Source organism: Suncus etruscus, chromosome 17 (genome assembly GCF_024139225.1).
Source record: "Suncus etruscus isolate mSunEtr1 chromosome 17, mSunEtr1.pri.cur, whole genome shotgun sequence".
Classification (NCBI taxonomy): Eukaryota; Metazoa; Chordata; class Mammalia; order Eulipotyphla; family Soricidae; genus Suncus; species Suncus etruscus.
In genome coordinates, this window is record NC_064864.1 from 6,959,130 (window position 1) to 7,247,487 (window position 288,358).

General features: G+C 36.7%; 1 protein-coding gene and 1 non-coding gene across 3 annotated transcripts; one reads left to right on the plus strand and one right to left on the minus strand.

Annotated features, from left to right (window-relative positions):
* Window positions 1-11,497: 11,497 nt before the first annotated feature.
* On the minus strand, window positions 11,498-215,122 carry ARID5B (AT-rich interaction domain 5B). 2 transcript variants are annotated; one of them, XM_049790626.1, is made up of 10 exons: window positions 214,863-215,122; window positions 213,800-214,060; window positions 177,197-177,422; window positions 116,646-116,876; window positions 56,628-56,740; window positions 50,572-50,776; window positions 48,622-48,674; window positions 38,787-38,884; window positions 21,291-21,489; window positions 11,498-17,576 (listed from the first exon to the last, which is right to left on the minus strand). In XM_049790626.1, exons 1-10 carry the CDS (start codon window positions 214,881-214,883, stop codon window positions 15,426-15,428), a joined length of 3,558 nt encoding a protein of 1,185 aa, XP_049646583.1. In that variant the 5' UTR covers window positions 214,884-215,122; the 3' UTR covers window positions 11,498-15,425. The 2 variants fall into 2 exon arrangements, with proteins under 2 accessions (XP_049646583.1, XP_049646584.1); XM_049790627.1 differs by lacking the exons at window positions 116,646-116,876; window positions 177,197-177,422; window positions 213,800-214,060; window positions 214,863-215,122 and adding an exon at window positions 58,244-58,532.
* On the plus strand, window positions 151,616-151,721 carry LOC125995672 (small nucleolar RNA U13). Its single transcript, XR_007491151.1, has one exon. It is a non-coding gene; the product is annotated as a small nucleolar RNA U13 (small nucleolar RNA).
* Window positions 215,123-288,358: the final 73,236 nt, after the last annotated feature.

Genomic DNA, 288,358 nt, shown 5'->3' on the forward strand with positions numbered 1-288,358 from the left:
CGAGTTAAAATTTCTATTTTAATTGGAATTTGATCAAATTTACAAGTTAACTGAGGAAGAATTAGTATCTTCCCATCAAAGACCAAAATTCTTCCATTTCTTATTCATCTATGAATGTCAGATTAAAAGTGTTTTTATAATTTATTTACTTTATTTAAAGAAAATGCATCATCACATAGTTGACATAGTTGATCGAAATACATTTGCTTCCAGGTAAGTGAGAGCAAGTTATTAAAAAAAAAAAAGAAAGAAAAGAAGGAGAAAAGAGAAAATTATAAAAGATAAACAAAGAAGTGATAACCAAATTTGTGAAAATTATTATAGTGCTAATGAAGTCACTAAGACATGGGTAGAAGGTTTAGTATGCTCTTGTTGCTAGCCGACCATTCGTTATTTCATTTCTTTCCAAACATTAAGTGACCTCACCTTCAAACTGGCATATAAATTGGCGTGTTCCTATGGGAATGACAGCACCAAACAAATGAAACTGTCCAGAAATTCAAAGCACTCTTACTGATACGGCAGTGTTTGTGGGCATGTTCTCAGATGCTAGGTCTCTCAGAAGTAGGATAACATGGGGGTCGGCTTTGGGAGGAGGGATGCCCACATACACTCCAAAAGAAAGAAAAAAAAAAAAACAAAACAAAACAAAAAGCCCTAGTGCTATCAGTCCAAATATGAGCAAAGCTGAAGTTTGGTCAGACTCGTGTCACTACAGAGAAGTGTAGAGAAGTGGTGAAGAGAAGCAGGGCCATAGGCAAAGCATTGATTATGGGTGATGGATGAAGCAGGCATAGCTTTAGCAGGGCAGGGGCTTGGCCTGTCCACACCTCCAGAGATTTCCAGCTTTCAACTGTGTGGCTGGTGAATTTATGATTTTTCTTTTTTTTTCTCATTTTGATTTTTGGGTCACACCCAGCAGCGCTCGGGGATTACTCCTGGCTCTATGCTCAGAAATTGTGCCTGACAGACTCAGGGGACCATATGGGATACCGGGATTCAAACCACCGTCCTTCTGCATGCAAGGCAAATGCCCTACCTCCACGCTATCTCTCCATCCCCCAAATTTATGATTTTTTCGTAGCTTTGTTTACATCTTTTTTGAGAAAAGTGTATGTCTGTGGAGCTGGCCCAGTGTGAACATGGAAACTAAAGTGTTTTTTAATAAAGACCTTGAAAATTACTTGATACATTTATCCCTAGAATTCTTTTGGTTTGCAGTTCTAAATGAGGTCATGTTTACTTTTTATCACAATTTAGAAGCTTTACGAAAAAAAATAACTGGTTTCTTGTATTTACTTTGTAACTAATCTCTTAATTCTCTTACAGTTTTCTAGTTGTTTCTCTCAGGTTTTATAGGTCAGGCATTCTCTTGGAGAATGTAAGTGATCCTATACGGGTTAATATTTCTCAAACCTCTTTTTTTTTTACTACAATTCTGGAATATTCCTATTTTATGGAAGATTGTGTTAGAGTTATAAAGCCTTGAGCTAGAGCTTTTTATACTTTCTCATTTAGGTACTTTTCCCAAGAGTCCTACTTTTTCTACCCTGAACACTTGTTCTTCTACTCTCTCAGTTCCTAGAACCCAAGAACCGTTGAAAATGTCCCACTATCCCCAAGCACATATTCCCCCTTACATACACAGATGAATAATAATTGAATATGAAGATGAATTATGTTATAATGAAAATTTTAAAATATTTGTGTGCATAAATTCAATCATAGGGATCACTTTTATGGTAATAGATAGAAACTAGATTTTTGTTATTGTTGTTCTGGGCCACACCTGATATTGCTTAGGGTTTACTCCTAAGTTCTGCACTCAGGGATCAGTTTTTTTTTGGTTTTTTTTTTGTTTTGGTTTTTGGGCCACACCCAGCGGTGCTCAGGGGTTACTCCTGGCTGTCTGCTCAGAAATAGCTCCTTGCAGGCACGGGGGACCATATGGGACACTGGGATTCGAATCAACCACCTTTGGTCCTGGATCGGCTTCTTGCAAGGCAAACACCGCTGTGCTATCTCTCCGGGTCCCAGGGTTCAGTTTTGATGGTGCTTTGGATATCATATGGGATGCTGGGAATCAAGCCCAGGACAGGCATGTTAAACAAATGCAGTGGCATTGCCACTTAGTGATCAAGAACAAAAGTTTTAGAACGAGATTAAATTTTATTTTCTTTTTTACTCAGTTCCTCAGGAAACTTGGGTTATTCATTTAACCTTGCTGTGCCTGTGTCAACATGAAACAGGGATGAAATGGCCCACCGAAGATTTCTCCAGGTTGTTATGACGCTTACAAGAAATTATTAGCTGATGTAATGTATGAATTTGACCCTTTCTGTTTGAATGCTGACCTGTAAAATTAGGTGTTGCACCAGATCCAAGCATCATTAATAATAATGCTCGTTGCTTTACTTTTAATAGCTTTTTAAATGTTTCTTATCTAAATAAAAAAGGACACCAGGAAGAGGAGTTTTTATCCCCAGTGTGCAGGTGAGTTAACTGAGGTTTAGAGATTGTAAATTCATGGTGTCTTCATGTGCAGAGGAGCACGTCAATTCTTTTAATCTTTTTATTTTGTTTTGACTGGGAGGAGAGTCAGTACTCAGCAATCACTGCTAGAGGAACCACATGCAATGCCAGAGGTAGAACCTTGGACCTCCTGTATGAAAAGCATGCATTCGACTTGTTCTGCTGTCTCCCTGGCCAAATTCATTTATTTTATAAGTAGAAACAATCTCACATATATGAATATATCACCATATTATTTCACTCAAGTTCAAAGACTATTAATAGTATGCTATTTTGTTTGAGATTTCAAATGAAAAAAATCTTATGTATACTAAAAAGTATACATCTTCTCCCATCTAGATTATTCTTCTCTCTTGCAAGAGATCAGGTATTTCTGTATTGCGATTTGTTTCTCTATTCATTAAATGGATTCATAAATAGTATTTTCTTATGAATTTATTTGTCTAATTCTTATTATATTGTGTGAACTCTCTCACAACACATTTTCCCACTCTGCGCTTAATATTTTGGTTGCTTATGTTAATACGTATTTAAAATACCGTATTTTCTGGTGTATAAGACGACCCCCTAATTTTGCAGTTAAAACATAGGTTTAGGGGCCGGGAAGGTGGCGCTAGAGGTAAGGTGTCTGCCTTGCAAGCGCTAGCGTAGGATGGACCACGGTTCGATTCTCCCGCGTCCCATATGGTCCCCCCAAGCCAGGGGCGATTTCTGAGCGCATAGCCAGGAGTAACCCCTGAGCGTCAAACGGGTGTGGCCCAAAAACCGAAAACCAAAACAAAAAAAAACAACCAAAAAAAAAAACCCATAGGTTTAGGCCTATATTGGCTATATCAGACAGAATGTTCCTGTGCTACAACTGTATGTACCACTACCACAGTGAGCCAATCACAACAAGCAAAGGGCCAAAGGTTCTACTGTCATAGACTTCCTCTCTGACTCTGGCCCATCTGAGCAGGCTTTTGACAGTGTAGATTCGGGTCCAGAACATTGTCTAATTTGCATGCATCAAAAGCCTGCTTGGATTGGCTGAGTTAGAGAGGCGGTCTGAGCAGCCTGGCAGTGACTGGTGCAGGATTGAGTTGGAAAATTCGTTTTGTGGCAATATTCAGACAATTTTCGTTTAGCAGCAGGCGTATAACACCCCCAATTTTCGGTTGACTTTCTTTTTTGTTTCAAAAGTCATCTTATACGCCGGAAAATACGGTATTTATTATAAGCACAATCCACTGTTCCGTAGATGTTTATTCATTCTTTACTGATGAACTTTTATGCTATTTTATGTCTGTGTGTTTATGTGTGATGAGAATCAACGCTGTAACAAGCATGTCCTGATTTATTCCTTCTATCATAAGTTTAAAGTTCTCAGAAGTGTTCTTGCTGAATTTAGAGTAATTGACCACACATTATTTAACTAATTAATAACAATTTTAGAGTAATTAATAACAAATAATAATAAAGCTACAACTTTATGAAACTTCATCCAAGTGCTTTCCAAATTATTTTGTTAAGTTTATTTTTTCTAGTTTCACTTCTAATTTTCTTTCTTTTATTAAAAAAATAATATCTTTATATAAGCACCATGATTACAAACATGATTGTAGTTGGTTTCAGTCATAAAAAGAACACCAAGATACCTTAAAATGTTATTATGAGTAAAAAACTTCAAGTCCATTTAAATTTTTGTTGATAATGTATTTTTTATTTCATATGCAGCAAAGTAAAAAGCTTTTATTCTCAAATATCTATATTTTCAGATAATAGCTGAATTTTGTAGAGAATATTAGTTTATCAAATTTGTTTCTTCCTTTTCAAGTTGTATGACTTTTCTTTACCTTCACAATCATATTGCACCACTAAGAACATATAGTGTTATGTATGTTAAATACAAGCAGTATGTGATGGCAAGTGTCTTTTTGTTTTCAATGTGGAGTGCTAAAAATATATTTTTGAAAACTGATAACATAAATCAGAATAGCCGTTGCCTATTGGGTACAAGTCAGTCAGTTGACTGGAAAATATCACGAGGAATGTTTTGCCAAGGGCTGGTGTTCTGTATTATGTTCCCTGGTGTTATCATACTTAAACATTTGTCACATTCGTTGAGTGTACATTTAAAATTTGTGCATTTTCTGTCTTTTGTCCATTTTTCCTGATTTTAAGATACTCGTTATCTATTAGAAGATTAGCTCTTTGGCATATGAATTGACACACTTATTTCCAAGTTAAATTAACAATTTTTCTTAAATCAAATTTAGAGATTTAACTCTTTTGTCTGTTTTTGGGCCACACCCAGAGATACTCCTAGTTCTGTATTAGGAATTTACTGCCAGTGTTCTCTGGGGACCATATCAGATGTTGGGGATCAAACCAAAGTTGATCACATACAAGGCAAAGACCCTCCTTGCTGTACTATCTCATCTGGTCCCTACTTTATGGAGGCAATTAATTTTGAATTTCTTCTAAATTTGGAATCACAGAATGACTTTCCCTACTTCAAGGTCATAAAACAATTTTTCCATGTTTCCTTTGAAATTAGTCTGTGTATTGTTTGAGGTATGGATTCAATTTATTTTCTTTTCCAGATGGCCTTCATATGTTATAACATTATTAGAATTTCTAGTGTTTTATTATTCCCATTGTCCTAGGATAAACTCTTGTGCTCATAAAATAATATTGTAACTTTTTTGGAAGGGGATCACCCCTAATTATGCTCAAGGGATCATACACTTCTGAGGATCTAACCCTATGCACTCTAGTTCCTCCAGCTATCTCTCTGATTCCTCTAGTATTGCTTTGAAAATGTCTTAAATCTGTAAGTTATTATACTAAGTTATGTATTCACATCCAGTACATCTATATGTATATATAGGCACATTTATAATAATAGAGAAGACTGGGCTAAGACATGCCTTGCATAATTTTGACCCTAGTATCATCCCTGGCAATGATTGATCCCATGAACATTGCCCAGGTAGCTCGGAAGGTCTCTAATATCAGCAGGGTGCTGTAGGTGACCCCGGGTACCCCAAGGCTCAAGCAGCTCTCACATTAAATCCAATCAGGCCCTATTGGGTGATCCACTACAGGTAAAACTTAAGACTTCTGAGTACCAATTGGAAATAACAGCCCCTCCACCTAAATCTCATAAACTTTCTTTTCTGAAAATTTACTTAGCATATGAATAATCTGGTTTACAGGTGAGATTGTTTCATATCGTTTTTTTCTCTTTCACAATCATATTTTTAGTTTGGGTAATGAGGAAGGAAAAAATAAATTCACAAAAAAAATTGAGTAGGCTTTCCTATTTTTCCATTCTGACACAGTTCTTAGAATCATTTGAGTCTGGTAGATTTTTTTCTTTCAGCAAAGATCCATCTGATGCCTGACCAAAATATATGTCATATTTATGTGTCTTCTTGATAATTTTTGTTAATTTTTATTAAATGGGACTTTAACTTTTGGGGGAGTATACCTAGAAACACTCGAGAGTAACTCCTGGCTCTGCATTCCTTCAGGAATAATTTCTGGAGAGCTTGAGGTACCGGAATATGGGATACCGAGGATGAAATCAGGGTCAACTGCTTGCAAGGCAAACACCCTACTACAATGCTATCGTTCCTGCCCCAAAGGTCAATACATTCTCTTATCTTTGTTTTCTAAATTATAGAATTAAAGTTATACTCTCCTCTCGTTATTTTGAAAGTTTCTGTTGCATTTTATTCCTTAGTACTATTTCTTGGTGTTATTTGGTGTGTGTGTGTGTGTGTGTGTGTGTGTGTTTCATTAATTTATCAACTATATTTTTGTTTGTTTGTTTGTTTGTTTTTGGGCTACACCTGGTGACGCTCCAGGGGTTACTCCTGGCTATGTGCTCAGAAATTGCTCCTGGCTTGGGGGGCCATATGGGGGACACCAGGGGATCAAACCACAGTCCATCCTAGGCTAGCACATGCAAGGCAGATGCCCTAGCGCTTAAGTCACCTCTCTGGTCCAACAATCTTAGGGTGTTCTGTTGATGTTTTGGCTCGTCATTTAAATTTCAGGTATAGACTGAAGCATAAAGGAGGAGAGATGATATATTCAACAAGAAGTTTAAGGAAAGACTTCTGACACAACTGAAGAAACAAGTCACACTGATTGGTTACCAAAATTCCAAGTATAATTTTGTCTCTCTCACTTTTTTTTTTGTTTGTTTGTTATTTGGGTCACACCCAGCAGTGCTCAGGAGCTACTCCTGGCTCTATGCTCAGAAATCACCCTCGGCAGGCTCAGGGGACCATATGGGATGCCGGATTGGAACCACCGTCCTTCAGCATGCAAGGCAAACGCCTTAACCTCCATGCTATCTCTTCGGCCCTGTCTTTCTCACTTTTAAAAAGGAATTAAGTATAATATCTATATCACGGTTGTTTGCTGATTCATTAATAATTTATGATTTCATATGGTCATTCAAGAAATGCTTAGATCATTTTGTACCAGGCATTGCAAACTAGATTTGAAAGATTCAAATATAGCATTCTTGATATCTATCTAATAAACTTATAGTTACTGCATCCCATGAAAAGCACTGAGTACAGGGAACACAGGGTACCCAGACCAGAGGTCATGTTCAGGATTTAACATAAAACTCAGTGTTGGGGCCAGAACGATAGCACAGTGGTAGGGTGATTGTCTTGCACGTACCTGACCCAGGACGGATCTGGGTTCGATTCCTGGCATCCCATATGATCCCTCAAGCCAGGAGTGATTTCTGAGTGCAGATCCAGGAGTAACTAGTGTGCCCACTCCAAAAATATATCTCAGAGTGGGGGAGAAGCATATGAAGATAGGGAAGAACCTAGTCGAGAAATGAATAGAAACTGAAGTGGAGAGTGAAAGAGAGGGTGAGATTTAATCAAAAAGTGCTTCGTATCTAAGACATAGGTCATAAGTTGAATGACAAAGTGACAGTCAGGTTGCCTTGCAGAACATGATTCCAAAATACATTTGATTGGGCTAGAGATAGTACAATGGGAAAGCATTTGCCTTTCATTCGGACAACCCAGATGGACCTGGGTTCCATTCCCAGCATCCCATATGGTCCCCCCACCCAGCCTTCTGAGTGCAGAGCCAGGAGTAACTCCTGAGCGCCATCGGGTGTTACCCCTCCAAATAAATCCTCGCCAAAACAAAAATCAAAACAAAACAAAAGACAAAAAATTACATCTGAGTAATTAATTCACCAGAAATGGCTCCAAGTATGTTAAGTTTAGCATAGCTCTAGCTTCCTAGAATCCTGATATTAATGAAGAAAACTGATTCGTTTATTTTTTAGTATACATTATGGGACTTTGTGTGGATCAAATGACTGAATATCCAAAATAAAAACCAAAACCTAAAACGTTTAATGCAGTATCTAATATAATAAGAGTTGTCCATTTATTTTATTAGCTATTATTTTTTATTATTTTGTGTAAAGGAAAAATAGACCAACAGATTCAGATTGAAAGCTCAAAAATCAGTAAATTAAAAACATATTTCATGTATGACTCCATACTAGACCCACAGGTTCCCTCTCCCTGATGGATTATATCCTGTCCCTCTGCAGACCATTTTCCTAGTCTCCTAAGGTGAATTTTAAACTTTCACTGAGCAAAGCAGTGTAGCTTGAACATGGCCACAGTCACATGACATTGGCTTCCTAAAATTTGTATTTAAGTTTCACATAATCAGATTTAGTGTCAAATTATGACTGAATTACAAGACTCTGCAGCTGCAGATTTATTTCTTAATGCTCTCAATGATCTACTTATTCATTAAGTAAGAATTAAAAGCCCTGAGATGTAAATCCTAAGGGGGGGAGTGCTAAAAATCTCTATATAGTCACATTTCTAATTGACTAACTTCTACAAAAGAGATAAAATCTGGCCTGAGGCCTGGAATGAGATAGCACAGCAGGTAGGGTGTTTGCCTCCTTGGACACGACCAACCTGGGAATGAACCAGGTTTGATCCCTGGCATTCCATATGGTCCCCTGAGCCTGTCAGGCATGATTTCTGAGTGCAGAGCCAGGAGTAACCCTTGAGGGCTGCCACTGGGTGTGGCCCCAAAACCAAACCCAAAACCAAAAAAAAAACAAACAAACAAACAATACTTAGCCTGCTTTGAAGCTTCCAAGCTAAAGTCTAGCTAAAGTCTGACCTATATGTAATTGGGATGGCCCATCTGTGCACATAGGTGAATCGGAACTTCTATGAAGTTCTTCTGTGCTATTCAACACAGTGACCTCATGAGGCTATTTAAATTTAAGCAAAATCATTTTTATGATTAGATACATTGTATGGTGCTCAGTAGACAGTTTGATGAAAATCTATAGTACTGAAAAGCTGTCATAGAAAATTTCCATCATCTACTGTGAGTCACTGATATTTCAGTTTTAGAGGAAGTTTCAACAGTAATAAAAGCAGTGGTAATTCTTGTATGGGTGCTTCAGGGAACTGTTCACCTTGTCCTCACGAGGCTGTCTGAGTAATGCCTATAGTTATGGCTAGCAAGATAAAAACAGATTACTCTTTTGCAAGGTGAGATAAATGCGTTGGAATGTTATTTATCCCAAGAATTAGCCCTGAGATCAAATTTTCAAGAATTGTGACTCTCCCTGAAGTTCCAATTAATGCGATTCGCTACACTCCCTAGGTCAATTTGAAAAGACATCCTTTCTTTCATATTATCCCTCATCAGAGGCCACCACCAACCACCTCATTCTCATCTTCTGCCACTTTTATTCTTGTTGATGGAAATGATCATCCATTTCCTGGCCACTATCAGTCTAAAAACATTTGTCAACTTTGGCTACTTTCCTAGAACAATTATTGGGCATTTACATTGCTTTTGCTTTATGAGTGACATCTTTAGCCCAAGTCTCCTCCTTCTCAATAATGTTTGTCAAGCTTGGTGAAAATAAATAGATAACTTATCACGATGCTTCCTGTTGTGAAGCATCTGATTCAAGAGCTATAAATTCTGAATGTGTCATAGATGGAAGAACATTCTTTTGATGAACTCACAGCAATTCACGTGACATGGTGAAATGCACATGATTCACAAAAGAGAACTAAGAGTGTGGGGGTGGGGGGTTCCTCCCATGTTTGTGGAGTGCTGGATTAACACATAGCTGACAGCCAGCAAGGTCCCTTGTGACTGCAAACTCCTACTGACCAAAGTAGGTCGAGCAGGGTCTTGCAGGAAGTCAGCCAGAATGAAACAAACATCAAGAACTGGAGGGACCTTCTATCTTTTATCAAAATGTTTTTCACACAGAATCACAGGGACATGCTTACTCTCTCTAGTTATTTCATCTTGAGTAGATGGAGAGGTCATAAACTCAGATAGCAAAGTTCTGACCTAACCTCACCATTCTACTCCTTTCAAATCCTTTAAGAAGGGAACACGTAATATTCTACTGCAGGAATGTCTCCTTAGAGCCAATAATAAGCTAAGAAGGAAAGCCTAATCTATAAAGGGGAGGATCCAAATGATGAGAAATATCATTATCAAACACTAGAATATACAATTTTTCCCTAACTTTTCAACCCTTCCATTCTCACCGTTTGTTTTATTTAAGTCCCTTCATCCTTCCAAGAACTTCTGAAATGGTCTATTTTCCCAACCCACCACCTCAATTAAAATAATACCATCTTAAGTGTTCCATGTTGTATCTAGAGCTGCCCTCACCTAATATTCAGGGAGCTACACATCAAACAACAAATCTGAATCTGTTAATCTGTTGTGTCGTTTCCATGCTTAAAAATCCCTTTCTACTTTAGAATAAAAGACAAAACGTTCAACCTACTCTATAGGACTGACTGGTCACATGTAAAATAAAAAGAATCTAAGGGTTGTGATCTGACCCCAGGTACTGTGTTTCTAACCCTTTAGGCATCTGCTTTTTGCCTCATTGCCTCTCTTTGCCATGTGCTGCCTCTGTACCCACCCAAAGCCAGCACTGGTCTCTATTACCCAGAATCAAATCCAACAGTTTGGCGGAAGGTCCTGTAATCCAGGCGGGTGAGTTTATATGTGTCCAAAGGAAGAGGTTGCCAGGAAGAGGAAGTCAGGGGAACACATTTGTTTAGGATTTCGGATAGGTTACCTTACAGTTGCACTCTAACCTCACCTCTCAGCCTCATTCCATGAGCCCTATAATTAGGCTTCTGCCATGCAGGTTTTAGTTCTATTTCTATAACAAACCAAATTTGTTCTTGCCTTGGGGCCTTTGGACAAAGTACCCTATGCTTGAACTATTTTCCCAGTTCTCTCTCATCTAGTTAGCTCACACTCCTCCTTCATGTTTAATTATTACTTCCTCTTTATTTCTTCAATAATTATACTCTAGTCCCTCAGAATTTTTTTAGGATGAACTTTGTCTTTAAAGAAGTGACTATTTGATTTTTTTTCACATAGAATGATAAGCTTTAGAGACCATGCTTTTCTTTTCTTTTCTACTATTCCCAGCTCCCAATTATGCCTGACCACAATGGCATAATTATAATAACCTATATTATTATAATATATAATAATAATCTACATATGATAATAATAATCTAGTCAATAATCTATATTGACTGGACAGTGATTCTTTTGCCAAGAAAGACGTGATTTACCCAAAAGAAGTGGATAAAGGTAAGACCAAGGTTTCTTATCCTAACTTTACAAATCTGTCAGTCAATTACTCTTGGAGATCTCTTGATCTCTCTTCTTATAGTTTATTTTATCCCTAGTAAAATGGGCATAACCACACAGATGAAAGATATTGTATGCTAGCAAGGCTTCCAAGAGGTCCTGCCAATGAACCACACACATTATTATCATCGTCATTATTCCTATCAAGGTGACTCCTGCTATTGTGATGGGGTTCGAGGCACGCTGGTGTGGCCTCAGGGCTCACCTGGAAGAAGTGACAGATTACTCACACACAAAAGGAAACAGATAGTAACATTTTTTATTAAATATTACAGTGGATCAAAAAGTACAAAATATCTCTTGCCTGCTATGTGATTGGGAAAACTATTGGCACGTGATACAGTATCAAAAGCAGTAATAAGTACAATTTGGAAAACATACAAAATTGAGTGTTTATAGTTGGCTCAGCATTCTTCTGGTAGTGTTTAAACTAATGCAAAGGTCACTCAACAACCTTTCCATTGGGAAACTCTATAATATCACTGGGCCAGGTTGCTATATACAAATCATCACCTTACAGAGCATAGAGGTTACGTAGCTGGAGTCACCAAAAGTATACACTATTTACAACACAGGAAAGTTTAAAAAAGTATAAACAGCCAAGAGATTATGCTGCTATTCTTCAGACATATTTCAACCATGGGGAGACAAGCAGAATATCAAATACATCAATAGCCAACACTGGAATTTAAGTGCTCAAGATAAATCATTTCAATGGTGTGGGTCTCACCAGAGCTGACTTGTTCCCATTTCTCCTTAAAACTGGGACAAGAGTCTTACTGTGCCAGATGGGATTTGGCTGACCACCACCAAATGTGACTTTGTGGGACGACAAGTGAAGAGAAATAAATGGTTCTCTTTGAAGGCACACTACATAAAATATTTTTTTTTGTGGGATCACCTCGAAATTTCCATCAGACACATCAACACAGTGAAATACAGTACTTGAGAAGTCATGCACCAGGTCAGAAAGTTGTAAAGATTCAACATTGAGTTTTAACAAACCCTTCTGTATATGCCCTGATAAATAAGTGAAATTAAGAGCTTCTAGCTACTCAATAAATAAGTCAGTCCTGTGGCAAATACTACAAGTTCAAATCACTTACTAGAATACTTAAATCTGAAACTTAGTTGGGCTGTTTTTTTTTTTCTTTTTTCAAATGTTGAGTTGCCAAAAGGTTAAACCAGAAGTTGCATGGAGAGGTTTAAATATATTATTTAGAATCTCCAGTAAATCATGGACTTAGTGCATTTTGAATTGCAACATTTCTTGGAAGCCACACTCAGTAAATAGATTTATGACTCCACTGCCAATTAGAATCCACAGTTTCCTTTACTGAACTACCAATAACAATGGTTTGATTGCACAAAGAAAAAGCTTGTGCAATTCCCATTCAATAATAAGGCCCCTTGAACTCAAAACAATGCAAACAAAGCCCTATTAAAGACGTTTTAAAATACAGTTCTCAGCCAATGAAGAATTCAATGGTATTTTTTTTGAAAGATAGCCAAGATCTCCGTTTGGAGTTTTAAAACAAATAACCCAGTGCTTCTGTTGGGAATGCATATCCCCATTTCTCTTTATTCGTCCTGATGTTTTTTGCCTAGGGGATGAGCTTCCTCAGACAGAAACAGTGAGTATCCTCTTGAAAGAGATGAGAATAACAAAAGCTGGACTATGTTAACATTGTTTGAAAATGGTGTGATCAAATTCCAGCATGATGAAACCAGACTGAAATCATTGCAGTGGGAAAAACAAATGCCCCGGGACTCCAAATGGATAGGTGAGAGCTACATCAGAGATAAATGGTCCCTATTTTCTTTGAGAAATTACTCATAGAAACCATGTAGCCAACCTATGTCTAATGTGGAATCACTGAAGCTTCCATTCTTTCCTTCCATGTCTTCTGATTCTGTGACCATTCAGTCTAGTGCAACTTTCTTCAAAGTGTCCTGACTAGCATTTTGCTAGCTGGAATTGAGATATTTTTCCCCCCTCTATCTTGTGCAATAGCAGGATAAGCTGCACTCACACAGTTTATAATCTAAATTCTACTAGTCTATCTATGGTTCTATTAAATATATATATATATTATTCCACAGGAAGGTAAATAATTAATTGAAGCAAATGGAACTCTTAACACTAGATCTCTACATTCTTTTGTTTCCACCTTTGGATATTAAGTATGTTACATTGAATATTTGGCTTCATATCATGGAGACATTTCAATACAAATGTACGGCATGCATGGCTTTGTTTAAGAGCCGCAGATTCATGGTTACCAATTGGATTATTTTGCAATCGAGTTACCTAGTTAGAAGTTGAAAATTGTCATCAATTTTCAATAGCATTAAATATGTCAGAGGTAAAAGGCTTGATTAACTATGGTTCTACTGTCTACTGGTGGTGTTGGGGAAGGGGTTGTTGGTTGGTTGGCTGGGGGGAATTCATCAAAGCAGTCAGAGCAGGGATGGAACTTGAAAAGAAAATTTGCTCTCAGTTTCAATCCATCAACTTTTAACATTGAGGAAAAATGCATCCACCTTGATGGTACAACTTGGCAGTAAAGGAATAACGTGGCGAGAATGACAATAAATATTCTTTACATCTTTTGACTACTTAAATGGCTTGATTGTATCTTCCAACAATAAATCAGATAGTGGGCTATATTGCCAGGTGCTTAAAGACATGACCACAAACCACCCTGTCATTGCGCACACGCACAAAACTCATGTCACATAAACCAAAGATGATGATTTTCTTTTAAAATGGACAATCCAGCACGCCAATAATTTCCCCAAAAGATGGAGCTGGGGAGGTTCTTCTCGGGAACAACAATAAAACCAAGTTGATGAAGGTAATATGGCCACGTTTTACTCCAAATACCACGACCTAGGGAAGGAGACCAGGGCTCCACAGTGCTCAAAGGATTCTGGAGAGTTGAGCGCCATACTTTTCCCAAACCCCTTTCCCAGAGTGTTTAAAGGGATCAGTGCCAACATCAATGTAAATCATTTTGGCTCCTGTTCTAATTTCTGAAATTCCTAAAATATCTGCGCAGCCCACAAATATGTCCTCTAGACTCTTGTTATTCAGCAGCTTGCTGCCAGTGAGGTTTTTTTTTTTTTATTTTTTATTTTTTTATGAATCCTCTGGTATGTAGGACAGTTTCACAGTCTAGATAAGGTGTGGACAATGCTCGATATTTTCACATGGCCCAACACTTCAAAGCAAAGCATTTGGCCAGGTAAGCAGTGTATAAGCTCTTTCAACTATGCCATTTGGGAGGAACAAAAATCCTGAAGTTGTAAAAATCTGCAAAGGAACGTTCTTTGCTCTATTGTGTGCTCAACTGTTTCTTTTTCATTTGTTCCACTAGAATCAGTTGCTTCAATTTGTAAACAATAACTATACCACCCAAAGCTGCTCCAAAAATGATAGGATGTGAAAAAAGTTACAAACACACATCGACATTTAGGACAGTCAGCCTTTAAAATAAAATAAAACAAAACCAAAAAAAAGATATACTGTTTAATTAAAAAAGAGAGAGAGACAAGAAATAACTGGGAAAAAAAATAAAAGAACTACCTGTATATAAATTAGGCGAGCAAACAGTGATACGGGTAGTTTTAAGGAGCAAATATATACAGTCAATTTAACAGTGTTTACTTCTCTGGATTGTATAATAGTGTCAAAATGAAAGACCTATTGAAGTTTCACTATACATTGCATTGATTGAACCTTGGAGAGTTTTAGGAAAAGAGGAACATCCCATGGCAGTTTGCCAGTCTTCCTTGCCTCTTCCTTTGAAATGTCTGCCAGCCCCATGTTTTTGTTTTTGTTGCCCAGAATATTTCCTGACCATCAGAACTCAGGTAGAGTTCCTCTTGAGTTCCTCCTGGATGCTCCTTAATCCCTTCGCAAGACTCCCAATACAGAGGGAATGAGTTGGGTGTCGGAGCATCTCTGTTGGAAGGGACTCAAGATGGTGACCAGGTCGTTCCAGAAAATTCTGACGTGTTTCACCACCCTTCTTGACTCTTTGGCCCAGACTGATCGATTCCCAGGCTAGGCGAAATACTGACTTCTCCTTCTGTAAGCCATCACCCGGAGTAGGGAGTGAAGATCTGTGAGACACCCTGTTTTGGAACGTTGGGTAGCGGTGGCCTTACAACTTTGTACTGGGATGGACGGATGACAGCTGGGAAGATGGAAAGGCAGCTTGAGGATTTATAGCAGCTAAAGGATAAATGCTGTTGTGCAAAAGGTCCCCATATGAGCTTCCTACAGGGGTGGCTGCAGCCAAGTGTCTGTACAGCTGCTGAGAATTTGATGGCGATGTAAAAATTCCTCTTTGCATCACAAGTGAGTGGAAAGCCAAGGGTTGCATGAGTGGAGAAAGAACAGTCTGGTTTTTCAAGTACTGCAGAGAATGAGAATACCCAGCTGGGATCCTGGAGTTGAGGCTCGAGTTACACAGACTCCCCGAATACAAATTTGGGAAGATAGGAGAGGAAAGAGGGTGCTTGTGCCCTTCCGACGTGCTTCCAGAATGTCCACCATGAGCTGCCTTGCTGCCTTCGCTCTCTTGTTCTGAGACCTTTTCCTTTCCAGATACTTCTTTGGAGGGGTCCAGGGGAGACACAGCCCGGGCTTTTTTCCCAGCAATCACCAGGTCCAAATCCTCCAGACTGCGCTTTATGGGACGAGCAGCCCCAATGTTCTGTGGGCTCATTTTTCGGTGCAGAATAGGATGCACCATGTTTTCCATCTTCCTGAAGTTCTCCAGCCTCACATGGTGAGGTTTGCCCGCTCTGGGAAGGGACTCAGGGTATTTCTTAGAGGCTGACATGGTCATGGGTGATACCCGACAAGCTTTGGGGTGACAGTCTCTACTATGGCTACTTACAACTTGGAACTGGGAGACCCCTTTGCTCTCCTGAGGCCCTGGAGCTGAGTGGGCCAGGCTCAGGACCTTGCCGGTGGGTTTGTGAGGGTTCTTGGGAAGGCTCAGATCTGTGGGTTGATCATCGGTGGGGGACTCTGCTCTCACTGACTTTTTGTCTTGCAAATGTAAAGACGTGAGATAATTGACATGCAGCTTATCTTGGTGTTTGTGGGAAGCAAAGGAATTGTTTTCCAATTCGCGGTACATGTCCCTGCAAGCATACTTGGGTGTCTGTTCGTTATGAAGATGGTGTTCTGTGTGTCGATAGAGGCTGTGGAGATGAGGCGAGGAATAGAAGTCAGCCAAGAAGCTAGGCATGTGGGAATGGGGGAGCCCCCTTTTCTCCAAGAGCTTCTCCTTACCCTCCTGGATTTCCTGCTTCAAGACATAGGAGTCAGCCAAGGAGCTCAAGTGATGCTTGGAAAAGCTACAGCGATGAGGGTCGGAGCGACTCAGTTTGTCATGCTTAAAAATGTCATTGATGCTTTTTCTCTCCTCTGAGGACTTGCTTCTGAAACTCTGGACGTGTTGAATCACCGAAGGCCGGTTCACCGCCATGTGATCAAGGTTCTGGCCATGGTGTCCTTGGGACAAGTCATCCCTGGCAATCAGTTTCTTTTTGCTAATCAGAGGGGGTGGAGAGCCATAGGGGTAGCTGCTGGAGAGGCTGGCCCCACTCACTTGGGACAAGAGTTTCTTCTTGGCTAGTGGAGACATGATGCCCGGATTGCCCCTGGAGTAGAGCAAAGGGGTGTAGTTGAGTCCGTGGTTCTCATTCATGGGTCCAGTCATATCCTTGTCCTTGAACATGTCAAATGACTGCACCACCAGGACCTTTGGGGTCTGCTTCAGTGCATTGTGGATGTCATCACTGCCCAGCTGATCCACTTTCACGGTGCAGTTAGCGATGTAATCCGCCATTGGGGGTAGTTTGTCCTCCTCTATGTCACTCTGGTTTGCCAATGGTGGCTGTGTGGTGGGGAAGCTGGGGAAGGAGGTTTCCTGGTGCTCATTTTCGGGGCTCTCCTTAAAATAGCAGGATTTGGGTTCTTGCTTGGAGTCCACAAGGGCACTGGGGGAAGTAAGGGATGGCTTGCCAGTTCCAGGGATCACGGCTGGTTCCCTCTCAGGGACTGGAGGGACAACTGGGAGTGGTGGAGAAGGGCTCTTCTCTGCGGTCTCCTCTGTCACCAGGTCACTACTGGCACCCTGGTCAGCTTCGTTGTCCTTTTCCGGATCTGCTCCCGATGCCAGAGGTCTGGACGTGAAGTCCTGGTACCCTTCCACTTTTTTCTTCACGTCTGCTGGAAGAAGCTCAGTGATGCTTTTCTGGTTTAAAATCTCGTGTTCTTTCTCTTGTTCTGATGAAACCTGATAAAAATATTTTAAAAGACAGTCAGAAGAAAGTCAAAGTACCTGGACACATTTTGCACAAGGCACTTTTTCTTGAAAACTGCCCTGTCAATCAGATCAGCCAGTTTCTGTAAAGCTTTTTCCCAATCGTGACTCTAAACAAATAGGTATAAATTACAGAAACATTAAGTGAAATATGCACATTCACTTTGGTCCCTTCTGAGACAGCTATCAAAATAGCAAAGTGTGATGTATTGATGGTATACAATCATATTACTCCTTGATTCTAATATACAATTTAATTCTGAGGTTCTCTACTTGTCAAATCAGTCAATTATCTAAATGGGTTTAAAATTACATGTTGTGCTTTATGACATGATGGAGAAAGATTTTTTTAAGCATCTCTCCTTCAAAAATTCAACCAACTCTATGTCAACAATAAACAACACACTTACTCCAGGCTTTTTTTTTTTTGAGGAGAAAGTCCTTTTCTAAATTATCCAACACAATTCACAAAATTAGTTATGCTGAAATGTTAACAGTTTCTTCTCAGTAATGTCAGCCTGTCTACGTTAGGAACAGAAGGACTAAATGTTCCATAAGCTGCAAAAATCTACATTAATACATTCTCTAAAGTGGAAAAATGCATTAAAGCTAGAGCTAAAGTTGTCAAAATTTAGGCAGTGAGCACACAGCTTTACTGTTAGTTGAAATAAATTATAGTCAATGAGAAAGACCATCTTTACATGTGCCTGTTAATAGAAGTTGCGGGCACAATTTAACTCATTTTGCATTATGTAGCTGTGCAAACTCTGACCTCCAAAGGTCATGGTAACTTTCCATCTGTGACCCAGTTGACTGACAAGTTTTCCTTTCAAACATGCTATCGTTCAGTTCTGATGAGCCTGAGTGTAAAACAGACACAAAACAATATACTGAGTTGGTCTTCCCCCGCCTCCAACTCATCCCTGGAATGTTATTCTTCTTTGTTAAAAAATATTGACTATATTTGCATCTTTGGTTAAAATGTAGGATGCCTCTAAGACAAAAAAATGCTAAGGAATCACATCTGTTCTACAGATATTCCTCTTTAAATCCATTCACTGAACTTATATAAATTCATTGAAAAGGATATATTATACCTAAAAGCTATTGTTCAGCATCCTGTATATGAGCACACTTTAAGTAGATGCCTTTTAAGTAGAATTATCATTACTTTTTCTACACATTAACAATCATCCTTGGTCTCTGGAGAATATACACTACACGAAACTATAGAAACTCAAGTAAAGCAAGGATCAAAGAGAAAATTGCATTAAAATTGTCAGGTTTTTAATAGGACTATAGTTGAACTAAGGCAAGATATTCTTAATTCCCTAATATTTCTAGAACCTAGGCCATTCATTCCAGGGAGTCCTCTGCTTTGGGCTGTAAACAGTTGAAATCAGACAGGGAAAAAAAAAGCAAAGAACATTTTTTGAAGGTGGTATTTTATGGTTTGCCTTAGTATATTAAACACCACTTTCTCATCATCCCACTTGCAAGCCAACTCCCTTGAAGAGAGCAGGTTTGCCTTTATAGAAGAGCTTTATAAGTAAACCTACCTACCTTCTTTCAGTTTATACTTCTTATTGAAAACATCAAAATTCAAAAACAAATGAAAACCGTAATGACAACAATAAAGTTCTTAGCCCCAAACCCAAATATATAATGAGAAATATACGAAGCTTATCACAAGAGCCTCTGTCTAGTGGTGGGAAGCAATTTTCACTGTAAAACGAGTCTTGGAAAAGGGTGTGTGATTTCAGAAAATGCAAAGAGATGCTAAACTCAGATAATCTCTTGCACTCAAAACATGAAGACATGATGAAATCTTGTCAGAGAATTTGGGGACTACAGAAAAGAGGGATCCTTTAGGTATTTAAGGGTTTCTAAGAAATAGGGGTCAGGCCCTATTTTTTAGCAATGGTTCATCTCTAAGCTTATGTGCTCAAGTGTATGAGCAAAGAATTCCTCACACAACTGACAAGTCAACAATGTCAAACCTCAACCCCAAAGTGGAACCATTCAAAGGTCACCTAGACTTTGGTCCTCACTTTGATTCCCTGGTGCTCTGGCAATGATGCAATATAGTATCTAACAAAATTGACTGATCCCAAACCCTAGAGTAATCACCAAGAAAATAGAATAAAGGAAGAAAGGAATGGTAACATCAACTTGGAGTTTCTTTGCTTTTGGTCATTCAAGTTGCAAGTCTTTATATATTTATAAGTCTCTGCAACATCTCTATAGCCCTTTTAAAATAACTATAGTTTAGTAAAATTATAAAATTGAAAAAAGTGTCCTCCTGGTATAGATACTATTAGCTCATGCAGAAGTCAGTTAGATAAGTTCATTTCTAGAGAGAGGGCTTGTGTGTGTCTGTGTCTGTTACAGCCAGTGTTTACTTAAGGAGTCTCTTATAAAAAGCTAATTTTTAGGGGGTGTTTAATATTAGCAGCAAAACCCCCTCTGGGGTTGAATCCTAGAACATTTCGTCTCCAAAAGCGACTGCTAAGTTTTTCTTTTTCTTTTCTTTTTTTCTTTTTTCTTATGAGCAACAGGCTCTTTATTATTCATGTTGAAACAAAGTCCAGATCTACTTCCATAACTGGTTGTTTGCTGACAGAAAGGGCTTCAAGAGAGGAGTGTATGTATGTGTGGGGGGGTGGGGGGTGGGGGGTGGGGGGGGCACACTGCAAGTCATCAGGACTTGTGTTAAAAGGTTAAGAAAATACCTGTTAACTTGAGAGATAATAATGGCTTCAGAGCAACCATTTCAAAATTCCCCTATAAATAATATGTTCCTTAAGATGTTTCTAAATTGGTCACAGCTCAAGGCTATTGCATAGAGGTCAATTATAGGAGGCAATCATATCTCTAAAAAGTTTCAAGACAGCTCTGGAGACACAGCACATCAATCTTAATGTTCCTTCTTGCTAGATCCCACAAATATTTTTTGGGGAAATGTAACTAATGATGCCTGGCCGGGCAAAGTAGGCAAGATGGCGGTGCTTTAGAGACTGTGCTGCCAGTTACATTTATAAGTGGGCAGTGCACAGGGGTCTACGTAGTACTAGGGTTTGAATTTAGGTCTCCCATCTGAATGATATCCCTAGTCCCAATGTATGTACTTAGTTTTTCTTCCATCCGTATTTTATTTTTATTTTACTGGTGGCCCAAAGACCTTTCACAATAGTACTCTGGACCAGAAGATTCGATACCAGGGGCAATTGATGCAGTGTTCATTGAACCTAGTGGTGATGTAGCTACCCAGGCCACACCTCAAAGTACTGAGAAGGCCACGTGGTACAGGTGATCTGACTCAGGGTCTGAACATACAAAGCACATGCTTTGTATAAAGCCCTTTATGTTAGCTCCTGGCCCACAGAGCATGTGTTAAATTCATCTCAACTTCTCAGATAGCCTAGTTGTGTGATGGTAAGGAAGCCAATGAAAGTCTGGCTAGGTAGTCAATACTTATGACTTGTTTTTTAGAGAATATTCACATCATTCTAGGTCTTAATCAGGGTCTATTGCATTTCAGTGCCCGAAAAACCAGATAGCTCCTCTACTTTGGGAATTTGAGAGGTGTAGATGACTTGGTTTCTCAGTGTTGACACTATTATATAAAGGGACACAGATCAGGGCTTTGGGGACCCAAGTTTTTGACTCCTGACAGAAACAACTCACCTCTGCTGCATCCTGTGGCTTTGGGGCATTTTCTTTTTCTTTCTTGCTCTTCGGGATTTCATGCTTGATACGTTTGGCTCCTGATACTTTTGTTTTATTCTCGCTTTCTTGTGAGCTGTTCTCTTGTTTCCGAGGTTTGATTGGAGGCAAGGGTTTATCTTCCTCTCCTTTAATAAACCTTTCATAGGGTAGAATTAATCTAAAAGGATATCAAGAGAGATGATCAATGATGGGAGTTAGTAGCACTGAAAGCCTGAAGGATTTTCTGCTGTTGGTGCAAACAACTTTCTGAATGACTATATCTCCAGTGATACTAAAACTAGAAACTTACTCCACAGTTTGTGATCACAGTTTGTGATCTGCTTCCTCACACAAAACCAGTAATCATTAACTTGCATACTTCTTTGCAACACCTTTACAATTTGGGCAGGTAGAGTAGGGGACTCTCTAAGAATGTGGTACTGCTCAGGCCTTGTGGTGCCACCGCTGCCCTAATAGTGCTTGGGAATCTCTAGGTCTACACCCAGCTTGAGAAGTTATGTGGTGCCAGGAATCAAACCTGGTTGAGTACATGCAAGACATGCACCTTTAAACGCTGTCCCCTTCTTCCTGATTTCATAAGTCTACAAAGGTTACCAATGAAAGCATCCAAGATCATATTGTTACTATCCATAACACCTGGCAAAGAGCCAATCACATCATGATGATAATAGTAAGATTACAAGTAGCTGTTCTTCACTTATTATTCTTACAGCAGTATGTTAACCCTAATATGTTCTAAGTACTGTAATAAAATGGCAGAAAACAAAATATTCAATGCTCCTGATCTCATGAAACTTCTATTTCAGTATTCTAAAATTAATTAATTAATAATAATTAGTATTAATTAATTATAAAATAGAATGCTGAAATACACTAATATTCTATTAGTGTATGCCAGATAATAAAATGCACTAAATAAATACTATTTATTATTATTTTATCATTTTAATATAATAATATAAAATATTAGTATATGAACATTATATAATAAAATATAAATAAATAATAAAACCGTAGTAAAATGGCAGAAAACAATATTCAATGCTCCTGACCTCATGAAGCTTCTATTTCAGTATTCACTATTCTATTTCAGTATTCTATTAGTGTATGCCAGATAATGCCAGTTCTACAACCTAGAATATTTCACATGATCTCACAATACCCTACAGAGTATTGACTTCCATTATGATAATATAATAATAACAAACATTAACAATGGTAATCATTGTTTTTTCCTTTAGACAGATAAGGTGAGAGAGGCCCTCCAAATAATAATTTAAATATTTAAAGTTATTTTTATTGTTTAAGGTTAAACAATGTATTAAAATTTATATCATTTATTTAAAGGAAATATTTGAACCTAGTTCAGACTTTCTCTAAGATTTTTTTCAATTTCAGTACTGTCAAAACAGCCCTATATTTTCAATAAAAAATTTTAAAAATTAAATTAATGAAAAATTCGATTAATTAAAGATTAAAAAACAGAGCCTATAGGGAAGATGAAAAGGTTAAAAGGAAGGATCTAATTAATGGACACTGGTGAAGGGACAATGACACTCTGGTACTGGATGTAGTATGGTAACCTAGACTTTGATGTACTGAGCTGTATCCCCAAACACAGAGTCAGCCCTGAAAACTAAATGTTATCTCAATTTCTAAAAGGAAAACTCAAGAGATTAATGGGAGGTAAGCACAGAATGTCTTGAGAGACAGCTGTCTTGGACGCCAGTCAGAAGCGCCGTTTCAGGGTGCCAAATACCAAAGGCTCCAGCAAGGTAAACAAACCAGTCAAGCCACAAAAACCAGAGAGCTAAAAAATTTAAGGGTTTTAATTACATAACTTTTTAAAACAAAGTACATGAAATTACTCTAAAAGAGAAACATCAAACAACTCAAGTTTTAATCTGTTTTCCCTTTGCGACGTAGCTCTTGATCTGAAAGGGAAAAATAGCTGATGTAATTAAAAGGGATGGATTGCATTACAATCTCAGTTTCAACTTCAGTGATTAAAGTTTTTATAATGTATTTGGTATGATTAATGACTCACTGTGGGATTAATACAAGATTCAGTCTTAAAAAATATGAACTTGAATACAGCAACATAATTTGTTTTAAATCAGACAAGTTGACTCAATGAAGAAAATGTACTTGGCTTATAAACAACATAAATCTGTTCAAAGATTGGGCACCCTAATTATTTTTAAACTAAGACTCCCAGGCAAAAAAATTTCTTTGGTTGGGAAAAAATATTGTGTTAGCTATCCTCAAATTGCAATTTGGATCTCAACTACTTAAACATATACGATATTCAGGTTTGCTAGTACAGACATGGGACATTTGTAATAAAAAAAATGTTTGTTCCTTAATAAAATCGCCAGTAAATTATGGGAAAGGCAAATCTCAATTTATAACATATTAGAAACAGAATTCATTGACTGAGCATGCTCGGACAAGGTATGTGCAAGGAGGCGTGAATAATAGTTTCGAGCCCTGCATCTGGCAGTGGGCCAGCCATGAAGATCAACACAGCCCATGGGGAATAGTTATCTTCAGATCCCATTACGAACTGAGTTTAAACATGTTACAGCTGCTAAAACTGGAAACTGTTCTCTCTATGTAGACTTACTAAAATAATATATGGCTGCCAAATACCTGCTTCCCACTGTAATATTACAGTTAATGTTTATATAATAAAAAGCATAACTAAGCAGAAGAAGAGAGAAAAAAGCAATCTTGTTCGTACTTGAATGTATTCTGTCTCATCTGTAAAGTCCCCAACATTCCCCTTCAATTTGTTTTATCTGCACAATTCTGCCTGGAATTTTATCCCCTTCAACCTAGCAGGTTGGGCATTTTTTGGTTGTTGTTGTTGTTAAAAGCAAAATGCGCTGGAAATTTTAAAATTTATTAAAATTTGTAAAAATTTGTTAAAAATAGTTTGAATTGTCTTTAATAAAGCATAATTTTTAAATTTATTTATTATATAAAATCTTTATTTAAGCATCATGATAACACAAGCATGATTGTAGCTGGGTTTCAGTTATAAACAGAACACCCCCCTTCACCAGTGCAACATTCCCACCACCAATGCCCCCCTCTAAAAACCTATATTTATTGTTGAAACCAATAGGTCTGTTTGACTTGTTTGGTTGCTATAGGAACTTAAAGAACATTGAAGTCTGGGTATCCCAATGGTTAGGATTTGTGGGTGTTACCCTTTCTCCAACTCAAATTTCTAAGTGAAATCATGAGCTGGTGACATTGTAAGGGTCCTTCTTCCCTGAGGAAAACAGCAGCTTGACCTCAAAGTGGGCAAAGAGGGCATGAGATGAAGCAAAAAATTGGGGAGAAGACCCACCCAGAAGAAGCTTCAAAGGACTCCCTTACTTCAGGTGCTCAGAGTTCTGGCTTCACTCAGCTGACTACATAGGCGGGTGCTGAGAAACTAATTTCTTCTACAACTTCACAAGTTCATGGAGGCGGGACTTTTTCTTTCTTTCTTTCTTTTTTTTTTTTTTCCCTTCCCTTCAGCTCAACAGCTGGCTGGCCCAACAGCAGTAAAAAATAAAATTAATTAATTAAAAAAAAATACATTTCACTTTGTTGGTCAAAGGCCTAAAGCCAGAAGCAGGAAATCTGGAATTAAATGTTTCTTGTATCTGGAAAGAGGCATGACTAAGGTAAAACTGAATCCAAACACAAGCTTTGCCTGTTCAAAGCTTCCAGAGGGAGGGAGAACTGGAGGAAGAGTATGGGGGGGGGGGGGGGAGGGAGAGAGAGAGAAAGGAGAGAGAGAGGAGAGAGAGAGGAGAGAAGTGAGAGGAGAGAGAGAAAGAGAGAGGAGAGAGGGGGGGCTGGGGGGCAGGCTCCAAAAATAAAACAAGAAAGGCAGCAACTAAAAGGAAACAAGTAAAAATATGACCAGTTAAATCCTAACAAACAGGGCCTGGTTTCCACAGCACACAAACAATCACTGTTCATATAGTGATTTCCGTTTGGGGCAATTTTCACCGAATGTTTTTTCAGTTATCCTGTCATGCTACAACACAATTACCCCACAGGATATGATCTTATCATCTGATTATTATAAGTTTTTACAGTAAAAGAGGACAAAAGCTATTACAGGTTTCTAAACATTTCAACATTTAACGTACATGCGATACCATTAAAAACAGGTTAGCTAATAGACAGTCAACATTGCCCAATGCAGGAAGCTGAAAAGATCTGTAGTGTATAAAGGATTTAGTAGAATGCAACATGACTGTGCCTTGCAAATGATTATTCCTTAAATATTTGTAGTACAACCAAGATGTAATCAGCTTCTAAACTGTACAGATAAAAGCAAAAATGTAGCCCAGCTCCCAAGAACTCATTATCCAGGAGAAATATTTTCAATGGGCTGCAACTCGAAGAATGCAGGTTGGGTTGTAGGTGGGTGGAAGTAATAGAGAAGAGTAATATATTCATTCTAAAATCTAAAGAGATCCTTTCTTCCCACCCCCACCCTACATCTAGGCTGCAGATTGAAAGCTAGGCAGATAAATAGGCCTTTATTATTATCCAGATTTCACATTACAGATTAGCAAAATGCTTATTTATGATGCTATTAATGGATCTGAAATAGGTAAGCCATCATGTATTAAAAAATAACATCTTTCCATAGACCTCAGATTTGTAGCAGCATGAGATTTTTCTTTTTCCCTAGGAATAATACAAGAATAACATTTTCCACCCCAAAGCAGAAACAGTAGGGGAGCCCTTTGCTATCACGAAGATTCTTATTAAATTCAGTCACTGTGAAAAGCAAGGATTTTTCCCCCCTCTTTCTCCTTTTTTTCTTAAAAAAAAATAAAGATGACTTAAAATCAACCCAAGTTAAAACGAATACATCCATGGCATTATAACCTTGATTTATTAGCACCTGAGCCACTAAATTATCATACAAGAAATTGCTGGTTTGAAAAGATTTCAGCTTTGTTAAATCTCAAGTTAAATAATGGCGCTCAGTGTACTAGGTTTTAAGATCTGCCTCATCTGATATTATGAAAAATTCAATACATTTCTCTACAGAAGAAGTCAGGGGTCAGCAAATCTATTACTGTAATGTAAGTAATCTGGCAACCTGCCAACTCTTTCTCCATTTTTTTCTGAAACACCAACGCAGATAATTTTATATTTACAAATTCTAAAATCCTTCAGGGCCTTGCCTCTCAACAACAATACCACCAGCAACAACAAACAGTCTCACATTTAAAAAATGTCTATCATACATGTACTCATCATTTGCATTTCAGACAAAAGAAGAAAAGACCCTTCATCTTTATTAGTCCCCCGCCCCCCATAGCAGTGGAAAAATAATGTCAGAACTCATCTGAACAAGAAACCACTAATGTCTCTTGTATTGATTAATGCTTGCATGGAATGACAAAACTTTTGGGCCAAAACATTTAGCAAACAGTACTTAAGAGGAGAAATGAGAACCCACTTATTTATAGCGCTCTGAAAAATGATATTGTAATCATGTTGGGAACGGTTTCAATTCAGGGAGTGGGAGAAAGAAGTGGGAAATCTTTAGGATTGTTTTTGAACTTCAGACTCACCCTTGTTTATTCATGGGCACTTTTATGATATTAAACCAGTGGGGGAAAAAAATCCTAGGTCCTGAGATTTTTTTTTCTGCTGCCCTTGGAGCAGAATATTTTAAAGACAGAAGAAAATAAAGATGATATCCATGTCAGGGCAAGAACACCACTAGATTATTCTGAGAGAGAGAAAGAGAGAGAGAGAGAGAGAGAGAGAGAGAGAGTGAGAGAGAGAAAGTATGTGTGTGTGTGTGTGTGTGTGTGTGTGAGAGAGAGAGAGAGAGAGAGAGAGAGAGAGAGAGAGAGAGAGAGAGAGAGAGAGAGAGAGAGAAACAGTAGAAAGGAAATGACACATTGGTTCCACGGGGGCTTCAGACCTGTTTTGATCCCAAACGGAGTCATTACACCCTCTGAGTTGATTCCAGGGTTGAAAAATTCTAAGGCTTGGTCAGCCATTTCTTTTCTCAGGCAGAAATTGGAAATATAACTTCGCTGTGAAGTGTGGGAAACAACCTTTCAGCAAATTTGGAGCCATTAGAGAGTACATTTTTCTTTTTGAAGATGAATTACACATACTTATAAGAATTCTAAGAAGTATAGACAAATTCTAATCTATTATCATTGACCTCTTAGGATACTATAGCAATAAAAAATGGTGGAGGGTAAGGCTCCCAGTTTGAACCCCTTCAAGCACAAACAGGGTGCAGTCCTCCTGGGGACCCCCAGTATTGCTGGCACTTAGCATCGAAGAGTCTTATCCTGTTTGCTAGGTTACTGCCCACCTCTCAAAAATGAGGTGTGAGAACCAAACAAACTTCAATTATATAAACTGTCAGCAATGAGAACTTTTCTTTAGCACCTCCAATACTTACTGAGTACAAATAGCAATGGTACTATTTTGTACTTAATCTTTAAAAATTCAAGTTCAAGGTGACAAAGATATCGGAAAAGGGAAAAGAGTATTGATCTCTACTTTATGAGATGAGCTTCAGGAGAGCAGATACACCATTATAAGCTGAAAACTTTGCTCCCCAAGGTATGGAAGGAGGTGCATTGCTAATGACTGGTTTATGGAGAAAACTATGGCTGACCCCACTGACAAGAAAACAGAAAAAGAACAAAATAATGCCGGGTAATAACTTAGTGGGTCCATGAACTACCTAGGGGGCCAGCCCATTGTACCCAATATATTTCTTTTTAAAGGAAGCAGTTATGAACAGTATCAGTTGTATTCTATGCTATCTAAAGTATCTAATTCAGTACTATAAATAACAAAAGATGACTACTCGTCTGTAAAAAACTGTTTCCTGGGGAAATGATCCATTAAGGTGGAGTTTCATTTGCTACTACGAAGCTCTGTCTAACACCATCCTCAATGGTGCAGAAGCAATCAGTGAAGGTCCCATTGAGCAGATTGGAAAGAAAGGTTTGAGTGTGGGTTTAGCAAGATGACTGTACGGACTCCCATAATGTCGCACTATTTGAAAGAATCAGTTAAAAAATGACAGGGCTTTTGAGCCTGACTTAATGGGATAGTGATGGTGTAGGTTAGAAATGAGGTGGAAAGAAGCCTCTGTTGGTTCTTAAATATTCATAATACCTATTGGCATTAGTGGCAGTCACTTGACAGCCTGTTAATGCCAGGTATCTGGTATGTTTTTACTTTAACTGTGAAAAAAGAAATATCCACAAACATACTACTGTATGTTCACTTCATGATGAGAAAACCGAGGTTCACAGTGGAAATAAAAATGATTAGTCTAAAATGTGATGCTACTAATTTTCCCAAAGATAGACAAACTATCCCAGCCTTTGCCAGTCCAAGCTGACTTCCTCTCAGCAAGGTGGCTATGCCCCTTTTGTCTATGGTTCAAGAAGAAGGTGGGGATCTTAAATTCATCAACCTTGGAGTAGGGATTTTCAAGTTCCCAATAAAGTAATACATCAGGGTGGACTATTCTTTTTTTTTCCCCACAGAGGCAAAAAGATCTAGGGAATACCCAATTATCATACTACAATATGGTCAACATCCTACACAGCAAAGGCCTTTGGCTTGTTCACTGCACACAACCCGTCTCCAAGAGGACGCAACTGTCATTAAATCAGGACCAACTTGATGTTGGATAATAAGAGAAGCTCAAGAATCTTATTTCAGGTGAGTCCAGCCTGCAACACTTCATCTTACCAATGGTGAGGTTCTCGGGGATTTTCCCAGCTGGGCTAAAAGCTCTTCCCAGACCTTGTTGCTATGAAGATGCTTCTTTGAAGGGTGTCAGAAGAGATATGCTTGTTCCAGGTCAAACCAAAATCACACTGAACAAAGTTTTCATGGATTTATGAAATGCCGACTTTATGGCCCAGGGATTAAAACACACCACAAAGGACATGGACATTAAAAGCGTCCCTTTCTCTGTAATGCCAGTTAGCAAAGATGGCAATTATTTTCCAAGAGGAAACAATGACTAACTGAGAATCAAGTTTCAGAGGTTGATTTCAAGGGCAGATGAATGCTGTTTCAAGAATAATAGACAAACATAACTACAAAGTGTTCAACATGGTGTTGGACATGCACCCACAAATTAAGACAGACAGTGTTCACATGTGCAAAAAAAAAAAAGAGGCAAACTATGGCTTTCAAGTCTTTTGAGTGATAGGTAACATGGTTTCTAGAGCTTCTGAAACTGTCAATCCACCCCCACCCAAACATTTATTATTTTGATCAAACTGTAGTAACTTGTACAAAAACAAAATGTTCCGAGAGGTTTTCAGTGGAAGAGTTAAGGATGTATTAGAATGGTAAACAATTACATTCTTCTGTCATCTGATACTTTTTTTTTCCTTTCCTTTTTGGAAACATGCTTTCTGAATTTTCAATAGTTCCTTTGTGAAGGCATCTGTTACTCACATAATTGAAAAGATGTTTGTGCAGTGGTATGCTTGAGAATACAGTTATTTAATCTTAATGATAAAGCCCCGAGGACAGAAAATCATAAGTAGAAACCTCTTGTTATTTATCAAAAAGAAAAGGGGCAGAGACACCTAATCTATTCTCAAATTTAAATTCAGGCTTGATGAAAACTATCAATAAAACATGGGACCTGCAAAGTTTCTTAAATACCAGAGCGAGGTTCTAAGGGAAGGCGAGGCGAGGGGGCGAAAAGCAAAAGTGAGACAATAAAGAATCATGACAAAGATAAAACTGCTGCTTGGCAAGCTTTTTTGGGGGTCAAACAAAGAATTTTCTGTAGTTTACAGCATGACATACACACTTGATTAGTTTGTGCCTGGGGGTGTTTTTACACTCCTGCAGTGTAAACTCCAACTTCTATTAATTACAACTTGCATTCAGAGGCAAATTTAAGAATTTAAATAGAGATTTTTCAAAGGCTGTTTTTTTATTTCTTTATTTTTCCCTTTTCCTTTTTTTTTTTTTTTTTTAAACAGAAACCAGTTTTTCTACTCCAGGGCCTGGCTAGGATTTTGTTTTCCTTTTCTGAAGTTTCTTGAAATATCCTAGCATTGGAAAACTATCAGACCATTTTAGGCATGCTGAGTGATAGGAAGGAAGACTCTTGCTTATAAAATTACTCGGACAGTCCTTTAGGGAGAAGTTCTTTCTAGATGATAAGCAGAAGGGACTCTAGGCATTGGGTGTTTAAGATCACCTGATCCAGGGTCCCTTAAAATAGCAAACTTGGTGGGATATAGATGGAATAGCCATACAAATACATCAGCTTGACTAAATATCAACACTTCATGATAGATTTCTCAGCTGCTGGTTGTTGATAAGGGCCTAAAAACCTACTGTGTTGTTGAGGGGGCAAAAGAGATGAGAGAGCCTATGTGACTGACTGAAGAAGTGTTATCAATATAGCACCCACTGGCTAGGGACCCCTTTCCATAGATAGTGTTTCGAAAGGAAACACAAGTCCATAGATGAGTCAACTTTGGGTGAATATTTTACTTGCACCTATTTTGGGTGAATATTAGGCATATTTTATCACTGGACTGCAGTGTACAACTATTATTGAGAGGCTAAAATGCAATACCTGCTTTCAATATCTCCAATTTGGAAATTCTTTCTTAGAACTTCCCTGGCAGTTCTGCCACTCCCCTTTTCTCTGTTTACCCACATCTCCTAGAGAAAACTTTGCTTTTTTGTGTTTGACTTTAATATCAGTCATTCAAGCCTTAATTCAGTTCTGATCTATTCCAAATATTCTAATGGCTGTACTGGTAGTCTCAAGGAAGCAATACAATCCTTGCCTTCAAAAATAGTTTCCTCGCTGTTCTTGAATTCTACAGCTGAAATATTTTAGGCAACATATGATGATCTATCTTAAATTGTAACCAAATCTATCTGCTCCAGATCAAATTCTTCCCAGAAGGGTCTACTCTTTCCAGTTGGAAATTCTTACTTCTTTGATCTCGGTTAAAATCATCATTTGCACCCAATACTCAGTTTCTATAACCTTAAATATTGAACTCTTCTTCCTGTTCAAATGAGCTATGATTCATTTATTCATATAACTTCGTTATATGATGTTAGTTAAGGCAAGTATCTTGGCAGTTTCCAATGAACTGGTAGTAGTGCCTGAGAGAACATATTGAAAAGAATTCTGGGCCTGTTAGTTAAGGCAAGTATCTTGGCAGTTTCCAATGAACTGGTAGTAGTGCCTGAGAGAACATATTGAAAAGAATTCTGGGCCTGGGGCCGGGTAGGTGGCGCTGGAGGTAAGGTGTCTGCCTTGCAAGCGCTAACCAAGGAAGGACCACGGTTTGATCCCCCGGCGTCCCATATGGTCCCCCCAAGCCAGGGGCGATTTCTGAGCACATAGCCAGGAGTAACCCCTGAGCGTCAAACGGGTGTGGCCCAAAAACAAACAAAAAAAAAAGAATTCTGGGCCTAAACTTAGATTTATGAGAAACCATATACTTTTCCCTTACACTCCCTTACTTGACAGTTGGTACCATGGTCACTGTCTTGTTTGTCATTTGCCAGCACTATTCTAACTTCTTTGATATAGGCATTTTCACCAAATCTAACAATATTCAGTGTCTAGTAAATGGTTAGAAAATAATAGTTGGCTCTTAATACCAGTGTCAAAAGAAAAAGGTAGTCCATTACAAGTAAAATACATCTGACTGAGCAAAAGAATCCGGCCATTAGAAGAGGGCTTCTTATAATATCAAATGTAATCTTAGGCTATACTGATAAAATAATATTGCCTATATTCATAGGAGTACCATTATCATATACAATCATCTGGTATAATCTTAAGCACTCTGATTACACAATTGAAGATTTTGCAATGACAGCATGCCAAGCTGTTAAATGGCCCTAAATTGTGCTCTGAGTCTTGGTGGAATTAAATAGAAAGACTCAGAGATAAATCTGAGTGAGGCATATGGAAAACCATCATAGAGAAAAGCAATCATTCAGAATGAGTCATCTCCAAAAGGCAAGGGAAGACCCATGGAAGCCACCGAAGGCATTTTGCTGATTAACATGGGGAAGGTTATTTAAATGAGGAGTTTTCCATGACAGATCTCCTCCTTTGTCCTCCGATGTAGGACATTTAAACGGTGACTGGATCAGCCCAGTGCCAAAGACAGTTCAGTTTGCAATAGAATTTGGCAGGTGACAGGCTACATTTTGCCCATGGGCATGTTTAGTTTAGCTTACATAACATACTTACAGAAATAATGGAGCTAATATTTTTAAGTCAGGTGATCTCACATAAAAATATTTGTTTCTTCCCACTGCCTTAAATAAAAAAAAAAACTACCTGGAAAATATGTAGAGGATGGAAGCTTGTTCATACTAGATAAGATACAGTGTTGGCTTATCCCATTGGGTATCAATAGCATTGGCCAATGGCGTTGCATTTTTCACTGTCCTATTGGACTACCAACACTCATCTAAACTACCTGCCCACAAATGACAAGACTTTATGACCAGTGGTGTGGTTCTATGCTCTTCCAGTTACCTAGCATGGATAAATAGTTTTCTAAATGGCCCATGTTTCCTACTGATACTTCTGTAAGACACCATAAAAACAAGTTCTAATATGGCACACAAAGAAACAGAAGCATTGCTTTTAAATGTATATTCAATGACATAAAAAGCTTTAATAGTAATATGTTTAATTATTAATAAATTAACAGTAATTATTCATAATATTATTACTATTAAGACAAATTGCTCTATAAAGGTAACAGTGCCTAGTCACGGTTGCTTTGCTATCTGTTATGGATGAGTAGCCTACAGTTCACAGGTCAGAGTGGTTTACTTGAGTTGAGGTAGTTTGGAGGATCTCAAGTGACCTCTAAAATAGAAAATCCTGAGATTCTGCCTGTGACTTTCTGAATTATGCACGAATCCATGCCAGTGGTGTCAACATGAACAAGACAATGCCAAATACTAACCTGATCCTGAACAGAACTATAACTCACCATATTTCCCTGCTTAGGATACAAGATGAGTACCTAGAACTTAATGTATTTTCCTTCAAGCACATGCTTCTCTAGCTACTCAAAACATAAACCTCCCACACTCCGCTTCCCACCTTAGAGGAAAAACACTGAAGTTTCAGCTGTCACTTAAGTTTGTGCCCAAAGGCAAATGGGTTGGGAACAACTCTCTGTAAGTCACTGCCAAAGAAGCTGAGATACATTGGCCATGTGGCCTGACTGACCCTTTGATGAAAGAATGTTGTTGGAAAAAGTAAAGGGTTCGAATTTAAAACTGGGCATTAAGTATGCAAAGAAAAAAATGAAGTGTAATTGCTCATTTCCTCCTCATACAAATACATTTGTTTATAATTTTGATTTTCTAAATACTCAGAAAAGCACATCATAAAGTACTTTGGCCTTAATGCTCCTTTTAAAATCCCTAATAACTTCATGTGCTCCACAGAAACAAACCATATAATTTATTCAGGAAAATTAAAACCAGTAATCTGGTTTTTCTTTTTCTGGGATTTCCCCCCTTCCCATGTGCTTAAAAAGATCTTTTTAAAGAAAAAAAAAATCCAAATCTGCATGTGAAAACAAAGCCTTTAGAGTGAATTCCTATTCTATTAAATCACCTAAGAGAATGCCATGAAAGTAATCATTTTCCTTCCTATTCCTTTACTGGGGGAAAATAAAACAACAACAAAAAATCCCCAAGCAATTCCAATTACCTTAAATAGAATTAGACAAAAAAAATATTCCATTTAGAAGGGTCTTCGCCCAGGAGGAAGTGGGCTTTTTTTGGGGGGGGGGTATTCTAATTTCCAGTAATCTTATCTATATATCCTGAGCAAGAAATGTCCAGAATAACCACACTTTCTAAGCTTTGCTGAGTTTGAGACATCTACATAGCAACAGTCTCGTGATGGGAAAACATTAATGCTTTTTATATTGGTGATTTGATCATCTGTAACATGAGCAATTAAGTACAGTACTAATGGACTACGGCCAGGAGTCTGGTACTAATATTAAAAACTGACAGAGATGAATAGGGTTGGAAGCAAAACTAGGCTGACAACGGACATTTTTATGAAGTGCTTGGGCCTATTTGATTTCAACCAATCACAGGCCAGTTTAGGCGAGGAAGGCCTTCAGCAACAATGATGCATTCACACGCTTTGTACCATTTCTGCTATGCCTTAAATAAAAACAGCCATTGATTCTTTTCAACAACCCGCACTTTCATTATTAAGCTCATTAATAAACCAAAAGTGCTCAACTAATACACAAGTAACATTTACTGAGGGCCTGGTGACTTTTTGCTTGTTGGAAAATGCAAACATTTACAGGAAACACCAACCACACTGCATGAAAAATAAATCAGTGGAGAGTGAATAATAGTACACTCATTTCTGCTTTACTAGGAAGAGCAGAGCTGGTGAGAGGGAAGACAGAAAAAGAACCAGGCCTCAAAATTAGAGTGACAGGAATAAGTCCAGAGGAACAGAAACAGAATAAGACACTTGGATCATTTTGCTCTTGTTTGGAAGGTTTTAAAAAAATCTCCAATGACATCTGCAAATTAGATATTTTTCCTACAACATACTGACACTTCATGAAAACGGTAGCCCTTGATCAATCTGGCAAATCTTTTTCAATTGTGTTAGCACAGTCATAAAAAGCAAGAATGAATGATCCTACCATAATTACGAAACACGTTTTTGGCCAAGAGCTCCAACCTTTTCTTTGAGCGCAGCAAAAGTGTTTCGAGTCGCTGGCCAGATCTCAATATCTCTGCTCTTTTCTAATAGAACCGTTACAGTCAGAACCAAGAAGTCAAACACGTAGATAGAGCATCAGATTCCAAATTTTTCTCCCCAATTACCACCCCACAGGAGTTCTTTGCAGGGCGCGTTAGTTCAAATGAGTGACCATGGCATTATTCTAACTGTATGTCTGATTTTTGAAAAATGAAGCACCTGCCAATTTTAGTAATTAGCTAGTATTAATGACCGATTATTCACAGCATGGCCTTGTATCTGGTCACAACCATGTGCAGGGATTTCACTTGTCTCAACTCCAAATGTACCTTTTTCTGCTCTGATTGTTAATGTGGGAACCGTACTGCACACTACATATGTCTAATATATACATGTATATATGTCTTATATATGTTTATCCATCCACACATCCATCCACCCATCCAACCACCCACTCATCCATCCATCCATCCATCCATCCATCCATCCATCCATCCATCCATCCATCCATCCATCCATTTCTTATGTCCCATATCTAGCTATTAGGAGCCTGCAAATGGAGTTGTAGCAGGCATGGAAAGGACAGAATAAACTGATTTTTTTCTTTTTTCTATCTTTTTTGCTGTTCATTTTAATGCTATCCCAGCATTCACTTGGTGGCAGCAGTAAGTTCTGACCTGGAGCTTCTTTCAACAGTCTCAGAACAATTTCAATGCTTTTCCTCTGAGGCCTCGTACCTGGCACAGAGCACTTCCTGCTCAGGTCTGAGTAAGTCCCCAGCTCCCCCTTCCCTCCTGCTCCTGAAATACCAGCTCTGTCAGAGTGCCTCTTCTCAGGAGGGCTCCAGCACCAGGACGCCCAGTCTCCAAATTTTCAGAGGTTAATATTCTAACCTCTTCTCTTTTTGACCCTCAACCCCAGGGAATCTGAGGTCATTACCTCCATATTAATATAAAGCGTCTCACCAACACTCGTTTAAGTAATTCTCTAGAGTACATGGTTTTTGTTGAATACCTTTTGGGGTGTTTATTTTCCTTATTAGATCCTAACTGATACACTGAATGAACAAAATACTAGATGTGGAAGAGTGACAGAAGTTTAAAAGAATTTAATTCAATAAGATGCTAAACCTTTATGAAATATCCAGTCTGTTTCCAACAATAAAAGCAGAGAAGAAGTTTTGAAAGGTTTTAAAAAAATATTATGGTTTTTTTTGTTGTTGTTGTTAAAGTTTGAGTTATTTCTACTAGAATGCCCCAATGTGTTTGGAGAAATCTGCTATTTAGGGAGAAGTTAACCTTGAAACTAAGTAAATACTATACAGTTATTCCTTTATGACTAAACTTCTCTGCAGCACACAACTGGTGAAAAGATTGCAATGCATATAAAAATACACAAATATCCTTCTCCTCCTCTTTTTACTCCTCTCTATGATCAAAACATTGAACATGTTCAATCTCTTCAACTCTGAAGTTAATTATAACCCTATTAATGATCTAATATTTTTATATCCCACAAATATTTTTCCTGTTTGATTTTTAAATCATGTGACCTTTTAGTAATATGTTTTATTATTTTTATGCTTTAACTAGATGAGTTAGGTACTCATATTTTTCTTTCGTATGTATGTATGTATGAATGTATGTATGAATGTATGTATGTATGTGTCTATCTATCTATCTATCTATCTATCTATCTATCTATCTATCTATCTATCTATCTATCTATCTATCTATCATCTATCCATCTTTTATTTTAGGGTCATACCCAGCAGTACTCAGGGGTTACTTCTGGCTCTGAGTTTAGGAATCACTCCTGGCAGGTTGGGGGAGTATATGGGATGCCAGGGATTGAACCTGGTTCAGCCATGTGCAAGGCAAACGCCTTACCAGCAGCTGTTCTATTGCTTTGGTCCCAGTAACTCATATGTCTGATTTTAGTTGCTCTCTGGTTCTTGTTGGTTTTGGGTTCAATGGCTTACATGTTGGAGACATTTGCACAGTAAGGTAAGTGGGATTTTAGTATTAGAATATAAACTATTTGAAAGTAGCTAGGGTTTATAATGAAATTGTTCTGAGTCTTTAACTTATAGGTCAAAAATAAGTTGACTCTGCTGGCTTTATATGCTATTTACAGAACACTACCTGAGATACCAGCGCTATTTTGTACAAGGACTTTAATATGACCTGTTAAATATACAGTGAGAATCTAGATTTTTATATTAAATACTGAGATAAATAACACTTTTATTTAAAAGTCTGTGTACTATAATAAAAACAATGCTATGAATAATAATTGTAATTTGAATTCTTGCTTTTAAGAACCCTAGATTTGACACTATTGAATCAGGTCACTGCCTTTTTTACATGTTTAACAAACACTATGCTTTTATTATTTTATTTATTCGTTGGTTTGGAAATGATGAGTAGTGGTGCTCAGGGGACCAAACAGAACCGGACATTGAACCTGAACCTTCTACATACATATTGTACCCCAATAAACTATTCCTCCAACCTCAAATAAAGTAATTTTTTTTAGGAATACTTTGTGGCAATTTGTCAAGGAACACTAAATCTAACCTCACTTCATGATCAGGCCTACAGAAACATTCTGCTTTATTAAATGAACATGACTAAGGAAGTTCAGCATCAAATGCAATACAAATGGACACGTAATGACTTAAAAGAAATAATTAAGGTCTATATAGTTGATGACATTAATTGAAGGAGAGTGTATTGAGCATCTGGCTGATTTGGAATGGTTATTGACTATGTGAGGAGCAAATGTGGGTTTTACCTTTCAAACTCTAACTGGCCTGTTTGTTCAGCTGATGGTCTTACGTTCCATGAATGGCCATTATGAAAACACAGAGAGACACCAATACCTCTAGTTGGCTTTCACAAACTGCAGTAGAAACCAGCATGCTGAATCAGTAGGGGAAAATTTCCAGCAATAAGAAAATAAACCATCTAAGAATATAATTTGAATCAAAGTGCAAAGGTAATACATTCATTTGCTTGTTGGCCTTCGCTAATTATCAGTAGCACAGTCTTATTAATACAAAGGAGAAATGACTCCCATAGATATAACCTTCATGGTTATAAACTTTTTGTTTGCATTAGCATAACTTATCTAAAGATGAAATTGCTAAAACATTAGATCATGTAGAAATTGACATAAAGAATTCCTAGGTCAAAACCAGTTCTGAATTAAAAAAATGGTGTTGGTCACGGTGAGAAAGTTTTAACCTGAGGCCAGTTCTCTAATTAAAGAAATGCATACTTGCCAATATTAATACATTCAATGTTAATATATTCTAATGTTAAATTACATGGCGCCACATAGTAATTTATGATTTCCAGAAGCTGGAGCCTATGGTAAATCAATCTATAGCGAACAGATTGAGTAATTTATGTTTATGGGGAAATAAAGATGTAGACATTTCCAGACAGGAAGTCAGAAGACAAAACCAAACTTACAGAACATCTCATTTGAGTTTACGTACGGCAGAAAGTCAAATTCCCTAAAAGTCACAAGGTAATGTGCAAAACAAAATTCCAGAGGTCTTCAGACATCTTATTTTGACCCTTGGCAAGCAACTTTTCCCAATGAACATCCTTTTCCTTAAGCAACAACTTGCCAATTCAGTTTCTTACCTTTCATAATGTCTGCGAGTACAAGTTGCAGCACTGGTGCTCCCAGGATTACCACCTAATTCATCATAAATATGTTTCCATTGACGGCGAGCTGTTATCTGAAAGAATGGCAATAGGAAATTCAATCTTGCATCATAAGAGGTTCACGATGCCAGGCTTCAATACATATGTAAAAATCAGAAGCTTAACAGTCTGTTCTGGAGACCCAGAACCAAAGTCCAAATGCATACATGGGGAGATTTATGTGTGAGAATGAGAGCTCACTTTCAATGCTTTCCTTGACAATAAAAAAAGGATTTCTGCTTTGGGGGTCTGTATTTTGTCACCCTAACAGCATTTCATCAGACATCTCTCTAGAGAGTCATGTAGTTATTTGCCCTTAAGATCTCAAACCCATACTATTCTACTTTATGACATGTTGTACAGTCTCCAAATAAAATCAGATTTCATCTAAAATATACCTTTATTTGTTTAAATGAGTCAAGGATAAATATAAGTTGCCCAAGGAGTGTGAAATGAGTGGCCAAGGATATAGATAAGAGTGAAAATATCAACTGTATTTGTATCTTCTGAGTTAAAAAAAAAATCAGTGTGATGTTGTCTATTTTAAAAAAATGAAATAAAATCGCTTCATAAATTAATGAAAATGTTTTAATTAGTTATGAAATTGTGTGATTTTAAGCTGCATCTTTATACCAGTCCTTCCTCTAAACACTAAAATTAAATCCAAAACTGAAACTCTATTTCACAGTTATTTTTTAACTGAGGTCTAGAAAATAGAATAACTCATAAAATTCTCTGAAAACTAGCCTACCCCAAATTTGAAAAAACAAAACAAAACAAAAACCCCACAAAAACAAGCTATGTATATTATTGAGCTGGATAAATCCAAACAAACAGCTTGCAGTATATTGAACAGCATGATATGCTAGGGCCTTGTTTGTATTCCCCTCTCCTTTAATTTTACTTGTGCACATAAATTAAGATTCTACAAAATAACAGATGCGTTATCTGGCAAATGATTAATTTGGGGAAACTACGTCATCTACTACATCCGAGCAAGTCTTAGCATTTCCTTGAAACTAGGAAGACATAACAAATTCTGGGGTTCTTGGGAACACTTCTAAATAGGATTACAGGAAAACTCAGTTATGGGAAAGGGGGGTGGGGTGGGGAAATGAGAGTGGCAAAGGTGTGGCATTTAATACAATCAGAACAGAGGCTTTTGGGGAAAAATATTCACAGAGCTGCCAGAAGAGTTCGTTTAGGGTTCTAAAAGCAGCTGTCTTGGGAAGGTGGGGGAGACCCTAATTTGCAACCAGGAGCTCTATAATTGTAATCTAAGGCGAAGGAGAACAGTGGTTAAAAAATTATAGGCTAACTGGTACATTCTCTATTTCAAACAGAAAACAAACAAACAAAAACCACCTTCATTTGAATGAACCTTTCTCAACAGGTTCACATAGGATTTTGAAAATGTGATTTCAGTGTTGTGCAATTTCCCACAAAGCTCTCTTAAGCCAATTTGTTTCCATAGTTCTCAATATATCGATTGAACATATATTAATCTATTGAGTCACATCTTATAGCTACTGGCAGGTTTAACTCAAAAATAAAATCCCCATTTATTTCAGCCTGATTCAGAATAAAAATAAATTTAAGCCCCTTTCAAAATTACTCAAATACTATATAAATATACTTTATAACTGATAATAACATATTTGGCAATATACATTTAATTTTTGTCTACTACAATAATTCTAATGTATACTTCGAATATTTTAAGAGGCAGGTTTTTTAGGCTGATTTACCTCAGATTTATGTATAAAGGAAGAAGAAACTTGATCATCTCCAGAGTCTACATGAAAGCCCTTAGGGGGTTCTTAAAACAAATCTCCATATTCCTGACATTCAGAAGGGCATTTAGGCCTTGTGGGAAAAGAATATGGCCAGAAAACAGCACATTCAATTTTTATTATTCTAGCTCTTATTTGGCTTGCACTTCAGGTTAATAATGAAAGTTCAAGATATAATTTAATCCTCCTACTATTGGCCTCTGAGGCAAATAGAGAAATTTTATTCACTGATGAAGGAAGCAAGACTCAGTGATTTTACAAGGACATGGTACTATAGTGGAAATGCCAGGACTTATGTCCATATCTTATGGTTCCAATAATAGATGTTTCTTCACTGCATCAATTAGCCTCCGCATCCAATAGTCTGGAGAGCACATGCATGGCATAGAGGGTAGCCAAAAATTCTAGGACCTTTGCTTCAAATGACAAAGGTATCAGTGAGAACTATGACAAGTTCTCAAGCTTGAGTTTGGGGTCTTTCACAAAGGTAGAAACTGATCAAAGAGGAAAAACTAAAGAATCTAAGGGGATGAATGCTTATAGATTTTTCTCATTTAAATCATCAAGTAACTACTTGCATTCTAACTGCATTTGAATCTAGTTAGAATACAGATTCTGTGTTATATTCACCACTGATTACTGAATAAGTCTCAGGTTTTTCTTTTTTATAAAATATATTCATTCACTGATTCATTCATTAAAATATCGAACAACTATATTTGTTGTATATTGTGCTGATGGTTGGAAATGTCACAGTTAAATGAAACCCAACACCCAAGATGATTGAATTCTACTGGGGAATATTCCAACGTAAATAAGCTACCAAATATATAAAGAAAAAAATGCAGGTTGTAAAAAGTTCAGAGAACAAGAGACCCTTAGTGCAAAAGATATTTAGCATAACGGAAATGTATCCTGCCCACCCAACCTAGTTAATAGAGTAGGGACGGTTCTGTCCAGCAATTTCTGCTATAGAAATGACAAAACATCTTCAAGAAATACTAATAATTTATCGAAAGATAACTAGTATCAGAACTGTGACAGCAGAGTTGAGCAACAGACACCACTCAGTGTTAATAAACTGTATGTAGCTGGCTAGAAGTCTTTGCTAACCTCACATGTTCTGTTCATATATCCTGGTATTTAAAACCAATATTAAACTCGTAAGGGCTCATCTGGGGTGAAGACAGGGACTAAACCTTCAAGGAAGTGGTCTCTGTTTACTGAGTGTCCATTGACCACCCTCAACGAATCAGGCCATTCTGAGATTATTTTCTTTCCACAGGAAAAGTAATAAAATGTATACTTTCTAACTGCTAAATATTTTGAGGAACACATTTCTCCTAGGTATACTATCTACTTTTTGTGTTCAAATGTGCTTTTAATCTACATTGATCCTGGGCTTAAAAACAAGAAATGTCTAAAGTCTCTAAACCCACCATAGATCTTGGACTTCTATAAACAGAAGCAAAGACATAAGAACTCATTCTGACCCAGCTAGAAGGCATTCATATAAATTTGCTTTCTGTATTAATATACTTATATCCTAGTAAGCATTACTTAGGAACATTTTGCTATCCAGGTTTTCTCTGGATATGCGATAACTTAAGAAACTCCATTAAAGCAAAACCAGTATCTTTAGTCCCCAGTCTCATTAAAATGGGAAGTATGATTTTGCTATGGTGTTAGTTTCATTACCTCTCTCATTAAACTTTGAGTTTCCTGGTCATATTTAGTTATTCATCCTGGCTTTATATAATTTTAGGTTTTGAAAGGAAATAAAGAACTTGGAATCTCAGTTTCCTAAATAGAACAATCAAATTCATCCAAGAAGCTAGTTTCCTGTCATAGTCTTCAAAGTTCTCACTTAGCTGATTGAGTTTTATGATAACAATCCATCTAAAAATGGCTCACCCATCATAAAGTACCATGTAGTAGGGACAGAGACACAGAAGATATAATGGAGAAACTAAGGAATTGTGTGTGGTAGAAATATTAGCCAAAGAAAATGCCAAGTCTTTCAAGGGTTCCTAATAGCAAGAAGCATAATCCCACATAATTAGCAATTAAATAGATGAAAAAGAAAGCAGAAGAAACTGAAATAATAGAAATCCTTGTAGACTGACTTCATCTCATTTTAAGGAAATGAAATAAAAGTTCCTGGCAGGTACTTCTTTCCCTAGCATGGGTAAGACCCAAGAAACTAGGTGAAAAGCATTCAACATGTTTTGCGCTCATTGCTTGTGAATATTGTAGTTTTGAAACTACTCGTTAGAACCCAGATGGTGTTGGAAAGGGGACCTGAAACCAACTCTCCACAATGCCCAAACCTGCCAAGCACCCAGGTCTAGTGAGGTTGGAGGGAAAGGAATCTACAATTTTATTGGATAAAATATCCGGTCACTTAAAACATTTTAACTCCTGGTATGTTGATGGCATCTCAATTTCTCTACTACTAAAGTTGCAAGAAGGAAAAAAGGAAATAGTCTTGGTATTTGTGTGGCCTTGTACAAAAACAGCAGAAATCTGTTAAGACTTAAGTGCTGCTATGACTTAAGAACATGTAAGAAAGATGACATCCAAAAAAGATAGCTAGTAATGTTGCTTTGGCTACTCAGAGAAACAAGCTCTTTCTCAGGACACCTTGAGGGTGGACTGAATTCAAGGAAGATGACTTTTTTTTCCTGGTAGTACTCCAGAAACTGAAGCCTTTCAAAACTACATGACATCATCTTTGGCCCTGATAATTCTGAATTAAGCAAGAGGCTTTATCCTGAGAACTAGAGTTAGACTCAAAGGAAGTCTTGAAATGCTAGCAAAGCCAGAATCTGATGTCAAAGCCGAATCCTTCCAGAAAGTTGACAAGTGACTTCTTCATGAGAATTAATGGTTCTGTCTCACTGGGGGGAGGGGGGGGGAAGAACTTGCTGCTCACTAATGTTCTTAGAAGGCTTAACTTGCAAGAACCTCTGCCTTTAGGATAAGATTTATTCAGGACCAATTTCCTTAGTCTACCTTCTCTTCAAATATTGCCTCTGGCTCACCATCAAATGGTTGGCCATAATAGAAATCTCTTTAGCAAACCACCCTCAACACACTGCATCCTGGTAATTCCCTAAGCTATTCTGCAAGATGTGATTACTTCTCCAGATACTCGAGAGAAGGCCTCTGCCATTCATTAGCAAAACTTTATCCAGTTCTGCCTCTTCAACTGTAGGTGAACATACAAGAAAATACATGGAATAAGTTGCAAATAAGACTATTAAGGAAGAGGGGCCAGAGAGATCATCTAATGGGTAGTGCACTGCGCTTGCCTTGCACTTGGTTGACCATGTTTGATTCCTAAAACCCCATGTGATCTCCTGAGTTTACCAAGACTGATTCATGAGTGCAGAGCCAGGAGTAACAGCTGAGCACTATTAGGTGTGGCCCATAAAATTGAAGGAAAAAAAAAACAACAACTGTAAAGGAAAGGTTTTTACTGCAAATCAATCAGCTTGCATGGGTGGAAGTCAAATCTATTTAATACATTTACAATTTCTACACTAAAAATGAAGACACAACATACATTTCCAACTAAGGCAGACAGGGCCAAGAGAATTTAATATAGTCATCAGTGGAATGCTATCAAGGCTTAAAATAACTCTTGCTCCTTTTCCTTGTCTTTTTAAAAGAATTCAATTTGAGTGTTGTGAAGGACTAAAATGAAATAATCCATAATCCGCAATTCAAACCAGAAGAGTTGGAATAGTTTATAACCACAAACAAAAACAAGCCAATTAAGATGACCTCTTTTTATAACCAGAAAGAATTCCAGAGAGATGTCTTTATCCAATCACATAGTAACAGCAGAGATCCACTTACATATTTTAAAACTTTCTATTTTTTTTTGCTTTAACTAAAAATTTACATCATTCAGACTTCCTGACCTTTCTTTAGATCATGCATTTTTCTCAAGAATCAGATAAAGTCTCAGAAGTGATATTATCTTGGCTATGGCTCAGGCACAAAAAACTAACTGAAAAATGCTAATGAATGTAGGGTATTAGATTCCTCTTCCAAAACACAACCCCAAAGATTCAGAAAGTATTCTAGGTCCAATAGAGTTATGTGGGAATGAAAGGCATAGAGAATAGTTATTTTAAATAGTTTTCCTTCCACAGATGCAACAGAGTTTGAGAATAGCGAGCACACAATTTTCTATAAGTCAGATTCTTAAGATTACCTAGATAATACCTAGAGACAATAGAGATGAGGGCTGGAAAGACTGGCTCATAATAAAGCTTACCACAAAGAAATAACCATAGAGAATTAACTACACTAACAACATGACAATGGTAGTGAGTGAGAGAAGTAGAATGCCTGTCTCGGGATGGGGGAGGATAAAAATGGAGGCATTGGTGGTGGGAAGGTTGCACGGGTGAAGGGGGATGTTCTTTTATATGACTGAAACCTAACTACAAACCTGTTTGTAATAATGGTGCTTAAATAGAGATATTATTTTAAAGAAAGATTATCTAGGTAGTCCCATACAACTTGTTTTAACTCCTTGTGCCTCAGTTTCCCTATATATAAAGTGAGGGCAAGAATTGGATCAGGGAAAGGATGCTTGCCCTAGCACACACATCAATTTGTGAAAAGTTCAAATCTTTCAAATGTAGGGCATTCTACTTCACTCATAACAAATACAATTTGCTAATCAAGTTCTAGTTTAGGTGAGCATCTTAAAAAATGGAAAGAATCATTGGAAAGTTTATGCTACTTTTGAGCCAAGGTAATGTTAATATTTGAGCTTCTCACCAGTTTCATGAAGACAACTTTCTAATCTTTTGACACCTAACTTAGACGAAGGCCACATTTTGAAGCTAAGAGACACAAGGATTAATCTAGTTTCTAATTGACACCACTCAAATAGCTTTGAAAAGAGTTCTCAGAAGCTCAGGCCTAGATTCTCATCAAAGAGTTCATATCTCGATGTGAAGGCTTAGATAGCTACTTGTACTTCAAAGTTTCCCATTGATTGGGAACCACTGATGGAGGATTTTAAGATCTCTTTTGAGCTTTAAAGACAAGTCTATACTTGCTCTGGTATCAGATAATCTTACAGATAAATGTCTTCTAGTTACACTGTGATGACAACTTAAGTCCATAGACTTTGGATAATATCATACATTTCCTGGACTGACATCAAATCATCTCACAGTTTTATTAATTAGAATATACTAAGAGGAAAAAAATTGTATTCTGTGTTTAGGAGGTTCAAAAGCTTAAGGGTTGAATGGGAGTGGCAAAGTTAAGTGATAATAGGTAGTATAGAAACATTTAAAGGATGAAGAAAGGGAGGAAGGGAAGGAAGGAGAAGAGATATCCCATCAATTGGCTTCATTTCATTTATGACTCAGATATGTATCTTACAATAAGATGCATTGCCTGAGACAGGAAGAAAAAAAAATGATGAATTATTGTGAAGAATTGCAGGGGCCCCCAAACAAGGGAATAGAATGAAAAGGGCAGTAATCTCAGAGGTCATTAGTCCTCGCTATGGGTTGTCTAAAGAGTCACAAAGTTCAAAACCAGATTCCAATTTGGTCTTTCCTATTCCCCATCCTAGCTCCTATGTACTCCATTTACACACAGAGCAAAGGCAGATATATGAGGAAGAGGACATTTAGCCTGTGATTTACTTTCCAAACAACTCTAGCTTCTAGAATGTAAAAGTCCTTATTAGAATTCTTCTCTTCGGACTTGTCTTCACTGTCACTTGTTCCAAACTTAATTTCTCTACTTCAAGCTACCCCAACTTTTAGACACAATTTCAGTCTGCCTCCATATTTTGGGACTAATAGGGGTCACATCACATCCAGAGGTGCTCCAGGATTACTTCTGGCTCTGTGCTCAGGGATAACTCCAGTCAGTGCTTGGGAGGCCAGATGTTGTTGGCTGTGTACAAGACAATTTGCCCTTCCTTTTATACACTCTCTCCTGCCCTTGTCTTCTTATTTTATTTCACCATTTGCACTTCTCTTTCTGTGAAGACATGACTATTCATGTCTAAATTCCATAAATTCCAACCACTTTCTAAAATTCTGCTTAAATGGTATTAAGAGCCATAAGCCTACCTTTATTTATCTCTAGATGAAAAAATATCTCAACTGAACAGGACATTGATCTCTCCCACTTCTTATAATTATCACCTCCCAAGATTCTCAGTGACTAGCACTACTGGCTTAGATCATTTTTGCATCTTCCAGATTGTCTAATGCAATGTCCCTGGCCACAAAAGATATTCAGTAAATAGGTAGTCAGGCAATTTACTGACTGGGTGGTCAACCATTTAGTCTACCAACAAAAGAATAAATACCATTTGTTCTAAAGATACTTCAAATATCCTAAAACTTATCTGAAGTTTCTTTTGTAAATTCTACATCAACTTGCTGTTCTATGGGGAAAAATAAATCCTTGTGATGAAAAAGAAGATACAAAAACAGGAAAATTAGATTCTCTGAAATTTCAGGGACTCTTATTATCACTGAATGAGCAAAGGTTCTGGATCGAAAATGACATTTCATAATATTGTACAGTATTATAAAACTTACCTGTACTTAACAGTCCTTAAAAGTTTGTTTTTCTATTCTTAAGACTTAAAAACCATGGTTAATTAACCAGGGGTTAATGTCTAAATTTATGATACTGGCCTTATGCAAATCATTTTTCTCACATGGAAAAATTAATATCCAATCAAGTGAAAAAATAACTTCACTTATTTTCACATAGGGCACCCGAGAAAACAATTATTTTAAGCAAATTCAAATTTTAAAATCAATTTTAAATGTTTCATCTGAGTCTGTTTTCTTATAAGCATACATGTATTAAACAAACATTTTTCAAACACATATATTCACATCAACAAATGCTTAGAATTCATAGACAATGATATATAGTAAACATCAGATTCTCTGAATCATAATGCTTTACTCTTTTCTCATCCTTAGGCCCCTGACATCAAACCATAATATTAGTTTGTGCAACAGTAAGCTATATTTGGCAAGTAACATGTTATTATGTTTGGACTAGAATGAATTTCATTTTCTTGACTGTGTCTCCCTGTCATTCTACAATGAAGAGATAGCCCAGATTACTTTGCAGAAAAAGAAAAGAATAATCTCTTATTCAATTGTAAAAGAAACTGTACAACTTAATCTGATCATTGTTGGGGGGGGAGGGAGGTTTCCAATGACAACACCCTCCTATGTCAATTGATTTTATTACAGATGTCACCTCTAGGTGATATATTAATACAGCTCTTTCTTCTCCTTTCAAGATTGTAATCTTAGTTTGTTGCTCTAACATTTTATTGGTTTAAAATACATGCTGTAAAAATCCATGGCCATCAAATTGTCCTGGTTGACTAAAAATAACCCATTCCTGTCAGTTAGAATTAGCTGATGCAGAGTGTCAGAGCCTGTTCAGAGTTAGTTTGATAACTTCCTGTTTATGCGGCACTGACCCTTGTCTAATAAAGTTGCTTTGCTCTAGAATGAGAAGAGATTCGCTGTATTCTATTCCTTAATGGCCAATACTGATTACTTTTGAAAGCCTTTAATACAGTTCCCATATTAGACATGAACAGATGTCAGGTATGTTGCCAAGGGAAATTTCTTTTATGCAATCTTGGCTTGTTGTACAATAATAGCCCTTTCTCAACATGGGAAAAAATTACAGACCAAACTAATTTCCCTGACAGGGGAGAGTTACATATGTTTTCCACTTGTAGTTTTTACGACAAGTTTACAATTTTGCCAAACCTGGAACTAATTGGAACTATTTCCAAAAGCGGCCCAATAAACCCCCAAAAGTGTAGAACTATTTGAAAAGGCAGCCAGTGATGGTTTGCTTTTACATTCTCTCCAGTTTGATTCAAGGGGGTGAGGGGGAGTTAGATTGCAAAATTATTTCATTTAAGTTGCTTAAACACTTACTGTTTCATATCCTCCCAGTTTTTGAGCAGCTTGAAACATAGTCCAAAGGTTAACTGTTAGAGGGACAATAAGTATTTAGATAAGCATTGCATTAACATATTTCCAAGAAATGTCAATTAAAACATTTTGCTTTGTCTTTTTTTTTCAACGAGAAAGAGAAAAAATATGAAAAGAAACATTAATGTACCTCAGAAAGCAAAGTTCTTAAGATATTCTGCCAAAGGGCATTCAACAACAGGATATATTATTACCACTTAAAATATTTTTAAGAACGGTTACAAATATGGAAATAATTCCATTTTTAGGATGACAAACATGATCGTTTTAGTCCTATGGCCATCAGAAGACCAAGAAAAATTAAAGTTATTTTACAACATCCTTGAGAAAAAACTAGAATTTTAAAATGGGGTTGGTCATGTTCAACCCTTAGAAAGAAGCCACTGACTAAAAATAATATAATCTACTCTGATATACAATTACCTTCCTAATAAAGTTTTGATAGCACCATATGAAAGCCTCAAGCTCTATTTCACTAACATGGGGTTTTGTAATGAGAAATAAGGTAAATATTTCACACTTGATATAGGGGAATCTCAGCACTGATAGAATAGATTAAAGGAAATGCCTTCCCAGAGGATTTATATCATGTGTCCACTCATTCTCCTCACATGCCTGTGTAATGTTGCAAATAACTATTTCCAAAACAGATTTCATTTTTTTTTGCACTGTTTGCATATGTTTATGCTGTTAAACTATGCCAAACGGCTAGCAACCCTGTAAAATTGTACCGACTATCAGGGAATGGACAGCTATAAATTTGCTCTTTTTCACAGGAAGGGAAAATTGAATTTAAAGTAATTCCTTGGTAAGGAAATGAAGAAAAAAAAAGCTCTTTGACATAACATGTTCGAAAAGCCTCATTGAACCTTGCCCTATTTCAAAGCTATCAAGAACCCTGCCTCGGCCTTGATTTAATCTGAACCAATGCATAATGCAACAAAGCTGTTCATAGTACATTAATTTTACTTCTATTTCAAGCAACCAGTTTTCAGACAAACATTGTAATCATTCGTATTTATATAAGTTTATAATGGCTGCGAGTGTTCTTTTGCAATCAGTGCCAATTGCTATTAGGTATGTAAATTGTTATGTAAAACATACAGGTTTGACATTCTTCATCAAAATGACACATGGTTTTAATCTAGGAAGATGCGTTTGGAGAAAATACTATTTCAAGCCAGAGGCTGATGGCTTTGTGTGCCACAAAATTCAGAGGCAAAATTTATATTCCGTTGTGTAATCAGACAGGATCTGGGTTTCTTCGCCTTTTATATGAATTTTGCTCAGCTTTGAATTCCTTGTTCTACCTAAAAATATAGGATGGCACTTAAATAAACTTGTCAAAGCCATTCAAAATTGGCTCGGTTCAAATTTATATATTTCTTGTTTCCTCTGAAGTCAGGGTTCTGTTATCTTTTGACCAAATTTGGAGCTCAAGCCTGTATGTTTTCTCTTTATGGTTGTTTTGTCCACCTCTTAATATCCTTCTTTTAAAAACTGTCTTTTCATAGGCAACATCTGTGACTGATAAAACTATGTCATGTTATTATCTCAGAAGAAAGGCGTTACAGACACTCAAGACTGACAAAACAGAAAATGAGAAACTTTCAACATGTCTATTTCCAGTCATAATCAGTGGATTCAAGCCTAAAAATATCTCACTGCAACTGCCCCAGAAAGGAACAATGTAGTGAAAAGAACCAGGGGGAGGAAAAAAAAGCCTGGCTGGGATGATTTGTAGATTTAGTATAAACAGAAATCATCCTCAGATTAGGATTTCAACATAATCCGGTGTCAAAAAACACAAAAAACACAAAAAATTGGGGGAGGGGAAAATCAAAGACTCTGAGCAGTTTCTGTTATTTTAGAAATAAAAACATGTATACTTACTCTGCTTAAAACCTAAATATGGTATTCTTTCTATTGGCGTTTTCCTTTCTTTCATATATTTATAAAGTGCCACCAGAAAGGCTTGTTCATCTGCCCTGCACTCTTCACCAATGGAAACCTTTGGCTTTTCTTCATTTGAAACTTTTTTACAGTTATTATGGTTATTCTTCGGCTTGGTCAAAGTTGACCTGGCCTCACATTTTACCTGGAAAAGGGAAAAAAATAGGCCTTGTTAAATGAAGAACAGCCTTGGCAAACTTACAAAACTGTGGCTCGTGACTATTGGATTGAATAGAATGGGTGTGAACTGTAAATTAAGTTTATCCTGAGGTAACTTTAGTGTCACTACTAAACAGGAACTACCTTATTAGACCAGCGGGTGGTAAATTTCTATAAAGGCCAAACAGGAATATTATGGACTTTGGGGCTATCTAGACTGTTCAAACTATCTAAGCACAAGCACATAAGCAGCCAGAGACAATATGTAAGTGAATAGATGTATTAGGTTCAATAAACTTTATTTATATGAACAGGCTCCAGTGGGCTGGACTTGTCAAAACTAGGCTTAAGCCATATTTGAGATTTCTTACAAGTAAAATTAAGGTTGATTATGGAAGCCCAAAAAGAGTTTGTCACTGATAAGCCCCTTCTTCTGCCTCAAAACACCTCATTGTCCAAAGTGGCATTGGCTTCTATTGCCAATGGACAGGTCCCAAACTTTGCACTATGCATTAAAAAGGAAAGCTTATTTCTTCATAATAAACGTGTCTTGTTACTACTCTTTCCAGCAACCCAGAAAAACATGTCAGTGCCAGCAGCCATTGGCATCCAGGTACTAGCAAAGTTTTTGTTGTCACATGAGAAGGATGTCTGGATAAGACCCTCGTCAGAAAACAAAGGATCCCCTCTTTAATGATGTGGATTTTATTTCTAAGTCATTTTCCAGAATATAATAGGAGATAAGGCCACAAAGGAAGAAGTCGAGGTCAGCTAAAAGTCCAAGAAGATTATGTGAAAAGTTTCATAATTAAAAAATAAATGGCAGCAAGCATGCCAGATGTTCCAACACACTTTTGGCAAATGTGGAAGTCAGCATTGAGAGCAGCTAACCCAACATTCCCTCCTCCTTGCCATGTTCGACAAGAGGCCTTTGATGGCTGTTAAATATAACACTAAGTTGCTGAGCTATTCTAATTGTCAAAGGGGGAAGTACAAAGGGTCAAACTTAAAGTTCAACTGTGCCCATGGGGAATGTGTACATTCCAATATTCTTTACATCTCCAAGAAGAAGGTATGTGCTAGGGAAATGTTATGAATAAAAATGTCCCATATATTTGACAATGTTTCCATTTCAATTTTTTGATTCCTCTTTTTCTTTCCCTTCAGAGTTTTCTTCCTAAGCACTCAGAACATAAAAAAATTTCTGCTTTTTTATTAAGGAAAGTAGAACCTCTGCAAGAATTTTTTTATTGCTTATTCCTTTAAGAGAACACATTCGTTTAATATCTCTAGACTGGTCCTACAAAAATAAAACTTCCAGTACAACTCATTAGATTTGGCCTCTCCATAAAATTTTAATTTTTAAGGGACCATGGAAATGAAATTAAGAATATATTTTCATGTAGACTTTTCCCTTACAGTATTTTCAGACTTTGCAACATATTAAAGCACCTATCTTAGGAGACAATGTTGACACCATTTTTCACTACCCAATTTTAGATTGTTAAGTCTAATTTCTGACAGAATTTATAAATCACTTCGATTTTCATCAGTAATATCTTCCACTCATAGCGTTTTTGAGTGCTTAACATAGTCCTCTATTATCTATTAAATGAATATTCATATAATGAGCTTCAAACAATGCTATGGGCAAAGATATCTAATGTTCTTAGGTTCTTAGATGAAGTACATAGCACTAAATATTTTAGGGTGGTATGTAATATTGTAGCTGATGAGGAACTGATTTGAGTTTAGAATGTAGGACTGTCTCACTTCCCCCAAATGGATATGAACAGTCTTAGAAGTAAGGTTTGCATGTAACTTATGCTTCATGGTCATAAGTATCATTGTTAAGGTTTTGTATCTCACTGTCTAGATCTTCTGCCTCGCTCAGGTGGAAACATCTAGCAACAGAAGAAAATCACAGAGAAGGGTGGACAAACCAATGATTCCATGTTTTGTCTTCAAGGCTCCAGGTGAAACAAGGCTACTGAATTTTAGACTGACCTCAGTAGGCTTCCCATCTGGTTGCTCCTGAAAGCCCAAATACTATTTTTTTATTTTTAAGAAGGTAACAATGGCTTTCTTTCTTGGACTAACCCCATACATTTCTTTAATGTGCACCAGAGTCCTTTAGGGTATTCTGTTTTTAGCAGAATATCCAAATAGATTCAGACCTCCCATCCCTCCATCTCTCTTTCCTTGCTGCCTTTCTCTCCCTCAATCCTTTTCTTCCTCATCTTCTTCATCCATCATCCATCCATCCATCCCTCCATCCCTCCATCCACCCATCCATCCACCCATCCACCCACCCACCCACCGACCCACCCATCCATCCATCCATCCATCCATACATCCATTTACACAAATCCACATCATTTTATCATGTTAACTAATGAAATTTTGAATGGAACATATTCTTTTTTTTTTTTTCTTAAGAAAGCTCAACCTTGAGGCTAGAGAGATAGTACAGAGGGTAAGATGTTGATCCCCAGGAGCCCATCTGGTCCTCTAAGCCCCAGGAGGAGTACAGAGCCAGGAAGTACTCTGAGCACCACTGAGGGTAGCCCAATAACAAACAAATAAAAACAAAGCTCAACCTTTTGATAAAAACTATTAATTACAAGATCTATGCTCCCTAATCTAAATACCTGACATAAATTGGGTTTACTATAAGTTTTAGGGCTTCCAAAGTTATTGAGAAAGCACTATTTAAAGAATACACATTTAATGTTTCAAATGAACTCTCTATTTGATATTAACCACATCATTTCACTAGACTGAGTTGCAACTAATCCAGTTTTAAATGGGGCTATAAGAAGTGTTAAGCCAGGAGAGAAGATGCTTTGGTCTAACTCTGAAATGGGCCTTGAATTGGGAGGAGACCCTCATTTATGCTTTTGGGGAAATGGAAAGGCTAATTCCCGAAGGCAGCTCTGAGGTGCACAGAGGATGAAAAACTATTGGAAATAACGAAAGAATCCCATTTGCGAACTATCAAAAGGATACTTGTGATTAAAATGAAAGAACACTTTGCACAGCCTAGTTTTCACTTCGTGTTCCTTTTACGAGATAAATCCCCTTGTTCCCACTTCTGCCTTTGGAAGGTGATCCTAGTGTATGAGAAATCATTTGCTGTCCACCAGTGTAGCCCTTTTATCAAAGGCTGTGGTTAAGGTGTTGCTAGCATAGATCACCAAGGAACAGGCTTGGGCTTCTAAAGGTGCTGTGATAAGATGCCAGGAAATGGCAGAGTTGTGTTGGGCACATTCATGACATCTTCAAATAAATGGTCCTTCCTATATAACTACTGCTGACTATTCAAAGTCATAAAACTCTTCTCTTTGGTAAACAGTTTTCTAAAGCCAGTTTTCCATTCTCAAAAAGACAAGCTCCTGGTGGTGACAGGCCGATGAGTGAACTTTTTTTTTTTTTTCAATTTGTTTATGGTAAACAACAAACTCTCAATGAGGGCTGTTCTGTAGCTCAATTGAAAGCTAGAATTTTTTCAGTTTCGAATGGTCAGTTTGAGACACTTTTAAAAAAAGAATTAGTCACACAAGTCTTGCTCATCAAGCCAAACTGCCTCCTAAAGGGATGATTCCAGTTAAGCAAATGATGAGGTGTGAGGTGGTCACAGCTTGTTGTACTAGAGAATTTCCTTAAAAAAAAAAAAAAAAGGTTGATGAAAAAGACATTTGTGTCTTTTTCATCAATATGTGAGTGAGTTATTATTTTTTTTTAGTTAGGGATTTTACAATTGTCTGTTGATGTCAACAGACAAATCCGCCATATTTCATACCAACCATCTCTGAGGTGAAGTGGTCTTAACAGACCACCAGGAACAGCCAAGAAAGATATGACTGTAATCTGACATCCTGGAGAAGGGATGGATATTTAGACCAGTTCCCAAAAGCTCATCACAACCATGGAATCAAAAATGGAAGGATGTTCCTCCTTCTGAGGATTCTGAATGCCTATGAAGGAAGTAGAGTAGAAAGGATCCCTTGGAAAAATCCAGATTTGACTCTTTCTCTCAGCTCAGGCTACTCAGTAAACACCCACATTTCTATTCTCTTTAAGTCCTACTGTGAATCTAACTTTGATGGAGATACTGAAGATGCTGCTCTTGCAGCCTAACTGGTAGGAGTTTTCTAAAACTTCCAGGGACATATTTGGGTAGTGACTCCAAATGACAGGAAAAGCAGCTTCATTTGGCTAGGCCCAGGTAGAGAACATGATGTAGTAAACATCTGATATCATCTCACAGGTATGGGGCAAGGCGCCAACACAAGATACAGGCTGTGTAAGCTCTGCTGAATATTAGCTTCCTAAAACTTTTTGCCATTTCTGATCTGCGGGATCTTGCAAACCACAGCAAGGGATGGACTGCTACTGCTGACATCATTTATGATCACATAAACGGAAACCCTAGATAGGTAGTTTCAAAGGCAAAGATATTCAAGTTATTAAAAAAAAGTTCTTTTTGGTATATATGAGGATTCACTCTATATAATATATATACATATATATATATATATAAATAAAAATTCACTCATATATAAAATAAGGAGGATAAAAAGAACTTTAGGGAAAGGTCTGATTTTTAGCCAGGAGAGAACACTTTTTATATTATGTGTACTCTTCTTAATCTTGGAACCTAGACAGAATCTGAACAGAATTTCCTGATGAAATAATCCTTCTTGGAGATAAGATTTATGGAATGTGAAAGTCTTGAATTCGCTTCAGGGTATTGGGAGAGGAGAAACACAGGGCAGAAAAAAAAATGAACAGATTGTCAATACAGAACTAAGTTTTATTTCTCTATGTTCAAATCTTCTCAGTTCACACTAATAGGATGCTCTTTTCAGAAGTTTTTAAGCCTTGGGTCTGAAATGTTTGGTGCCAGCAGAAGTCTGGTTTTTCAAATCTTTAAAAGGGCTACATGATATCGCTGGCCCAGAAATAATACCGAAATGCAAACAAACCCAGTAAACAGAACCTGGACATCTGATCCAAAGCCCACAAAAGGTCAACGATAAATCTAAAAATATCAATTTGACATCTCACCCTTCCATGGTGCTAAGTACTTTGAGCAGGCAATTTCAAGATTCTAAAGAATGCTTTAGAGGCAAGAGTGGCCAGAAAAGGCAGTCCGGAATTTAACTTTTCCTTCTAATAGAGATTGTGAAAGACATATAATTGTATCCATATACAATGCATAAATAGATTACCATGTGTCTTTAAACCAGAGGTGACTTTGAAAAAAAGGCAGAGCTAAAAAGATTCATTCCAGCCATTTCTAATTTCATCCTCTATTAATCTCTGAAATATATTTAGATGAACACACATTCAGAAAGAGGATGGTTCTGGTCTATTTTTGACACCAGCAGAGTAAACTATGTCATTGTGTCACTTACTATGAAATCTCAGATCCAATGATGGAGCTTATCATCTGTCCTTTAACCAACAGGCCAAACTGGGAGGTGACAAGTCTTTCTGTTGACTAATCAAAATGCCTTCACTTCTCCCCTCCCCATGGCCACCCAGGGGAGGGACAGGGGAGGAGACTAGACACAGCCAGAGTTGTGAATACCAGAGTCAGATTTTGAACTGAAAAATTATCAGCAAGACATGAGAGAGAGAGAGAGAGACAGAGAGAGAGAGAGAGAGAGAGAGAGACAGAGAGAGACAGAGACAGAGACAGAGAGACAGAGAGACAGAGACAGACAGAGAGAGAAAGAGAGAGAGACAGAGAGAGACAGAGAGACAGAAAAAAAGAAATAAATCAAAATAAGGAGATGCAGTAAAGGAATACCAGGAGGGAACATGCCTACCTTAGGAATGGCTTTGCCATCTGAATTGTTGTTGGCATCTTTAACACCACTGAATGAATCTCTTCTCTGTGGGCATGATTTCTTTTTGCGTGGTCTGCCTTTAAGATTTGGCGCTGAAAACAAACGGAGAACAATTGATAGACATTTGTTTTTTTTGGTTGGCAAGGGTTTCCTTATTAAATAAAGACTCTTAAGTGGAATGATTCTTTTATTGTTTAAAGGAACGTGCACATCTGTGGGAAGCAACCTTGTCTCCTGGAGTGCTGGCTTTCTTTGGAGGGTTCATCTTTAGTAGACTCTATACTTCTTTATATGTTTCCCTGAGCTTATCTAGTACACTTTAACACAGCAAATTAATACAAAGAAAATTAAGTTCTTGGTTCTAAAAGGGAGGCTGATAAGCAAAACACACTTCCCCGTTGTGAGCTAAAGAAACATATCTGGCTAAAAGATAACCTGAGCAGGCTCCAAAGATCAGTCTTTGTTTTTTGTTTTGAATCTTGTTTTCAAGAAACCTAGGTGATAAGCCGGTCCATTATGAAATTAGAGGAATATAACATTGGAAAATCGTTCTGCTCAAAAGTGGAGGCATGGGAATGCTTTCAGATCGTGATTTAAGTACACAGATAGCTATAAAAAGAGGCATTTATGATAACACTGTAAAAACATTATTACGAGAACTCATTAAGAATATCACAACTAGTCTGCTTTCTCTCTCAATACATCGAGCTGCTACCTTTTAAAGGAACGTGCTGAGGACTTTTTAGGAAGCTCTTGAAGGTTATTGAAAATAACTTTACAAAAGGAATTCACTGGACGGCAGAGACAATGTCTATTTTCGAAAGCCAGAGACAAGATAGCGATCAAATTCATAGCTTTGCTCCGGAGTCTGAATTCATGAAGAAGCAGGGGGAAGGCAGCTGTTTATTAAATGCTGTGGCTACAGGCAGCAGCTTTCACATTTAACTTCATGGCACAGTTAAGCAACATTCGACCAACTAGCCAACTAGCCCTTGAAATCCCAAACTCATTAATTCTACCCCCGCCAAAAAAAAAAAACAAACCCAAAACAATTCCTTTCAGCCCTCTCCAGGCACTCAAGCTTTTTATTATTATTTATAAAATGCATTTCGAGTGTGATTCTAACAATCCCAAACTTTGAAAAGCTAGCCAGTGATGTCAGAATATTTCTTTTTAGAAAAACAATTAATTGCTCTAATTTGGTTTTCTCAGCAAAGATAAAAGGATGGCTGTTTTTTTAAAGCTCAGAAATGCCTTCCTGCTTTTCTCAAAAACAAAACAAAACAAAAAAAAACACATAAAAGTTTATAAAGCAGTTTTTTTTTGTGGGGGGAGGATAGAGGGGAGAAATCCTATCTGTCCATCCCTTCTACTGACTTCCCTCTTCTCCCATTTCAGCCTTTCCCCATTCCAACTCTCCTCCAGTCCCCCACCAGAAAAAAAATAAAATAAAAACAAAAACAAAAAACTACAAGGCTAAAAGTTAGCACCTAAAGAGCAAAGCCACCCTAGAATACTCCAAGGTCAACAGACTGATTCCCCAAAAAGAAGAAGAAGAAGAAGAAAAAATCCAGTAAAGACAAAGTAGTGATTACCCATTCCAGTCGACAAACATCTGCCTGCTGATGACGATGACAACGATGTCTGTGCTCATGAAAGCGACAGCATGTGACACTCTGCTCCTCGCAAGCCCCGTCCCTGTCCCTGGAAGGCTGGAGCCTACTCGGCGCGGATGTCAGCTTCCCTCTGAATGCGAGCCTGGAGGCTCAGCGCTCGGCTTACAACTGCCCTCCCCCGGCGGCAGCTCCATTACTCATGTAAACACAGCAGTGACTAGCACGGGCTGTGCGTGTGTGTGTGTGTGTGTGTGTGTGTGTGTGTGTGTGTGTGTGTGTGTGTGTGTGTGTGTGTGTGTATATGTTGTGTGGTGTGTGTGTTGTGTGTTGTGTGTGTGTGTATGTGTGTGTGCGTGTGCGTGTGTGTGTTTGTGTGTGCGTGTGTGTGCGTGTGCGTGTGTGTGTGTGTGTGTGTGTGTGTGTGTGTGTGTGTGTGAGTGTGGGATTTTGAGCTAGCTCTGAAGGACTTGGGCTGGAGTTGCCAGACTGGCAGGGAGGGCTCTGCTCTCTCCACCTCCCTGCCTAGCCAGGCCTGATGATTTCATCCTGCCCAGCTTGGTTGGATGGAGCACCACCACCTCCTCCTCTCCCTCCTCCTCCTCCTCCTTTTTCTCCTCCTCCTCTTGGTTACCCCTAATCAAAGCTGATGCCACCTTCCCTCAACTGCTTGTACATGGACCTTCAACCTGGAGGAACCCCCCTGGGCATGGATTATTTGGGTTTGAAAACTCAGTGGAGCACAGAAGTGGTTCCACAACTGGCCCAAGGGCTAAGTCTCTTCCCCCCCCCCCCATCTTCCTCCTCCTCCTAGTCCTCCCTCTAATCAAGACTGATGCCACCTTCCCTCAGTTTGTGGATGGACCTTCAGCCTGGAGGAACCCCCTGGGCATGGGTTATTTGGGTTTGGAAACTCAGAAGAAGTAGCACAGAAGTGTTTCTGTGACTGACCCAAGTGATAAGTTTCCTCCTTCTCCTCCTTCTCCTCCTCCCCTTCCTCTTCCCTGTCCCCACCAATCAAGGCTGATGACACCTTCCCTCAACTGCTTGTGGATGGACTTTCCACCTGGTGGAACCCTCTGGGAGTGGACAACTTGGGTTTTGGAAACTCAGAAGAAGTAGCACAGAAGTGTTTCCACGACTGACCCAAGAGGGCAGAAATGGACTTTCTTGTCCCTCATCAAAAATCATCATCACCCACTGTCCAGAATGCTGAGAGAAGCAGACAGGACTTGGGAATAGGGCTGAGGCATTTCATGAAAACAAAACACAACAATATCGCCTCTGTTTCTGAGCCAGTTACTATGATCGTTCATTCTTAACATTTTGGTGGAAAAACATTTAAATCTAAAAGGCATCTATTTCCAGAAAAGCTTGCGAATCCCAAGGGCCTTTTCGATAGAACTCACAATGAACAGGCTGTTTTTGAAAGAAAGGCAGAGGTTCCAGGAACTGACAATAAGTCATCCCCAAATCAGGTCTATTTTCTCCCTCCTTTGAGCTGTTTTCAAAACTCAGAAGCACATGTCTTTCTCCCTAGTGGATTCTGAGAATTACAAATTTAGAATAGGCCAGCACCTAATATTCTGGTCACAAACTTAATATTCTGGTCATAAACTTAAAATCTGAATGGGATTTGATTAAGAGGAGAAGCCATTTTTTTTCCAAATGGGGCAAGTACAGTTGTGTTTGGGTAAGTCCGTTCTCTCCAAAGTACCCCACCCAACGCTTCAACTCTCAAACTCAAATCTACCTGGCAGCCTTCACCCTGAAATTCTTCTCTGACCTTCTCTTATGGAGGACATGTTTGTATTCTTCGCAATATCTGTGTGACTTATACAAAACTGGAGCATCCTTAAAGGCCATGATCAATTCATCTCTCAGGAGGCAGCAAAGCAAAAGTAGAAATTTGCTGAATAAAGATGATAGAAACTTCAAAGAAAGATACTAACATGAACCTACTCCATGTCCTCATGAGCTGACCATGTATATCCAGTCCTACTGAACTGAGCAACTCATAACAGGTAACTGCATTTACCTGTAAAATATATCCTTGATATCTGGAATTAGACTTCAGTGACTTAAATCTGCTCAGGGAATTGAGAAAGAAAATCTCAAGCCTTTGGCTCCCATGTACCTGACATCCCGTGGGGGCCATGATTTTCTACTACAGTTTATATATAACTGTCCTGAAGGGCATACATAGGTCCTGGGAGGATAGAGCATGAAGATAGGGTGGGGACACCCAGAATACAACTTGAGATCTTTGAATCCACAAGACCCAGATAAAACTTTGGGTTGAGATTGTTTAGCGGAGGAGGAAAGGAACTTAGAGAAAAATTGAGCAACTTAGTGCAACATTTTCTAGCAATAATTTCTAAGGGAAAACAATTGCAGGCTATACACCCCCACAAAAGAATTGGGGGTTGGAGGTGGGGGAAATCACTCACTAGGTGGCAACGTAGGTAAATGAAAACAAGTGTTTATTATTGTGGCAGTAATCAAAGCTGGGTGGAAGTTCTGGTCTTTATATTTATTTTGATTTGCAGCCATAATCAGCAGCCGTCAGGGATCACTCCTGGAAGGCTCTGGAAGCTATATGGGGTGAGAAGGATCAAACTGGTCAACCGTGAACGAGTTGAACAAGGCAAGTGCCCTGCCCACTGTCCTATCATTCTGGCCCCTGGTCCTTAACCTAAGAAATTTCTCTCTCTTCTAGCTGACCTGGATCTATCTCAACCTGCCATCCAAGCTAAGGAAGAGAAACCCCAGATCCCAAGACTCAAATTCTAAAATAAAACCATCAACAGTGCTTTGGATGAAACTGGCCTCAAGCGACAGAGCAATAATTCTGGGAAGCCAGAAACATACTTAGAGATAGTGAGAGTAAAATTGGCTCCTCTGACTTCTAGCTGAAAGGTAATAAAAATAATAAGAAACAATTAATGCCCTATTATGTTTACATTTGTATTTAAGCCACTGCCCAGACCTGGCAGTGCTCAATCATACTGAGTTCAATAAATGCATCCCCCCATTTTTTAAAATAAACGTTATCACTATTATACATGAATTAAAGTCATACTTAGGGAGTACTTGGAGCAGTCACCAACTTCTGAGCACTTTACAAATAAAAACGATTTTAAACTCACATAAAAGTCAATAGAAAAGCACAACGATTGTCTGTATTTTACAGAACAAGATTCTTTTTGGAATTCATTTAACTGGTGACTGGTAGCAAGATTCTAAGCCAGACAACTAGACTTTATTCAAAGGCTCTGCTACAAGAAACTTCTCTCTGACAGACAGATATATATATACTTGCTGTCTCCTAATGAGGTGTTTATATTACTAATATGGACTTACATCACTTGGACTTATATTAATTTGGACTTCTTATTGACTAATATAACATAATATGATATATTATATTGACTGATATTATTAATTTGGACTTAACTAATTAATAGTATTCATTAACATATTGATTTGAACTTAATTTATATAATTTATTTGGACTTCTTATTGACTAATATAACCTGATATGATATGATATAATCTGATATGATAAAATATAATATATAATATTGGGTTTATATTATTAATTTGGGATTTATTAATTAATATTATGAATGAAAATTATTTGAATTTAATTAATTTATATTATTAATTTGGATTTATTATTCACTAATATAATCTGATATGACATAATATAATCTGATATATAATAACATAATTTGATATGATATAATACAATGTGTTATATTGGATTTATTAATTTGGACATGATTATTTAATATTACTAATTAACATTAATTTGAAATTAATCAATTTCTATTCTTTATTTGGACTTATTGACGAATATAACCTGATATGAGATTATATATAATATAGTCTGATATGATATAATACAATATATGATATTGGAGTTATTAATTTGGTTAAATAATACTATTAATTAACATTATTAAATTTGAATTTAATTAATATAACATTAATTTGGACCATCACCAGTGCTTCCCCCAAATAAAAACACTTCCCAATGTCATAAAGCAATGTGGTGTGATCATCAGCTTGGGTGGCAAAGAGCTTTCTACAGATTTGATAGCAAGCAAGGTCCCCAGCAGTTCTGACTCAGCAGGTGAGAGCCTTTCACTAAAGCCACAGCGGTCCAATAAACCTTAGGCCACCACACACATCATATTTCTGCAGTGGGCCTCTGACTGCTGCTGAATCAGTGAGAGATGTTCTCTGTGTGTCTAGTTATTTAGGTTTGTTTTTGTTTGGGGGCCACACCCAGCAGTGCTCAGGGCTTACTCTTGGCTCTGTGCTCAGGGATCTGGTGGAGCTCAGGGGACCGTATGGGGCTCCAGACTCAAAAATCTTTGTGTTTTTTAAAAATTTTTCTTCTTTGACAACTCATCTGTTTGTCTGACTCAGGGCTATAAAATTAGCTAGTACTCACCTTTGTAAAGTCACTGAATTTCTATAGGTGTTAAACCCAGGAGAATCAGCTACCCTTGTGCTCCGGGCTACTTAGACATCTAGCCCATATGTTTGGGGGGGGGTTGTTCCCTTTTCTTTAAAATCCTCCAAATATACCATTTTGAAAGACAATATAGCAAAAGACAATTTTTTTTCAGAGTCTGGGAGCTGAAAGTCACCTCCATTCAAATATTGTATTTATTTCACTTGGTTCTGACAAATCATGTATGTGTCAGGACAGTGAAGGTGTGAGAAACTTTCATCTCAACCCTCACTCTTGTAATCATAATAATAAAACAAAGGAAATGTAACCAGTTACTGGCAAAGTAAATTGCTTTTGGCTTCAACACTCCTGGTTTTTTTTTTTTCTCCCTACTTTGTTCTTCCTGTCATGTCCATCTTTTTTTTTTTTTTAATAACATTTATGCGCTTGGAAATACCACGAAGATAAACTGCTATAAAAGCTGGATTGACTCATCAGTTAACAACTCTTCCTTCTCATCTTGCAGAGAGGATGTTGTTGCCAACACAGCTACATATTCTCTCGAGAAATTCTTTAGGAGCTGCTACCCAGACACAGGACTTGCTTATTGGTGAAGAAGAGTGTTTTGGAGAATGGAAAAATTAGAAATTATTTTCCTAAGAGCTTACCCATAAGGGCAATATCTAGAGGTAGGGGGCAGAGTTTAGACTCACTTGGCTTGCTGGGGATGGGAGGGGTACGTGTGTGTGTGTGTGTGTGTGTGTGTGTGTGTGTGTGTGTGTGTGTGTGTGTGTGTGTGAGGGAGAGAGAGAGACAGAGAGAACGAGACAGAGACAGAAACAGAGACTCAACTTGTGCCATAAAAACTCAACTCTACTCATATAATATTATAATAGTGATATTATTTTGCATTTCTCTAATGCCAGTCCTCTGAGAATTACAGTTCTCTGGTACATTTTCTTTATAGACAATAATCTTAAAATACTTTGTCAAGTTTGAACATGGAGCCCTGTTCTTTCTGGGGGAGGGGGAAAAACCTGCCTTAATTTAGTTACTCTTTACCCTGTCCTATTTTCAATGTTTCCTTTTTGACTATTTAGAAACTTCCTCTTCAGTACAACCAAAATAGGATGCGTGTTTTGTAAAGTTATTAACGTCTGAGTAAAAGATTCAGAAACCAAGAATGGCAAAAGGCTTGATCAAAGCCACTCCTAAAATTTATGGGTGCAATAAAAGAAAGGCATTTCACAGATAATCTCTTACAGAATTTCAGTTTTCCAATACTAAGGACAAAAGCTTTCATCCATCATTTTGGTTTTAATTATTTAAAGGCATGATTTTTTAACTCTAAAAGGTTATAAATGATTCCCTAAATTTTTTTTTGACCTAAAGCTATGATACATAATAAAATGGAAGTGTATCGAAAACACTATTCCTGGTGCTTATTAATTCGTTGAACCTTTCTAAGATTCATGAAGAACTGCACATAGGAGAATCGAGTTTACTTTGATTCAATTTCCCTATAAATAACCGTCTACGCCCTACAGAAAATGTCTGATAAGCATCTTTAATTTCTGAGAAATGAACATATGGGAGCATTAATAAGCATAGCTTCATCTTGTGGAAAATTCTAAATAAAATGATGCATTTTAAGCAATAGGTATGGTAAAAAAAAGTAATACTGCAAGAAATTTTATCATTTGATAATTCTTCTAACAGTTCCCTTTTAAATAATTTCCCCCCTTGAATGCATAAAGATGAGTCTAGAATTATTAAACCCTGAATAGAGCAAGCTTTAAATGTCCTCCTTCTTCTTTATCTTTTTAATTGGTAGGGGCAACACTAAAACCCTTCAGCACTGCTCAATAGTTACTCCTGGCTCTGCTCAGTAGTAAATTCTGGTGGGTTTAGGAGACTATGAAGTGACGGGGATTGAACCTGGGTCGCCTACATGCCAAGCAAACTTCCTTCCCACTATATTGTTGCTTGGCTCCAAATGTCCTCATTCTTTATTTTTGTTGTTGTTTGTTTGTTTGTTTTTGGGGGCCATGCCCAGTGATGCTCAGGGATTACTCCTGGCTATGCACTCAGAAATCGCTCCTGGCTTGGGGGACCATCTGGGATGCCTGGGGATCGAACCACGGTACGTCCTAGGCTAGTGCTAGCAGAGACGCCTTACCACTTGCGCCACAGCTCCCGCCCCAAATGTCCTCATTCTTAAATGCCACAGGACCTCTCAGTCCTCTAGAAGGGCAGGTAGGTGTGTCTTAAGGAGTGAATGAGCACATTGCCACTTTAGCTGTCACCGCCAAGGAAGGGTCTGCCTAGGTTTTGAGTTCACAAGTTTGCTTCAGCTCAAGCCACACATGACCTGAAATTGTGTAAACCTTCACACCTACTAACTTTAATCTGGCATGTGCATTGGTTTCAAAGAACTCAGATGCTCCTTCTACCTCCTCTGGAAGAGTGAGCAAGGGTGGAAAAACACGAAGCTACATTTATAGGAGGTCCAGTCACTTGGGCCCTCTGTCAAAAATCATTGAGAATTTCAAATCACTAATGAGAGTGGAATGTATGACCACATTTCCATACCTGGACTGCTGGGGCAGCTTAAGTTCAAAACAGCCAGGGACTTCATTGACTGCTCAACAAACCATGTAAGTAAACATTCTTGTAATCCCCTTCTAAAACATGCCCAGTCTTACTCACTCCATGTTTCATACTTGTGGATGCTGGAACAATTGTTAATGCCCCTGATCAAAGTTTTAGTAATTTCATAGGCATGTGATTTGCATAGCTATTTCCTGATCCGCCTTCTTTCTGCCCTGGAGGTATTCATTTCTCAGAAACACTTAAAAATACAGATTATTTCCCTTCTCTCCTTCCTCCCCCTAGAAATGGAACACACTTACTAGCTCATCTGTATTGCTAACTGGTTAGCAAGCATGTGGCCCTATGCATTCTTGTCATTAAAACACAAGCAAACTTCTTCTGTCGTGGGGTTTTACCAGCAGTGACAGGCAAGCTTTCATCGGTAATTTCCCTATGTCTCTTGTGGAGGGAGAGAAATTTACAGCAGCAAATATTATCTCTATATTATTCTAAACTGATGAAATGAAATCCAAAGAAAGGCAGAAATGTTCTAGGAGCCTAATAGGGTTTTTTTTAAATATATAGATAAGAAAAATATTATGAATGGTTTTCATGACCACTTGTGGACCAAAGAAGAAATCTGGAAGTTAAATTTAGATAAAGGTTGAAGAGAAAATCTAGATTTTTTCTGAAGATTTTCACTCATTTAGGAAAAAAATATTCTAGAAACAGAAAAAGAGATAGAAATCTGTGCCAACCCTTTCAAACTCTCTGTTTTTTCAAACTCTCTTTTTTTAAAACTTTTCATTTTTTTCATATCTTTCAAACTCAATATTCTTCCTCCTCCTCCTCCTCCTTCTTCTTCTTGTTATTATTATTATTTTTTTTATTTTTTCTGATTATTTAATTATCCTCCAGGGAACTTTTTCTTAGTTAAAAGTCCCCTTCAGGAATTGTATGGGGTGATAGCAGAAATGGCAAAAAGCTTTATTTGCTGACAATTATTTTGCTATGATGTGATATAGTCTAGAGACCATGATCTCAAAAGTCACTGAATAAAATATCTTTGCCTTATATCTGAAATATTCTATCAAAAGACAGGAGGACAAAGAAACACTTGAGATCTGAACCGAGGCCTTAAGGCTTAAATGGCAGTGCTACCTAGGTACAAATACTGCTCACGAAGTTTTGATTTTCTTCTCTTGCTGCAAGGTCTTGCCATGAACTCATAAATTTAGAAAAACCAAAATTGGACATAAGAATGTTCGAATTCTCACCCTCACATATAGTAGCTACCTGACTACATTTTTCCCAGAGCATTTGTCTTCCTACATGCCCGGGAACTATGAAGCATTTTCAGGACTCAAGTTCCAGATTTAGACTCATCTCTATAAAGATCAGTATTAGGGGGTTAGGGGGAGACAGGCATGAAAGTTATTACAATTTAAATGCGTGTTGCTTTATGTTCACGTCCCTGAGAATTTCTTATTCACTCATATTTCTACTTTCGGTAAATTATTCCATAACAATATCAGATCTTTCTTGAAATAATTGCAATAATAAGAATATAATATTAATTAAAATACTTGTCCATCTTTATTTGTTTGTTTGGGGACTCCTGTGAATTCATTCTAAAGATACTTTGATATTTATAATACACGGCATTTGTAAAGATAAGACCTCAAAAAGCAAACAAAAAAAGAAATTAAGGAGTCATTTTCTTTTCTTTTCTCCCATCACCAAATCTGTTTATTCTAGCCCGAGATGGATATGATTGATATAATCTTGGGGTTACTTCTGGAAATTAAAGCCCAGAAGTGAAGGTTATGTTTTTGTGTGTTGGAATTGGCCTCACAAGAAGCAGTAAATATCAGAACAGTTTTAAAAAGCATATATAAACAGGGCATTCTTGTCCAACCATTTCTTTAGGCTTGGAAAAGAGATATTCCATTTTCAATATCAAGGATAATTGATTTGCTACATCTCGAAAGAAAACATTTCCTACTGAGGGAACATTACTTTGAATAGGAAAGATATGGGGCAGGGGATGACCAGGGGCCTCTCCAGACAATTTTCAGCCAGCCATGCCCAAGTGCTCAATGCTACCATGCTAGAATAAGAATCTATGATGTGATACCAGAAAATATTGGGGTCACCTTGGTGGCGTTCAGGGGCATATTAGGATCCATACTTAGTGGTGCTGGGGAGAAATGAATTACCGTGGATTTATCTGGGGTTCCTATGAACCCCTACCCCTTGCTATCTTCTAGGTCCCAGAGGTAATTTTCTTTTACTATTATTATTTTTTAAATTTACTTAAAGAAAAAGTATCACATAGTTGACATAACTGATCATAATACATTTGTTTCAGGATGACAGGAAGCAAAGTTCTTAAGAAATAGAAAGAGAATAAAGAATAAAAAGATGAGAAAAGAAGGGTGAGAGAGTTCAATAACAGTTATATTTGTGAAATTTTCTTAGAAAAAATCCTTCTCATTTTCAAATGAAATTATAATTCATTTAAAAAAAGAAATTTGTGGGGCCAGAGAGATAGCACAGAGGTGAGGCGTTTGCCTTGAAAGAGACAGACCCTGGAGGAGCTCAGTTCGATTTCGATTCCCAGCATCCCATATGGTCACCCAACCTGCCAGGGGCGATTTCTGAGTGCAGAGCCAAGAGTAACCTCTGAACGCCGCTGGGTGTGGCCCCAAAACCAACCAACCAACCAATCAATCAATCAATCAATAAAGTTTAAAAAAATAAAAAGTTCTTCCTTTACAAACTACAAGTCCCATGCCTGTTTTATGTTTTTTATTTGTGGATATGATGAGCCATAATACTGGGAAATGACTTTTAAAGTTACTATGGATCTAAGCAGCTTATAAACTTTATACAAGTGTGTGTGTGTGTGTGTGTGTGTGTGTGTGTGTGTGTGTGTGTGTGTGTGTTTAAGTGGGTGGAGTGAAGGTCCAAAGAAGACAAGAATAGGGTCTGGATGTACATGCAAACAGTAGCTCATAATACTTAAGGGTACATTAAATAACAGATAATTATAACCTGGCAGGGTAAGCCAGAATGCTTAGTTACTCAGAGTGAAAGTGATGATATCACATAGTACAGATAAATAGTGGATTAAAAATCCTAACATAAACTTTCTGATTAATATAGGTAGTATTGAAGAAGAGGTGAGAAGTCCTACCTTTTTACTTTTGTTTTTAGTATAAAACAAAACACATCCTAACTGGGGATATGGTTCAAGGGACTGGAACCTAAAATTTTCATGGTGGGACTCTTGGGTTCAATCTTTGGCATCACCACTCTTGAGCTCCAAGCTAAATATAAAGCATTGTTGGATATGGCCCCCAAACAAACAAACACAAATATAATAAAAGCATTTCTATGTATGCTTGAAATAGGGTCCAGTATGATCACTTCTAGCTACTGAACACTAGAAATATGTTTAATCCCAATTGAGCTATGTGATAAGTTAAATTTTTACACTAATATCAAAAGCAGTATTAAAATAGGAAATAGTTTATTTATTATGAATATTTATTTTTAATATTGAATTGTTTCTTATGAAGACATTTGATAGTTTATATATTAAAACCATATTCTGCATATGTTAGATCAAGTAAAATATATCATTAAAATGAAATCTGCCTCAGTTCTTACCTTCCAAATTGTGGTTTACTAAAAAAATTTAAGTCACATGTGGTTTGCATTACGTATCTTTCTCTTGGGCAATGCTGGTTTTGTGAACAATTAAATGCAATGATTTTAGATATGTCATTTTAGATATGTAGTTAAGAACATAAAAAGAAAGATGAATATAGGAATCTTAGCATAAGCAGGGAAAGCCATGATTTAAAGCTTTAATACAATTTAGAATTTTATTTATTATTATCAGGGAAAACTAGGTATGGAATTTAGAACGAAAAAAAATTTCTTTTGCCAAAATGGAGGCATCTCCTTTGTAAAATTCAATTCTGGTAATCATTGGCTCAAGGTCACGAAATGGCCCTGATGAAAATGTAATTTCATTAACTTCATTAACTAAGCCCTTAAAGCCAGCGTAGCTCTTGAAAACAGACTTGGGAATTGGAGGTGGTGAGAGGAGAGGGGGATGGAGGTGTATCAAAGATGCAAGAGGAAAAGAGACTATTTATTTTACTAATTACTCTCTCCTATTACAAATATGGGCAGAGTATCATGCAAGCCATTTGCAAACTGAATAAAAGAAATCCATCTTGAGTGATTGGAGCTAGTTGGAAGAAGTTTCTTAATCACACATTGTTGACTGGTCTGGTTGTGCTTTCATTTTTTAAGATTTCATCTACAAGTAGAGAAACCAATTACTGGCAGGCCAAAAAGCAAAGGCCCTCCTCCCTGGCTTCTTGGCTTTGCTAAAGTGCTCCACTGCCCACCATCTTATACAACATAAAATAAAATTATTCATCAGACAGGCACTTCAATAAACCCTTCCAAGTAGAAAGATTTGAATTCTAGGGGTGAAATGGAGGAAACACAGCCTTTCCCCCCAAATTCATAGCACCTCAAAGACCAGAGACGTTAGACCTCAGTGTTCTATGAGTCTAATTCTCCAAGAAATTTGTCCCACTGCCTGAAATCAAAGCTACTCCCTCCACCCACCCACCCTCACATTTTGACTCCTGTAGTGGTAACAGCCACACAAAAACATAACTAAACATGAACAATTCTCCAAAAACAAATGTCAAAGTTATACACATTCAGTTAGGGGTCCCCTACCTAAATGCTTTTGGGTTTTTACTGTAAAATAAGAGAACAGCAAAAAAACAACAAAAACCCAACCAAATCAAAAAATAAAAAAACAACAACAAAACCAACCCCCCAAAACCCAAAACAGTGCAAATAGGCTTAGGGAATATTTTCTTTTCTTAGAAGGCAAGAGCTGCTGTAGCATTCGTGGCAATAACACGCAGAGAGATTAAGACAAAATCCCTCAACATCAACAAAATGTGCAATGAATATTACACAGTATACTGAATAATACTTGTAACATGATCTCTTTTTTAAAAATTACTTGGCCATTTACGCTACATTCAATAAAGCAGTCTGCACACCTCTGGCATGTTTATAATATCTAACTATAGCAGCATTTTTCTTTGTCCTCCAAACTCTTTTATAGCACATGGTATGCATATCTCAGCATCCAGCATTATTAACTCATGACCAACTGTCAGTTGATGGTTATCTAGCACATGGGGTCTCCACAAAAGGGATCCTTATTTGGGCAAAAGCTCTTGTCTGCATTAGTCTGCCTATATTTCCCGCCGGAAGAACTTTATTTGGATTATTAATCGCTGTTAGTAGAGACTCAGAGACTGCATGTGTGGCAATCAGAAGGCTGGGATTAAATCTTTAGCAAGTTAAAAATCTTAGTTGATATTAAAATCCTTTCTGGCATTGTTAGCTGAAAGGAAACTCTTGGTTGCCCTCTCGTGGTGCATGTATGCAGTTGGCTGGGAAAACCATAAAAACTCAGAAACTAATAAGAGTTTTAATCAAACACAGGTAAGCACATGCTTCCTTGCCATAAATAGGCGCAAATCACAACCTTATGTTGTTGTTGTTTAAATATGTTCTAAATTTATATTTTTTCATCTCTCTTATGGAAAGAGAGATAGGCGGGATGAAGCTGGCAATATAGAAATGAGAACTTGGTATTTCTAGAATATAGAATTTAATTCACCATATTTATAGCTGCAACTATTATGTACGTGGAACATTGATTTTTATATGAGATTTAGATCCTTAAAAATCATGCTCATATTTTAAAAGTCCCTTCATAACCAAAAATAGACTGATGTTCCAACTGGTTTGGAATTATAGGAACCAAGGAAAGAAGTCTGAATAATTCCCTAATAAGGAAGAAAAAGTACTTTTAAATTAAAAAAAAGAAACAATTTGCTTGTTTCTGACAATAAACATATGGAAAGTTGGAATTTATAAAGCCAAGTGTTGGTGTACAACTTATTCTGGGTCTTCTAAAAGTAAAATTTCATTAAAAAAAACAAACTTCAACTTTAATAATTGGTTTCCTACTTTGTTACTTGGTTTAAATAGTAAAAAATAGTCAATAAAAAGCCTTTGTCTTAATAATAAAAAATCATTTACAATTTCTGTTGTATGCTTTTTGACAATTTCCTGCTTAACAGGCCCCTCCCCGTAAAGCAAACAAACCTGATATTAAAACAGCCTGAGCCGCTTAAGCAAAAGGCTGGGGGCAAAGTCCATAAGAATACAAACTATTTTTCATCTTCTTACCAGTAAATGTACCATTTTCCTCTTTTATATGTTTTTTTTTTAGATAAAAAAAAAAAAGCCACTCCTTCACCCAGCCTTCACCAAAGTGCTCTGTACTTATAATAATATGATTTTTTAAAAGTAGCTTAATCTTCACTTGCTTTTTCCACTCGCACGTGGAAATTCAGTTTCGCAACCACAGTTGTTTGGGTTTGTCTTTGAGTTAGCAAAGTTCTTCAAGTAATTTTACTATAAAATTAAACAGCTGTGAGTTCTTTAGCAAACATGATGATTCTCGTTCGCCTTTGTACTATTGTGCAAGCTGAAATACCCTTTCTTTCAGGCCTTTTTTCTTCTAAAAACGAATCCCCCAGTTAGCCTTGTTTAACTTAAAAAAAAAAAAAAGGAAAGAAAGAAAGAAGGGGGGGCGTTATTTGCTGACCTTGAAATTCATCAGCATTTAAGCACAGGGCGTTTACACAAGGTACACATTCAAAGGGCTTTTGTTTGATTCCTATTATGGGCTGAAAAATGATATTATGCCCCAATATAATGTGAGTCCTTGTGTCCAGGAGAGCCATTTGCAGATCGGTGGCGAGCTTGTGGAGAAATAACTTCTGCCTATTTTGCAGATGGGAAAACTAAAACCATACTGACTTGGTGAGGAAGGGAGGAGCTAAGACGTTCAGAGTGGCTGAAATTAAATTTAGAATTTGATTCCTAGCCCAGGATTCTAACCACGTGATGGCTCTGACTCCTTGGAATCAACAGAAGAGCAATTTTTTAAAACATTCTTTTGACATTATTAACCACACAGCTACAGGGTTCAGAGAACAGGGGGTCAGGGAAAGACCTGGAAGTCATACCCAGATACTAAGTGACGGTGTCTTGCAACACTTCTAATAAAATTAATTTCTTGATGTGTCTTGTTTTATAATCCAGGAATATTCAGACCCTTAGAGATCCATTTTGTATGTTTGAAAATTAAATTCTAGGGGCTGAAGGGAGAGTAGAAGCAGGTAAGGTGTTTGAACGGCACGAGGCACACCTGAGTTCAATGCCCAGTTTCCCTGAGTACTTCCAAGAATTCCTGAATGCAGAGTTAGAAGCAAACTCTGAGTATTTCAGGATGTGATCCCAAAACAAAGAAACAAAAATTATAATTATAAACTGGAGAGAAAATAGAGAGGTTTAGGTGTTTGTCTTCCATGCAGGCGATCCTAGTACCTTTAATCTTTAAGCACTGCCAAGAGTTACTCCTGGGGCCCGGAGAGATAGCACAGCGGTGTTTGCCTTGCAAGCAGCCGATCCAGGACCTAAGGTGGTTGGTTCGAATCCCGGTGTCCCATATGGTCCCCCGTGCCTGCCAGGAGCTATTTCTGAGCAGACAGCCAGGAGGAACCCCTGAGCACCGCCGGGTGAGGCCAAAACAAAACAAAAACAAGAGTTACTCCTGAAGAGTCATAGGTAAACCCCGCCCCCAGCAAAAATTAATTGATTTAATTAAAATGTAGGGCTGTGAGAGAGTTCAAATGGATGAGTGCATGTCTGTCACACAAAGATCCCAGTGCCAAGCACCACCGGGTGTAGCTCTGATGCCCCTAAGTACCAAGGAGGACCCCCGTATTTCTCAAAAATATTCAGGAGAGGGACCAGAGCAATAGCACAATGGTAGAACATTTACCTTGTACGCTCCCCACCTGGGTTTGGTCTCTGACATTCAATATGGTAGTACCCCGAACCTGCCAGGAGTAACCCCTCAGTGCCACTAGATGTGGCCCCCAAGATACCCAGGATAAAATAATGATAAACATCTAGATCCAAGTATTGATGGGCTTTTAAATGAGGGTTGGAGAGTCATTGAAAGACCTAAAGAGAAAAAAAAAAAAGTCATTAACTTCTCAAGTGGATTTAGAATCAAAAACTAATGCAAGGAGTAGGCGATCTCACAGATGGGCTGTCAGTAGAAGAAAATTCTTCACTTGAGTGATTTGTGAAATGATGGAATTCCAGAGCTTGCGAAGCACTTTAGACCCCAGCTAGTCCAAACCATTAGTTTATGTTTGAGAAAAGGGAGGCCCTGAGAATTGTTTTGCCCTTAAGCCTCCAGCTAGAAGCAGAGATAGGAGAGACACCAGCGACTGCTGGCCGCTAGGGCTCTGCAGCAGTGCATGGCAGCAGATGGCACTTCCATGGGCCCTGAACACCTCCATTTGAGTCTCTGCATGGTGAGCCCTGTCATCCCAACACTACATGACTAAACAAACACACTTTCCAAGGAAAGGCGATTCATAAAGTCAAAATAGGAGCTGACAAGGGCATTCCCACTGGGTCCCAGTGCCAAAACATACAACTGAGCAAGCTCTCTTGGAGAGCAGAATCTTCTGGTGGAACTTCTGTGCACCACACTCGTTGGCCTCCAATGGGAGGGACCAAGAGGAAAATACTTGCAAGGCCAGCAGGGCAATTCAACAGCATTTGGCCTCAGTGACTGCCACCTGCTTGTTTTGATTTGGGCTGGGTAGAAAAAAAGTCAAGGAACTCTTTCCTGACTGGTGAGGCAAGGCTTTGAGAATTCAGTACCTATTGGGGTCAGAAGAAAGGGACCACAGCCTACCTTATTTGGGGACATTCTTATTACCTTCCAGCCGATCTGATCCCAGACATAGCCTCTGGATAAACATCTCTAAGTTTATATTCCTGAGTTCCTCTGACAGTCCCACCCGCTCCCTTTTCATCTTTGTTCCTCCTGCCCCTTGGTTCTCTGGAACATTCAGAGGCATCCTATTCCCTAAAACTTCTTTCTTGTCCTCCTCACCTCCTAGGAAGGAAATAATCCTTTATCCACCACTGTGTGCCTATGCCTGATACTGAAATCATGTGTGTCCCTCTCAACAGACAGTAGATATTGTTTATCTTAGCAGTTGTAGTGTCATCACAATAGTTACTTAATAAACTGAACAAAAGTCTCTGTGTATCATATGTTAAAGGCTTAGATAGGACTTAATGCTGTCGTCAATAGTTATTAAATCTCACTGACTGATGATGTCAATGGAGAAATTAAAGAAACTGAAGAAGGTAGACTAGCTGTATTGTCCTTGTAGCTCACTTTATTGTTTGAAGCACGTTTTTTTGATCAGAATGGACATATCTAAGCCCATTATGAAATTTTAACATGGGACCATGGTCAAGTACTTTGATTGTTTTGGGGTCACACCCGGTGGTGCTCAAGGGTTACTCTTGGCTCTGTGCTCAGAAATATTTCCTGGCAGGCTCAGGGGACCATGTGGGATGCTGGGAATTGAACCCAGGCCTATCATGGGTCTGCCACGTGCAAGGCAAACGCCCTACCGCTGGGCTATCACTCTAGCCCCGGTTGAGCACTCTGAATGCTTACCAGAAATCTGCCTTATTCATGAATTTATAGACTTGACCTTGTTTTGCCAACCCACATCTTTGAACCCCACAAAGATGTTGGGACCCCTTGCTCTCCCTCTTTGTTCTTCCTCACCCTAAAAAGGGACAAAGACAGCAACACTTGAGAAAAAAAAAAAAGTTCCATAAGGAAGACAGCAGACTGCTTGGTGAGAATTACTTTTTTAAGAACCCCCGTCCCTGAAAAGCTGCCCCAAAATATGTAGCATGAAACAAAAGTCTGGGCAAATCTATAATGTGGAGATTAAATTTACATCCCAATAAAGTTTTTTTTTTAAAAAACGAAGATCAATAAAATAGGAGATTGATCTGCAGTTAAAAGTTCCCAGTAGGGGTATAGTCTTGAAAATTTCATAAATTTCATAAATAATGCTTTTATCTTGATTGCAAAATAATCCCCTGCCACAAAAATAAAAAAAAATAAAAAAACAAGGCGAATCAAGGTAGGAAATTGTTCAGTGGAAATTAAAATGTCACACTTTGCATAGAATAAAGTATTGCAATCACCAGGGAAACATACATTACAAATGTGTTAACACAAAATTACATATATCACTTAATTATATAAGTGCATAGCTCCTGAGTAACCCATTAGCTAAACATGCCGGGCTGCGGTTGAATATATACATGCAATATTTTTAGCACAGAGGGGATGTAACTATGTCAGTCCTGGCACCATAAAGCCTGAGATGGCAAGTGCTATTAAACTGAGATGCAATCATGTTGAAAAGGAAACATTAACAAACAGCAGACAATTGAGAAGAAAATACAGTGCACTTGTGTTCTATGCCATGTGCTTCCAAAACCTTATATAACTATTCATTGTCTATTTCATCTGGCTTGCATCCCAGGTTTGTCCTATGCTATACTAATTTTACAATAATAAACGGCTACACCGATTTTATAAAATCACACATGCAGATGACATTACATCTGATTATCTTTGCCAGCAAAGGGTGCCGTTCTTAAATTAAATCATCTCAGGCAAAAATCATCCACTTTGTGGGAAAAAAAAATGTTCCCCTAGAGTTTGCTTCTGAAAAAGGAAGAAGACCCTTCTTTTCAGCTCCAAAATGGGGGGTGAAGTTGGTTGAATTTCTGCTGAATACCCAAAAGTTTGACAAGGAAGTAAAGAGGAAATAGGTATGGAGTTTTAGAGACCAAGCTGCTGTATTGTCCTGGGCGAGTCTTCTCTTCTCCATAAGATTGTATTTACTCACATGACAAAGGGGAATGAAAACTTCAGATTGTGAATATAATAGAGGAAAAAATATGAAGGAGACAACTTATCTAGCATATTACTTTGTATTCAGAGAAACCAATAAATAGTAGATGGCATTATTATCAGATATATAGACACATAGAAGGAATATGTAGTTTTAGGCAATTTAAGAACCTGAATTTATTTAGCAGTTACTGAATGCTTTGGAAATACCTGAGCTCTCAGCACCTTGTAGAATATTGTAGAACATTATAGAACCCTGCGACAAAGAATAAGTGCTAGTAAAGCTATAGGGTCAAAAATATTGGACAGAAATACCTGGTATAAGTTAGAGGTTGCTAAAGGTCTAGTCTGACAGAGCTTTCTAACACAGGCTCAACAATTTGATTCTTAAAAGGAAAGACCATGCTTTGATGATCAGTGAGTCTATGCTTTAAGCACATTTCAATTTCAAATTAAGGCATCAGGAATATAAATCAATAGGTTGAGAATGTTTTGCATGTTTGCATGGAGAAGGACTAAGTTCTATCTCTGGCTCTGCATGGTTCCCATGAATATGGAATCCTGCACCCCAGAACTTGTGGATGTCATACAAAACCAAATAATAATCATAATAATAATAAAATCAATAAAATTCTAATTAATGAAAGGATGTTGCAAAGTATAGCTTACATAGTACCAAAAATAATAAGAGAATATATTGAGTATCTTCATTTTATAAATTATTTGTTGCACATTCTTATGTCTAAGGCTAATTCTCTAACCTTTGAATCTCCATAAATAGATGGAGGAAATGTTGCAGGAAATCAACATATCATAAATTAGACAAAAAAAATTAGACAAGTTAAATATGGCAGCCAAGAAGAAATGCAATATACAGGTGGTACAAGTTTCAGTCTAAACAAACACATTTGGGAAAGCTAGACTCAGGTAAGGTTTTTGGATTTTTAGAAGACTTTTACTTGGGCGTTTTATTACAGCATAATTATTAATTATCTTTCCCTTTAAACGAGTCACTATGTGACAACAGAGAATAGCAAATGTCGTCTATACAGAAGTTAGGAATAGTCATTTTGGAGAAAAATAATACGAAGACACATTTAAACTCCCGATTTCTTACTGGCTAAACAAAGCCACCATTTTGCTTCTGACAATGGATACTTGTTGATTCAATAAATATTTGCCTGGTCCTGTGCTAATCCAGCTGGGGATAAAACATAGAAGATCATATAGTTCTTGATTATAAGGAGTTCACATTCTTTACTGATTCTGAATAAGTGTCCTTCCTCACCAGTCACTTAGATTTCTTTCATTTAAAATAATGTATAACTGTGAGAACAGACTAAATTCAGCTCAGTAGCAACCTACAGAGTTGAAGTTAATTTTTTTTGCTATAAACTCTATCTTTTTACCTAGTAGTCTTAGTCCAAAAGTGACAAGATCCTAAAAGAAAACGAGATGTTCTAATTACTGAAGTAATCATTCTACCTAAGAGTGATCTAAAACCCCATCATCTATTAAATAAAATTAAATAAGAGTTATTTCTTGCAGGGAGAAAAGTACTGTATTTTTCGTATCATAAGACACATTCCCCTTCAAAAAAAGATGGGGTAAAATGTCTATGCATCTTATGGAGCAAATGCCACTTGGAGCTTGAGAAATGAGGAGCTCTTGGAGTTCCTAAAAAACTAGAAGAATCCTAGAAATATAAACTCTCTCCATTTGTTAATGACAGTCATAATGATTCTTAATGTCATATTGACTGCTGTTCACTTAACATGACTGAAATATTATTCTGTTACAATTTATTAAATATTTTAGTACATCATTTGCTTTAGAATTTTTTTTCTTGCTTTCCTTGTCAAAAAACTATGTGCATCAGGTGCGTCTTATAGAGAAAAAAAAAAACAGTAAAAATTCAGGGATCTCAAACTCAATTTACCTGGGTATACCGCAGGAGGCAACGTTGGGGTGATCCTTGAGTGCAAAGTCAGTAGTAAGCCTTGAACATTGGGGGTGTGTGACCCAAACAACTAAAACAAAACAAAACAAAAAAAGATTCCTCTAGGGCAGGGCCACAAAATGTTGTATGGAGGGCCCCAAACGGCCCGCAGGCCGCGAGTTTGAGACCCCTGCTAAATGAATGCTCCCTCTTAGATTTTATAGTTTTCCACTTTAAATGTTGTCTGAGATGAGTAGGACATTTCAGTGGCTCTTTAAGAATGTCAGACCAGATTTCTTTACTCTTCAAGATACACAGTCAGATTCCAGTGGAATTTTTGCTATAAAATTATTACCAGAAACTTAAGTCATCTGAGCTGCAACTAAACTGCTTTTGCTCTTCACTCATTTTTAGACTCTTCGGGCTTCCAAATTGCTTCTTGATTGTTGCTAGGTAACTATTGTTGAGTCCATGGAAGACGCATTAATTGTCTCAGTATTTTAAAAACGAGGATTAAATGGTTTAAAAGGAGAACCCTGCCATCCCTAAAATAAAACATTTCCTCCTTATCTGTCTAGAATATATACACACAACAGGATACTGGCTTCTTTATATCAGAGGAGTTTGATGATTCACCAAATGTTACTCATCTATCCTTCTATCTCTTCATTCATTCCTCTTTATAAAGCCCATCATCACCACAGCCATGACCACCACCATCACCACTCAAGTATCTAGCCTTGTCTCATGCATGCAAAGTCCCACTGACAGGATAACTGGGACTTTTTAAATGTTATTTTGCATTGCCTGTTGTATGGTTCCTCACTGACCACATATCTGTTTTCTTGACATATCTGTTTCATACTTGCATATTCTCGGGGCAGGACAACTGTGGTTCATCAATTGTTACATCTCGCTTCAGAACCCACTGAACTTATCACAAAACGATCATCTTTTTCACTGACCCAAATGGAAACAGCAAAAACTCTTCTATTTTCCACATCAAAGACGAAGCTTTCCGCTGATGCCAAATGCTCTGGTCTTCTTACCAGTAAATGTAGATTTCATGATATATTTCCCTCATATTCTTTTTTTTTTTTTGACATTCTAATATTACGATAAAGCCATATAGACATAGACTTCAACCAACTGAGTCAAAACTTAAACCAGACAAGAGAACCTGTGGCAAGATGGTCTCTCACTTTGGTTGGATATTAAATTAAAAAAGTTATTTTTCATCATGATGCATTCCTAAGTGAATTCTACACTGATTACATACCCTTTTCACTATCTGGTTAATAGGGATAATGAGTCTGATTACCTGTGAAATTAAGAGTGTAATCCAGGGGTTTTAGATCACTACTGGCAAGGGCAAACTGTAGACAAGCATTACTACAGCGCTTTTTGTTATTACTATTATAATTACTATGTATATTATAATTATATATATATTTATAATCCTGGGATTCTACATTTGTCTTTTCACTTTTTCCTAGCTGTATCTTATAACTGGACTAATTTCAATCAGAGATTATTATGCCTTTGTAAAATAAATTTTGAACAATATTGAGGAAAATAGAAAATCTGTGGTTGTTATTAAAGGTTAACATACACACACACTCCAAACTACTAAATAAATACAATTCTTAAATTTGAAATTTACTTTTGGAAACCTTAGCTATAGGAGGGAGCACAGTATACTTGGAACTAAGAATGGTCTGATGATATATATAGGAGTTAAGGTAGTGGGAGGGAGGAAAAGGAAAAAAGAAAAGTAAAGTAAAGAAAAGAAAAAAATGAAAGAAGCATCATAAAATCATGAATCTAAAATATTCAGGTCAGGGCCCGGAGAGATAGCACAGCGGTGTTTGCCTTGCAAGCAGCTGATCCAGGACCAAAGGTGGTTGGTTCGAATCCCGGTGTCCCATAGGGTCCCCCGTGCCTGCCAGGAGCTATTTCTGAGCAGACAGCCAGGAGTAACCCCTGAGCACCGCCGGGTGTGGCCCAAAAACCAAAAAATAAAATAAAATAAAATAAATAAAAAAATAAAATATTCAGGTCAGATAAATCCAAAGCCTTTCTCTGTCCTCCAACCCTCTGAAACCATCCCACAAATAGTTCTGGGGAGACAGAGTTTAGATAATGTCCTTTGATTTAGGTGAATTGTGGTATGTATAGAAAAATCTCTAACATGTGTTTTATAACAGGCACTGTGCCTCTAAGAGCTTAATATCCCTTTGAGGTGAGTAGTAATGTTATCACCAATTCAACAGATTGGTTTAAGTTTAGGGAGAGTAAGTCATTGTCCAGAAGCTTAAAGGAAGTAGACTCAGATGCCCAGGTCTTCAGAATTCAACTTCTTAGCATTATGCCATCTCCCTTCACAGAAGGCTATCCTCAGTAGGAAGAATTTTGCTCCCTGAGATGAGAGGGACAAAGACTATAAAACAGAATTCAGAGACAACCCGCAATTACTTAACATATGACTGCTTATTCAACACTACAAACTAGTATTTTTGTGCATAGGTAACTTCTCCAAATGAAGAAAGAAACAAGTCTATTCTTGTTCATTTTTCCCCTGTACCATACTTCATTAAAGGAGACTTTCTCATTCCAAGCTAAAGTAAATATCATACCAGATTTAAGAGCCATTTTCAAAATAATATTTCTTAAATGCCAATTAGCCTTATAAGGGTCACCTCAAAGAAATATGAACTAAATTTGTTAGCAGAGTGGGAGCTAGAATTGACAAGTCCCTTCAACAGTTACCTGATACCTAGGAAATATGGTCACTTGCTATGGACAGAGTGGTTTTCAGGATGGTTTCCAAGGCACCATCTCTCCTTACACTCACAAGGCTGAGATTCTGGTATGAGAAATAGAGAGTCATTGTATAATGGACTAAATGATCAAAAAAACAAAAGGAGACACTCTATATCCATAAAGGTATGTTTAAATCCAAGAGAAGTTGTCTGTGCAGAAGCAGTGTCTGAGCTATGCTAAACCATCACTGTGCTGAGTAGTACCTTATAAGATTCTGGTCTTCAGGAACCACATAGGCAGATTTGAGAAGGTGGTTGGTTGCAAGACTTGGTGTTGCAACTAAAGGATTGTTTATGATAGGATCAGGAGATAGTGGAAGGAAGTGATCAACTTAGGCTTCATTTCTCCCTACCTCGGAGTGACTGATGGACACACAAGAGATGAACCTGGCTATGGGCCCTGCCCAAACCCTCCTCCTTTCCCTGGCCCTCAGTCTCCATGTCTGCATTTGTACATATTAGTGATAAAGGACTCACAATCCCTGTCATTCTCCACTAGCTCTCTTCATCTCCATTTGCAGGCTGTCAACATCTTCTTGTGATTCTTCATGTGTTCATTTTCAGCAGCAAGCTATTTTTAATTGGCCTGCTATTTATTAAGGACATAGAACAGCTTATTAGCTAGGTGCATCTTTGGGTCTTTAAAAAAGAATGTAAAAGGCATGGTCAATTTTTTTTTTTTTTTTTTTTTTTTTTTTTGGTTTTTGGGCCACACCCGTTTGACGCTCAGGGGTTACTCCTGGCTATGTGCTCAGAAATCGCCCCTGGCTTGGGGGAACCATATGGGACGCCGGGGGATCGAACCGCTGTCCGTTCCTTGGCTAGCGCTTGTAAGGCAGGCACCTTACCTCCAGCGCCACCGCCCGGCCCCAAGGCATGGTCAATTTATGTGTAATGTTTAGGGGTTTAATTGGTATTAGTCAACCTTTTTAGAGCCAATCTCATCAAGCTCCATTTTTAAAACCTGACTCAACTGACAATCCCACAAGGAAGAAGCAGAGTAAAATTAATATATTAGTCATTGGTGAACCTTGCCAGTTCCTTTAATTACCTTTGTTGCAGTAAGATTTTCAAGGAAACAGTCACAAATTAAAAAAAAAAAGAATTGTCCTCTCTATTGAACTTGAGAAATATTGAAAGGATCTATAGCAGTACTTAAATGCTGATCAGTGTCTTTAATTTAAGAGTACTCCACTAACATGTAGTAGCCTCAAAGGTTAACACCTTTCCACTGGATTCTTTATTACACCAGCTCTATATCCTTTTCATAGTTACACACAATTATAGTTGGATATCAATACATGCCAGTTTGACAAGTTCACATTACAAGTATCTGGTAATATGTAATGCATGAAACTGGGCATCTAAAGAAGCATATGAATACTCAGTGAGATGGTGAAGGCCTTCAGAATATTTTGCTAGCTTGCCCTGGCCAGTTCCATATATTTTTGTTTCTTGCAACAAGGATTAAGTATAATTCCTCAGCATGAGTTTGACTCCATTTATGGACAAGCCACTTGGGATCTGGACCCACTAGAAGGAGGTTAGAAGGAGGTTAATGAGTGGCATCACCACCTTATTAGAAAGTCAGCCTCCAGCAGTTATCCAGATATTTCTTTATTATTCATCAGAAGCACATGTCAGAATTCTATGGCCAGAGTCTGGTGTATCTCCACAGAGGCCAACAATTCTTGAGCATCTACTAATGAGGACTATTTGGGGAATATATTCATCAAAATATTTTAGATATGAGTTTGAATGCCTAAGGTAAAGATGTAAATATACTTTCTCTATGTCTCCTTTCTTGGAGCATCCAGCTTGGAATGACCTGCTTAAGTATACCTTTAAAACCTGAAGGCCTTACAGAAATATCAGCACCATAGTATGGACAAAATTTATACCTATACTCAACATGTATTGACTTGATCAAGAGTGATTCGTATTTAGCATGTCTTTCTAATTACATCTTCTTTGTAATATCTTGCAGAAATTGCAGGAAGTACACAAGAAAACATAGGTCATCAAGCTGATTTTAAGACAACAGATGCCAACTAGAGATACGGCGGCAAGACCACAACCAACGTACAAATGCTCAAGCTTGTTATAGGAAAATTTATAACAATTTACAATTTATAACAAGTAAAGATAAATCCAGAACTTCTCCAAAATCCATTAGAAAGGACCCTAAATCTCCCTCCCTTTCCACTCTCTTTAAAGATGTCCATATTAATCTGTTCAAAATAATGACACAAAGTTCTGTGGCCAAAATGAAGAGGTTCCTTCACTATAAAATTTGTTGCAGCAAAAAATAAGGCACAAATGAATCACGAAGATGTAAGATAAGAACTGTATGAAAAACACTATGATAGATGACACAGCTCATTAAATATAATTTTATATGATCGGTTGCTGTATTGCCCTGTTTAATTGATTTATATACACTTCAGGAAGCTTTTTACTGTTCAGAATGTAATTATATACTTTATAATTGAGTACACAGTTGATTAATTACAGTGTTTATGGTCATTTCAATTAAAAGCTGGCTATCAGGACAGTGGTCAGATATGTACCCTTCCCAGCTTTAAAACATTGCTTCTACTAATAATGTTCTAGGAAAACAAACTGTATTTAATGTATGAGACTTAGACTTAACAGCAGTGTTTCCAGTATGACCTTTATGCATAGTAAATAGGAAGTTATCTATTCTTGGAATAAGAAGTATCTTTGATATGGGTTATTCTCAATATTTTGCAAATTCCTTATAATTTCAGAAGAAAAGAGAGAGTCATGATGCAAATTTGCTTCTAGTGGGAACCAGTCTATATCCATGAAGACTTTCCTGAATGTTCTTTCAATTTAATGGTTTGGTAGCTTTTATACTGTTTATGAAGAACAATGAGAAGTTAATCTTTCCCACAAAGGAAAAAAAAAAAGAAAACATAATTTTGTCAAACCTCCTTCAAAGGAATTTATTTTCTAGCTTCTTATCTAGTCAAAGCTGCTTAAGATATGGTAGTCAATATCAATCAGGAAACATTTGACCCAAAGAGATAAAGTCCAGAGGTATGATCTTTTGATGAATGGTTTTGCTCTTATCAGCTTGTAATTGCTATTATAAACTCAACAGAAAGGTTCCTTCCACTCTCCTTTCTGAAATAAGCCCCAAAGACAAAGGAGTGGTGGTGTCACCATTTTAGTCACAGGTATTGAACATATGTAGTAAGTTTTGGCTACTGGCTATAACCTCAGGTATTGCATTAGTCAAAAAAAAAAAAAAAAGTAAAGAGAAAAAAATCTGACTCTCCAATGTTTACCTTTCAGAGACTTGGTTCCATTTTCCTAAATAATATGTTTCACCCTCTCTATTTAATTTAATCCAGAGAGTAATTGGAGTAGGGAATAATTCTTATTATTGATTATTATTTTGTATGTGTAAGATATAACGTATATATATATATATATATATATATACTTTCTTACTATTCACATCTCTGGGCACTACTCATTAAAGGAACAGGGTCTTATGTCTGTTGTATTCAGAAAAGATGACTTGAGACCTAATGCAACATATGGCCCATAATGAGTTCTCTAAATCCATTTGTTGAATTGATGACTGTTGACCTCAAAGAAGGAATAATAGAACAACAGATGGATGGATGGACAAAGCACTCTGGGCTAAAGAGATAAATGTGTTCAGGGTGTGTGTGTGTGTGTGTGTGTGTTTAGCAGGAGCAACGACTAGTGGTACTCCAGGACTCAGGGTGCTCTGGGAATTTTTGGAGTACCCTGTGTGGTGCCAGGAATTGAATGTGTGTCTCCCATATGCCAAGCAAAGAACTCATTTTAAAGCTAAGATAAGTGGTATGATCTCACTTCAATACAGTACATAGAAGAGGATAAGGGTTTTTGTTTCTCTGGAGTACTCACTTCACTCTCTTCTACTCTCACAGTTAATAAAGTAAAATTTTTAAATAAAATTATTTTGTTTCACTAAAACTAAAATAAAACCGAATGACAAAGGAATTCAAATCATTAGTGGGTAGACACCAAGGTTACATTGTTCCTTTCAGAATTACAGAATTATGAAGGAAGGACAGAGGAGGAAAGAAAGTGAGGGGGAGAGTAAGAAGACATGGAAAGGAAGTAAAGGGGGCAGAAACCATGAGCCCTGGCACAGCGATGGTATAAAAGGTGAGGTCTATGCATTTATCTAAAATAAAGGGCCAACTCTGCAAGCAGGAGACATAAACTGGAATACTTAACCTTCAAAATGTGCTTATCAAAAAGGCAGGCTGAAAAGTGGAAGGGTGCCAAGAAACATTGGTAGAGGGAAGATCACACTGGTGGTGGAATTGGTGTTGGAATATCAAATGATTTTATAAATCACAATGCCTTAAATTAAGAAAAAGTTAAGGAGACTAAAGCTTGACTATGAAGCTATATGGTACAGGCTATTTAAGCCAATGTCTGCTATATCTTGGTGTGAATGTGGCTGAGGATACTAAGGTATCTCCTTTCTTTAACCAAGTAAGAAAAGTAAAGTAGAGAAGGACATTCAACCAGCTCCATCTCTATATGACCTTGCTAATAACTATGACTGCTATTATTTTAAGATATCTATACACTGGATAGCATCGATGTATTATTTTAAGATATTATTTTAAGATACCTATACATTGGAAAGCACCGTCTTTGAGGGAGAGGAAGTAAATATATTTGAACTGATTTCTAAAACAAAGCTTGCATAGAACAAAAAGGTCTTTGTGTTATAAAGATTATAAGCAATTGAAAAAAATAGAATTCTTTGTGACACAAGGAGAACTTACAGAGTTAGTTGTTGAAGTCCAAAAGATTAGACCAGGTAAATTCTAAGATCCTTGAAATACTATTTTCTTGATTCTAAAACCCATTTTCTGCATGAAGCTGTTTAGACAGTATATGTATTTCCAGTTCAACTACATCCTTACTTCATTGTAACACAATATGGCTTAAAGTTCTTTTTAAAAACAATAAAACAAACATGTAAACAAAAGAACAACAAAATTACCTCTGGGACATGATATTATTCTAGGGCAATCATCAGTGGAATATTAAAATCAATAGTTTTCAGGGACACCAGCTGTCACTCAATAAATAGTGACTTGACTAGAAGAGCAGGAATAATCCCCTTAATTTGATCTAAAAATCACTATTCTTATTGTGTCAGTAAGGCTTTTCTTTACTTGATTACTATCATTCTCATTATCTTTTTTTATTCAAGATTGCAATGGTCTCTTATCGTTTATTTCCTTTTCTCTCTTGGCTCTGTTCCACAACACAATTTTGCTTCTTACTGAGACTCTGTTCCAAATCTTCAGCATTTTTTCTCTTCAAATAGAATCAATTCCTCAACTCACTAGTGTTTCATTTTTTTTATATAAGAATATGCCTCAAGAGGTAGCAATGACCTGCCTTTGGGTGTATAGATATGCCATTTGATCCAGCTGGAGTGACAAGACTGAAACGAACTCACATAAATACACAGCTCTCATAAACCAAAACTTCTTTCAGGAGTACTCTATTTTATACAATTACTGATCGCTGAAGGGGCATTGTGGGAAGAAAGACCTTACTTAAAGAAAAACTTACAGAACTATGGGACAATTTGTATCGATGAATGTTCTAGTAACCATTTTCTTACTTTCAAATATCTGACTATCTGCTAAACAGACATGTTCAATAAATTTTACTTTAAGAAATAAGGACAGCAAATTTCTCTATATCAATGGGTAAAAATTTGGAGCAGTCTTCTCTAAATCATTCACCACCTGTTGGTTCTGCCACACCTACGAGGTGCTGAGGAAGGGATGAGACACTTGCTTGTCCCATTGTGCTGAAAGTCCATTCTCGGGAAAGAGATAACACTGAGTGACGACTTTTGGCCAGTTTTCAGAGTTTCTTTGATCTAGAGAGATGCTACCTAAAGTCATAATGATAGAAAGTTGGTAGGTAAGATTGACTCAATAAATTCAACCAAAACTCATTACAAGTGATCTCTGCAGATTGTTCATTTTTATTATTTCTTTGTTGGGAGGGGTAGAATCGGTACTGTTTTTTATTTATAATGATTTTTAATTATTTCTTTGAATAATAGACAAGTAAAAGAAATAAATTAATCAATAAATTAAAAGAAATAATTTTAATAAAGAGATTGTATTTTAATTTCCTTTAAGAAATGAAAACATATCTTTGCCAGAAACTAGACTCACCACTTCTTAAATTTCAGTTCTTACAAATGGGACTTTTTAGCCATGTATTTTATTATTCTGATTATGTTGGTGTTCAAATCACATCAAATCCAGAGTCAAAGGTACAAAGCGGAATCATGTTGGCTACAAATCACTTATGGATCTGGGAGGGCTTCAAGGACTCAATGCCTTAGTGAATTAAATTAAAGTAAAAAATGCGGGCCCGGAGAGATAGGACAGCAGCGTTTGCCTTGCAAGCAGCCGATCCAGGACCAAAGGTGGTTGGTTCAAATCCCGGTGTCCCATATGGCCCCCGTGCCTGCCAGGAGCTATTTCTGAGCAGACAGCCAGGAGTAACCCCTGAGCACTGCCGGGTGTGACCCAAAAATGAAAAAAAAGGGGCCAGAGTGATAGTAACGAGTTTGCCTTTCATTTGGCTGACCTGGGTTTGATACCCAGCATGCCTTATGGCCTCCTATGTACTACCAGGAGTAATTCCTTAGTGCAGAGCCAGGAGTAAACCCATAGCATTACTGGGTATAGCTACCAAACAAACACCAACATAATAAACCAAAAATGCCCATAAAATCTTATCTACAAAACTTTATCTACAAAATAGGCTCCCAAAGGAGTGTTTGGAGGTTATTAGCATTATTTTGACTAGTCTACTGACTATTTATCTTCTCATATCACAAAAAACAAAGCATATTTTAGAAAAAGAAGAGGATCAGAGGACATGAGCAAAGGGACTTGCCCTGGGGATTTCAGCACTAAAATGGTTAAAAATGTGAACTTTGTAAAAATTCAAATGAACTATTTGATAGTGGGCCTATTTCTTCTTCTTCTTCTTCTTCTTCTTTTTTTCTTTTTCAGAGAAAAAAACTGAAAAAGAAAATCACAAACCACTAATAGCTTGCCTTTTCTGGCTTCTATTTTGTCATCTCCCAATTATATGATTGTGTTAATGTTCCTATTTTATAAAGGTCTAGATATAAAATATATAAATTAATTGTTGACAAATCCATCTGGCTCTTATCGCCACTATAGTGCAAAGTTTCTGATTAAACACAGTTTACTTACACAATTGGGTTTGTATGGCTTCTACTCAGGCTTTTAAATGTTAAAATATATTAACTCCTTAGACATAAACATCACATTACACCTCAGAACAGACCAGGATGAGCCTAGTTCACACATTCAGCCCAGGGCAAAGAGAGATATTTCCTTGTAAACATCACTAACCATACTCTGAATTCTCTAATTTCAGAAACCCACAGTAATATTTATAGAAATTGAAATTTGGGCTTTCAATTGTGCCAACTTTCTCTTTCATATTCAAATGCTACATATATTCCAGAACATGTTTATAACATTTTCCCATATTTCTAAATAAATACACAAAAGGAGCTCTGAAATATACACATTTTTAAGATGATTTTGCACATGCCAAGTTATTCCCAGATGTTTTACATTCTGAATTTCTCAATAAATGAATAACATGTTAGAAAAAGCAAACATGCACTGACAGTATTTAGTCTAAGTATTTTTAAACGGTATAACATGTGTAGCTAGAAACAATTTTTAATAACAATTTCACTATCAGCAGTTATTAAAGAATTCAAAACAAAACATTTGTTGTTTTCTGGACTGAGTACTTACAATTAGGGCTTTGGGGGCTGTTTTAATTGCTTTATATTTATATTTCTCACAACAAGCCTACAACTAGTCTTCTGTCCTCTGAGTTCTGTCTGTGTGTGTGTGCGCACATGTGTGTGTGTGTTTTCCTCATGTGACAAACCCATGATCCCAGTTCACCACCATAGCACTCATTAACAAGCCTCACAGCCCTCCAGTCAGTTCTGTGAGCTTTGAACCAGTTCCAGAATGAGGACTACAGCAAATGGCAGCCTGACTTTTTCACTTCTTCCATTTTTTCACATTTAAAAAAATGCAGAAAACTCCCAATAACTGCTCCTTTCACACCTTTTATTTCTTTTATAGATCCGTAATAGTCACTCATTAAATCTCTAACTTTGCTATGTTCTTATGTAATGCTTAATTCTCTTCTCTGGGGTTGGTTTATGAAATGTCTTTAATTAAAAAAGCTAAAAGCACTCTAAATCTGGATGGCAGACTCATTTCCAGGGCATTCAGGCATGTTGTCTAATTTTAAAACTCTGACAGGATACATGTAAATTTATGCAAGTTTCATAAAAGTCACAATTTCCTCCTTGAATTCAAGCTAAAGAAAATGCCCCCGAGCTCTTTTCAAAGCTGTTTGTTTTACTGGAAAGCTCATTTTGCTCATTGTGTTGAAGGCGATTATTCTAAAGAATATCCCATGTCAGCATCCCATCAATTCAACTAAAAATTAAGGAGTTAAATTTACCTGTTATTGATCAAACAGACTGTGATCACTTTTTTTTTTTTGGACTATTAAATTCAGATAGGGAAGGGTCGGCAAAATATTATCATGCAAATTATTTTGGTTGACAGTAATTAAGAAATTATATGTTAAGAAAATCAGTAATTGTTCACATGAGTCATTAATGTGTTTTCATCCTTTGTGAAACTTTCTGGCACGCCCTTCCTTTCTTGCTTTAAATAAGCAAGGACTGGAAAATATGCATAGTATTTGGAACCCAGGGGAGTGACATATTAATTCAAAGTTTGCTTGGAAGTGTAGCTTTGTGGAAACTCAAATGAGTTCCCATCCTTTTTTGTTTTGACCACCCTTTACCCAAGACTTGACTCTAGAATGTTGAGGGGGGCCTCTTTGAAAATAGAAAGAGGTGCCTTCCAAAAGCTGGATCTCTCAGTGAAAAGACCCAGCACTTAAGAAATCTGTAGAGAAAAAAAAAAAAAAAAGGCAAAACAAATAAAACAATCAAAATGAGGAATCAAAATCAGCCAAGATACGGGTAATTAGCCAGCCTTTAATAATTCTGTTGCAACCCAGAAGCAAATGATTGCCAGAATTTGTTTTGGAATAGCCTTAAGTCCAGAGCAAAGAAGCTAACTGTGTCTGAGGAAGCTGAGACCTGCTCAGATCTGGGACCTCAGGCTGGGACACCTTAGCATGAACTCCAGGTTAGCACCAATCCCCAAAAAAGCACAAAAGAAAATTACATTTGTTTTTTATTGAAAGACTGTCTCAAGTGCTGACATGCAGTGGATGACATGTGATACATAATCATACTCTTAAACTAGTTCTGACATAATATCTCCGGCGGCCTAATAACCACAAATGATTGCTTTAGTTAAGAACTAGCCAGAAGCAAAATAGATCCATGTAAAAGTAGCTTGAACCATAAATACCTCAACAATATTTTATGTCACTTTGTAAAAGTTAAAGGAGTCCTATAATAATTAACAACAAAAACGCCATGGTCTTGACTATTGTATGTTGGTTGTGAAAGGTTATTTCATAGTCCAGAGGCTGCCAGTGCTATAAATTATGCAGGCACCGAGAAGCATTAAGGAGAAAGAATAGCAATTTCAACGAAGGTTGACGTAATTCATGATAAACAGTCATTGGAAAATATTACAATGTTGTCTTTTTTTTTTTTTTTGAGTGGGCTTAATCAGAAGAATGTGACCATATTCTAACATAAACCATCGCTCTTTTCCATTGTACGAGCACTCGGAATGTTGGCACTCACCCTAACTGCAAGGTTCTTATTCACAATAATTGCTGAATCCAGAGCTCTCACACCTCCAGGGAACCCAACAATGTAAATTTGGTATTCTGATTGATGGAAGAAGCTTCCAAGACAAAGCTCAAAAGCTCTGGGCTGCACGGTGGTCCAAAAGAGGGACTGAAATTTGAAACCCATGTAGCCAAGATGCCTTAAAGAATACATATCAAAAAGATAGCTAAGTTATGCAAACAGTGAAGAATTACTTTATTGTCTCCTCTACTAGAACCTTGAGAAGTGGTATAAATCCAGCAGCTGTTCTGATAAAAGAAAACCTTTGTCACAGATTGTTCTGGGTGAACTGTAAATATAGCAGCACATGCAAAAGCAAACATGAGGAGGAAAACCAAAGCTGCCAGCTTTCATTAATGCAAATCTATATAGGTCAGGAGGTCAAAAGACATGATCACTAGCTGTGGTGTCCTAGCAGATGTTTAACTGAACATATACACAGACGCGCACACACACACACACACACACACACACACCTTACACACACAGAGTACATACTATACACACAATTATTACCTCTAATATCAAAGCAGAAAGAAGGAAATTCTAGACATTCGGAAATTTGGACAAAACGGATTGAGGAAAGCTAAACTTTCTAACTTCTCATCTACTATTCCACTTGTCACCCTAACATGCTAAATGCTCAGAAATTTGTGAAAACAGGGGCTGAAGTGATAGCACAGAGGTAAGGCATTTGCCTTACAAGTGGCTGATGGGAGACCGACCAGGAGTCAATCCCTGGCATCTCATATGATGTGAGGAGCAATTTCTGAATTCAGAGCCAGGAATAATCCCTGAACACCCCCGGGTGTGGTCCAAGCCCCCAGGAAATAAAAATAAATAAAAAAATACATGTTCTTTTTTAAAAAAAGAAAAAAAATTGAAAATAGAGACTGAGCAATATTTAATTCTTTAGAATTTGTCCAGTTATTGTGAGTGTAAAGAGAATAATGATATTGCTATTATAACTGTAAAGCTTTCTGTTGTAGAGTTCATTTAAAAGTCTTTAAGCCAACTATTGATTATCTATGTCAACGAAGAAAAGCAAGGATAAAAGAAAACAGAGAAAATCCAATAACTTATTTTTCCCACTCGTTTCTAGTTCATTCATGATCCATTCTTTCCAAAGACCATTAAGAGCAGCAGAAATGATTTTATTTTTTTTTTCTTTCTCTCCTTTTCTTTGCCAACCTTTGGTGGAGGTGCTAATGAGCTGGAATCAACTCAAATAAAGGGCTCAGAGGCCTGCCCAGGAAGTCAGGACTTACAGAATCTACATACTGGGGCCTCTGTCCCTGATAGTCAAAAATTAATTGCCACCTTCTAAAGAATCTTTAAAATAGCCTCTATATTGCAAAAATAGACTATTTTTCACTTTGGATCCCTTTTTCTAACTTGAATCTATTTAAATAGTCCCAGAGGTCAAATATCTGGCCACTCCTTTAAAAATATTCTTTCAAAATATGATAAATGACTTTCTTTGGCATTTGCATGATTAAAACCATCTTTTATCTCGACTTACCACACAAACCTTAACTTTCTCTAAATAGCTCGCTGAGAACATTATCAGTGAATTTTTGCTCAGCGTACAAATATTTTATGTATTACAATGAGTAGCAGAACGCAAAACTTGCAAATATTTATTTTTAGACATATGGGAAAAAAAGCAATTAGAGCTAAAAATGTGAAGAATGAAGAGCTCACTTAGAAGTAATTACATTGGACATGCAAACTCTTCTGCCATCAAAACTTTATTCAGATGCTGTTGAGCATATTAAGAAATATCACTTAATACACAAAAAAAGAAATCATTATTTCACAACTGAAAATATCCAATCATTATAAACAACATCTGGGGGTCATTAATAAGAGCTTACTCTGCAGATGAATTATGCCAAATAAGAAGTGGTCTGACACAGAAGTCCTCAATTTCTATTTTATTGATTTAAAATAAAAAGAGAGGGGAAATAAACCAAAATGATACTATGGCTTATATTTGCAAATATGGACACTTTCTGGCGGGAGTTTCTCTGAGTAGCTAAACCTGTGTATACACAATGTGAGTTCTTTATTCTTTATGTATTAATCACCATCTCTCCTTAAATGGTGTCCTGATTCTGTTTTGAGGAAGTTTCAAATTATAATTTGGGTTGAGTCTCTTAGCTCAGAGCCTTGTATGTAATTAACATATTTTTTAGACTGGCAAAAATCTGACCATAAGCAGCAACTGAGAAGCTTTCCATTACAAACTACTACAAAGTCTTTTGTACAACTCCTCATAACACATTTTAACAACAAATATGCTGTTCAAATATTCCAGCTCTCAGATAAAAGAACTTACATTCTTTTACTGCCACATAAACCACTGTACTGAAACATCCTAAATATTTGTGCTAAGTTGAAAATAGTATCAGAGAACAATGCCAAAATATTTCTTCCACTCATTAATAGCAACAGTCTTCAGGAAGACAGATGCCAAAAAGCCAGCATTTCTCTAATTCACTGTCTCCTATAACATGGATTGTTATTATAGGAGAGTCATAAGACAGGGGGTTTTATGGGGGTGGGAAAATAGTCATAAGACAGTCCATGTATGAAGGATTTTTTGAAGTATCATTGAGTTCATTTCTCTGAAAATTACTGAATTTCAAAATCATACAATGTACAAACCATTATTTCAACATCTCCCTAATTGGGGGGGGGTCTCACAGTTGTTGGCATCTTTTGATTGTAATCTATTTAATTTTCAATGGTACATATATAAATGAGATCTATTACAAATATCTTAAACATGATAAAATCTAGTACATAGTTATCTGATCTATATCAGGGCTAGGCACATTATTTTTTGTTGCTATTGTTAAAGGGTCTGAGCATGAATATTTTTAGTTTTGTGGGTCAATGTAGCACAAAGAAAAAAAAGATCATAGACCAATACAGATAAATTGTGGTGGCAGCTCTCCACTAGAATGTTACTGAAACACGACACATCAAACTTGGCCCTCAAGTCCTGGTTTGCACTTATGAAAACTAGACTTTAAACAGTTTATTAACCCAAGAGAACACACAGATGGAAACATTAGCTCTAACATGTACCTACTGAAAGCATAACTGATCACACATCACAATCGTTCTGGCTTGAATATTAACCTCTAGCAGGTGCTTAATATATCTCAAGACAGGCTGAAGAAAACAAGAGCATCTAAAACACACATGTCGCAAAATGGGCACTATTTAGGGGTGGGGGAGCAAAGCCTAGACAGGTGAATTTGCAGAACATCACCAGGTACCCCACAGAAACTGTAATATGATTATTATTAAGATATACACAATGGGGGCCGGAGAGATAGCATGGAGGTAAGGCATTTGCCTTTCATGCAGGTTGTCATCGGTTCGAATCCTGGCATCCCATATGGTTTCCCCATGCCTGCCAGGAGCAATTTCTGAGCCTGGAGCCAGGAATAGCCCCTGAGCACTGCTGGGTGTGACCCAAAAACCACACACACACACACACACACACACACACACACACACACACACCACACAAAAAGATAAACACAATGGAATATTATGCAGCCTTCAGGAGAGATGAAGTCATGAAATTTTCCTATACATGGATGGAAATGGTATCTATTCTGCTGAGTGAAATAAGTAAGAGAAAGAGAAATAGACACAGAATAGTCTCACTCATCTATGGGTTTTAAGAAAACTAAAAGACATTATTGTAATAATGCCCAGAGACAACAAATAGATGAGGGCTGAAAAGACCGGGTCACAATATGAAGCTCATCACAAAGAGTTGTGAATGTTGTTAGAGAAATAACTACACTAATAACTAGCATGACAGTCTTAATGAGTGAGAAATGTAGCATGCCTGTCTTGCATACAGGCAGTGGGGAAGCATTGATGGTGGGAATGTTGCACTGGTGAAGGGGGGTGTTCTGTTTATGACTAAAACCCAACTACAATCATGTTTGTAATCATGGTGCTTAAATAAAGATTTTATTAAAAAAGAAAAGATTCTGATAATCTTTATTGAAGTGAATCAGAGTAGTTAACAGGTGATCACTAAGAGTAGACTGGCACACCTTGTCAGAGAGTCAAGAGACTGTAAAATATAAAGTCTGGTCAAGCCCAACTCCATTGTTTAGCCAGTTCTGTCGGGTCCATCTTTAAACTCCTCCTCATTTTATTATTTGCCAAACAGGGATAATGATCCCTACCTCAAAGTACTGTTGTGAGAATTAAAGGAGATCATGAACATAAGAAAGTGTTCAATAACTGCTTGGATAAAGTTAGCTTCACTAAGCCTTTCTCTGAAGTGATTAATGATGTTAAGTACACATGACTCATAGCATGAATATCATTTAGGGACACACGCTTAATTCAGTCCCCTAACACAATGCCTAAATATGATGTCAATGAGAGTTATGGACTACTGTTATTGGTTTTTTGTAATTGAACAGAATTCTCAGAAAATGGTCTGTTCTAGCTAACTAACTATAATAAAACTTACTTACTTACTTAGAATCATGAAAAATCATTCCCTGGGCCAGAGGAGGTAATGGCACTTGCTATTTGCACTTGGCCAACATGGCTTAAAAACCCTAATACCAAAAAAACAAACAAACAAAAAAAAACAAAAACAAAAAAAACCCAAACAAAAACAAGGGATGATCCCTGAGTACAGATTCAAGAGTTAAGCACAAAGCACTGCTGGGTGTGGTCCTCAAAATAAAAACAAACAAAACCAAAAATCTTTCCTTAGTTCACTTTAAACTATGCAGGTTTGTGAGAGTAGAAAATAATGTTAAAGATCATGTAATCCAAGAATTTTTTTTTGTTTGTTTTTTTGTTTTGTTTTTGGGCCACACCTGGCGGTGCTCAGAGGTTACTCCTGGCTGTCTGTTCAGAAATAGCTCCTGGCAGGCACGAGGGACCATATGGGATACCAGGATTTGAACCAACCACCTTAGGTCCTGGATCGGCTGCTTGTAAGGCAAACACCGCTGTGCTATCTCTCTGGGCCCAATCCAAGAATTCTTAATCTAAGATTTCACACAGACCATAATACTGCAATATAAACGCAATTTTCTACACTTGATGGACTTGTTAATTTTTGTTAAAACATTGTGCAAAGCCTGCTACTATTGTTTTTGACATCTGCAAGTACATTTTTTGAGAATATTAATAGTTTACATCAGATTCTCCAAGAGGACTAACAGCTTGAAAAGCATGTCCAAATTTCCATTTCACGTTTATAACACGGAACTACTGAGTGACTGGATGCTATGAAGGCATGTTTCAGATGCACATTTGATTCTGAAGTAATCCTCTTCAAGTCTTTTCTAGTTTCTTCTGCTTTCTTAGTTTCATGGTCATCAACAGCACTAGTCCATATCCCTCCAAAATCATGACTTCATACTTATATTTATGGTAAGATTTTTGACCTAAGCTTTTGACTACCCAAGGAATATACACTACACTTCTGATTCTACTTTACACTTGGACAAAGGCAATTAGGGAAAGAAAAATGGTGGCACTAATATATCAAATTCTAGGTTTTTTTTGCCAGTTTTGTTTGTTTGAGTTTTTGTTTTGTTTGTTTTGGAACCACACTCAGTGACACTCAGGGATTACTCCTGGTTATGCACTCAGAAATCTCTCCTGGCTTGGGCACCATATGGGACATCGATGCCTGGGAATCAACTGTGGTTCATCCTAGGTTAGCACGTGCAAGGCAAACTCCCTACCGCTTGCACCACTGCTCCAGGCCCGGTTTTTTGCCACTTTTAATGATGAAAAGCGGATACAGATGAAGCTATGCTCAGGGACCAAATAGGATATTAGGGATAAAACCTGGGGAGGACTTAAGCAAGTGAAGTGTCCTAGTATCTGCACTATCACTCCAACACCTACTTCCATTCCCCATTAGATGAACTGAACCCATTCCTTCACATGGAATCCTAATCCTAGCATAAAGTGTGATTAAAATCTTAGCCTTGAGACATTATTTATTCAAGTTTAAGAGATTTGATACTAAAAATCGAAGTTTTGGTGAACTCCTCAAGAGACTGCCTAAGTTCAATTGCTTGTCTGAGTATTGTCTTCCCCCCAAAATAATTTTTGTTTTCCTGTTGTTTTCAAAACCATGCAGAAATTGAATCTTCTTTTGAATGCTGGCTCCAAGATGGAGCTTATGGCTACAGAAAATTTAGCAGATATGGATGATTGTGAACTAAGCACAGAGCAAGCTCTGATTATCCCATATTTCTGCTATCACTTAGGAGGGAAATAATTTTGGCAATAAAGATTTCTGGACTCTGTCCTAAAGGAACCATCAAAAGACTGATGCTTTTATATATCAAGATGTTTATTCCAATGTTAATTATACACTAAACATAATAGCAACCAAACAAAACCCTGGAGGGGATGATATAAACTTCTAATAAAAAGGGATTACGTAAATTCTGATAAATTCAATTTATACAGTATTATGCAATCATTAAAATAGCATTTATAAAAATGTTTATAATAATATGAAAATGTTTATTTTACAATAACTAAAAGTTTAGGATACAATTACATACATAAAATGTTCTCAAGCATAGCAAAATGCTTTGGGAAAAGATGGAAAAGAAATAAACATCGATTAGATTATTAATGATATTTAGGGAGATAAAATCAAAGTAGAGATAAACATAACCATTAGAGCCTAGAAAGGTCAGTATGGGGCCTTCTGCATACAGCTACCATTTGCCTTAAACTGTAAATGTTCCTTACTGTATAAAGAAGTTGTGCAAACGCTAGGGTCAGCTAAGCATAAGAAAAAGAATAATATTCAACCCAACAAAGCTCAATGATGTTGAGTAATTTATGAAGAATGTTCTTCTGGTTTTAAGAAGGTGGGTAAATATGAAGAAAAAACACCCTTCTTTTTGAGCTGACCACCTTTTTGAATTGAATCTCGATGATTAAATTGAGAAATAAATCAACTGGCATTTAGCTAAGTTTAGAGTTTGAGCAAGGCATATTTTATTCTGGGCTCAGCACATATCTCACACATGTGAGGACCTGGAAAACACACACTTACACACACACACACACACACACACACACGAATCTAATATTAATTAATTAATATTAATAATTAATAATATAATTATTAAATATTAAATAATTAATAAATAATTAATTAATATTAATAATAATAATATGTCTAAAATTGAGCGGAGGATTAGTATCTCTTGTCTAACGAAAGTTGATATAAAAACGTGTAAGGTCTGATCTGATCCTTATCCCATCAAGGATTTTAGAATGTAGTGAAAAATGTAAGTGAAACTACTAAAATCCAAGCATAAAGGAAAACTACTCTGGAAAAACACTACCATAGAGGATGCGAAACAAAGAGTCAGACATAATTTTTCTGAAGTCTTCTTTTAGTCTGAACACAGATGCCAAACCCAGTGGCTGGCTACCCCACTAGCTTACTGCTTAGTTCAAAGTTGTTGCATCTTCTTTTCTTTCTAGGCCCAAGGGAAAGATCCAATTTAATAAGAGACGAGTTGCTTTGTCCTCCAAGAAGCTCCACTGGGCCCTAACCACAATAGGACCCATGAGACAAGAACCCAAGATCATGAGATCTCTCAAGAGAAGGTGCCATCTTCCAGGAAGATAAATTCTTTTTTTTTGCTCATTGATACTTTTTTCCTCCTTCCCTAAAAGCTAAAAATGGCTGAGAAAACCAACTTTTTCTGACTTTCAAAGAGCCCGAGTATTTTTGGTCTCCTCACCTGCAATAACACCCTCCCTTTTAAATCCTTCAAGGTCCTGTTGAAGATCTAATTCCTCTCAGTGGCCTCTCCCTGACATCTGGGTCCTGTTGATTATATTTCGATCCTAGTGACACCTCCAGTGTGACCTCCTCAAAGTGGCCCTCAGTTGAGTGTTGGCCATGATGGTTCACTAGCAAAGCTTTCCCAATTATGGAGTTTGTCAGGTATCCTCTCCTTTGAACATCCCAATAATCATAAGTTTTATGCTTCTCATATTCTGTGGTGGGAATAAAAGTACCTGTTGAAATCAAATGACTGAATAAAAGAGGGTACTGTCACCTACTTCCATAATATGCTCAGGTCTATTTCCTTGTGTTATCATATGTTTACTCATAAATAAAGTGCAAGATTGTTTGAAGCATCACAAAAAAGGATTGAGTGACAATAGAAAGTTTCATGAGCTTGCTTTGCATGGAAAGTAGTTCAATCCCCAGGACTTCCTATGGTCTCCTGAGCACTGCTAGGAGTAACCTTTGTGTACAGAACCAGGAGTGAAACATGATTGAACAGATGAATTCTCTCTCTCTCTCTCTCTCTCTCTCTCTCTCTCTCTCTCTCTCTCTCTTTCTCTCTCTCTCTCTCTCTCACACACACACACACACAGAATCACAAATAGCACTTTTAGTGAATAAATAAATGTGTGTGAACTACTATATATTGAGTCTTTTCAATGGAAGAGAGATACATCTGGCTATTCTTGACTCACTCCTAACTTCACACTCAGTTTTTACTCCTGGAAGTAAACCTGAGCTGACTATATACAAGGCCAGCACCTCACCCACTGTCCTATCTCTCTGGACCCTCTATGTTATGTCTGAGTCAACTTATCTTTTAAGCATGTAGACTTACATCCAAACAATGTAAGAAGCTCTGACTTAAGCATAATTGTTGCTTAAAAGACAAATGAATAAGCACCCTAAAAGCATTTTTATTCAGTAAAAAAAAATAATCCCATCTGTTCCTTAATCCTTCAATATGGCAATTGGAGAACCAAAAAGGCCATTCAGAGAAGAGATTCCTAGGGAGAGGCTTTCTAGGCAATTACTAAAGGGAGCATAAAGTCCAGATGATGCAATAAGGACCCTGCCAGCCAGCAATGAGGAGATCTCTGAGCAGGCAATGCTGCTGCTTCTTATGCCAAGAGGTTGATGATTTTGCCTCCTTTGAAAACCCATTACCAAATCATGGCAAGTGAAATTTAATTTGAAAAAGGGAAATGATTTATGTGCTGTAGGAATAAAGAAGTGACAGAAGAAGGAAAGTTTGCATACATTTCATTTTTTTGAAATTAAGCCTATAATTTTTTCATTAGTGAAGAATGCCAAGCTGGGAACACTAATATGTTCTAAGCAGAAAATTATAGAGAGGTACATAATGGAAGTCCTGTCAATAGCACAGACCCATGTCTTAAAGAGTCCATGAAAACACAGGAATGTTTACTATGTACTCCCCAAAGATCTAAATATCCTCAACTCTGAATGGCTTCTTGTATATATTCATTTCTCTGATGAGACAGAAAAATCATGGGAAGTTTGAATAGGAAAATGACCACTCTGGCTGGTGTGTTGAATAGAGAAAGACCAAAGGGTAACAAGGAACCCCAAACTGGAGATAAACAGAAGTGAGAAGATAATGAGGTAGCATTTGAGTTTCTTGCTTCTAAGCCTTTCAACATTTCACATTTGGAAATTGATGATTATTTCTTTCTTAAACACACAGTGAATTTTTAAAATCATACAGAATCTACAATACATTCATATCATATCTCTTCACATCTTAAAAGGCAATGGGGTTTCTAGTTAGCCTGATCTCAGGAAGCTGAAATAACTTTCTGAGCATGGTGCACACCTTGAAAGGTAGTATGGTAAAATGGTTAGGAAGCTGGAGGCTGAGACAAGACTTTCTAAGATAGAACCCTGGTTTTACTACTAGTGAGCTGTATTATGTTCCTAAGCCTAACTGTCCTTATCTATAAAATAGGCTCTGACAGACAGTATACAAGTAGCCATTCAATCATTTTACCAATATTTATTATATACTTAGAAAGTATCAAATACTAATTCATGTTCTGGTTCCTTTGCACATGACTGAACAAGATGACAAGAAGTTCTGAAGCTTAAAGAACTTACAGGGTAGTACAGGTAGGGGTGAGAGGTGGAGAAGATGAATACATAAAGAAGCAACATAGGAGCTAATTTCAGATAGTGATGAGTTATAGCTAGCTAATTATACAATGGATGATGGGGTAAAGTTGAACTTGAAGAAAAGGAAGGTCAGAGAGGACTTCTCTAGGGAAGAGACATTGGAGCCTTGGCTGGAATCACAAAAAAGAGATGATATGTGATATCTGAGGAAATAATTCCATGCAGAAGGACAAGCAAATCTTTCTGGAATGACTGAATATTGAATTAATTTTATTAGCAAATGATATAAGTACCTGTAGAGCAGACTGTACACATGAAGCAATTTTATAATTGTGCTTTGAAGTATCAATATGATCTTCAAAATGTGGCTAATGTTATATTATATTACATTATGTTACTTAGGTTGTGCTAAAGGTAGGAGAAGATTCCATTAACAAGTAATCATACAGTGCTAACTAGTTCTATCTCAGTGCTATGAGTCATTGAATCACTGAATCCACAACCCTATGAGATCTAATCCAGAACTATCCCATATTTTGTCATTCTTTGCTGTCTGTACTAGGTTTCCTTCCCATGTATAAGTTCTGTAAGCATGGAAACTTTTTTTCTAACTTGTTTACAACTGTGTGTTCAAAGACCCAAACAGTATTGACTCATAGAATGGGAAAAATGCTTAAATAAAGTTTTTTTGTTTTTGCTTTTTTTTTTTTTTTTAGAATTTCTAGACACTTCACCTGCAGACCAAAGAACTTTAGTTAATCCAGTTCCCTTGATAAACTATAATAAAGGGATTTAGCGGTAAAAAATTATTTATCAAGAGACTTTTAAGCACCAAGCATTATTAGGAACCTCATTCCACTGTCATCCACCCTAGAAGATTTATCTATTTTTTGGGTCTTCAATGACCTGACTCTTTTTCCTGTGATGTATGTATGTATGTATGTATATTTTAAACAATAAATATATTTATTTCATTTTTGAGAAGAATATGTTGATCTTGTTTATGTAATAACTTTCCTCCTTTTCTAGATAAACTGCTGAGTGAAATAACAGCTAATTTCGGCAAATCCTTTCTTCTGGGGTGAAAAGTTTATTGTGCTCGTGAGTCCAAATAGTTTTTTAATAATCCATTGAGTCTACTCAGCTACAAAGAAGTCCATAGTTTTTTTTTAATATATATAATTCCAAAAATAGGGGGGGAAAGGCCATGAATCCTACCCATTTCATATGTCATATCTATAAATTAATTTTCAGTAGCAACATAAACATTCTTTCATTAACCCCCAAGGCAGATAATCTTCAATTTTCTGTATGTGCATGCATCCCAGGAGGTCATTCTCTTTGCATCCTAACTATTTTTAAAGCCAAGCCCACATGTTAATCATTATATATACTAGAGAGCACAACTGAGACACGTCTACTATCAGATTTATTTAGGTTGGTTTTACTGTGTTGTAAGATGAACTTAATATTCTCTGTGTCCTTACTACTCTGGCAGATATGCTATAGAGGGGTTACCAAGTAAGGTCAAGGTTAGGACATTATCTAATGGTAATCAGATCTATAGAAATTTTCCAAGAAAAAGAAGTTCTCCAAGTCAGAGCACTGAAAATTAAGTTAAGGTCTCAGGTACACATAACAATATACAAAGAAAAAGCATAACTTTTTTCCTAGTCAGCTTCAATTTTAGAGAAATGTTACCATTCGGGGCATGGGGTGTACTGCAGGCAGCAGAGAAAGCCTGAGGTGGACAGGGGCCAGCATCAAAGCCATTTGATCATGGAAATCCACTGTGACCATGAAACCTACTTTGGCAAGGAAAAAAATGTTTACTCACTAATAAAGTCCCATGATCCTTAACAAAACAATTGCCTTTCCTTTCATTTCCAGCAAGTTATGTGATGTTGAGAGGGGGAAGGGACAAAGTCCAGCTTGTCCTTTATGTAACTTCAAATTTATACATTCTGGATTTTCTTTCATAAAGAGTTGTATCCCCTCTTTTGTTTCTTTCCCTCCATTTGCTTCTTCCTTTGTGTCTCATGTCAACTCATTCAACAACAACAACAACAAAAGCAAACACTGGAAAGGGAAAGTTTAAGTCAGAATACCTTTAAAACATATTGGAAAAATTAGTTAAACTTCTTTTCCATTAAGGTTAAATGAAAGTCCCAGTGCCTTAGGGAAATAGTTTCTTTTATCATTCAAGACCAAGATTGGTTTAGATAATTTAAATTATCCAAGGCTTAAGAGTTTAAAAGAAAGAGTAGGGAATTTTTTTTTTAAGAAAAACTTATTTAAAAAAAAAAGGAAGAGCCAGGACCATAGTTCAGTTTGACAGTGCCTACCTTGCTTATGTTAGGACAGACACCTTAATAAAATCAAATTAGCAAATGGGTAGGTAGTATTTAATATTCTCATGGGATGGAGTTCATGCAGAGGTAATGTCATTTGATGATTGAGACCTGACTGAAACTCAGGCTATTTTTCAGAAAATTTCGCACTCTTTTTCCTAAACTGAACCATCACTCCCCAGCAGAGTATGTTTTTAAATATTGATATAGTCATTTCCCTAAAGTTCAGAGCTCTTTTGGTTTACATGAATCAAAGTGCAAGTGTAGCTTACACATCTTTCCTCCAATCCCTTCTTATCGTTTGTTCCAATCTCTCTCTCTCTCTCTCTCTCTCTCTCTCTCTCTCTCTCTCTCTCTCTCTCTCTCTCTCACACACACACACACACACACACACAGAGCTGCCAAAGAACTTAGAAATAACTTTGTATATCTCTGCAATTAAAAACTGAGGGGGAAAAAATCACACCTTAGTCAGAAGAAATTCCCCCAGCAGGACAATTAGCTATAATGGAGAAGAAATTACTATAGTGTGGAAAGTAGGCACTCAGCAAAACCCCAACAAAATGCAGTCTACAACCAAGAACAGAACCCAAGAAGCCCAAGAACAGATTCACTTGCCCTAGAATGCAAAGCAGAAACAACAATCTGAATAACACTCAAAAAAAACCAAAACAAAACAAAACAAAAAAACAGGAGTGGGAATGCTAGATTCTCTATGTAAAGCTTTGACATGTGAAGCACAAACAAACCAAAAACACAAAGGGAACAAATTGTGTTGGAGTTGTACATGGGTGTAAATACCTTCCTAGTAACCTCTCACTATCTTCTTGGTAGCAGTACTGGTAAATACAATATTGTAAATCACTCTTGGTATTCTAAGAAATAAGGATCAATCTCTATGGAGAGTTCTACCCACCCCTGCAGAGAAGCTTAGCTGCCTAAAAGACAGATATTATGATGGTTCCCACTTAGAAAATAAAATGACCCAACCACATCCTCATAATCAGTCATTGTCCTAAGAACCTCTCAAAGCATAACCAGTTAGCAAGAGAATCTTACCACCTACTGGTCTTTGATCGCCATACTCTACTCCATGTGGGTTTTGAGCACATACTTTGAGCACTATCTGGGATTGAGGCCCCATTGTCCTTCCAGGCTCATCTTGACATTGGTATCCAGATATCACCCCTGTTTGCATGATCCTTGGTCCTAAGATCACTGCCTAGGCAATGTCATTTCAGCACAGTAGCTGTTGCTCAAACTCATGGTAGTAAAACAACCTCCAGATCCGCTTAACTTCAGTTGCTGCCAGACATTGGTTTCTCTGACTCAACAGTCACTACTTACGCACACTGGACTGTGAATGGATAGATCCTACTCAAGAAATAAAAGGTGGGGCTAGAGATTTAGGATAGAAACTAGGTGCTCAACTTATATGAAGCCAACCCAGGTTTAATCCCTGCCATCTTATATGGTCCCCTGAGAACCACCAGGAGTAATTTCTGAGTAAAGAGCCAAGAGTAACCAGTGAGCACTGCCAAGAATGCTTCTCTCCTCTTATCCTCAAAAAATAAAATAAAATAAATAAAGAAAGAAATAATAGGCATATTGAGGAGAAAAACTGACTCACACTACTAATGTTTCAAGATAGGGTCTTAGGAAGAATGCCTAACACAACAAACAGAGCTATTTAAACTACCTGAAGACGACTTCAAAGCATCAAGCATAACAATGCTCACTAAAATAAGGTCAATGGAAGAGAACTTATAGAGAAAAATATGGACAATTCTAAAATAAAAATCACAGAGCTAAAGAATACAGATTAATGAAAGAATGCAAACTGAGAAAGGAAACAGACATCCAGATCCAGGAAGCTCAAAATGTTTCAGTCAAAATAAACCCAAGCAGACACACACCAAGGCACAATGGAACTTAAATCATAGAAAACAAAGGCGAAGAGAAAATTCCAGCAAAAAAAAAAAAAAAAGTCACAAAGAGAACACCCTATATAAAGACTCATGTATTTCTCTAAAAAAAATTTACAGGCCAGAGGGATTGACTTATATGCTGAAATAAAAAAATATCTCCAAAAATATCTATACGGACAGTTAGGTTACCATTCAAATTTGAAAGGGCAATAAAGACTTTTCAGATAAACAGTTGAAGGAATTCTTCTTCATGAAACCAGTCTTGCAAGAAATGCTAAAGAAGCTTTTATAAAATAAAAAGAAACCCCATTTAAAAGCAGCAAGATACCTGAAAAACATAAAATACCAACAGAAGGAAATAAAAAATGGGGACTCTTGGCAATAAACTCGAGATTTACTTGTTTTCAATTTAAAACTGACTATAAACTTAAAACCCTAGATGACAACTTCATGTTAGCCTCAAAACAAAACACGCAGAAGAAACAAATAAGAAAAGAAACATGACCTTGCACGGAAGAACCAGACAACCAAGAGCCCAAGAAATGCTAGGAATATTCTCAGCCCCAGCACTGCAAGACATGCAGTCTATTAAAAAGAAACTAACAAATAAAAAGAAATGAGAAGAGTAATGCAATAAAAGAGAGATATCAAAACAGGGAAGTGAATTTAAAAAAAGAACAAAAGAACAGACACAAAGTTTAATAACATTCATTCTAATTAACTGCTTAATTAAAGCATAAAAAATGGCATTCACTTTTGGGTTTTTGCTTGCTTGTTTTTGTACCATAATCAGTGATGTTGATTGTTATTTCCAGCATGGTGCTGAGGAATTGCTCCTTGCTAGAAGGCCATGCAGTGGTAGGGATTGAACCCAGAGATTCAGTGTGTAAAGCATACCTCAGAGTTTTTTGAGCCATTTTCTCATATTTGTGTATCTTATTGTTTGTTGATTATTAGTATTAAGTTCTACTCCCAACAGTGCTCAGGGAGTCCCAGAGAACCTCAGCCTGGCTTCTATGCCTGCCATATCAGTGTTCTGGCCCTTCTTTATGAAGCTTAGGCCCAACAATTTCTCAGAGGCCACCAGAGTTACATTTATCAGCACTGGGATGGACTACAGGTTCTGGGGACTTTGGGGTCTTATAAAGTTAGTTTCCATTACTTGAATTATCTCCCTGGCTTGATAAAACCTTTTTTTTTTTTTTTTTTTTCTTTATGGGCCACACTCAGGGGTTAATCCTGACTATGCTGTAGGAAATCGCTCCTGGCTTGGGGGACCATATGAGAAGCTAGGGATCCAACCGCGGTCCTTCCTATTTTAGCATATGCAAGGCAAATACCGCGTGCCCACCGCTCCGGCCCCAGATCCTTTTTGTTAATAATTTTACTGAGTGTGAATAGCTCAAGCCCTCAAAGAGTTTGCAGAAAGCCCATTTAAGATCAAATAACATGACACTAATTAAGTTAGAAAACAATTATACAGGCAAATGGTAGCCTAAGAGAAAAGGAGACCATACTTATAGCAGATAAAACTAAACTTCAAGCTGAAAGAGATAAAATTAAAAGTGAAAGAGGAATATAACAATGGATGAATCAGTTATTCAAGAAAGATAACATTTAAGTATATAAACCAAATGAATATTAAAATACACATAACATTTTTTTTTAACAAATCAAAACAGAACCATTAACAAAAACATGTAGGATGAGACAAATACATACCTAACTCTCACCAATGGATATGTCAACCATAAAGAAAATCAACAACACATCATTTAAACCAAATGGAATAAATGGGCTTAAAAGACATTTACAGGAATCTCCATTGTTATACAGTTGAAGTATGTGAGGAATATTTCTTATTATTCTCAAGCTTTCCCAAAAAATTAATATAAAGAAATCTCTCCAAATTCATTTTATAAGATCAATGCTATCCTAATACCAAAAGAAAAGATGAATCTCAAATAACAAGTAAATTATGGCTCAATACCCCTGAAAAATATAGATTAAAAAATTCTCAACAATATCTTAGTAAATCAAAGTAAACAGTACATAAAATGATATTTCATATCCAACTATGGTTTATTTATCCTAGGATGCAAAATGGTATAACATGAACAAATAATACAATATGCCACATGACTAAAAGATTAAAAATCACATGGTCTTATTGATAGGTGCAGAGAAAACATTTGACAAGATTCAGCATCCACTTATGATAAAAATTTTTTAACAAAATGGGAACAGGAGAAACTTATTTTAATATGGCAAAGCCTAGAAATGACAATTTCACTTCTTATGTCATACCCACTTGTGAAAAACACTAGATTTTACTCTAAGATCAAGAATAAGAATGTCCACAGTCATAATGATTCTTTAATATAATACTGAAACTTCTAGCTAAATCAGTTAGGCAAGGAAAAAAAAGGGAATCTAAATTGGAAAAGAAGTACCATGTGATAAAACAAATAAATTAAAGTGGCAAGTTACAAAATCAGTATATAAACATCTATTGTATTTTTATTTATACATAATGCAAGTAACAAGATAAAAAAGAAAGAATTAAAGAAAATATTATTTGTAATCATTTAAAAGCATTGAGTACCCAGAAATAAAAAATGGTTGGAAAAATTGTACCTTAAAACACTTATAAAAGAAAAAAAAGAGGGCCCGGAGAGATAGCACAGCGGTGTTTGCCTTGCAAGCAGCCAATCCAGGACCTAAGGTGGTTGGTTCGAATCCTGGTGTCCCATATGGTTCCCCATGCCTGCCAGGAGCTATTTCTGAGCAGACAGCCAGGAGTAACCCCTGAGCACCGCCGGGTGTGGCCCAAAGACCAAAAAAAAAAGAGAAAAATTTGGGAGAAATACTTCCTGCTTTTTTATTGAAAGAATTAACATTGCTAGATTCTCATTTTACCCACAGCAATGCAGTTTCTAGCAAAATTCCAGTTATATTCCTTAAGGAACTAAAACAAACAGTTAAAGTTAAAGGGAACAACAAAAGACCCTAGTAACCCAAAACTGTCTTAAAAAATAGAATGTAGGAATTGCATTATCCAACTTCAAACTATATTATAAAGCTATAGTAGTCATAGCAATATGGTGCAAGAATAATAGAATATATATGGATCTATCTATACAATTCAGATCTTCAAACTAAATCTATCTATCTATCTATCTATCTATCTATCTATCTATCTATCTATCTATCTATCTATCTATCTATAGCTAAATAATTATGAAGGAAGGAAGAACAAGCTCTTCAATAAATCTTGTTAGCAAATATGGATAGCATTACCCCAAAGAATGAAATTGAATCATTCTACCTCTATGAATAAAAATGAACTCAAAAAGTTTACTCAAGATGAATTAAAGACTTGGAATTTAGGTCTGACACTGTAAAATGCATTACAAGTATATACAGAATGATTCCTGAAATTTGTTTTAAGGATTTCTTCAATTTCTTTGAGTATTAAACTTCAATGGGAAAAAAAAACACAAAGAAAATGGGACAAATGTAATTACACCAAACAAAAATGCTTTAGCACATTGAAAAAACTATCATTAAATAGCATCCTATTTATACACATTATATTTCCATAAAGGGCTAATATTTAAGATATATATCTTTCATATGGATATATCTAATATATAATATAAGGATATGTCATATATATATAAGGATATATATATCATATATAGTATTTATCAGGTATATAAACATTTATACACATATCCTCACAAAACTCAACCAGAAGAAAGAAAACAACTTTATTAAGTTAAACTGATGTATCATCAAAGAAAACCTTCACATGACCATTACATGTAAATTTACAAGGATATGAAAAATTCACATTACCACTTATTATCAGAGAAACAGAACTCAGAAATTTTAAAGAAATAAAAATTAGTTATCACTTCACCCTGTAGAACAGCCTATACAAGCTTGGGGTATAGAGGAAAAAAAGTACCCTATATACTGCTGGTGGGAATGCAAACTAACTCAACATCTATAAAAAACAGAACAGATGTTTCTCAAAATATTAAAATCAGAGTTACCACAAGATCCAGCACTTTCTCTCCTGGTTTTCTATTTGAAAAACACAAAAACACTGATCCATAAAGATATATGCACTTTCATGTGCATTATAACTCTATCTACAGTTTCCAAGATACGCAAACATCTTAAACACTCAACAGCAGATGACTGCATGAAGATGTGGTAGAGAGATACAATGGAATACTAATCAGCCATAAAAAATAGATGAAATCTTGCCATATGTGACAACATGGCTGAAACTAGAGGAGTCATGGTAAATGAAATACATCAGAAAGAAAAAAGACAAATACCAAAGGATTTCACTCGTCTGAGATATAAAGAAACAATGCAAAGGAACAGACAAAGTAAAAGTAAAAAACCCCACAAATCCTTCCGTTCTGACCACAGAGCTGAGATTACCAAAGGGAGGAAAGGAAGGGGCTGAAAGCATTAGAAGGGGTTTAAGGCAATGTAAGGGAGGGATATTGGTGCTCTTGTGGTGGGTGCAGAGTGATAATAACATACATTTTAAGTGTGAAATTGTACTCTTAAGATATATAATCTTGTAACTCATGGCACCTCAATAAAAAATAAATATGAATTTTAATTTTAAATGCAGATTGAAATACACGATGTTCTCCATTTTTTCTAAATTAATCCTATTTGAATGTATTTTGGACTAGTTATCTTTAAGGACTTATTTTTGTCTTTAACATATATTAGATTCATATTACATCTCTCAGATAGAAACCAGTACCTTCGAGTTAGCTATTTATGTACTGTACAGTACTTGCCTGTTTGGACATAGCTGTCAACACTTCATAGATATGAAATCAATCTGTGTGCTATTAATGTAAACATTGTGCATGACAAAGTACTGGACATTATATTGTTCTAATAGAAAAAAAATGGACAAAATGGTTGTATGTATCCTATCTTGAGCCTAGGCAATAGCACAATATAAATGACAGTTTGTATTTTATAAAAGCAATGAAATTATAAAAAGAAGACAGAGTGAGGGGGCTGTGAAAAAAAGCCTGATGTTACAAGATTCTATCAGGACAGTGGGCGGTAAATAAAAAATTGATGTATAAAGGTTTTAATGAAAAAATATCCTCTTTGTAATGTCACTTCCTCTCATTGTTATTATAATTTCATTTCCTACCTGCATGGACAATGTAACCAGCTTTGATAATGCTTTAATAAGGACTCCATTGGTTTAGTTTTAAAAACAGTCAGTTTTAGTGGGCTAAGAATGGAGCATATTGCTTTTTAAAAGCCCTGGAACAGACAAGATGGGGGGATGCTGGCAGGATGGCAAGGCTGAAGCTTTTCAATCACCTGCCATTAATATGATTCAATTTATGCTTATGTCATAGGTTTAGACATAGCACAGTGCCGTTAGCAAGAAAAGAATGTGGATAAAATACAGTGAAGAAAGCAGATGGTATGCTATCAAAACCCTTCAAGCCTAAAATAACCTTTCCCAAGTAAATGAGATAGTTAATTAAAACTAGAATATATTTATTCTATTCTGAATATCTATCTATCTCAACGTAAATAAAAATCAAAATGACAATACTGTAATGTTGGACTAAATGCTACCATTTTATTGATGCTACTTTTATTTAATAAGAGCAAACAAGGTGTCCCAGAGTCAAGTCCATGTTCAGAGATAAGAGCATGCAAGTGAGCTGAAAAACATGTGAAGGCCTCCTTATCATAGAAGGAAAGACAGGTTCACTTCCAAACCACTACTTGGGTTTGTTCCAATTCTGGGTGCTAACCCAGGTAACCAAAAACATTCATATCTTAATGATGGAAAAAGTCTAGCATGTCATTTATCCAATCAGAGGAGTCTAGTAAAGGTGGAAATTAAGGGCAGAAAACCTCAGAAAGGTCAATAATAGAGACAGGTGAAGTCAGAACATTAACTTCATTCACTAAGTTTTTAGGACCTGAATATTAAGTCATCTGGATTTTTTCCAAGACTTTTCTGATGATCTCTCATCCCAACCTTTAAAATCAGATCCAGCCTTGTCCTTGCTATAAAACTTACCTTGACTCCAGCCTCAAGATTGACATTTCCAGCATCTCACCCACCCACTTACCCAAGTTCTCTCCCTACACCACGATTTGCTTTCTGAAAACACAAAATATTTAATCTTTGACTTTCTTGTTACATTATTTAACTTTTCAGGTGCATTAATACTGTCTTCCCCACTTAGATTTTAAATCCTACAAACAAGGTAGGATTGTGGGCTATTTACTTTTGAACATTTTTTTTCTTTCAACCCCCCTGCCCACAATCCCATTAAGTGGAAGAAAGGAGAAAATATATTATTGAATAATGTAAACATTATTTAATCATAGGAAAGCAGACACTGTCCTTTTGAGAGGGCCTTTGGAGGCATTTTATGGCAATTTATGAATTTCATGTGTCAAAGGTGTAGCTGCTAAATGCTATAAAATGTTTGCCATCAGCTTCACCATTCACCCACCTGGTGATATGGCTAATAAAATTTGATTTTTACAGCCTAGGCATACTGTTACCTAAATTACATTTGACCAATTACTGAAGTGACCAAATGCGTGGTACAGAATATATACTGTGTAGAAAATTCATCTGCAAGCCCCCTGGCACTCCCAGTAACCTGACAGAAGTGTTTCAGTCATCTGGCAATGTTTAATATTAGGAACATTTGTTTAATGCTACTTCACTAATTAAATTTATGTTCTTCTACCAACTGTTAGTTGGTTAGAGAAACTCAATCCCACATTTTAACAAACCCTTTAGCCCACGTTGATTTCAAATACAACCAGTTGAAACATTTAAGGGCGCTCTCTGAAAATTCAGAAGTGTGACCCAAAGTGGAAGGTTGAGGGTGTTCAAATCAGGTCAAAATAAGCTTTTTTTATTAGTTCACTTATGAATATAAAATTCCATAGAAATAAAAACTACTTGAAGCACTAAACAGCTGAAATTATTAAATGTTCTAGTTCTCAAATTAGTTGTTTTGAAGCTTTCTTAAAAAAATCATTTTTACTCTAAAAGAAACTGTCACTTTAAGAGGCCAGAGAAGAAAAACAGCATTAAATTAGCTATACAGAAAAAAAAAGTTTGGGCAACATTCAAAAGTCAGATGATTGTGTTTGTGAGAACATTTAAAACTAATTTAGTAACTCTTAACAACCATTGTGATCACTGTTAATTTGGAACTTCTTTCTATTACCAATTCTAGATGCAACAGCATTGAAACTCAATGACTAATAACTCTTAAATTAGCCTAAAAGGTTAAGACATTTTTTTCATTATATCACATTGAGAAATTCTAATTTTGAATATTTTTAAGTAGGGGTAAGCATTCTTCCAGTCTTACTTACTCTATGTTAGGAATTTCAGGATTGCTTGAGTGGCAAGCAAGGACAGATAGTTTGGGGACAAGAAAAAAGAAAGGCAAGTCAGAAGTAGTTAAAAGGGAAGATTTTCTGATTGCACATGTTGATCTGGAAAGAGACTATTTGGAAATATTTATTAGATCCATCATCAACCTGAATAAACCAGTTTGATGGCTATTGAAAGTTGAACAATAAAGCAGAAGCTTGGCCCATTGTCATTTTTTTTCTCCTTAAAATATTTTATGGTGGTGAAATCTCTAGGGGGGAATTGAAGCAGGCAAGTAGATAGGGAAGCCCACCCATCACCTATGGCAATGTGTCCCTGGAATGTTACAAAAGTTCTTGGGACATAATAAAACAAGAGATGGAGTTGAAGAAGTGACTCTTGTCACTAGCCCTAAGGCTACCAGGACACACCTTGTGGATACTGGAACTCAGGCCTGATAAGAGAACCTCATCAGGAACAAAGGCCAGAAGGGGAAGACAATATCATAGAAGACCATCAAGTGATCCCAGCCCTTCCCTTAGACAACTAATCTAGCAACAGACACTTACCAAGATAGAAAGCTCCATCTAGGGCAGATTGGGAAAACCCGATATAAGCCAACTTGGAACAAAGGAGATGTGCTATGTGCTCCCCAGGCCCAAGTGTTCAAGTGTTGGGTACATGGTACTTGGACACAAGTCACCTGAATCACTCCCTTGAGATATAAACTTTTGTACTTTAACTCCGGGACGTGTACTGGGATCCTTTCTACCTTAAGAGAGGTGGCTATACTTTCTCTTTATTACCTCCTCCATACACCCCTCCCCATCCTCTTTCTGTTCTCTGGATTTCTAAATAAAATCTGGTTTTAAAAGTTGGAGCAATAGCACAGCAGGTAGGGCATTTGCCCTGCAAGCAGCCAATCAGAGTTCGACCTCCAGTATCCAACATGTCCCCTGAGAGTGCCTGGTGATATTTTTGAGTGCAGAACCAAGAGTAGTCCCTGAGCATCATCAAGTGTGGCCCAACAAGCTAACAAAAAGCCTGTTTTCAACTACAAAAAAAAGTAGTATGATAGTAAGAGTTTGGAGCTTGCCTTGCATGTGGCTGAGCCAAGTTCAATACCTGACACCATGAGAGATCCCTGAGCCTAGAGCCAGGAGTTCAGAGGCCTGTACACTGTCTGATGTGGTCCAGGAACTTTCCCACCCCTGCAGGCCCAAATAATAAAATATGACAGCAGGGACTGGGCAAATGGCTCAAGTGACTAGAGCATATGCTCTAAATGTGGAAATAAGTGTTCTTTCTCAGCACCACATGGTCCCTCAAGGTTGTGTTCCCTAAACAAAACAAATACGATATGACAATAAACTTTTCTTGGAAGAAAAAAAAAATTGATGGAGTTTCAAACACTATACTAATATAGTATAAATATTATAACCAACTATAAATATTATAGTTGACAGTTATTTGATATCTCAGATTTGTGAAGAAGAGAATCTTAAAATACTTTTAAGAAAAATAAAATCAAATGAATTTAAGACCCTTTTCTTTTCAATCTTCCCTTCCTTGATCATCATATCATATTCCTTCATCCTAACCCTTTATCCTCTTACATATCTACTTAAAAAAAATTTCTTGGGCCGGAGAGATAGCACGGAGGTCGGCCGTTTGATTTGCATGAAGAAGGAAGGTAGTTTAAATCCCGGCAACCCATATAGTCCCCTGAGCTTGCCAGGAGCAATTTCTGAGCATAAAGTCAGGAGTAATCCCTGAGCACTGCCAGATGTGATCCGAAAACAAAAACAAAACAAAACAAAATGAAAAAATCCCTTCAGTACCAATTACAAGGCTGTTGGTTTTATGACTCAAATAGCCAGATTGGAAAGAATACACTGGACTCCCAAAAGCATGTCCCAGGAAAAAGTGATTAATCAGAACGTTTTGGACTGATATACTGTATTACAGAAAGTAGAATCCTGAGGAAAGCCTTAATAATTGAACTAAAGCATGTTCCAGCTGAAAGGGATTCCCCAAAACTCTCCAGAAACAGAAACAAACAAACAAAAAAAAAAACCAATAAAAGAGGATGAGCTTATCATCTCACACCAGTGACATTGGAACACATCACAAAGAGCAAAAACAACTAGTGTTGGCACTGATGAGGGGAAAATGGGATCTTTATCCATTGCTAATGGGAAGGTAAACTGGCCTAGCTTTTTAGAAAAACAATCAGGACTTTTCTCAAACAAACAACAAACAAACTAGGAATTGAGCTTCTATATGACCCAACAATTATACTTCTAGGCCTCTAACCCAAGGCCAGAAAACTCCATTCATAAATAATATTTACCCTCCTATGTCCATTAAAGAACTATTCACAACAGCCAAACTCTGAAAACATCCCAGGTGTCCATGATGAGAGGCACGGATTAAGAAACCATGGTATATATACACAATGGAATACTATTCAGCTTTAAGAAAACAGCAATTGGTTGCTATAGGGACAAATTTATAGAATATCATTCAAAACAAAGTTGGTCAGAAAGAGAAAGACTAGCACAGGCTGATCTCTCTCATGTGGAATATAAAGAAACAAAGTGGAGCTATAACAAATAAACAAATACAAAAGAAACCAAGCAATGGTCCTTAGTGGGAAGTTTCCTACAGATAAAAAGGAAGGGGTTAAGATTGGGAGTCACTGAGACACTCTGGGGGAAGAGTAATACTGGATTGTGTTATGCAGAAACCCTATAACTAAACTAGCAACTACATATGCCTAAAATTAATTAACTAATTAATTTAGTTCTTCAGTTAATAGCAGTGGCATGTAGAAAAGGGTTTAGGGTACTGTGAACAAGTAAAGTTGAGGAAGATGGGATCTTGGTTTGCATCCAATCATTCATTACATCATGCCAAGTCTCCTCCTTTCCTTCCAGTTACAAGACTTATCAACAAAGCATAAATGAAAAAGAAATATATATATATGTACAAATCCTTTTGAAGTGGGCATAGTGTATAAAGATATGACTATTTGTATTTTAATAATTCAGGGATGAAGCCAGAGATATAGTATAATGGGTAAGGCACTTGCCTTGCATGTGGTCAAATCAAATTCAATCCCCCAACATCTCATATGATTCTCTAACCCCTCTAGGAGTGATCCTTGAGCACAGAGCCAGGAGTAATCCTAAGCACCATCAGGTGTGGCCCCAAAACAAAACCAAAATAAAAATTGTAAGTGTGGAAATCAATCTATTATCTTCCAACCTACCTATCTACCTACGCACCTACCTATTCACCTATTTACCTTCCTATGTACCCACACTTACTACCTAGCTAGCTATCACCTCTCTCAGAAATTCCCAAACCTATTTGACCTCCTGCCTCCTTTTCAGGAAACAACAACAACAACAACACAGCAGCACTCACTGATCCTTTGAAAATATACCTTCTTGAAGTAAACAAACAGAAATCACTCCCAATTTGCAGCTGAAGCTACTCCCATTCCTCTGGATAGTTCCAGCAACTCTTCCCCATTTGCGAAGCATCCAACATCACTCATTTTGGGAAACACTGCATTATCTATTCACCATATGCTCCTACCAAAGTGTTTACAATTGATACATTAGTGCTTGCATTAACCCTTGAAAAGGGAGTGATCAGTTAAATTGAACATTTCCTAAAGAGCCAAGGTCTTTGAAGAGTGAACTGATAGGAAACATTTCAGGGTGAAAGTCCAATTTCCACGTAAACCAAGCAACTTCAGACTCTGAATTAAAGAAAACATTCTAATTTAAATCACAATCATTTGCCACGGTAGACAAATGGTTCACCAATGACAACTTTTGCCCACAATGATTTGGGGATCAATGGAGCAAGTGGCTCACATAACTTGTATGGCAACTCTCTATGCCAACACTATTCTTCACAGAAAGCAAAAATCACACAGGCACAGGTTTCATGTAAAAAAATGAAAAAAAAAAAAAAGACTTACCAAACTCATCGCATATACTCTCATTTTCTATCAGAGTGGGGTGGTCAAAGGTGTCTCGACAGTACAGAATCTGAGGATTCTTGCTGACAACTGCAATGCCCCCCAAGGCCAATGCAAATTGGTCTGTGAGGATAGAAGAGGGCTTATCCTGGATGCGCTTCAGCATTGAGCGGTACCGGCAGTACTGAGGGTAGCTGAGAACTATCACGTTCATATCTTCTTCATCCTCTCCTAGACAAAAGAGAAATACTTCCATTACTTTTCAACAACAAGGAACAGCGTCATGGCATTGTTTCAATGACCTTTAGTTCTAAAAATTAATCTCAGGCAAGATGCTTCTACCAGTGCATCTTTAATATAGCCTAGTTCATGCCAGTGTCTTCTCACCCCACCAATCCAGCGTCACACAGGTCACAGGCCAAACTGCAGAGCAAAAAATAGTGGCGCAAAGACAGAGTGCGATGACCAGACTGGTGGATTAAACAATATATGGCAAACAACGGAACACTTTCACCCTCAAAAAAAAAAAAATCAAACAAAGAAACCTAGTTTTGAGAGAATCTGACAGTAGTTTAAGCATTCAAGTTAACAATCAGAATTCTGCTGAGTTTTTTATACCCATTTTTACAGTCTGTGATGATCTCTTCCCTCTTTTTTGTATTACATAAACATTGAGGACTTAAAGCCTTTGCAGAGATATTCCTGCCTCAAAGATAACTACATGTTTAATTAGCATCTCTGTCGCTGCTGTAATGATCCTCAGTTCTATTCAATAAGTAGTTTGTGTTCTCTTGATGGTCCTGTGGAAAGATCATGTTTCTCAGTGTATCAGTCTGGACCACATACATTGCTCTGACCAGTGAATTGGAAGTGAAGCCAGTAGCTAATTTAAGGGTTAATATGCAATGGGCTACCTCCTCTCCTTTCCTTTGCTCTGTGAACTAGCAATGTTCCAGAGTGGCTTCTCTGTTAGTTTAGACCAGGAGTCCTCAAACTTTTTAAACCTGGCCCAGTTGCTCACTCTTCCTCAGACTGTTGGAGGGCTGGACTATAGTTTAAAAAAAATCGTAAACAAATTCCTGTGCACAATGCACATATCTATTTTGACGTTAAAAAACCAAGACGGGAACAAGTACAACATTTAAAATAGAGAACAAATGAAGTTAAATCAATAAATTGACCAATAATTTGCCGCCAATTAACCAGTATTTCAATGGGAACTATGAGCTTGCTTTTGGCTGGCATAGTTTGAGGATCCCTGCCCAAGTCTGAGAGAAGTTGAGAGACAGAGAGAAGGAGGAGAGTCAGAGAGTGTGGCACACATCCACACATGTGCACTACAAGCCCAGGATGAATCAGCTGCTAAGCAGAACAGGCAGCAGTGGCAAAAACACCCAGCTGGCTGGATAAATGTGCTCGACAGGACACATGTGTCTATGGGTCATAGTTTGAGGCCCCTGGTTTAGACTTTGGATTTCGGATAACTCAGAGCATGGTCCCTAGTTGAATTAAAGATGATCTAGAACGTAAGCATAAAATAAACCACTGTTATACTGACAACATGATAGAAGCTTTATTTTTGCAGCAAGATCTAATTCATTCCTAATCAATTACCTTTGTTTTCTCCATCCCCACACCTCTACTCCATACTCCCCCCATCTTCCCGTGTTCTTCAAATTCATCTGATACCTTAACACATTTCAGAAAAACTTGCTAAGAGGACATCCCAAGAATCCTTGTGAGAGTTCCGTCAACCAACTCAACAACTTTAGTGAAGTTCCCTTTGACAGGAATCTTAATGCTAATTTACACCTCCCCACATTAAAGTGTTTGTTTAAAATAATATCCAGATTTTGTATGGGTGCAACTTTACTCCAACTCAAATTGAGAAATGGCCAACAGTACATGCTACCCTCCACATTGTGTTGTCTGCCACCTGTACAACCTCAGGCTGAACTGAGGCTCCTTGATCCAGTTTGTCATTGTTCTCTATGATCACAAAATCAGCAACTGCCAACTAAGTCACTTTCTTATCCAAAAGGAAAACACTCAATATTTTGAGTTTTCACCTGGCTGCAAGAATTGCATCAAACAGTTGTTAAAGATACTAACATTATCTTGGCCATCTGGTAATCAATAGGAGATGAGTAAGGACAGAACATAATGACAGAACGTAACCAGTACCAAAGAAGGTACATATGTGACCTTTGCAGATAGGAAGTCAATACCCAGATGTATTTCTAATTATATTCACTTAGTTCTTCAGACTGGAGCTTTCTCTTAGAATGGAGAGAATTAACAGGCTTTCAAGATGGTATCTCTTCATGCTTTACATTTCTTACTCTCCTGCCCAGTTTGTGAATAGCCATTTTATCAGTTGACATACTAATTAGAAGGAAATTATATTTACACTTGAAGACAAGTTCCTAAATAAAAAGTAGTTTTGAAATGCTGATATTTGTTCCCAGACAGGTCAATTGAAGATTTCTGTAGTAGATCAATATAGTAGTTAAAACTTGGGGTTAGAATCTCTTCTTCTATAGTGGTAAAAGGCTTAAAAAAAAGAAAAAGAAAAAGAAAAACTAATGGAAATATTCACCAAAAATGATAAGAACTCCAAAATACCTAACTATAATTTGAATAAGCATTCACCTATGTGTCGATCATATTATCATACTTTATCCAATCTGACCAAGTTTTATAATAAAATCATACAAGATGAGAGAGAGGGACTTAATTATAAATCTCTGAGTCTTATTTCAATTTGCTCAATATCTGATAACATTTTCTGTACATAAAAAGTACAATGTAAATGCTTGTTGATTCCAAAATTCTGACATGATTGTATTATTAACTTTCTGTGACGGGGGAAGAGTTTCACTAGGTTCTCCCAGTGTTCATGAATACAAATGAATCTAGAGATCATAGATTTTAGATGGAAAGAGTGTGAAAGAACAGATAGTTTAGGATTAGTTTTATAGCAGAAGATTTGCTTGGAGCACCTCCCTTGCTCCCTATTCTTTTTTTTTTTTTTTTTTTAGAGATTAGTCAGTCTCTCTCTCTTGCCATGTTGTAGGCATATACTTCTTTTATTCAAAACCCTCTTCCACCTCTCACCATTGTATCTAGAAAAGAATACAGAACCAAATATCCTATTCCTTGCTATTTTCCTAGAATTGTTACAGAGATCACAGCAATTAATTATTCAGTTAAAAAAAAAACTTAAACAAGAATATCAGGTGCGAAAGATTGTTTTCATTAGTAGAAAGCAGAATAAATAGCACATTGTTTTTTTATGCCTTATTAAAAACAAACAAGCAAAAAACTATTAGTAATATTACATGTGTTAATATTCCCCAATTGAGAAATGGGATAACTGAGAATAACCCCTGAGCATCACTGGGTGTGGTCAAAAACCTTACCCACCCACCATCCCCCCAAAAGAAATGAGATAACTGGGTTTGACTAGTCCAGGATCTCGAAGAATTAGAAAATAAACAACAGAAATGAGCTTATAATCCAATATTTTTACTTCAAATTCAGCTAGCTTTTCTTTATGAAAAATGAATCATTATTATTATTATTATCATTAATCTTAAAATAATAGAAATAAAGATAGTGGGTTTTAATCAAGAAATACAAAAAAACTTTCTGTTGTATCAAAAATGGCAGAATTCAGCCAGCTTTGAATCAGGACTCTGGTTTAAACAACTTGTTATTATATTAGAACACTGTATTTTCCATTCGAACTGTTTGACATTATTGACATATCTTTCATGTAGATCAAGTTTCTATTTTTCTATTCATGTGATTGGAAATAAAGCCAACGCAAGATTTTGCAAGACTAGAACCCCTGGCTTCTCATTAACCTCTTTCCACACTACAAGACTGGAGGCACAGTTGGGACTTCCTAAAGTGACATGCTTAGTGACGCCAAAACAAAATTTCAGATGATGAGAACGTTGTTGCTTATGAACAGAACCACTTGATTGGGCCAGAATTTTGGCACTGTTTACAATGAAGCAAATTACAATCAGATATCCCCTGAGGAACCGTCTTTAATATTTACAAGAACCAGAGAAAGCCCGAGAGACCCTGGGGCTCCAATGAAGGTTAACAAAGCATTTTAGTTGAAATTAAAGAGATCATGCATAAAGGTGAGATCTGATAGAATTGACATCTCATTTAGTTAAAAGTTGCATTTGAGGAAAGATATCTGAGTTTCCGCTTTTAAATTTAGACTTACATTTATTGATTGGAGAAACATTCTTTCTTCAAAACAAAGGAAAGCCCTTTGAATATGCAATCTATGTTTTGTTTTTGTTTGTTTTTGTTTTTTGCAATGTATGTTTAAAAGAGTATAAAGAAAAGCATGCATGTTGGAAGAGCTTCTCAGATAAGAGTTGACAACAGGATAACTTACTTGGAGCTTGTGCATTAGCCCCTGATTCAACTATAAAAATTATATTGTTCAGTAGTTGTTTTTTAAAGGTAATTATTCCCCACTATACTTAAGAGACAATGAAAGAAACAAATAAAGCCAAATAACCCTTTCAAGATTTCTTAGTGAATTCTTTAGCTACTTTTTTTCTCCTTATGCTTTTCATAGCCACGTACATAAACACTCTTATGCAAAGTGACCTGGGAAGCAAGAACTGCTGATAAGGGTGTAGGCCATTTCCCCATTTCCATTTCATAATAAGCCTAGCAGATAAATCTAAGAATGAATGAAGAATGGATCAATCACACTTTTGTTGAGCGAAAGACAAAGTGTTCCTGAATCAAAGATTTTTCTTTCAACCACATTCACGTAGAAAATGAAATCAAAATATTATCCTAAGGAATATTCCACAACACACTCATGCCTGGTATTGTTGGTTAGGATATATATTTATCTACATAAATATAGATCATACACACCACATACCCATTAATACACTTTGATTTCTGTTCGCATAAAATGATCAATAATAAATTGAACAAAGACTAAAATTTTAAACCATAATTATAATATTCTTTAAAATAAAAAACCCATCCCAATTCCTCAATTCTCCTTTTCACCAGGCCCCCCAAAAAAAGTATATCTGCCTATTTATAATCAAATATGCAACAGGAATAAGATACCCCAAATTACTAGCCCTCATTTCAACTTCAATGAAAAGAATTCTGTCTATTAAAAGTTAATACTTAAAGTACACTGCTTTTAATGCTCAACCAAAATTACTCTAATCCTGCGCTTATATCATAATTACACGTTTTATTAACCTCCCTCAATGTCAATTTTTCACTTATTTATACATTTTCAAAGTCCAAAACAGAATTCCACAGAGAAACTGTAATTATAACATGAGACTCCACCCTAGCTTTTCAAACAGTAACTGTATACCATGGCTTTAATCCTCGGAATTGAGCTGGGGGTGGGGAAAGAACTGGGGGTGGGGGTGGGGGGAGAGGGTAAGAGCAGGCATTCATTCTGAATAGCACACAGCTCAAAATGTCTTTGTCCAAAGAGAGATGCATGAAATAGCAAATACAATGAAATAATGGAGAACTGACTTTCAAATATCCATAATGTTATTTTTTAAACAGATAATGGTAGCCAAATGCACAGAAGGCTGAAAACATAAATTCCAGAGGGGGAATTTTGCTTTTATCTCTTACACAACAATTTAGAAATTAGAATGGAACTTTCTTTTTTTGATTCTGAGGGAAAGGAGGGAAAGGTTTGCTTCAGAAACATCACACAATAGTTACTGAAACTCACTATAATCTACTTCTAAAATCAGTAAGCTAAAAAAAAAAATCTTTAAAAAATAAACCTTCGCACCAGGATTTTATAGAGCCTGGTGGAAAAAATATGCATGTTCCTTCCTGTACCTAATTACCTCAACTGAAAAATCTGCCAAGTATTTTGCCCTTTAGTTCTCTTAATCGTATTAGGGCAGATGCATTTGGATGCCAATAGAAACAAACATTTAAAGATTTTTCACTTAAAAGATTCCAAATATGTACGAAAGCTGCATTGGAGACACAATGTCACTAGTTCTTCAAAGACAAAAATATTCTTTATATTTTTTTTCCAAGCATATATGAATTTGCTCATATTATAAAACTTGATATCTAGTTTTGAGACAATTTAAGTAGAATAATGTCAATATGAGAGGCTCTTACAATGATTTATGCTTTTTTTCTGTTACTTTATTACATTACACATTCCAATCCTTTCTAGAAGCTTTCTACTTTTCACTGTGCTCCTAGCAACCAACCAAAGGCAAAGCATCAACTTTATATACCTGGCATTATTCCAATTCTTGCTATTGACAATTATATTGAAGTTTCCATTTAATTGCTGCTGTTGTGACACTGAATATTTGTCATAATTAGGCATTTCCTATTTTACAGCCATTCATTTCTGATTATTATTGAAAATGAAAATTTTTTTTTTGTTTCAGCCAACATAAGTCTGAAAATTCTACAGATAAGAGTAGCTACAGCTGTTACTATCATTACTAACATTGTAACATGAAAAAAAAAAAAGAATATAATTTCTCGGAAGGTAATTTTCCTTTCAGTCTAAGAGCTCTTATTCATCTTACAGTTACTCAATGATTTCCTGTTCTAATTACAGGACATTATACAGAAAGACATTTGTAAAAGCAAAATGCTGCAGTGCATATGACTAAACAGCCTGAATTGTGGAAAATGTTTAAAATTCCAAAGTTGTACATCAACTTTATCAATTGCTGATTACAACTCATGTAGAAATGTGGCATGTGTCCACCACAGTTTTAAAATCTCGCTTAGGAGCAGCAAACCCAGTACCTAAAGTTCGTACACATCAAAAGCGGAAAACACATTTGCAGTTAAAACTGAGGTTGTGGAGGCAGGGTGGGGGAAGATCAGTAAGTTTTAATTTCCCCTCATCAAAGCTATTACATTGGAGGCGTGCCAAAGACAAGGAGTGGAAAATATTAATAATAAAAATAAATTAAATGCCTGATTAAAAAGAAGAGAGAACAAGATTCCATCCGGAATAGAAATAAAAATGCCACAAACTATTTCATAAAAACATACTGTGACGTAAATTACACATCAGAATTGCATGTTGTGGTTATTTTGAGAAATGGTTTATACTGTAAGTCAGCTGGTGCTGCCCCACCCTTAAGGATTTTGTAATTCTCTGCACAGAAAGCAAGAGGGGTAGCTTGGAGATTGCTAAGACAGAAAACAGACCTAATCATACAGAACTGGCAATAAAAAGATTAATGTACTTTTAACATAACAGAACAAGAAGATGGGCTTTTTTAACTATTAAAAAAATACAAAACAAACCCACAACTTTATGGGATCCCCAGCCTGCCATTTGTTTTGATAAATGCAAAGACAGATCTTCCCAGGACAGGCAACAAAAACTTCACTAGAAAACTTCTAAAAAGGAAAATGTGGGGAAAAAAAAAAAAAAAAAAAGCTATGCATGCTTATAAAAAAGAACAAAGAATGCTTCTAATGTAAAAGCAAAAAACGGTGGTGTGGCTTTGGGGCCACGCCTTGCAGTGCTCAGAGCTTACTCCTGACTGCTCAGGGATCATTAGTGCTTGGGGATACACAGGGAGACAGGCATAAACCTTAGGGGATGGAACTGGGGCTGGCTGTGTGCAAGGCATGTTCCTTACCCCCTATATGTAATCTCTGAGGCTCTAAAACCAAGATTTCTAGCTAGCTATTTTCAAAAGCAAGCCACTTCAATGGATGGGCACACAAACATAAAAAAACAAATATGAATATGTTGCTATCAGTTTTGCCCTTACTCTGGCTCCAATCCCGAGGAAAGAAATGGCAAAGCTAAACTACAAGCAAACACTGCCACCGTGCCTTGTAACTATGAACCCACAGGGCGGTAGCCAGTTCCACTTTCAAGACTCCCCACAATGATTCCTAAATTTCAAGCCACATTAAGGAAACCACTCAAGTTCGGATCTTACAAGTGTTGTATCCTATTTCCATATGGCTCATTCAGTCAAATTTCAGTCATCCAAGGCAGATATTACACAAGAAAGTGAAGCTACTGGTGACACCACATGCTAGACTGAGGTATAGGTCAATTTATGGTCACATTTTGGCTATGAATCTAAAGGAACTGACCTACATTTTTTATTTTTGCTTTTGTTTTTGGGCTACTGTTACTCCTGGCTCTGTACTCAGGAATTACACTTAGCAATACTCAGGGGACCGTAAGGGATGCCGAGGATTGAACCTGGGTGGGCCACATACAAGGCGAATTCCCTACCACTGTGCTATCACTTTGGCCTGGAACTAACCTCCTTTACCCTACCTTCCTCCACAGAGCTTAACTATAAAGCCATTCACCTATAGTGTAAATGAGTTTCAATATCTAAGGAAGAAAATGGAAAAATAACATAAAAATAACAGGGGATAGGGCTTAGACATCATTTCTCCTACTCCAAAACGATCCCAGGAGTCTTCATAGAAATTAATTTATAAGACCCAGGATGGTTCAGTGTCAAAAGTGCCTGACCTATAAACATAAAGATGAAAGTGATTCGCCTGTGTCACCCACAAAAATTCTGTTGCTTGGGATGCCTGATGTTACAAGAAAAGCAGGAGCCCTCGGTGATCTCTGCTATCCCACAACCAAGTGTGGGCAAAATTTTAGGTTTGAGAGAGAGAAAGCAACTGACATGTAGGAACCCTCAGAAAATCATTGCTGAGAGAACTGAGAGTGTGAAGAATATGATATATTCTCCATTGATACCCATGGTCCGGGTCAGGCTGTTTCATTAAATTTGAACATAGGGCCATCCTATCTGTGCTTGAATTACCATTAAGAGTCAATCACTCCTCTGATTATGATAAGACAGCTCAGAGGCTGAGTAAGTGTTTTTCATTTTGGAAGCCCAGGTTCAATCCCTACCACTGCTTCCTTCCCTCTCAAGGCTGGGAATAACTCACAAACACCACCTGGACCAATGCCAAGCACCATGGGGTGTAGCCCCAAAACAAACAGAATAACAGATTATATTACTAAGTGTTTTCATCTCTAGAGTAGTTTTAGTATTTGCAATTTTATTTTCATAAAATACTATTTTTAATTTATAAATAAAAATAATATTTTATTCTATTTGTAATATTTAATACTTTAGCATTTTTTCCTTTTTCTTTTATTGATATACTTTATTTTATTTATATATTTTATTCTCATGCTAGATATTAAATAAATCTATTGTGACCATTGGACTATAATATTACATATATCATGCTGTATGCCAAAACTAATAGATGAGGTATCAATAATTTCTCAGTAAAATTGGAAAAATGTACAAAAGGGGAAGAAACTTGGCCATCATTAGGACAACTAAACTTAAAAATTAATAATAATGTCTGTCAACAAATCAATAACTTAATTATTAATTTTAATACATAAATATTTCAGCACATCAGATTCAAATGTTTACCTTATCAAAATGACAGACCTCTATTTGTCAAGATTTGCATTGACATAATTTTACAAGTGGTCAGTAATGATCAAGCTAAATTTCACGATCACTAAGTCTACATTAAAGGTGAAAATGTATAGAATTATACAATTTCATATGAACTAAAAATGGTTAGCAGAATTCCAACATTTAAGATATTTGATACATATATATATATATATATATATATATATCTTTAGACTTACACATGTAATGTATGCTACATATAATGCCTCTTTTCACGAAAAGTGTATGGCCACTATAAATAAAAATTATTTTTAATGATATCTTTATTTAAGCACCATGATTACAAACATGTTTGTAGTTGAGTTTTAGTTATACAAAAAAGAACACCCCCACTTCACAAGTGCAACCTTTCAATGCCCCCATTTCCCTCCTTCCTCACCCCCTGTTTGTCCTTCCAGCATTCATCACTATTGTCTCTGGGTATTATTACAGTAATGTCTTTATTTTTCTTAAATTCCATAGATGAGTGGGACTATTCTGTGTCTATCTTTCTCCCTCTGACTCATTTTGCTCAGCATAATAGTTTCCATGTTCATCCATGTATAGGAAAATTTCATGACTTCATCTCTGCTTACAGCTGCATAGTATTTCATTGTGTAGATACACCACAGTTTCTTTAGCCACTCATCTGTTGTCAGGTATCTAGGTTGTTCCCAAATTTTGACTATTGTAAATAGCACTGAAATGAGTATAGGTGTGCAGAAGGCAGTTTTGTATTGTGTTAAAAATAAAATCAAGTGCCATTACTGCTCATGCAAATATACATCTCCAATGTTAAGTAAAATAAGAAAGGTATGCAATAATGCATTCAGTTCCATTGTTCTGAGTTTTGATGAATAGCATTACTGAGAAATAATTTACATGCCATAAATTCATCCATTTAAAATATATAAGCTATAGTGTATTCAATTTTGCATATATCATTACATTCAATTTTAAAGCATTCATTATCCCAAAAAGAAATGTAGAAACCTCTTGTTCCCACATCTTCCTGTTTCATATCAGGCTAACAACTATGAATCTCCTTTCTGTCTTCATAGGTTTGCCTGTTCTAGACGTTAAATATAAATGAAATAATACAATACACAATTCTTGTAACTGACTTTATCAATCAGCCTAAATTTTCAAGGTTCAAACATACTATAGAATATATTAGTAAGTAATGTCTCTTTATAGTCAAATGTGCTATTTCATAAATATATCACATTTTACTTATCTGTTACACCCGGTGCTGAGATATTTAGATTATTTCTACTTTTTGGTCACTATTAATACTGACAAATAAACATTTGTGTACAAATTTTTGGAGAGACATATATTTCCACTTTATATATATATATATATATATATATATATATATATATATATATATATATATATATATATATACCTACAACTAGTATTACTGAATCATAAGGTTAGTCTATATTCACTCTGTTTAGAAACTCCATTTTCCAAAGTGACTGTAGCATTTGACATTTTCTCCAAAAGTGTATTAGAATTCTGTTATCTTCAGTACATGTCATTATTTGTCTTTTTGATAGCCACATACACAGGATATAAAGCAGTATCTCATGTTGTCATGTCTACTCCTTAAAGTTCATCAACAGTGCTGGCCTCTAGTTGTGATATTACTGACAGCGCTTATTTATTTTTCTCTTTTCTCTACACTTTAACTATGAATATTTAAAAAGATGGGAACATTCATCAAATTAATATACTATTTCAGTAGAATTCAAGAAGCCAACACAAACTTAAAAAATAACAAAGTGGGAAGACTCACATTTCACATTCAAAACTTACCATCAAGCTGTGGTAATTAAAACATTAGTAAAGACAAAATGTGTGATCAGGGGTCATTCCTGGCAATGCTTCTTGAAATTCAAACTGGGTTCAGCTAAGTACAAAGCTAATACCTTAAATTCTGTACTATTGCTGCAGTTCCAAAATATAATGTTTATAAAGTAACTTTCAAATATGTAGTCAATTTACTTTTGACAGAGTTGTCAGAAACATTCAATAATAATATATTTTCATACCCAATCCATAGGCAAAGACAATAGAATCAAGAGACCCAAAGTATACCAAGCAAAACACAAAATGGACCTGCTACACTAGTAGTCCAAGGGGCAAAAAGAGGAGGTATGGAAGACATGCTGGGAAATATGGCGGAGGGAGGTCAACACTGGTGGTGGGAATGTCCCTAATTCACTGTCACTCTGTGCCTGAAATACAACTGTGAAAGACATATAATAAAAAAAATAATAATATATTTTCAGTAAATGGTTTGGGAGAAATTATAGCCATTGGTAAAAGAATAAAATTGAATCATTGTCTCATGCCACATAAAATAATTTAATTCAAAATGGATCAAAGACTGAAATTTACAAGCTAAAATTACACAAAAACTTGGGGGGACTTCTTGAGAACTTGGAATTTCAAATGTTTTCTAAGCATGCTACTAAAAGCATAAGTTATAGCAGAATTACAAAAGAAATAAATTGTAATTTACCTTTTGCTAAAACTTTCATGCCTCAAAAATAAAATTAAGAAAGTAAGTCATCTTATAGGATGTGAAAGAAAAATTTCAACATATATATCTCATAAAAGATTAATATTAGAATATATATATAAGACCTACAACAACAAAAAGAAAAAAATTAATGTCAGATATTTCTCAAAAAAATCATACAAAGTATGAGGAAAAATATCCAACATTTGTTAATCATTAAGTAAGTACAAGTCAAAACTGTGATAAGACACCACTTAAACACACTTGAAAATAACAGAATGACTATTACTTAAAGAACAGAAAGAAAAATGCCTAAGAGGTGGCAAAAAGATGTAGAAATTGAAACTCTCATGCATTGCTGGTGAGAATGCAAAAAAGTGCAGTTTTAGTGAAAACCAGTTTATTCAAAGTTAGAAACAGAATTAACAGGCAACCCAGCCTTTCCTAGTTCTATAATCCAAAGAATTAAAAATGAGAACCCAGATACTCGCCCATCAAAATAGATAGCATTCTTCATGCAAAGCATGCACTAACCCAAATGAATATGGAAAGATTTAGAAAATAAAGCTTGATCTATAAATATAATGGAATTCAGCCATAAAAAAGAATGACTTTCTGACATGGCATGACAACAATAGATGAACTTGAGGAACATTATCCTATGTGAAATTCTGATTCTGTTTATTTTTAGAAAATATAGAATTTGAATAGAAGGTTACTGTTTAATACGTACATACTTTCCTAGGGGAACCTAGAAGTACGAAACAGATTTTCAACACCTTCAATTCACCTGCCTAAGAGTGAACATAAATCCCTACTACCTGGACTCATCCCTAATTTTATGTATGATAGCCACTAAAAAGACTAACCAAAACACTGGTTTCAATGTCATCTCATTTATTGGAATGAGGGTAGGGTGGCAGGGAGTAATTAGTGGTGAAGGGGTTCAATGGATTGTGTAGTAATGTTTTAAAAGGCTGGTGAGACAAATCTGGTATATTGTACTGCTAAAAGATACAATCTTGTACACAAATGTTGTCTGATGAAAAGAAATAAAATGAGAACACAACACAACAACAACAACAACAACTCTTCTTGGACATATAATCTGTTAAAGGAGAAAGTTTTTAGTACAATGGGGTACTTTGGGGTTGGAGAATATTTTTTGCCTTTTATTTATTTATTTATTTATTTATTATTTATTTTTGCCTTGTGGCACTCAGGAATTACTCCTAGGTGATGCTGAGGTACCATCTGGGATGCCAGAAATTGAACTCAAGGTTGACTGCATACAAATCAAGTGTTCTACATGCTGTGGCCCCTAGAATGAGTTCACTTTGGTCTGGCTTAGGATACTCTGAATTTAGAAAAGACAGTACAGTAAAAGTTCATGCTGATTTTCCCTTTAAATATAACTACAAGAGTAGAAATTTTATATGATTTATTTCAGGACTGTCATGCTTTAATAAATAATTTTTTTAAAACAAGATTTTTTCAAATAATATATTATGCTTATTCTAATTTATAGAATTATTATCTAATTTTATTATATATGCTTATTTTTTCACCTACTGTTAGGAATAAAAGCTACTTAATTTTAACAGAGAAAAACATAATTTTCTTAAATCTTTAAACAGTGGCTTATATAATTTTCAAAAAGTATTTTAGTACAGTGCTATTTAATAGAAGCACAGTGTCAGTCAGGTATGTAACTATCCTAAGACTACAAAAAAAAGGACAAATGAACTGAATTTTCCTAATCTATTTTATCTTCCTAGCCTAACTTTTTAACACTAAAAGTCCTAATTCAATGAACATTTCATCTTTTATTCTGCGGTTTCATTGAGATATAATTGACACATAACATATCAATTTAAGTTCTATGACATAATGATTTCATATAAGTTTATAATTATAAAAATTGTTATGTCACTGCATAAGACCAGGTATTAATATAGGGTATATATTTAATCTATGTAATCTAATCTAATATATACAAAAAATGATTCTGACACATAAGCAATGTTAATTATAAGATCTTTTACTTTTATTTAAATTAAGGTTTTGATTGAGACTTTTCTATTTCATAAATCAAACAAATCACATTTCTAGGGTTTAGTACCCACATATGGGGGAGTAGTGGTTCTATTGGAGGGACAGATGGCTTTGGAGGTCCACTAAATTGAACTCTAAAACCAGTGTGTTATGTAACTTGGGCCTGAAAAGATGGTTGGGAGGAGAGGAATTCTATGTACTTAGCTTAGTCGCCAGGGTGCTTTAGTACCCTCCAGTTATAAGAAAAGTTATTCAGAAACAGAATGGGGGAAAGAACTCCACAAGAGGAAGTCAAGAGTTCCTCTTATTTCATCATTTTTGATAACCCAAACCCTAGCAAGATCAAAGGTAGCACCTATAAAATGAGTCTAGTGCAGATACTTGCCCACTACTTTCTGGTTTCTAGTTAATGATGAAAAGCAATTCAGAACTTTTAATAAAATTCAGTTCTAAAAACTGGTAATCTTGTCTGGATTCTTCTATCTGTTCTCCTGATGGAATTAGTTTTAAGTTTGCCTGGTACTATTTCCACAAACTGGTCTATTTTCTGTCACAATGCCAGGAATATCAATCATTCAGAATGGACCCTTATTTTTTCTTTCCCTCCAATACCCCTCCACCCCCCAAAATGTGTGTACTTCAAAAATTGATTCAACAACTGAGAGAAAGAGATACTTATACAATTGACTGGAAACTGAAACCACTATTCAATCCCACGACCGTGCAGTCATATAAAAACCCTGGCACCTTCTAATATGTTCTCACGATCTAGCCTTGAAGAATATCAGTGAAAGCTGGTGGGACAAATACCTTTGTTTTATAGCCTATCGGACGCTGTCAGTAAGTTGGTTGATGTTGAACAGGAGAATCTGGCTGATTCATATTTCCCATAATATCTAGCTGATCATTTCCACTGCAAATATCTTCATTTCCCTCCACCTCTAATATCCAATACTACTTCCCTTTTCTTATAAAAAAGACACAATGAACAAATTGCTGATGACTAATCTATTAATTTCAGTTTGAATTCTGTGGTTTCCTATCACGAGTGGCCAGAGTGTCAGATCCCTGTTCTGGGAATCTCTTGAGATGTTTTGGTAACATGCTTTATGTTAGAGAAAGGGTTATGAGCTATAAGTCATATCCAACCTGATAATTTCTTCTGTAATTAAAATTTGACTGTCAGTAACACAGCCATGGCTGTGTATTGACATCTTCTCAGCAACCTTTTTTTTGTAGCTACAGAAAGACAGATCCCCACGGCTGTAACAGAGACCATGTGTCCATGTATTCTAAACACTAGTTCTGTGACTTTGTATGGTAGAAAGTAACCAGAATTATTGTGCCCAAATTTTGGCTTAATTTGAATGAATTGCTAATACCAGTTGAATTTCTAACTTAAGGTTACCATGTTATATTGAACGTTCATTTGGGCTCTACTTTCTAGACTGTGGTTTCTTTGATGGGCAGGAGCGGGGCCTCTTAGTGTGCCTGAATCTTTAAAATGAGGGATGCAAGTGAAATATATACATTTGCAATTACTATTGAACTAATATTTCAAATGATTCCTCTTTGATTAGTCACTATTGGATGCATGTACTCTGCTCCCACCCATTTTAATCAAAACCTATTCTCTCTTCCTTGCTATTAGTTCAGCAAATGGAAAGCATCAGTAGGAGATGAGATAGTGAGAAAGTGTGAAGTTATTTTCTCTCCCTACCTTCTCTTAGCCTTAGCACCAACACAACTGGCCCTACAGACCTTCTCCCACGGCAATTTTTCAGTGACTCCACTTTCACTAGGCAGCATTATTTCTTCCCCTTCTGGCTATACTAGCCCATGGGGATTCAATCATTCTTCTTGACTCTCCATCTTAAGTTCTCTTGAGTTGAGCCCTCTAAGGAGAAATCTTTGTGGCCTTTTTATTCTTTTTAAAAATAAGATCTTTAAGCACCTTGATTGCAGATATGATTGTAGCTGTGTTTCAGTCATATAAAGAACACACCTCCTCATTGAAAGAACACAAGTGCAACATTCCAATCATCACCAATGCTTCCAATCTCCCTCCTGCCTCAATTTGGATATTTCTCCATTTGGTTCCCACATTCCAAAGTTAAATTAAAACCAAAAAAAGGGGGAGTTAGAGAGAGAATATAGTGGGTAGGGAGCTTGTCTTTCATGTGGCCACCCCAGGTTTAATCCCTAGGACTCTATATAATCAATCCCTTAGCCCTGCTAGAAATGACTACAGAGTGCAGAGTCAGTAGTAAGTTTTAATCACTACTGGAACCCCATAATAAAAACAGAGGATACACAGTCAGTGGATTCTAATATCAAAATTACTAGGGGCATACTTCAATTAAGATTTTTAGACTTCCCTTCTTGACATACAAACAATAGGATGCTTGAGTTAGATCTCTGGGTTATTGCTCTGTAAAGTGTATCCCAGGCATGGCAAATGGTCCTACTAAAAAAGATGGTGGTACTCATCTTGAGGAACAGATTAAAAATATGAAACAGAAAAGCAGTTAGAAGCAACTGAAGTGTGTACAAAGTCCTTAAATCAGATATGTAAATATGAAGGATTAAGCGGACAAGTTCAGAGCTACCTACCAGAAGGCTACAAGCTGAAAATGAAATGATCCATGCCTCTTAATAACACAAGTAAACTCTTTAAAGAAATTTACGTATGAAACATCGCACATTTTTTTATGTGGGCTGCAATGGTCTGTCTAAATAGACACTGATTACAAAGGTTAGCATGAGGCATGGCTCTGAGAGTATCAAAAATAAAAAACCTATAGCTCAATGATTTGCAGAAGCATTCAATTGAGATGTCCTATGTGAATATTACAGTAGTTTACTGTAGTATGTTTACTAACTACTCTTTGACCTAGGATTAGCGTTTCATAGGCCCAAAATCTTTTCTATAAAACTAACATAAACTAATATCCTTTTAGGAGATCCAAGAGTTAAAAGATGAAGAGTATGAAGTCCACTCTAGTGCATAGTAAACACTCAATATCTATGGACTATTATTAATTTGGAATTTGTTTCTAAAGTACTCCAAAGAATTTTTGGGCTGAGAAGGGGGGGCATATTACACAATATTTTAAAGGAAAAGTAAACCATGGTATTGAAAACAATCTAACAAAGTTATAGTCTCCTTGGTGCCCTTAACATGTTAAAGGGCATTTTAACCTAGTAAAGGAAATGCATAGCCCTTCTTAAATTTTATTTTCTCTCACCTCTGTTTTTATTCAATTATTTTCTTCTATTTTTTTTCTAGAGTTGGGGAGGACATTAACTGCTCACCTATTATGTTATTCTGTCTCTGATCACATTTTGAAGAAAATTCATTAAACAGGAGCCAGAGCAGTAGGACAGTGGTACGGCATTTGCTTTGCATGTGGCTAACCCAGGTTCAATCTCCAGCACCCATATGGTTCCCTGAGCACTGCCAGGAGTGACTCTTGAATGTAGAGCCATGAGCTATCCCTGAATATCACTAGGTATGAATCAAGAAAAAAGAGAGAGAGAGAGGGAGGGAGTGAGAGAGCGAGTAAGAGAACACACTAAAGTATTGAGGACACCATCACAAATAACAAGATTATATACTCAAATGTTAATTTTTAGTAATTCTCCCAGCACCCTTAAACTCCCCTTCCTTCATATACAACTTACTATATAATTACAAATAGTTTATTAATATTTTTGTGGTGCAGCAACATGAGACATTAGAATTTATAGAGCTCCTTCAAGTCTCACATTCAATCTATCTTTCCAGACCACCACCACCAAAGAATCATCCCTTTTACTACTCAATGTTACCCAGATGATGGCAGGGACAGGTAGAATTCATGCTTTTATCACATGCTAGCTACCTCCTATAGAACCTTAAACCTCTCAACTTCCTACCAGATTCATAAGTATCCGAAACCCTCTGTAAGCTTATAGGGTGTTATGTTAGCAGCCTTGAAAAAAATCTTTGTGAATTGACGAACTAATGAGAAGCAAATTTCTCATTTCAGGTGGTGCTATTAAAATATCCCTTCCATTCTTAGCCCCAGAACAATCCCTAAAGTGAAACTTGAGTTTGTGTTTTTTGGCAGACAATCTCAGAAAGTGCTTGCATTCTCTAACACGCCTTTCATTAACTTCCTTTTCACCTGTAAGAAACACATTTTCATCTCAGTGAGTCCAATTGTTTTTGCTCTCTGTTATCTTCCTTCTTCAGATCCCAGGAAAACATAGGTGCATTCACTCTCCAATCCTCATCTCACATGCACGGCTCAAAACCTTGAATCCTCTGCAGTTTAGAGATTACTTTTGACATTGAAATTGAAATGGGCGTCCAGCCATTAACGGGTCAGACACCATTTCCTATGTTATTAGGAGGTGGCTGGAGTCCAGAGGACAAAGATCAAAGAGCTGATAACTGGAGGGGAGCCTTTAGAGTGGACAGCCTACTTATCAATATTGGGTATGTAGATAAATATACAAATCAGTGTTCTAATAAGAGCAGATCACTGGTACCAAACTAGAGTAATGAAATGCTTAGGGAAAAGGACACTTGAGCTAAGCTTTGAAGGATGTATGAAATTTCCAGATAAAAATAGTTACTCCTATTCAGCTTTCATATATTATCCTAAAAATAATCTCTCGTTTATTCTAAACAACCCTAACATTCTAAACTGCCATACCCCACTCCCATTGCTGATTAAAATATAAAGTATAAAGTTCATGTGTTGGGTGAGGCCACCCCAGGAACCATGTTTCTCACTCCTCAGGTGTACGGATCTGATGAAGAAGGGTAGCAGTGGAGAAATAATTCACAAGCAAAGTTTCAACAGAGTCAGCTTGCCTTTATTCTATGGCTCTGTCCGCCATATGCATTTTCTCACTTCTCTTCTCTGCAAAGCTTTCTGCTATCTTCCTTTTGCTAATTCTCATTTGCCTTCCCCCAGACAGCCTCTTTTATTATTTAAAATAGTTCACATATCCCAGGTGTGGGCTGGTGGCATCATCCAAGTGGAATTAACATCTCAAGAGAAGAGGTTAGGTAAAAGAGCATTGGGGGCAGGGTTACACCCTATTCCCTGGATTATGATATAAAAGATTATGTGACTTGCCAGTAGTCTGACAGAAGAGGCCTTGGAGAATGGATGAGCTCAGTTCTCAGGTCTGTCCTCTGCTGCTGCCTTAATATAAGAGTCTCTGGTCTATAACTGGTTTATACCACAGAGGAACTGGAACTGAAATGCTCCTAGAGGGAGCTGAAAACCACTGGGGGCACATTATAAATTCAAATTAAACCCTGAAAGAACTAGGGCATCATTCAAACGGCACAGTTAAAGATCCAATTTCCACTCAAGTAAGAGTGAGGGAGAGATAGAAAGTATCACACATATGCTTTGGCTTTTATTTCCATCTTTTTATGTTTTCATGCTTGTTTTTGTTTGGGGATCATACTCAATGATACTCAGGATTATTTCTGGCTGCACTCAGGAAAATCTCCTGGTATGTTTGCAGGACAATATCGGATGCTGGAGATCAAACTCAGATTGGCCACTGTATTATCTATCCCTCCAGTTCCTTATTTTCCATTTTTCATCACAGGTTATTGAAGTGGCTGCCTGTCCCTAGATCATGAATGGGCTCTATTGGTTCTAATTAAGGGAAGACAATATTTACTGCCCTGATCAAGTGTCTTCTAGGCAGAAAGAGGTCGTGGGACCCAGGAATTAGGGCAAGATTACAATAAGATTAGCATATTCTTTTTATTAACTAGAACAATCAATGTCTTGTGTTTTATTAGATCATTATCAATTTTATTTTGTTCCTACTCAGTATTAAACAGTGTGTTTATCAGTTTTTATTTCACTGATGAATAAGAAAGGCCCACCCTCTAGAACCTTCTAATCTTGTATTGCAGTGAAGATAAAAAATGAGATTCCAGTGAAGTGTGGCCCCCAGAAGGAACTACAGAGATTACAGGATAGAACATTCAAATGGAAGCATATCATTATCATTTGGAGATATTTATGTGTCCGCTCTAAAAGTGATGTTAGTGTTTCATCTTCAAATCTGAAATTTCAAAATCTGAGCATCATAAAATAGTTTCAACAGAGAAGGCTAAAAAAATTGGATTATGATGAATAGGATTATGGAGAAGAAAACCAGATACATCAACTAAGTTGCCCAGAATATAAATGCTTCCTTTTTCTTTGTTATTTCTGGCACTTCGTTTGCAAATAACCCACACCTTCAGACTGGGGCAGCGCTTCAAGTAAGCAGAGGAGAGATCACATTTAATATTGAAGGGATCTTATTAATACATTTTGCCTCAACTGAGTTTCAATTTTATTTTTTTTCCTCAGGTAGGGTATGGACAGAGAATATCTACATAATAGCTATTATCATTCACAAGACAGAGATTGAACCAATACTTTCTGGCTGAATATAATTTGCAAAGCATAATTTAACAGCTCCATTTAGTAACTCCAAAATCAAGATGATTTCATCAGCCTCTGAACACCAGCCAAGATACAACCAATGTCTACTTAAAAACCAATAAATATTATGTATTACAAAAATCCCAGGTTTTCTCTATCTGACTTGAGAAAAATCATCCCTTCTTGCTTCTCCTACTATCGAACATAGACATAATCTTCCATTGTAAAGAGAAAAGAAGGGGAAAGTCTTGCCTAATAAAACTCTACACTTTCGGAAAATAGCATCCATCTTTCATCAATTATTTTTTTACTGGCTATTAAACTTTTTTTTTTTTTGGTTTGGTTTTTGGGCCACACCCGGTGATGCTCAGGGGTTACCTCTGGCTATGCACTCAGAAATAGCTTTTGGCTTGGGAGACCATATGGGATGCTGGGGGATTGAACCATGATTTTTCTAGGTCAGCAGTGTGCAAGGCAAATGCCCTACCACTGCATCACTGCTCTGGTCGCAACTTGTCAGTACCATGGCATGAATCTCAGAAATATTATCAGTAATCCACATAGGGGCAAAAACATCCACAATGGGCCTGCTGGACAAATATTTCTTGGAGCGAATAAGCTCTCAGCTTCAGGAATGTTCAGAACACTCGACTGTCGAGCCTACTGTTTTCCCCCTTAATGGAGATGCCAACACCAACTGGCCGTTAAACTTTAAGGTCCATATTTGAAGGCAATTGAGCTACTCAAAATACCCTTTCCTTTCTCCAGCTCTAAATCCTGAAGGCTAGAATATTTTACACCAGTTATCCTAAGAATTGAGTTAAATGCCCATGTAGGTAGCCATTCAAAGAAGTTTTGTTCCATGGTCTCTGCCAGTTAATTTGCAACACTAAGATGTAGCAACAACCACGACATACTCCCACCCTCCCAATATCCCAAGTGGAATATTTCTTTTTTTTTTTTTTTTTTTGGTTTTTGGGTCACACCTGGCAGTGCTCAGGGGTTATTCCTGGCTCCAGGCTCAGAAATTGCTCCTGGCAGGCACAGGGGACCATATGGGGCGCCGGGATTCGAACCGATGACCTCCTGCATGAAAGGCAAACGCCTTACCTCCATGCTATCTCTCCGGCCCCCAAGTGGAATATTTCAAGTCACCCTGCTCTTTCTATCTAAATGGCCCACATCTAAATACAAAAATAACAGAATCAACCACCTTGAGTAGTGCTCCTTAAATTAAAATGTTGCTCTTTAGAAAATTAGAAATAAAACCTCTTCTTCTCATACATAATAGGAAATAAAGCCCAGCACCTCTAACACTGCTGTTTCTGTAGGCTGGTTGCATTTCTCACCCTTCTTTAATATTATCTGGGCTTCCAAGATGGAACAAATATTCTCAAGCACACATTGATGGAGGAGAGTCTTCCGATTAGTCTTCCCAACGTATGATATACTTAGTTAAAACAACTTTCCTAAGTATTAACCAATGAGGTACTCCTTCATAGGTAACCATAAAAAGACCAGGTTTCTTGAGCCTTTTTGATTCTTTTGTCTGCTGACACATTGCACACTCTTGGGCTCTCTCCTGACTCTGCTCACACATTCTTCAAATAAATCGGGGGCAGGAGGCTTCCCCAAAGATCATTGGCAGCAATGTTATAAGCAAAGTAAATAGACAATTCAGGGCTTGGGTCCTGTGAGGTGGTGGTGAGGGGCATATGGTTCCATGGCTTGAATTTAAGGTCTTGAGCATGCAAGGCATATGCTCCATCTCTTAGAGCTATTTCCTACCCTATAATTTTTTAAAAGTTAGAATTAGCCATAATTTCTTCACTTGTTCTAAAAGATTAAATGAAGACTCCCTTGACCTAACATATTCCATTCTTTAATGGAAACTTAGATTTCTGCTTCTAGAAACTGGAGAACCGTAGTTCTCAATACATGAAGAAGGTTGAAAGAGAAGAGGGGAGACCTAGACTGATAATTCTCTTCTGAGGTATTTGAGTTAAAAAAAAAAACTCAGTAAAATAACAGTCCTCTTCATTGGTCTAGAGTATGTTTTATGTTGGATAAAGACATAAAGACATAAAGTCCCACCTATATGGGACAGATGCCATGACAAGTCAGCACACACGGCAAGGAAGCATTGCCTATGTGAATGAAAACCATCTCAATCGAACCTTAACTTTCTGTGATACTGCTTCTTCTAACATAGGAGGAAGTGAGAATGAGTGCCTGTTGTTCAAAGTGTCTCATTATCTTGATTTAAATAAAATTTCTGAACTTGCAGAATAAAAAGTCTTTTTAAAAGCCATTTGTTTAAAAAAAAAAATCTTTATAAATATAGTTAGTGAAACCCTTCGAAAACTGAGGTAGGTGGGGCCCAAAGGCTTCTCTTTTCACCACTAGCATTTGACAGAAGATAATGGAGTTTAGTAACACCCAAGCCAGGTGTTTGTTTTCTGCTTAACACATCCTCTCATGCCCAAAATAATGTAACAAACAGGTGTTAAGAGACCTATATTGAGGAGGAGATGTTGTAGGTTTTGAGATTTTAAATCTTATTTATCAACTTGCTTCATCTTAGAAACATTCAAGTGTGACTGAGTTGGGACCATTTTCTCAAAAATCTCTCACCCCAGACAGGTAAAGATCCAATCCAGTTTGCAAAAACACAGGCATATTTTCTGGTGTTTATTAACCCTGCCATCATCACAGTGCTCGGTGCTGAACTAAAGAAAAATACAAGCAAAGATTCTTCAATAAGTCAAAATCAGATGAGCTGTCAGAAAGCCTCAAACACTATCCTGGTAAGCACAGCTAACTGCATTCCACTGAATGTACATTATTGACAGGCGAGTGCTAAGCTCTTAATGTGTATTAATTCAGTACAGTCATCCTATGAGGCTATGTTAATTGCTTCCATTTTATAGATCAGGAAATTGAGGCTTAGAGAGATTAAGCAACATGGGCAAGGCTACTCCGGAATGCAGGTTCATCTAAAAGAACCCAATCACAGCCACAGTTTAGGATTTCTGAGAGAAGCCTATGCCCAAATCAGTCTGTCACACACCCCAGGCCTCCAACGTAGAGGTAAGAGCTGAAAGGTAAGTTGTGTGCTGGCAAGAGGAGATGCTCCAAGGAGCATGCTACTATGGAGTGATGACATTTGGGACCCAGGCATATTATGAGATGGAAGAGGCATTGTCCTGAGAAAACATGATTTCCCACTTTCCTGTTCAGCACAGACCCTGCCCACCAGGAGGGGCCCATTCTGATTTTGCAATTATCATTCCTTCACTGCCCACTGGGTAACTAGAGGTATTTTTACTAAGCCTGCAACACTTACTATTATTTTATGAACGTCTTTGCTTTTTTTAAAGGAACGTGGATAAATTATGAGACCAGTAGTTTCTCCCTAATACCCTATAATACATTTCATTGTTAATTATTATCACTGTATGTAATCATATTATGTTAAAATATATGTATATTTTATACATTAATATATATAAATTATTGTAATGATTACATAATAATTATTAATATAAAGTATCATATATTATATATTTTTATGTATATCTTATATATATAGTTTTATTTTGGGGGGGGGCCAAACCCTGGCTATGCACTTAGAAATCACTCCTGGCTTGGAGGGCCATATGGGACGCTGGAAGATCAAACTGCGGTCCATCCTAGGTTAGTGCTTGCAAGGCAGACTTGTTACAGCTAGCACTACCGCTTCTGCTCTGATATATTATTACATTATATCATATACTTTATTATATTATATTTTGTATATAGTAAATATAATAAAATATTAATTTTAATTATTGCATTTTCAGCTGCTTTATCATGAATCATTGTTGAAGAGACAATTGTCATTGTTGAGACATATCAACAACTTAAATTTGCAGGATTCTTCTCTCTTCCCTGTCCCTTTCTAGGAAAAAAATAATTCCCTCCACAAGAAATATCTTATTGATCAGAGAGCAATTATATTACAGATGGGGTGGGGAAAAAAAGACAGCTCTAAAAGAACTTATTGTAAGAACAAATTTTTATAATATCCTGGAAGAAAGGCTATTTGGCAGGCAGAGACACATTGCATACTGGCTTTGTCATTTGTGACAATGCATGCTTCCAAACTTTAGGGTCCTCCTTTGAATTAAATGCTAGGAAATAACTTTATCTAGAATGTGGGGCCAGGTAAAAAGGCAGCACAGCATCAGAACTTCTCTCAATTCCTGGTTATACTGCCTCTCTCAGTCCTTGATTCCAGGTGGGAACATACCCATGTTAGAACTGTGTTTGGAGATGGAATATGAACTTAAATTCTCTGTCATCCCTCCCTCCCCCCCCCCAATACTCCATGAAATCCTTAAAAAGAACAATTACCAGGAATTTTGAATTTAAAGACAAAACAAGCACAACAAAAAGAGAAAATAGATCGGATTCCAAGATGCCTAAAGTTGCTCTAGTCCTGCTCTAATATCAGATTTATTTTTTTAACCACAAATATTTAAATAGCTGTTCCCCCCTGCCAAAAACTGCCTCTTCTCCCAGAGGAAAATCACTAATGTAGAAAAGTAATAAAGGACCTTGAGGAAATCAAGTCACTCGCAATGATGCATCATTGTTCAATGATGAGAGATCTGGACCAGGCACCCTCTCCAGGAGTCCAGCACCCCAACTTCCCTGTGCTTTCTCTCTACTGTTTGCATGCTCAGATTTGGGTTCAACCTGGCTTCACTCTGCTTTCTTTCTTCACAGACCAGGCCTGGCTTGCCTGCCTACACACCCAAGACCATTGGAAGTTTATATTCCAAGGACATGAACTGTCCCTACTCAAACAAAAATGCTCGGAGCATTTTCAACCCTGTGGGGAAGGGAATTTGTAACAGGGTAGTTCACTCTTCAAAAATGCTGCCCTAGGACTTTTGGGCCCCGGATGTCCCCCAAAAGGTCTTCCCCTCTCAGAGACAGCCAAGTGAACAACCCCAGGTGGCTGGGCTGGGGTTCCCCTGAGCTGGCAGCCTCATTTCAGTTGCACCATCATTTGCCTGATTGCTGGAGTTTAAACTGTGCATTTCTTTCTTTCTCCCTAGCAGTGTATATCAACCCTTTTTTTTTTTAACAACAACATCTGCTAAAAAAAAAAAAAACAAGAACAAAAAACAAAACAAAAACAATACCTGTTTTGTTCACTGGCATAATTAATTTTTTTAAGTGCTGGCATTGTGTCTCATTAAGGAGAAGGTAATTTGATCTCTATGTGTTGCTAAATATCTCGGTTTACCTTCTAATCTGGCAATTAAATTCGGGAGTCTTTACTCTGGAGGTAGGGTATCCAAAAGAATAGCTGTTAACCACATGGAATGAGGTAAAGTTAAGTAAAAACCAAATACAAAGAAAAATTTAAAAAATTGTTTTCTTAGTCACCCCTATTTCAAGTGGTGCATAGCTCCCTATGGCTGGTGGTACCTTATTGGAAAGTACAGAAGCAGAGCAGGTCACCAGCACAGAAAGTTCTTTGGTAAAAAATGGCTGCCTGAAGGATTGGACCCAGCTATATCCTTCCCACTGCTGTGCCACTGGTGGCTGATAGGTTTTGATTGACATGTAAATGCTCCAATAAATGCTTACAGTGATGAAATTCTTCATCTCCTTAACACAGAAACAAAATGTGAGGCCCAGGAACAGTTGTTAGACAGCACAAAGAAAAGACTAGGCTGGGGAAGTTATTTCCACAAATATTAGAATTCTAATGTTAGCACAAAACCATTTATTTTTAGACCTTTCCCTTATGAAAGCAAGAAAAACAGAGAGCACTGCTCCAAATTTATACCCAAGAGCCATTCACAATATAACACAGCAGTAATAGTTAGCAAATAATAATCCCCATCATGGGGGTCATGATATTCATGCATTAAATATTTTTTTATTCTACAAAACACTCTGTCATTTTGTTTCAATCAAATCACAAAAACAATGTGGTGAGGGTGAAATTCTTATACCCATTTTATTGGTGAGGCAAAAATAAAATAAACAGACATTAGGGAAGATACAACTGGGAAAATATTAGTAGCTATCTAGGCTCAGGCTTTCAGACTCCAGATCTTTCTAATCTATAACAAATGACATCTTTTGCCCAGAATCCACCCACTGGGATCTTCTTCCTTCTTATCTATGCCAGGTAATTAATTGTGATCCCTGAACAAAAGTACACTTATACTCTAGTCCCTCAGAAGCCCAGCAAAATCGATTGTCCTACTTAATGATCATTTTTGGCTTCTGCAATATTGAAAGGCTAATCTTACACAACCATAGACTTCAGAAAACATTATTAATTTATCACCCCAAACCCATTTGTTCTGTGGATTATCAATCTCAAACAGTGGTTCTGCAGCACAAGATGATATACTGTGTTCTGGCTTGCACAGCTGCTTTGCGTTTTGAATTCTTTATTTATAGAACAAGTCAAATTAATAACTCAAAAATGTTGTTTCAGGCAAAAGTAATGGACACACAATAAAACTATTCATTTCCTAAAAGGTCACTCCAGGAGATGCATACATTGTTTAAAAGCCAACCAACAATGCTATTATTTCTTCAAAAACTGAAAAAATGTATAATAAGCAGTTAGAACACATATCTGCCCCCAAGACCCCAGGCTAATTTAAAGTACAATCACAAGGCAATCAATCATACTCCAAAATTACTTCATTTTCCAAACTGTTTACACTTTTTAAGTTACAAATCCACTTTCTGCTATTTCAACTCACGATTTACAACTACAGATTTAGACCTCTTGGCAAGCGGCCAAGTGCTAGTCATGAGGGAACTAATGATATGAACAGATCAGTGTTTTATAAAGGAGAAAAGCGCATGTAAATTTCCAGTGTGTCTGCAAGTAATCAAGGCACTGTTGACTATAAATGAGACCGTCTCAAATTTATTTTAGGAGAAATATCTTAAAGCTACACTTTTTATCCAGGCCAAAAAAAAAAAAAAAAAAAAAGAAAAAGAAAAGAAAAGAAAAGAAAAAGAACAAAATCTTTTTGGTGGAACGCTGAGATTACTCAGATAATTGTAAATAAATGGTATGGGAACAATATGGAAAGAATAGTGAAATAAGTGACTTATTTCAGTAAGTGACTTATTGCAACATTCCTGTCTTACATGCCTTCATAGTGATTTCTGGAATGCTAGTGTTAATGGAGAAGGAGGAAATGATTTCTCTCTCTTATTCTCTTTCTCCTCTCTCTTAAAATTACTATTGTTTTTTTTAAATTACTATTGTTAACCACAGCATAGCAATCTCTTGTTCCTCGCTCCTTTAAAAAATTTGCTCTCTCTACTCTCTTCTCTTACATCCTCTCCCTCTCCCCACTATTCATACTCCTCCCCCTTCCCCTTTCTACCTCTCCCCCTTTCAAATTGCTGTTGTTAACCTTAGTAGCAAATCATGTTTGTTTTCAAGTGGCCTAAAATTCTCTGAATAAAAAAAAAAATAAAACCCTGGGGGATACAGTTTAAAATTAAATAGGATCTTTATTGTTTCCTTACAACAGTACAGCCAAATAATCACTTGGTATTATTTGTACAAATAATGTCAGATACTCATTTTTCTTGCACGAATAATTCCTCTAGTCGATCATATCCTGCTCATCGTCAAGCCTCCCCTTTTGCTGTCACCAAGCATATGCATTAGACTGGAGAGGATAAATTTAGCCAAAGTTTCATGTGTTCCTACATGTTAAAGAGTAGAGTCAAGTAAGCATATTTAGATGTGCAGGAGCCTTGAGAAAAAAGGCTTAAAATAGCTCCAGAATATACATACATTGCACAAGTCCATTCTCCATGATTGATATTTTAGAAGATCATTACATGACTCAACTCAATTTTATAATTGGATATTGCCAGATACAATAAACCAACAGTGTACTCATAAGGCATCATACATCTTAAACAATCTGTAATCATGAATCAACCTAATTATTTGAAACACTGTCATGAAGTGGAGAAGAAATTAAAATAAACTGACTGCCCCAATATCTCATTTTATTTTCGAAGGACCAAAGCTTTTTATTGGCCATAAAGCCCAGCCCTACAAGAGGTGGTAAACCGGACTCTTTAGATAAAAAATGTACACACAGAAAATCCATAATAAAGATGAAAAGCTTCCCAGTCCTCTCTTTTCCCCAGGCACCTTTTGTCCATTAATTCAACTCAAAGTGAGGATATCTTGGAATCTGGATCAACACACACCCACACACGCACTCCTGTTTTATTAGAACTTCAATTTGTTCTTGCTTTTGTCACTCGCAAAAAAGCCACTCTGAGTGGAGTGTCTGCTTCCAGTTCTGAGTAATCTCATAATAAATTCCCTAGACCCTGATTGCCCTATTGTGACAGCAGCCAGATAAATGCTCATTGGCTGCAGGATCCCTTTAAGTTAACCCCTTAATAGATGTCCCAAACTACAGAGTTCTCAAATAATGTGGGTTCTTTCTATTCATCCCTGCATCCCTGCGAGAGCACAGAGACTGGGGAAGGAATCCCACCTACCCATCCACCTATTGTGGAGTTAAGAACGTACTAGAAGGCAGGAGTGCATAGGTTGTCTCTACCACCTGGCAATTTGGTACACATATACACATCCAGCAAAGAGGGATTGGTGGAGACTTTGGTGCTTTAAAAGGCATTTTTGGAGCTCTCGAAGTATTAGGTAATTGTTCCCAATTAGAGTGAGGAAGTAGGTGATAGAATTATTGGTATAGAAACATATTCCACAGGAAAACTACACATCTAAGTTGGTGATATTATAAAGTTGTTCAATTGCTTTTGAAAACTGACAGCATGTTTTTCATTTTCTATTGGCTTCAGCAATACCAAGCATTGAGAGATTTTTCAATATACTTGTCCTAACTTATTGAAAAGTTTCTTTAAAATTTAACTAAAATTTAAAATTAACTAGCCAAAGTTTCAAAACTTTGCTCTAACCTTTAATCTCCTAAAATCCACTTCTAGGAAATTTTCCTAAGGAAATGATCAAGGACACACAAAAATTATATGGCTTCAAGGATTTTATTGAAAGCATGGAAAAAACCCAAAGTCCAGCAATAGGAGACTAGACTAGATAAATGACAGTGCACCCACAGAATGGAATGCAGTACAGTTCATTATTAAAAAATGATTCTGCAGACACATCTGCTTTGTATAAAAGAGCACATTAAGTAAAAAAGTGATAGAAAACTGAAAATACAGTACAAATGTTCAAAATTAAAACAAAAAGTGAAAAGTTGGAATGAAATAGCAACAGCGGTTATTTCAACATTGTTGTAATTGGGTTAATTTTTTCCTACCAATTTTTTCATTGGAAGTAAAATTGGAGCCAAGAGATGGATCAGCAACCAATGCACCTGCCTAGCGAGCAAGAGGCTGCAAGTAGAGTTCCTCCTGGAGCTGCCCAGTGCTGAGTGTAATCCATGCTGCTCTGTTGTCTGTTCTTCCTGGCATCAGAATATGATGCCTACCTGTAATTTCTGGTCCCACCACAGTGAAAGCTATAGCCAGATGTGGGGGCCTTGACAAGCTCTACAGCCAGAAAGTATGTAAGCACCACAATTAAATCAACTTGACCCCAGGAGCCAGAGATAGATTACAACAAATAAGGTTCTAGTTTTGCATGCAGCAGACCTAAGTTCTATCCCAGGCACCATATAATATTCCTCAAAATCTGCCATGAGATATTCTTGAGCACAAAGTCAATGGCCAGGAGTTCTCCAAATGAACTAAAGTCTGTGTATGTACAAGCACTTTAACTAAAGGAGAGGGACCCTTCTACTTCTCCCACCCCCAAACTTTGCAAGAACATAAACAGAACGAAGGGAGAGTCAGGAAACAAACATTTACAAGGAAGCAAGCAAAAATGTTAATGGTTAGGAAAAAACACAACTATATATAGAAAAAAATGCAATCACATAAATTCCCCTTGTTGGATGGTCCAAATTATTTGCTCAGATCTTTTCTGAAATAGTATGTCCAAGGCTGATGTTTTTGTAACTCAGAGAAATTCCACTCGACATACCTACTAGGGAAAATAATTCACCACAGATATGCTCTAGAATCTTTATGCAAGATAACTATTTATTTTTATTTTTAAACTGATGAGTCAATATTATTATTAATCACATAGAGTTTATGTTAAAGTTTATTATTACATATAGTACTTTCTCCCCAAGTAGATAATGTAGAGATGTTTCATCATCAGGTAGAATACTTTCACGATATAACTTTTAAAGATAAAAAAATAACTTCCTTCTAATAACACACGTACTGACTTCTAATTATTAGAAAAGACAAACATATTAACAATTCTCAGGACAGTCGTCCAAAGTACACAGTCTCAGTGAAACTAAACAATCATTTTTTTATGCTTTGAAGGGTGGCTGTGAAAAGAGATAAAACTTTGAGATCAGTTACTCTTTTACTCTGAAATGTGAGAAGAGAAGGAGATGGAGAGAACACTTAAATTTCTTTCTCTCCACTCTCAATTCAGAATTAACATTCAATTACAAGACTGAATGTCAAGATATATAATAAACTGAACTGAAAAAGGGAAAAGAAAACATGCTCTTTTTTTTTTCTTCAAATGAGGTTCAGAGCTTTTGCCCATTAAAGTAAACCAAATATGATTCTCTCAAAAATTCCAGCCAAAAGGCAAGATGCCAAACACACTTAACAGATAAATCACTGTTCCAGGGTCTCTCTTTTACTTTTTTCCCCTCTCTTCTTTCGTTTTTTTTCTTCTCTATTCTTACACACACACACACACACACACACACACCCCTCTCTACCACCATCATTTATCACCACCACACACACCCCACCTCACGTTAAAAGCAAACTGAATATCTCCCCTTCTCAATCAGCTTACAGAAAAATAAACCAAAGGAAACAATTACTTTTGTTGAAGAATGCATTGTTTAGGGGCAAAGTCGCATTAAAATAAGTTCTACCTTCTTCACCAAAGATTAGCGTTTCATATCTTGGGATCAAGCCATTGTCCGGCACACTATGTATAACTTACTGTAGTTAATTTATCACTAAGGTCATTGTAAACTAGGAAGGAGTTGGTAAACAAAAACGAATCACAGGTTTCATTTTTTTTGTCTTCTTTTCAAACTGGAAGACCTAACAGTTTCCTGTTCCAACATACAAAATCGTATTGCTTCTATCAACCTCCTCAGTGCTCCTTGCCAGCAGTTTCCATTTAATTAAACTGACAGCAAAACAGGGCCTTTCGCTAATGGGATCCAGACCATTTTTCCTTCAATGTAAATTCTCAGGCATGAAATTACATCTGAAATAGACACAATAATCCTTCTATATCTTGGACATACATTTAATCTATAATAACAATTCCTCTGTCTATATTACAGTGTGTTTTAGATTTTCAGTTAACCTTGTTTTAACTGGAATGCTCCAGTGTTACACAATTTGAATTCACCTTAACATTCCCCCCAATGCCCTGGCTATTTGGAGTCATAGATTATTGGTTAAGTACCAAATGTCAAAGGCTAATGCCCATAGCGGGGAAGAACAATTATAAAATGAATGAATTATGTTTCTGTTTGCAACCTTGTTCTCAAAGTCAATTTATGTAAGAGCTTTTCATCAATTGTTGATAAAAATAACTATAAGCATTTTAAGTGTATGTATATCTAAATTTCATATAACAAATCAGTGTTTCAAGTATATTGCTAGTCAGAGACAACTATATTGATGAAGTCCGGCTAGTAGATCTAATTATATTAACATAATTAGTAGACCGAATAACTATTATTTTGTTTTACAGATATTAGTCACTTCTTTGGTAATGGCAAGCCATAATATGCCTTTAAAACTTTATTCTTTCCAGTTCCTTATAATGAGGGGAAATTCAATATTATTATATGTATCCATATTATTATAAATTCAATGTGATTATATGTATTAACTGAAGAGGAATCCAGTGAGGAAATTTAGAATGAAAATCAAGAATTTTATAGCCAAAAAGAAAACAAAAGAAACAACATTGCATAGGGCTGTGCCTTCAAAAGTTGGGTAGAAGAATTGGCAAAATTAGTTGGGTAACGTGTCCCTGAAAGTCAAGGCAAGCCTCTGGGAAAGCATTTCAGTCTCAGCCTTGCATGTGTGAGGCCCTGGTTTGCATCACTGGCACCAATAAAACCAAACAACAGCAACAAAATCAAACCTCAATATCAGGACAGACCCAGAGATTAGCTATGCAGGATATATGTGAACACAAATCCTAAGAAACTTCTAAGCTCTAGCTAGAGTCAAAGAAGACTAATTCATAAGTTCAACCACTTCCTAGATAAAAATGGCAGGACCTTGGATGGTTTGTCCACAAAATATTTATTTCAACAGAGAAAATGACTTACTGCTAATGTTTAGGGCTGACCCCTTCCCCAAAAACATAGAAACAAAATAAAAGTATGCAATTCCCAGATTTATTTTTATCTCTTTATCCAGAATGCTTGTGTGACCATTCTACAATACAACTTTACGAAACAAAGAAAAAGATGGAAAACAAGCATTTTAGGACTTGCTGAAGATCCTATCACCTGATATAAGAAATAATTCTATTGTTCTCTTGGAAAATACAAAGCAAAGCATTTTATTTTGGTGTGTGTATTGGTGGGGGGTGGGTGTTTGCAGAGCAGTGAGGGGACCATTTCAGAATATCCTGACAGCCTCTTTGAAAATGAAACATTTCATTTATACAGCAGAAGACAGTTGTGGTAAGATTAGAAATCATTTCAAATCTCTCAGGCAATCAAAATACAGTCTTTTCATGCGGATGGAAGGTCTCTTGTTTTACAGAAAATGCTAAATAAACAATTCTATGGGCAGAAATGTGAAAGCAATTTATTATTGTTCTATTCACTTTGGTTAAAACTTTCAAAACCACATGAAGTCTATAAATAGAAGCAGGTCTTTGTCTTTGGGATGTTGAAAACAGTTTCTCTTGGGTCCAAGGCAAAGAGGCAGGAAATTATTGCTCTTTTTTTCACCATGGAGTAACACACCAATTCATACAATGTGTAAAAGATTGAATTATTTAAAAAGACTGAATTGGAATAAATGACCAATCTGCCTGCATTTTTCTAAAAGTCGAGGACATTATGCCACAAATGGGTTATAATGAGGGCTTTTCTTTTTATTTTAGACGCAGGTAGTTTAATTGCTTATGACAGTACTTAATATAAGATTACCAAAAAGAGCATAAAACTGCACCAGTAATGGTGCCTTAGAAATAGGATACCTTGGGAGGGTTGACTTTAAGATGTTGAAAAAGAAACATAAATCTGTAGGGACTGTTATAAGGTTGGGAGAACCTAAGGAACAGTTGGCCAAATTCAAATCCATAAACACTTAGTTAAGTTTAGAAACACTGTGTTTAACCAGAAAGTCGTCTTGCAAAATGATTACTTCTAGCTCACTGTTTTTTAAATTGAGGTTTGCAGCCTATTAGGAGGATTATAAAATCTATTAGGTGGGTTGAAACCAAAGTTTTAAAAAAATTAGTGTAGAGTGGCAAAGAAAATGCTAGAGTACATTATTCATAATAAGTAGAGTTTGGTAAAATTTGGTTCACACAAACACACAGGAATGTGAGTGCATGTGAAATTCTGTCTCAACAGGTTAAATTTTTATGATTCGAACAAGCATAACAATAATAAAACATTACAATATTATTGCTATAAAATCTTGCCCAACTAGTGTTTATGAAACGAGCCACCCACCACCCTCCTTTGTTGTTGTTTTTTTTTTAGGTCCATACCCAGCATTGCTCTGGGCTTACTTTTGCTCTGTACTTGAGGATCAATCCTGGCAATGCTCTAGGGGAAATACTGAAGGATCACTCCTGGCAATGCTCAGATAAAATACTGAAGGATAATTCCTGGAAATGCTCAGGTTTGCCAGGGAGCAAACCTGGATAAGCTACATGTAAGGCAAGTGGCTTCCTCAGTGAACTGTCTCTCCAGACCCAAATTTGAAGAACATTTCTAAATAGCTAATGTTTTATGAAGCCTTAGCATAATAGACTATTATGTGTTACTGAATAAATCAATGAGTGAATAAATACTAAGATTATACAACCAGATAATTATTTACCTGCATTCAATAAGTATATTCAACCCAAAGAGTTACATGAACTCCTTCAGAAGCTGGGCAATTCCCTTTTATTATATGAATACAAACTTGCAATACTGACAAAATAAAATACTAGCATCTTCCTTCCATTGAAAATTATATATTTATGAACAGATAGATTACTATTCTAGACCAAAAAGGTATTGATTAAGGCTGTATATAGTTTCTGCAAAATATGTTAGTAAAGAAAGGAAACAGCTTATCCTTTTCTGGGTTCATAAGCATGATGATTGGGTTTTCACACACCTGTGTGATATGTGCCTCCCTTTCAACCTTGTCACGATGTCAGCACATCACCCTTCTGACGAAAGAAAGAAAGGAAGAAAGAAAGAAAGAAAGAAAGAAAGAAAGAAAGAAAGAAAGAAAGAAAGAAAGAAAGAAAGAAAGAAAGAAAGAAGAAAGAAAGAAAGAAAGAAAGAAAGAGAGAGAGAGAGAGAGAGAGAAAGAAAGAAAGAAAGAAAGAGAAAGAAGAAAGAAGAAAGAAAGAAGAAAGAAGAAAGAAAGAAAGAAAGAAAGAAGAAGAAAAAAAAGAAAGAAAGAAAGAAGAAAAGAAAGAAAGAAAGAAAGAAAGAAAGAAAGAAAGGAAGGAAGGAAGGAAGGAAGGAAGGAAGGAAGAAAGAAAAGAAAGAAAGAAGGAAAGAAAGAAAGAAGGAAAGAAAGAAGGAAAGAAAGAAAGAAAGAAAGAAGGAAAGAAAGAAAAAAGGAAACAGCTAATATTAAGGTAGCTTCAATACTTAATATTAAGCACATAGTTGAAAGATGAATATTTATTGTATTTATCTATGAAAAACCTTCTCTGTCATTGTCTAAGAAAAAAATGGATAGAGGAAAATGACTTTTTGTTGTGTATGAAGATACATGACACTGTGTGAACCATTTTCAACCAGGTTGACTCTCTGATACCATACTATCTCCCCCTTTGTCCATGTACAAACAATTGTGATGTGGCCAAAAGTAAAGAAAGGCAAAATAAACACATGATTCACTAATAACCATGAGTCCATTAAAAATGTTCTTAGAACTAGATACTCTAGGGGCCTGAGTGGTAGTACAGTGGTAGGGTATCTGCCTTGCACGTAGCTGACCCAGGAAAGACATGGGTTTGGTCCCCAGGATCTCATATGGTCCCCAGAGTCAGGAGTAGTCCCTGAATGCAGAGCCTAGAGCAACCCCTGAACACCGCTGGATGTGGCCCAAATTAAAAAAAAAAAACAACAACAACAACAACAAAAAAACAGAACTAGATTCTCTATGCAATTAAACATTACCTGGTAAAATAAGCATCTTCCTGTAAGACACTTGGATTTAAATAAGCAAGATACATCTCAAAAAGAAATTCAAGTAGGATGATGGCCACATAGAAATAGTTGTACTGGTTGTGTTTATTCAGAGGTTGCTTGTTTGCTCAAGTAAAGATAAAGATTTCTCAAACTTGCAGATGACAATGTTGAAAGATTTGATCCAAATCTGCTCCTGAAAAGCTAAAAGTTGTTTGAATAAAAAATAGTTTCAGGGGCCTGAGAGGTAGCACAGCAGTAAGGCAATTGCCTTGCATTCGGCCAATTGAACCTGGTTCAATTCCTGGCATCCCAGATGGTCCCCAAACTTGTCAGGAGCACAGAGCCAGGAGTAACCCGTGAACATCTCCAATTAATAAATAAATAAATAAAAAATTTGTGAAATGTAATAAGAAAAAATACAGTGTGACATTTGGTTTTTAAAAAAATTATTGTGCAAGAAAAAATTATGGTGGCCTATATTAAAATTTCAGATAGAAAAGATTAAAAAAATTATGCTATGCATAATTTTCACATGAATCTCCAGGAAGTACTGCTGGAGAAGCACAGTAAAAATATGGTCAGAATTTATAGAAATAAAGATCCAGATAAAAGAATGTAACAGTCTTAAAATAAACTACATTGGAGATAACAAACAGAGAACTAGAGAGAGTATTTTCTAACAATCATTGATTAACTGAAGCACAGCAAAGGGAAAGAAATATAAAATTCCAAGTTGGGTCATTGAAATTTTACAGCCACTAATATGCTTGCCTTCAGAGGCCAATCTTAGTTTGATCTCAGCATAGCATCTGGTACCTTGAGCATCATCAGCAATAATCTCTGAACAGAGATCCAGGAGCAAGCCCAGAGCACTGCTGGGTATGTCCCCAAATCAAAAATCGCCCCAAAACAAACAAACAAAACAAAACAAACCTCCAAGTTTGAATCAGGAAGGCATGAGAAGATGGCAGAAGATCCAGGAAGATTTTAGACTCTCTTAAAAGCAACTTGAGAACTTTTAGAGGACCATTATGAGGTTAGGGTCAGTGCAGCTATAAAGGGGTACAGTCAGTCCCTGTATAAGGTTTCACAAAGCACCCTTGGATTTAGCCCTGGAGATCTGCAATATCAAAGGGTCAAACAGCATTGTAGCTCTGGACCCTCTCACTGAACTGCCGGGCAGGTTGGTCTCCTGGGCCCCCTGAGTACTGATTGGGAGCCTGGCACCCCAAATTAAAGCAAAAACAATTAAGGACTTTCATAATGGAAAAGAAGTCACACCATATCTTGTTGAATTTCTTTAGTGAAATAGTTCCAATGAATAAATGTGGTAAAGCCACAGTATTTGATACAAAATATAAACCAAAAAACTGGGCCAGAGAGATAGCACAGGTGTAGGGCGTATGCCTAGGTTGCGGCTGACCCAGGAGGGACCCAGTTTAATTCCCAGCACCCATATGATCCCCCAGTCTGCCAGGGGCGATTTCTGAGTGTAAAGCCAAGGAATAAACTGTGAGTGCTACTGTGTGTGGCCCAACAACCAATCAATCAATTAATCAATCAATAAATTAGAGGTTTAAAAAAACTAAAGAACTTTCTTTCTTAAATTTATTAATATATTTATTTAAGCACCATGATTACAGACATGTTTGTAGTTTCAGTCATAAAAAATACCCCCCCCAAATAACTTCCTAAAATCCCAAGAATTAAAGAAAATCCATGGCTATGGCATTTAACTCAGTACCACTGCAAGAATAATGGAAGGATGACTGTGGTGGATGTAGAAAGAGACTCGATGGAACTGCTAAGATTTCTTAAAATAAATGGCAAGCTCTTTTTCAATTAAGACTCTTTCCCTAGTCTTCCTTGGACCAAGGAAGAAACCCTTGTAATCTGGGAATCAGGAATCATATGGCATCTCAAGGGAAGGTGCATCAGAGTTGAGACCTTTAAAATCGATTATACAATACACTCCTTTGGGCCTCCTTTACCACTTTTTAATTTTCTGAAATCAGCATGTACCTAAAAATTATGTCTATACTTATTATGAAGTGGTTTCTCGTTTCCAACACGCTGTTGTGAAATCAATGGTGCATCTTTACAACCGATGGTATTTTAAGATCAAGAAAACATAATACATTGGAATTAAACTGTTGAGAGTGGTAGCCTTGGGGCAGTGGGACTATAAATGATTTTTATCTTTTGCATATTTTTACTTTTTGCCATAAAAGGCATAATATATTTGTAATAGTAAAACCCATTTTTAGAGGATAATTTGCATTTAGTTATATTCTTATCTAGAAAATTCCCACTGATTAAAAAAATAATGTTTAAATTACAACGCTGCAGTGTTTCCCAAAGAATATACACAGTTTTTAGTTAACCAAGGAATTTACATTAGTAGACTTGAAATCTAATTTCAACATCAGTGACTTTGCCTTTACGTTTCAACATCAGTTGCCTGTATGTTACTACACATCAAATTTACCTACATGTTAACATTTTAGTTGGCAGTGTTCTAGTGACATTCTTCTATTTACTAAAATGGTTCGTCTAGGGCTCTAGGCTAAAAAGAAAAGAAAACATAGATGTGCAGGGGGGCTAAAATAAAAGCTTTTGGGGGGTTAATAATGGGGAAAATGAAATGAAACCCATTAACATTAATTTATGAATTTGGATTCTGCACTTTGGACAGGTCAAAAATATATCTTAACTATGCTGTAGCAATAATATACTAAATACTAACTCGTCTATCTGACAGAACAATCACACTGCCCTTAATTTTCAGAGAGGGTGGATGAAAATTTATTATTATATCCCACTCTGTGGGCTTGGGAACTGAGTTTCTAAAAATAAATGTCTGCTCCTCCTCTTTCAAATAATGTGAAAAGCAGTATACTTTAAAGGTCTCCTCCTCTTTCAACATACCAATGAACAAGGAGAATATTTGCTATTATCATTAAAGAGGGATGTTCAAAGGAAATGAGAGTTTAAAATGTATAACTCGGCATATACAATGTTCTTTCAATAAAGACTGGGCAAGGGTCATAAAACTATAAAAAAAAAAAAACCCTGCTCCTTTGGACCATAACAGCTAATCATTAGCCATCCATTCGTAATGTTTACCTTTTAGTGTGTTATTTTCACATTTTTCTTCATGGGGACTAACCATTAGTATCCCCCTAAGACTAACAAAAGTACATTCATTGCCTGCTGGCAAATGATTTCCGGCCCCAAAGCATTTGCTGGTAGAAAAAAGTTAAAGTATATCTAGGGTTATATTTCTATTATTGTTGGGCATTCGTAACAGCATAAATTTTTCTTCCAAGAACTTTCTTCTAACTGGCTTCACATGTGATGATAAAGGCGCCCCCAATTCACACATAATATTTACATTTTTTGTAAATCAAATTTAGGAATGAAACAAAAATGGACATCTAGTAAGTAGTTCAGAAATCTTTAACTAAGTGGAATTATTTAAAATTCATTCTCTAGTCAGTCCCTCCTCTTCCCAGCCCTACCTCCAAAATCCTATCCCAAAGCACCAAATTCCCAAATTAATATTTTTCTGCATTTTAAAAAAGCGAGCTTGTTTGCATTCAAACATGGTTATGTAAACAAGGTGTTTTGGGGGAAGATTTTTCTTCTCAGAGTATTCAAGGCTAAAGAGAAGCTATTTAAAGAATAGAGTACTCAATTCCTTAAGCCAGATGCTAGTATAAATATGAAACTATGTTCACACTGCCGATGAAACTATTTTTAGTCTGTGCATTTTTGAAGAGCACTATTCAGCAGTGAAGCATGTTAGGGTGGGCTTTCAGCTACAAGCAGCAACAAGACCTATTCTTGCTCTTGTGTTAGTTAACATGCTAACTTGAGCTTGAGGACTGCCTGCCAGCTGGTACACTTCATTATGTTTCATCAGGTTAAAATATCAAAAGACAGTTTGGTAAATAGTCATTGTTCTCCCCCATACTCCAATACTCCCCCATACCCCTAAATTGCTAAAGAGATCCCCAATCCAGACCTTACAGGGTTAGTTTCTAGCATGCACCAGGGTCTCCATTTGCTCATTTAGACCAATGGTCTGTGCCCATTTTTTTGACTGGTGCCTACATATGTTCTACTGTTGTTCATGAGTTGAGTTTTCATCTTCCATCTTGTCTGATTAGCCAGCTAAGTTGAACCCTATTTTCAGAGTTCAGAGTAACAGTAAGGAGGGTGCAAAATCTCAAAGAGACTTGAGAACTACAAGAATATACAGGAACAAAAGTCTTGTGAGGGCCAATCCTAGAGATGTTTTTCACACCAGGCGCATAAGTCACTGCGCATAAGCAGTTAACTGACTGTTGCAAATGAGGCTGCTGAAAGTGTGTTGACTGTTCAGGTCATTTCCTTCCGAGTGCCTTGCACATTGTAGATACAATTTTATTAAGTACACACAGGAGAGTTCAAGAAGTGGCATGACCAAGGATAATAAAAATCTCCCAAAACAAGGGTATACATATAGCAATCAGAAGTGTGACTTAGACATTTCAAATGATTCTCAATGCTTGGTGGGCATCTCTTAATTTGAAACTTCCCCTGGGACTAAAGAACTTTTTATATAGAATTGTCTAGATCCTTACTCAAATAAAGGAAGCTCTGGCAGGCCAGTCCCCCAGGAGAATAGTGGCCTTCGAATCAGCTGTCCATCCACATCTTCAACTGAGAAGTTACTGTGATGTCCCAAGATGCAGTTCTAAACCCTCACTCCTCCCCTTGCTAGATGACCCTATGGGTGGCTGTGAATTCATTCACCTGTAGGCAGGTGTGGATCAGTAACTCCTTACAAGATCTCCCCATTAGCAGACAAGCAGGGAAGAACAAAGAGAAATAAACAAGGCCTGCTTTACTTCTTAGAATCTAACACGGGAAGGTAAGCCAGTTGATCTGGGAAAAAAAAGGCGGGCGATTTAGTTCTTGTGATAGTAAAACCATCCAAAGAAAAGGACTGGAAATAAGGAAAACCAAAGAGGGGGGAATATTTTATTTTCCTTTAACTCTACATTGTTAACATTGTATTTAATATTTAAGCCGAGGACCTATTAATCTTCTTAAAACAATTTTTACTCATTTGGCCCTAATGAAAGAGTTACATATTTTTAAATAAATTAGCACTCTACTCCCCTGTTAATTAAAAAAAATAAAACCTAACTTTAGGGCAGAGAGATGAGCTCTAACTATTCCTCAGGCTAGATTAACATTAGAAGCCATTCTAGACTCTCTCGTGGTTTATTATATCACCAAATCCCTGACCTTGTAAGCCCCAATTACCAATCATTTACCCTAAGACCATACAAGGTTTTGGCGACTTAACTAGACAACGAACACTATTAGTCAATGGATTAAGATAGTACTCATGAATGGTTAACATTTATTTTAGACTCAGCTTCAGTTCATTTATCATATATTTGATGCTACTATTCTGTTAATGATTCATTTTCCGCTGGCAATATTTATACTCTGAATCATGATGTTTCTAGCTAAAGACACCGTGCTAGGCTAGATTATCTCTTACCGTTCAAAGAAAAACTGAATAAAGCACAGTCAAAGTGAAAATAGCCTTTAGTACACTGTTGGAATCAGACTGATACATAGATCTAGGCTCACATCTCAACCCACATGTTATGTTCTGACTATTAAGTTGCCCACAAGAGCATCTTAAGCCATGCTACCTGCGTATATGTAAGTATTTAGAAGAGAGATCCAATGAGTGGTTAGTGGTTAGTAGTTTTTTTTTTCTTAACAGTTCTGCAGTACAACACAGATGCTAGTCTTCACCTTTGCATTTTGTATCTTTAAGAGCACTTTCTCTTTTAAGACCAACATTTCTTTACTTGGCTTAATCTGAACCTAATTTGGGCAAAGAGGTTACTATCACCTACAAAACCTGAAAAATTCGACCTCAAAAACCATTTTGATTAGGCAAATTTCTAAAGAAACTTTTACCCAGGACTCAATATTTTTCAATATCTAGTAATAAGTCTGGGAGTAGTTACAAACTTAGTAGTAATAACAAATGTTCATTTTCTTTTCTAGAATTATTATTTCTTTACTTTATCAACTTGAGACTTCTGGCAATTCTCCCTGGCAGTGCAGGGCTTGGCTGGCAACCTGGTTCTATACTCTGTGGCCTTCAGAGGTTTATGTGTGCTTAGGATCAAACTTGGGCACGTGCTAGGCATACATTCTATGACTTGACCTCTCTTTTAGGTCCCCAAACTTGATTATTTTTCTGGTTTTAGGACAAATTTGTTGCTGTTCATGTTTATTCTTGACTCTGACCAGGGATTATTACTGGTGGTGTACAAGGAACCATATGGGATGCCATGCACTGAAGCCAGGTTGGTCACAGCAAAGCAAATGTCTTACGCATGTTGTGCTCTCTCTTTCTGGCCCTGAAGTTAATATTATCAAATTTACATTTCCAATCAGACGCTGGACACTATGAACCATTTATAAGAATCCAGGTATTGGGGCCGGGCGGTGGCGCTAGAGGTAAGGTGCCTGCCTTGCCTGCGCTAGTCTAGGACGGACTGCGGTTCGATCCCCTAGTGTCCCATATGGTCCTCCAAGCCAGGAGCGACTTCTGAGCGCATAGCCAGGAGTAACCCCTGAGCGTCACCGGGTGTGGCCCAAAAACCAAAAAAAAAAAAAAAAAAAAAAGAATCCAGGTATTTAGAAGATAACATTCATGCTTTATTTCACTGAATCAGTAGTAACTAATCAACCTATAACTAATCAACCCTTTGTGTAAGTCTACCAAAAGAAAGGATGCCTGGTGGGTTATTTTAGAATTCACATCTGCATGGCAGTTATACTTCTGAGCTTAGAGATTAAGTCATGACTACTGAATCCAATACCTCCTCCTGGCTTGCCACAGTTTAAGCAGGTCTCATGACTATCAATAATGTCGTCTGGGCTGTTTCCCAAGAGAAAATCCTCAAAGGAAATGACTTAAGTGTGGCGTATCCAAGTGGGATCCAAGTCATCTCTAAGTGGTATATAGATAAACAATTCTTTTAATTTTAGAAGTTACATATTTACCTTCACTGTTATTTATATCAATATAGGCTTTCCCATTTATAGTAATGATAAACTATTAATATAAACTATCATAGGGGAATTTATATAGTAGTATGGCAACTTATAATCAGGAACTCAATAATCTTTCAAATTGTAAACTATGACACCTCACTAAGAATTCATTAAAATTAATAAGGTTTAAGCAAAAATGCAGTTAAATAATAATACTTAGTAAATAATAATTTACTAGTATGACAAATATTGTGGGAAGAAAAAAGTCTAAGATATTCTCATTTATGGTCTAAGACTTTAATAACACCACCATATGTCAAGTGCTTTATTTTCTAAACTCTGTCTTAAGCATGTAGAATTCAATATGGTATTATCAGTAAAAATCCTGAAGAGGGAATTATTAAACAAATATTTTTTAAATTGGAGATCCTGAGTTCAAGACCAGGACTGCCAAACTAATGTTACTAACTTGTATATTTTTCTGTATATTATATAACATAGAGAAAACACTTTCCCCAGATAAAGGAATTACATCTAGTAACTCAAGCACTCATCCAATACATTTACTGAGTATTGACAAAATGCCAGTTAATGTATTAGATTAACAAGGAGACAGAGGAACCCACATTCCCTTCCCTATAAGTAGTTTAGTCTAGTAAATGACAGATTGGATCTTGATGAGAGAAGAAAGAAAAGAACTCTTATCTTGGACTTTAACTCACGCTCCCAGGAAATAAGCCAAATTTAGATGCATAAACAATATGTTGAGTTCCCAAAGTTAAAGACAAAAAGTTATTATTTTATAAATATTTAGAGATTGAGGGTGAGACTGATTCACATGATAAACAAATTGCTGTTAGGCCACTGATTCTATTTGACAAAAAAGGCTTTTATAAAAATTCTTAGGCAGCCTCCTATCATGAAAACTTGATAGATAAAAATGAAGCCCAGAAAATGTATTTGTAAAACAAAAGGGGGGAGGTTTACGTCAGCAAAACTTTTCCAGGTTTTCCACTTTTGTAAACCATTAGAGCATCCTAAAAAGGAAGAAACCATTTAAGATATAATGTGTATATAAAATATCCAGTTTGTTCACATAGGAGAAAGTAAGAATGACCAATTGCTGATTCCTGCTGTCAAAATTGTAATCCATGGCTGAAGAGATAGCACAATGGGCTACCCCTATGCAGGAGGCCTGGAGGGGTTCAATCCTCACCACCTTATGCCCCCTGAGCATCACCAGGAGTGACCATGAAGAACAGCACAAGTGTTGGGTATCTCCACAACAATTTTTATAGTGAGACAGAGAAAGCACAATGACAATATTGAAAAGAAGCATTTGACCGGGGGAGGAGGTGATGATGAAAGGTGGTAAAGTGTTATGTGTGAAACTCTCAGCAACAGTACTGTAAACCACATTGCAAAACTTAAAAAAAAGTTCTAATATAAGTAGACAAGTATATGGGAGGCAGTTACAGGTGGGATAAGCACTGGTGTTAGGAAGTGGACACAGGTGAAAGGGTTGAATCGTTGTTTGCGATATTGTATGCCTGTCACCCACTCATAAATAACTTTGGAATTTCATGGTCACTAAATTAAAAAAATACCTCAAATTATTTCTCAATATAACATTTAAAATTAAGACATTTAAAAATGCTTAAGGGGTTGGGGAGGAATGATGATTATTAACTACCCCACCCTCAAATATCCATGACAGGTATAAAGCATGATTTGGTATGGTGTGGATGTTTCTATGTCAGCCCCATTTTCATGCCCTAAAAAGAGAATTGATAAAAATAAAAGTTTTAGTCAACCAAAATCTGCCCATAGTAAATAGACTTCTTGAAATCTATTACTAGTCTTGCCTTCTGGGATAAATTGTTTTATGTAAATTGATTAAACTAACCACACAAGATCTGTTTGCAAAGATGAATAATGTAACCAAAAAAAAAAAAGGTAAATATTTTCATGGGAAAATTCCATCATTTTCAATCTAAACTTGTTAACTTTTTTTGGCTTGCAAGCTTTATATATCTATATCTATATGACTTTGAGAAATCAAATAAAAGAATAAATATCTGACATTCTAAGGGCTCTCAGTTCATCCCCAACTCTTCACAGACTCCTGAGCACTACTGTGTACATTCCTGAGAATAGACCCCTGTACTGAAAGGAACCACTGACAGATCCCAATTCCTTCAGACCCATGCTGTACAGCCATGCACTGAATTTTTAGCAACACAGACAGTCCACCAAGGCCCTATGAATATTTCTTGGAGCCATCCTCAGTCCCCCCAAATACTTAACATTCTGAATTGAAAATAATATCTATTTATCACCAGACTGTACATTGGCATGCACGAAACATCTGCATACTTATGAAACAAATGGAACCAAAAAGCCAAATAAATCAAGAAAGAGCCTTAAGCTAAACTATCTTCCCTTTGACATCTCAGAACTCTTTCTGGTGGAAGTTCTAAAGTTTTGGCAAATTGGTAGACATTTTAATAAGGAATACGTAATATGTGTATTTCTCTTACTAATCGGTCATGTTTAAGATGAGACATCATGCATTTATAGGAGACAATGAGAGCAACGTTTTACATTAAGCATGGAAATTAATTTTTCAAAAGCCAAGTTTTAACTACATCTGAATTCCTAGTGGGATAGGATAAATAAGTTCTGAAAAAGAAGTTCTAAGCCAGAGATGACCACAATTTTTTTTCACTATCATCTTAGTATAATGAAACTATCACATGAGCTATGTCACAATCCTGTATATTAGTGAACTGGCAAACAATTAAGCTATTATCTGTTGCTTCTTTGTGATCATAAACTCACTCTTGGGTGGCTTATTCTGGCACCTTTGTCATTACCTCAACTAAACTATATCTTATACTATATTTGTGTTTGTAGTTGTGTTTGTGTGATTTTCAACTTATGGATCAACACTGATTGTGTCCCTTCCATACGCATGTCTCTTTCAGAGCAGGGACACTGCCATGACCTTATTAAGCAACCAAAACATACAATAGTTATTTTACTTAAAAAAAGTTAAATGAGCCATCATAGCTATCTAGTTCTCTTCAGATCAGTACTGTGTAATATAAACATATCATACACAACATATACCATCAATGTATTCTAGCTGTCACATAAAAAAGTAAATATCTGATAAAAATGTATAAATAAAATAAATGGGACTTCATCCAACCTATCTAAACTGTAATTTTACAAGTAAACCAATGTGAAAAAGTATTCATGCAATATATACTCTTTATATATCAAGTTTTTCAAATTTGGTGGATATTTTACACTTAGCATGCAGGCTTAATGTAATGATTAAAATGATGTGTAGTACTATCTACACAATAAGTTAGGGATAAATATATATATATATATAAATTGACTGCTTCCATTTTTAATTTCACACTGTAATGAACAAAAATTAAGTTAAAAAGCTCATTCTTTAGTAACAGAAACTACGTCACACTACCCAGTAGCTCTAAGAACTTGGCTTATATTATAGTGAGCAGCATACTGACATTTGCTAAAAGGAAAAAAAAAGTGCAATGTAAGATCCTGTTTTTTGAAATAAAACAATTCACACAGATAACTAGTGGGGTAACTATCAATTGTTAGCATATTAATTTTTAAAGAAATAGAACTGGGCAGAATTAGAAGAGGACTTTCATTTCTGAATGGTTTAAAATTCCGTATGCCTAAAAGAGGAAATTAAGGAAACAAAGATTGAAGTATCATATTTTGGTTTTTAAAGAGAGACCCATACGGTTACACTCTGAGAATTTTCTCTGGAAACCATTTCAATTTCTCCAGAAAACTCCAGAAAGATGAAGAAATTAGAAGTAACACTGTATTAAATATAAGGAGTTGAGGGTATTGGTGTTTGCCCAGAAAAATGGCTGTGGGACAACTTTATTCAAACACTGAAACACTGTCAGGAAAAAAAAAAAAAAGAAAGAAAATTCACTTTTTCTCTGTCTTTAAAAGAATGGAATTAAAAGCACTGGTTATTTTTAATATCATGGTTTATATTATATAATATCATGGTTTATATATGCATTTTAAATTGAATTCATGTTAATTTCTAAAACAGATTTTACTTCATAAAGTTATGATATTCTAATTACTGAAATACTATATTGTCTAATCAAGTTTCCTACAGGAGATATTTAAGAAGTACATGCAGGAAATATACCATAACTGTCATTTGTACATTGATTATTAGCCCTGTTATTTTATTATTTTTTTGGACACTCATTATCCTAAAGACTTAAGAGTTTACAAATGTTCACCTACCATCCAATTTTCCTCTCCTTCTGAGAATCCTGTAGAGATGGTTATATTCTCTTTATCTGCCAGAAGTGACATTTGGTCATGGAATTAACCACTTGATTAGTGAAATGTAAGTAGAAGTGATGCGTTTTATTTAATGTTACTACTGAGTATAAACATTTAATCAGTGTTCAACTCTCCACCTCCCTTTTTGTCTTCCTAAGAGCCTGACAGCAAAAGATTCGAGTACTTAAATGTGGATCCATCATATCAAGTTTGTTTTATAGTGTTTTATCTACAACAGGCAACTTTGTGTAAATAAGAAATAGCATCAGTCAATTTCTAGCCCAGAAAATTAAAATTTAAAAAAGTCCCATTAAAACTTATTTCAATACAATCCTTGCAGTTCCTGGACTCACAGGATACCAATTCTTGTGTATTTAACCCCGATTCAATCTCAGTGCTTTATCATAGATAGGCAAATATTTGTGATTTAACTTGACTGAAGTTTCATACTACTGTTATCTATATCCTGGTATTCATTTTATGTTGCAACTATCCAGCTTACTTTGCTGAAGATGAAAACAGCATATTTCAACATTCAACTTTCTAAAGGAAAAGTGGAAAAGAAACCAATATTCTGGACTAAATATTCCCACTGTGATTTTACGACTCCCCCATAACTAATCTAATCTAATCCTCCCCAGTTTTGTGAAACAGACACATATTATTAACTCTGTTTTAAAGATAAGTAATCAAAGAAAATTAAACATTTTAAGGTCATTCCATTTATGGGGCAAGGGTTTGAAGTCAGTCTAGTTTTTGTTTGTTAGTTGGTTTTGGTTTTTTGGTTATATCCAGCAGTGCTCTGGGTTTATACTCCTGGCTCTGCCCTCAGGAATCACTCCTGGAGGTACTAGAAGCGAGTTTGGTGTGTGTGTGTGTGTGTGTGTGTGTGTGTGTGTGTGTGTGTGTGTGTGTGTGTGTGTGTGTGTGTGTTTCTGGGGGTGGGGGGTGGGGGGCAATATGGGATGCAAAGCAAGTGCCCTACCTGTGGTACTATTGTTCCAGCTCCCACCAGTCTCTTTTAAAGTCTATTTATACTCTCCTGAATTACAAAGGCTAGTAAAGTTTTCCAAAGAAGTTACCCTAAAATGTTAGCTTCTATGTTTGCTTATTCTTTGAAAATCTTTAAAAAATAGTATTATCAAAACAATGTAAAATAAATGACATTCTCAATTTGAGAAGAGAGGGGAGAAGGGCAGAAGGGAGGAGAAGGGAGGGAAAGGTCGAGGAGAAGGGAGGGGATAGGATAATATAAGGAAGGGGTGGGGAAAGAAAGGGAGGAGAGGGGTGAGGGAAGAGGAGGGCAGGGGAGAGAAGAGAATGATATCTATAGAGACTGTCCATGTGAAAAGCCTATATTTACGCACAATCATCAGGTGATGGGTAATTAGCCAGGTAAATACAGGGTTTTCTCTGTGCTAGAAAAGTATACATTTCATCATACTTTGAAATTTGCCTTATTATCAGCACTGCTATGAAAACAATGCTTTATTTCTTATTGAGTGAATAGACAATACATGCAACATAGTCTTTGCAGGGGCAAACAGAATAACTTTTGGTCGACTAAAGGAGGAAAATGGGTAGTTGGAACATGGGGAAAACCCTCCACTATGATTAAAAAGCAACCATTTTAAGAGGGGTGTGTATTAATACAGTACAATAACCTATAATAAGAAGTATTAGACATCAAACCAAAACCATCTCCTTAATGACCTGTCTTTAAAAATATAAAAAGATTACAAACAACTGATAATAAAATAAAGATAAAGGGATAGCAAGTTCAGTCTAGATTTGTTTATTTCCCCTGCATATTGTTTTTAAATTTCATCTATAGTCCTGGAACATGAAAAAGATTCCCATGAGGAAGAAAGGAATTAATGAATGCCAATATTAATATGTCAAATATCAACAGGCAACTGATCCTAAGCACCACCAGCAATCTTCAAGCTAGCAGATTAGCATTAAACATATTCAAAAAGGCAGTTCTCAAAAAAAATTTCTTGTAGACTCTACAGAACAGTCAGAAACTAAACAATTCAAGTCTCTTGCTATTCCTATCAGGCTCCAAGGAGAAGGCACTCCAAAAGAAAGTGTCTTAGGAAATACAGAAAAATAAATCAAGTCAAGTATAATAATATACTTGGCTATCCCAAGCAGACTCAATAAAGAACTCCAGAAATTTCCAAGGAGGTTGGTCATAAAAGTCACATGTTTACATAACCTAGTAGGTAAAGCTTTGATGTCAAAGTACCTGATACAGTTAAAGCTATTACTGGGAAGATAAGGCCTGCACATAAAAAAAAAAAGATAGACCATTATATTGATAATTATAGAGTACAGTGGTCAATAAGGTAGTGGAGACACTAAGGGTGATAAGAGGTCTTTAAGACAGAGAAAACCCGAGATTTGGAGGTTCTAAGATGTATAGGCTAAAAGGGCTTCAAGTGAATCTTAAAGAAAAGAGATTATTCCTACAGGTAAAAGTCCTGGGAGGGACGTTGCAAGAGTAAGTAAAGGTATTAGCCACTTAAAACAAATTGGAGAGTGTGGGGCAGAGGAATGTGTATATGAGCTCAAAGAGAAAGAAGACCAAGCAGTTAGACAAGTTAGTCTATATAGCATAAGGTTTACATAAAGGATCAAAGATAAGGCAGAAAGATAGGCTGCCTTAACATTCTGTGTGCACTTTGTACGGGCAATTTCACCTCTGTGAACATAGAAGGAAAGAATCATGAGTATGTGCAGAGCTCAGGAATTCAAAGTGTGGAGAAAACAGAAGCAATATTCAACTTGATTTAATATTTTAAACCAAAGTACAAAATATGCCACAATGAAGCAGGTAGCCAAAAGGAAAAGGGGGAGGCACTTAAACAGCATAGAGGCATTGTCAAGAGACACCTCCAAATTTAAATTTAGGTTGGTGGAGTGGGGAAGAAGAAACTTTAAATTTTATTTTTATAAGAAAAAAAAGTAAGTTCTTTATATCCACGTTCATACACACTAGTATATAGAAAGAAGCATAAAATGCTAAAATGCAGTCACTTGTGAGTGGGAAGAAAATAAGCAACTTATATTTTTCTGCTTTTATCACCTACATTTTCTAATATAAACATGGAGCATATAAGTAATAAGGAAAACAACAATAATGAAATTCAGTTAATAATAAAGAAAATATCGACATAGGTTGTAGCAATGGCCCTGCCTCGCTGTATGTCTAAAATTCAACTATGAGGGACTTTGTAGATTACAGTAGTTTTAATAAAATAATAATAATAAAGAAAAGAGGCTAGAATAAAGAGTTCATGGGATATTTTCCTGCAACATTTATATTTTATACAAGTATATATTTATAACAAGAGAGATAAGGTTGGGAGTGTGGAAAATGAAAATGCTGAATGCCAACATTTAAGTCAAGTCATAAATATAAAAATGCTAGAAATTACCCCGAATTAAGAGATTAATTTAATTTAAGACATTAAATTACCCCAAGTTAAGAGAGAGATACAGGGGTTAAGACTTCGCCTTGCATGTGGCTGACCCCAGTTCAAATTTACAGCATTGCGTATGGTCTCCCAAGCACAGCCAGTGGTCAATGAGCACAGTACCAGAAATTGCCCCTGAGATATGTGGGTGTGGCACAAACACTTCACAACACCCCAAAACAAACAAACAACCCAGAGAAAGCAGATGGAGGGGACCTAAAGAAGAATCTTGAGCAAGACAGTTCTGGAATTTTCATGACAAACTTGAAAACATGATAAAAGGTACTAGAAAAACCTTCCATAGGCAGCACTATTTGATCCGCCCTCTACTGTACAAAAATGTTTCATACAACTTTGAAAATATGCTGTTTTTCCAATCGTGCTCAATAAATATACTTATTAAAATAGAGTAAAAGTCTAAACCTTAGCTTCCCTTTATAGTGACATATATAAGCTATAGACATATACACAACATTATAGGAGTGAAGGGGAGTGGATCTTTGGTAGTCAGAAAAATTAAAAAAATTTTTTGTTTTCGTTTTTTCAGCCACACCTGGTGGTGTTAAGGGTATGGATGTTCCTGGCTCTGTGCTCAAAAAATTGCTCCTGGCAGTCTCAGGGAACCGTATGGGATGTGGGGGATCAAACCTGGGTTCATCCTGGGTAGACCATATACAAGGAAAAATGTCCTACCGCTGTGCTATCACACTGCCCCCTGAAAAATGACATGCTTTGTGATAAAGTGTCACATTTAAGGTACCCTGAAATATTTTCTTCATACTCTAGTAACTAAAGATAAATAAGCTTCTCAGAAGAATCAGCATTAACACTCAAGAGTATTAAGCACTACCTATCCCAAATCAAGTGTCTATTCACAAAGCACTATGGAAAAGTCACTTCCATGCACATGTATGATACATTTGCTTTTATTCAAAGGTGATGCTATCATGATAATAGCTATGATGATATCATATGGCATGATAATGATGATATATGACATACTACATATCATCAGTAACTATTATGAAAACATCATCAGTAATGCAGTGGCTAATGAGAAGTGGAAAGCAAACAAAATCATCTTCAAGTTACAATATAAGAAGAAACAAAATACTATGCACCTTAACAATGGGGAAATTGAGTTAAGCCCCATTTAGAAAATATATTGAGGTATAGAATCTTTTTAAGATCAACCATGTTTGTTTTCTGTAAAAGACTCTCTACTATATATCTAATACAACCCCCTGCCCAAGAAAAAAGCACTCTATATTTGCAATCTATGGATACCAGAAATACAAACTCTTATTCATTTGTCAATAGACAAAAACAACTAAAAGAATGTTTCCTCAGTAGGTCCACTTGTACATCTCACACCTTCTACACGTTTCAGGTGAGGATAACTTTCTAGCTGAGATCCTAAGGCTTTTTGGTAACTAGAAGCATATTTCCTTTTCTTGCAGTTGCCAAAACAGCCTTCGAATTAAGCTTCCACCATCTCATCTTCCACATCTTCCAAACCACTCTCTCACAGCTTTCTACATGGCATCTCACATTGCCCACACTTATACACGTTTTGTTCATTTTTATACCTCCTCTCAGTGGATAAAAACAGGAAAGGAATAAAAAATACAAGTGACACCCAGCCTAATCCCTTAGAGACTCATGGCTAAGTACAAAGTCTAACCCATCAGCCCAAGAACACAATTGACAAAATGTAAAATCATGTAGATATTCACCAACTTCAATGTGGAGATAATAGCATGAATATCAATCTACCAATATCAGCCAGCTCTGTAAACTCTAAGAGAATGACTTGAATGAGACCATATTGTGGCTATTTAATGTACGTAAAGAGACAATGACACAGGCAATCAGTGAAGCACAGGAAATTGTGTGAGTTCAAATAAGAAAACTGTGCCAAATGAGACCCTATGAGCTAGAAAAAGATAGTGAGATATATATTACATAGATTATATTTCTATTTATACAATATATTATATTCTACATAAAGTCAATACAATGTAAATTTAAAAAATAAATATAAATAACGTAAATATGAATTATATAAATATTAAACTCAATAAAATGAATACCTCACTGAAAATACTCTAGGCAGCTAGACTGTCATTCAGATTTGAAGCAAATTCACACAGAATTTAATGTGCAAAAAGCAGTGTAAAGAATTCATAGCTTTGAAACCAAATTTTCAAGAAATGTTAAATGTTAAAGAAGTTTTTTTAAATAAGACAAACTTCCCAACACTTTGCCATTGAATATAGCATTCAATCACAGATGTATGGTTCCTCTTAACCAGATTAAGAAAGCTCTGTTTACACCTAGGTTGCTGAGGGATTTTATTTATTTTCAATAATGAATTATGTTTCATTTACATTGACTGTTCTATGTCTAATTAGGTGATAATTTTAAAATAGAGATTTTTTTTTACTATGATCCTTTATTAATGTAGAGACTTAAGCATTATTTATAATATAATATTTCTAACATCAAGGTCGATATATGTGCTTTTATAGGTCTATTAAGAGTTCCATTTAATGGGGCCGGGCGGTGGCGCTAAAGGTAAGGTGCCTGCCTTACCTGCGCTACCCTAGGACGGACCACGGTTCGATCCCCCGGCGTCCCATATGGTCCCCCAAGCCAGGAGCGACTTCTGAGCGCATAGCCAGGAGTAACCCCTGAGCGTCACCGGGTGTGGCCCAAAAACCAAAAAAAAAAAAAAAAAAAAAGAGTTCCATTTAAAATTTTCTGAATTCTCTTCCCATATCTAATAAATTATACATTTGCAGGTTTTATCTATTTCATGGAAACTTTCTAGTATTTGTAAGCATAGGATTATTCATAGTGTTCTTTTTTAATTTATGTGCCTATTTTTAAAAACATACATAATTTTATTCGACACTCAGAAGGTGCTCAGGGGTTTCTTCTAGTGGGCTCTGGGGACCATCTCGGGTGCTGGGAATAGAAACCGGGTCATCAGTGTGAAAGACAAGCACCCTACTTCCTGTACTACCAACTGACCCCAAAATATACAATTCTTGGAAAAAAATAGTGTCAAGTTACTATTGATTTATATTTTGAGGAATTTCAGGAGTTTAGCTTTATTTTGAGTGTAGATGTCATCGCCATTATTTTTAAAGGGCTTCTCAGGGCCTGAAAGATAGTACAATGGATGACAATTGCCCTGCACACAGACGACCAAGGTTCAATTCCTCGCATTCCACAAGTACCCTAACTTTACCAGGAGTGATCCCTGAGCACAGAGCAAGCAGTCAGCCCTGAGCACTGCCGGATGTAGCCAAAAACAAAGAAAAGCTCTTTGATATAAGATATGTAAGAAGCACAATAAGAAAAGGCCAAATGTTCAAAGTTATTGGAACTAAAGATTTTGTCCATAAAACTGAGCTTTCATGATCACCTCATGAATATGAGATGAATAACTTATGAAGATAGTAGGGATGGGCCCTTGGGACACTGGTGGAGAGAAGCAGGCACTCTGGTGATAAATATAGTGTTGAAATGGTGCATGCATAAAAAGTATGATTAATAGTACTGTAAATTCCAGTACCTCAATTTAAAAAATTTCTTTAGTAAAATTAAAAAAAAAGAAGACTTTTCATAGACCCAAATCATGTATACAGAACCATGTGTGTGTTTGTGTGTGCCTGTATGTGATGTTGTATATTAAGGGTCTCAGATCACAGATGAAAGTTTTAAATTTTGCTTATCTGTTCCTCAGATGGTGATCACCATGAATAATTGACTAATTGCAAATGAAGTTAAAGCTAAAGCATGGGTGAGTTGTTTGCCTTCTTCAGGGACATCGAAACTATACCTAGAGTTATACCTAGTCAAAGAAGAAGTATCAGCTGTTTTTCAACTATAGATCTTTATAGAAGCAAAAATTAATTTGAGCAAGTTCTACCCTCAGTGCTAAAGAAGCAGAAAAGGCAGAACACTGATATTGTTCATTAAGAAGTAGCCGACATTTAATTGACTATCTTTTAAAACAAGAGCAAATAAATAATCATGCTTCAGAAAAATGTAGTGACAAAATAACATCTTTTCCTCCTTTTTGCTCTGAAGAACAAAAAATTAAAGCCATGGGACTCAAACAAAGACAGCAAACAAGTTTTGACCAAGTATTGTCCTACCTGGAAAATGATTTCTAATGGATGAAACAAGACTTCCCCTTCCACAGAGAGCCACTCCTAAATCTGGTTCCCTAAGGATCTGAATGAAAATGAGTTCATACAATGAAAAACAGTAAACTGATGCAAAGGATATCTTGAGTGTGTTCAAAGAGTACTGGCCAGAATGGTTAGCAACTGAAAGAAACATCCTGGCAAAGAACTGAAATATACTGTGACTCTTCAAATTAAAGAAGACAGAGGACTATTTCAATGTAGGGTCAGGGGAACACAAACTGTAAGAAGCATTTTTCCAATCCCAATAAGTTCATTAGCTTATCTTGGTGCAAAATGTTTCTTACAACAAATTGTCAGCTTTAATAGTGCTTGTATTAGGAACATCAATACTCTTTTCTTCAACAGAGTGTGAGAATGCTTCCCATTTCTACAGCCCAAGAAGCAGTTGAATATTTTCAAACTTAAATTAAATGCTCTGAGCAAAGCCCCTACAATTTCCAAGCCAAGTCCACTATTGGTCACTCAAGGCACAGCAGACCTTGACAGAATTTTCAAAAACAGAAAAGCTATAAAATATAAATATACATATATATGCATGCATGTATCCTTACCTTTATATACATTTATTTCTCTTCATGTGTATACCTTATATAGCTTTCTCTAATTAAGTACCTCCTAATAAAAATCTAAAGAAAATATCTCTTGGATTTCCAAGGGTATTAGTTAATTTTTACCCAATTGATCTTCTGAAATTCTATAAATAAAGCAAGTACTATAAATAAAGTACACATGAGTACCTATTTTTTATATAGTAATCTGAAGGTCCAAAGACATTCTGAATGTGATATATCCACAGAGGTCTCTTGCTATCTTATCCACTGTATTTTTCATACCACCATGTTGCCCCAAAGTACAATAAAAGTTCCAGCATCTGATTAGATAGGGGGAAGCCCCTCTTTCTCAGCTTGATGGAACTTTAGAAATAGAAATTGAACTGAGAGAACCCTCCCATCATTAAATTCAACCATACTGACACCCACAGTCTTTTGGTTTCTTTTTTCAATTTCAGCTCAGACCCTTATTTTATTTTTTCTAAAGACACATTTGGAGATGAAACCATTCGTAACTGCCCATCCACAGACAGTTTGTGGCAGCATAATTGACAATGAGTCTGCTACAAAAAAATGAAAATGCTGTTTTAATAACCTTGGCCTAAAATACATTCTGTTGTATGCCTCAAAGGGTTTCAATAAAAAGCCAACCTGTAGAGACATATTTTCTTGGCTTAAACAACAATTCAAAGCATATAAATGTAGTCCAACTATAATGACATATTTATAGGCCAATAAAGCTTACAGTGCAGCTTTCATACCTCACTTAAAGGAACTCTGTAAGAAGCAGTGTTATATAAAATAATTTGATTTTTTTAAAGAAAAAAAAAACTATAGCCCAAGGAATAAAAAAAATATATATAAGTTTGCTATTTTTAACTGATAGTGTTTATATTCTTTCCTGGCTAAAAATTTTGTCAAATGAAATAATTCTTCATCTGAGTACTTCAAATTGCCATACCAAATATGGGTATCAAGTCCACTTTATTACAAAAGCTAAGTACTGTAATTCTAAAGACAAAAATAAATAACTAGAGGCTTGTGCAGTGAATGATTTAATCAACCCGATTCTTCTGGAAAAACAGGTTTCTGTGTTCGTTATGCTTATGAATAATACATTCCTTAACCCTCCTCTTTTAACATAGTTCTTTTTTCTTTTTTTAATAACCTTCAGTATGAAACTGTCTGAAAGAAGGCAAAATATCTCACTGAGTAAAGTCACATTTGCATTGGTTTCACATGAACTTTCTTTTTTAGAAAAGGACAAAGAGGAGAGAAGGGGACAAGTGCTCTAACACATCTATGAAATGTTTTTGCAAGATTATTAATTGTCCACTCTCTTAATCTATGGTTTTCGTCCGCATTTAGTTATCTTAAGTGACAATTCCACAAAGGTTTTTTTTTAAAAAGCAAATATGGTGCTTAAGTTTTGTCCCTGGAGGGGGAAGGAAGGAATAAAAACAATGAGGGACTTGTGATTTGAATCAGAACGGTTATTGGAAGCTGCCATGTGGGGCAGAGTTACTCCTTGAAGAGTATTAATTTGTTGGCAGACACACATTTGTGAGAACATTTTTTTAACACTATTCAGAGAGACAGGAAGTGACACAAAAGTGGAATTAAAGGGAACTCATTCTACCTAAAAATTGAGCAAGAGCAGTTTTTTAATTAGCTTTTCAATGTGAAAAGTCACTAAGGATTATTTTGCTACTACTACTTTCATACGACTGATATTTCAGTATGATGAAATAGCTCAGTTAAACACATATTGGAGTTTTACTTGATCAACAGAAAGGCGAGATCTTTTCATTCATTGCTTGCTTCCCCCAGAAAAAAATAAAAAAGAGAGGTTCTTAATAATCTCCGAGTTCATCTTTCTTTGGTAAGAACAATGAAAAGTTAGAAGGGTTCTACAGAAGGAAAAAACCTAATAAGTGTGTGAACTTCCATTAACAATGTGGTATTGGAAGTGGTTTCACTGTGGCTAAGGGAAAGAGAGATAAGAAAACCACTGTGCAGAAAGAAAGGTGCAGACAACAAATATTTTGATGTTGTAGACAGAGAAAGGGAAGAAGTTGAAGGGAAAGTTGCTAGGACAGGAATGCATAGAGCGAATGACATCCCCTGTCTCCCCAATATAAAGCCTAACAATGTAGACTTGTAAACCTTAGATCACACAGATAATGGAAACTCATTACATTAAGGAAAGTTTTTGTTTCTCTTTCCACTTTATTACAACACAGTGTGCATTCCAATTACAAAAGCTATTTGTCTCAAATTCCCCACAGTTCATACCAACTGAGTAGAATTTCAAGGCCCCAAATTCTATCCTTAAAGGGATATTTTACTTTAAAAAAAAAATAGAAAAGAAATATATGTTGTTTCTTGCTCAACAAAGGAGAGGACTCTCCTGGTTAAAACTTCTATTGAGGGGGCCAGCGCGGTGGCGCTAGAGGTAAGGTGTCTGCCTTGCCAGCGCTAGCCTAGGGCGGACCTTGGTTCGATCCCCCGGTATCCCATATGGTCCCCCAAGCCAGGAGCGGCTTCTGAGCACATAGCCAGAAGTAACCCCTGAGCGTCACCGGGTGTGGCCCAAAAACCAAAAAAAAAACAAAACAAACAAACAAAAAAAAACTTCTGTTGATGATTATTTTCCCTTCCTTAGCAGATCCCAGAGTTATCTCTTTCCAGAGAGATAGAGGAAAAAAAGTCAAATCACATAGAAGAAAGACCTTTTGTCAATAACATTCCTTGGTTTTTCTTAAGTCCTACTGAACAAAAAATCTGTCAAGATGGACTCAGCAATAAGCATTATTTTATTTCATTTCATTTCATTTCATTTTTGGTTTGGGGTCATATCCAGTAATGCTTAGGGCTTATTCCTGGCTCTGCCCTCAGGAATCACTCCTGGTGAGTTCAGGAAATCATGTAATGTCAGGTATTGAGCCCAGGTCAGTCACTTGCAGATAAAAGTCCTACGTGCTATACTATATCATTTTAAAACTAGGTTTATAAATCACTTAGTACTCTGAATATTATTCACTGTAAACTAACTTCTTCTAGAATTGATTTCTTTAAAAGGTAAATCATGAACATTTTTAAGAATCAGGAAGATCAAAGCTTCTAAACTCTGAGAAAATTGAGATATTAGGTTTCTTTCATGTTCATTAATAAATTCTAAACACAAAACAACTCGGCTATAAATACTCTTGTTTATGCATGTGACATCAAGCTTAACCATCTACACATCCTTTGTCCCCCATGGGGTTTCCTGTTTAGTTTTTATTAGTAACAGTATATTCCATAACTCAAAAACATCAAACAAACAAAAGAAGGCTTAAAGTTAAAGAAAATGTAAGACAATAGCAATACAACTTAGTTAGATATTTAAAAGGTCACACAAAAGATATTATTCAGCATTTGTACATGTCAGAAGACAAGTATTGTGTGGTCACAGAATTGATGGGTGTAACAGCTTATAGATATGACTTGGAAAACACTTGATTAAAAACTCTCTTTAAATGTGCAAGTCAATCAGGTCACCATGTCCAAATCATTGAAATCTGACACAGACCAAACTATTCCAGGAAATTGTTGATTATTAAGTTCAAATTATAAGAAAATCTTAAAACTAATTCTCCAACAGAACACAGCTCATCAAAAACCCAAATCACAGGAAAGACTGATTAAATTGCTGGTGTTATTCTCTCTTGTTTGCCAATTGAATAAGTCATCTAAATTAGATGTAATAGTTAAAAATTTATATTTTGGAAAAAAAAACAGGAAGTTGTCACACTAATGCTATGAAAATCAGCATTATGCTAAATGAAAGAAAAAAGATGCCTTAATATGTGAAAAATGAAGTTCCTTTTTGCCTAAAGAGGAAATAAGTAGTCTAAATCAGAGGTCAACAACTTTAATATTGAGCAATATTAGAACAAGTTAGTGAAATGCCACAAAAAATAAATTGTGGGGGAGGGAGGGATCCAAGGACTCGCAATTTTCCAGAAGAAAGCATTAAGAAAAGGCAACAAAATAAATTAAGAGCTACTCATATATGCCAATTAATTATCCTAGCATTGTATTTTATTATCTTACATATTACTATAAGCCTTAAATTCCTCATATATGGTAGATGAGGAAAATAAGGTATAAAGATCTAATTAGATACCAAGTTAATTAATTAGGTACCCCGCTAATATGCAACAATAACTACTCCAAATCTCAAGCATGAATAACTCTGAAACTCAAGTTCTCCTTTAAACTTAACATGAAAAGGAGTGAAAGAGAAAGAAATGAATATATAATTGAAGGAGAAAGCTGAAGTTTAAAATCTCAGAAAAATCTATACCGTAAGTAATTGATGAGTGATTCCTTTATTTCAGCATATCTTTCATGCCATATTTAAGTCACTCATCTCTCTTCCTCACTTTTCTATCCAGCATAAACCATTTTTATTATCTACTTAGAACAAATACTTAAGCTATTCATTTATTCCTTTTTAAATACTCTAATTAAGTCATGCTTCCATATCAAATGGAAGTTTTATGTAGGGCCATAGGTTTTATCACTCAGTTTTCATTACAAAGCCCTGCATTGCTTAGAAGGGCTTGGGATCCAATAGCCAATAATGTCTTAATCCACACAATCCCTTGTCCATCCATATCCTCAGGCCCTTGGAAAAGCAAATAAATATTTTAAAATATAAAATCAAGGTAATAAAAAAGTTTCCAGAAAAACCTACAACAAAAATGTGTTAACACATGTACCCACATAGTAGATTAAAAATGCAAATTATATTTACCAAGATCAGCCTTCTCTTTGAGGACATCTTTGAAGTTGAGTCCACTATTTAGGGTTGACTGCCGGTACTTCAGAAGAGCTTCCTTCTGTCCATTCCTTCCCAAGACCTCAGTTTTCACTGATCCAGCATGGAGGCCACATCTCCACTTGGAGAAATCAGAATGTACCCACTTGACCAGGTCTTCAAGTTTCACAATCACCTTTTCAGAAACAGCAATAACTTCATCCTAGAAGACGTAGTGGCAGAAAACACACACACAAAAAAATCATTATTTTCTGGTCTAAGGTAAAAATAAATGTTCAACAAAGCCTATCTAAAATATCTTATGAGTGGTTTAATTTTACGCAAGCAAAGGGTTTTCTAGTGGCAAAGAACCCCCCAATGGCTTGATGCTCTTCAATAGTTTTTCAACTACTAGTAGTTTAGTTGGGGAATACTTTATAGTATATATTTGTTATTAGTTTGTGAAGTTTCTACATATCTGGCAATAATCCCAATAATTATTTTAATTATAGTTGCCAAAACTATCTGACTACTTGGGTGAAAGGTAATTTTTAGGTACAATTAATTAAAAGAAGTAAAAAATTGAGAGCTAGATGACTAATGCTCAGCCTGTCTCTATATAAATGGTCTAAGTAAATCTGGAATTCTTGGAACTCTGACTCACCCCAAAATTCCTATGTTTATGGTACATTTTCCCTTGGCTTTAACACAAATATTGAATTTAACTTTTGTCCTAAAAATTAAATAAAACTGTGATATAATCCCCAAAGAAATACTTCATAAATGTTATGTGCTTCCCACTGAAAGAAACTTACACATTCTCAGGTTTCTTAAAAACTTTGTAAGCTGAGAAATGAGCTGATTTTTTTTCTTTTAATACATATGTGGTAAGAGGGAAGAGAGAGAGAGAGTGAGGAGAAAGTCTTTGCATCTAAGAAAAGTAGTTGAAACTTAAGTTTCTTCTATGGATCATAAATTTGAATTTTAAGTATTTCTAATTGCTTCTAGGAAACAAGTCAACTTTTCTGACAGAATTAATCCAGCAAGATATTTAATAGATATCTATACATGGAGAAAAGGAGGGCCCCTTTTCAACCAAAGATTCTTTGAAAGGCTTAAGAAGATCATCTCACAACATTTTAAGTTACATTATTTGAAGCATCTGACATTTCAACTTGAACTGATTTCTTTCATTACTTTTACTTCACATCAGAAGAAAGCTTAGTTGTGGAAAAGCCTAAGCTTACAAACTCTTAAAAATATTTTTGACAAACAACAACAGGAAGATGTCTTTAAGCTATTAAACAAAAGAAATTCACAAGTGATTTTTGCTAATTTTACTATTTAAAAATCATTTTTTCTCTTTGTCCTACACACCACACACTCACACACACACACACACACACACACACACACACACACACACACACACACACACACACTACTCCAAAGCAAACAAAAGGAGGGTTATTAAGATAAGCTTCACACAATGAGTTTTTAAAAATGTTTTAAAGTAGGATATAAAATTTCACTCTTCCTCATCCAATTCCATGCTGCTTCTGAGAAGAAAGTTTGTTAGGCAAAAGCAAAATAACAAATACTCTCTCAAAAATGAAAAGTAAAACTTTCTTAATGGAGCCTTTCTCTTATCATGATTAAATATGAACTCCAACTAAGTGGGAGACAAAGTGAAACTGTTTTTCATCCTCTGCTCAAGAAAAAATTTTTTTTCAATATTTCATAAACAATGAGGCATATTACAAAGTACCATTTCAGTGATTTCACTGAGATTCACTGACTACACCATCCTATTGAAATAAAAGATCTGGAGTTGTCACGCATTTTATAGCTATTGCATGGTGATTATTAAATGTCAGAATAAAAATTCAGGCTGGGTATTGTTTCAAAGCATCTGGGAAAAGTTTCCAGAAGGAGCACACTAGAAATCAAGCTTAGAATATATTGAAAAATAATTAAGTATCCAGGTCATTAAGTCTCAAAATTAGCAAAGAAGGAATTTGGCAACGAATTACCAAATATATTTCCCTAAAAGAGACAAGTCTGGAGATGAGTGTTATTTTCAAATAGCTTTAACTATGATCAAATAATTATCATTTCAATTACCAGTTGCTTCAGATCTTTTCCAAGAAATGGTCTGACTAGCTCTGGCTGGTTTACAATGCCTGCCAAACAAATAGTTTATTAACCAAGAGAAAAATACAATCCTTATGATGTCATTGATGAATAAATTCATCTTTCAAGATTCATTCTATAGGTTGTGTCCTCCCTCCTCTGTCTGTCAAACACACCTCCCAAATATACACATACATAAAAAAATCAACAATGTAGGAAGGCATAAATGTGTAGGAGCCATAAATTCAATTTTGGATTAATTGTGAAACCATTAGTATGTTTTACTGTGGATTCACAAAGAAACTGGCCCTGCAACATTGTCAAATGCCAGGAGTTAGAAGGAAATCTGATAAGGGAAGGAGTGGGTAAAAACAAGCCAACCCCCCACAGCAAAACAGCCAACGTATATATAGAAAATGTCTCAGGAAACATTACTTTGTACACACACTGACATAAATCACATGTTCGTATTTATATTCTGAGCAAGTGCTGACTTAAGTTCCCAATCCTCAACCATTCTCAGGCAAGTCTCTATGACTAAGAAAAGAATTTCAATAAGCTCATCCCGTGATTACATTAGCCCTCTGCAAACAGAATTAGTCTTGGATAAATATTGCTGATTTACTCTCATACAACACAAAAGGAATACAAAAAAGTACACTTTGTTATTCTATTAATGTATCTTGGCTTTTCAATTAGCCCAATCTCTAATCAATATTTATGTAGGCCGTGTTGAGACAATTTCAAAGACCATTGGCCTTTTCGTCATTGTTTTAAACTGCCTATTTTTATACTGTGGATTTTGTTTCTTCCAGTGTGTAAAAACAGCTTCTCCAATCAGGAAACCTTTTAAGACTGAAGAGATCCTGTAGTCAAGAAGTCATAAATACCACATGTATGACTGACTGCTGCAAAGCATTGTAAAGATTGAGAAATTTCACATATAATCTATGTGCTAGTTTTCTGTTCTATTATAGAATAGAAATATATTGATCAAATGCTTCAACTCCACACTATAATTGAAATATAATTGAAAATGACCAGGAGTTGATTTTCATAATAGCAATAGTTTACAGATGACCTCACACTTTCATGCAAAGTGTTTTTTCTTTACCTGCTGGGCACTTTGGACAAATTCCTAACATTGGAATTTGTATGCCTTGATTTAACCTACCTCCTTCTATTTACTGACGAGGACAGTGAAATTTGAGACTTTTTCTAATGTATCTTCAGGTAGAATTCGTATTCCCTCATTCACCAGTAAGTACTCTTGGAAGCAAAATGCCCGAGTTCAAATCCTAAACCTCACTGCAGAAAACTAGGAAACTTCTTTAAATTTCTATGCATGATTTTTTTTTTAATGGGATGGGAAGATGTTTCGAATAGTATTTAAACCTCTCACAGCAATTGTAAGGATTAAATAAGTTAACAAAAATCAAATGGTATGTCAGTTAACTACTGTTATCACTGCCATTACTCCTCTGAAATGGCATTTTCTCTTAAGCATTCCTTGAAGATATGAGTAAAGATGTTTTCCAGATAAACTTACTTTTAAAAAAAATACAAGCTACTCATTGCTTATTTATATGTGTGGTTATTTTTCATTTACAGGAAAGCATCCTGGTTTTCTATTTATAGGAGACATAGAAACTTCCCTCTAAGTCCATTTAAGTTGAAAAATATCAATTTAAACAAAACCACTTAATAAACACGGTGGATATAAGGAACAAAAGATTGTCATGAAAATGACTAAAATTGGGGATAATATATTAAATCTGGGGTTATGATTCCTGTGGTCAACCCACAAGACTATTTCAGATGGTTCATACCTGAATCAAAACAAGAATAATGATGATACTAAGACATTATTTGATTTTATTATTTTTATCCCTTTTCAAGTGGATTATGAGGCTTTTCAAAGACCAGATGACATATGGTTGAGCAATAGAGTTAATGCAATAATAGATATGAGAATCCAGCTGTTGCTTATCAGCTTAATAACAAAGAGATTTAGAAAAATGTAGAAAGTTTTTGCTAATTTGGGTTTTTTTAATATCACTAATTTTCCTTTAAAATGTTATACATTTGACTGATGCATCTATGTTGTTACTTTATTTTATTTTAAAAATCAAATTAAAGTCAAATTTCCTTTTTGTGGTAACCAGTGCTATGAGTTTTAACACATGGCAATCGCTGCTCTATTCTTGCTACAATTTTTTCTTTTCTAAAATGTCTTATAAATTCAATCATACGCTACAAAATCTTTGTGAAGGTTTTATTTTTTTTTTCACTCAGCACAATATCTTTTGAGTCCACATTGTTACATATTCTTTTTTTTTTAACCACTGAGTAGTTTATGCTTTCTTTTTTAACTACTGATGTGGATATTTATCTCATGATATGGATGTGTAACAAAGTTTGTAGGGATTATTTCCAATTTGCTAATTAAAAAGAAAAGTATAAACATAATACCATACCACATACAGATATTTTTGTGACTACAATTTTGATTCTCCAGAATAAACCTTAGATGAGGAATTGTTGAGTCATACAGGCATATTTTTAATTTTGTAGAAATTCTCCAATTACTTCCCATTTTATACTATTTTCTATTCACAGCAACATCTGAGCATTCTAATTGCTATTTACCCTTTCCATCACTTTATATTGTCTCTAGCAACTAATTTACTGTCATTTTAATAAATATGTAATCTGGCAGGAGTCTCAAACTCGCGGCCCAAAGGCTGCAAACAGCCCTCTGTACAACATTTTGTGGCCGTGCCCAAGAGGAATCTTTTTTTATTTTGTTTTGTTTTAGTTGTTTGGGTCACACCCCCCAATGTTCAAGGCTTACTACTGACTTTGCACTCAAGGATCATCCCGACTTTGCCTCCTGTGGCCCCCAGGTAAATTGAGTTTGAGACCCGTGAATGAATTCTCATCATATTTTTTTATCTTTCATTTCACAAATAACTAATAATTCCAAACAACTATCATCTTTGCTGGTAATAATTTGCCATCCACATATCTTTGTTGGTGAAATGTATATTTCTTTTGTCCATTTAAAAATCTGAGTTGTTCTCTCACCATTGAGTTTTGACTTACACTTTTTGATCAATTCTTTTTTTTGTTTCTGATATGTGATTGAAAATTTTGCCATTTTTGAGTTGATGCTATATTATAGTTATATGAGATGCCACCACTAGGAGAAAATTAGTCAGGAATATATGTAATATTTTTTATGTTTTCTTGAGTCTGTTAAATAATTATTTCAAAATTTGTAAGTAAAGTAAAAAGTAAATTAAAAAGGATTTCTGCCTTTCCGTAGATTGTCTTTGCATTCTTTTACCTTTGTCATTCACAAAGCAAGACTTTAAATCCTGATTAAAAACAATTTATCAGTATTTTCCTTTTCAGGTTTTTTTTTTTTATGAACTCTTTGATTAATGCATAGCCATGAAGAATTTCTGTTTTTCCCAAAGATTCCATAGCTTTGTTTAAAAATATGATCCATATTTTCCTAATTTTGTACAGGCTGTGGTCAGTTTTATATATTTTTTATTATGATGTAATATTTTTAACTCAATTAGTAGGGGGCCAGAGAAATAGTACAGTGGTTAGGGTGCTTGCCCTACATGCAGCCAATCTGGGTCTGATCTGCATCATACCATATGGTCCACCGAGCACTACCAGGAGTGATACCCCTGAGCATCACCAGGTATGGCCCAAAATAAAAATAAAAAGTACTTTTTTCAAATTATGTTTTTTTATTTTTAAACAGTATGTATCACTATATATGACCAACATAATAACCAAGAAAACTTATCAACACAAGTGAAAGGTGTTGAGGGACTAGGAAGATAACTCAAATGGTAGAGCACATAGTCCAAAATTGTGAGGCCCTAAATTCTATCCCCAACATCCCATGATCCACTCCAAATAATTTTCTGATGGTCCTCAAGCACCACTGAACCATGAGAATTAACCACATCCCAAGCCCTAACTGCACTGCTGAGCATTGCTTGTGTTAGAATCAATTTTTTTAATAATAAAAACTGAACTTTAAAATGCTTAGGACCATGCCACTTTAACTTTCCATCTCCTAAATTAACCTGCTACCATTTTTGTTTGTTTGTTTGCTTGTTTGTTTTTTGTTTTTAGTCCACACTCGTGGACTCTCAGGGGTCACTACTGGCTCTGCACTCAGAAATTGCTCCTGACAGGCTCAGGGGACCATATAGGATGCCAGGAATCAAACCCAGATACAGGTACATCCTGGGCTGGCGCGTGCAAGGCAAACGCCCTACAGCTGTGCTATCTCTCCAGCCCCAACCTGCTACCATTTTATAAATATTGCAGAGCACTTAAGAATCCTAATCAAAGCAAAAGCATAAAAATGATAGGTATTGTTTCCAATAATAGCTATAGGCAATTTATCAGAGCTTGCTCTGCAATGAGTTAACTGATACTAACTAAATCACTCATATCCAAATTCCTTAAAAAATAGATCAATAAGGGCTACATGATGGGTCAGAGTGATAGTATAGTGGATAGGGCCTTTGCTTTGCATATGGCCAACTAAGGTTTGATCCCAGTACCCCAGATAGTCCCTCCAAGGACACAGGAATGATTTCTGAGTGCTAAGCCAGGAAGGAGTAAACACTAAGCCTCTGGTTGTGGCCCAAAACCAAAAATTATAAACTACGGCTAAATGATAATAAGTAAAAAGTACAATACTAGAGAAGAAAGTTATAACTAAGAGAACCCAAATATTTAATACTATTCAACACATAGGTCTGCCCTTTATTTCTGGAGGATGACACTAGACCTCTCTTTGAAAGCTCTTCACTATATAAATGTCCTTGATAAGACTGTTTAGAACAAAGACAGTCAGTGGCTCTACTCACAAGATGGCACATACTCAGAGACCAAAGGAGATTACTTAGTCATTATCTATCAATGGCCTTTGCTCTATTCTGTTTCACTTCCTCCTTATTTCATCTCCTTCTGTGGAATTGTAGGAAGCACTTCCTGAGGCTCCATTTTGAGTCAAAGTATTCTCTTTTTTATTTTTTGGCATCAAATGAGAATCATTTATAATAGCTTTTTTTCCCTCACAGATTAAGTTGTTCATGATTGAATTACAGTCATACAACGCATAACAACCTTCACCAGTGTATATTTCCCATCAACAGTGTCCTAATGTCTCCAGTTTTCCTCTTACCTTCCCTGATGCCCTCCTTCCTCCCACTCACCTTCCCCCACTTGCTTCTGGAGCAGGCATTCTACGTCTTTTTCTATTTCTTTCTGTGAGTCTCTCTCTGTCTCTTTCTCTCTCTCTTTCTTTCTCTATCTCTCTCTTCTCTTCTTTGACACTGTCCTTTGCACTACTATCAATGAAAGGGTGCTATACATGTCACTCCAACCCTTTTACCACCCAGTTCTTGTCCAGAGTGATCAGTTCCAACTATCACTTTACAGAAGATTCTTCTGTACTCTAATTGGACTCTCTGTAGCAAGCTTCCTACCATGGACTGGTCCTCCTATCCTCATTTGAGGGATTCTTTTACTGTGTTTCTCTCCTTGGAGAACTCATTTTCCAAGGAAAGTGAAGTACTTATACCTAAGCCTATGACTGCCTTTGTCAGTTTGTTTCTAAAACTCATCTAGACTCCAGTCCCTTTTCAGAGAACTGAAGGCAACCCAAGGCAAATCAAAGAAAGTTTGTGCCCTTGTGCCCACTGGATCACTTAAGTATAAGACAAGATTTTGAAAAGTTGATACAAAATTTTTCACATTCCCGAATGTAGTGAATTTTCTCAAATATTCACTTGTTGTGTATGTAAATATTTTAGGGGATTATTATGTTACTGACCCTACCCTGATCGGTGATTGCCCTACCCTAGAGTGTGACCTGGCATTCTGCCCTCATCCTAGGGTGGTACCTGATTCTGCTTCCACCATTGGGTGGTATCTGATCCCACCGTTGGGTGGTACCTGATTCTGGGGGATAAAAGCAAGGGTCTGTGGAAGGCGAGAGGCTTTTGGCTGGAACTTATGCTGAGTCTTTGGACTTCAGTCTTGTCCACCAAATAAAGCTAATATTTCCACAAACCTGACTGTCTGCAAGCTGTTTACCCTCCGTTTCACCTCAGAACTGTAGGCTGGACAGGGTGGCAGATGCATGCTTCGAGCTGGAGGGGAAAGACCTCATCGTCCATCCCTTCATCAGTCAACCTCTTCAGGGGCTGACTTGCAACATTCACTCTTTATTCTTCAATAATAAAGTATAGCAACTGGAGAGATACTCCAATAGGTAAGATACTTGTCTTGCAGGCAGCTGATCTAGCACCACACAATCCCTAGGACCATATATGATCACCAGAGCACCCCCCCACCAGTAACTCTTAAGTACTTGGCAGAAGCTCGGAGTATCTATAGTTATGGCCCAGAAACAAAATAATAACAATAATAACAATCCTGTTGCTGATGTGCAAATTTGCTGAGCACAGAAATCAAGGTACCATTTCTCTAACTTACATTTACATGTCTCAGTTGTAACTGGGATGTCAGTGATATGGGTTGAAGTGAACCAAACAAAAGAGAACGAGTCACCCAAAAGGAGAAAACAAGGAATATGGATCTTAGCTGGTCTTATGGAATAGAATGGCAGAATGACTGTCCAAGGCCTGAAAAAATTACCTCAAAGTTGTGACACAAGAGAGATTTTTAATTCCCAACATATTTAAGCAACTTTAATTCTTGGTCTGTGGTGCACATAGCATTAAAAGAAAAAATGTTTTTACTAAAACATCATTTTTTAGGTGATAATCATGAATGTGGCCTCTCCTAAAAGGCCACATAGAACTCAGTGAAAGATCATTGCTGAACAGAACTATATCCAATATCCTAATATAACCCAAAGAATAATAAATACATAAATCTATATCCAATTAAAGGAGAGGGAAGATGTGAAATAGAAAATAGAAAACACTGGGGCCGGGCAGTGGCGCTGGAGGTAAGGTGCCTGCCTTGCCTGCGCTAGCCTAGGACGGACCGCAGTTCGATCCCCCGGCATCCCATATGGTCCCCCAAGAAGCCAGGAGCAACTTCTGAGCGCATAGCCAGGAGTAACCCCTGAGCGGCACAGGGTGTGGCCCAAAAACCAAAAAAAAAAAAAAAAAGAAAAGAAAATAGAGAACATGAAAACATGATTGAATATTTATTTCAATTTTCTGTGAACATCCCTGATTTTTAAAGCATCCTTTGTATCAGTGGAGATATGATGGACCTTCAAAAATCCAAAATGCATCAATAGGTAAAAGCAGCCAAATATGTTGTGAAAAAAAAAATCGTATTGTACATGATGGTTCAAGAGTAGTAAATTTCCATTAAGACTTTCAGAAACTAAAAATGAAGAATAGCTTTGCCAATTTTTAGAAAGACCAGCACTAACCACCTCCTCTTGTGTTCTAACCATATTGCCAGGCATATGAGCTTTGATATATTCCAGTGAACTTTAGCAAGGGGAAGGAAGTGGCACTACTGGGCCTGGGGGAGGGGGAAGGTGAAATGGCCACTCCCTTGCTCCTTCAGACATACTGCAATGCAAGGCCCCTACCCATGTACCAATCACTCTTTCCTGTATGTCTGAATGTGTTCTGCTAAGAAATACCTACAGAGTGAATTAAAAACACTTCATTCTATAGGCATGAGGCTGCCAGTCAGAGGTCTCAGAAAGTTGGGCAAAACAAAATGGTAGCATTGGCCAACAGGACATGCACATTGGTCAGCAATAAAAATGAGAAAAAGGACAACAATGCAGTGAACATCTCATAAAGCTCTATTTGCTAGATTCTGAGGACTATGGGGGATCCCAACAGGAAATAGATGGTATATGAGAGAAACAACAATCCATGGAGGATTTTACAATGCAACAATGACAAAGGCATTGGTAGAATATAAAGATCCATGGAGAATAGGCAGTGCAAAGACCTGGGCTGTCAGCCTCTCAGCCATCACCATCCTAGGCTCAAGGGTCAGAGATGGTTGAGGGTAGTAGCCAGTGTCAGAAAAGAACCTTCTACCATTGTCAGTTAATTCCTGTTTATACCTCACACCAGAGGGAAATCTCACTGGCTAACACAAGGGATAAACACTTGCATTCACTGCTCTCCCTCTTGCCTAGTCTTGGCACCATCACCTCAGAACTGAACTCTATTGGAAATACAGGCCTCAAGAGCAATATATATATATATAGATCTCACTCATTTCAACCTCCTGAAGTAGAGAGGAAGAAGCCTAAGTGATCTGAAGGACTCGATACTTGCTTTCCATTAAAGTCTTCATCCTTCCTTCATTGGGGTTGCATAGGTATTTAAGATGCTGATGTTGTTATAACATAATTGTCAACACAGATTAGGAATACATGGAATAATAACTCATCTCTGTAACAATGAAACATCACTTCAATGCAAATGGGTGCAAGAGGTATTTAGGTTATAGCTCTGATATTTTTGTGGCTTTCCTAACTTTCAACTATGTCTGGATAGTCAACAACAATATTACATGAATATTATGATAATAATACACCTGCAATTCCTGTTGGTTACTCTTCAAAGCATAGAAAAGGAAGTTGGGCCAGAAAGCAATTAAGAATATTCAAATATCTAACAAATTTTCCTCAACACAGCACCAACAAAATGAGAAGCTTCACATAATCATCCCATCAAATCCCCACAAGGATTCCCTGAGGTCAGCCCATTTGGGAGATGTGAAAATTGAAATGAAAACAGAAACCAGCCTGGTAGCTCCAGCATCCTTCGGGAAACTGGCCTCTTATGCTCATTCAATAAAAACTACCTTTCTTCCACCCTGAGGAAATAGATCCCTCCTCTGATTTCTTTCCCCAAATGTCTAGGATGAGATTACTTCAAAGTCCTTTTGCAATCAAAAGGAATTTTCATTTTCATTTGGACTGTATTTTTGTCCCCATAGTAAAACCACAGAAATCACCATTTGGTGCTAGTTAAAAATGTGAAGAATTTTTTTGTTGCCCGAGTGATGAAGATATCCTCAAATAAGCGCTAAGGTTAATCTGACTCCCTTAATGCGGTGAAATGGATTTGCAATGGAGACTCATTTGTGTATTGGATTCCCCATTTCCCAAGCCGGACTCTTCTCTTCCAACTTTTTCCCATCCCTCTCACCAGACATTTGGGTGAAGCTTGGGACTCAATGGCTTTTGGAAATCTACCCGGGCACAGTAAGAAAGAGTAAAGAAAATGGTAGACTTTCCTGAGTGTGATTTATCAACTGAAATGTGACCATCTTTGATAGTGTAGTCAACAGCATTAGCATATTAAACAAGTACTTCAAACGTTGTAAATATTTTGTCTCTAAATACATTTTTAATCCACGCTGATCTAAAACCTACTGGTCTTTAGCCTGGTCTCTTGACTAGGAGATAATCTAGTCAGAGTACCAGAAATATCCTCTCATTAATTTTCAGATTACCAGTTTAATTTCCTTTGTTTCTTTTTTTTTTTTAGTGGTGTGGGGAATGTCACTCCCAACAAGTGCCTAAGAGTACCCCGTAGTAAGCCAACTGGAGCCAACTAGGATCACAGGTAGTCATGTAAGGAAATGGGGCCACACCCAACTTGGCATTCACCCGAGCCTGCAGTGCTAAGGAAGAAGCCTACTTGCATTGTGTGGTGCAAGGGTTTGAGCTAGGATGCAGAGCATTAGAGCCATGCAACGCTGACTACTGAGCTCTCTCCCTCCCAGTACCCTTTCCTTTTTTTCATGCATTCTTCTACATGAACCTTTATTTCTCCCTCAAATTAAAGAAAATTTGCAGAGAGCAAGAGAATGCAACTTGATGTCCTAGAGATGTCCTTTCTAAGCAAACACTTGTATGAAAAGAAGTTACCTATAGGTAACTGGTGAGTGGTTGAGGCTACCCACCCTCAATTTTATTAGCCAAATTAGTAGGATCCACCACCATTTTTAACTGCATTTAGGTTGTCATAATAAAAACTAACTTAGCATTATATACTTAGCTCTGACCATTGAAACATAAGCAACATAATAAGTAAGTCCAATATTCTAATATTAAAAGTTAACCCATACAAGCATTCTATGAAAGCAAAAACAATGAAACCTAAACCCCACCATAATCCAACTCAGATAGGATAATACACCAAGAGATTGTAAATCATTTTCTGGTCTTTCTTTTTATTTTTTGTTTTTTGTATTTTTGGGGCCACACCTGGTGAACGCTCATGGGTTACTCCTGGTTATGCACTCAGAAATCGCTCCTGGCTTGAAGGACCATATGAGACACTAGGGGATCGAACTACGGTTCATCCTAGGCAAGCACTGGCAAGGCAGATGCCTTACTGCTCCACACCACTGCTCTGGTTCCTTTCTGGTCTTTCTTATCTTGACCTAGTCTTACAGACATGTTCTTCTCTATCCAGGTATGGTGCACCAAAGAGTGATCCTTAAAGGAAGAAAAAGTACTCTTTTATTTGCCTGCTATACTTTCTCACTGGCCCCAAGGAGAAAAAAGGTCTTTGCACTTATTGGCATATGAAATCAAGTTAGAAGTCTTCTGAATTATTCAGGGTTATTGGTGATCTGGCATTGAGTCTTGATATACTACTGTCATTAAGCAGAGGAGAATCACAGAAAGTCAATGCCTATTTAGAGCACTTTAATATAAAAACCAAGTAAATCTCCCTATTTTGTGTAGCCTCTAAACATAAACATATGCTTTAGACTTGCTTCTTCTTGTTCAACTTTTTTTTATTTTGCTCTGTTCACTTAGCACAGTTCACATTATTATCCTCTCATGTACAATGGCAGTGGAATAACTGGAGACCCACAGCTTTATTTAATAATGTAATTATCCTATATTGGATTACTTAAAGGGGCTTTGTATTTTTAAGTTCTAGCTTTTCCTTTACTGGTGATATGCTCTGCTGTGGTAAATGATTCAGGCTTCAATCAAAAGCCTTAAACTCAGTTTGGAAAAACACTGAGTGTTTTTGAATAAGCCAGGATTAATGTAAAAGCCAATTTTCAACCACAGTTGGTGACCTATCTACTCCTGTTCACAGACTGTGGTATGAAAAGCCAACACAGGACAGACAATTACAACTGCAACTACCTGATTCAATCTTTTATTTTTTAGCCACCTCAGGCAGGCTGTATAAACCAAAGAATAAATGATATATATTTTTTTCTCATGGTAGGCTCTCTGAAGACAAGACTGAAATTTGCAAGTCTGCCAGTATTGCATAAACATCCAGGTAGAGCATAATGAATGAATGAATGAATGAGTAAATGAATGGATGAATGAACAAATGCTAATGGGCATTTTAACAAAAGGAAATCCAGAAGAATCCATTTCTCACATCTCTAAGGAAACATACAGATGAGATTTAATTATTGTTATATTCAGGAAGAATTCTGTTCTAAATTTTTCCACTCAACCAGAATCCATTTGTATTGACTCTGCTCTATGCCAGGCATAGGTTAAGTACCTGTCACAGGGCCAGAAAGATAGCACAGTGAGAGGGCATTTGCCTTACAAGTAGCAGATCCAGAGATCCAGGATAGTTAGTGGTTCGAATCCTGGCATCCCTTATGGTCCCCAGTGTCTGCCAGGAGTGATTTCTAAGCATAGAGCCGGGAGTAACCCCTGAGCACCTCCAGGTGTGACTCAATCCCCCCCCCAAATAACGGGCTAGAGCGGTGGCGCTAGAGGTAAGGCATCTGCCTTGCAAGTGCTAGTCTAAGAGGGACTAGCGTCCCATATCCCCTGGTGTTCATATGGTCCCCAAGTCAGGAGCGATTTCTGAGCACATAGCCAGGAGTAACACCTAAGCATCACTGACTGTGGCCCAAAAACCAAAAAAACAAAAACAAAAACAAAAACAAACAAACAAACAAAAAAAGTACCAGCCATAGAGAGACAAGAATAAATAGGATAAAAGTATGGGGGCCAGAGAGATAGCACAGCGGCGTTTGCCTTGCAAGCAGCCGACCAAGGACCTAAGATGGTTGGTTTGGATCCTGGCGTCCTATATGGTCCCCTGTAGCTGCTAGGAGCTATTTCTGAGCAGACAGCCAGGAGTAACCCCTGAGCACTGCCGGGTGTGGCCCAAAACCAAAAAAAAAAAAAAATGTATTGCTTCTACTAAATGCTGGTATCTTGTCTAGGAAATGAAGACCACTCTTTTTAGTTCTTTGTCAGAGAATTCATTCACTTGTGTACTTAATATTTTGATATCCACAGTCTCCATTCTTGGGCCAGGCTAGTAACAACTAATAATGCTTATAATAGTAGGAATAACACACACACAAAAAAAACTCCTTAATTCAAAATCATGTATTTAATAAGGGAATATGGTGAGTAAATCAGGAGTTGTTAGCTAAACCAGGTTTCTATCATGAAAGTTAAGTGTCAATGTTATTTAGCTCACTTAAATATGTATTGAGAACTAATGATATGTCTGGCATTGGGGAGATACAGTAAGGAGTCAAATAGGCAAAAATCTCTACCTTCTAGAGCCTACAAAGTTTATGTGCACACGTAGAGAAGAACGTGGAACAGAATAAAGAGATTTAAAAAAAAAAGCAAAAGAGAACTCAGAAGATAATAAAAAGAGGTGGTGGAACTAGGATGGTTTGAAACTTTGTGGTCAGAGTAGATATGTGGAATCTTAAGGAGAAGGAGCTAACCAGTTGAAAAAGAGAAAGGACAGAGAACAAGACAAGACTTGAAGGCAGAGAAAAAGGATACAAAGGTTCTGGAAGAAACATGGTACACTGTCAAACTGTGGCTAAAATATTTGCATAATTAATATGCTCAATACATATCTTAGACCTGCTAATGGTTATTTCCCATCTGAACCAACTCCTCTAAGTTTCAGTAGGATCAGTATGAAAGTCACCCCCTAAGTCATTTCCTATTATGACACATTGACAAGAGAGTGCTTAATGCCCCCTCTCTTTTTTCAAAATTTGAATGTGAACATTACATACATTTTCAGAATTTTATTCAAAGGCAAGTTGCATCTTTCCTAAAAGAGAAAGGCAAATTTTTCCCACGAATCAGCTCATTTCCACAGAATTTTAAAGATAGGAGGTCAGCTATTCTCTCACAATACAAGGTTTAAAGGTGGTAGGATACGTCCATATCCTGTAGATAAACTCATTAGAAACAAAGACTGGGACAACAGTCTTTTTCCTTTGAATATTAGAGTTTCTTCACATGGCTTTGTCAACCTCATCTAATGTCCCTCCTCAACCATTGTGAATGAAACATACCTATTTCCTTAGGTTTAAAGAAGCTTTTTAATCATAAAATTTGAAGGGCTCTCTTTCTCTTTCTTTCTACAGACACATCATCACATTGAAAACAGCATCCTCTATAGAAAAGCTTTCCAAATACACTGATCAAGGAGCCAAAGAGATAGCACAGCATCTTGTGACCTTCCCTGGTTCAGTCCCCTGGTGATGATGGCACATTGATCACAGGCAGAAGGAGCCCTCAAATGCCCAAACAAAAGCAAAACCAAATACATTGCTAGCTATATTAGACTTCAGAAAGCCACAGTATTATTTATTAATACGCTTACAGGCTAAACACATTTTTAAAAACAAAGCAACTTCTTGTCTATTTGGTAAATAATCTATGATTGCATGTCCAAAGAGAGATGAGGTTTTCAGAGGGAAGTACACAGGAAGAATATTAACAATAAGGGAGTTTTAAATCAGAGAAAGAGAGAGAGATCAAAACAGAGTAAAACTAACTTCTAAGCCTTCTCACACTTTAGAGGAAAATGATTGGTTCTGTGACTGATTGTAGTGGGTGATTTCTGGATGCCCCAAACATGTCTACATACCTTGCATCCATGAATTTGTGTAATCCTCTCCCACACAGCTGTAGGCTAAACATAATGTCTCACAACTTGCAAATAGAATCAGGCACAAGTATTGAACTATCATAGCTGACGTTAGGTTACAAAAGGACTATGACTTCTGTCTCACTCGACCACTCTGAAGGGCAATAGCCGCCATCTTGGGAGAGGCTCATGTGGCATGGCAAGGGACTGACGAAGACCATATCTAAGATTAAATTCAATAGTCCTTCAGGGCCTGTAGTCTGCTAACAGGCAGATGTTTGCATGTGGATCACATTTTTAACTCTAATCAAGTTTGACTATAGGCCTACCTGCTCTTAGGAACTGGAAACAAACAGGCAGGTAAAGGCACTTGCCTTGCATGTGGCCACCCATGGTCAGATCCCAGCACCTCATATGGTCTCCCAAAGAGCATCAAGAGTGAGCCTGAACACAGAGCCAGGTGGAAGCCCTGAGCTCAGCTCAGTGAGGTCCAACCCTTCCCCTCCACAAAAAATAAACAAACTTTGAGATAAGTTGCTAGGCAACAGTAGATAGAGAATACACAATTTTTAATATCTGATACATGTCTACATTTTGGGGTGATAATTAAGTCTGTAACTGCCAGTTTTAACTAAGCCTGGAAATTAGATTAAATCCTGCTAAGAAGTTGACAATGCAGTGGAAAAATTATTACACAACTATCTAAATTCCAAAATAAGTGTTTATCCAAGTGATCTTTTATGGGCAAACAGAGAAATTTGCTATAATACTATTTAACAATATAAGCATATAACCGAGAAAAAAGGAACAAAAAAAATTAAAATATAATCTTACCAAGTCAGGTTAACTTTATAGGTGGTTTTATTTATTTATTTATTTATTTATTTATTTATTTATTTATTTATTTATTTATTTATTCATTCATTCATTCATTTATTGTTTTGGGGCCACTTATTTATTGTTTTGGGGCCACACCAGGAGGTGCTCAGGGCTTACTCCTGACTCTGCATTCAGAAATCGCTCCTATCAAGCTCAGGGGACCATATGGGATGCCAGGGATCATACCCGAGTCAGTCCTGGATGGGCCACTGTGCTATCACTCCGGCCCCTACCTTTATGTTTTATCTTCTTTAAACAAGCAGAGGAAAAGGGGCTGTTCTTACTCATCTCTTTATCATATTCCACAGTGCCACAGTGCCCAGTACAAATAAGTACTGTTTCAATTGAAGTCAAAAGACCTATATTTTAAACCATAAGTTTTGTTTTTCAGCAACAATAATATAGCATTGCCCTCAGCAACCACAAAAGAATTTTCTCCTCCAACCTTTTCAAGATTAACTTTTAAAGGCTGATGGTACAACTAATTACAACTGTGCCACCTATAATATAATATATTGCTCATGTAGACAGTCATCTAATCTTCATCATTAAGATTAATCTAAGACTTTGTTTAAATCATGGGGAAAGGAGCAAAAAATAACTGAGCCCCACCCACCCACCCAAATTTAAAAAACCGAGATATCACAATATTCTGACATGCTGAGCATGTTTTCACTCCACTGCTTAGAAAGGTCATGTAAAGAATTCCAGAGGTCAAAAGTGATTTGAACATCTGCTTGGCTGTCTATTGAATTACTGATCTCGTAACATCAAAAAATGCAGAGTGAAAGACAAGATCTATAAATATATATATATTTTAAAACGCACACAAAACAAAAGAGAGCCTGTTTATAATTTTCAAAGACACTCGCATTTATGCTTCATACAATTTGCATTAGGCAAAGCATATTCAGGCCATTAACTAGAACCTTCTCTCTTACTGTCCAGATAGTTGGGGGTGCATATTTTACAACCCAATGAATGGCTGCTGAACACACATTCAGCCCCCAGGAGCATAAGACACAATTAGACTATTATGGAGAATATTCACAAGAAACAGAATGGAACGTATTATTTCAGTTAAAACATGCAGAATTCAATTACTTTCTGTATTTATAACCCATGTACAGTCGATTTTGGAATAATTTGGTGAGAAGTTTGAGGACTATAGCAGTGGTTTCATCTAAATTCTAGTAATCTGATATACACTGTGGGATTAACCCAAAGCAAAAGGATTTAATGGCCCAGCAGGCTGTCTCTATTTTGAAGATCCTTCTTCCAAGACTCCCCCAGCCATTTTCACTGAGATTCTTTCCTTTTAGAGCCTTGCTATGATACGTTTTGTTTCTTAAAAGAGCGTGGCATGACTCATCTTAAAGCAGTCTTTGAGGAATATACTCTTATTCCCAGCAGCAAAAGAAGAGGTGGAAGAGAAGGAGGGAGAAGTAAAAGAAAAAAAAAAAGAAATGGAAGATGAGCAAAGGGAGAAGAGGGGGAGAGGCATAGTAGATAAACCAACTTCCAAAATAGTGATGTGAAGAGTAGAAAGTAGGCAAGGTTTTGGGGTTTTATTTGTTTGTTTTGTTTTTGCGATGTTAAGGACAGAGGTAAATTTAATGCAGCGCATCTTCAGCAGATCAATGCCGGGTTTCCTGGGGATTGGTACATGAAAGTGGGAGAGGATGGGAAGGTTAGGCTTGGACATTCATTGGGCATATTGAGATGAAACATCTGGAATGCAGGTGGTGTCTCTTGACTCTATCATTCTCTCCTATATTCTATTCCTTCTAGCTGATGGAAATGAGACGCCCCCCTCAAGATCATTGGAGAGCTAAATGGGACAGAAGAAAATGAATTTAAGGGGCTAGTTACCAAAGTGTTTCACAGTGACTTACACCTCAAATCATGGTTTTAAAACAAAACAATAAACACACTGAACCGAACCCAAGAAAAGTTTCTTGAGACAGATGAAGAACCAGAAAGCTAAATCCTATTTCCAATGAATAACTTTTTAGCTATTGTCCTCCAAACAATAGTAATTCAACGGTTCAGCCAATAAATTACTTATTAAGGAATTACAAACAGTCCAGAACCATGAGAGATTATACTGAGACAATAAACTTAAGATGCCCCTGAGCAGGAAGGGCCAGTGGCTAACTACCATGATGGCTTGATTTTCTAGAAGCATCGATTTCACATTTGCCAGTCACAGCCAATGAGATCCACACCTTTTACAGAGAAGGAAACTGAGGCCTGGAGCATGTTTATTAAATATAAACAATGGAGAACATTTGCATCTTTGGTTCTATAGTGCTACAAGAATAAGCGATTAAATTCTGAGTGGGAAGAGAAAACACACGTGAAATTACTAACCAGCCCTGACTTTAGATCTACCGTATTTTCCGGCATATAAGACGACTTTTGAAACAAACAAAAAATGTCAACCGAAAATAGGGGTCTTCTTATACTCCGAGTATATCTCGAAAAATGTTTCAATACGCTGCTAAACGAAAATCGTCTGAATATTGCCACAAAACGAATTTTCCAACTCCATCCTGTAACAATCACTGCAAGGCTGCTTGGACCGCCTCTCTAACTCAGCCAATCCAAGCAGGCTTTTGATGCATGCCAACGAGACAATGTTCTGGACCCAAATCTACACTGTCAAAAGCCTGCTCAGATTGGCCAGAGTCAGAGAGGACGTCTATGACAGTAGAACCTTTGGACCTTTGCTTGTTGTGATTGGCTCACTGTGGAAGATACAGTTGCAGCACAGGAACGTTCTGTCTTATACAGCAAATATAGGCCTAAACCTATGTTTTAACTGTAAAATTAGGGGCCGTCTTATACTCTGGAAAATACAGTAGTTCAAACTTGTAAACCTGCCCTGCTAGACTTCTTGAAGACCTAACTTTACACAACACCCACTCAACTCTGTTGCCAAAAACAGATTAAGTATATCTGTCCTTTCTATTTGCCTTTTTCTGCCTAGGATTTTACACACACACACACACACACACACACACACACACACACACACACACACACACACACCGTACCAATCATCTCTTTTCCCCCAAAGTCCTCATCAAATTATTATTATTAGCATTATTATTAATTACCATTATTAACATTACCATTAAAATTATCATTATTATTAATGCTAATAATAATAATGGTAATAATAATAATAAAAATAAAATTCGGTTTTGGTACACCTAGCAGTACTCAGGGCTTACTCCCAGCTCTGTGCTCATCTTCTCTCCTTGCAGTGCTCTTGGGCTATAAATAGGTGGTGGCCAGGACCTACACGAGTCATCTGCATGCACAGGAAGTGCCTTTCCCCTGTACTATCTCTCCAGCCTCATCTTGTTCCTTTATTTTGGTTTGGGGCTATATCCTGTGATGCTCAGGACTAACTCAGAGATCATTTCGGACAGAATTCAGGTCATCTGAGCCCACCAGGAGTGATCCCTAAGAGTAGACCATGAGTAAGGCCTGAAAACTGCAGTTGAGGTCCAAAACACAAAAACAAAGATTCAAGAGTAGCCTTCCTTGTCACTGAAATCGCATTATTTTGTTCTTTCTTGGAGCTGCATAGTATTTTATTGTGTATGTATGTATATAAAAAACACAGATTTGGGTGGGGGGAGTAGGGCCACTTCTGGTGATGCTCATGATTTACTCCTAAATCTGTGCTCAGGTATCAGTTCTAGAGAACTTGTAGGACCATGTGGGATGCTAGGGAATCAAACCTGGCTCAGCCATGTGCAAAGCAAGCACCCTACCTGTTATTTCCAGTCTCTTATTTTTATTTTTTGGCCATATCTAGCAATGCTCAGGGCTTACTCCTGGGTCTGAGCAGAAATATGTACAAGGCCCATGCTCTACCCACTATACTTTCTCACCAGCCTCAATACCACAACTTCTTGATCCATTCATCCATAGTTGGGTTTTGGGTTGTTTCCATGCCTTGGCTATTATACTATGTGATGTGTGATAAACATAGGTGTGCATATTTTGAAAGGCCTCTTCACAAGTCCCACTTTCAAGAGTGTCTTTAGCATGACTATAGATAGACCCCCATCCTGATTCACATGAGTTTCCTTTATTTCAACAGCTCAATTCTTGGTCCTTTCTTAGACCTAAGGCTAAACCTAGTCAGAAACCACTCTCCTCTCTGCATATTATTTCTCAGTCCCCACAGTTTAGATCTCTGGCTGCAACTTGCTGCCTCTTTAGAGTTAACCATTCTCCTTTGATTATTCACAGAAAACAGAAGGCAAAAAAGTTAAAAAAAATTATAATTGCCCAAGCTCTCTCCTCTTGACATTGGCAAGTCATGTTTTGTTTGACCTACAGAGGTGGCATTCACTTGTTTATGTTTTAAATTTTGGGGAATACACCCATGAAGTTTAGGAGTAGCTCTGAGTCTGTGCTCAGAAGTCATTTCTGATGATACTCAGGGTCACACAATGCAGAGAGTCAAACCCAAGACTCCAACCTGCCAAAAATGTGCAGAACCAATTGAGTTATCTAACTCTTTAGCCAAATTGTGTTTATATTTCAATTGAAGTGCCAATTAATAAACACACAAAAAAATTGAGATTTCTGGTGCTTCCTGAAATATGGAAAGATGTAGCAATATTGAATAACATTCCTGTTGGCAATGATGAGCAAGACCCAAGGCAAAGCATTGGAGTTGTGCCTTCCCTTGCTCCTCCAAACTTCATATATCACTTCTCCCCCAGGCCCAGCTCACTCTCCCATTGAGCCTGCCCGAGTCAGTGTGGGCCTACATATATGTCCCTGTGCTAGCTTTTCTTCCCCTGTTAGTGACTGTATACAGGTGAGACATCATAGAGCAGGAAATTTTTAGATATTTTTTACTTTTATAAATTAATTATTTTTTATTTTTAAACATTTTTTAACAATTTTTAAACAATCTTGAAACTTGAACCACAGACCAGTTTTTCTTCAGTTTTACTTGAAAAAGGAAAATCTTCTGAGAATTGTACACCCCTTTTCTAAGAGCATCCCCGTTTGTTCCACTACTTTTCAGCAGTATAGCAGCCAGTGTTTCTGCCTTCTGTGTTCTGAAATTGTGACGGGTTAAACTCCCATTCAGTCTGTCATTTACCAAGTGAAGGAGTTCAGAAGCCCAGACAAACTGACCTCTTCATTTATCCACTACAAAATGGGTCAGACACAAAAGTCAACCATACAGAGTATTTCGGAGGAGTCAATAAAAAAAAGATAATATATAAAGTTACAGGATTTAATTTTGCTATTACCTTTCTTAATGACATTTTTAGATCAAGGAGTTGGCAAATATTTTCTGTAAAGCGTCAGATAATATATTAGACTAAGTATCACTGTCTTTATTGTACCTGCTTCAGTCCATAAATTTTCTGTAAAAATTCCCAGAGATAATTTGTAGACAAGGGGGTGTAACTCTCAAAACTTTCCCAATAAAACTTTATTTATAAAGCAGGACACAGACCAGACTTGCCTAGAGCCCTCAGCTTGCGACCCCTTTAACATTCCACACCCAGACTATGTAAATCAGTTCTAATGATACTATCTATGCACACAGATCAAAATTTCCTAAATTTATATGACCTAACACCCCATTTCAAGAAAAAGAATTATTCTAAATGTATCCTCTTGGAAATAAGTCAACCTTCTTCAAGTGAATAAACAAAAAGGATTTCCCAATGACCACAAGAACGCCATTACTCCTCATAGATTATTGCACACGCACACACACACACACACACACACACACACACACACACACACACACACACACCAAAAGGTGGTATCACACACACAAACACCAAAAGGTGGTATCATACACTTTGGGAAATATTAATAATCTCAAGAAGAACAGGTGCCCCAATAGTCATCTCTAACCTTTTACTGGATTTATCAAAATGAAGGTCAGTCAAGCAATCATCAGATAGGGCGACTGTTGGGATTTCTTCAGAACTGGACTCAAATGTGATTTGTTTCCAAAATGCCTTCACAAACCTCCCTAAGAAGATCAGATGACTGGATTTTCCCACAATCCTGACCACATTAACATTTATTTGTTAGATACTACAATTCACCAAAAGTCATTGTTCACAGGAAAATCTGAAGTCAGGATCTCTACCATTTCCAATCTCCAGGTCAGAAGAGGGTTGAGGGACAGACACTGAGACTCTTCTCATGGGACATGTGCAGGAGACACCAAGTGCTCACTGTTTACGGGGTCCCCAAAACTTTCTTTATACAAATGCACCCTTATTATTACTATTATTATTATTATTATTATTATTGCATTTTCTTGTACATTTAACAGCTCATTCACTGCAATATTCTAAAGAGCAGGAAAATAACTCCCAAGGACAAAGAACTGACTAAAATGAAGGACTGAAAGAATAGCTGCAAAGTTTAAAGACTACATGTCATGAAAGTTCCAGTGTTAATAAATCTCAACTATTCTAAAGTTATAAAAATGTATCTAGAATATAATGTGAGTAGTCAAGAGAGAATGAGGTTTCAATTCTGGCTCTAAATGTAAACTCTATGCAACTCTTAGAAAGGCTACTTAATCTCTTTGGACTCTGTGATCTGATCTGTTAAATATGGACATAGCCACTAATAGCAACTTTATAGAATTTGAAGATTAATTTTCATTTATATATCTGTATATGCAATTCCTGACATAAAATAAAATAGTTTCTTAATAAGTGGAAAATTAAGTGTCTTTTCATAATCTGGGTAAATCTCTTACAGATGATTTTTACAAAGAGAAAGCTGGGGCATTTTTTCTGGAATGTGAATTGTGAAGTAATTATGAAGACGTGGAGAGATGAAGGTAAAATACAGCAGAAGAAGGAAGTGTAAATTGATTCTAAGATTTAAAAATTTGGAGATGATGTCTCACATCTCATTCGGGATAAAGCAATCAAGTTGCTTCTTCTTTCCTTCCCTAAGAGAAAGAAAGCTTTCTGACAACAGAAAGCTTCATCTGTTGATCATTATTCACTGTGCTTATTATTATCGCCCCAGTATGGAGAAATAATTTAGTAAGCACACAACAAATATTTCTAAATAAATAAAACCAGCCATGACTAATTCAGATGGTGGCAGCAATGTCAATTCCACTTATCACAAAAGGTGGCATCCTGGCAAAGCTTTTCTTAAACCAAAATGGCGATGAAGCTGAGTATCAATCTTAACATCTGTGCAATCACCAGTTCTTTGGTATATGCCTTATTTTTAGAATACAGCCCTATTTTCCATTATTGAGTATAAAAATTAATGAGGATGTCCCTCAGAGGTCTACTATCCACTGGTATAACTCAGCACAGAATGGCATGACCTCAACATACCCATCAGAAATATTTGCCTTCTTTTCTCAGAGTATAGACTCAATGAATCAGTCCTTCCCCAGAGTTGCAATAGAGACACACACTAGGTTCTATTTGAACGTCTGGCCTTCAAGACTTTTGAGTATGATTTTTTTGGGTGCAAGACTGTTTTTTTTTATTAAATACAGAGAGCTGGACAAATCGCTTGGATCTCTTCAATTATGTATAGCTTCTGAAAATGCCATGGAAAAATCAAACGCAAAACTTTCTCTTGCAGAACCATGGCAAGTCCTCCCAGTTACCTTTGACAGAAATATCAACCAGAGTTTGTCACTTCTAATACCAAATCTATAGCTATTGGTGCAGAGCCAGAGGGACCAAGCAGACTATCAACATGGCCCTGTTCCAGCCAGAAGATCTTTGAGATTCTTAGAAGCAACCTTTCCTGAGTCCGATTCATTCTTGCAGGTTAAAGGACTTTGTTCCATAATACAAATTTCTACCAGAATGCTTTCAAAGTTGGGCAGTTGCAGAAGAAAATGATCTAAAACAAAATCAGCATTGAAGAATGTCTAAGGACAAAATTATAAGCTAAAATTTTTTCTATATTGTACCTTATCTGGCAAGTTTGCCTTTTTCTCTACTACTCTTTTGGTCTGAGTTTAAACCAAATGATGGCAAGAGAAGTCTGACCCGTTAGTCTTGGTCTATGTATCTCTCAGCGGAATTCGAAGACATTTTAGGAACTTCTTAAATAATCTCACTTCCTTTATTTATTTATTTATTTATTTATTTATTTATTTATTTATTTATATTTTGGTTTTTGAGCCACACCCTGAAGTTACCAGGGATTCCTCCTGGCTCTGTGCACAGAAATCTCCCTGGCAGGCACGGGGGGACTATATGGGATGCCGTAATTTGAACCACCATTGGTCCTGGGTCCAGTGCTTGCAAGGCAAACACCCTACCACTGTGCTATCTCTCTGGCCCCAGACCTCACTTCCTTTTAATTCAATTTCTTTTCACTTTCCTATGCCTCTGTTTCTTCAGCTGAAAAATGGATTTAGTGCTCTCTATTTTGTTAGGAGAATTAGAAATAACAATGAAAGAATGTGAAAACTAGCATAGTACTAATTCACAAACTTTCAGAAAATGATAGAAGCAGATAGAATAGTTATCAGAACTCCAGTTAATTTTTAGAGCAAACAGTATTCTGTCAAAATGATTTTTATCTCTGACTTTTTTATAGCAAGCTTAAGGGAAATAATAACAACATAGCAACGTGACCTATTATTAATCGGTGATGCAGAAAAGACTTTGGGCTGGTTGGTGGCAAACCAAATCTACACACATATGTATTTGTTGTTCCTATATTCATACTTTAGTACACATGTATTTAAAACATATTTGTTCTTTAAGAAAAACACACAGAATTAGCAGGTTTAAATTATTCGCACTTAGTTCTTTGTCTCCAGTTATACTGTGTTCTTTTGTGCTGGTAAAACAACATGTGCTTTAATTAGCAAATATCTGTAAATAATTTACTTGCTTTTCAAATACAATAGAACAATGGAGTCAATTTCACATACATTTACCCAGCATGCATCCTGGGCCTGAAGTCAGATGCTCCCATTGTTCAATAACTCTACCAAACTGTCCAAATCTTGCTATATTCTATGGTGAAGGGAAGGGGGAGACTGGAGAGAGGGTTCTAGAAACCCGGTAGCAACTTCCCATTCTACATGACCCCACAAGGCAAGTACACAGAACATTGAGCCCAAGTGAAAACAAACTTTTATGATCTCTAACTCTGAAGCCTTCTCAAGGAACTTGGAAATGTGCCAAGAGCAAAGGGCACTGGAGTAATGGCTTTGGGACATGGGCCACTCTGCTGCCCTGTGCATTAAAATAGTGTGAGACCCCCCCCTCAAAAAAAACAAACATCAGGTACAGTATACAGGGCCTATTAATCATCAAATCTCATCTAGGCTCTGTAGGGTTAAAACTGGGCACTGCGCAAGCCGTACAAAGAAAGATATTAAATCAAATGAGAATGACTGCTCCAGGACTGGAGGCATTATTATTTTGAATAAGATTGAAAAGGCCAGAAAAGGCAATTCAAAAACATTTCAATTATGTATTTCCCAGAACTACATCTTTGAGCAACGAATGCAAATGTTTTTAGCACGATAAAACTTCTTCCCACATAAAAGCCTATAAAACAGGTTGAACAGCATATACTTTATATATCATCTGCATATTTTTGACTATTAATAAAAAAAATTCAAAATCTATGTAGGCTTTACTCTCCTAAGCAATACAGTAATTATGATTAAGGGACAGGCCGCACAAAAAGAGCCAATTTATCTTACTCGTGCTCAGGAATACTATTGTGTAACTTAGCAACTAAAGACAAAATATGGTCTAATTAATTCACTCCTATGCTTATTTAAAAGACACAATTAGAACATTTTTATTTTCCAGCCTGCACAGTAGCTCAACATGCTTGAGGGTGTAGAAAGCAAGCCTATTATTCTAAAAGACAAGAGTTTAATGTTTAGTGCCACAGATCAGGCTTAGAGCTCAGCTCTGGGAGGAGGGGGTGTTATTTCTCAGCCAGGGGCTGCTGGAGTCCGGAGAAAGCAAAGGTGTGTTTGGGGGTGATATGTTTTAGGGTCCACTAGCCTGACTTGCAGCATTAGGACTCTGCCCTGTTTTGTTCTCAGAGTGGCACAAGATTTGCTAAGGGGTTGCGAACTTGATGGTCAGATACGCAAGGACAACTGTCACTGCAGTCTCTCTCTATACAGTCACAAAGATTCTAAAGAAAATTCATGTCCTTAAACCACCCACCCTAGTCTGCATGATAAATGTCAAATATCCATCTTCCACGCTGTTCGCAAGTGTATCTGATTTTAAAAGCAGAATTAATTTACGCAAGTATGTGCTGGAGATGGATGCCATTAGCATGACTCTAAAGCACTCTTTCAATAGTCATCTTCATCTGCATGCTTGAAATGTGTTGTCGATGTTACAGTCCAGAATTGGAGCCATGTTCTTTGGAGGGAAAGGTCCAGGTTCTAATCTCTAGAAAACTAATAAATATACTTAGAATCTATATGAAAAAATTGTCTTCCTTGAACAAGGGCCCAAGAGCAGATTTTTCAAGAAATGCAGGAATCTCTGACCATATTTCTGAAAGATGAATGAATCCTTAAGTCAACAATCAATAAATGCATTTTAAATTTATTTAAAAGCCAAGGCAGCAGGTAATCACTAGCTACAATAATGTTCTGAGTAGACTATGGCAAATATCCAGCTATCCTAGACATAAAAAAAAATCGCAAGCCAATAAATTTGATTTGAGCAATTATATTCTCAATATTGGTTAAAACGAGACTTTGATAAATGAGCTTGAGTTCGTGTATCACTAGATGTCACTATGAACAATGGTATGCTTTATTAATAATTAATAACTAAGTATTTACACGTATGGACTCGTGTTCTTCATAAAATAACATTTCCTTGGTATGTGCCCGACACTCTGGATGTCAAGAGAGGTTTTAATCATTTACCATTTTGAAGGCGACCAGTTTGAAGAGCATGCTGGCCTGAGGAACTGTTAAGTGAGGGTAAAACCCCTCTTATCTAAGGTTCTGTCTTTTCCAGAGACCTCTCGTATGGCCTGACATTTTATGGGTTAATGGCTCCAAGAGATGGCCATGCTAGCTTCAGCCTGATTATTCACTGCCCCAAACTCAATCATTTCTTTGGGAAGTGCTTTGAAAATGTTTCACACTTTTTTACATCCTATGGTGCAAACTGACAGCGACTTTTTAGAAAAGAAAGAAAAGGTGTAAAAAGGAGTGCAAAAGCTGGCTACCTAAACGTGAGGGCTCAAAGGCCTTCTGACAGAATAAAAGTTAGGCCAGCTTAAAAGAAAGCAGGCAGTGGGAGAGAAAGCATTCTGAGTATGCCATTCAGTCATTCAATAAATAGTGAATAGCACAGAATACTGTGGGGGGCACAGGGGTGAATAAGACACATTCCTCGGCCCCTCAGAGATCTGCACTACAGTGAGGAGGGGTGAAAAAGAGGGGAAAAAGAGGCAAAGGGAAGAAAGAGGATAACTATCACTTAAGGTTCAGTGTGCAAATTACATGGAGATTTAAACCAACCACTTGTCTCTAAGATCCCACAGGGCAGGAGTTTTCCTGTCTTATTCACCCCTGTATTCTTAAAGCCTAGATCTAGCTCTGGCATCAAGTAGGTGGTTTTATAAATATGTTGAGTGAATGAGTGTTCCAAGATGAAAACATTTCTTTCTGCTTTCCTACCAATTGCCTGAGTTATTATCTACTTTAGGGAATCCTAACACAGAGACTGATGGCTCTGCTTGTCAGCAGCACATGGGAATGGCATCTGAATTCTACAAGGGCTGAAGGCATTCTCCTTTATCTCTGAACCCCAGAGTCTAGCACACAGTAGGTCCTCAATTAAGATCTAAGGAGGTAAATACATTCCTTTTCCCAAAGCATGCATCTAATAAGTTTTTCTTTGAACACAAATTGAATTTATTTTCAATACATTTCACCAAATGCTATATTGTTATTCCATTTTTTTAAAATCAGGTGTTGATTTTTCTTCTTTTCTTTGTTTTGTTTTTGGGGCTCTACCTGGGGTTGCTCAGGGGTTACTCCTGGTACTGCACACAGGAATCACTCCTGGCAGGCTCAGGGGACCGACCATCTTGGATGCTGGGGATCGAACCAGGTTAGAACCTAGGTTGGCCACTCGCAAGGCAAGTGTCCTCCCTACCCACTGTGCTATATTGCTCCAGCCCCAAAATGTTGATTTCATCTCCTATCAAGACCAATGGCCTTGAGAAAAAGGCCCACATCACAAACTGTTTTTAAATTATTACTGTACTTTGCAGCACAATGAGCATATGGTCAGGAATTAACAAGTGGTTTTTTTTATTGACCAAAGAAAGAACAAAACTGGCTGTATTTAGGACTTTAACCATATTAAACATAACTATGTATTAATTTTTAATAACTAGAATCAATGCTGGAAGGGTTTTATATGTAGACTGGTTTTTGACATATTGATATTAAGTGCTATTTTGTTAAATTTATTGGATCTTGTTCCAAACCTGAGGAAAACTACATAATCACATTTCCTTTCAGATCAATTCCATATACTTATATTAGTATATTTCCACAAATGACCAAACGCAAATCATTTGCACTACTTGAGCCATATGGTCATTGTCACAACTACTCAAGTTGCCCTTATTGCTTGGGAACAGCAGTGATAAAGAATATGTCAATAAACAAGACTGTTACAATAAAAACTTTATTTACAAAACAGAAGTGATCCAGAGCTGATCCTCAAAGCCTTGACTTGATAATGTTTATCGCACTCTAATACATTTTCACACATATAATTAAACAGTTCTCATTCCAGTTCTAAAGGAATTGCTAGAGAGGAAAATTAGAGAAACTAGGTTTCTTTAGACTGAAGAAAATTACTAAAAATAAATAGCTATTATAAAATGGAGATCTGGGAGATTCCTTTCCAATTATTATCCTTAATTCACTCAACAAAGTAGAAATCATTAAACCCATTTTTGGATGAAAATACTGAGACCTTGAGAGGTTAAGTATATTTATTGAAGGCCAGTGAAATCACTTGAGAAATCTAACATCTTTCTAAAGCACAGCTAGAGACCAGAGACTGTGGCCAGACACAGAACAGGGTATAGCTTAACGAGCACCTACTACTAGATCTTTAAACATGTCTGCCTAACACTACATGTGATAAGATCAGGCAAGCTTTGAAAAAATCCTGCTGATCCAGTTGGCAATATACTTTAAGAGTAAAACAAAAATCCTTATGGAGTCTTTTGGTTTGATGACAGGTAGACCCAAGCTAGAGATGAAAGCCAGTCTGATTTGTGGGCGCTTACATTGGCTTTATAGTCTGCCCACTAACCCAGAACCACCCTCCTAGAAAAATGCTTGTTGAAGAAAGTTTGATGCTATTGGTCTCACACTTTTTTGTTTGTTTGTTTGTTTGTTTGTTTGTTTTTTGGTTTTTGGACCACACCCGGTGATGCTCAGAGGTTACTCCTGCTGTCTGCTCAGAAATAGCTCCTGGCAGGCACGGGGGACCATATGGGACACCGGATTCGAACCAACCACCTTTGGTCCTGGATCGGGTTGTTGCAAGGCAAACACCGCTGTGCTATCTCTCCGGGCCCTGGTCTCACACTTTTAAAAATAGATTAATATTCATGATTATAATAATCAACATTATTGCACAATCTATTACTTTTTTTTTTTTTTTTTTTTTTTTTTTACTCAAGACTAAGTCCTAGTTCTTTTTTTGGAATGGGGCACACGCAGTGATTCTCAGGGCTTACTCCTGGGTCTTCGCTCATGAATCGCTCTTGGCTTGGGGGACCATTTGGGATGCTGGAGGATCGAACCGTGGTTCGTCCTAGGTCAGCACATGTAAGGCAAATGCCCTACTGCTTGCGCCACTGCTCTGGCTCCTAAGTCCTAGTTCTCATCTCAGGAATCACTCCTGGTGAGGTTGAGGAGCCATCTGTGATGCCTGGGATAGAATTTGAGTCAGTCAGGTTCAAAATGAGCATCCTACTTGCTGCATTATGAATCTGGTCCCCCCAACCTCAACACCTTATAAGAGTTCATTTAATACTTCAAATAAGTCTTAGGGTTTTAGGTATGATAATTCCATTTTACATATTTGAAAACTAAAGAACAAAGTGTTTAAAAATAACTTGTAGGTCACACAACTACAGTAAGACTGTTTGAAATATGTAACTGAGCTGGGGTGATAGATCAAAGGGCTGGGTATATGCTTTGTGTGTAGAAGACAGGCTTTAAGCCTTGGTGATGCTTCTTTAAGCATCACCACACGGTATGCACACCAAAAGATAATAAATAAGTAATTTTAAAAATAATAAAACAAGGGGTGATACTGGAGAGTCAAAAATCACTTTTAGAATGTCCCAAGCTAGAATCTGCAATGCCTAATTGTGCTTAATCTTTCCCTGACATCATTATTTTTTTTACCCATTCCTAGACATAGTTTGCCAGTTGCACAACAAAACTTCTGGTAGATTCCATCCCATAACCACTCAGGCTGAAACTTAAGTTTGCACAGCCACCTCGGTTAAGAACGTATATTACCAATGGATTAAGTACCAGGCAGTGTGAAAATGAACATAATCAGAAGTTCTCCAGTAACAGACCAACTATTCAACTACTTTGCCACTTTCTTCCCTGAAGAGTTTACTGCTGAGTGTGGCAATCATGGGTTATTATTAAAAGACATTTAATTTCTTACATATGACCCTGCTATTCACTTTCCTGGTAATTTAAGACAGTATCATGATTGGGTCCAGGTACTTCCACAGAGACATAAAAGTTATGAAGTCGGCGGTCTATAAATTATGACTATCTACCATAAAGTCACCATCATCATAACTCTTCAGTTTATTTGAATACTTTACACAGTTTATTAAGTGTCCCTACATTTAGTGTAACTCCTGATAACAACTATCAGTCAGCCTTATCATCGTTCCCATTTTGCTGCTCAAGAAACCTAGGCTCAGAATGCTTATTCAAGGTCAAACAAACAGTAAATTCTAGAATCAAGATGTGAGTCCTGAAGGTTTTCCCTTAACACCCACCAGTTGGGAAAACGGAGGCTGATGTAAGCCTAAAATTCATTATCATAATGATTGGAACTAAAAATAAAATGGAATGATCATTGAGAATGATATTATTACTCTTAATGGTTTTTTTTTTTTTTAATCCCTGGCTAGCGTTTGGTAAACTTTCGAGAATGATCTGCTATTTAAATATCTCATGACCTTTGGCAAAGCTAATTGACTAATCACAAATCTGAACTGGACAAGGAACTGCCAGAATAAGACACACCTCTTGAATGACTTGGTTCTGGTTTCAGTGGAAAAATAAACTAACCCTAATTATTATCTAAGAAGGCCTAGGTGCTTGCTGCCCGATGACCTCTACTAGTCACATAATCGTTCCAAGATTCTGTCTCTACCTGTAAAATGGGCACACCGAGCCTTCCTCTATCTACCCTTGGGCAATTTTTGCAAGGCTGGATAAGAAAAACAATCCTCAAGAAAAACTCTCTGTAAATCATAACAAACCACACAGGGACGCTATTTCTCACCTTGCCCAAGGTTCACTTTCCTGCCTTTAGAACTGACGTCTTTCCATTGCAAGACCTGGGGGCAGAGACAGAACGGTTCTCCAGCACCCAAAACACCACACCGAATCCTGCCTGTTCTTTGACAATAGATGCTGATGTCAGCATCAATCAAGAAATTACTAACCTCCATTTGGTTACTTAAAATACACTGAACCGGCTGATTAAATGTGCTGAACATTTTCTTCAAGTCACACACATCCCAAGAAACGTGCCTCTCTCTCTCTCTCTCTCTCTCTCTCTCTCTCTCTCTCTCTCTCTCTCTCTCTCTCTCTCTCTCTCTCTCTCTCTCTCTCTCTCTCTCTCTCTCTCTCTCTCTCTCTGCCAGTTACACACATCCAATGGGAAATGCATCATGCAAAACTATCTAAAATCAATAATTAAAATCATTTCCTAGTCTATAAACAAATCAATGGAGTAAGTGAAAACAAAGCAAGTGGCCCTCTCTAGGTGCCTGCAAGTCAGTGCTGGCTTCAGTGTCGCCCTCCCTCCTCCTAGGACTGCTGCTGCTTTATTCTGCTATTTGGCTAATGAATGACTTAACTTAGGCCAGAGGGGATATGACATCATCAGGGTGGAAAACCGATCCGCACCGGGAAACTTTCTACCTGCTTTACATTTGTCATAATTATTTTGCACAATGCAGCCTGTATTTGCATAATTTTGAGGCGTGTCATTAGCTCAATTGAAAATTGTTTTAATATGGCTGAATATTTCACAATGACATGAGCCAAAGTCCTAATGAAATATAGAAGTATAATCATACAGCTAATTACCAGCCGTGTTAGCATTAAAAAACAAATCATGCATAATATTAGACGATGTATATGCAGCTGAGGATTATAAATAGAGCCATCTCCCTCCCCCGAGCCCCCTAGAGTTTACTTTTAAATGGCAAGATTAATTTTTCTCAGGTATATGGCTCATAGACCCAGTGACGAAATGCAGATCATTATCACGGTTTGATTTGTCATTGCTCCATAATAAACGATTAAAAAAATATCTCACGTTTTTTAAAACATTTCTCTATTCACCATCAGCAATTCTAAGCAGAAGCCGCCTCCGGCTAAGACCAGCTTTTATTCTTAAATCATAACTCACTATTAATCACACCAACAGAAATTAAAACTGAAACAAATGGGGGTCAGTCAGGGGGGTCTTTTAAAAAGAAAAGACTCTCTAATTTCAATTCCAAAAGCAAAAAGCAAAAAAAAAAAAAAAAAAAAAAAAGTGACCACAAAATATCCCATAAAACACTGAATAATTTCCTTCTGGGTTTAAGTCAGAAGTCTATTAGGCTCCGGCTCTTTTTTGGATATTTAATCCTTCCCTTTTCCAGATCACAGGCCATGTTGAAGTAATAAATTTGAAAAGCAAATAATAAGAAATCGGGAGGGAGAAGAAGGGGGGGAGGGAGGGAGACAGCTGCGCAAGAAAGTTGGGCCAAGGGGTAGGGGGGAGAAAAAGGGGGTTGAGCTACACCTTGGAATAAGGGGGTGCCAAGAGCTCAACCTGTTGGTAGGTTGCAGGATTTTTTCCCCCACCCAATTTCAATGCAACACTTTTGGTAAAAAATAATATATAATAATAATAAAATAAAAAATAAAATTGCAGGCAGGCGTCGGGCTTATTTGGACAAACGTTTAAAAACCTAAAGCTGGCGGGGACGGGGGAGAGTGGAGGGAGGGGGAGTGGGAAGAGGGAGGGAAGGAGGGAGGGAGGAAGAAAGGAGGGGCCTAGGGAGGAGCTTGTTTCCAAAGAGGCTGATCCTAGGACGGAGGCTTTGGACGTTCCTCCGTTAATTAAACCGGCTGCGTAATTGGATCCTGGGGGTGGAGGGGTGGGGGGAAAGGGAGGTAGTAAAAGGGGGCGATGCCCCTCCAAGTCCCACCACCACAACCACCACTACCAGCTCCATCCATGCCTGGGCATTCTGGAAGAGACTGGCAGGGTGCAGGGCGCAGGGGAGCTGGAGTGGAGTTGGAGGGTGGGGGAAAAATCATTCATATGTAACAGTCCAAAAAATTAATAATAATTATTAATAACAATAATAAAAAGAGCTTTACACCTCCCTGCAAAGCTCCAGAGCCTGACACCGACCTAACCACTCTGCAAAAGTCTCACTTTGCTTAACAAAGCCGTGCCAGGGCTGCAGTGCAAGTGGCAACCCTACCTCCCCAAAAATAATAATAACAGTCCCCACCCCAACACCCGTGGCTGGCTTCTAGGGACCTAGGCACCCTCGAGAGGCGTCAGGAGGGGTGCGTCCCATCTTGCTTGACAGCCAAGGAGCTCGGGGATGGAGCAAAAAGGAGCCAAGGCGCCCTGCCCGGTGGGTGCCAGTGGGTCCCCCCACGCGCGTCCGTGCGCCCCCGAGGACGCGCAGAAACGTGCCAGGGGGAGGAGAAGAAGGAGGCTCCGTCCCGTGTCCTTTCCCCACCCACTCTGGGAACCGTGCAAAGACACAGACAGACAGACAGACAGACACACAGACAGACACACACACACACACACACACACACACACACACACACACACACACACCCGTTGGCATGCCAGGCCCCTTCCTGCCGCTTCCACGCAGCCCCCCGCGATCGCGCTGCCAAGCATCCACGCTTGGCATCCAAGCAATGGCTTAGTTTAGTCTTGGAGGGGACTATGGGGGGTGTTTGGGAATGGGTGGGTGGGGTGCTGGGTGCCCCAGGGAATGGGTGGGGGGCTCAGAGACACAGAGAGACAGAGACAAGACAGAGAGAGAGAGTTGTGGATGCTCAACGTGTCGGTGCCCGTTCCAGGGTTCCAGGACCGCTTTGAAATGCGCCCGGGCAGATCTGCAAGTTATTTGGTTCTGAATTCAGCCTGATTCCAGGGATCTGTCATTTATCACTTTATTCAACACGTCTCGGCCAACTCCTTCGCTTTTGATCTCCCTCTGTCTCCATTTCGTAATTTCCGCCCTCTTCAACATATCAGATACTTACTTAAAAAAAAAAGACCCCCTCCCCAAAATTGCAACGTGACCCCCACTTCTCCAAAATACCCCTTCTTCACCCCAAAGAGATACCAAACCTCCCTGCCAGGCCCCCTAAGAACCCACAAGCCCGAGACGCCAAGGGTCAATGCAAAATAGAGGGGTTTTTTTAAACCAGAAATAAAATTAATTAATTAATTAATTAATTAATTAAAAAGCATGGAATGGTCGAGCGAACGATCTTGCTCACTTATAGACACACAGACACACATTCACACACACACACAAAACCTGGAAGCCCCCCCAAAATACACCCTCCCTCCAAGAATAAGTTATCTGATCTCGCCTAAAATAAATTAATATAAATAAATCAGCATTTGGATCCTTTTTTATAAAAAAAATTTAAAAAGCTGACAGCCAAACTCTGACAATAGCCCAACCAAGAGCCCCCCCAAAAAATAAATAAATAATTTAAATAAATAAATAAATCAAATCAAATACTCCAGCCCCAGCTAGTGGCGCTATCCCTTTAAATAAAAAAAAAAAAAAGGGAGTCGATCCTGCTCGCCTTTGCAGAAGTGAATACAGTAAATTTTTTTTTTTTGCAAGCTTGCCCCAGTGCTAAGCATTTTTCTAGGAGGAGGGAATAAAAAATAGAATAAAATAGACTAGAATAACATAAAATGACATGAAGTAGAATACACGCAAATAAAATAACGTGACATAAAATAAAATAAATCAAAATAAGTGGCGTGATATTAAATAAATAAATACAATAAAAAAGTAAAATGAAGTAAAATAATAAAATGAATGAAATAATTAAATAAAATTAAAATAAATCATCTTAAATAATGACATAAATAAATGACATGAAATACTATAATGAAATAAACACATCATAAAATAAAAATAATATAAAAATAAATAAATAAAATAGAATAAAATACCACCCCAAAAGCCAGAAAGAGCAGAAGAGAGGGAGACAGATACAAGTTTTTCTGTTTTTTTTTTCCTTTTAACAAATTTTTTTTGATATATTTTTTTTTTTTTGGCATTTTTTTACCACCTCGCCGTGGTCGCTACTCCTGCCCTGGGGAGTGTCTTCGGGGAGGAAATAAAGTTTGGAGCTGGAGAGAAGTTGCCGGCTGGTCCGCTCTTCCCACAGCAGCTGCAGCTCCGCTATGCAAATGGGATCCCGGGGTGTGCAGCGTACAAAGAAGAAGTCGCCGAGGGACAAGATCCGCGCCCGGGTTCTGCCTTCCAGGTGGAACTGGAAAGCCTTGTAGAAGATGTAGGGCCCGTGCAAGCCACACGGAGAGCCGACCCACTGCAGGGGAAAGAGAGAGAGAGAAAAAAAAAATGGGAGTAAAATAAATAAATAAAAAATTAGGAAAAAAAATAAAGGAAAAAAATAATAAATCCTTACCATCATCATGCAAGCCAGCCAGCCAGCCACCAGAATCTGCACACACACACACACACACACACATACACACACACACACACACACACACACACACACACACACACATATCTAGGTTCCACCCCAAGCCACCAATTTTTACACACCAGACACCCCACACCACACTCAACCCAGCAGAGCTCGCTTGGGTGGAGGTAAAAAAAAATTAAATAAATAATGAAATCCATAAAAGTCAAAATTAAAATAAAAATCAAATCACAAAGCTATCCACCCTGGCTGCCTCCTCCCTGGCTGATAATTCATTAATAAATTAATTTTTTAAAAAATATTTTAAAAGAAATATAAACTCCTTTTTTTTTCTTCTTCTTTTTTCCCCCCAGCTCCACCTTCTTGTCTATTTGAGGCGGTAAAAAAAAAAACAATAATGACATGATGCATGTTTGAAGGATTATGATGATGATAATAATAATAATAATTTTGGGGGTGGAAACAATAAAAAAATAATATTCTTTAAAAAAAAAAGGTTCTACCAGGGGGGTATGCAGTGGCAGGGGGGTATGCAGAAGGGGGGAAAAGTTTGGTGGAAAAAGTTTGTGGGGGGTGTGGGTGGGTGGGTGAGAGGATATGGGGGAGCTGAGGGGGGAGAACCTGGGGTGCCGGGGGAGGGGGCCCGAGATGGCCAGAGGGACGGAGGAGAGCGAAATACCTGGAGTGAGTTGGGCTCCATCTCGACGTTCTGAATTGATCGAACTCAACATTCTCCAAACTTGTTGGCGTGAATGGATTGCATCAGGTCCTGGCAGGGGAAAGCCTTCCGCGCTCCAGTCCCCGCCGAGGCTCAATATAAAACGCCCCCCGCGCTTCTCCAAGACCACCAAAATGACCAAAAATGACTCCTAATATTTCTCCAGAGTCTCAATTTTTAAACGGTATCCGAATCCTGCCGATCTTCCATCAAAAACGGGGCGATCAAATTCATCCAAGGAAAGGAGGCTCTCTACCAGCTCGGCGGGAAGCAAAGGGATCAAGGCCAGAAATGTCTACGAGGGGGAATAAAATTCGAACCTGTGTTTAAAATGTGCGCAGGGGGGCTCTTCTTCTTGCACACCTCTTCGATGCGAGGTGGGAACTCGAGGAGATTTTTCAGAGGGGATAGAGTCGTCCAGCTGCGCCGTGCATCTGACAGGACCTGCTTGTATATATCTAATATAAAGAACATTTCCTGCAGAGATTCCGGGGCGCTGCTCTTCTTTCTAATGCTCCTTAGCAGATTTGCTGTTATTAGAGATGTAGATTTGTTTGATAGTTAAATTACGCTTCCTCACTGCCATGTTGTCGAGAACTAAATCGGTTCAAATTCTCTGTGCATTGCCTCTTTGACCAAGGGAAGGGGGGAAAAGTGGGTTATCGATTATATAAACATATAAATATTAATGCATTTGTTCGCTTCGCAAAAAAAAATAAAATGAATACTCAGCAGCCCCCCCTTCCAAAAATAAAAAAAAAGAAGCAGAAAGACAAGTGAGTCACATTGCACACACATCTCAGAATTTTATTTATATTTTGATTTATTTATTTATTTAATTTTTTTTTTGCAAGCACTATTGAACGGACAAGCGATTGCATTTAGGGACTTGGAACAATAAACGATGCATGATCAATCAATACATGCGAGCAGCGAGTCTGCTCGGAATAAGGAATCCAGGCTCCCGGTTTCTGCGTGTGCATTCTTTAATTTTGAAGTCTATACCCCAGGACGTGTTTACAATGCTGATGGACGCCAAGGGCGCTCTCAAATGATAATGTGTTTATATAACCCGGCGCTACAGGAATCATATAAGGACTCTTACCCCACCCCCAACTCATCCCCCCGCCAAAAAATAAAAAAAAATTTAAAAGAAGGGAGGGGAAGCTTCCTTCAATAATAGTTTGGAACTAAAGAAGAAAAAGAAAGAAAGAAAGAAAAAGAAAAGAAAGAAAAAGAAAAAAATGCATTTACAAACTAATTCCATGCAAGCAGAAATGAAGCTGCTGAAAACTAGGAGCATGAACCCCGTAAATCAATAAAGGCTTTTTAAAAAAAAACATATATATATATTTATATATAATAAATGTGTATATTTATTGTTCTGGAGCCCTGAAGCATTGCGAGGTTTGCGTGCAGGGCTATTATGCAAACAGAGAAACTTAAGAGCGACAGAACGAACAAGGAGGAGAGAGAGAGAGAGAGAGAGAGAGAGAGAGAGAGAGAGAGAGAGAGAGAAGGGAGAGAGAGAGAGAGAGAGAGAGAGAGAGAGAGAGAGAGAGAGAGAGAGAGAGAGAGAGAGAGAGAGAGAGAGAGAGAGAGAGAGAGAGAGAGAGAGAGAGAGAGAGAGACTGCAAAGCTCTCGCTCGCTGCGACCCAGCTGCCGGTCCAGCGCCAAGCTAAATTGCATTTTCGCAGTGTTGATGTAAAATGGTGTATTTGCTTCCCCTCCTCCCCAAAGCTCCCCCAACTCCTCCCCTCTTTCCACCCACTCCTTCCAGCCCCCCCCCCAAACTCACTCTCTCTCTCTCTCTCTCCCTCCCTTCCTCCCCCCCCCTCTCTAATTTTTTTTATTATATTGGCACCCATCTTTCCAAAGTAGGTCTGGCAGGCTCCAAAAAAAGTAAACATGTACTAGATGGGGAATAAGGTCTGTCTAGTATGACAGTTGAAACTTGATCTGTGATAAAATTACAGGATGTTGAAATTACTAGTAAGCTATTTTTAACGCTTTCGCAACGTTTCACCTCTAGTCACAGCATCTAGATGAAACAGGATTACTTTAATGAAAATTATATTCACATGGCTGAAGTTAATACATACCCGACAGAACACAAATAAATGCCTCATTTTCGGGGGGGGGCTGGAGAGTGGAAAGGACCCTCCCTCTGTGTGTATTATTATTATTATTATTATTATTATTTTATACCTTTTCCTAACGTCTGCGTCTGCTGCAGTAAGAATGAGGGCACTTAACATTATCTAAACCACATTTTTGATTCACAACATGGGGAAGTAATAAAAAGCAAGATCTATCTCGTTTCTATACACACAAGAGATAAACGATAGAAAATGGCAGATCCACCAATTACAATAAGTAATAAAACCTCGTGCCAAAAGAGCCCGGTGATTCTGAAAGATGTCGAAAACTATTTTAATAATTTAAAGTAATCTCACAACTCTGCACCATGAATGTAACCATTTCGCAGCCTCCCCCATCTTCTGCATTAGCCAAATTATGACTTGCACATCACTCTTTAATTATCTTCCTTGAAATTTCATCTGATCTTTCTATTTTATAAACATGGGTTACAAAGAGAAATTACAGCTCTCTGGTGCTCTCTCTCTCTCTCTCTCTCTCTCTCTCTCTTGCTTTTTAACTTTATGGTGCATACTGCAGACAGTTGATTAGAATAACCCATTTTGTTCCATTTTTTTACATATGAATGGGCTTGACTGAAGGGCATTTTACATATTTTTTTTTAAAAAGCACATATTTGAGGTGCCTAAGGCATCAGTGGGTCTCTGTCCTATGAATGTAAATATATACCTCCAGTTCAAGAAATCGTATATTAAAAAACTTGAATTGTAGTATTTTGACAAGATTATATTTGAGATCTACTCTGAGTCAGTTTCCTGTATGACCAATGCAGCAACATTTATGCAGGAAACCTCAACTAAATGCCTGAGGGGATCCCTCTATTGTGTATTAAATCTCTCTCAGAAAAAAAAAACACAACACACAGTTCTTTATAGCATCTAAACAACTTCTGCTGTTTAGTGCTATAAGTCTTTTAAGTATCTATAAGGGACTCCATCTAATTAGAAATCCAGTTTCTATGTCTCTTCCAGGTAGGCTCTGTGCTAGGCTGCCTGCTGAGAAATCTCCCTTCTCGTAAACTTCAGATAAGGTTTTGAGATGTTAACAATTGCAGGGATCTAGGTCTGAATATTTCTGTAATCAGATGAATACTCAATTTGAAAACTGAGAGCCTAGGTCTCCTCTTCCATCTCTTTTAACCGCAGACCCCCGCCACCTTTAATACTCAATTTCTGTTTTAATAATTAAACCCCACTTCCAAGATGAAGACCAGTTTGTAAAAGTACAGATCATCATAGTGTGTGTTTACAAAAAAAAAATACGACATTACCAAACAACCCCCCAAAAAAAACTACAAATCCCCTTGTTTTACTTCTTTAATATGATGCATGATACGCACCTGTAAATTATCTCTGGGTAGCAAATATCCATACAAAGAAAGTTTCAATTAAGATAAGGAAATTGTATTGAAACAGTTCTTTGAAGTAATGTAGTTAATAGCCTGTTTGATTTCTGCTTGTGAGAGAGTAATAACGTAGATTCAAGGCTCCATCAATCACGGAGCAGATGTAGGACTTGAGACACAGGCACCCAGGGGAATAGAGACAAACTCCTGCAGCGCGGGGTCCCTGAGCTAATGTAAAGTAAATACTCATAAACAGATTGAATGTTGTAAAAAGACGATCCATTTAGGACTGTTATAATTACGAAAGCAACTGCTGTATTTATCTCTATGTATTAAAAGAACAACCCCAGAGCTACCACTCACTCTAGAGGTGGGGGGAGCAATAGGTAAGCCATTATTTCTGGGTTCTTTCCTCATACTGAAACACACAAAAATTTATATCCACATTTCTCTAGCCCTGCTAGCCACAGACAGACCCAGCTCTCTGTTTTTAAGATATGGGTTTGATTGAAGAGGTACAACATTCAATAATAGCATTCTCACTATTGGGGACAGGGGTGGGGGGAGTAAAGTGGGGAAGCATAGAAATATGATTCAATGTCTGTGAAACGTCTGAGAAAGGATCAGGAGGATAAAGTTAGTTGTCCAAACCAATAGTGACATATTTATGTAGCTTGACTTTATAATAAACTAAATAATTTTAAAACATATATAATTTGAAGAAGAAAATAAAAAGGATCATTTCCAAAATTTAAATCTCTCTGCACACATCTGGGCTTCCCCTTGTCCAAACTGCAAAACAGACAAACTGAAGCTTTTTTTTTTTTTTGACCTTCGCTACAATAATCCTTCATGTTTTAGTCAGCATTTTACCTATTAATTGCTACATACTACCGCATGTGGCTCGAATCTGCCACTGCAGCTCTATTTTATTGGGGGGAGAGAATTGCTCTGATAAAGACTGGGAATTCAACCTGGGTTTTTGCTTTCTTCTTCCCCCTCCACACCACCATAACCCCACATAAATTTTTTTTTAATTTCTTTTAGCAAAAAGCTGCTAATTTTTCTAGAAACTATCTTATGGATCTGAACAGAGAGGGTGTCTGGTAATTCATCTCCACCTATAAACTCTGGCCACTTTGGGGATCTCCAGGTACCCCTCGAGAAGTTAAAGGGGATGGGGGAGGACTAAATGGGGAGCAAGCCAGGAAGGTGGGCCCTGGACCTGATGCTACAGGGTTTTTGCACAAAGGCCCTTTGGCTAGGTCATTGCTGCTTGGAACTCTTCCAGGGATCTCCCCCTCTGCCCATCTGGGCAGAATGTTGCTTTGAGGTGCCAGAGGGAGGCTAGTCTTGGAATCAGCCTGATTTCTTGGTGCAGGGCAAAGCCAGCACTGCCTGGGACTCAGCTAGGGCCTTGTCCCTCCCGCTACCCAGACTGGCGCCATGGAGAGCTTTTGGGGGTGGGTGGCATTATTAATCAGGCGGCCTCCAGCAGAGCAAGATCTTCTAGTCTTAGTGCAACAAGTCTATTGGTTTCAGAGGATAAACCGGGTTACACGGGTCATTGCTTTCCAGGGGACCTCTAGTGGTCATAGGTTGAGCTACAGCTTGCATTTGGGGTGCAGGTTTGTTTCTTGGTTTCTGGACTGCCAGGGGCATCGGTTCTCCAACTGGTTTCCAAGAGGTGAAGTCCTTGAGGAAGATTGTTGTGCGCTTAAGATCCGGATTTCCCCAGAGAAGGGGGTCATGTGAGGCCCATTGGGTAAACTGGAGGCCCCAAGGTCCTCGGTCTTAGTAAAAATAAAGCCTTCCTAGCTTAGCTTGATTTTTTTTTCTCAAGTCTGAGATACACAGGGATTTTTCAGGACAGTTGGGTTAAATTTGCTCAAGCCACTTGCAGTCACAATAGCAATGCTGTCTGTTTTTTAACATTTGTTTGTCAATTAATGGCAAGTGAGTCCCACTCCCTCACCCCAATCGTAAATACACCCAACCACCCCTTAAATACAACAACTGATTGCTTTCAAGTGCCCTTGACATTTATGGGTCATAGTTTAGAAATAACTAAGCCCTTTTCTCCATCTTCTTTTTTTAAAGCGCAGGGACTGTAATGTTGTGTTTCTGACTAAACGATGACCTTGTCTTTCTGTCCAGAATGCCATACCCAGGCGGTGAGTTCTTGGGCTTCCTGTTCTTCAGAATCATGTAAGACTTACATATTAATAGAAAATTCAATCAAAATGACCTCCAGCCTGGTATTAACTGCATTGCTGGGAAGAAAGATCATAGATTATCCAGAAAAACAGAGATCCTAGCAATCTTAAGTTATTAAAAAAAAAAAATCTTGCCAGACCCGATTAAAAAACAATTCTAAGACAAGAAAGCATAAAGACATGGACTCCTGTCTCCCCTTGCTTCTATATATTGTCTCCTAAATATTGCTCAGTGCAGTTGCAAATGCCTTGATGATGCCTTCTATTTCGTTATTTATAAAGTAAAATTGTTTGACAAAGATTAAATAACTCATTAGTTAGAAGCAGAGAGGGCATGGTAGGTAAATTACCAGATTTAGGGGTGATTTTAGGAAAGTTAGGGGACCATTTTTTACTCTCTTTTTCTGTCCTCCTGTCTATGACTATAATTATCTTCAGGACTTAAACCCTATTGCTAGTTTTATTGGAATTTCTCATATACTTAAGGCAGAATTAATCAGGCTGGTCATCACCGCTGTGCTACGTCATCAAGCCAAACCCCAGAAAAGTACCAGTAAGTCACTTGACTTCCTTCACTTAAACTTTGCCATGCCACAGACTGATAACTTTATGACTTGTTATTGCAGGTTGAAATATATGAATGTGATTTTCTAAGAGAGTAAAGAGATTTGAGTACTTAAGATAAAAAGGTATAACCAAAAGAAAAGTGATATTATATCTGTTCTCATCTTCAATAAACTTAGGCCAAAATTGGAAGGTTTCTCCTAAAAATGTGAAGAGGTCAGATGAGTTTCACAATACTGGAAACAGCTCTATAGTTACAGCTGAGTGTTACACACATCTCTGGTTTCAGGAATATTTGAATTCTGGCTATTAAATACAGCTATTATTAAATATCAAATTATAGAAACTAGCAATTAAGTCAGTTATATGAAAACATAGTTATATGAAAACATAGTTAATACAAAACTCATCACTTCTAACTTCATTATGTTTTACTATTTTTGTTTTATTTTTTTTTAGGGCATACATGGCAATACTCAGGGATTAGTCCTAAATTGACAGTCAAGAATTACTCCTGATGTTACTTAAGGAATCATATGGGGTGCCAAGGACTGAAACCCAGCCAGAATGTGCAAAGCAAATGCCTTACTTGCTGTACTATCTCCCTGTTTTACTATTTTCTCTACTCGAGTTTCATGTTTTACTTTTTTATATTTTTTTATGGCTGTGTTACTATATGTGCTGTATAACTATATGACTATATCACTATCTGGCTGTATTACTATATTTTGTATTTTTATGACTGTATTACTGTGTTAGATGTGCACTGCTGCTGCACGTCTCTTGCCAACCTATGTCCATTGACAGGTTTTAACAGCTTGAAACTGATAATGTGGCAGCAATTAGGCTATGAAATTACTAACTTTACAAAGTATATTTTGTTTTTTTGGTTAGTTTGTTTAGATTTAAGATTGTGTTGGAGAAAATGACAAAATTGCACTTTTTAATTTTAGGTGTCATCTTGATTGGGCCATAAAGTACCAAATATAATGGACAAAACATTATTCTAGATGTGTGTATTTAGGAAATCACAATTGAATTGATAGGTTGACTAAAATAGATTCAGCCCTCTTTCCTGTAAAATGTAGAATGCATAACTCTGTGTGTGTGTCTCTCTCTCTTTATCTCTTCACATTTTTCTAGGTATATGAAACATTTTTTACCAAAAATAAATTAATGGATGGGCCTTTTCAATAAGTTGAAGTTCTGAAAAGAAAAAATAAAAACTGAATATGAGGGAGTTCCTATCCACCTTCTTTAGCTGGGATATGAATTCTTTATACCCTTTGAACTCGGGCTGAATTACTGACACTTTATAGGTGTGCAGTTTGCCAACTTTAAACTGTAACACACACTGTTGGACTTGTAATAGGACTATATATCAACCTTCCTGGGTCTCGAGCTAGGCAATGATAGATCTTTTGACTCCCAGGCCTCTATAAGTCATATGAATCTTTTAATATATTATACACCATATATACATGAGAATATATATAATTATGTCACACTATATAATTATGGTACAATTATACATATTTATACACATAAACTTTATAATCAGAAATCATAATAGGTACTACACATATTCTCTATTTAGATATATTCAGATATTCCATATCTCATTGGTCCTATCACTTTGGAGAACCATAATTACAGATTGAATTTAAAGTCATATATTTTATAGCTAGTTAAGTTGTAATGAACAAAAACTTCACATAGAGTTGAAAACTATTATCTAATTTAGCAAAGAAGCTGTCCATGTCATTAATAAAAGAAGAACACGTGGGATACATTTTTTTGCTATTGTCTTAATCCTTCTTATAAATAGCAATATTAGCCAATATTCAAGTTGGAACCACACTCCTTTGTCAATTATAATAATTAATGGACATTATTTGCTATTTGTTAATTAAAATAATGGATTAACATTATGACTGAATTCTTATCTTATAGGACAAGAATTCAGAAAGTAATTAAAGTATTCAATGAGAACAAATTGTGAAATTTACTTTGAAGACTGTTTGCAAATTTTATTAATATTCTATATATGTGTTAGGCTTTCTTTTTTTTATGTATTAGGCTTTCTATATTTCAGAAAAATGTATTATGAATTTGTACAACCCCATAAGTATGTACATATAAAGACAGAGTATGTATGTGGGTACAAATATAGTATAAATATAGCTAAATCAACACAATTATTGGGGGGCTAGTAGGGTGTTGAGGGAAACAAGTTCAACAGTGTTCAGGCTTTACTGTGACTCTCTGGCAGTGCTCTGGGGACCATATGTGGTGATGTGGATTTAACCAACTCAGCCACATGCAAGGCAAGTACTGTACCACCTGAACTGTCTCTCTAGCTTCTAAAGGTAATTTTGAGGAGTTTTCTTTGTGTATGCAGCTGTGGTCCCAACATTAGCTCAAATCCCAACACTACAAATAATACCCTAAGCACCACTAGAAGTAGTCCCTGAGCACACTGTCACAGATTGCCCCTAAATACCACCAGGTATAGTCCAAACCAAGTAAAAATAAAAAAATAAATAAAAATTTTCTACAGAAAAATTATACAAAATTCGGGGCTGGTGAGATAGCGTGGAGGTAGGGCATTTGCCTTGCATGCAGATGGACGGTGGTTCAAATCTCGGCATCCCATATAGTCCTCTGAGCCTTCCAGGAGTGACTTCTGAGCACAGAGCCAGGAGCAACCCCTAAGCACTGCTGGATGTGACTCTAAAACAACAACAAAAAAAATTATACAAAATTTGTTTCATTGTTCACAAATAAATTTTATTGGAACTTAGTTTTCCTCAGTCTTCTATAATTTGACTCACATATTGTCTATTGATCCTATCAGTAATAAAAACAGAAAAGTTGAATAGTGAAGTCAGAGAATGGATGCCTTTAAAAGTCTAAACTATTAATTCATTCTGCCTTTTGAAGTATAAGTTTGTAGAAGTCGCCTGTTTTAGAATATGAGATAAGTTCCTTGGCTGGGAGTAGTGGATACCATCAAGACCCTTTTTATCTGAACTCTGAAATGCTCCAAGTAAATGCTTGAAGTTTCACCCTGACTCCAAGTTCAGGAACCACTCCTGGCATGGCTCCACATGGAAACCATATGTGGTGCGGGGGATTGAACCTGGGTCAGCTGTATGCAAGTCAAATGACTTACCCACTATACTCACTCTCTGCCCCCCAAAACCCAAATAAACTTTTAAAGTCCATTTACTTTGTCACCATTGGTTGTAGAAATACTTTCTCAGTAAACAGAAAACAATGATGAAGGGAACATCCAGAATTGTGAGAAATTAAAAAGATTAATTCCAGGTCATTGAGAGAGTGAATGCCATCAATAAAATGAATGGAACATGAAATTCCCTACTCTGTGGCTTTGTTTCTGACCAATGAATGCCAAGATGTCTTCCTTATTCCTTGTCCTAGAACTCTGCACAATTTTTTTTGAACACTGTTAAATATTTATTGAGTTTTCTAACCCAATGAGGTTCAGTTACTACGTGTTTCTATGTGTGTGATGGGACCCTTCAAAATTAAAGGTGCTACATAAAGAGAGGATTATTTTATGACTTTACTGCAGTTTGAAATATGTAAATGTGGTAATTCACTAATGCTATATCAGTACATATATATATATATATATATATATATATATCTGGGAAACAGGCATGCATTATCCTTCCTTTGGAGTCCAACATCATTTACATCTTTTAAAAAAAATATCCAATCGATTTTTTTTTTTTAATGAGGAAACACAGCGGAGGGGGAAAAATTCCTTTAATGCAATACTTCAGCTGAAAGTTTAATGACACAAAAGGCAGGCAATTCAAAGTTACAGTTCCCACAGCAACTGTAACTCTGCTATATAGCACATTTAGGCATAGATTTCACAGCATGTACTGCAATACAAAATACTCCACACTGGGCATGCAAGGGGGCAGAGTTATGGTTGCTATGGGTACGATGACTTTGAATTTCCAGATTTTTTGAGAGTTTAAATTCTCAACCAGAACACCACATTAATAGTTCATTTTCTTTGCATTGAAAATAATAAAGGCTGTAACATTGTTTTTCACTGTCAAACAGATCTTCAATTTCAATTCAGTTCACCGCTTAATATAAATACCGAACCAAACATATTCACCCTACTTGCTAAAATTAAACATATGACCTCAGCCCAGGGAATATTTTAGTTTGCAAATTTATAAGTGATGATTTTTACTGGCATAACTAAGTCTGCTCTCCCTCCTCCTATCCAAAAAATCTCCACAATCAATTTGGGTTAACCCTTTCACTATCCTCGTATATTTTATCTGTTAGTCATGGGGTTGAGGATATGATAATCATATTCATTGTGTATGAATGTATGATGTATATATTTATAATTTATACCCTGCCTACTTCCAAAAAGAACTGGTGGCAACTAACTGCATGTATTCATTTATTCATTTATTCCTTGAACACACACAAGCAATTTTATGCCTTTATGCTAGAGGTCTCAGGACCCTTTCCTTTTTTAAAAATTATTGAAGACCACTGGGATTTTTGTTTATGGTGAACATAGATCTGTGTAGAAATATAGACTATATATTAACATATGTAGTTTGCACATTATAAATTAGCATGGCAATATTTTAAAATATTTATTAATTCATTTAAAATTAATAGTAATAAACCATTACATATTGATATTATTTTGTGTGAGAATAAAAATAATTCCTCCCCTAGAGAAAATGATAAAAGGCATTGTTTTATGTTTTTACAAATATCTTTAATAGAAGCTATTTGGATTCTCAGAGATATTTCTTTCTCTCTTCTTTTTTTCTTATCTTTCTTTTTTCTTTTTCTCTCTTTCTTTCTTTCTTTCTTTCTTTCTTTTTCTCTCTTTCTCTCTTTCTCTCTCTCTCTCAGTCTCTCTCTTTCTCTCTTATTCTCTCTCTTTCTCTCTCTCTTTCTCTCTTTCTTTCTCTTCTTCTTCTTTCTTTCTTTCTTTCTTCTTTATTTTCTTTTTTCTTTCTTCTGTCTTTCTTTCTTTTCTTTCTTTCTTTCTTTCTCTCTTTTGTTTCTTTCTTTCTTTCGTTATTTCTTTCTTTCTTTCTTTCTTTCTTTCTTTCTCTCTTTCTTTCTTTCTTTCTTTCTTTCTTTCCTGTTTACAAAAATTCTTACATATACATATATATATATTTGTTTGTTTTTTTGTTGTTTATTTTTGGGTCACACCCATTGGCACACAGGGGTTACTCCTGGTTTTGGGCTCAGAAGTTGCTCCTGGCATGCTCTGGGAACCATATGGAATGCCAAGGTTCGAATCACTGTCTGTTTGATTTGGCTGCATGCAAGGCAAACGCCTTACTGCCGTGCTATCTCTCTGGCCCCATACATGTGTATTTCTATATTCACTTATATATTCAGACACACAGATAAACCAATCAGAACATTGATTATGTCACCTTAGACTGAGTGTCTGGGATTTTGTTGTGGTTAGATTATTAAAGAAGACTCATGTCTTTTATTTTATCTCATTCTCAGATTGGCATTGACATCACATGGATATGTACTGTATATTATTATATTATATTATCATATCATAACATAATACATTATTATATATTGTATGGTCAATATTTAATACATATAATTACATATCATTGTATAATTATATTACATATAATTACATGCATGCAAGCACATATATTATACATATGTCATTAATAATTTATAATTACATAAAACATATTAGTACATATATATGTATATATACACAATACAGTATAATATATTGTCTATTATTGAAAATTAGAATTTGGAGCTGGAGCAATAGCATAGCAGGTATAGCATTTGACTTGCACGCTGCCGACCAGATATGATTCCTGGCATCCCACATAGTCAGTCTCCTAAGCCTGCCAGGAGTGATTTCTGAGTGCAGAGCCAGGAGTAACCCCGAGAGCTAGGTGTGGCCCCAAAACAAACAAACAGGGCCCAGAGAGATAGCACAGTGGCGTTTGCCTTGCAAGCAGCCGATCCAGGACCAAAGGTGGTTGGTTCGAATCCCGGTGTCCCATAAAGTCCCCCGTGCCTGCCAGGAGCTATTTCTGAACAGATAACCAGGAGTAACCTCTGAGCAACACCGGGTGTGGCCCAAAAACAAACAAACAAACAAAAAATTGAATTTAATCAAACAAGTTGAACAAATAACAAAATACCCCCATTCATTGAATCCATAATACATGTTTAGAATTATGTGCAAATGATCTCAAATTTAATCATTATAAAAGGGCTACAGAGTTGATACCTAATCAATATTTTATTGAGTAGGGAGACTAAAGTTTATCTACTGTTGAATAGTCATTTAACACTTAGTAAAGAAACAGGGTGGTGGGTAGGAAAGAAAAGAAGCACGAAATGGAGTTCTGCCTTAAGGACACTAACAATCTACTTTGGAAGACAAAACATAATGTACAAATGAAAGGCAAATAACAATATAGAAGTTAACTAACAGCAGAGCACAAAGACTATAATTAAGGAAATGCCTACTTAGTACAAATGGCTACTTACCCAATGAATTATTTAGATTCAAACTTTCCAGGATATAGTTCTAATTCTGTTTCACAATGCACATCAGATTTATCCATATATTTTATAAGTTATATGCATATAATCTATATATATAGTTGGGATATAGCTTAATGGATGAAATTTTATCAGATTTACAGTATTGGTGTATAAATTATCTATATAATTTTTATATATTTTCATAAATATATATCTTGTATATTATGTTATATAGTGTATATATACTATGGTATTGGTCTGTTTCTGTTTCAAATATTCTAAGATACTCAAAGATATAAATTTAAAATAATGCTATAAAATATAAGAAGATACTCTAACTTTTTTAGGGGAAGAATTATGCACCCCACTTTGGAGCCCATTTATCTAGATTAGTGGCACTTTGCATTGGCATCACTTGGCTCATGGGAAGTTTTGGAGATACTATGAACCAGGTCAATTATATCTGAATCTTTCCAGGTAGATAGTACATAGGTCAAAGGAATTTCTATTCATGTTCTTCAAGCAAATAATGCTAAGATGTAACCAACCAGAGGTGAGAATCATAGGCTGAAGCCCTAAAATATATGAAAACATGGCGGGCAATAAATTTTGTAACTGGGAAAGCCAATACAGAGAAAATAATACTAAAGGTAGTATTGATATTTTATTTATTTATTTTGATATTTATTTATTTATTTATTTATTTTGCTTTTTGGGCCACATATCTGGTGACAGTCAGGTGTTACTCCTGGCTATTTGGCTCAGAAATCCCTCCTGGCTTGGGGGACCATATAGGAGGCCTGGGGATTGAACCGTGGGTCCATCCTAGGTTAGTGCATGCAAGGCAGACGCCCACTGCTCCAGCCCCTGGTATTGATATTTTACATGAAGAAACACTAAAATTGTTTTTAATTATAAAGTTGGTGAGCTAATTCATTTAAAACCCCCTTTTCAAGGTTAGAACCTACAATTTGACTTTTAAATGTTGGGTTTCTCCAGTGAAAGATACCACAACCTGTGCTGAAACAGTTCAGACTAGGGCAGACATCATCATACATGCACCTATTTTGACTATATTTGCCTTGTCTTGTCAAGATTTGGAATGAGGTGTACTGAGTTGTATCCGACATCTGAGAATGATTGCTAATGTTTTGGGCTATTTTTTCAGTGACAGTAATTATTGGGCTGATGATTTTTTATTGTTATAAAGTTCTTTGTCTCAGAAGAGTATTTTTTTAGTCAATATGTAGGTCTCTACTTGAGATTATGAAATATCTCATGAATGAAATATTATAAATGGCATTCTTTCAAAAGCACTCTTTAACATCTGGGGAAACTTAGTTTTAGTAATACTAAATAATTTTAGGTGACTGACATAAGGCAACTATCTGGGAATAAAAGTTCGGGGTGGTGGTACAGGGAAGGAAAATGGAAATTGGTGGCTAATAGGTAAATGATCAAACATATACTCAGGAATTTCACCTTCATAAATTGCCTTGTCATTCTGTAACATGGAGTCTAGTAGTCTGAAGTCCAGTATGAAACTCATCCATTTTTTGCTAAACTGGGAGTGGGGTGGCAATGGGCGGGGCACACATGACTGGCAGTGCTTGTGAGACTATATGCAGTGCCAGGAAAGAAACTGGGGTCAGCAAACACCTTAATCCTATATCATCCCCATGTCCAAATTTAATTTTTGTTTGTTTGTTTGGCAACTCCTGACTCTGTGCTCAGGAATTACTCCTGGCTGTGCTCAGGGGACCACATGGAATGCTGGGGAGTGAACGTAGGTTGGCTGCGGTCAAGGCAAGCACCCTCCCCACTGTGCTATTGCTCTGGCCCCAAGTTTAAATATTTTAAAATTTTAATTAAAGAACTATGATATACAAAGTTATAGAAGACTCCTATATTTAAAAATTAGAGGGGCATAGGGGTCAGAGTGGTGGCGCAAGCGGTAAGGCATCTGCCTTGCCCGCGCTCACCTAGGACGGACTGTGGTTCTATCCCCCTGCATCCTATATGGTCTCCCAAGCCAGGAGTGATTTCTGAACGCATAGCAGGGAGTAACCCCTGAGCGGCGTCACGAGGTGTGGCCCCAAAAGCAATGAATAAATACATAAATAAATAAATACATAAATAAATATTAGAATGTCTACTGAATTCTGTGTTTCACCACTTTTGGTCATACTCTAGTCTAGAACCTTCTCTGTGAGAAGTTTGAACTATATAATCTCTGAGATTCCTCTTGGTTCTTTATGGCAATTTAGGACAGTGTGCATTAATAGATAATTTCTGTCAAATATAGGACAATATTAGAGCTCCAAATTGGGTTTTAATAATCTGACACTTTTTTCTGTAGCAGAAAAAGCAGTATTCTTGTATTTTGCAAATTAAAAATCCATAGGCAAAAAAAAAAAAATCCATAGGTGTGGTCCACAAAATTCTCGAAGAAATGTAGCCAGAGACTACCTGTTCAACATGGGTAATTCAGGTGAAATGCACTATTAGACCTTAGAGGATAATAAAAAGTAATAAATATGACTTGCCAAATCTTTTATTCACTTGATTTAAATTAAGTTTTATGAACAATAACATACATGCAAACAATGCAGGCATTATTTTTGTTTTTCATGCTTAAAAATACTTTAAATTATTGGAAAGTTTAAATAAATTGGAAAGAAGATAACATGACACTTCATGTTCCCTTTTGTTATTACATCTTCTTGATCTCCCTAACCATTCCTACTTCAGCAGATCTTTCCAAAGAAGTCCAATATGCTAATTGAAAAACAGGAGCCTAAGAAAGTTCAGGGGTAAGCTATTTTCTATAGAGGCAGCTAATCTTGGTTTGATCTTGAGTGTTTAATATAGTCCCCTGAGCACCTCCAGAATTGAAAAATTGGCAAACAGTGGCCAGAGAAATTTGGGTGATAAGGCACTTGCCTTGCATGCAACCAATCTTAGTTCTTTCCTGGGCATTGCTTATGGTTCATCAATTGCCTCTTGGAGTTGACCTCTGAGCATATAACTTGACATAGCCCTAAGCCCTGCTGCTATGTGGGACCCAAAAACAACACAAAAGAAAGAAAAGACAAATCTTTTATTTCTATATCAGTCACTTATTTTCTTCAATACTATGTGTTCTTAAGTTTATATTGTAAGCATGAATATTATCCACATTCTAAATGAAAATATTGAGCCAGAGTGACTACAAATAACCTACTTAAGATCACTTTTAGAAAAAGGTAAAACATGGGTTCAAACTCATGTAATCATTTCAGAGTCTGTGATCTGAAGAAAAAAATATTATATTTCTTCCCTAACCTCTCTCAGGGGTGTTACTGAAAACTAAATTCAGAAGTTTAGGGAGTGAATTTGTTGCAAGAGTTTTCATTACTACTTTGATTTTAAATTAAATTACTAAATTTAACTTATGGCATCAATTCTGCAAACACTTTAAATAGTAGTCAGAAATGGGATGGAATTAAGAGAATAGAAATTTCCCTGAGTGCCAATTTGAACTGTCCTTTAAAAGACAAGTGTGTGTGTGTGTGTGTGTGTGTGTGTGTGTGTGCGCGCGCACGCACGTGCATGTAGAAAAATAAAGGTTTTTGGATATAGCAAACAATCAAACTCAGAAATCAGTTATGTAAGTTATATAAGGATAAATTTGAACACATTTATAAAAATAAATATAATATTTTTTACTAGCATACTCTTGTAACATAAGAAAAGTTAGAATTCACTTAAGTAGTTAAAAAGTTGAAGATTGGGGCCGGTCGGTGGCGCTAAAGGTAAGGTGCCTGCCTTGCCTGCGCTAGCCTTGGACGGACTGCGGTTTGATCCCCCGGTGTCCCTTATGGTCCCCCAAGCCAGGAGCAACTTCTGAGCGCATAGCCAGGAGTAACCCCTGAGCATTACCGGGTGTGGCCCAAAAACAAAACAAAACAAAACAAAACAAAAAAGTTGAAGATTGGGGGGGCCAGAGCGTTGGTGCAAACAGTAAGGCATCTGTCTTGACCACACTAGCCTAGGATGGACTGTGGTTCGATCCCCAGTGTCCCATATGCTTCCCCCAAGCCAGGGACCATTTCTGAGCACATGGCTAGGAGTAACCCCTGAGAATCATCAAGTGTGGCCCAAAAAAACAAAAAACAAAGAAAAAGTTGAGGATTGGGGCCAGAGTCATGGTACAGTGGATTAAATATTTGCCTTATATGATCTGGGACCCCATATCCCCAAAAGAAATCTCTGAGTGAAATAAGGAGTCAGGAGCAAGCCCTGAACATAGCTGGGTATGGCCTCCCAAATGCCCCTAAAATAAATTGAGGCTTGACTAAATATGCTATGGTGCACTTGCAATAAGAAAAATGTGAACATGTAAAAATCTAATAGAAATATTACTGACAACGGGGCCAGAGAGGTGGTGCTAGAGGTAAGGTGTCTGCCTTGTAAGCAAGAAAGGACCGCAGTTCAATCCCCCGGCATCCCAAATTGTCCCCCCAAGACAGGGAAATCCATGAGATATCTTACCACAAGACTGGCATATATCAAAAAATAGTAGTAGCAATCTGTATTAGCAGGGATTTGGTGAAGAAGAAACACAAATGTTACTAGTGGAAATTGCCTGGTTCAAGCGGTGTGGAAAATGGTATGGTAAACTTAGTAAACTTAGAATTGACCTGGCAATTTCACCTTTGGGTATTTACCTCCAGGACTTAAAAACATTTATTCTAAAGTACATATGCACATCATTATTCATTGTTGCACTTAGTACAGTAGCGAAGACATAGAGTTAAAAATTACCAAGGTATCTGAAGACAAATGAACCAATAATAAAGATATGGTACCATGGAATACTATAGCGTTGCAATTAATGATGAAATCAAGCATTTTCTTCAATCTGGTTGGAACTGGAAGATATCACGCTGAGCAAAATAAGACAGAAGAAAGACAAATACTACAGGATGGTCACACTTATCTGTGGTACTAGAATAACTAGAGGAGGAACTGTAATGTAATAAATGGGGGATGCCTAGATTACCCTTGACTCTAGTGTCAAGGAGGAGAAACAGAGAAGAAATGAACAGGGGGCAGAAGATGAGAAAGAGGAAAGATGAGAACAGGGTTTTGGCTTCTGTTATTTGGTTTATGTGAGAGAGTGGTATATTTTTACATTCAAAACACAGACTCAACTACACCAAAAATATGATCTTCAATAATCTTCAACCACCAAACTTTGCAATGTACCTGCCAAGATGGCAGGCAGGATGTGAGGGAGGGGAGGATGGAGTTGAGACTAGTATAGTATGGGAGCAGTGGCGATGGGAGTTGATACTATTGGTGGAATTGGTGTTGAAATATTATATGCCTAAAACTCAACTAACAATAACTTTGTAAACTACAGTTCTTTCATTAAATAAAAAAATTAAAAGCAAAAAATGGCATATAAGTTCATGCAATATTAAAAATATATTTTGGGGGGTTTGGGGCCACAGTCAGCAACGCTCAGGGGTAAATCCTAGCTATGAGTTCAGTAAACACTCGGCTCAGGGGACCATATAGAACACCAGGGTCAAACCCAGGTCTGTCCTGGGGCAGCTGCTTGCAAGGCAAATGCCTTACCACTGTGCTATCACTCCAGCCCCTATTACAAATAGTTTAAACTAAAAAATTTTTAAACAAATTTATGTTATAGTAGAATCAAGGCAATTAAGTTTCTTTGTACATTTGGTATTTTCAAAATATTTGACAATGCATTGCTAATATTGGGGGGGGGGGTCACACCAGGCACTGCTCAGGGTTCACACTCCTGCCTTCACACTCAGAAATCACTCCTGGCAGGCTTAGGGGACCATATGGGATGCCGGGATTTGAATCAATGACTTTCTGCATGAAAGGCAAATGCCTTACCTCCATGCGATCTCTCCGGCCCCAACATTGCTTGTATTTAAGATATGATATACATATATCATATATCTTTCATTCACATTTAAATATACTTATATTATAAAAAGTACTAAAATTTCTTTACCTTAAGCATTGAAAAATTTATTAAAGCTATTAATATATATAATTAATATATATAAAGATATTAAAATAAAAAAATAACTACAACTAGAAAAATGCCTAATTAAAATAAGCTAATATTTACTGACTACTCATCTATATGCTCTACAAAATGCTTTGAATCAATTATTATTTTAGTATTTAACACATGATATTAACACATGATATTGAATATATAACATATGCTAATACTGTCAGTAGTCTTTCAGTACTTTGAACCATCTGGTGTTTAAATAATTTTCCCATGGTTTCCGAAGGAATATAAATAACTCAAGGATTCAGAAATAAAGGAAAAAAGGCTGGCGATAGAGCATACTACCTATATCCTATACAGTATGATATATGGTATATAAACTATATCATAGTTATAGGGTATTGTTTTGCAAGCATTCAACTGGGGTTTGACCCCTGGTACTCTATGACGTTCCCTGTGCAGTATCAGGAGCAATTCCTGAGTGCACATCCAAGTCTCATTCCTAAACCTGGCCAGATGTGACCCCAAACGCCCCCCACCAAAAGAAAGGAAAAAAGTTACCCCATAGCTCTTAGGGTAACATATTTTTGTAGTGAAGAGATCATTAGCTAATTAACTCCACAAAGAGAATAAATGTATCTGTTTTAAAATAAAATAAAATAAAGCCACTATTAACTATTATTAACCTATTGTTAAGTAGTAAGTCCTATGAGAATGCAAATAGATGCATAATAATATTGTGACATTTAATAGCATTGCAACTTTTCTGCCATTTAGAACATACTTAATACATTCAAAAAGATATTTGTTTCCCTATGTTCATAGCAACATTATTCAAAAGAGCTAAAATATGGAATCAATCTGCATGCCCATCAGGCTTTTTGATGTGTATAATGCAATACTGAAAATGATGAAATTATGCCCTTTCAACCAAAATGGGTGGATGGACTTCGAGGCGGTTGTATACTAAATGAAACAATACAGAATTGAAAAAAGTTAATGACTAGTTCACTAAATAAATTGGAAAAAAAAAAAAACGGAAAAAAAGGCAGAACTAAGACTATTGAAAACTATGGTGATAAATGGGAAGAGGGTCTGGGAAGAATGACCAAAAGATCTTTTTTGGTGGTAAGATGAAAATTGGAACTTTGGTGGGATTGCAGGCAATTGACACAATATATTTATACTTACACATATAGCTCTGAAATTCCATAATACTGCAAATTTATGATAACTCAGTCAAATAAGGAAAATAAGAACAAGGGACAATTTCATATTCTGATTTGTAACTCAAACAAACCATTCTAATATGTTAAGCTGAGTGAGTCCTAGTCTAGTGTTAATTTAATGATAGACGAGATTAATTTAAGTATTGATTAAAACCTTTTTCTGTTTCATAATAAAGATGACCATTAAAAAAGAAAGTGTTTATTGGTGAATTTAGAGAAGTTGAATGGCAGGAAAATAGTGCCTAATTTGCGAAAGAGCCAGGAAAAAATAAGTTAATTCAATTTATTTTGGAAACTTGGGATTTTAATTGGGTTGTCAGTCTTCCCTCCTTGACCCAATTCCTAATTCTTCTATAAATATTGATCTTCAACTCAACAGTTTTGAAGACCTCTTCCATTAGTGTCTTGCCATTTCTCATTATTTAATATTTGGGATACACAGACACAGGAGTCATGAATACTACAGTAACTTCTAAGTAGTGGGAAGATAGAGATAGCAGAACAATTGCAGGGTGGGGTAAGCATTCTTTAAATTGTGTTTGTATAGCACTTAGTATAAGAATGAGAAAACTTCAATGTTGTAAATTTAAGAATAGCCAACTGATAAGTGACCTTGCCTCAAGGGTAAATAAAGAATAGGCCTGATACTAGTATAGCTGGAAAGGGTCTGGAAAAGGACTGGCCTTGCACTGAGCCAATCTGGGTAAATTAGATCACAGATCTCTGACAGTTCATATGGTCCCTGAGCTCTCTGAAAGTGACCCCTAAGTTTTGAGCCAGGAGTAAGCCCTGAGCATCCCCAGGTATGACAAAACAACAAGAACAACAAAAACAGTCATCAAGTTGGCTAAAATAATGGTGCCTTAGTGCTCTAATACTTGTCTTCAAAGTGTGGCTTTTTTTGTTGTTGATTTTGATGACCCTGGATATGTTATCTCTAATAGTAGAAGCCAGGATCTTAGAAAAAATAAAAACTAGATAGTTTCCATGCTTTCATTCACGCCACTTATGTAACTAGACTGTCTTTACTCATTTTTAACTTTCTTATCATTAATTGACACCGAATTCAAACAGGCCAGTGAGATAGTACTGAGGGTAAGTACTTGCTTTGCACATGGCTGACTCAGATTTGATCCAGGGCACTCCATCTGGTCCTCAGTCCCTGACAGGAGTGACCCTTACAGCAGAGCCAGGAATAAATCCTGAGAAACATCAAGTGTGGCTCAAACATACTTCCCCCCAAAAAGAAACAAAAGTAAACCTAATTTAAGGGAGTCTTCTATAAAGGATTCTCTAGCATTATTAATTGAGAATTACCAGTTATTATTCATAATAATTATATATTATGTACTTAATTCATAATTATCAATAATTATTATTATGAGTGAGAGAAGTAGAGTGCCTGTCTTGAATGCAGTCAGGGAATGGGGAGGAGAGAGACAGTGGGCATTGTTGGTGGGAATGTTGCTTTGATGAAGGGGGGGTGTTCTTTTCATGATTAAAATTCATCTACAAACATGTTTGTAATTATAGTGCTTAAATAAAGATATTATTTAAAAAAAAAGAGAATTACTTGATATTCCTGGAATTTCACAGTCAGTGTAGACTATACCACTCTTATGGGCTCTGATGTTTTTAAATAAATTTTTATTTATATTTTTCTTCTCTTGAAGAATAGGGACTCTATTATATAACAACAATAACTGTTACTGTAGTAATGCTTATTTAAATATTTATTTGATCAGAGAAGTTTGTTTCAAGTAGACATAATCTTCCAGACTATGCTTCAGTACACCAAACTACAAACAGTTTGTAAAGTCCAGTGCATTGAGAATCTATTTTGAGCAAAGGTACACTTGGCTTCTAGATCAGACAGAAAGGCAGTCTTTTGGGTTTGTATTTAATTCTCAGCAACCCATTAGCACCTCAGAACCCTCATTGATCAATGTGACAAGTGATCTCTCATTCACACCTAAGAAATTTATTGTGAGAACAAATCTTTTTCAAAGGATTTGAAAAGCCTTTATCTAAGGCATTATTGGGAATTACTGCAAATCACAAATCTAATCCTTGGTAACAGAAGTGATTATTACTGTATGGATAAGTGGCTAATACCTAGAAATAGTTAATGTATGATCAATGAGCCCAGCTATCTGAAAATGACAAATAAGGTAAAATTAGAGTAGCTGGGAGGAGGAAGTCATACAAGGATGAAAATGGTCAGATGCACTTAAAGGGAGTATCTTAGTGTGGTGAAAAAATAATTCTCAGCAAAGTAATCCAGATTTGTGGGGGGGAAAAAAAGGTACTTTATAATTTTGTTTTGTATATACTTGGCTGTGCTTAGGGCTTTTACCTGGCTCTGCTTTCAAGTATCATTCCTGCTGGGTTTAGAGGACCACGTGGTGCAGAAGATTGAACTCAGGGGAACTGTGTGTGAGACAAGCACTCTACCTACTGTACTATCTCCCTGGCCCTGTGAAACAGGTTTTTTAAAAAGAAAAAAAAATGGGTCAAATCAGTTTGAAGTAAAGAAAGGCACACAGGAGTTTTATTCACAGCCTAAAAATGTTAATATGACTCTCTAGAAGAAGAGGCAGGTAGTTCTCATCTTCTCAAAGGCAATCCTTTGGCCAGAACTGAAACTCCACACAATATTAATATCTGACTAAAGGAAGAGCATGGTCACAATCTGCTTAGAGTTTGGAGAAACAAATCCAAATAGGAATTTTTATTCTGCACCAAAAGAAACAGTGACTTTGCTTTAGGTACTCATGGGGACTTTATCCCCTGGAAAGTTGGATTCTAAAGGAGGAAATTTCCTCTGGAGACTCTAGTTTGACCTTAACTTTATCCTCACACCATACTTCTTATTTCCATTTAGTTTCCAGCACTGTGATAATGAGCAATAACTTTGATAATCAATAGCATTATGCACTCGGGGGTGGGGGAATCCCATGTAGAGAAAAACTATTAAATTGTTATTTTATTTATCTTATTAAGTATTAATTTCATCATTGATACATTACTTATTTGTTTCAAATTTTAGTTATTTACTTCAAATTTATTTATTTTATGTATTATTATAATATTATTTTATTTATTTATTTCAAATTTATTTCTTCTCTTATTTCAAAAGGAGGAAATATAATTTTTCTTCGTTTGGGATTTTGAGCAGCACCTGGCAGTGCTAAAATGCTTTTTGTTTGTTTGATTTGTTTTTGGGCCACACCTGACAATGCTCAGGGGTTACTCCTGGCTCTATGCTCAGAAATCACTCTTGGCAGGCTGGGAGGTGGGCGTAAGGAATGCCGGATATCAAACCTAGGTCTGTCCCCAGTCTACTGTGTGCAAAGCAAATGCCCTACCTGTGTGCTATCGCTCCAGTCACATACAATGTTACTTCTGGCTATTCTCAGTATTATTTTGGTAGTATTTAGGGTTGAATGCAAGGCAAGAATCTTAACTCTTGTAATATCTCTCAGGCCCCAGGCTATTTTTTCTTATCTAATTCCATGACATATAAGCTGTGTAGACCTATTGAGTTAACAACAACAACAACAACAACAAAATAAAGCTAAAAGATCTTATGACTATTTAATCATTTCTTTATTGCTAGAAAAGGTAGTTTTCATTTCTCCATTACTATAATTAGTGTTGCAAAAACAGTTAGACATATGTTTCTGTGCAATTTCTTTGAGATAAAGAATATGTTATAGAATTGCTATAATAAGTTATAAATACATTTACAATTTGACTCATACTGCTAAATTGTCCTAATCTAGTTTACCGGAAGCTTATGAAAGTTTATGAGTTGGATCAGTTAGGTTAGTTACTTGGGACAAATGATGTGTTGAGCAAAATTTGTAGAACTTGGTATAGAGTTAATTCTATGTAGGGTCTAAAAGGGGTCCTCAAACTTTTTAAACAGGGGGCCAGTTCACTGTCCTTCAGACTGTTGGAGGGCCAGATTATAGTAAAAACAAAAATGATGAACAAATTTTTATGCACACTGCATATATCTTATTTAGAAGGGAAGAAACAAAATGGGAATAAATACAATATGTGGCCCACGGGCCATAGTTTGAGGACCATTCTTTTTTTTTTTTTTTTTTTTTTTTTTTTGGTTTTTGGGCCACACCCGGCAGTGCTCAGGGGTTACTCCTGGCTGGCTGCTCAGAAATAGCTCCTGGCAGGCATGGGGGACCATATGGGACACCGGGATTTGAACCAACCACCTTTGGTCCCGGATTGGCTGCTTGCAAGGCAAACTCCACTGTGCTATCTCTCCGGGCCCCATCCATTCTAAACTAAGTTATTAGCAGGTTTTCAAGGGAGCACTAACATAATCTTTCTTTATTTAAATGGAAGCATCTTATTTTTCCTGAGTATATGCAACTACCCTTTACTGTCCTGTGAAAACTTTACAACATCTGCTATTTTGAAAAGGTTTAAAAGACTCAATAAATATCACCCATCTTTTGACCTTAAGATATAGGGTCGAATGTCAAGATGCTGGGGTGAGCAAAGAGTATATTGAGGTGTGCAAAATAATATAGAAGTCAAAATATTACTTTTATTTTATTTTATTTTTTTACTTTTGGTTACTCCTAATTCTATACTCAGGGATTATTCTTGCTGGGCTCGGGGGAATCATGTGGGGTGCCTGATATCCGATTTGGGTCAGCCACAGGCAAGATATAAGCCTGACTTACTGTACTATTTCTCTAGGCATGTCTTGTTATTTTGAAATTTATATTGAAATGTGAGGTATCTTTAGTGTTAGAAGATTTTCACATTCTTACTTCTGGTATTAAAAGAACAGCAAAACCTAGTCTTCAATTGCATTGGATCACTGCAAATCTATTCTGTAGACAAACAATTTCACTTTCAATATTCATTCATAGCAGCTAGGGAATTGAGATCATTGTTTCCTGGGTCAGTATTCTTGGAAAAACACAACTAGGATTACTCTTAAAATTTAACACTCACTTTATGTGTGCTTTCTTTCCATTGAAAAGAATACTGTATTTTTAAGTACCATAAGACACATCCTTTTCCCCACAAAAGGTGGGGGAAAATGTCTGTGCATCTTATGGAGCAAATGCCACCTCAAGCCCGAGTATTTAAAATAAATGTTTTGTTTTGTACTTCTTTTTTTGTGTTTTCTAATGTAAAAAAGTTAGGTAAACTTAGGGTCAGGTGTGTCTTATAGAAGGAAAAATACAGTAAGTTAAGAGAATGCAAGAAACAGGAGTAATGCACTCTTCACAAAAAAAAAAGTTGCAGTTTTGTCTTTTCTGATCTTAAGTTCCAGAGAAGAGGGACGTGTTGGTTGTTGAGAGTGAGTGAGAGTTGGGGGGGGGGGGGCTATGTGTCTCCTATGAGTGAGGTGTTGGGAGATAGTAAGGTGGTTAACTTTCACCCCATTCAGACTTCAATTGACAGCACCATGTTTTCTACTGAGCACAGCAAGGTACCTTAGCAGCATTAAGTAGAACCTTGGTGACCCCCAGTTTTGCAAAGGAAGCCTGGGGTTAAGGTATTTTGGCATCACAGGTCCTGAGTGGCACATCATCTTCTGGCCCTTGCATGAAACTGAAGGCTTGGAAGGGGGTTAAATATATAATGTTCTCTGGGCTGGAGGGATAGCACGGCGGGTAGGACATTTGCCTTGCACAAGAATGACCCCGTTGTAATCCCTAGCATCCCATATGGTCCCCTGAGCCTGCCAGAAATTATTCCTGAGCATAGAGTCAAAAATAACCTTTGAGCACTGCCAGGTGTAGCTCAAAATAAAAAAAAAAAGTGTTCTGAGCTTAATTATTAATGACTGTCCTGGTGTGGGTGAAAGAGCCGAGAGTTATAGTATATTTGTCATAAATTTTTATTCTTGCAATTATTATGTAATAATAAACGATTAGTGTAAAATTTCTTGTATTCTATAGAATTTCACTACAGATTAATTATTCCTACAGATTTTCTTTTTCTATAGCTCCATATTTTGTGTCTCTGTTCTATTATAAGATATAAATATGGCTTGTTCTTACTACTCCTAGAATATTTTTATTGTAATAGGTCATAATGTGAGACTCACATCTAGGTATCCAGCATCTACACACAGGTATCTAGCAGAAAATAAATAAAAGGAGTGTTTACAAAGTTGCTAAGGATAAAATTGATGGTGAAAAAATTAGATTTTTCAAGCTCTTACAAATGTATTACAAATGATAAAACATTCAAATAAAGGAAAGTTGATGTCTTTCTAAACACTTGGTATTTCTTACTTTGTGCTTTTGTTGATGTTCTTTCTTACTGCAATTTTTTTTATTTTTTGCATAATTTCTAGTTGCTGTATTGAAAGAGCAAAAAAAACAATTTTTTTTTACCTGAATTTAGTATCTTTTGTGTTCAAGAGAAGAACCAGATATGTCAGGGACCAATTAAGCTGGATTTAAAAATGCATGAGCTACCTAATAGAAAAATAATAGATATGGGGTGGGGTAGAGTTGGGGGACAAGACAGAGGTATATTGAGGAGGAAATGAGGAAGAACATTGGGAAGATAAAAAAAGATGACTTCTTTGATTAACATCTTTTCTTGTTGACACTTCATTATTTCTGGCTCTTTTCCATACTCAGCCAACAAGATTACTGTTCCCTGGAGAGAAACTTTAATTAACTTGTAGAAAGAATAAGCCCCTCCTACAAATGAATCCTGTCCATACACTTACTTTTTCAGGCTAATATTTCTTCCATTTCAGTTATAGACATTTTTTTTGTCATTGCCTTGCTAATTTGTCATGAATACTGCCTACCCTTTTCAAAGCTATTATTTATTCATATATGAATCATTTTATGCATAGAGATTTCAATTTTTAATATATTTATTGAATTGCTTAGACTTGTTACTAAATAAAAAACATCAGTCCCTTGCATCAAATATGAGGCAAATAAAAATAGTGCTATTTAAACAGAAAATCTAAAAATTAAACAATGAAACATTATTGATAAACTTGAGATATTTATAGATTTCTCAAGAGTCAAATAACTGCCTCAGTAGGAATAATCTATCTATAATTTTTTTAATTTTTACGTTTTTATAGATTAAATATTTAATACAAACTTGTTAATAAATCCATATATCTCACAGGTATAAATTTTATTTTGTACATATATAGACATATACAGCTATCAAACATATAGTATAGTATACATTCTATGTATATTGTACATTAAATTCTATTTACATGCATATAAGCATGTACTTACTATTACATATAGTACATTATACATGCTATGTATATCATACATTAAATTCTATTCTGCATATAAGCATGTACTTACTATTATATATAATAACATATATTAAATTCTATTCCACATGCATATAAGCAAGCACATAACAAGCTTAATTTTTTTTAAAGGAGTTAGGAAGGATTCCTGTCTTTTTTTTAATTTAAATCTTTATTTAAGCACCATGATTACAAACATGTTCGTAGTTGGGTTTCAATCATTTACAGAATACACCCCCCTTCACCAGTGCAGCATTCCTACCACCAATGCTCCCCTTCCTCCCCTGCCCCTGCCTGTATTATGACAGGCATTCTACATCTCTCATTCTTTAACATTGTCATGCTAGTTGTTAATGTAGTTATTTCCCTAACAATGTTCACCACTCTTTGTGGTGAGCTTCAAATTGTGAGCTGGTCCTTCTGGCCCTTCCAGCCCTTAACTCTATTGTCTCTGGGCTTTATTACAGTAATGTCTTTAATTTTTCTTAAAACCCATAGATGAGAGAGATATTTCTGTTTTTATCTCTCTCCCTCTGACTTATTTCACTCAGCATAGTAGATTCCAAGTACATCCATGTATAGGAAAATTTCATGATTTCATCTTTTCTTCAAAACATTGGAACTTCAACTCCCATTTGAACCAGCTATTCCATTCGTAGGAATATATATATATATATATATATATATATATATATATATATATATATATATATATATATATATATATATATCTCCTAGGAACACAAAAACACAATACAAATATCCTTTCCTCACACCTATATTCATTGCAGCACTATTTACAATAGCCAGACTCTGGAAACAACCAAGATGCCCTTCAACAGATGAATGGCTGAAGAAACTGTGGTACATATACACAATGGAATATTTTACTTACTTATTTTTACTGAGTCCATTGTGAATTACAAGTCTCTCACTGTAGTATCTCAGGTGTTTCGTGACAGTGAATTAGGGCCCTTCCCACCACCAGTGTTGACCTTCTACCATAGTTCCCTGCAGGCATCCCATACCTTCATCCCTAGCCTCCTGGACTACTAGTGGAACAAGTCCATTTTGTATTTAGATTGTTATAGTTTGGATCTCTTAATGGAAGAAAATATCTATTAAAAGACAGAGCAATAGTATAATAGGCAGAGTGCTTGCCTTGCATGCAGCTGACCCTGGTTTAATCCCTGAACCATTCGGACATGGTCCTCTGAGCCTACCAGGAGTATTTTTAGAGCAAAGAGCTAGAGGTAAGCCCTGAGTACCTCAATTGTAGCCCTAAAACAAACAATGATAGAGAAGAGAATGTCTATTTTCAAGATATCAAGAGGATGTCTTGAAATGATCTATAGTTAGGGAAACAGACATTTCTGAAAAACCATGAGTTATGACAGAACACACACAAAAGCTTCATTTTTCTATTACAGAGATCCTACTATTATGTCACAGTGGATGTAAAGTGGCAACATTAGCTCCACAGGATTCTTGTGTGGCCAGAAAGTAATCAGATTCAAAACCATTTACAGAATGTTGAGGCAATTTCAACTTGACTCTTTTCTACCAATATATTTCTAAGATACCTTCAAGTTTGGAATATTTTGTGAAAGGTATAATAAAAAATAGATTCACTGAATTTAAGAAATGAAAGGCATGATTTAGAAAAATATGCAAAATTTATGTACAATTTACAAACTTTATGGAGTCCCTAGGGAAAAATCATAATCTTTCTATTTACTTCATTGAGTAAAAGAAAGCCAAAGAGAAAAATGACAAGTTTATAGTCATTCAAAGTTCATTTCTGGGCTGAAGAGAGAGTAACTAATAGGTGGAGTGTTTACCCTGTATGTGATGACACTAGTTTGGTCCCCAACACCACATTGTCCCCAAAACATGATGAGAATGACCTTCTAGAACATAGCTGGAAGTAGCTCATGAGAACTGAAATATTATTAAGGATGGCCTAATTATCTCCTCTCAAAAACAAACCAAAAGACACTTGGTTTCTTAGAATATTTGAGGAACAGCAACACACAACAGCCTACCCTTCAGCATCATATTTAAAATGAGCCCGGTGGGTTGCCTTTATAGACCATTGTTTAACAGCCCTTTTCTCTCCTTACCAGTGTGAAGCAAGGATCCTTGGGATCATAACAAATAAATAATAACAACCCAGTTTTACTTAGTGAGGATTTAGATGGTCACTAAATATTTATCAGTGACAACAACTCAATAGTATTTCATACAGTTCAAGAATAGCAAAACTCAAATGGAAAGAATTTCAGGACTAAGTAGCTGAAATTAGGACTGGTGTGGGTCTTGGGACACTGGGATATCAAGTTTTTGAGAAAGGGGTTAGTCTCTTACTTTTCTCATGTGAGACTCAAAACTCGCTATTGTCAGCTTGATTTTTAATTGAGATTTAAGGGACTTAGGTAAAATTTCATTATATAACTCCACCTTTAATTTCATTGTCCACTCTCCATTGATCTCCTTGAATGCCTCTCCCTCTTTTCTTCTCTCTCTGGCTCTCTTTCTCTCTCTGTCTCTCTCTCTCCTCTCCTTTTCTTCTCTTCCTTCAATCAAAAGCCTCTGCACCAGTTTAATAAGAATTGTCAGTGGTTTCTGCCAATTCTAAGTGTTACCACATTATTGCCTCTGATCTGGTCCAATTGTCTATCCAAAATAAATGAGGAAATGGAAGGTCAACCAAAGTCACATCAGACATCTAAAACCTCCTACGAAAAGTTGACATCACCCATTTTAACTTATGATGGAATTAAACTAAAATCTGATCACTAAGAAAGTAATGCTTCTGGATACAAGTGTTTAATTATTTTTTAACCTACATTTTCCAAGTTGGCAAAAATAAAATGGGGGAAGGGAGTTAAAGTTAAACAAGTAAGTCACTACAATTAGGATTTGAAAAGAGAGGTTTTGAACATTAGTGGAAATATTTGTGGCGCAAGACTTTCTCAGAGATGAATGAATACTTACTCCAAAATCATCCATCAGCCCATCAGCAGGACCAGGGAGAGAGCTCAAAGGACAGAAGATTACATGCAGGAAACTTGGGTTTCATTGCCATGTTCCTTAAACACAGCTGGGTATGCTTACTCCCTCTCCCACACACACCTCCATCATGGGCAACAGTTCTAGTAATATGGAAGTAGGTTAGTGATTTTCCTATAATCTCAGAGAGAAAGATGAGTGAGATAATAAGTACCATTTGTCATTCCATGGAAAAAAATCCCAAATATATTTTGCATTAATCTTTGAGGATGGATAAAAGGATGGATGATTCATTTATAAATGCCATAAGTAATGACTGACCTTTTCCAAGAAAGTGGTCATAGTCAAAAGGACAAGGGAAAGAGCATGAACAAGAAAATAAAATTTTTGTTCTAATGTGACAAATTCTAATGGGTTGAATGGGTTTCTGAGACAAGTGCGAGAAAGTTGATGGTGGTATTGGGAATGGAAGTTGTCTCTTGTGCTCCATGTCAATATTCTATTGCCATGGCAATGGCGTGCTCAGTGGTCTGAAATATGGCATGGGCATCTATGTTTTGAATCATAGCTCTAAAAATATTATGATGCACAAGATGCTATTAATGGGACGAGGCAACCCAATATCAGTTTACTTTTTTGTTTGTCATGTCTCATTGGGAAAAAAAAATAACCACCTGAAACCTAACACAAACAACAGTGGATGCCTAAATTAAACCCACGGTCAGCTTTGCTATGGAGACCACATTATATTTCTGCAAGCGAGTGTCTTTAGCTCTCTAGGCTCTGGCAGATTTATAGGGGTTATATTTTCACATACGAATTGTCCTTGAACATTTTATCCTCAACCTGGAAAGCTGCTTCCTTCTCTCCACTTCTTTTCAATATGTCCATCTGCTGTCTACCCCCAGGATTTTTTCTTTAATAACCAAGTAATTGTTGACATTGTAAGAAAAAGCCAATTCTTAGTCCAAGTTTACGTTCCAGAGAGGCTCTCTTTGGGGAGAAAATCAGCAGTGGATAGAGTTGCACATTCCTGATGCTGGGGCCAGTTCCTTCTCCAGCTTGCATTACTGTGAAACAACTGCACCACCCTTTCCAGCTGGTTCCTTTTTTGTTCTTGGGAGGAATTAAGAAAATGTAATGCTTCTTGTCCTTTACCTTCTCCCGGAATACCAGGACCTCTGCATGGAGCAATGCGAGGGAAGATGGTAGATGATAGATGAAACTCTTAGTCACTGAGTTGAACTTCCATGCTTACTTCCTATTTGTTGGGTAATTTTTATAATCTTACACGGGTTATTTCTTAAACTTACCATTGTCAGTGTACACTATAGCTTCCCTGGCTGGCATTATAAATGACACGTGTGTGTGTGTGTGTGTGTGTGTGTGTGTTTGCTAACACTTAGGGATACTTAGGGGTTGGCTTGTTACTTGTGGAAGACCACAAAATGCCTGGATCAAATCTAGGTCCTGCATGAAATCTATGTACTCCAACATTTTGATTTAAATCTCTGGCCCCAATGGCTTTAATAGTAACTTAATCAAGTGTTTAGAAATATGCCAGATGATGGTGTAAATATAATTGTAAATTAATTAGTTAATTTTATTTCAGCCAACTCTTTAATTTGGTCTAACAAGATGTAAGGCAATTCAGAGATAAAACGAACAAATGATTAGGAGAAAGGACTTTGGAATATAATAATTCTTGTTTTGTATTTCTGCTCTATCACCTTTTAGCTTTAGGACTTTGGCTGTGTCATATAAGCTCTTTTTTCCTAACATTCCTGCTATGCAAAGAAAATAATCTCAAACATTTCCTTCCACCAGACTCAGGAACTAGACTGTTCTCTTAACTCCCAATGTTATGGCTTAGTCCAGGCCTTTGTTGATGGTTGAAAGTAGTAATAGACACCAACATCCTACAACTTCTAGAGGTGGTTTTTCTTTAGGCTAGTAATAATCTCATTGAAGAGAAGTAGAATGCCTGTCACGAATACAGGCAGGGGTGGGGAAGGAAGGGGCATTGGTAGTGTGAATGTTGCACTGGTGAAGGGGTATTCTGTTTATGACTGAAACTCAACTACAAACATACTTGTAATCATGGTGCTTACATGAAAATGTATAATAACAATAATAATAATAATAAGATATCACCTCACTGGAAAATAAAAAGAATCTCATTAACATAGGAATAAAGGAATGTAATATTCTCCTGGATTGAATCAGGTATTCTCTGATCCATCTACCCCCAAAAACATCACAATGACCAGAGAAAATTATTTATACTTTAATTTTTTATTTTTTGGTTTCTCAGCCACACGCGTGACTCTCAGGAGTTACTCCTGGATATGCGCTCAGAAATTGTTCCTGACTTGGGGGACTATATGGGACACTGGGGGATCGAACCGTGGTCCGTCTTAGGCTAGCACGTGCAAGGCGTCACTGCTTCAGCCCCAATTTCTATTTTAAGAGGGAACTTTAGGCTCAGGGCTGGTGCACATGCCTAATTTTTGGAGAGCTTTATCACTCAATAAAGAAAACTTTATTGAAAAAGAAAGTGGGGGGAACTTTTACACTGTTTCAAGTGCAGTAAGAGAAATAGGCTCTACAGGAAGGACATTTATAAGAACTGACCATTTTGTCCATCTTTTTCTTGGCCCAAAGTAGAATCTCCATGAAGTCCTTAAAGTGAGAATATAAGTACGGCAATACTATATTTTTATATAAAGTATTTTATATGAACTTTTTATGAAGTTGCTTCAAAATGTGTTTAATGATTTCACCACAATGACTTAAGGACTCTCAAAAGCAGTGTCAGTCTCCTTTGGAAACTTTGTCTGCATATTAAATTTTAATTTCATAAGTGCTGCAAAGGTACTTTTTAAATTAACCCCGCCTCCAAGGGGTTATGTAGCTATGTATATACACATATTCTGTGTTTTGAGTTTAGATTCTATACTTTACTACTCTCTAAATATATCCTTTCAGAGAGATCATGTACTATCTTAAATTGAAAGATAAAAATATTCTCACACATAGTAGTATTTACTTAGATTGAACTTCGTTGATGACAGTTTTTAAAGAAAAAGTATGGGTCTAGTATTCTGCAAGATCATGATGAAGTTAATAATATTTATTAGCTATTGAATTGTAAAAACTATTCAAGAAACTGAAAATGTTTTCACAAGGAGAAAAATAGTGAGTTAGAAGATATAAGCTCTTCTACTAAATTTTCACCCTTGAATTCAATGGTCTCAGATCTGTGGAGGAACAGTAGCCTTTCTTTGACAATAATTATGGTCATATGAAAACGGTCACTGACAAGTGGCCCTAAAGGTCTTTGGTTCCATATTTACATATAGCTGATATTTAGTGAGAACTAGAAAGATTCCTGTGTGATGCATATAAATCAAAGTAGATGACAAAACTCTGACTCATGTGATAAGTGGAATCTTGCAGAGTAAGTGTGGGGAAGGGCTCCATCACCTGCTTATTATTGGTTAAAATTGTGTTTCTTGAACATTCAATGTACATAAAGACTTTGAATGGAAACGAAAGCTGTATTTTGTGATAATGGTATACAGAGCATGGGAACTTAGCCATAAATTCCTAATTGAAGAAGTGGCATTATTCAGTCATTTCACAGCCATCAACTCAACACATTCAAAATGGAACTCATCATGTCCATCTCCACATCTTGTCTGCAACTTAGAAAAATGGGGGAATTGAGCCACTTTTTCTGATTCTTCTCTTTTAGTCTGGGGAGTCCCTTAGGCTTGTTTTTATACTCAGTATTTAAATTACAACCATTAAAATTATCCTCCTTCAAATATCTCTATAAATCTTCCTCTGAGGGACCTTTCTCTTTTTAATAGAAATTACACCAAACTATTGATTCTGTGAATCATGTGATTCATGTGAATGAAACATGTCCAAAGATGCCACATCTTATGTCTGAGCAGGTTTTTCTCCTCTGTTCAAAGATTTTTCCTTCTACCAGAAGAATGGAACATTCCAGGTAGAAGCTGATTATTGAAACTGATTTCTTCCATAAACAAAACTCAGTAAGCATAGCTCCAGCTATTATTCAGTTGACTTGTAATGCTAGAAATAAGCCATTGTATTTATTCATCACTGAGCTTGTTATGGCTGCTTCTTATTGAAGGAAGACTAAGTTTTGAAAAATTAATTGTTATTGGAAGATAAAATATGGCAACCATGTTATATGAAGTAAAAGAACAAATAATATGCAGAAGTAAAAAGTGTCATTTATGATTACTTAGATATGTGGGTACATTGGCAAGTATTATATAACTATATCTATCTATATAGAACCAAATATAACTTTGTTCTATTGGCTGCATTTGACAAGAAAGAAATAAACACAGAAATAAATTGGTAGGTTAGTAGGCAAAATCAAAGGGTTATAAGCCTTTAAATTGCAGGAGTTATAGAAAATGGGAGAATTTCCCATCTACACTGAAAAGCACAAAATTGTGAAAGATTTTGAGTGGCAATCTTGGATTAAAACTTAATTTTTAATAACATTTTAATTATGTTTAGACCCATTGAATATTTATTTTCTTATTATCCCATACTACAATATTTTTGAATCAAACACCTTTTTTCTTATTAGTCCATTATCAAGTTTTATTTGATAATTTGTTTTATTTGCAAGTGGTAAGGACTCTGCCACAACTTTTTTTTTGGGGGGGGGGTCATGCCTGGCAGATTTTAGGGATTACTCCTGGCTCTACATTCAGAACTTGCTCCTGATAGGCTCAGGGGACCATATGATTCGAACCACCATTCATCTTGAATTGGCTGTGTGCAAAGCAAATGCCCTACCACTGCACCATAGCTATATATAGCCCCTGCCACAACTTATTTGACAAATATTTGTTTATTAAGTGCCTAGTTTGAGTAAGGCATTACCCAAAGTAATAAGGGTGCATTAATGGATAAAATATACAAAAATATCTTCATAAAGCTATAATGTAATTTAGCAAAATTAAAATGGATTGTGGGAATTGATGGTTGAGTAGAACAAAGAGGAGTTGATATGAAAATATTCTTCAAGAAAGTGAATCAGTGATATAATAAAGGCATGTAATATGATGAGGATTTTAGGATATTGGATCACTGAATATTTTTATATTTTTATTCTCTTTGTTTATTAAAATGGAAGATAAAACATTTCAGTGCTCAAGACATAATAAGATAATAAAAATAATAAAAAGAAGAAGAAGAAATGGAAGACACAAGAGCAGCTGTGACTGAGGAAACTTCAAACATTATTTGGGACTTCCATTTAAATTTTGTGTCTTGGCTTTCTTATTTTTGTTTGTTTTTGAGACACACCTGGAAATACTTAGCTGTTACTCCTGGTTCTGCACTCAGGAATTACTCCTGGTGGGGATCAGGGGACCATAAGAGATTTGGGGGTTGAATTCAGGTCTGCCAGATCCAAGGTAGATGCCCTCCCTGCTTTGATATTGCTCAGGGCCCTAGGCCATCTGTATTTTTAGAAAATGGAGCTTGAGCCAAATAAAACTATGTTCCAAAGTTTAACAATAATTTAATTTAAATCATACTTGAAAACATATTTATATTTCATGTAAATGATCACATTATCAAAAGTCATATTCTTTCCATTTCTGTGTACTAAAGATTCTACCTCAGTTTTTGTTTGTTTCTTTTGTTTTGGGTTCACACTTGCTTACATCTGGCTCTGTGTTCAGGGATCATTTGTGGTCAAGGGGAATATGTGATGTTGGGGAAAAAATCTGGTAAGCCTCACTCAAAGCAGACATAACTACTGTACTACCTGTTCTTTCCTTAAAAATTATTTGGTGGCTAGTTTACATTGTTTTTTGAAAAAAATTGAGATAAACTATTTTTTGACATTTGAAATTTTAAAATGACATTTACTTCACACCCAGCAAGTTTATGGCTACCTGCAGTGGGTACATAGGGTTCATTCCTGGGAATGAATATTGAAAAGCCATGGTTCAGATTAAGGGCTTCTTCATGTAAAGCATGCACTTCAATATTTTGAGCTATTTCCCTACCCTCTGATAGAATTTTGTTTTGTTTTGGGACTGCTCAGGGATTATTTCTAGCTCAGGTATTCCTCCTGGAATGAACCTGGGTCAGCCACATGCAAAGTGAAGGCCTTACCTGCTATACTATCACTCCAGGTCCTGATAACTTTTTTGGGTGGGGGGTGGGGTTTGGGTCATTCCTGGCAACTCTCGGGGATTACTCCTGGCTATACGCTCAGAAATCGCTCCTGGCAGGCTTGGGGGACCATATGGGATGATGGGATTCGAACCACCTTCCTTCTGGATGCAAGGCAAATGCCTTACCTCCATGCTATCTCTCCGGCCCCCTGATAACATTTTTTTAAAGAATAAAAACTCAAGGGGAATAAACTAAAGCACATTTGATGGTTAACTATTAGTCATAATTCAAGTTTTATTAATTTGGATTTACCAACTCATCCTTAATACTCTTCTTTCTTAACTTTATGAAACCAATGTTAAAATTCTGACTTCTTGCTTGCTTTTAAGATTAATTTTTATTAGTGAACTAATGTTAGAATCTATTAGAGTCCATATCAGAGTTCTACATATGATCTTGTTAACAAAGGTTTGTTAAAAGTTCCTAAAATTCCTCAATTCTCTTGGCCTCATAACATAACTGGGATTTATAGTATAGTTGGTAACTTCTCATTTCACTTTGTTCTTGGAGCAAGTTTTTGAACAAGAAGATGAAAAAAATGGCTGAGAGTAGAAGAGTCAAAGTTTAATTAAAATGATTGAAATGAACTCTAGGGCCTTCCAAAAATATACTAAAGAACCATCTGGCTTACCTTAAATTTTTTAAATAATTTCATAGTTTTGTATTATAATTTATAATTTTATAATTTATGAACTCCTATAATTTAAAAATTTTATAATTTTATGATCTATAAAATTATAATTTTATAATCTCATCATTTCTGTTTTCTATAGTGAATAATAAAATGGATTCCCCTTAGTAGATCTTAACTGTCTGTTGAAAATGACTCTAATTCAGTTGGTGACATGAAAATAAAATGTGATTCAAGGACTGTTTTATACTGTGCCAACTTAATTCTCCAGATATCTAAACCTGATCCTTAATTTTCAATCTGTCATTGTGTAAGTCTATGTGTTTTTCTTCCCCTGAATTTGCATATACTCCAGCAGTCTTTTTTTTTTTTAGTTGATAATAGAGTTTGTGTTAGGCTCACACCTTCTTTTGATTTCCTGCATACATATAGGCTTTTCTCCTCTTGTTGGACATAAGTGCTTTTATCTCACTCTGTAATCAGTAACAACCCAGGGTGGAGGCAGGGTATGTTTGGTACAATATTTCCTATATAAACAGTTTCACTGTAAGAGGAACAATATGGCTCTAATTTTGATGTATGATCAGTTTAGAAGTATGCAAACACATTTGAATATACATCCTGTACATGACAACAGCAATGTGAAATTGGATACACAAAAGGAATATTTTTTTTGCTATACTGATTTCCCCAGCTCTCCCCCCAACCAGATAATATCTGCTTTATTTCTAAGCTTTTAAGTAAAAATGCCTGCTTTGATCGTTTTCACAAATTGATAAAAATATATGTAGTCAAATAAAAAATATTTTTTTGTAATGGTCATGTTGTCTCCTGGCACACACTCAATCTTATTCTGAATATAAATAAAAACAGACTAAATTGAAGAGGGTTTAAATCTTCCAATGGAGCCGTGAAGGGAAATTGGACATGACAGAGGTAGAGACAGAGTCCAACAATATTTTGATGCTTTTATTCTGTGTGAGGAAAAAAAAAAAAGAAAAAACAACTTTTGGACCATTAATTCCTTTTCTATTGTGCCAGGTGAGAAGTGAAATTTTGTTCTTTTGGTTCAGTAAAATATGCCCAGCTCTGGGTTAGTATTGATGGTGTTGAATAGTAGTGGTGGGGTGCCTTTGTCTTTCTCTTTCTCATAGTACACCTTAGAGGTTGGATAGCAAAAACTCAGGGGGTAGAATTATAGCTTGGCTTATTGTAGTTTTTATTAGTAAACAAATTCCCTGGGGATGAGGTGGGAGGAGTGAGCTGTACCAGGCAGTGCTCAGGGTTTACTCTTATGTCTTTCAGTGGTCCTCAAACTATGGCCCGCGGGCCACATATTGTATTTGTATCTGTTTTGTTTCTTCATTGCAAAATAAGATATATGCAGTGTGCATACGAATTCGTTCATAAGTTTTGTTTTTACTATAGTCAGACCCTCCAATGGTCTGAGGGACAGTGAACTGGCCCCCTGTTTAAAAAGTTTGAGGATCCCTGCAAGTGTCATTCTTTGTTCTAGGGGAAATATCTGTGCCTGGGAATTGAGCCAGGGACAGCTGCAAACATGAAAAGTGTCTTAACTCCTGTACTATCTTTCTGGCCCTCAAAGATCTTTTCTTATAAGCAAGGGTAATACCTGTCATCGTAACTCCTCAATATCAATTCTAGTTACTGTGAATGTACTATACTAATATCAGCTAAACTAATCCTTCATATTGATATTATTATATTCCTGCTTTTTATGAGAAAGAAACCAAGATTTAGACATTAAGATTTAGCTAAACAAAACTAGATTTATAAGTATTTCTATCTTAATTTTCAAACCAAATTATCTCTTAGCTCTAACACAGTAAAAGTTGCATTTTTAAAAATTTTTATCAATATTAATCATATCTCTGTGCAGTTTACATAAAATTGGTGCAAATAAACACACATTGGAGTGCTGTAGTTATTGAAATACTTAGATTGTTTTAAATAATAGTTATTTATAAATTGCCTTAAGAATGCTTTTCTATTTTATGGCCTTCATTAGTATGTTTACTTATTTGGTCAATGACTATAGATTTTATATTAAAACATATTTACTGTGTGATTTCAAATTATGTTCTAGGAATTGTATTTTTTTAAACAGACACTAGGCATTTTGTTCTTCACCTCCAAAATAAAAAAACATCAAAAGCATATATCATTATCTCCATTTTATAGATGTGATAATTGAGAGCTATAGGATTTAAGTCATTGACCCGTGAATTCACATCTGGTTCATGTCTGAGCAGAAATTTCATGACAAACTGGACTTCAGTTTCTTGTACTTTTTAGTATCTTAAAACAAGCTGCTTTCAGAAAATGACTTGATTTATAGTCAGGCATACCTCAGCATTGTATAATAGTATAACAACATTTTTTTAAAAATATTTTTATTTTGACCATAGTGGATTACAAATTTTTCACTGTAGTATTTTAGATACATAGTGACATTGAATCAGGTGTTGTCCTCCCTCCATCCATGTTCCCAGCATGCATCTCATAGCTCCCTCCTTTGCCCCTCCAGGCTGCTAGTATAATGCAACATTTTTACAAAAAATTTAAAAAGTATATTAGCAAACCTAAATATCCAAGACATGATATATACACTATAGATTTTGTATTTATGAGCAATTAACTTACTATATTGATGGTAGAGGAATGCAATGGGAGAACATTGATTATTTTTTTTCCCGATGAAGCCTTACCTTATGATTTCCAATGTTGGCTATGTACTTGGGTGGGAGTTGCAGTGACTGTGATGAATTTGCGTAGATTTTTCCAGGTTCAACAGTTTTTCAAATCAAAATAAATGTGCAGAGTTTGGATCTTAAGTCTCCATGACATTTGTTCAGATTATAGGATAGTAGGATATAATATAGGTTTGGAATCATAGTATATACTATTTGTGTTTCATTAGTGTGGGGGAGTGGGGGTGTAATGTGTGTGTTTGTATTTATGGTAATTCATAACCACCAGACACAATTTGTAGATTCTTTCAGCTTTCAAGACATCTGTCTTATCTTTTCTCCTCATTCTTTTCCTTTCCGGGTTTCTTCTTCAATAGATTAAGACAAATATCTTCAGGACTTCAAAAATTATTTTAATGTATCATCTTTATTTTTTTAATGTTATCTTTAATTAGGCATCATGATTGTCAGCATTTTCGTCTTTGGTAAAAAAGAACACCCTCCCTTCACCAAGCACTTAAATTTTTTATGACAAAATATCACAGAGTGATATTTTTTTTTTATTTTTTCAGTCTTAAAGGCTGGGCAGTCCAAGATCCAGCTACTGGAAGAAACAATGTTTGGAGAAGCCTGATTTCTAGTTCATAGACAGCCATTTTCTTCCCATTTTCTTACCCGGAGAGGACCAGTGAGCTGTTGCAGCTCTCATGACTTTATTAGAAGGATACCTACTAATCCTACTTATAAGGGTTCTAGTTACAAGACTTAATTATCTCCCACAGCCTCTAATTATATTCATTTTCTAATATCACATGAGGTACAGTAGGATTCAAATAGATACACTTTATGGAATAAACAATCTATAATTAAAACAGGAATGTCCAAGAATATGGTTAAAATGACAAGGGGTATTGCTGAGAAATTTTTAGGGGTTCATTTTTTTATAGTTGTATATCTATACTAATGTGTTAGAGAAAGTACATACTAGTTTATTAAACAGGGATGCTTTTACTAATAATATTTGTTGGAAGTATGTTAAAGTAAAATCAGAGAATTATCTAAAGAATAACAGTTAAATCAGAGATCCAGGGATATAATATAGTAGATAGGGCTCCTGCCTTCCATGAAGCTAACCCCAGCACTCTATATGGGTCCTTGAATTTCACCAGGAATGATCCCTGAGTGCAGAGGCAGGAGGAACCCCTGAGCAATATCAGATGTAGCCCAAAAGCACAAACAAACAAACAAAAAATCCAATCATTAGTAATACTAATGGTATGAGGATATACAAAACTCCTACGATTTGTCTGTAAGGGGAGATTGGGTAATGCTGCTTAAAAGGCAAGATCTTTTACTACTTCCTTTCATTCTGCAATACCAACCCAGCCTGTTGTGCTGGCATCAGGCTTTGGTGATCTTTTTCGTGTCCTTTGAATTCACCAGCTCTCAGCCCTGGTGCTTGGCAGTGCAAAACATAGAGTTCATTTTGAGCTTCAGTTTCTCTGTTTATCAACTGGTAAACAAGCCATCATGGGTTCTGTCTCTCAGGAGTAAGTTCTGGGCTGCCGGGCTCTCAAAGTCTGATTTTTGGCTCAGAGGAGGAAATGGGGACAAAAATAGAATAAGAAAATCTTGAACACAGATAAGAGGTCTTTTGATATTTGCATGAAATATGCTTCTTAAAAAGAAACTATTTTTGTGGTGTTATCTATGAGATTATAGGCACAAATTGACTTTCGAGTCTTTATAGTTAAAACAGTCTGTGCACATAAGGAATTTAAATTTCTCTTTTAATAAAAAAAAACATCATGCATTGTCCTGCAGGCAAAGGGTTATGTCTTAAAAATGTGATTATTGTGTGATTTCTGAGGCTAAGAAAACTCCATGAAATACTATGAAAACTCACTCAATTCCTTACTGGTCAGTTTCCTCATAAAGGATTATTTTAGGGGAGTGTGAGTATACAGAAATACTGCAACATAGGGAATTAATAAAGTATTGTAAAACTATACAATACAGCAGGGGTAGGGATGAAAATGGTTTAAGAGAAAAAAAATTAAGAGACAAATGAGGTAGGATTCACTGTTGATTTTAAAGAAATAGGAGGCCAATAATTGAGCATAGAACTGAGAGTTGAATTAAAAGTATTTGAAGTATTAAAGGATTAAATAAACCTTTACTTCCATGACTTACAATAAATAATGCTTATGGCTAGGCAAGTTAGGAGACAGGAAACTAAAGCCATTTCTATGCTTGGAATAAAACCAAATCTTTATCCAATCATAAACCTTATGTGCTTATCTGCAAGGTTGTGGTGAGGGAGAAAGAGTGGAGGACAGTATTTGATTTCTATTGAAGTGCCTATTTCACCCTAGATTTGGGCCCTAACAGGGTATTTTCCTGTAGCTTACAGAAAACTACTTTTTTTCCAACTTCTCTTGCTATGATCCATAGCACTGACATCAACCCCCAACTCTAAGCTGATGTACAGGTCTTGGCTCTGTTCCCTGCTTTGGTGAAAGTTCACAGGGAAGCAGAGAACAGTTTAATGATCAATGTTAGACTTGATCTAGATCAAAAGAATTCTTTTATTCCTGAAAAATCTGAACCAATTGAAAATGGTTTGAATCTGAGAGAGACTACCAAGAGTGACCACATAGGCCAACTTGAAAGGAAAGCAGGGCAGATCCCAAACATGACCTGCCTTTAATATAAGTCATGTAGTCTGAGAACAGTACATATGAGAGAATAAGCCACTGTCCTTGGGTGCTTCATCCTGGTTGTCTTAGTCACTAATCTCAGGAGAAATGTCTCTAAAGGCCAGGATAACAGTATGAATTTTGTCTATGGTTAGATATTTCTGATATCTTAATTTGATGACAAAGAGACCAAGACCCATGGAAGCAAAATAATTTGCCTTGTTGTGTATTCTGGAAGAATGAGATCCACTGAGTCCTGGTTAATAATAAAGTCGTTTTGAATGTGTCATTTAACCTCTAAGTCTAGTCCCCTGCTTCAAAACAGGGTTGATGTTAGTTTGCATTTTTTTTTTTTTTTTTTTTTGGTTTTTGGGCCACACCCGGTGATGCTCAGGGGTTACTCCTAGCTGTCTGCTCAGAAATAGCTCCTGGCAGGCACGGGGGACCATATGGGACACCGGGATTTGAACCAACCACCTTAGGTCCTGGATTGGCTGCTTGCAAGGCAAACACCGCTGTGCTATCTCTCCGGGCCCTAGTTTGCTTTTTTTTTTTTTTTGGTTTTTTTTTTTTTTGGGCCACACCCGTTTGACGCTCAGGGGTTACTCCTGGCTATGTGATCAGAAATCGCCCCTGGCTTGGGGGGACCATATGGGACGCCGGGGGATCGAACCGCGGTCCGTTCCTTGGCTAGCGCTTGTAAGGCAGACACCTTACCTCTAGCGCCACCTTCCCGGCCCCCTAGTTTGCATTTTTAAGGATTGCTTATAAATATCTAAATTTTCCATTCCCAGTCCAGAGATCAATGTAGTATAATTTTCCTTTAATAAGGTACTTTCTCTTTTCTCTTTTTTTAAAGCTTGTAAGATGAATGTTGTAGTATATGAAATTATATATACAGGAGATATATATATATATATATATATATATATATATATATATATATATATATATATGAACACTGGTAAGAAGCTGGATGTTGAACATTGTATGACTGAAACTCAACCATTAACAATTTTTAAACTTTGTATTTCACTGTGATCCAATAATAAAAAGAATATGTTTGCAAAAATGTAGCAACTATAGCTGGGATTGAGGGCATGACAAGGTGTCTTAAAGCTCTACAAGGTGTTCAAAAATGTTTGCCAATGTCATTGCTAACTTACATTTTTAATCATCCATTTCAATCATTTATTTATAAATGGCTTATAGTGGCAGTTTAACAAAATAGAGATGCTGCTATCACTTTTAATTAAAATTATTTTGTTTTTATTATAGATCCAGTGACATTGCTATAATAGCATTGCCACTGATAGTTTTTTTTTTTTTTTTTTTTTTTTTTGGTTTTTGGGCCACACCCGGCATTGCTCAGGGGTTACTCCTGGCTGTCTGCTCAGAAATAGCTCCTGGCAGGCACGGGGGACCATATGGGACACCGGGATTCGAACCAACCACCTTTGGTCCTGGATCGGCTGCTTGCAAGGCAAACGCCACTGTGCTATCTCTCCGGGCCCGCCACTGATAGTTTTGATGCACAAAATTATTGCACCTCACCACCAACAAAGTATTATTATGTCAATGCTAGTTTTCTTCTTCCCCTCCCCTCACATTTTGTTCATTTGTTTTGTTATCTAAGGCCAAGGATTTGCCACAGTTTGATATATTATCAACTCTTTAAAATGATATCACCAAATATCTTTACTCTTTCCTTCCTTCCTTCCTTCCTTCCTTCCTTCCTTCCTTCCTTCCTTCCTTCCTTCCTTCCTTCCTTCCTTCCTTCCTTCCTTCCTTCCTTCCTTCCTTCCTTCCTTCCTTCCTTCCTTCCTTCCTTCCTTCCTTCCTTCCTTCCTTCCTTCCTTCCTTCCTTCCTTCCTTCCTTTCATTATCATTCTTTATTTCTTCATCTTTCCTTCCCAAATATAAACTTTAAATTTAAAAACTTCTCTGAAAATTCAGAAGAGTTGACAGTAAAGGGTACAGGTCTCCATGACATACCAATCAAAGATAGACAATTACTGCTTTCAAAAGTAGGTTTACTCACTCACCAGCACTTTCTACTGTCTGCTTTTCATCTAGTCCCTGCAGAAGTTTCCATGGTGAGTCTGGCATACAGTAGCCATGTAGTGTTTGACATATGAAACTTAAAAAAGAAACTGATTCAGGATTTAAACTGTCTGGTTGACTTCAGTGCCAGGAAGATTAATGATTCTACTATCTGGCCACACTATTCAACAGTAATCTGGAGGACTAGAGTCCCTATTATCACCTGGAGATTATGAGACAGGCACATGCAGGCCCCACCCTGGACACACTGAATTAGAATTTGCATTTTAACAAGTTCCCCAGGTGAGTTATAAGCCCATTATGTTTGAGAAGCACTGCTTTATTGCTCTTATTATTAACTGAATGTTTGTACCCTCAGCTTCAAAGATAACAGCAAAACAAAGACTGGCCTAAGAATTTAGAGTGGAATTTAAATGTATTTGCTTTGTGACTGATCAAATCATCCAATCTACTCTGGACTTTATTATTTTTTTCTCTGTAAAATGAGAGGAACAAACAATATTTATAGTGTGCATTCTTCAAAATCTCAATAGTGGGCCATTGGGCAAGCATCTCCCTCACAATGCTAGATGCTGAGGTCGCAAAAGATTGCATGAGTCAAAGTTACCTCATGCTTGTTCTCTGGGGACTCTTACTTCAGTAGACCAGAGAGACAAATAAACAATTATAAGACTTATGACAAACCTGTGGCAGGTGACACTTTATGGGAATATTCTGACAGTCCCAAATCACATCTCAGATGTACTACATGATCTCCAGTTTTCTGGCCCAGGTAAAAGAATTCTCACACACATCTGAGCAGATGCCCTGCACAAAATACAGATTCAGTGAAGAAGCTGACTTGCTATATCTAAGCACTAGGTATAGCCCCAGGGAAGACAGACTGACCCACAGCAAAGAATGGAGGTTAAATAGAAACCTTTATTTATTAAATAAGACTCCTGAAGGAAGAGTGTGTTTTAATCTCATTTCAAAATAAAATAAAACAAGGCCTCGAAGCTAGCACTGAATTATAGATAGTGCTAATTTTGTTCAATTATTTTTGTTCATTATGTGCAGAAACACAAGTGACATTGTGGCCCAGGAAGGAGGAAATCAAGTCCCAGATTACTCATGTGCAAATACGAGTGGGATTTAAAAATGTACCAAATAACTAGCTGTCACACCTGATTAATATCACCCGATTTAAGAGGAACGGGCAGTCTATCTTCTAAAATGTCATTAAAATATCAAAAAATAAAGAGTTCGTGTAATTAGAGAAACATTATTTTGTTCACACAGGCTGAAAAAAAAAAGTAATTAGGCAGCAGTTCTAAAATGGTGATATTCAATCAGGTAGGAGTTTGTATACCAGCTTGGCATAAATACTTCTAGTTATGCAAAATGTTGCCTTGTTATGGGCTGAGTTAGGGTGGTCACTTCAGCAGCACATATACTAAAAAAATGGGCTGGGTTAGGACAGATGTGTGTGTGTGTGTGTGTGTGTGTGTGTGTGTGTGTGAGAGAGAGAGAGAGAGAGAGAGAGAGAGAGAGAGAGAGAGAGAATAAGAGAGAGTTAGAGAAAGAGAAGGAGGGAATGAGGAAGAGAAGCATATGGTTAATTTTTACTCTGAAGTCACGTGAGTGGAGGTTTTTTTTTTGTTGTTTAAAAGCGAAAATAGCCTGGTTTTATCAAACAAGCTATCTGGGTTACATTTCCTGTCAGCAAAGCGACAGGATCCACATGGACGCTTGGCTTCCAAATAAGACTGATTTAGTTATTCTGTCACTAAACACAAGCTAAATTTTCATTCAACAAAAACAAGAATAATTGATTCTGTTTAAGAAAGACGGGCAATCATTTTTCATTTGCGGGTGCAGGAATGAAGCATGCTGTTGCTTTCTAATGTATGCTCCCAATTGGGCTAGGGCCTGGGTAGGCAAACCCTCCATAGCAAGCATACTCTAAGAAGTTGGTTGAAATAGAGTTCTGTAGTTCTGTATTGCAGGATATATTTCAGTGGAAGAAAGAGAAAAAGAAGAAAGAAAGAAAAAGAAAGAAAGAAAGAAAGAAAGAAAGAAAGAAAGAAAAAGAAAGAAAGAAAGAAAGAAAGAAGAAAGAGAAAGAAAGAGAAAAAGAGAAAGAGAAAGAAATAGAAAGAGAGAAAGAAATAGAAAGAAAAAGAGAGAATAAAAGAAAAAAAGAAAGGGCAAAAGGGAGAAAGAAAGGAAGGGGGAGGAAAGGACAGAGAGAGAAAGAAAGAGAGAAAGAAAGAAAGAAAGAAAGAGGGGCCGGAGAGATAGCATGGAGGTAAGGCATTTGCCTTTCATGCAGAAGGTCATCGGTTCGAATCCCGGCGTCCCATATGGTCCCCTGTGCTTGCCAGGAGCAATTTCTGAGCATGGAGCCAGGAGTAACCCCTGAGCACAGCCGGGTGAGACCCAAAAAAAACAAAAAAAAAAAAAAGAAAGAAGAAGAAGAAAGAAGAAAGAAAGAAGAAGGAAAGAAAGAAAGAAAGAAGAAGAAAGAAAGAAAGAAAGATAGTAAAGAAATAAAGAAAGAAAGAAAGAAAGAAAGAAAGAAAGAAAGAAAGAAAGAAAGAAAGGAAGGAAGGAGAAATAAGAAGAGAGAAAGAAGAAAGAAAAAGAAAAGAAGAAAGGAAGAAAGGGAGGAAAGAAAGGGGAGAAAGAAGAGAGAAAGAAAAAGAAATAAAGGAAGAAAGAAAGAAAGAAGGAAGGAATTAAGGAAGAAAAAAGGAAGGAAGGAAAAAAGGAAGAAAGAAAAAAGGAAGATAGGAAGGCAGAAAAGAAATAAAGGAAGAAAGGAAAGGAGGAAGAATAAAAAATGAAAGAATAAAGGAAGGAAGGAAGGAGGAAGGAAGGGAGAAGAAAGGAATACTTTATATGTAGTAGTCTATTAATCCATATATCTATATTGGTTCAAGATATCTAGCATAAAATAAAGTCCTATTTGCCTGTGCCTTATTCAAGAAAGGCACTTAATAAATGTTAATTTTATTAATTTGTAGGAATATGAGTAGAAACTGTTTTTAGGAAATACTATTTCTTTTGAGTTATGGTTTCTAAAATCTAACCTTGGAAACAGAGGATGGTAAGAATATTGATACTTTATCATTGAAGAGTTGGCCAGAGTGAGCAGCCAGTCTTACTCAGGTAATGCATTTCTGGAGAAACCATATTGAGGATTTTCTTCATCTTCCAACTTCTATAGTGAGGTCTGGAAACCAGTTATTGGTGTTTGATATTTGGAGAAATATATTCTTAGGCAGTTTGTTCACCCAATGTCAAAGCAAATGGTTGAAAGCGAAAAGACTCAATAACGTCAACAACCGATTTGCTCACAGTTGCTCTGATTTCAAGAGTGGTTTCAGGTGTCTGTCAGGCCCAGATAGAATCAGGGATGGTGGGATCAGTCAAACATTGATTGATGATTTCCAGAAGGAAAAGAAGAAATGAGCAGCTCAGAGCTACACCAAGCTGTAGGTTCAATCTTTGACTGAAATAAGTTGATTTCAAGTCAGTTAGATGGAGAGATCCCAGCTAATGGCACCATTATGGGAGGTTGATAAATATTCCTACTATTTCTACTAAATCTTGATTTCATACTTTTTACTTTCAGGGTGGGTAGATGTAGATTCCTGTCATACCTACTGTAATAAAGAATAAATATAAAAATTATAAGCAATCAAGTATTCACTGCTAAAGAGTATCTTCTTCAAGAATTTTTCTAATAATGGGAGCAGCAAAAGAATAAAAAATAAAACATATTGTTGATCCAGATATGTGAAGACAAGGATGATATCAATTTTATTTCTCTCTGTTCACCCAATTTCTAACACAGCTCCTGGGAAGCAATTGTTAAATGAGTAACATCAAGAAAGTAGATTTTTATTTTGTTTAATTTTACATCTCAAGTACCTAGTATAGAACTTAAGGTTTTGTTGGTACTCAATAATTTTTTTTAAAATGAATTCCCACTAGGTAAGCCAATTTTTTACAATCACTTTTATTTTAATTTGTTTTTATTGTGACTGAAGTTCATTACACAGAATTATTTACGATACATAGTGACCATGAATGAAGGGCATTCCCACCACCAATGTTGTCCTCTCTCCACTCCTGTTCCCAGCATGTCTCCCACATCTCCCTCCTTTACCCCCCAGAATCCTAGTGCAACTGGTTTCCACCTTACAGCTTGTTATAGGTTGGGTATCTATTCTGTTTGGTGTTCCAGTCTGGTCTTTTTTTTATTTACACTACATGTTCATATGACTGGTCCTGGTATCATTCTTTTTCCCCCTCAATTTATGAGGCCCAATGATTCAAGTTATGCTATTCTGTTGGAGATAAAAAGGTTAAGGAAAAGAGGAGAAAAATTTGGTATCAACTACTAAAAAGAAAAAAAAAATCACCGAATAATATCCACAAAAGTGGAAAAGAAAAAAGAGAAGAAAAATAATATAAAAAAAAAAAATAAAACAAAACCAGAAAAAGTGCTGCAGTGGCAGGGTTTGGTGTTACCCACCGTTTTTTTTTTTTGTTTGTTTTTTTTTTTTTTAAAGGCACAGTAAGTATTGGGGAAGGAAGGAAATTTCCTTGGCCTAAGAGATTCAGGGTTACTCCACCCTTGAAGCATATTGTCATGAAACAACCACTGGCTCCATACCTTCTCATTGCCATATCCCAGGTTTTTCTTATTTGGTGTCAGAAACCTTTCCTCTCTGTTGTGGGTGAGAAAATAAGGCCACTGTAGCAAGCAATCCTTTGCACAGATCCTAGGACAAGGCCTGGGATAGAGTCTTTAAGGTTCTAGAGGTACTGCTCCAGCATTGTTGGTGTGTTCCATTTTTTTGTATCATGTGCTCCATGTTTTTGCTCGTTCCCTAAGCCGAAGTCTAGGAAATTATGGTTCCAAAGATTCTGCTCAGTCTCTGTTGTCAGAATTGGGCCTATGCACTAAGAAATCTTGATTTTTGTAGGAGACCTGGGCTATAGCCTAGAGTAGGGTTTTCCTTAATGGTCTCAAGGCATGTTCTGCCCAGTCACGGTTGTCAATTGAAGTCAGTTTTCTGAGGTTAGCACTCTTATTTTTCATATTTCAAAGGATGATACATCTTCTGATTTCCAATGTTTTCTTATGCAGTTGTGGATCCCTACTCTGTGAGATACTTGGGCATATTTGGAACATTCTCAACGATTTATATGAAACAGAGGTTAGGAAGTTCTCTGTCTTCTACATAAGATTTCTAAGTTGTTAGGATTCTCTTTATATTAAAACGATAAATTAGATTTATTTTATGTGTTATTTATTGACAAAATACCTGCTATAAATTAGGATACTAACTATTTTAAAATGAAGATTCTCTGCTTTGCAAATATTATTGCAAATCTCTTCAAATAATGGATGTCTCTATGCAATAAAATTTGGTTAAGAATTAATGATTACAGGGCCGAAGCAGTGGCGCAAGGGGTAGGGCATCTGCCTTGCATGTGCTAACCTAGGATGGACCGTGGTTTGATCCCCCAGTTTCCCACATGGTCCCCCAAACCAGAAGCAATTTCTAAAAATATAGCCAGGAGTAACCTCTAACCTCGGATTGTCACTGGGTGTGACCCCCAAACCAACCCTCCCCAAAACTAATGATTACAAATCTTTAAGAATACTTGTATTTAGGAATATCCTGTATTGTGAAGCTTTTTTATTTCATTAATATAATATCATGATTGAAAATAGTAACATTGGTGAAGGGGGCAGTGTTATTTTTTTATAACTGAAATTCAACTACAAACATGTTTGTAATCATGGTACTTAAATAAAGATATTATAATAAGAATAACAGATACATATTGCTTGAAGTGAGGACCAAGAATATGACTCAAGAGGCCTTGCATGTATATGGATCTAGGTTTGATATCAGGAATTATTCTCCAAAGAACTCTTGTGGGATTAGTATCACAATAAGACTATTTTTAACAATATAGAGTAAGGTATGGTGTGTGAGTGCCTGTGTGTGTTTTCCCTTAGCTACTGTATTCAGCTTTATTTATTTATTTATTTATTTATTTATTTGGTTTTTGGGTCACACCTTGCAGCTCTCAGGGGTTACTCTTGGCTCTATGCTCAGAAATTGCTCCTGGCACACTCAGGGGGCCATATGGGATGCCAGGATTCGAATCACCATCCTTCTGCATGCAATGCAAACATACTACCTCCATGCTCTCTCTCCAGCCATTGTATTCAGTTTTTAATCTCATGACTGAGACCAGCAAAATATAGAGGTAGGACATGCAAAATTCAAATCTTAATTGTGCTTTTGATTAATTATAATTTTCCTTAAGTACTACTTTGGGTAATGTTGGAATGTATTTTTGAAAATGCATTTTCAAGAAACTTGCCTTATAGGCAAAGGAATTTGAAAACTTCAGAAAAACCAAATCTGGTTAATTAAAAAAAATTCAAGTGTTGATTTGATCGTTTGACTTGCAAGTAATATCACAGGAATGACTCAAGTCTAGCTTAGTTTAACACTTGTACATGATTAATCTTTCTTCTCTCTTGGTTTTTCTGATTAATATTAGCATCTTTCTTAAGTCAAGAGCATAGCAAATACCAATAAATGCATTATTTTGGGGGAGGGGGAAACACTCAGTGTTCAGGGTTTGCTCCTGGTTCTTTGCTCAGGGATCATTTTCCTGGAGATGTTCAGAGAACCATTATGTTATGTTGAGAATCTAAACTCTATCAGCCACATGCAAGACAGTGCCTGTACTATTTACCTATTATACTATCTTTCTAGTGCTAATAAACCTATTTTTAATAATAAAAGATATAAGGAAAGACAAACAGCTGTATTGGACTGAGTCCTCAAAAAGTTATGGTTGAATACATAGATATTTGCATATGGTAATTCAGAAATTAAAAATAATATCTTGTAATAAAATTAAACATACTATCTTTATAAAATTTTAACTAATGGGGATAAGCTTATGGTGCATCTTTGAGAAAGCAAAATATAAATTTGAATAGCATCATGATCCTAGCAAGTATGGACTTAGTTATAGACAGTCTAGAGTCCTAGATTGATGATGCTCTGACTTATCATTTGACTATCAGATGGTCTGAAAGGGACAAGTAATATAATATATATTATATTTAAAATATCCTCTTGGAGTTGGGCAGTAGCAGTCAGCACAAGATACCAATGTGTTATACAATTATAAGGGTATAATAATGACTGATACTTCATAAACGTTTTCACATTCAGCATAGAACTCAATCAATAAATGACACAAGCAGTTCATTACCTTATTAAAAAATTAGGCCTAGTATTGAATAATTTGGTTCCATTTTAGGCTAGATCTTCTGAATATGCTTAAGGTAAATGAGGATAAATTATAATATTCAATAGGAGATATTTAGATATTAAATAAGTTTTTTGACTTACTATAATTTCTCCAAAGAGTGGGCTCATTTGAACACAACTCCTTTGCAAGTTGTATAATTTCAGGTGACTAACAGCACAAATCTAGCTTTTATCTCTCAAACAAAGGAGTATTGCTTTAATTTTCATTAAATAAAAACCCAAATTATAATACTTTTTTTTTTTTTTGGCCTTTGGACCACACCCTGTGACGCTCAGAGGTTACTCCTGACTATGTACTCAGAAATTGCTCCTGGCTCCAGGGACCATATGAGATGCTGGGGGATCGAACCACAATCCGTCCTAAGTCAGCCACATGCAAGGCAAATGCCGTACTGCTATGCCACTGCTTCAACTCCTTATAATACTTCTTCAAGTAAGAATAAAATAAATGTTACATTATAAAACTATAAATAAAGCTGTGACTTTTAACAGATATTGGTCTTCCAAGAAAGGTTTACCCATACAGAAAGAAAATTGAACCTTGGGCTCAATACTAGAAAGAACATAGAAGGAGTGTTCATTTCTGACCTCTACATTGATGTAAAGAACAGTCATTCATATTATAGTTTTTAAATAGAATATCTGCAGTTTCTATATCTTTTACTCCTGAAGTCCACCATTTAACTAGAGATCAAGAAGCTCTGCAGTTGTAAGAAGTGGAATAAAACTTCTTGTTGTGTCTGAAGACAATGGTATCATGCACGAAACACCTTTACAAACCTCAATTTTCTCACTTGTATAATGAGGGAGATACTCTCTGCCCTGTTTAACTGGAAGTTGCTACAGGATATAAGAAAAGATATGAAAGTGTTCCTTGAGGAGAGGATATAGTTTTATCCACTCTAATTATATATATAAAATATATATATATATATATATATATATGTACATATGTATATTTCAATGCCTTGTAGCTCAGAATCACTTTCTCTTAAAAGTGGTCTCCAACACCATATTGGTATCTTTATTTGATGTAAATAAGCTTACAATGAAATCTATGCATATGTTCACTCACATTCATCACACACTATTTTAGCAACATCTGTAGAATGTATCACATTTTTCTGCTGGGAAACTTGGAGAGTTTATAGATATTGTTATAGATAACAAGATAATATAGCCTACCTTCACATTTAGTTTTTGCATCAAAATTATAATATTCAAAAGAACAAGAATAGAGAGATATTACAGGTATAAAGGCACTTACCTTGAACATAACCAATCAAATTTTGTTCCTTGGCTTTGTATATGATCTCCCAAATATTGGTGTGATCTTTGAGCACAGAGCCAACCAAGAGTTATCCTTGAGCATTACTAGCTATGGCTTCAAAACAGAAAACACAAAACAAAAGATTATATAATTTCAGGAAATGGAAAAGAATAAACACTTAGATGAAACCTAGGACAAGTGCATTTTTAGTTTATGAATATATGAGCAGATGTGGTACACACTTAAAAATGATATGTTCTTGCATGGAAATAAAAAATGGTCAGGCCTAAATACCCAACCCAAAGTCAACAACAATAAAATTAAGAGATCCAAACTACAACAAGCTAAACACAAAAGGGACCTGTTATCCTTGCAGTCCAGGGGGCTCAGGGTGTAGGTATGGGAGGCATACTGGGAAGAATGGCAGAAGCTTACTGAAAACTATGGCGGAGGGAGCTCAACAATGGCGGTTGGTATGGCCCTAATTCACTGTCACTATGTACCTTAAATATAACCATGAAAGACTTGTAATTCATATTGGTCTCAACAAAAAATTACATTAAAAAATGACATGTTCACTAAAAGGTGAAGAAAGGTTGGTGTTTAAAGGAGAATACTTTTCAGGAAAGGGAGTTGCTCAGTTTTACTTTGGATACCTAGATAATAGTCACCATTTACATCTTGATGTTTTGCCTTTGTTGTTCTCTTCAGGATTTTCCCATTAAGATGAGATTTCATCGGTAAGGAAGAACACAGTAACTGTTATCCCATAGAATTTTACTTGTGTAGCTACCCATAGTGTCACCCATAGTGGAAAGGATGGTCACAACACAGAGGAAAGATGTTACACTTGGCTTCCATCAAATATTAAATCCCTAACTAAAAGGATTTTCTTTAACAACTTTGACTGCTATGCATATATGTATAATTGTGGTTTTTGTAATAGTTTAGACTAGATCAAGGGTGTTTGGGAGTATTGTGGGAGTCACTGCTCTGATATATGGCATTGGTGGTACAATCTTGGGATGGGCTATAACTAGTACATTTAACTATTTTAAAATATCAGCCCCAAGGGCCAGAGTGGTGGCTCAGTGGTAGAGCATTTGCCTTGCATGCAGCTGACCTAGGATGGATTGCGGTTCGATCCCCAGTGTTCCATATGGACCCCAAAGCCAGGAGCGATTTATGAGCACATAGTCAGGAGTAATCCCTGAGAGTCACCGGGAATGGCCCAGAAAAGCAAATATATATCTTAATTCCATTGATATAAGAATAACATTTAAAAACCAAAGTTGCCTAAGTGTATTTTGAGTTTTTGTGTTTCAGAGTATTAATTATTACTCATATTATTAAACTCTCTTTGAAAGGTTTAAAAATGATACCGTTTTTTCTCTAATCTATCATTTCCTATCTTTTCTTGGTTCAGCTATGTTTTTCAAAATTTTTCCCTTCCTGGAAAACATTACCATCATACACTCTGTAACTTAGAACTTTAGAGTCATTCTTATGTTTTTATTTTTACTTCATGCTTTATGGCCACACCATCAGCATTAGTTCTCCATGCTGAATCTGATTGGGAAAAACCACTTTTTCTCATGTTCATGGTTTCTACTCTAGTTCAAGCTATCAACTTCTGTTTCAGAAAATACCCAGTTAGCCTCTTTACAGTTTTCTTGATTCCATTCTTAACTCCTGACAGTCTGTTTTTCACACAGCAGCTAGACTGATGTTTAGAAAAACAATGTGTATTCACTCCCCTTTCAGAGCGTTTTAACAACTGTATCTCAGAATAACCAGGAGTGAATGAAGAAAACATGTCTCAAACTAATAACCCTATCAAACTAATCTCATGAATACAGAAAACTAATAAAAATCATAAAGTCATTTAACTACCACCCACTCATATAATTGTAAGGCCATATGCAGTGCCAGGGAAAGAAACTGGATCAATTTTTTGTTTGTTTGTTTGTTTGTTTGTTTTGGGGCTACTACAGTCTCTACATTCAGAAATCGTTCCTGGCCAGCACGGGGGATCATATGGGATGCCAGGATTCGAACCACTGTAGATCCTGAGTTGGCCGCTTGCAAGGCAAACACCCTACCATTGTGCTATCTCTCTGGCTCAAACTGGGTCGATTTTATGCAAGACATTTGCCATGATTCCTGTACCATCTTTCTAATCTTGTCATCTGGAATAATTTTGTTTTGTTTTGTTTTATTTGGGGGCTACACTTGGCAATGCTCTGCTCAGGGTTTACTCCTGGCTGTGCACTCATGAATTACTCCTGGTGGTGCTTGGGATATTGTATGGGATGCTGGAGATGGAACCGGTGTAATCACATACAAATAAGCATTCTACCTGCTGTACTATCTCTTCAGCCCTGAAAATAAAAAAAATTTTGATACATTGGAGCACATGTGAGGAGTAAGCTTTAGATAACCCTTTGAAGAAGGAAGAAAGAAAACCCGTGGTGAAATAATATATCTTGGCTAATATCATCAATGGAAGTTAATTTCTGATTTTATTTTATTTTATTTATATTTTTAAAAAATAATGATGGTTTTGTTTATTTTAAAATAGTATCTCTATTTAAGCATCACGATTACAAACATAATTGTAGTTGGGTTTCAGTCATAAAAAGAACACCCCCCTTCACCAGTGCAACCTTCCTACCACCAATGCCCCCCAACCTACCTCCTCCTCCACCCCCTGCCTGTATTAGAGTCATTTTATTTCTCTCACTATCATTGTCATGATAGTTGTTAGTGTAGTTATTTCTTTAACTGCATTCATCACTCTGTGATAAGCTTCACATACATGGATGGACATGGAAACTATTATGCTGAGTGAAATAAATCAGAAGGAAAGAGATAGACACAGAATAGTCTCACTCATCTACTTGTTTCAAGAAAAATAAAAGACATTATTGCAGTAATGCCCAGAGACAACAAAGATGAGGGACAGAAAGATCAGCTCACAATAACTTCTGATTTTAAATAATGGAAAATAATTCTGGCAATGTCTGAATATACAGCTTATGAGTATGATGGTTTTTTTAAATTGAAGTATCAAAATCACATATGACACAATAATACCAATAAAACTTTATTTGCAAAAGTCAGTATGAGAGGGGCCGAAGAGATAGCCAGAGAAAGATGAAGGTAGGGTGTTTGCCTTGCATACAGAAGGACAGTGGTTCAAATTCCGGCATCCCATATGGTCCCCTGAGCCTGCCAGCAGAGATTTCTGAGCGTAGAGCCAGGAGTAACTCCTGAGCGCTGCCAGGTGTGTCCCAAAAAACAAAACAAAACAAAGTCAGTATGAGAAATACAACAGGACAAAAGGACAAATAACTTGACTGGTTTAAGTAATAGTGAGGGATGGTAAAAATAGGGGGAAACTCATATCTTTTTTCATAGAAAACTCCAGGTTTAAGTACTGCAAATTCAGTACTCCAGATTATACCCTTAGTCTCAGTCTCAGAAAATCTGGGAGAATTGGTCATTTTAGGTGGTAGGAATGAGTGGGGAAGAGGGACTGCATAGAATAAAAGAGATTTAAAAGATAGATAGATGGATTTTGAATCTTAGCAAATATTGAAGGTGGTAAGGAGCACATTGGAAATATCTCTAGAAATTCTAAGGAATTATCATTTTCCTAGATTAGGTAGTCTTCCTTTTTTATTGGATAACATTAGTTTATAACATGAAGGCATACAGTTTCTTCAGCAACTGTATAAATCACACAAGGTCTATCACTAAGTATCTAGACACCATCTGTTATCAATCAATTAACCAAAAACCTAATTCCACTCCCATGTTGTTAGCATAGTGTAAAGATTTGATTTTTCTTGAAAAAATATTTGTTTTCAGTCTTGAAGAGATAGTACAGCAGGTAAGGCGCTTGCTTTGCTTGTGGCAGCCCGGGTTTGATGCCAGGTACCACATAAAGTCTTTCTGAGTACCACAGGGAGGGATTATTGTGTACTAAAGCCAGTATTAAGCTCTGAGTCCTGCTAGATATAACCCCCAAATCAAAAGAAATAAGTAAATAAAAATGAACATTTTTCTTTGTTTCTATACATTCTTCAAATGACTAAAATAATATATTTTTCCCTTTTGACTTATTTTACTTATCATGATCCCTTCAAGTTCCATCTAGGTTGTCATAAAAGGCAAGATTTTGCTGTTTTGAATTTTGTATACAATCACTGAGTTGTATTCCATTATCTATATTAATCATAATCATAATGTTAATTATTAACCATAATGTCTTTATCTAATTTTCGGTTATGAGACTTTGAGGTTGTTATTATATATAGTTATTGGAGATAATGCTGCAAAAGTCATAGGGTTGTGTATATATATTTAAATTAAAGTTTTCATATTATTCTTGTGAATGCCTAAAGTGGGATTACTGGTTTTTGTTTCATTCTAGTTTAATTTCTAGAAGAATCTTCATACTATTCCCATATAGGCAGCAGCAACTTGTAGTCTATCCATCAACACATATAGTTTCCTCTTCTCCCTAGATCTTCACTAATACTTATTTTTTGACTTTTTAATTTTAACCATTCTAATTGATGTCAGGTAAATTTTTGTTATGCTTTTGATTTGAATTTTCATAACTATATGTGATGTTCTGTATCATTTATGTGTCTATTGGCCATTTTGGTAAAATACCTATCTAGTTCTTTTGGCTATTTTAAAATTAGGGTATCTTCCCTGGTTACTGTTATGTTTTATGAGTTTTTTCAAATATAGCTTGGATATTATCTTTTTGATATATAGTTTGCAACCATCTTCATCCAATAACCTGCTTTTTATTTTAATGATAGAATTTTTGTTTTTACTGTGTAAAACTCTTCAGCCTGATGCAGTTCACTTATTTATTATATTTTTTATACCATAGACACACGTTTCCCCCCACAAAAGTGCATATTTGAAGCAAATGCCACCTGGAGCTGAAGCCCGTGTGTAGGGGAGAAGATCTAAAAATGATGTGTGTCTTATGGTCAGGTGCATCTTAGCAAAATGTTTGGTATATTCTCTTTACATTTCTTGTTGTAGAACTGGAATCTACAGATATCACTAAGACCAATATCTAAAAACTTATTTCTTATGTACTTTTCTAATTATTTGGTGACTTTGGTCTTCCATTCAAGTCTTTAATACATTTTGAATTATTTTTAGCATGATTTAAGATAGTTGACCAATTTTCTACTTTAGCATATTACTGTTGTTTTTCAGTAGCATTTAGTAAATTGATTTTTGTGCCTGCTTTTAAAAAATATTTTTATTTAATCATCATGATTATAAACATGTTTGTGGTTGGGTTTTAGTTACAAAAAAGAACACCGCCCTTCACCAGTGCCTGCTTTTAATGTAATAAATGAGCTGTTTTGAATGCTATCATTTTGTAATATACTTTGAAGTCAGAAAGTATGATATCTCCGAGTTTATTCATTCTTTCTCAGAATTGTTTATTTCGGTATTCTGTGGTCCCACATAAATTATAAAAGATTTTGTTCTATTTTTATGTAATGCTTTTGAATCTTAATAGAGCTGCAGTGAATCTGTTTATTATCTTAGGTAGATTGTCTATTTGACAATATTGATTTTTCTGATCTGTGGATGCCAGATGTCTTTCTACTACTTTGTGTCTTATTTTATTTCTTTCAACATAGTTTTCAGTATACAGGTACTTCAATTTCTTGGTTAAATATATTCCTAGATATTTATTCCTTTTGATGAATTATAATTGGCACCGTTCCTTTATCTCAATTTCTGTGAGTTCATTGCTTGTATGTTCAAATGCAATAGATTTCTGTATATTGACTTTGTATCCTGCAATTGCATTTATTATTTATACCAGCTTTTTGTGTAAGTTTTACACTTTTCTAAATATATCATGCCTTCTACATTTTATTTCTTTATTTTTAATCTGGGTAACTTTAATGAGTTTATTCTTGAAATTTCTCTGGCTAGTATTTTGAGTACTATATTAAACAATAGTGATGAGAGTGAATATCTTTTCCGATTTTAAGAGATAAAGTTTCTCCCCACTTTTTAATTTTTTTATATACATTACTTTTGCCCACATTTAGAGATGCTCACAGGTTATTCCTAGCTCTGAAATAACTCAGAATCATTCTTAGCAGTGTCCAGGCGTCCATACTGGATGTTGCAGATCGAACTCCTGTTTGGAAGAGTGCAAAATAAATGCCCTGCTATACTATTACTGTATTATTGCTGAGATATTGCTTATGCCTAATTTTCAATATTTTAAAATACTTTTGATATGTAAACCAACCAATCCTGAACCCTGCTGTCATCACTTTGATCAAACTCTGATAGTCTCAAACAGTACCTTTCCTACCTTGAATCTCTAGGACCAAGAGACCAATACTAAAGACCATGGCTCATCAAAATTATTCTAACTTTATAGTGCTAAACCCATTCAATTGCTTACTTTGTCTCACCCATATCTTCCCAGTAGAAGACAAGAAAGGCTTTCCTATCCTTTGTGTTCCTCCTTTTCTCTTTTGACTAGACCTGATATTTCCCCATGTGAATGTCCATGGCATGATGTTTTGCTTCCTTCTCTTGCAAACTGTTAACAGTCCTCAGTGTTAAATGTCCCTTGATTTGTTAGCTTTACCATCTCTGAGTAATAGCAAAATTTTAGGTTTTAAAATACCAGCATTTTTTCTTCATCTTCTTAGCTTTATTTTTCCATAGAGTATTTTCTCTACCACAAAGCTTGACTATTTGTTTATTTACATATTTACTTTTTACCTATCCATGTATGTGTTTACTTTGATATATTTCTGTAGATTCTTGGGAGTAGGAACTGTGTTCTTTCCTCTCAATCACTTTAATCCCCAGAACCTAGAACAATTTATTTATTTATAATTATATTAGCTAATATTATATGTTAAAATATTTATGAAGTGAAAAAGTGAGAGAATATGGCTTGTTTGCTTTTCTGGTCTACAGTTGGGACTGGGAAAAGTGACTTGCTCTCATTCTAAATAGACATCATAAACTTTTCTTCTTTCCAAGTGAAAGGAAAGATGAGATGTGACCTCTGATTGATGGCATTTGACACAAACATTAAAACCTTGAATTCAAGAGAAAATAAATTTTTATTTTGTATTCTAAAATCCCAATTTCCATTCTCAAAAGCAATGCAATTGGGCAAAGCACAAACTCTCAGGACTTTGGTTTTCTTGTAATTATAGAAGAAAAAAGTAATTCAGGAAGACTGAATTCATGTAAGGAAACTTTTTAACAGTGTCTGGCACATGGCTGGTGAGTCATAGATGGAAGTTTTACTGGTAGAATAGTATAAACTATAAATTCTCAGAGTCATGACAAAATAGAAATATTAATCGGGGAGAAGGCATATCTAGTGTTCTCTTTCTTTTTATTTTGTGAACAATTTGTACTTACTGAAATTCATTTATATTTGACATTTTTATTTGTATGGAATTGTGATACCTTTGTTGTTTACATGATGTTTACTTTATCAACAAGATATCTGGACCATTAGTAAAGACATATTCCATAACAACACACCACAAGAGATAAATGTTGTATGTCTCTACTTGACCTAGACATTTTTGTTTATTAATTACTTTATTTAAACACCCTAGTTACAGAGTTATTTATAATTGAGTTTCAGTCATACAATATACAAATGCTTCATCTTTCCTACCACCAATATCTCCATTTTCCTCCCATCCTCCCTCCCTTTTCTGGGCAGACATTTTACTTTTCTCTCTCTTCTTCTTTTTTTTTAAATATATTTTATTTAAACACCTTGGTTACAAACATGATTGTAGTTGGGTTTCAGTCATATAACATGACACCCCCCCATCACCAGTGCAACATCCCCATCACCAATGACCCAAATATCCCTCCTCCCCGCCCCGCCCCCACCTGTACTCTAGACAGGCTTTCTATTTCCCTCTTATATTCTCATTGTTAGGATAGTTAGCAATGTAGTTATTTCTCTAACTAAGCTCATCACTCTTTGTGGTGAGGTTCAAGAGGTGGGCTGTAATGTCCAGCTCTCCTCTCTTTTGTCTCTGAAAATTGTTGAGAAATGCCTTTCATTTTTCTTAAAACCCATAGATGAGTGAGACCATTCTGTGTTTTTTTTCTCTCTCTCTCTGACTTATTTCACTCAGCATAATAGATTCCATGTACATCCATGTATAGGAAAATTTCATGACTTCATTTCTCCTGACGGCTGCATAGTATTCCACTGTGTATATGTACCACAGTTTCTTTAGCCATTCATCTGTTAGACACCGTGGTTTGTATTACTGTTAATGAAGAGGTACCATGCATATCAATTTAGCTTCTTTTAGCACTTATTTATTGTCCAAAAATGATCAGTTTTAAGTATTATAATCATAGTGGTCCCTTCTCTACCCCCACTGCATTGCTCCACTGTTGTGGCAAGATTCTGACCATGGATTGGTGTTCCTAACCCTCATCTCTACTGTCTCTGGATATTATTACCATATTATCTTTTTATTTCTTATATCCTAGAAAGGATTAATATCAGTCTATGTCTAATCATCTCACTCATTACACTCAGCATAATACTTTCCATATCCATTCATGTATAAGCAAATGTCATAACTTCATATATAGTATTCCATTTTGTACATGTACAACAGTTTCTTTGTCCACTCATTTGTTCTCAGGCACTTGGGTTGTTTACAGATTCTGGCTATTGTATATAGTAATGTAATGAATATAAGAATGCAGAGTGTTTTTCTGTATTATGTTTTAGGTTCCTAGGGTATATCTTTAGGAGTGGTATTGCTGGACTACATGAGAGATCAATTCCTAGTTTTTGAGGAAAATTTATATATTTTACAAAAAGGCTGGACCAGCCTATGGTCCTACCAGCAGTGAATGAGACTTCCTTTCTCCCTACATCTGCACTAGTAATGAGTGCTCTTTTTCTTTGTGATATGTGCCATTCTCTGTGGTATGAAATGATATTTCATTGTCTAGTGTCATCTTTCTTGCTTAAAATACAATTAAAGAATGTTATTATAAAATCTTACTTAATAGCATAATACCATAAATATATCTAAAGCATGGTTTCCCAGATAGATGACAGACCAGAAATCATATTTTATGAGAATTAGGCCATATATGTGGGTGCTGAGTCTCAAACATAAGACTAAAAGGAGACATTTCTTATGACTATTAACAATTGAAATGTGACCTTCTAGTTGATCCAACAGATATGTTTGGAGGCTCTGAGGAAATGCCTGGTCTTATAAATGACCTGAGGTAGATCGTATTTATGCAGATCATATTTTTGCAGTCCAACGGTTCAGTGTTACGTATGGTCATATTAAACTCTGAATAAGTATTTTCCTCAAGAGCAAAACAAGCAATGTAATACTGCTTTATGAATCTAAAGTCTTTTTTATTCTATTATTTTAATTTTTGGTGGGGTTTCATCTGGTGTTGCTCAGGGCTACTCCAGGCTTAGTGTTTGGAGTTTGCTCTTAGTTGATGTTTAGGGGACCATGTGGTGCTGAAGATGGGTTCTTTTGCATGTGTCTCATGTCTTCTTTAAAACATGTTAAAGAACACATGTTAAATATGTGTCTCAATTCTTTAATGCAGCCTCAACTTTCTGTGGCTCTATTCCAACTGAGCCCAGCCTTAAAGATTATTTAGACTACTGGTAATTAATGGATTTGTCATGATCTTTGAAAGTGATGGGGTTTTATATTTTATAAATGTCCTTAAAATGATTTCTTATGTATTTTCTTAAGATTAATAACACACAAATAACCTGGTTGTCATCATTTGAGTGTCATGAGACTTATATAAATAACTTGTTATCAAGGAACAAATGAAAATATTAGAAATTGCTTTTTCCTGCTGAGCCAGCCTAGAGACACCAAGGATCATAATCCCTCCAGGACCCACACTCGGTAGGATGCACCCACCCAATGAATGTGGGGCCAATTCCTGCCATGTGATTGGGCACCCAGAGACTTAAAAGGGATGGCAGCCATGCTCTCTGCCTTTTCCTGCCGAGCCAGCCTAGAGACACCAAGGACCATAATCTCTCCAGGACTCACACCGAGAAGCGTGGCCATGGAGCTTATCTTTTAACCCCTGAATTCCAATTCTACACATTATAAGAAGCAATCTACAGCCTTACCAATGGAGAAATTTTGCAGAACAGCCCCATGTTTAAAGAAATCAAGATGGCTGCTCTGATAATCTAAAAAGTAGGAAATAGTTAGGTATCCTCTCAAATAAGAAGTTTAGATTAAAATTATGGAAGATGTTCAGGGAGCTCTAAAAAAGCATTGATAGACTTGACTGGAGCACAGTTAAGCATCAAGAGGATTTGACGACTGAAATATTTTACACTGAAATAACAGGTCTGAAAAACTGAGCTTATGCAACTCTTGCCAGCATGGGGTTTGGGGAGACCCCATGCTGGAGGCTTTCTCCCTAGCTATGGAGTGCTGGGAGGCTTGGCAGGCCCCAGAGCTGTACCCCTCTTTATCCTCTGACTCCAGGCCTTCCCTGGGTGCCATCTTAGATGACCAGAAGTGGGTTCAGGTGAACTCTTAGGGGTCCTCAGGCCTCCCCCCTCCCTCCGTACTCCAGGGGGGAGGTGCACGGGGAGGAGGTTGGGCAGATATCTGGCTTCCGGTTTCCTCTTTGATGCCAGCTCTTGCCAGGTATGGGGTTTGGGGAGGCCCCATGCCAGAGGCCCTCTCACTAGCCTGGGGAGTGCTGGAAGGCTTGGCAGGCCCCCAGCTGTCCTTATCTTTTTCCCATGACTCCAGGCCTTCCCTGGGTGCCAGCTCAGATGGCCAGAAGTGGGTTCAGGTGGACTCTTTGGGGTCATCAGGCTTCCCTCCTCCCTCTGTACTCCAGTGGGGAGGTGCATTGGGAAGAGGTTGGGCAGATATCTGTCTTTTGATTTCCTCTTTGATTATGGAGACCAGCTCTTGCCAGGTATGGGGTTTGGGGAAGCACTATGCCAGAGGCCCTCTCCCTAGCCTGTGGAGTGCTGGGAGGCTTGGCAGGCCCCATAGCTGTCCCTCTCTTATCCCCTGATTCCAGGCCTTCCCTGGGTGCCATCTCAGATGGCCAGAAGTGGGTTCAGGTGAACTCTTAGGGGTCCTCAGGCTTTTCCCCTCCCTCTGTACTCCAGGGGGAAGGTGCATGGGGAGGAGGTTGGGCAGATATCTGGCTTCTGGTTTCCTCTTTGATTCTGGAGGCCAGCTCTTCCCAGGTATGGGGTTTGGTGAGGCCCCATGCCAGAGGCCCTCTCCCTAACCTGGGGAGTGCTAGAAGGCTTGGCAGGCCCCCAGCCATCCTTGTCTTTTCCCCCTGACTCCAGGCGATCCCTGGGTGCCAGCTCAGATGGCCAGAAGTGGGTTCAGGTGGACTCTTAGGAGTCCTCAGGCTTCCCCCTCCCTCCATACTCCAGGGGGGAGGTGCATGGGGAGGAAGGCGGCCAGATATCTGGCTTCCAGTTTCCTCTTTGATTCTGGAGGCCAGCTCATGCCAGGTATGGGATTTGGTGAGGCCCCATGCCGGAGGCCTTCTCCCTAGCCTGGGGAGTGCTGGGATGCTTGGCAGGCCCCCATCGTCCCTCTCTTTTCCCCCTGAACTCCAGGCCTTCCCTGGGCACCGGTCCAGGTGGGCTCTATAGGGGTCATCAGGCTTTCCCCCACCTCTCCCTACAGTAATGGGAATGCGCTTTGGGAGGAGGGCGGGTTGTTCTAGCACTGGTTTATGTTGGGACAGTCACTGGAAATTTTTTCTCCTTGGTCTCCTATTGACAGTATTGTATGCATATAGTTTATATATACATAATATCCAACTTGTATTGTGTGACCTTGATACTGCCCTACAAAGCTCATATCTAATCTTTTACTGCCTCAGTGTCAACCCTTATTTCCCCCATCTTCCCATGTAGGTGCAGCTCATGACATGAAGCTCAACACATAGAGCGAATAGTGCAGTTAGAGAAATAACTACACTGAAAACTATCATAACAATGTGAATGCATGAGGGAAATAGAAAGCCTGTCTTGAGAACAGGTGTGGGTGGGGTGGGGAGGAGGGAGATCTGGGAAATTGGTGGTGGGAATCTTGCACTGGTGAAGGGGGGTGTTCTTTATACGACTGTTATTATACAACTACAATCATATTTGTAATCATGGTGTTTAAATAAAAGATAATTAAAAAAAGAAAATATTAGAAATTGACTTAGGGGCTGGAGTGATATAGTGATTGTTTTGGATGTGGCCAACCCAGGTTCAATCCTCAGCATCCCACTTGGTGTGTTGAGTACCACTAAGAGTAATTTCTGAGTGCAGATCTAGGAGTTTACTGTGAACAATGATGGGTGTGGCCCCCTAAGAAATTCTTTCATATTTCTGTCAAAATTATTAAGGGTTATAAATAATCATTTTATATAAATCCATTTTCTATTTAAATTCTCTCTCTAAGATTTCTACCTACTAGTTGTTCAGTCACTTTAGTGACAGGGAATGCATTTAACTGAAAAAAATGTCCAGGGTTTAAGGGTAGGTTACTCCCTAATTTCAGGGCACTGCTTACTCTGTCTGTACCCTTAGAAGTTGTACAATTTCTATGGGGCTGGAGCGATAGCACAGCGATAGGGCATTTGCCTTGCAGGCTGCTGACCCAGGATGGAACTAGATTTGATCCCCAGCATCCTATTAGGTCCCTCAAGCCAGGAGAAATTTTTGAGCACATAGCCAGGAGTAACCCCTGAGTGTCACTGGGTGTGGCCCAAAAGCCAAAATAAAAAAAAAATTTGTATAATTTCTAAACAGACTTAATTTCTTCATCTGTACATTGGAGGAAAAATGTTACCTATGTTCTAATACATCAATTTTCAATGAGATTCATGACAGTTCTGACATTGCCGAAAACATGGCAAACAAACACCCTACAACTAGTAGATCTCTGTTTTTATTGCTTAAGATATTTATTACAATTTAACATCAAAAATTACCTTTCTTGAATTTGTCTTTAACTTGTCTTTTCTTTAGTTTGCCTTTTAGAAATTTAATCTTTCTTCTGGAATGTCAAAAAAGCATACCATCTAATGCAACATTTAGCTGACTGATAGTAGTAATTAAAGACCAATATTTAGAAAAAATTTAAGGTCTTCTACAGAAGAAAGACAAAATTATCTAAAGATATCTGCCATGGTGTCAGAATTTAGAAGTGGGAGGAGATAGAAATTGAATGAGAGAAACATTTGTGCAATTCCTTTGGTAATTCTGCTTATTTTCTTGCATCTTCTCCTTATTTTCTGAGTCCTGCACTAATTCTTATATACTATTTTTTTCTGTTCTGCTACTGACAAACTATTCTCACATCAATAATGCCCTTCTTACTTAGAGAACAAGAACAAGCTCTGAGTAGCTGTCAAAAAGCCCTTGCTTCTTAACCAATTCATCAAATTCAACAATGGCTTATTGAAAGCACAGTATGAATAAGGAAAGACAGGTCTCACATTTTGCTATTAACTGAGTGACAATTAAACTTGGAATAAAGACATATAAAGTTCTGAAACAAGACCCAAGCTATGAAAACACAGACACCTTAGGGTCTTTTTGTATTGGCCAACAACTGCACTTGCCTTAATAGCCCCCAAGGACTTAATTATATGATATAGGAATATAATAACTGTTGTGTATAAACTTGCCTAACTCATCAGGAAAATAATACATTATAATCATTGTGCTCTGTTTAAGAAAATAGAATAGTATAATGGTCTTTATAAGGATTATCAATAATTAACTAAATTAATGACTTAATATTCTGAAAAGAAAATTCTGTTTATTATATGAAACACTCTTTTATCCCAATCACTTAGATGGTAGGCAAAATTTAAGTAAGAAAAAAATCCCATGCTGTCACAAGATTGCAAATTAAGTATAAGAAATAATAAACAGCTGGGGTAAATAAGAATTGATAAGGAATGGTATTTAGATATTTATTTTATTTCTATGAGAATTTACTAGATATATTTCATTTGTCAGATACTGGTAGCAAGGTACTGATGGAATAGGAAGATCTCAAAGTTAAGCAGGAGAAAACAACATGTCAAAAATAACTACCTCTTTTGGGGCTGGAGTAATAGCACAGCGGTAAGGCGTTTGCCTTGCACACGGCCAACACTGGAGGGACCCGGTTCAAATCCCAGCTATCCATATGGTCTTCTGAGCCTGCCAGGAGCGACTTCTGAGTGCAGAGCCACGGAGTACACCCTGAGCGCTGCAGTGTGTGACCACCCCCCCTCCCAAAAAACACCTACATCTCAAATTAAGGAGAATAATTCTGCTTGAAAAGGTAAAGCTGTATCTTAAAAAGCTAAAAAGATATATTTGAGTAAAGGAAGGTATTAGAAGATAACAAGAAATTTGCTTTTATTTAAATTAATTCATTTTTTGGGGGGGCACATCTGGTGGTACTTAGGAATTACTTCTGGCTCTGTGCTCAGGAATTGCTCTTGGCAGGTTAGGGGACCATAAGGAATGCCAAAGATTGAACCCAGGTTGGCCACATGCATAGCAAATGCCCTCCCTGCTGTACTAAAACTCCAGACCCACAATTTTTTTTTTCAAGATTCAATCTAGAAAAGAAATTCAAGATGTTATAAATTTTAATTTTATTATTAGCTATATCATCTTATGTATTATCATATCATATTATTATTAATAGAATATTATTAGCAATATCATCATAAAGTGAATTTAGGAGCCCAGGCAAATTTTACTGAGGAAAAATTTGTCTTTTGGAAAAGGAAGGAAATAATAGAGAGTAAGTCTAAACTAAAAAGACCAAGAACTCAAAAATGATTAACCAAAAGAAAAGACTAGACCTAAATTTGGATTTGCATGGTGGGGTGAAATCTAAACTAAGCTTATTCAGGGAAACCACATTTTAGTCCACTTCTAGTCTTAACTGGTACAGTGTTTTGATGCATGTCACGGTCTCCTAACTAATTCTTCAAGTGTTTAATCAAAGGATGAACCGGTTTGTAATTTTCTTCCCTCTAAATACAAAATCCCCCAATGTTCTACAAGAGGAGGGAGCTTAAGGCAGAGACAGCAACTGGAATATAATAGATGCTCCTTAGATTCAAATGGATGGCTCTATGGCCTTTTCATTAAGAATCGGAGGTAACTTGTGGGTTTTGTGAAAGCAATTATTAGGGTCCAGATAGATGACTGCTTTTGCAAGTTAAATACGTTTGTCTGATATTTTGTAAAAGAATTGCAACCGAGAGGTGACTGGTGATGGGTGATACTACAAACCAAAAAGAAATGGGGGCTATCTGAGAATTTTCCTGGAAATGGCAAGAAGGGACCAAGTTTTGGTAATAGCATAAGCATTCAGGAAGGCTGCTATGGGAATCCAGGTTCTGTTTTCACCTACAACAGTGTTTAGGTCTCTATTCTGAGATTGTTTCCTTGATCCTTGTGCCCTCATCTCTTTTGTCTCTGGGTGTTAGAACAATAATGTCTCATTTTTCTTAAATTCCACAGATGAATGAGACTATTCTGCATCTATCTCACTCCCTCTGACTTATCTCACTCAGCATAATAGTTTCCATGTCCATACATGTATAGAAAAATTTCATGACTTCATCTCTCCTGACGGCTGTATAGTATTCCATTGTGTATATGTACCATAGTTTCTTTAGCCATTCATCTGTTGAAGGGCATCTTGGTTGTTTCCAGGTTCTGGCTATTGTAAATAGCACTGAAATGAATATAGGTGTGAGGAAGGAATTTTTGTATTGCGTTTTTGTGTTCCGAGGGTGTATCCCTAGGAGTGGTATAGCTGGATCATATGAGAGATTTACCTCACATTGGAGGATTCGGCCCTCTTTAAACATTCAAAAAGATGATGAACTAGGAATCTTAGTTTCATTTTATGGAACTTTGAGAAGAAGCCAGGACATATAATTTTATGCTCCTAAAGGAAAACAATAAACATAATGTCATGTTGGCCACTGGAGTTCCTAATATTTCTGGTTACATTTCATTTTCTTTCAACAGATTCTGCTACAAGCTTGGAAAAATATCTTATTTGACTGTGGGACTCAGCAGCAGTGTCATAGGGAGAATCTCAGGAAACCAACAGTGATTTATAAGTTTACAGTTAAGGACCAATTCACAGTGTCCTGCTTTCTGACACTAACACAGTTGTCACAGGCAACCGTTTGGTTGAGAATAGGAAAGGAGTGTTTTGAGGAATATCTCATTTTACTGTAATCACAGAGTCTCTGAGGGCACCACACAAAACCCAAGCAATGATGCAAATAGCAAGGTTGAAGTAAGTAGCATTTACTCTTGAGATCTTCCAAATGTGACTGTAAACAGATTTTTAGAGGTAGAATTTAATAGATCCATGTTAAACTCTTTAACAAATGACATTTTCTCAATTGGTGGTAACATTGAGATTATTTTTTTACATTTTTGAACGTTTTTTTGAAAGAGGAATTAGATTGAAACAAATAATATAATAGTTTGGAATTAGGAATTAATGAGGGGGAAGAAGAAAGAGAAGAGAGAGGGAGAAAAAGTGAATGAGTGAGGGAGAGAGGAGAAAGAGAGAAAGAGAAAGGGAGAGGGAGAGAGCAGGAGAGAAGGAGAAAGAAGAGAGAGAAAAAGAGAGAAAGAGAATAAAGGAGAGAAGGAGAAAGCAGAAGAGAGGGAGAGAAAACAGGAGAGAGGGAGAGAGGGAAAAGGAGAGAGAGAGAGAGAAAAAAAAAAGGGAGAGAGAATTGTGGATAAGGCACACGCTTGGGACCCAGTCAAAATGGGTTTGATCCCCAGTTCTCCATATGGTCCCCAGAACTGCCAGAGCCACTCCCTAAATTCAGAGCCAGGAGTAAGCCCTGAGAATTACCAAGTGTGACACATCCTTTTTCACCCCCCCCCAAAAGAATGAAAGGTAACAACGATGCTCTTCTTCTATCCCACACCCAAACTAATAATATTACTGTGCATCTTTTCTGAGTTATTTTGCTGATTCATTCTCCCTCTGTTCCTCTCTCTTTCCACACATGTTCATGGATTAATGTAGATACTAAGTTGAAATGGAATATTTTGTGGTTCTGCCAACATATTAGTAGATATAAAAGGATAGCATGAAAATAGAATGTTTATAGTGTGTTTCGTAAGTTTAATCAGTATTCTACTAAGGGATATTTAAGTACCATTTTCTCCTCGTTTTGTTGTAGATAAAGGGCAACCCAATATTGCCTGTGTGCTTTTATTTCTGTCGTCTGGAGTCTTGAAATTATGAGGATTCCTGTGATTGTGAGGTCACAGAGTTTGCACATTTAAAGTTTTGTTTTCCAAAACAATTTAGGTCAACATTAAGTGTGCAAGAGAATGTCTATTTCTGTTGCCTTTGGCACCACTTCAAGTGCAACTTTCACATTTTTAACATTTTTTCCTGATAAAAGGGTAAACATTTGTAATTTTAGTGAATTAATTTGTAACTCCTTGACAGAATGTTGAATATTTTTCTGTCTATACTGAATTTTTAATTTTCTTTTTAAATTTTTCCTATTTAAATCGTTTACATTCATTTTTACTATTTAGTATTTTTAATGATTTCAGAACTTCTTATATCTTCCAAATTAACTGTTTTTTTATTTTTACTTTTTAATCCAAAGTTAAATGACTTCAAAAGAAATGTTTAAGTAGAAAAACATTTTATTCAATGGATCTCTCATCTCTCATGGCAAAAGAGTTCAATAAGTGTAATAGATAAAAGTGGGGCTGCAGAATGTGGTCCATAAATATCTTTGCTCACTAAAAATAAGCCAGGACTTTTTAGAAAAATGACTAATTCCAGATCTAGGACAGGAAAGGCACAAGCAGCATCTAGAACAATTTGACATACAAGATATAAAGATATCAAAGACGGCAAGGGTCTGAACCAAAGGTTCTTGGTGCAGGAACCAAAGCCAGTGTCTACTGGAGAATGATTTGAAAAAAGAAAATGACAGTCTAGAAAAAATTAAACTTCAATGTACAAAAATTACAATTTTTGAATAAATGATACCTAAAAGGGGAATTGCTTATCTAGCAGTGCTCAGGGCATACTCCTGACTCTGCTTAGGAGATCATATACAAAACTGAGGGTACGTGAAGTACTCAGAGGACAATGTACAGCACCCAGAGATAGAATCAAGGTCCGTGGCATACAAAGCAAGCAGTGTATTAACACCTTTCTGGCTCCTTAAAAATATTGAGTTTGTTGATAGTCAGGAATGTTGATTTTAAAAACTGATATAAATTTTGTCTTTCCTCTGTTAACTGTAGAAATCTTCAGCTAGTAAAGTGACTCAAATTAGAAATTTCTCATTTCAATAAAGAGTTTTCTTTTTGTTTTGGTCTCTGGGCTACACAAAGGCTTTCTGGGCTCAGTACTCATGTTTTTTTTTTTTTTTTTTTTTTTTTTTTTTTTTTTTTTTTTACTGGCATTGCTAGAGGATCATACAGTTCCAGAAATCAAACATAGACCTCCTGCATGCAACGCATGTATCTAGTCTGAAATCTCTCCAGCCCCTGAAATAAAGATTTAAGTAAGGATCCTCATTAATTTTCTTAGTGGTTCACAAATCATTTTTAAACTCCTTAAAAAAGAAGAAATCCAAGCTATGGCCACCCATGACTGCTTACTTCACAAGGAATTTAACATCAACCAGACATTAAGTGTCTCTCTATAAACCTTTGAAATACTTTTTGCCAAAATATAAAAGCCAGCTCTGGAAAAATACAGTATCATAACTACCACAGTACAGAAAACATATAGGACAGAAGAAGAACATGTTAAATGATTCTATGGGGATTTGCTCAGCCAACACTAGACATTTTAAGGCAGAGTTACTTGAGAAAAATTCAAGACACACACAACAAACACATACACACAATATCTTACAGCGAAAGGAGAATTGAAAATTGTCTCATTGAATTTCAGTGTGTGGAATTTACTGTGATAGTGATGTCAAAGCATGGATTGAAAAATATGTAATATTAGCACTGTAAATTCAATGAACTCAGTCAACCTGGATTTAATCCCTGATATACTTTTTTATTTTTATTTTTTTGGTGTTTGGTTTTTGGGTCACACCCGGCAGCGCTCAGAGGTTTTTCCTGGCTCTATGTTCAGAAATCGCTCCTGGCAGGCTCAGGGGACCATATGGGTTGCTGGGATTTGAACCACTGACCATCTGCATGCAACACAAACGTCCAATCTCCTTGCTATCTCTCCAGCCCCTTAATCCTTGATATTCTATATGGTCCCCTGAGCACCTCCAGAAGTTATTCTGCAGAACTAGCAGCATCTTTGGTCCCCAAACAAATCAAAACAAAATAATGTGATTTTTATGAAGAATGATGTGTGACCCTGTTAAATAAGGGCATTTTAAAAATTAATATATTTATTAAAAATAATGTGCATATCAGAGATTGAAGATTACTTTATCCCTGTGTTTTGGAATGACATCCAGCGGTGCTCAGGATCTACAACTGACTCTCTGTTCTTGGTGGTACTTGGGACACTCTGTGGTAACAGGGATCAAGCCCAGCCTTTCACATGTAAAGCTGCAGTGTTCAATTAAGTGACCTTAGTTGACAATATTTATAAATAAAAAGGTGTTTCTTGATCATTTCTTTAAAACAATTTGGGTTGTGAGTGTGACTATGGGATTAAAGAAATTTCCCTATCAGTTCTTAGTGAGCTGGTAGTTTATTGAAATAGGAAGGTTGGTTCCAGGAGGTTCATTTTTAATTTCTTTATATTATTTATTATTATATAATAATCTCTCATATATTTTATAATTCTGCAATGGAAACATAAAATGAACAAAATAAGTAATAAATAAATAATACTATAATAAATATAAATAAATAATAAATACAATAAATAAATATAATATATGATATAATAATATGACCATT

Bases quoted from the DNA above. Each gene is read 5' to 3' on its own strand.
- ARID5B (XM_049790626.1), bottom strand. From the start codon at position 214,883: ATGGAGCCCAACTCACTCCAG. The intron at 116,877-177,196 runs GTAAATATAATT...TCTTTTGTCTAG, and splicing joins CAAAGAGAAGGCTGATCTTG to GAGAGGATGAAGAAGATATG. The intron at 38,885-48,621 runs GTAAGTGTTTAA...CCATTCTTTCAG, and splicing joins AACTGGGAGGATATGAAACA to ATAACAGCTCGCCGTCAATG.